This window comes from Neovison vison, chromosome 2 (assembly GCF_020171115.1).
Source record: "Neovison vison isolate M4711 chromosome 2, ASM_NN_V1, whole genome shotgun sequence".
Classification (NCBI taxonomy): domain Eukaryota; kingdom Metazoa; phylum Chordata; class Mammalia; order Carnivora; family Mustelidae; genus Neogale; species Neogale vison.
Window position 1 is genome coordinate 93922715 of NC_058092.1, and position 283986 is coordinate 94206700.

The 283986-nt window shown below is 46.5% G+C and overlaps 7 protein-coding genes and 1 pseudogene across 15 annotated transcripts; 4 read left to right on the forward strand and 4 right to left on the reverse strand.

Annotated features, from left to right (window-relative positions):
- Positions 1-217: 217 nt before the first annotated feature.
- ELAPOR1 (endosome-lysosome associated apoptosis and autophagy regulator 1) lies at positions 218-69956 on the forward strand. Of its 4 annotated transcripts, none has more exons than XM_044238830.1 (23): positions 218-486; positions 35388-35508; positions 37594-37786; positions 43532-43679; positions 44156-44236; positions 44813-44918; positions 45056-45205; positions 52637-52725; positions 56101-56278; positions 56465-56593; positions 57007-57097; positions 59036-59141; positions 59457-59594; positions 60108-60371; positions 62134-62307; positions 64981-65161; positions 65474-65570; positions 66044-66145; positions 67484-67610; positions 67688-67866; positions 68389-68554; positions 68802-68857; positions 69640-69956. In XM_044238830.1, exons 1-23 carry the CDS (start codon positions 334-336, stop codon positions 69737-69739), a joined length of 3129 nt encoding a protein of 1042 aa, XP_044094765.1. In that variant the 5' UTR covers positions 218-333; the 3' UTR covers positions 69740-69956. The 4 variants fall into 4 exon arrangements, with proteins under 4 accessions (XP_044094765.1, XP_044094762.1, XP_044094764.1 ...); XM_044238827.1 differs by having other exon boundaries at positions 69671-69956; XM_044238829.1 differs by lacking the exon at positions 68802-68857.
- Positions 10297-10865, forward strand: LOC122898523 (annotated as a pseudogene).
- An 8101-nt stretch (positions 69957-78057) lies between the features above and the next one.
- Positions 78058-99053, forward strand: SARS1 (seryl-tRNA synthetase 1). Its single transcript, XM_044238831.1, has 11 exons — positions 78058-78275; positions 86132-86202; positions 90004-90081; positions 91061-91219; positions 92215-92358; positions 93116-93271; positions 96145-96366; positions 96926-97055; positions 97324-97481; positions 98166-98295; positions 98623-99053. The coding sequence occupies exons 1-11, from the start codon at positions 78140-78142 to the stop codon at positions 98778-98780; spliced, it is 1542 nt and encodes a 513-aa protein (XP_044094766.1). The 5' UTR covers positions 78058-78139; the 3' UTR covers positions 98781-99053.
- Positions 99054-110019: 10966 nt separating this feature from the next.
- Positions 110020-135018, forward strand: CELSR2 (cadherin EGF LAG seven-pass G-type receptor 2). 2 transcript variants are annotated; one of them, XM_044238833.1, is made up of 34 exons: positions 110021-113575; positions 118098-118745; positions 120608-120830; positions 121261-121376; positions 121559-121647; positions 122034-122191; positions 122569-122732; positions 122884-123009; positions 123373-123539; positions 123829-124116; positions 124200-124374; positions 124607-124748; positions 124918-125038; positions 125653-125836; positions 126012-126113; positions 126824-126918; positions 127129-127338; positions 127805-127988; positions 128096-128224; positions 128311-128491; positions 128651-128818; positions 128906-129032; positions 129159-129359; positions 129674-129848; positions 130135-130247; positions 130402-130481; positions 130575-130701; positions 130790-130912; positions 131520-131647; positions 131882-131970; positions 132077-132271; positions 132400-132570; positions 132718-132952; positions 133281-135018. In XM_044238833.1, the coding sequence occupies exons 1-34, from the start codon at positions 110242-110244 to the stop codon at positions 133306-133308; spliced, it is 8796 nt and encodes a 2931-aa protein (XP_044094768.1). In that variant the 5' UTR covers positions 110021-110241; the 3' UTR covers positions 133309-135018. The 2 variants fall into 2 exon arrangements, with proteins under 2 accessions (XP_044094769.1, XP_044094768.1); XM_044238834.1 differs by lacking the exon at positions 132400-132570 and having other exon boundaries at positions 110020-113575.
- Positions 135019-137413: 2395 nt separating this feature from the next.
- On the reverse strand, positions 137414-141231 carry PSRC1 (proline and serine rich coiled-coil 1). 4 transcript variants are annotated; one of them, XM_044238837.1, is made up of 8 exons: positions 141152-141231; positions 140722-140778; positions 140572-140629; positions 139678-140119; positions 139209-139323; positions 138868-139116; positions 138472-138565; positions 137414-138040 (listed from the first exon to the last, which is right to left on the reverse strand). In XM_044238837.1, exons 2-8 carry the CDS (start codon positions 140738-140740, stop codon positions 138037-138039), a joined length of 981 nt encoding a protein of 326 aa, XP_044094772.1. In that variant the 5' UTR covers positions 140741-140778; positions 141152-141231; the 3' UTR covers positions 137414-138036. The 4 variants fall into 4 exon arrangements, with proteins under 4 accessions (XP_044094772.1, XP_044094770.1, XP_044094773.1 ...); XM_044238835.1 differs by having other exon boundaries at positions 138868-139119; XM_044238838.1 differs by lacking the exon at positions 137414-138040 and having other exon boundaries at positions 138468-138565.
- A 5343-nt stretch (positions 141232-146574) lies between these two features.
- Positions 146575-158609, reverse strand: MYBPHL (myosin binding protein H like). The gene is made up of 8 exons (XM_044236460.1): positions 158465-158609; positions 150306-150394; positions 149550-149745; positions 149182-149321; positions 148881-149040; positions 148643-148779; positions 147422-147608; positions 146575-146606 (listed from the first exon to the last, which is right to left on the reverse strand). Exons 1-8 carry the CDS (start codon positions 158607-158609, stop codon positions 146596-146598), a joined length of 1065 nt encoding a protein of 354 aa, XP_044092395.1. The 3' UTR covers positions 146575-146595.
- Positions 158610-161264: 2655 nt separating this feature from the next.
- On the reverse strand, positions 161265-228815 carry SORT1 (sortilin 1). 2 transcript variants are annotated; one of them, XM_044238840.1, is made up of 20 exons: positions 228500-228815; positions 207626-207685; positions 206138-206211; positions 195885-195987; positions 194790-194954; positions 190689-190762; positions 187698-187747; positions 186513-186640; positions 183725-183869; positions 182413-182568; positions 180651-180757; positions 176382-176484; positions 175895-176063; positions 175196-175386; positions 172476-172665; positions 168962-169078; positions 168264-168372; positions 166749-166855; positions 166316-166439; positions 161265-165899 (listed from the first exon to the last, which is right to left on the reverse strand). In XM_044238840.1, exons 1-20 carry the CDS (start codon positions 228803-228805, stop codon positions 165885-165887), a joined length of 2493 nt encoding a protein of 830 aa, XP_044094775.1. In that variant the 5' UTR covers positions 228806-228815; the 3' UTR covers positions 161265-165884. The 2 variants fall into 2 exon arrangements, with proteins under 2 accessions (XP_044094775.1, XP_044094774.1); XM_044238839.1 differs by having other exon boundaries at positions 186513-186643.
- Positions 228816-232810: 3995 nt separating this feature from the next.
- On the reverse strand, positions 232811-258620 carry PSMA5 (proteasome 20S subunit alpha 5). Its single transcript, XM_044238843.1, has 9 exons — positions 258469-258620; positions 252748-252814; positions 245435-245561; positions 243028-243095; positions 241790-241897; positions 241588-241646; positions 240924-241026; positions 239818-239904; positions 232811-233054 (listed from the first exon to the last, which is right to left on the reverse strand). The coding sequence occupies exons 1-9, from the start codon at positions 258495-258497 to the stop codon at positions 232977-232979; spliced, it is 726 nt and encodes a 241-aa protein (XP_044094778.1). The 5' UTR covers positions 258498-258620; the 3' UTR covers positions 232811-232976.
- Positions 258621-283986: the final 25366 nt, after the last annotated feature.

The window sequence follows — 283986 nt, forward strand, 5'->3', positions numbered from 1 at the left end:
CCGGGCGCGCGCAGTCTCACGCAGCGCGCGCCAGCGGCGGCGGCTGCCATGGCGACCGGCAGGTGAGCGGCAGAGGAGCGCGTGGTCCCTGACCCACCCGCGCGGAGGGAAAGAGGAGGCGGTTGCCAAGGCGACGTGGGTAGGAGGAGAAGAGGAAGGAGGGAGGAGGAAGGATGGGCGGCCTCGGCGTAGCCGCAGGGAGGTGACTGAAGCGAGCCCAGCCCCTTGCATCCTCCCGCTGTGAACCTCCCTCCCCTTTTTTTCCGCCTTCTGCCAGCAGTAGCAGCAGCCGCAGCACCTGAGCCGCTGCTGCCGCTCGCGCAGGACAACGCTATGGCTGAGCCGGGGCGCAGCCTCCATCCCTCTGCCAGAGGCAGGGGAAGAACGGAGCGGCGCACACTCCGGCTTCTGCGGCTGCTGCTCTGGGTTGGGACCGCCTTCCAGGTGACCCAGGGAGCGGTACCGGAGCTTCACGCCTGTAAAGAGGTACTGTTTTCCCCGACCTGACCCTACTTTGGTCAGATAAATCTTGGATCCTGGCGGAGACCTTGGGGACCCAGGCACAGACAGTTTCAGAGGCTACGGAGTTTAGGTTTCTTTGGGGATGAGGCGGGGGGGGGGGGGTTGGCGGGTGGGGGGCGGGAAGAGGAACGGACTGGCGTCATGGAGAGGCCAGCCCACTGGAGGACTCATGAAATAGATCATCCTCACAGCCTGGGCTGCTGAGCTCAGAGGAGAAGGTCCCAGCTCCAAGGAGCCCAGGAAGGACCTGGGTCCCTGGGCTCGGAAATCAAGGAAGAAGACATGGATGGTTTTCCAGCTGCAATGAAATACCTTAAAGTAGTTGAAAACAAAAGATTATGTACATAGGGGCAAATTGGAAAGTGAGAGGGAAGAGCGGGGTAAGAAAGGTGTTAGGAAGGCCGAGGAAAGTAGGGGAGAAAAGCGGACATCCTTGTGGTTTTATTATGGTTTCAAATAAGTGTGAAGTTGGGAGATGTGACAGGGGAACTGAAGGAACCCATCACCTTTCTCCCCCTCCCCTCCTTCTTAAACATCCAGTTACCTTGTGGGCTGCTAAGTGCTTTGCCTCCCCCAGTGTGCTTTGTTTAGTGTACCTGACAGCCCACGAACCCCTCTGAGAAGACTTTGAGTCTGTAATATCTCGCTTTCCGCCAGTCTCTACTTTCCTTCTCTGGACTTATGTTGACATATGTCACAAGTCTTTTTCAAGGTGTTTCTTAAAGGTTGCCGGCACAATTCAGACGATAGGCAGTGAATGTCTTCCCACTGAAAATCCTTTGACCATTCTTTTTGGAGGAATACAAAGGTATTAAGTAATAACAAAACTCAGTAGTTTCTATAGGTTTGAAATACCATTATTTGGTTGTTCTCTGGGTAAGCTTTTTTAACCATATGGCAGAGACAGCAACAAGAACTGCACTGGGGAAGGTAAAATAAGAGTTGTTCTGTTATCTCTGTGAGATGTGAAAGATTTCATAATACACCAAGAGTTTAGCCCTGTAAAAAGAATCTCCATTGTCATACTTAGCTAGGGTTTTGAGAGATTGAAATACTTTTTATGAGTTGTTAGTGTTCACTGATTAGTAAAAGCAACCCCCTCTCATATGGAAATATATTATTATGAAGGTGCTCTATCCATTAGACTGTCTACAACAAAACAGATCAGGAAGAACTGAAGGGTGGGGTAAGGAGAGAGAATTTTGTACTTCATTCATGAATATGGCACAAGTGATCCCAGTCAGTGGCACTTTTGATAACTTTTTTTCAGTTCCAATGATGACCTTCCCTGGACTGCCTACATTTTCACTCAGCCACTTTATGAACTGTTTTTTCTTTTTTTAAGATTTTGTTCATTTATTTGAGAGAGAGAGAGAGTGAAAGAGCATACAAATGAGCAGGGGGAGGGGCAGAGGGAAATGCAGAAGCAGACTCCCTGCTGAGCAGGGAGCCTGTCCCAGTGGGCTCCATCCCAGAACCTTGAGATCATGATCTGAGTCGAAATCAGATGCTTAACCAACTGAGCCTTCCCAGAGCCCCTTTATGACCTGTTTTAAAGATGGCTAGGAACAGGATGATCTTCTCAGTGACTGTGGCTTACTGGGCTTGGTGGTGTGTGGCCTAACCAACTGAGATACCTAGTTCAACCAAGCACCCTTGCCTAAGAATCCAGTATGGGAGTCTCCTCTGAGTGGAAGGTAAGAATCTTAACAGTTCCACTATTGCTTCTTGGTGAGAGCTTGTCAACTCTGGAAAATGTGAGACATTTGAGAAATTAAACACTTTGTATCATCTTGTTTTGGAGGGAAGGAAGAATACTGATGCTTGAGACCTCTAACTTGGGCACATATTTTTGCATTTACTCATTTTTAAATGGCTGCCATTTGTCTAAGCATAAGGTCTTACTGCAGAGCCTGAGCTCGGGCCAGTGTTAACTGTGCAACTCAACATACCAGGAGTCTAGTCTCTACCTGTTATTTACCACACAGTTTTTGGATCTGTACAATGGGTGTTTCAATAACACCTACCACAAAAAGGATTGCCTTGAGTATTGAAAGAGAAAATACACACACAAAAAACTCCCAAAACCATAAAAATCAAACACAAGTTAGAGTTACCTAACCCCTTTCCTTTTCAGCTTCATTACCATTAGATCCATACCCCATGCCAGAGTCAAAGTGACTTAGGAGTTGGCCACAGGCATCAGCAAGACCCGTTTTGTTTTTTTTTTCTTAAGATTTTATTTATTTATTTGTCAGGGAAAGAGAGGGAACACGAGCAAAGGGAAAGGCAGACAGTGGGAGAAGCAGGCTCCCCATTGAGCAAGGACCCTGAAGTGGGACTCGATACCTGGACCCTGGGATCATGACCTGAGCCAAAGGCAGACGGTTAAGCAACGGAGCCACTCAGGCGTCCCTGCAAGTTCTGTTTAGACTTTCCTTGAGCAAACAGTGGCTGCTGGACACCCTTGACTCCAAATAATAAAGAAGAGAATAAACGCATTGTTACAACAGTCTTCATTTGGCAATATGAACTGACTCAACAAGTTTGGGGGCTTCCAACCCAAATGGTGAAAAATCAATTCAGGGTAGACTAACGCTTCTCTATTCTTTTTTTTTTTTTTTAAACTTTTTTTTCTAAAGATTTTTAATTTATTTATTTGACAGAGAGAAATCACAAGTAGATGGAGAGGTAGGCAGAGAGAGAGAGGGAAGCAGGCTTCCTGCTGAGCAGAGAGCCCGATGCGGGACTCGATCCCAGGACCCTGAGATCATGACCCGAGCCGAAGGCAGCGGCTTAACCCACTGAGCCACCCGGGCGCCCCGCTTCTCTATTCTTAATCTTCATATGAATTCCTTGTGAGTCCATGTTGGGTATTACTGGCGGGGACTCTTTTCAGGCCAACCTGATATGACAACAGTGCTGTTCCAGCCTTATTTTTGAAATCTGAGGTACCCCTCTGGATCTAATCAGGAAACAGAGAGATTTAATCATTTTTTAAAAAGATTTTATTTATTTATTTGACAGAGATCACAAGTAGGAAGAGAGGCAGGCAGAGAGAGAGGAGGAAGCTGGCTCCCTGCTGAGCAGAGAGCCCAATGTGGGTCTCTATCCCAGGACCCTAAGATCATGACCTGAGCTGGAGGCAGAGGCTTTAACCCACTGAGCCACCTAGGCACCCCAGGAAACAGAGAGATTTAGCAGGAGGCTTAAACTGAGGTGGCAGAGAACGGGGAGTTATGGATTGCTAAAGCTATGTTGGGGTGTGGCGTGCCTTTGCTTACACAATTTTACAGTAATCAAGGTCACCAGTGGAACTAAGCATCCTGTATGGTATTTGTTTTCATGAATCATTTCTTTAGCCCTGTGCTAGCCTGGGCAGAGTGCTGACTGAGAGCCAAGGGAGCATTTCCCATAACACAATGAATATACATCAAATGAGAGAGGAGCCGAAAACCCTCTTTAACAGATCTGTCTTGTCCTGAGGCTCCAGTGCTAATTGCCCCCAAAGGGACTTCCCAATCTATACTGGGAAGTCCATAGGACCTGGGAATCTGGCACACCTGGATTGTAATAAAATTGGATGAGTGAGGGATGACTCTGCCACTTAGTAAGGATACTGCATCAAACAAGTTAATTCACTTCTTGCAGCCTCGGATTCCTGATCTGTAAAATGGGAATGGTAATACACATTATGATTCTTACTCTAACAAGGCTGCTGTGAGGATTAAATTAAGTTAGATAACACATGCAAAAGACCCAGTGCATACCCTTGACATGTCACAGGTGCTTAAGAAATACTGGTAGGCAGAAAAGTAAGTACACAAATAAGGATATATAAATGATAACGCACAGTTAACATATGGTAAGCAATGCAAGAGTAGCAATACAGAGTTGAATAGGAGAAGAAGAAAACATATTTGAACAGTTGGCACTTGACCTAGTTCCGGAATAATCAGGAGGACTGCAAAGGCAAAGATGGATTGGATAGAGGGGGGAGTCTGCAGAAAGGTCCACGAAGAAAATGCAGGGGATCCTGGGAATTGCCAGTAGATCAGGCGGCAGAAATGTGAAGTACGTGTGAGTACAACAGGAGATAAGGTTGGAATGTGGAGTAGGTGTGGGGGACAATAGAAATCCAGCCTGGAAAGTTAGAAATCTGAAGTGGAGAATCCCTGAAGGATTTCTGGCAGAGATAGCAGACTTCTCAGTGTGGATTAATAGGAATGAAAAGTAAACATGGTTGAGGAAGGCCAGAAGGTAAGAGAGGGAGGTGGGAGCAAGGAGATCAGTCAAGGAGGAGGCTAACAGGACTGTGCTGGCAGGTGGCAGTGGGACACATGGAGAGGTGGAGATGGGGAAAATATGCTGAAGGTAGAGTTTAGAGGGTTTGGCAACTGACTTTATGTGTAGGGTGAAGGAGAGGGGCAAGCCATGGGTTTTGGTCAGGGTTTTTGAGTGGGTGCGGGAGATGTAGAAAGAACAGCTTTAGGAGCAGAGTGATGGACTTTCATAGTTCTGACTCCCCTGGATCAGCCCCTCTACCAGGAGGGAGAAAGTCCTGAGATCCCAGCATAGTATTTCACTGCATGATCATATCTTCGGACCTTTTATGTTTCCTCCTGTATTTGCTTCTAACGCATTATTTAAGGTTTGGATTCCACAGGGAAATGAGTAGGTCTAGAAAACATTCAGGACCCCTGAGATTTCAGGAACTATTTCACCGGGAGCCTAAGATTTAAAGTGACTCCTGGGGGGCGCCTGGGGGGCTCAGTCGATTGAACTTCCGGCTCTTGGTTCTGGTCGGTCATGATATCAGAGTTGGGGGATCAAGCCCCCAACATCCGGATCACACTCAACAGAGAGTCTGCTTGAGATTCTCTCCCTCCCCCTGCTCTCTCGATCTCTCTCTAAAATAAATAAATCCATCTTTTAAAAAAAATTAAAAAACAAAGTGACTTGGGGCACCTGGCTACTCAGTTGGAGGGGCGTGCAATTTTTGAAATCAGGGTTGTGAGTTTGAGCCTCACATTGGGTGTAAAGTTTACTTAAATAAAAATTTAAAAACTTAGGAGTGCCTGGGTGGCTCAGTCGTTAAGCTCTGCCTTTGGCTCAGGTCATGATCCCAGGGTTCTGGGATCGAGCCCTGCATTTGGCTTTCTCCTCCACAGGAAGCCTGCTTCTCCCTCATTCACTTCCCCTGCTTGTGCTCCCTCTCTCACTGTGTCTCTCTATCAAATAAATAAATAAAATCTTTAAAAAATTTTATTTTAAACTTAAAAAAAAAAGATTTGAAGTGACTCCTTTGGTTGGGAGTCACCAAGCTTCAATGTTTAAAACATCCTGCCATATTTGGTGGAGAGGGGATATAGAAAGGCTCCTTTTGTCATGAAGTACTTTTTTTTCCCCCCAGAGATTTTATTCATTTATTTGACAGAGAAAGAGAGAGCACGCAAGCAGGTGGGAGGAGCAGAGGGAGAGAGAGAAGTAGGCTTCCTGCTGAGCAGGGAGTCCAATGTGGGACTCAATCCCAGGACCCTGGAATCACGACCTGAGCTGAAGGCAGCTGCTTAACCGACTGAGCCACCCAGGCGCCCCTCACTAGGTACTCTTGTAGGGTTGTGAGATGTGCTGGTTTCAGTTGCTATTAGAGAGGTCTAATGAGTAATAGATATTTGAGATCTGAAGGCTTTTGGGGAGTCATTTTGTCTATTCTCCCATCTCAAGTTAGGAGTATACTAAAACTGGACCAGTCTGATCATTATCTACCTTACTTTATTTTATTTTTAAAAATGTTTTATTTATTTGAGAGAGAGAGAGATAATGGGGGCTGGGGCAGAAACAGAAGGGAAGAATCTCAAGCAGACTCCAAGCTGAGTGTGGAGCCCAGTGTGGGGCTCAGTCTCACAACTCCAAGATCATAACCTGAGCCAAAATCAAGAGTCAGTTGCTCAACTGACTGAGCTTCTCAAGCTCAATCTGCCTTACTTTCAAAGAAAAACTTTAGGGGCAGCTGGGTGGCTCAGTCAGTGGGGTGTCTGACTTTGGCTCAGGTCATGATCTTGGCGTCGTTAGGATTGAGCCCTATGTTGGCTCTGTGCTCAGTGGGGAGTCTGCTTCTCCCTCTCCTTCAGCCCCTCCCCCTGCTTGTGTGTGCACTCTCTCTGTCTCTTTCAAATAAATAAATAAAAATCTTTAAAAAAAAAAGAAAAACTTTAAAAATTGTAAAAGTGACACATTTCCTTCGCAGAAAACTTGGGGAAAAATAGATAAATAAGAAGAAGAGAGTAAAAATCACCTCTACTCCTAGCATTCAAACTATGAATTTTACATATTTTTTTAAAGATTTTATTTATTTATTTGACAGAGAGGAATCACAAGTAGATAGAGAGGCAGGCAAAGAGAGAGAGAGAGGGAAGCAGGCTCCCTGCTGAGCAGAGAGCCTGATGCGGGACTCGATCCCAGGACCCTGAGATCATGACCTGAGCCGAAGGCAGCGGCTTAACCCACTGAGCCACCCAGGGGCCCTTTACATATGTTTTTGTGAGAGGGAGGCAGAATATGGTACAGAGTGTGGGGTCTGGATATATGGAGTGGGGTGGGTTCAATTTCCAGCTCCTTCGCTCAGTAATGGCATGACCTTGGAGAAGCTATTTAATCTCCTCACACCTCAGCTTCTTCATCATTGCCATGGGAAAATTAATAAAGTCCACTTAATTGATTACTATATTATGACAGTCAAGTGAATTCATACATATAAAGTGCTTAGACTAGTTCCTGGTGCATAGTAAGTACTCAATAAACATTAGCTGTTCTAGATTTTTAGTGGAAATATAATTAACATGGTCTTATAGTAGTAAATAATAAGAATTTAACAGGGATAAGAGTGTTGGAAAGGGAAAAAGAGTAGATGTGAAATCTATTCTGAGGACAAAGTTGGTAAAACTTGGCAAAGAGAAGGAAGAGAGCGTAGCAGGTAAGGGTCTGGAGCTGTGCTAGCCAGATATGGTAGCCACTAGCCTTGTGTGGCTATCGAGCAATGAAAATGCAGCTAGTATAGCTGAGGAAATGGATTTTTTTAAAAAAAGATTTTATTTACTTATTTGAGAGAGAAGGCTATACAAGCAGGGGGAGTGGGAGAGGGAGAAGCAAACTCCCCATTGAGCAGGGAGCCCGATGCGGGGCTCGATCCCAGGACCCTGGGATCATGACCTAAGCTGAAGGCAGAGGCTTTAACCCACTGAGCCACCCAGATGCCCCAGAAACTTAGTTCCTAACTAAGAAATTAAGTTTCTGTTCCAAGTCCGGTATGTGTGTTACACTTTACAGCATGACTGAATTCAGATGCTAAATTTTCATAAAAAATACTGAATCTCTATTTGGATTTCATTAAATTTCTGGTTAAGAAAGTAGATGGGGACCCCTGGATGGCTCAGTTGGTTAAGCAACTGACTCTGGGTTTCTTCTTAGGCTGTGATCTCAGGGTGGAGAGAATAAGCCCAGAGAGCTCCACTCTCAACAGGGAATCTTCCTCTCTCCCTCTGCCCGTCCCCCTACTTGCACCCTCTGTCTCTAAAATAAATAAATAAATCTAAAAAAAAGAAAGAAAGTAGATACACATACCCAAGTAGTTGCAAGCACAGCTGACAAATTTTCAATGACTGAGTTGAGTGTGCATTTGAGTGTCAAATAAATAAATAAAATCTTAAAAAAAAGAAACTAAGTTTCTAATGGAACTTAGTACAGAAAAAATGAATGCGAAACATCTCAATAATATTGCATGCTGATGGCATATTGAAATGTAGTGTTAAAATTAATTTCACCCGAAAAATATAATTTCACCTGTGTCTCTATACTTTTTCAAATGTGCTTACTGGTAATTTTATTTATTGATTTATTTATTTATTTATTTATTTATTTATTTATTTATTTATTTTACTGGTAATTTTAAAACCTTGTATGTGGTTCGCATGTTTCTGTGGTCCGTGTTGACTTGGCGGTGACAACTGACCATTTCAACTGCATTATCTTGGGCAAGATACTCCCCTGTCTTCTCAATTTTTTCATTTGGAAAATGGGGATAATTTATATCTTTTATGAATTGGTGGGAGGATTAAGCAAAATGCTTACAGTGTTTTGCAAAATGCATAGCGTAGAGTCAGTGCTTAATGTTGTGCTTGTTACCGTTTTATGATCAGCTTTTTGAAAACTGAGGAATGGGGACTGAGGAATGGGACTGAGCTCCAGATTGCCTTATTCTCTTTTGGCATACTGAATACTATTTTTAAATAGCTTTATTATTTTTGTAACAATGGTACATTCTTATACTAAAATATCAGGAAGTAGAGAATGTGAACAGGGATGCAAAACTTACCCAAAATTTCATAACTGGCTAACATCACTATAAACACTTTGTTGCCTATTTCCAGGCTTCCTTTTATACTTGTAGACTTTCTATACTTCTACACTTACATGTAGAGATATAAATATATAATTTTCCATAAATGGGATCATATCATACATGCTGTGTCATAACCCTTTTTTTCATGCAAGAATTTGCAAAAGACATCTCTATCTGTTAATAAATATAGGTCTAACTTCATCATTTTATTTATTTACTTATTTTTATTTATTTATTTGACAGAGATCACAAGTAGGCAGAGAGGCAGGCAGAGAGAGAGGAAGGGAAGCAGGCTCCCTGCTGAGCAGAGAGCCCGATGCGGGGGTCAATCCCAGGACCCTGGAGATCATGTCCTGAGCCGAAGGCAGAGACCTTAACTCACTGAGCCACCCAGGCACCCTTAACTTCATCATTTTAAAGGTTACATAGAGTTCTGTAGCATGTATAGAATATAATCTATTTAACCAACCAATTCAGATGGCTTCTAAATCCTATTGCTATCAACAATACTGAAATGAATGCTTTTGCATATATATTTGTAAACATTTGCTCAATTGTTATCCTGTTAACTCCTTAGCTATATTCCATACATGAAGATTCCTTGATCAAAGAGCACATATATATTTTTAAAGGTTTTATTTACTTATTTGACAGAGATCACAAGTAGGCAGAGAGACAGGCAGAGAGAGAAGAGGAAGTAGACTCCCCATTGAGCAGAAAGCCTGATTCGGGGCTCAATTCCAGGATCCTGGGATCATGACCTGAGCCAAAGGCAGTAGGTTTAACCCACTGAGCCACCCAGGCGCCCCACAAAGTGCACATATATTTTATATTGCTCCCTATTATCCAATTTCTCTTTTGGGGAAATTGCACCAATTTTATTTTCCGTGAACTCTGCATGTCCTCACCTTTTCTCATATCTCTGGCAATATTGTCAGTCCTTTCAAACTTAACAAATGGGGCGGTAGGCAACACACACACCCCCTTGTTTTTGCTTGGCCCCTAGCTGAAGGACCCCTCCTGGTTTCAAGAAGGACCCAACCTAGAGCTCCCAAGAGACCTTAGAATGTTTCTCGAAGCTATTACTGCAACTGAGGGACAGACTCTCACTCATTCTATAGCAAGCAATACAAACAAATATACATCAGTCTTTTTCTAAATTGCTTCTCAGCTTCTTCTCCCTCCACCAGCGAGCATCCCCTCTTTAACGTTTCCCCATGTAAATGGCCCTGGGGAGGAACTGGGCTTGGAATAGCAGACTTGATACTCCCAAATAACCAGTGCAATTGACTTGCAAATTTGGTCCAGTGATATGAAAGAAATGCAGAAGATATGATAAGGAGACCTAACCGTAGATCGTGGATCTACCCTAGATGGTAGATGGGGAGGGTGACAGCTGACCTCTCTGAGGAGTGGGTTTAAGCGGCGAGCTGAATGAAAGCTGTGGAGAAGTTTGGCAGGTGAAAAGGAGTGGACAAGCTTGCAGGCAGGAAAGAGTCTGTGCCGCTTTCTCTTCTGGTCTGAGGCGCTTCGGGAGCCGCAGGCTTCGGTGCAGACGTGGCCAAGTCTGAGAACCACACCACGCACCACCAGTCACGAAAATGGCACAGAAATGGCATCAGGAAACCCCGGTCCCAAAGATATGAATCCCTTAAGGGGGAGGACCCCAAGTTCCTGAGGAACATGCGCTTTGCCAAGAAGCACAACAAGAAGGGCCTGAAGAAGATGCAGGCCAACAACGCCAAGGCCATGAGTGCACGAGCCGAGGCTATCCAGACCCTCGTCAAGCCCAAGGAGGTCAAGCCCAAGATCCCAAAGGGCAGCAGGCGCAAGCTCAAATCGACTTGCCTACATCGCTCACCCCAAGCTTGGGAAACGTGCTCGTGCCTACATTGCCAAGGGTCTCAGGCTCTGCTGGCCGAAGGCCAAGGCCAAGGCCTAGACTTCGGCTGCGACTTCAGCTCCAGCTCCAGCTCCTGCTCCTGCTGCAGCTCAGACTCCCAAAGGTGCTCAGGCCCCCACAAAGGCTCCAGTGCAGAGGCTTCTGTCTGCCAGTGTGAGGACAGAAGGACTGGTATGACCCCTGGGCTTCTATCCGCATGGGGCTGGTGTCCTCCTGTGTTATTTGTACAAATAAACCTGTGGCAGGATCTGTAAAAAAAAAAAAAGAAAAAGAGTCTGTGCCTAGGAGACAGAGAGAAGGCCAGTGTGGCTGGGCAAGATCAATTTACACTTGCAAAATGAGAAATGCATATCCCCATTTTGAAGTTTCAAAGCTATTAAAAGAAGATATCTTAAGCAAAAGTCCCGGAGGGCACTGTTTGTTTAAAAATTGTTATTAATTTTTCCATCATAAGGTAATATATGCCCATAATATTAGCTTACATTTATTGAGCTCCCCAAGTGACCTACAGGCACTTTGGTCCTCATAAGAACTCTGTGAGGTAGGCACCCCACCTCCATTCCACCCCATCCCTCTCCTCTTGCTTGCTCCACTCTCTCCCACAGCCCTCCGGCATGTAGTTTACGTACATACATCTGTGTGTGCGCGCACATACAACATTTTTTTTTAATTATCCATATTTTCTGACTAGAATGTAAACTCTGTGAGGGCTGGTATTCGTGTACATTTTAATCATTTCTAATTTCCCAGTGCCTGCCACAGAGAGATTAGCCTGCCAGAGGTTACTTGGCTGGAAAGAGAGCAGGAACTCCAGCAGCTGGGCTCTTCCCCACCCTGCTGCCTTCTGCATGTCAGCCCCAATTGTGCAAAGGGTAGAAGCCTAGAAGTAAAAGTTTCCCCTCCCCGCCCCTCACAAGTCCCCAAAGGCTAACCTCTGTCAGCTCCTGCTTCGATATTCTTCTTGAAATATCTTATGCCTCTACAAGCACGTCTATTTTTTCGCCTTCTATACAAATCAGATCAGAATATGTGTCCTGTTCTGTATTTTATTGTTTTCCGTACTACAGATCCACATCTTTATTTTTAACAGCTCCGTGGTGGTTCGTGATAAACATGTGCCGTGATATGCTAAAGCAAAGTTGATGACTAGGTCAGTTCCCGTCATTTATATGGTAACAGAGCTGCAGTGACTGTCCTCTATGTGTACTGAGGCAACTTATCTGAGTCTGTCAAAGAGTCCAAGTGTTTAGCATTTTGATAGAGGTGTGCCAGGTTGGGAGCATGGATTTTTAAGGACAGCATTAGCCTTCTCCATCTGCAGTCAGAGGGAGGAGGGAGGCCTTGTCTGGGAGGGCCGCCGCTACTCTCTTCTCCCCCAGGAATCACCGAGACCCGGAGGGCCGGGCTGCAGAGCCTGTCGGCTCTATCAAGCTGCCAGCTTTTCCCCGTCAGGACAGATGGGCCTGATGGCTAATTTTGCCAGATTTTCAGAAAATAATTTGGTCCAACTCAGAGCTCTTCCTCAGTCTGTATCATTCGTCTAGTAAAGTGATAAAAACTGTGCTGTTTGTCACATTTCTTCCTAAGCTCTCTTTCTATGTCATACCAGATAAAGCACAGAACAGATAATTATAGTTAGTGCTTGACAGCTGCCGAAAGAAAATATATTTTTCATACTTCCTAGCTCTGTGCTTTTCAAAATCTTTTTAAGTCTGAGAACCCTAATGTGAGGTTATCACCCATTCTTCTCCTTCGATTTGACACGTGTTATTAAAAGCATTTTTAAAAAGACCCACAGAACTCTGCAGGGTGGGAAAAAAAATAAATAAAGTGGCTTTCACAGGCCTAGGACATGATTTTCTAAATCGGAATTGTGCTGATGATACAAAAAAATGCAAAAACCCGTAATAATAATTGGATTTTAATGTAATAAGCCTGCGTCCTTATTGGAACGCCCCTCTTCTTACCCCATGCACAACAGTCAAGGAAAGCTGTTCCTCAATTAGAAAGGAAACTGAAATTGGCTAATTTTCTGCTTGAAATTGATTACTTTGCCCTCCAACCTCAATCACATGAAGATAAAAGAGTGGCAAGTAAGCCACCGAGAGAAAAGATAAAAGGAAGCATCAAGGGTATCCATTTGTTTGACTTGCTTCAGATTCTCCTAAGGGTGGTGCTGGCTCAGGACAGCATGTCAGAAAAGTCAGGTGTGCCCAGCCATGTGCTGAACACAGGCTAGATGCTCCATAAATTTTGAATTAATGGCTCAATTTTTTTCCTTGTAAAACATTTTTTTTAAAAGATGAGGGCTAGAGCTTCCCTTTGCAAATATTGAGCTACATAAATCATCCATACAAGAAAGGAAAGGGCTATGACCAAACACAGAATAAGAAACAAGGTAGCAGGATGTCAGAAGGAAACAAAGAACTATGGGGAGGGGGAGAAAGCATATTTTTAAAAGAATACATAGAGTTTTTAGTCCTGGATTATCCAAAGATGAGTCCTGATTTTTATATTCACTAGCTCGTTTTTCTGGGATGGAGATAGATTTGGGTAACATTTCAGAAGAATGAGTGATCATGGCCAGTGTGCTTTATTGTCTTTGATGTAATTATCATTTTAGTCAGATGATGCGCAAACAATGGGGGTGGGCATGAATGAAGATGAGCAGATGAAGGTGATGTCGCTGGGAATACGCCACAAATTTTCAGGAGCTTCTCTGAAAGAGGAGACATCCTGTTGATTTTTAGATAACTTAAAAATCGCAGGTTTTTGTTTCCAATTATGATTGATATGCCATTAAAAATCCCTATTTTATACTCACAGAAACTGAGGACCAAGGAGATCAACAGGTTGGTTCACTCTGGGGAGTGTTGTTCAGATATAAAACTGTGACCTCACCAAAAGCTGGTGTCAGGGTAGATCTCAGTGGCCAACCAGACAAAGACAACCTCACAGCCTCCCTAAGACAGCCGGGTGAGCGCTTACCCTCAAGTGGGTTTTATTGCTTAACAATTACCAACGTTTTAAAGATTTATTTATTTATGTATTTGACAGACAGAGATCACAAGTAGGCAGAGAGGCAGGCGGTGGAGGGGTTGGGGGGTGGAGAAGCAGGCTCCCCGCTGAGCAGAGAGCCCAATTCGAGGTTTGATCCCACGACCCTGAGATCATGACCTGAGCCGAAGGCAGAGGCTTAATCCACTGAGCCACCCAGGTGCCCCACAATTACCAATGTTTTAAAAAAATACTTTTACCCCAGAGAATGAGAGGCTCACTATTTATGGAATGGACCCCTACAATCGGGGTAAAAAGTATTCTTTTTTAAACTTTGTGACTGTGAAACAACCTGACAGCCCCATTGTCCCCAATACTCATTTCCTCCGGTGACAGATACTGTTCATATTAGTACCTGGTCCCAGAGAACAGTGATCATCAGAGTACTCACAATTTGAAAACATTAATGACAGATTTCCTCTAGAGATCATGGGCCATTGTCAAGTTTTCTCCGTACTTATTTTTTCCTCTTATATTTTTAATTCTCTGAAATTTGAAATAATTCATCCACCAGGTATTTTTTGAACGTCATGTTCTGAAAAAGAGACATGGGAGAATTGTAGGACATGAAACCGACACTGATGGCACTTACAGCCTTTCAAGGAACAAGCAGTTACAAACAGAGATCAGTGCATGATAGAATGAGGCCAGAGAGGGAGGAGCAGCGGGGCAGAGCACAGTCTTTAGAGACTGGCTTTGTACCCTGGGTACAGCTTCACCGACTGTCAGACTCATTTATCAAAGGAGCTAATCATATTTAATTTGAAGCATTTTTGTGAATGTAGAAATGAGAAATAAGATGTGCACAGTATGACTCTTTGTATTTGTTTGCTAGGGCTGGGGGTCCTAAAGCAACAGAAATCTATTCTCTCACAGTTCTGGAGGCAAGAAGTTCAAGTTCCAGGTGCCGTGGTGCCATGCTCTGTCTGATGGCTCTAGGGAGGAATCTTCTTTTCTCTTCTTAGCTTCTGGTGGTTGCTGGCAATCCTTGGCAGTCCTGGCTTTGTGGCTGCATCACTTCAATCCCTGCTCCATTGTCACATGGCCTTCTCCTCCTGTCTCCGTGTCTTCACTTGGCCTTCTTATTAAGGACATCAGTTACTGAAGTTAGGGTCCATCCCTATTCTAGGATGACCTTGTCTTAACTGATTGTATCAGCAAAGACCCAATTTCCATGTAAGGTTATACCTTCTGAGGCTCTGAGTGGACATGAATTTTGGAGGGACACTATTCAACCATAACAACATCACGTAGTAAGTTCTCAATAAGTCAAAGTGATTATGGTTATCAGAAGCCAAAGTGCAAATGAATGGAGAAAAGTTATTTCAGTATGGGCTGGAGTGGTTAAGAGAGCTTCTCAAAAGACGTGAGAAAGTCAAGCAGGGCCTTAGGGAAAAGGTAACGTTGTTTGATTGATTGATTGATTTGAAGATTTATTTATTTTAGAGAGAGCACACACATGAATGGTGGGGGGTCGGGTGGGGAAGAGCCCAAGTGAGAGGGAGAGAGACTTTCAAGCACACTCCCCACTCAGTGGGGAGCCCCATCCCACCACTCTTGAGACCATGACCTGCCAAAATCTAGAGTTAGATGCTTAACCAATTGAGCCATCCAGGTGCCCCTAGAGAAGGGGTAATATATAGATAAGAACTGAAGGTGAAGGAGGGTCTTTCGGGCAGGGAGAACGGAGTATGAATATTTTAACACCAAGATTACTAACCTTGTAAAATCAGCTCTTAATGAGACAGAGTTCTCCTCTGGTCCAACAGGAATTAAAAACTATAATCTTTTTCTGAGTTGATAAGCCCCTATGTTATCTATTTTTATCTATTATCTACTAATTTATAACAAATTGCCCTAAAAATTAGTGGTTTAAAAACCCAAACATTCATGATCTCAGTTTCTGTGGGTCAGGAATTTAGGCCTGGGTAAGCTGGCCGAGTCTGGCTCAGAGTCTCTCATGAGGGTACGGTCAAGAGGTCTACCTGGGTTGCAGTACTCAGAAGCTTGTTTAGATCTGCTTCCAAGATGATTCACTCACATGGCTGTTAGCAGGAATGAGTTCCTCACCTTCTGGGTCTCTCTCTCGAGCTGCCTGAGTGCCCTCATGACACGGCAACCAGCTTCCTCCAGAGAGGGTAGTCAGAGACAGAGAGTGGGGAGGAAGCCTCAGCCCCTTTTACGACCTACTCTCAAATGTCACACACCATCACTTTCGCCATGTTCTTTCTGTTCATTAGAAGCAAGTTGCGGGGTGAATCCAGCCCACACTCCGGGGGGTGGAGGGGGAGAGGATTAAACTCTCTTCCTCTTGGAGGGAGGAACATCCAAGAATATGTGGGCATATTTTAAAACCACCACATCACAGCATATCATGAAATCATCCATTCCTTTTGCTGTTGGACGAGTTTCCTAAATTTGATGTTCCTATATCTCCATGTTGTTATTATTATTATGTATTAATACACAGTAATCATTTTGGCCTCTCACAGTGTGCCGGACACTGTGCTTGCAGCTGGGAGTTTGGAATGGATTGGCCTGATGCTTGCCTTAAAGGAGTTTACAGTCCAGTGGGAAGGGGAATGTGTTATAAGTCTAATGCTCTCAAATAAGAGATAAAAGTTAATATAAACAAAAGGCTTTGGGTTTGTACTATAAGAGGGAAACTGCAGATATCAGAGACAGCTGTAGGGGTAGGTGGCATCTGAGCGCCTAGGGTACCATCCTAAGCTTAGCCTCCTCCCAGTAGATGCTGGACAGGTCACTGGGGTGAAACATTCTAGACCAGGAGATGGGAATGTGCAGGGCTACGTATGGGAGAATTTCAGGTTGTCCAGGATGGCTTTCATGGAAGGGGTAAGAAAGGGAATGGGAAGGTGGATTGAGGCAAGCCTTGGAGGACCTTATAGAATAGATAGTGTTAGGGAGAAAGATTGAACCTGATTATGAATACATTAGAGAAGTTTTTTCTAGAGAGTAGTAAATGCTTAGATAAATGTTTCAGAGAACAGGAAAAAAGCTGGACCAGAGAAACGAATGTATCTGTGTGTATGAACTCATTCATTCACTCATTCATTCATTCAACAAACTTTATTGAAGACCCATTATGTGCCAGACATTGTTTGTAGTCTAATGGGAATGAAATCATCACAGAGATAAAATTACAACCGTGACAAGTGCTACAAAAGGAAAATACATTAGGGGATTTGACTTGAGCAGAAAGTTCAGGGAATTCTTAGGGTAGCCATAACCCAGCTGGTGTCTGAAGGAAGTCCAGCAATAGGCAGCCATGAGGGGTAAGAATCAGCACAAGCAAAGGCCCTGGAGTGAGTACAAAGGACTGAAAGAAGGCCAGTGTACTGTGAGGAGCAGAAAAGGAGGGAAGGAGAACATGATGAGCAATGAGGTAGGAGAGGAAGGTAATCAAACCTTGAATTGCCTTATTTTAATTAAGTAATTAATAGTGCCTCCACCTATAAGGACTTCACTTTTCAGGAAATATTCCATCAAAATAGTAGAATCCAAACATAAGATGAATATTATGGCAGGAAAAAATACAATTTAGAATGACAAATACAGAAAGAATAATTAAATGAATATATAAATACTATAGAAGCAAAAGAACTGGAAAATTGACACTGAGCTCCCTGGTGGCCAAGGTAAAAGATGAAAACATTATAGGACATGTAGTGCTCTGAGTCCATTAAGAAAACACATGAGAAGATTATTTAGCAGGCAGATGCAACAGAACCATGTACCGATGGGCAAGCTGTGGCATGATGGCATGAGAATAACAGATTAGGAACATCAGGGTAAGACATTGCAGAGAGATACATTGATTAATTTAATTGCTGAAACTCTAAAGTATCTGTGGAGACTATTATGGGGCCACTGATTATGAGTTGTCTCATATATGTATGTATCTATGAAGTAGATATGGAATGTAGCTTCTTTTTAAGCTGGGATAATTTCCTTTGGTGTCAAATTGAAATAGCAGGGGATATGATGTTTAATTCCTCTCTGTTAACCATTATTGAGGTTGGTAGTATGGGAGTGGGAGGAAAAAAACAAGATGGCTTGTTGGATCAGTGAGTATAAAAATAAAGAAGTAGGAGATCTGTCCTGATTTCTCCTGCGACTGCTAAAAAGCAGGAGGATCATCTAAGGCCTTCCTGGAAATTAGAGAGAACAGCATCCTGCTTTAATTTCTTCCACCAAATTTCACTCTTGGACCCAGGCCACTTCTGCTTTGGCAAAGCAAGAGGTGCTGATGTGAACCGAGTTCCCAGTGATGGAGCCCCAGGCTGGTCCCCGGGGAACCTTTTGAGATTGCTTTATGCAGTGGCTGCCAGAGCCCTAGGCGCTGTCAGGTGCCTGGCTGTGGGTGGGGGGATGTGGGAGGGGGCAGAGGAACCCTGATACCAATTTTAGTACCACATAAAGAAGGCTTTCATTTTCTACTTTGTAGCAGAAGCCATCTGCAAAAGTGAACTCAGGCAAATGGCTTGGAGCTGAGCATTCTGCCTTGGGCCCTGTTCTTTCTTGCAGTTCCCCTTCCCACCCACCCTCCAGCCCCACCTCTCTTTCTCACAATGGACAATATTACAGTTTCCCAAAGGAAAACATTGCAGGCGGGTCAGTGGCGTAGTTCCCTCCTCTTGCTTTAGTTTCAGGTGTTTGCCCATTTTCTGCTACAAAGTCTCAAGACGTCCTCCAGGCAAAGCCTGGTGGTAGAAAGCTGGTTTGGGCTCCATGCAGGCCTTCGCCACCTCCCAGGGCTCCGGGCCTCTCCCCTGGCGGCTGGCATCATCTGGCTGCCACCCTCATCTGCCACCAAGACCCTCAGAAAGAAAAGTGACTTCCTTTGAGAACCAGGTCATCCAGGAAAGGGTGGCTGAGACCTGGCCCTCTGGCCTGTGAACGGGTGGCCTCTATGATGGCCTCCTTGGTTTCTGGATAGGAAACAGCTATGCGTTCAGTTGGCTGCTGCGTTTCCTGCTCTGGTCTTTTCTACATGAGCGTGTAGACGAAGTTCTGCAGAGCTAGTCGATTCTACCTTTGTCCTTACTTCATGCAACTTGGAAGCCCTCTGGCAACTTTCAAAGCATCTTGCCCACCTCATCCCGGAGAGGACTGTCTGTTCACCTTTCCAGGTGGGAAGTCCTTGGGGATGTGTTGTCAGAACTTCTCCCAGGGATGTCCCAACATTTCCAGCAGAGGAAAGAAACAGATTTAAGTAATTACCTCCAGGCACTCTCTCTCCTCCCTCCTTTTTAGAAGTACTGGGGTAATGTAATTTCTCAACATAAAAAATAGTAACAGTGGTTGGACCTGGAAGGCGAGTGAAAGGGTCCATAGACAAAAGGACGAGACTGATACAAAGCGAAAGTTAAGCAGGACTTTATTTCACGCCAAGCATCGAGAATCAAACGGACCGGCCAGGGCGGTCTCTTGCAAAGAGGCGACCCCTCCCAGTCTCACAGACTAACTTTTGTAGAGCAAAGGCCATGGGTTGAGCCTGGCCACACACAGGTGGCCAATTGAATTACAATTCACCCTATAGTAATTATTTGAACTAGCCTATCGCTCTGGTCAGAATTGGCGCCCAAAAGGCAGGGCCCACGATTTTGGGTGGTTAGAGAGGTGCTTTCCTGATTGGATGTCTCCACCTGGCTTGGCTCATCCTTGGCGGGTAGGGAGGTAATACGTGCGCTTTTACTGATTGGACGTTTCCACCTGGCCGGACATGTCCTTGTGTCTGGGCTCTGTTATCTCTGCCCAGCCTGACATGTCCTGGTATCTGTGCTCCGTTATTGGGGGCTATTTGGCCTTATTTCACCAATTCTGTTTCTAAGCGCTTTCCTCTTCGGGGGAAGGGGCAGGTTCAATCTAAGTTTACTGCATAAACACAAAATGGCTTAGCCAGAGTGGGCTAAGTAGGCCCTTACAGCGAGGTTTCTGGAAATCCTGCAACTACATAGGTGACCTCCCCACCCTCCAAAAAAGACTGAGCCGATCTCTCAGTCCCCACCTACTCTCCATTTCTCCCGGGCCAGCTTACTGGTTTAGTGTGGGGCGGGGCCTCCCTGCTTTAGCTGGTGTTCACTGATGGGGAGGACTTCCTAGAGCCCAGATTGATGGCCCCACCCTAGCGGTTGTGTGAAGAGCCCTAAGAATTTGCATTTTTAATCCAAAATGATTGGGCCTTTTGGGTCTTGGGACCACACTTTGAGAACCACTGATTTAAATGTAATGAAAAGGATAAGAGCTTTGAAGACAGGTGGGTCTGGCCTTGAGCCCCAAACCTGCTGCTTACTCATCAGCCGTGTGACTTTGGGGTATGCGCATCTCCGAACTAACGTCTTCATTCTTAAAATGGGGTAAATAATATCTACCCCACAGGTCATTGATCTGAACACGTATTTGTTGTATGAATATTTCAATACTGTGTTCTCAGCTGGGTGGTGGGGACTTGACAATGGATGAGACAGTCTTTTTTTTTTTTTTTTTTTAAAGATTTTATTTATTTATTTGAGAGAGAGACAGTGAGAGAGAGCATGAACGAGGAGAAGGTCAGAGAGAGAAGCAGGCTCCCCGTGGAGCTGGGAACCTGATGCGGGACTCGATCCCAGGACTCCAGGATCATGACCTGAGCAGAAGGCAGTCGTCCAACCAACTGAGCCACCCAGGCGTCCCAAGACAGTCTTTGATGTGAAGGACTTGGGGTGGTTGTGAAAATTAAAAAGATAAAACTTGCAAAGGTTGAGGACCCTGAGAGATGCCTAATAAATATTCACTGCATTTCCCTCATAGGAGAGAACGTGATTCTACTTTTTGGGTTTGTTTGTTTGTTGTTTTTTTTAGAGGAGGGTGGGGGATCCAAAAAGTCATTTTCAAATTTTATAGCATGAGACCTAGAGCAATAATTCTCTTTGATAAGATAGAAAATTTGAGGTAAAGGGGCTCCTGGGTAGGTTAGTTGGTTAAGCATCCAACTCTTGATTTTGGCTCATGTCATGGTCTCTGGTGAGAATGAACAAGCCCCTCATTGGGGTTTGCATGGAGTATGGAGGCTGCTTAAGATCCTCTCTCTTCCTCTCCTTCAGCCCCTTCCCCCACTCACACGCTCTCTCAAAAAAAAATCCCCCAAACAAACAAACAAACAAACAAAACCCAAAACTTCAAAAGTAAAAAAAAAAAAAAAAAGAAAGAAAGAAAGAAAAAGAAAAGTTGAGGTATGTACGTTAGTGTGCGTCCTATGTCCTCCAGCACCTCTGAATGTGACCATATTTGGAAATAGGGTCTTTGCAGATTGTGGTCAAGTTAAGATGAGGTCTTTAGGATGGGCCCTACCCCTATATGACTGATGTCCTTATCTAAAGAGGAAATTTGGACACAGACACAAACGCACACACCCAGGGAAAATGCCATGTGAAGACTGGGGTTATGCTGCCACAAACCAAGGAAATCCCAGGATTGTTGGCCATCACCAGAAGCTAGGAGAGAAGCACGGAACAGATTCTCCCCTTCTAGTCCCATAAAATGGAAACTGTACCGGTGCCTGTATATGCCAGAACAGCCTTGATCATATTTATATCTCCTTACCCTATCTGTAGTGAGTATTTTTAGCTGAGTTACTCTGAGGTAAAGCGGGAAAACATCTCAAAGTGTTATGGTGAGGGCATAGGGTCGGAGTAGGGAGAGAGAGAGGGTAGAAGTAAGTAGGGGCCAGGGAGCAGAGTGAACCTTGTGAGGTGTCTGGTGCTTGGTCTGAGGGCAACAGTGGGGCAGTGGTACATTCTGTTCTGTAGTTCGATGGGTCATGCTGGCTGTGGCCTGGAGAGTGGCTTGGAGGCAAGAAGGGAGCAAAGCTTGGGAGACAGGTGAGGAGGCTCCTCTAGGTGAGAAATGACTGTGTTTTTACTTCAGTGGTAGCAGTGTGGATGGAGAGAGGTGTACTGATTCGAGAGATATTGTGAAGGTAGAAAACACACTTCCTGGGGCGCCTGAGTGGCTTAGTGGGTTAAAGCTTCTGCTTTCAGCTCAGGTCATGATCCCAGGGTCCTGGGATCGAGCCCTGCATCAGCTCCCTTCCTCTCTCTCTGCCTCCCTCTGCCTACTTGTGATCTCTCTCTGTCAAATAAATAAAATCTTAAAAAAAAAAAAAAAGAAAGAAAGAAAAGAAAACATACTTCTTGACTTGAACAGGGGCTGAATGTAGCAGTTTAACCAATAACAGAGCAAAAAGGCAATGCCAAGACTGGTTATATTATTTTTTCAAGTGTTCGGAATTTTTCTTTGTTTGTTTGTTTGTTTCTTTCTTTTTAAAAAGATTTTATTTATTTATTTGTCAGAGAGAGAGCACAAGCAGGGGGAGCAGCAGACAGAGGCAGAGAGAGAAGCAGGCTCCTTGCTGGGCAAGGAGCCTCATACGGGACTTGATCCCAGGACCTTGGGATCATGACCTGAGCCAAAGGCAGCTGCTTAACCAACTGGGGCATCTAGACATCCCCAAGTGTTTGGAATTTAGTAAATATTTTAAAGAAATAAGTAAAGCTAAATATTTAAACATTTCAAATGCACATCAAGTAAAATGTACATTTATAAAAATATAAATATTATCATCATTCTAGTATAAATTGTTAGCAGTTAAAATTAAGGAAAAGAAACCCTATAAACCCTGAAGACCAGTATTGCCACCACAGTTGGGGACGGTGTGGAGCACCAATGGGTGAGAGGAGTTGAAAACTGTTTTTATTTTTTATTTTTTAATTTTTTATTTTTTAAGATTTTTTATTTATTTATTTGACAGAGAGAAATTACAAGTAGATGGAGAGGCAGGCAGAGAGAGAGAGAGGGAAGCAGGCTCCCCACTGAGCAGAGAGCCCGATGCGGGACTCAATCCCAGGACCCCGAGATCATGACCTGAGCCGAAGGCAGTGGCTTAACCCACTGAGCCACCCAGGCGCCCCGAAAACTGTTTTTAAATGTTGGAACTGACGTGCTTGAGGAACACCCTCAGAGGCAGTAAAAGATAAGGGTTAGGAACTCCAGGGTAAGGGCTGAGCTCAAGGTGTAAACTTGGAATCATCAGTCCATGAAGACAACTGAAACTTCAGAAATAGCTTTGTGTAAGAGATTTGAACTGAGCTTTAGGAAAGGCTAGGATTTTAGTTGAACTAGAAAATGCCAACACAGAGGAAATGATGTACAAGTGGAGGGAAAGAGCAAAGCCAAGAACGCTGTGGCATTAGGGATACACGGATACTGTTAGCGGTGTGCTGGTCAAGGTCTAACAACCTGCTCTTCAAAGGTGAGGAAGGGCACTTTGGTGGCTCAGTGGGTTAAGCCTCTGCCTTCGGCTCAGGTCATGATCTCGGTGTCCTAGGATTGAGTCCCGCATCAGGCTCTCTGCTCTGCAGGGAGCCTGCTTCCTCCTCTCTCTCTCTCTGCCTGCCTGTCTGCCTACTTGTGATCTCTGTCTGTCAAACAAATAAATAAAATCTTTAAAAAGAAAAAAAAAGGTGAAGGGAAACCCTGGTTTATCGTGCTTGCTGATTTCCAGGGTATAAATTCTCCCATCCAAGTCGGTGTCCAGCTATCAGTATCCCTGAACGTGGGGCCGGGGACAGATGAGTGAAATCAGCTGTGGGGAGCTCCTGCTAGGAGCAAGAGAACGTAGCACACATCTAGACACAGTCCTAATGGGGAGGGAGGGTTCTGCCAGGAGTAGTGCTGGGAGTAGTGCTGGCTACGTTTAAGAGGTATCATGGACGGCTAGGGTGGCTTCGAAGACAGAGAACAAGCAAGTGTTGACGAGGGTGCAGAGTCACTGAAACCTTCATACTTCTGGGAATAGAAAACGGTGCGGTCATTATGCGAGGTGGTTGGGCCGTTCTCAAGAAGTCAAACATAGAGTTACCGTAGGACCGAGCAATTCCGCTCCCAAGTATATTTCTAAGAGAGCTGAAAACAGACATTCACACCAGAACTTGGACATGGATGGTCATAGCAGCATTATTCACCATAGCCAAAAAGTGGAAACATCCCAAATGTCCCAGTGAGGAATGGGTAAATAAAATGTGGTATATCCATACAATGGAACATTATTGGGCCATAGAAAGGAATTACATACTGATACGTGCTACCACATGGAAGAACCTCGAAAACACTAGGCTGATTAAGAGAAGCCAGATGCAAAAACTGCCTATTAGGGTTGTCCGGCTGGCTCAGTTGGTAGAGTGGGAGACTCTTGATCTCGGGGTCATGACTTCAAACCCCACATTGCATGTAGAGATTGCTTAGATAAAATTAAAACAAAACAAAACAAAATCCAAGACCACAGAGGGCCACCAGGTGTATAATTATATTTATATGAAATGTCAGGAACAGGTAAAACAACACACACATACAAAGTAGGCTGGTGGGTCCCAGGAGCTCGTGGAGAGGAAGATGCAGAGTGACTGCTGCTGGGTAAGAGTTTGAGGACTCTTAAGCCCCAGATTAAGAAACAGTGTTCTAGAAGACTGCGGTGTCACAGCCGTTCAGATATGTTTGCTCCATTGGCGTTCCAGAAGCCCTGTCTGTTGACCTGGCTCTCCAGGCTGGAAGTCTGTCCTCTGGATTCAAATTCTCCGTCATCAATAGCTAACACATTTGAACACTACGGTGTCCTTGGAGAGATTTGCACAGGCCAGTACCTCGCTGCCCTGTTTCTTTCATGCGTGATTAAAAGCTCAGGTAAAAAAACTTAATAGAACATTTTGATCTCATTAGAAAAACCAAGAAAAGCGCATCTTTGAAACATAATCTCATCAAGCAGTGCCTTGTAGACAGATGTGTGTACGGAGCTCTCAGCTATCAGAGAGGGATTGGAATTTATAAAGGGACATTTTGTTTCCTGGCGACAAAGCCATTTCAATCCTAGGGATGTTTATAAGCAATACGGAAAAGCTCTCTGCACCTGACAGGCTGGCTTGAGGTACCAAGTGTCTAAATGTCAATGACCAGCCTTTCTCCTGGAGAGATTAGCTTTGGTGGGGGGGTCGTTGCTAGGGAAGAAAAAGAGGGAAAAGGACAGATGTTATTTCATATGTATGAGCAGACTGGGATCAGAGGGTGAATCGGGACAGGCGGTAAACAGCAAGGGGAACCAAGGAGGGGGGTCTACCTCCTGCTGTCATCATTGCTGTTAGGCCACAAATGTCTCCTCCTCACAGCCCTATTGCCAGGAAGAGGAGGGACGAGCTGGGGCACCCCCTCCATGAGCTCTTTCCAGGCAGGGTCATGGCAACTGCTGGCTTTGTTTTCTTTCTTCTGTTAGCCAGTTTACAAAGATCTTTCCTGAACATCATCTCCTAATTGTCCCGAGAATTTGCTGTTATTCAGTTTGGGTGGGTGGGTGAGATCTACTTAATCATCTTATAAACAAAAAAACAAATAAATAAAATAAAATGTGGGGCCACCCGGGGGCTCAGTCAGCTGAACGACTGATTGATCTCAGCTCAGGTCTTGATCTCAGGGTTGTGGGTTTGGGTCCAGCGTGGAGCCTACTTAAAAAATAGATAATAAGGGACACCTGGGGTGGCTCAGTGGGTTAAAGCCTCTGCCTTCAGCTCAGGTCGTGATCCGGGGTCCTGGGATCGAGCCCCGCATCAGGCTCTCTGCTCTGCAGGGAGCCTGCTTCCTCCCCTCTCTCTCTCTGCCTACTTGTGATTTCTCTCCCTCTGTCAAATAAATAAAATCTTTAAAAAAAAATCATCTTAGCAGGGCGCTGTCATCCCTGTTTTGTGGGCACAGGGAGATTTAATAACTGATCCCCGATTGTGCAGTTTGGGGTGGCGGGACAAGGTGAGAGTGTGGATCTTTGGGCTCTAATCAAGAGTGCCTTGCACAGCTCCAGAACCTCTCTAGAGTCTACCTTTTCCCCACCATGCCGTCATTCAACAAATCCTTACTGATAGCTACTGTGTGGCAGGCACTGTCCTGGGCACTTGGGCTACATTAGTGAACGAAAATAAAGATGCCTCATCTTACAGAGTTCGCACCTGATCTGGAGTGAGGATGGGGCAGAAATAGACAAGAAACATAATGAATAAGTTATAAAGTGTGTTTGAAGGCAGTAAGTGTATGGAAAAAAGTCACTCAGGATTTGAGGATCAGTGGGGTGGAGGGGATGGGATTACAGTTGTAAATAGGGAGGTCACAGTGGTAGGGATAATGTCACGGGCGTTGTTGGGGGCTAAAAGTGAATGTGAAGTGACCAGCCCAGAGCCCGGAGCAGAGCGTGCTCGTAGTGCTCACTAATGGTGGCTGTCATCACCACACCAAATCTGTCTCTCTATTGCCCTGTCAGTGTCTCCCAGGAGCCCTCAGGCCAAGGCTGTGCCCAAAATGGACAGGCAGCTCAGGTTCCAGGCAGGTTGGACAGCAGGGTCAGGGTCCTGCCTGGCCCAGGGCATGGTGGCACAAAGTGCCACAGCCGGGTGTAAAGACCCAGGATCCTGTAAAGATCCAGGATCCAATGTGTCCACGGCCAGACCAGCAGGGCAGGTCCTGCAAGGGTGAACGAGCACCATCTCTGTTGTTTTTGACCAACATGGAAGCTGAAAACCCAGAGTAGAATAGAAAATGCTGAAAGAAGGGGCAGCGTCAGTCCAGGGCTCCCCGATACTGGGAACCCCAGGGCTCCCGACACCATGTTGCTAGGCAACAGCACACAGATTGAGGACAGCCAAGGGGGGGCGGGCAGCTTGCCTGGGGTCTGTTTGCTTTGGCTGCTGCTGGGTCTGGTGCCTGTTCTGGGGAGAGGCTGTGTCACTTGCAAGGAGAGGAAACACCTGACTAAAAGCATGATTAGAGGAAGACCACAAAGACATCCTTGACTCTGAGTCTGCTTTGGTGCCTGCAATTCCACCTTGAGCCATTTGCTCCTTCAAGCCGAGTCTGAGGGGTGAAACTTTTGGTTAAAACAAAATCTTCACTGAGGAGAACAGATCTGTAAGATTTTAGGGAAAAAGCCAACAACACAGGGTTGCTTCATTCAAGCAGGGGAAATCCCCACTCCCCTCGAAAGGAGATTTCTAAACCCCTAGACTCTGTACCATAATTTGAAAATCCTTGACTTTAAAGTATTTCAGCCCCCTGTTGAAAAGTGAACAGCCTTGGGGCGCCTGGGTGGCTCAGTGGGTTAAGCCTCTGCCTTCGGCTCAGGTCATGATCTCGGGGTCCTGGGATCGAGCCCCGCATCTGGACTCTCTGCTCGGTGGGGAGCCTGCTTCCCCCACCCCCTCCACCTGCCTCTCTGCCTCCTTGTGATCTCTCTCTCTCTGTCAAGTAAATAAACAAAATCTTTAAAAAAAAAAAAAAAGATATCAGACTTTACTCCATGAAACAGTTATTTAAAAATTACTAATTTTATGACAGATTTCCATGGTTTTCTGCTGGGGGAGGGATGGTGGATCACAGACTCCTCTGAGGATCTGATGAAGTCTGTAGACCCTCTGCTCAGGAAAATGCACATACCTGCAATTCTGCATCTCGTTGTATTGGGGAAGTGTTCCATGAGCTGTAGGTTAAGGATCTCTGTCCTGTGGGACATTTGTTTACCTAATTTGCTTCCAAGTGAGACAAATACTTCAGTCTCGAGGTATAGAAGAGTGAGTTTTGAAGGAGGGAGAGAGCAAGGGGGAAAAAGATCTAGACAAAAATCAGAATCTTAGGGATGAAACCCAGGAATCTGTATTTTTAACACTATCTCCTGGCAGTTGTGAAGATCAGACAGATGTGAGCACCAGAGGCCTGGAGGTGGTCAGTCTAGGGTCCTGGGGCGCAGGAGACACTGCTACTGAGTTAGTAGTCCTCCTGAGAGTGAGGAGGAGAGGGAGAGAGAGAGAGAGGGAGAAGTCCTGCTGCCCTCCCCAGTCTGACAGGCTGGAGAACAATAAGAAAGAGCCTGTGTTCACAATGGGAAACTGAGGTCACTGTGCCCCTGAGCCTCAGCCAGACCAGTCACCCAAAGCAAAAAGAACAAAGAGCAGGAGTTCATCCTACTAAGGCTGGACCCAAGAGAAAGTCTCATTTGGGACACTGACGTTCAAATTCTGATATTTCTTTCTTTCTTTTTTTTTTTTTTTTTAAGATTTTGTTTATTTATTTGACAGACAGAGATCACAAGTTGGCAGAGAGGCAGGCAGAGAGAGAGAGTGGGAAGCAGGCTCCCCACAGAGCAGAGAGCCCAATGTAGGGCTCCATCCCAAGATCCTGAGGTCATGACCTGAGCCGAAGGCAGAGACTTTAACCCACTGAGCCACCCAGGCACCCCAAATTCTGATATTTCTCTGTGGTTTCCCATGTTCTGTATGCTGTCCCTACCAGAAAATGTTAGTATCCCCTTGATAGTCAGGATTGTTTAATGGGATCTGTTCCCATCGGATTCAGGTGCTTTCCAAGCAAAGGAGCATTTGCTACTGAGTCAACAAATAACTATCGATCCCACTGTACCAAGCTTAGGGTGTTTGCCTGGCCTAGTCTGCCTCCATCCTGAGATTCTCTCCAGAGGATCTGCTTTTTCAAGGGTGGTGAGAGAAGGGGATGAGCCTGCAGGGAAGGGAAGAGCAGGAGGCGACCTCCTCCGGAACCCAGGGCCTATAGTCAAAATCCGGGTTTACTTAAGAACCTGTTTCTTGACGCAGGTCCTATCCCAGCCAAGACAAACGCGAGTCGTGTTTATCTCCTGCTTCCTTGGGTGGTTGTGGCTTTATGCAACAATGATTTGGTGATACTCAGATTTAGGGGTGAGACCCCCTGCAGGGCTCTGTCTTATCCTGCCTATGGAGGGGAGGTATCCACCCACCCACCATCGTTGCTGTGGTTCTTCACCCTGACAGTGTTTTGCTCGGGTGTAGCCCTTTATCCAAATCAAACAGTGAAGATTTGTGCAGTCCAGTGTGTATAAATTTTACCTAAAAGTAAAAAAATAGCAACAATTTTCAGAAGGGTGGAGTAGGTGGAAATAAATGTGGAGTGGGTCCAGGTAGATGAACAAGAATGGCAGAAATCAAGTATTGAATTACTTAAGAAATTAAGTATTGAACTGGGCGATGGGATCATTATAATCCGTTTTAAAAAAGTAAATAGTTGACATTTTTGACAATAAAAAGAAAAAAATAAATAAATAAGACTTAGAGATGTCTGTTTTTGCTTAGAAATCTCCTTCCCTGATCAAGAACCTTAAAGAGGGGCACCTGGATGGCTCAGTGGGTTAAGCCGCTGCCTTCGGCTCAGGTCATGATCTCAGGGTCCTGGGATCGAGTCCCGCATCGGGCTCTCTGCTCAGCAGGGAGCCTGCTTCCTCCTCTCTCTCTCTGCCTGCCTCTCTGCCTACTTGTGATCTCTCTGTCAAATAAATAAATAAAATCTTTAAAAAAAAAAAAAAAAGAAGAAGCTTAAAGAAACTCATACTCTTTACCCTAGTAAATTCCACTTCTGGGAATGTATCCAAATCAAATAATGAGAGATACACAGAAGGCTTCATAGTAGTGTTATTTAAAATAAGGAAAAAGCTGGATAAAACTCAATGTTAAAGGAACTGTGGTATAGCCGTTAAAGACATGGGAAAGGGCTTGTGACCAAAATTATAAAAAACAACAACAACAAAAAACAAAAACCAAAACAAAATAGCCACAGCACAAAACTCCAGACTGTACTATCTTCATTTTGTTTTTAGAAATGCATGTGCACATATAGAAAAAGGTTCTGGAAAGAAATGTAATCGTAGGTTTAAAGTAGTGATCTTTACTTGCTTGGGCTTGTGGTTGACTTTTACTATCATTTTATTTTATTATTTAAAATAAAAATTTTTTTACTATCATTTTAATTGTAGCCTGTATTTTCATCTTTTCGGCAATGAACATAGATTACTTTGTTAATTATTTTAAAAACTGAGCAGAGCCATTTTGAAGGAAGTAGGGGGCAACAGTGGAAGGGAGAACTGATTACCATGCGGGCTCCAGCCATAGAAGAATAGGGTACTGGAAGCAGAAGGAATCTAGAAAAGGCCTAAACTCAACTTTTTCAGTTTACAAATGCAAAGAGCAAGGCCCAGAGTCCCTCGGACCTCTTGCTGAGCACCGCCCTGAGCCCTCACTTCCCTCCAGGGACCTTCTGCAACTCCAGATCCTGGGGACTCTGGACACATGGTGTCAATCCTAGCAGGTCCCGCTCGGGAACCAGCTATTTGACTTTCTAGCCAGTCTGGGTCGCCTGCTGCCAGCGTCTGTGGCAAGCTAGCCTGGGGAAATGCCCTGGCAGGAAGAAGGTTGGAGGAGCAATGGGCCTCACAGCCACCCGATCACCAAGTGCCTGCCCCTCTGACAGTCCTGCCCGAACCTCTCTGTCTCAGCTTTGCTGTCACAGAGGTTCCTTACTTCTAAGTAAGGAGTGAGGTTCACGTTTTGTGGTGTCTGGCCTTGTCATGGTGTCTGGTTCTGGCTTGCAAACCACTGTGAGTTGAAAAAGAAACAGTGTGGTTGCATGGTTAGTGTCACGTTGGAGTCAGAGACGTGTTGTGGCCTTTGCCAGAGTCCTTAGACATGGTCTTAGTCCATTTGGGGGGCTCTAACAGAATACGGTAGACTGGGCAGCTTCAAAGGCAAACGTTTCTTACTCATGGTTCTGGAGGCTAGGAGGTCCAAGATCAAAGTGTAGGGAGATCCACTGTCAGGGGAGAGCACTCTGCCTGGGAAGGTAACCTTCTTTTCACTGTATCCTCTCTTATACGAGACTCTGTTCCTCTTCATATAAGGACACTGATCCCTTCGTGGGGGCTCCAGGCTCATGTCCTAATTACCTCCCAAAGGCCTCACCTCCAAATACTATCATACCAGGGCTTCACCAGGGGACACAAATAAGCAGTCCATAACAGATATCAAAACCTTCTCTGGAGAAAGTGGGGGCAAGCAAGAACGTGCAAGGATAATTAATTGTAGAGAGCGGTGGAAGAGCAGAAATTAGCCTACATATGTACGTGTTTATGACCTGTCTCCTCCCTGCCCCATCCCTGCCAGCACACTCCCCACCACGGACGCATCTACACTCCTTGAGAGCCGAGACGGTCTCGGACATCACTGCTTCCTCAGAACTTAGCACAGAAGAGGCCCTCAGGAAGTACCTGTTGAATGAGCAATGAGTGAACACCACATTCCTAGAATGTGGAAGACCTGACGTGTTCCAAGTGAACAGTATTTCCAGAGTTTAAACATTTTAATTCCAAAAGAGCAGAATGTTTGAAAAACAATATTTTTTGGCACTTACTCTTTATTTGCAGAATTGAAGCACGCTGCTTTCAAACAGATGTCGGTAGAAAGCACATAAGCACCAGGGGACCGCCATGGCGGGGGGCGTATCCAGTGAGACGGTCATCATGGCCGCTCTGTCTGTTGTCTTCCACCCCTTCCTCCCCTCCTCCTCCTTGGTGTCTTTTTAACTCGGCCAATATATATGCTTCTCTTTTAGGGATGTTTCTTAAACACAGACCACCAGATCATAGGCTTCTATTCTGTGGTGTACTTAAGTCAAGAGATTGGGCAGGTTCTTGTAGCATAAATTTTTTTTTTAAACTAGAAAAATTTTCTTGAAATACACAAGATCTCTGCTGAGCAGAGAGCCTGATGCGACACTCGATCCCAGAACCCTGAGATCATGACCTGAGCTGAAGGCAAAGGCTTAACCCACTAGGCCACCCAGGCGCCCCAACATAAAATCATCTTGACCACTCTGGGGGCACCTGGGTGGCTCAGTCGGTTAAGCCTCTGACTCTTGGTTTCAGCTCAGGTCATGATCTCAGGGTTGTAGGATTGAACCCCATGTGAGGCTCTGTGCTCAGTACGGAGTCTGCCTCAGATTCTTTCTCCCTCTGCCTCCCACTCTCTCTCTCAAATAAATACATAAAAATCTTTGAAATAAAATTATCTTGACCAGTTTTAGTGGACAGGTCAGGCATTAAGCCCATTCCCACGGGCAGCCATCGCCACCATCCACTGACAGAACTCTTTTCATCATCAAAACCAGAATTCTACTCAGGGGCCCAACCCCCAGCAACCACTATTCTACTTTTTCTCTCTATGAATCTGACCAGTGTGGGTACCTCATCCAAGTGGAATCACGTAGTGTTTGGCTTTTGTGACTAGCCTAATTCACTTGGCATCATTTTCATTTGCCAACAGATAGCTCAGTATTTGAGCAAAGAAATTCCAGCTTTGGCATTCTTTTCTTCTTCTTTCTCATGTTCCCCAGAAGTACGCCATGTGGCCGGATGACTTAGGAGAGGGCAGATAAACTAAGGTGCCCACCCCTTATTTCCAAACCCTACCCTTCTCCTGAAGCCACGGCCTACTGTGGCCCATTTAAAATTATAACTTGGCCCGGGGGCGGAGGGGTTGGCCCCTTGCTGGCTCAGTTGGTTAAACATCCAGCTCTTGGTTTGGCTCAAGTCATGATCTCAGGGCTGTGGGATCAAGCCCTGTGTCTGGCTCCATGCTCTGCGAGGAATGTGCTGGAGATTCTCTCTCTCCTTCTGCCTCTCTACCCTCAAATAAATACACATAAATCTTAAAAAAAAAAAACAAAAAAACCTGTGATTTGGATATGTGTCATATCACTGTGCATGGAGAGCAAGGAATTGTGAGCTGGACACACATACCAAATATATTTGTATGTCTCCTTTGCCCATGTGTTACGCAGACTGTACACTTCCAAGGACAGATCACTGGGTAAACTTGATTTGTTCATGGAACGCTGACTGCAGTCAAGGAGTGCTGTCAGTTAATGCCTCTGATTCAGCTGCCTGTCTAAGCTTATGTCCTGAATGGTGAAGTCTCCTAGTTCAGATTTGAAACAGCTGCAGCAGACCCACCACCTTGGATGGTGGAAATATCCCCAAGTGACACAAAGTAAATTAGCACATCTTGAAAGGGGAGTTTTCTAAGGCTTGGAATCAACCATTTTCCCAGCAAACCTCCCACCCAAGTGAGACCCAGGGGACACCAAATGAAAGGCAGCGAAGAGAAACAGACTTGGCCCATGTGTCTCCGAAAGCCAAATGCAGTCCAAGTGAACTGAAATGATTTGCCCGAACAGATTAGGTATTTTGACACCAATTCTCAGGCCTCAGAAGCGAGTCTGGCTGCTGGCAGACAGCCAACACTGCCTTATTTAATTTTTAGATTTGACTGTTAAATTTGGCCCAGTGGGAAATTGTGTTTGATTGGACGTATGAAGGTGGTGGATTTTGGGTGGGAAGGCCTGGCTCTAGCTCGGTGACTTACCTGCTGTGTGAGCTGGAACTGGCCCTTTCACCTCGTTGAGAGTTTTTTCTCATCTTTACAATGAGGGAAACATTCCTGCTCTGTTTGCCTTACGGGGAATTTGAAGATCAAATGAGACCATGTTTGAGAACTCTAAAATTACAATGCAGAGGACCAGCGTAATTATGCTTACAGGCAGAACATCGAATCCTTTCTGCCCAGTTCATTCAATTCTGCATTTGATTTACACGCTGTGGATTTTAACTCTCATTCTTGCAGGAAAACCCTTTGGGGAGTATCGTTTTTAGACCTGGAATTGCTAATCTCAGCATCCTCTGAGATAAGGAAAAGACTGGAATTATGGGGAAAAATAGACCCAGAGAGACAATAGCCCAAGGGCACAAAGGATTGCCACCCTGCTGTTCTTTCTTTCCTAGATGACACTGACAGCCCAAAGCCAAAGATTCTCATCAAAAGTTACGCTCACAATTCCCCCTTCTCCCCCAGTTCCCTCCTTCTCTACATCTTCTCCCTGTGGATGAAAATGTTGAGTTTGTGTTGCTATCTTGAGCCCTACTGGACACAACACTCAGTAACTCTAATGGCTGGACATAAAATATGTATGTGGTAAATATGTATAATAGAGAGAAATAAAGTTGTTCTCTTACAATCTTAAGTTTCTGAAATGACAGCTCGAGAAAACACATTCACCGTGTTTCCACAAATCTGAGATGCCATTGCTTCTAAAACCCACTATTTTTATGTATCGCTAAGAGAGGAGAGTTTTATCAGTTAAAATATGTGGGGTTGCCTGGGTGGCTCCGTGGGTTAAGCCTCTGCCTTTGGCTCAGGTCATGATCTCAGGGGATCGAGCCCCATGTCGGGCTTTCTGCTTGGCAGGGAGCCTGCTTCCCCCTCTCTCTGCCTGCCTCTCTGCCTATTTGTGATCTCTCTCTGTGTCAAATAAATAAATAAAATCTTAAAAAAATATATGACACAGTGCTTTCTCATTATGTCAGCTGTGATTTCACAGATGTTAAAATGTGAAATATGCATCTTAGAACAGATGAAATGCAGTGTGTTTACCTCTTCCAAAAGGTTAAGTTTTCTCCTTTTGGTTCTGATGCATTCTTAGATTAGCAAACTTAAAAACCATCTCATTTTTAGTCTCTGCTCCTTGCATTTACATGTGGTATGCAGTCATTCTTTCAGGTGGGTTGAAGGGGAACAGTAAACCTATTTTTCTTATGGATACTATAGTACCAAGTACTCTGGCACTTGAATATAGAGTTAGGTAAAGGCGGCTTATAAAATACTTGTCAGAGCCAAAAATTACATTAATCCTGTGGTCTGCCACTCATAAGATTTAAAAGAGGAAGAAATGTTTAAGGGCGTGGGATGCATCTATGGTGGTCTTTTTTCCTCCCACATGGTGCTTTTTATTATTTTTGTTGTTACTGTTATTCTGTGAAATGCCTGATTAGGCTGTAGTGGCTGTTACTTAGGTTAGACTTAGTTCAGGAAAGCAACTGAACTGTGAGTTTCCCAGTTCACAGAGAAATTAGGTATGAACAGGTTCTGGTGATGAGAGCTGCGTAGGTGAAAATAATGACGTTTTCATAAAATGCAAGGAGGGATTTAGAGTCTTTCTGGGCAGAAGAGAGTATTAAGAATAAGTAAATACAGCTTCTGTGACAATCCTTTGCACACGTTCCAGGGACCAGAACTTGCTCATAATTCTATCGTTGGGGACAAGAAAAACTGCACCTGTTTCTAGCCCATTCTGAACTTCCCTTCTCACCTTACTCTTGCCTATCATGTCATTCCTTATATACAATGGCCAAGAGAGTCACCACACAGAAAGGATTTCTAAGGACTAGACCATGGCCGGGTGGAGAGGAAGGATCCAAGTCATTGTAGCTCCTGTAGGCTTCCTAACAAGCATTTGGGCACGATCCCTGCTTGCTGCCTGGGAAGAGGTGGGGATAAGGGGGTATTTGGCTGGCGTGGTACCATGTTGGCCAGTGTCAGTAGCCACCACGATCCTTGCTCCCTGCTGGGCGGGGTGGAGGCAGGGGTCTGGCGTGGTACCATGTTGGCCAGTGTCAGTAGTCGTCACGCTGGGTGAGCAGTGGGTAGAAAGCTATTAATGTTTGATCCCTGCTAATGCACATCTTGCCCTTTGTTGTCTCCCCTGTAGTCCGAGTACCACTATGAGTACACCGCGTGTGACAGCACAGGATCCAGGTGGAGGGTCGCCGTGCCGCACACCCCGGGCTTGTGCACCAGCCTCCCTGACCCAGTCAAGGGCACCGAGTGCTGTAAGCAGTCCTGCTTCTCGCCCTTGGCCTTTGCCCCAAACCTCCCGGCATCGGAGCTAGGCCCTCCCCAACAGTGCCGCTGACATAAGAAATCAGACTTTTCCCTCGGTTAACCCCACACCCCTTTGAGATTTGGCGCAGAAATGTTATTTCATGATTGCAAACTGGGCATCTAAATTTGCCTTTATTTTCATTTTTCTTTAATTGAAATCCCATCAGGGGATAAAGAATGAGCAACTCCAGCTGTGTGCCACTCAGATCTTTTTTTTTTAGGTTCACATCCATTTGCTTTTGTGCCTGGGCGGGTCTCTCCAATCTACCCTCACCAGCCACAATCAGTCCCTAGGAAAGACTGTGATTTGCTTTTGTTCTTGAAAAGGAAACCAGAGAAGATGAATTTCTGCAGAGACAGATCTTTAAAATGCACTGGGCATCGCTTCAGGGAAGAGAATCTTACGCAGCCATGAAGCTGCCTGTGCAGTGGGGAAAGTGGTGACTTGTCTGCAGCTCTGTCCCCACCTCTGTGACTCTGTTGTCCCAACTTTTCCACAGCTGGCAGCTCTTTCCCCTCCACTGTTCTTTCTAGAAATGTAAGGGGGTAACAATAGGGACTACAGTCAAGGAATACTTGAAGATTTGGAAAGGAGACTGGGGACATTTAAATTCTAAAAAAAAAAAAAAAAAAAAAGGTTGCCTTGTGCCTGGTTCAGTTGGCAAGCAAGTGCCTGTTAAATTAATGAGTGGATATTGCTAGGGTCTGAGCAGGACCAAGGTGTGACTAATGCTAACAAATGAGCCATCTTCAGGTAACTCAGCCAACTCAGTTGAGTTCCTCCTATGGGCACATGCTATGGACCACGAAGAGACCTAAGGCCCAGTCTCTGCCTTCGGATGCCTACAGTCTTCTAGAAGAAGCAGACATTCACATCTCCATTCATTTTTTTTCAGCAAAACTTAGTGGAGCCCCTGCCATGTCTGTGCCCATCACTGGCCACTGTCCCTGGAGCCCAGAGCCTTGTGGGAGGCCCACATCAATACAATGTGTTAATATGGGGTGAAGAAGAATGGGAGTTACAGATGGATACTTGGGAATCAGGAAGAGCTGGGGAGACCACCTGGGCAAAAAGTTTGCAGGTGGAAAAACACCAGACACATCCAGGGAAGAACATGTGGTTTGGGGCAGAGGCAACTGAGGGAGGATAACGGAGGGGGCTGAGGCAGAGAAAATCCTGTAGGGGGAGATCAAGCTGGAAAGTTAAGTTGAGGGAAAATTATGGAAGACTTGGAATGCTTGGCTGAGAGCTTAATTCTATAACCAAAGGGGGAGTGCCTGATGATTTTTTTTAAATAACAGGAATAATAGTACATATCAGTGTGTTAGAAAGATACCTCTGACCACAGAATGAGCAAAAAACAGGAAAGAGGGAACCAGGTAGGAGGACACTGCGGTAGTTGAGATAATAGGCATGAGAATCCAGACCAACATGGCGGCAGTGGAACCAGAAAGGAGACAGAGGCCAAAGACTCAAGGGGGAAATTCATGGCTACAGGGCTGGGCACCATTCAGAGGGGTCAGCACAAGAGGCCATGGTATCTTCTACTGGAGAGTTCTTAGAAGAGCTGAGGCTTTCCCTTAGGAAATGTCATGGACATGCCCAAAGTCCCTCAGCAAGGCAGAGTTCCTATAGCCCTAAATCTTTTTTTTCTTTTTTTTTTTTTTAGTAACAGCTTTATTGAGATATAATTTGTATGTCATAAAATTCACCCCTTGAACGTGTAAGGTCCAGTAGTTTTTGTCCAGTTCTTCTCCAAAAAAACATCACATCCACAAGCAATCTCTCCCCATGCTCTCCCCCTAAAGTCCCAGGCACCACAAATCTGCTTTCTGTCTCTGTGGATTTGCCTATTTTGGACATTCCATATACACGGAATCATACAAGATGTGCCATGGCTCTAAATCTTTGCGGGGCAAACTCCTAGATCTCGAACTTCTGTTCCCCCTTTTCAGGTGCCCACAGGCTGCCCAGTTCTCCTGAGGCGGCAGGAGTCTCACCACCCTGCCCTTATCCCCGCTCTGTGTTCCAGCCTTCTCCTGCAAAGCAGGGGAGTTTCTGGATATGAAGGACCAGTCCTGTAAACCGTGCGCCGAGGGCCGCTACTCCCTCGGCACGGGCATCCGGTTCGACGAGTGGGATGAGCTGCCCCATGGCTTTGCCAGCCTCTCAACCAACATGGAGATGGAGGACAGCACTACTGAGTCCGTGGAGAACTGCACTGCGTGAGTGCCTCCTCCTCTCCCTTCCCCTGTGCTGGGCTAGGGAGGTTGGAAACAAGGGAGCCAAGTAGCCAAGGGGAGACCAGAGCCGCTTCCCACAGGACTGTTGGACAGGACGCCCACCTCAGCACACTCTTACCGATTCAAACTTACTGGTGACTGACAGGCACTTGTGAAAGGTGGAAAACTGGAGGCAATAAGGGGATAAGGTAGACAAGGGTTAAGTGGCTAGGCCACTTAAAACAAAACCGAATTGGAGTTCCACCATGGGATTTTGGATCGGGAGTAAACTTCCTCAACTTGAGTGCAACACAATGTGCAAAGCCTTAGGTATCTCCCGGGCTTTGGTGCTAACTCCTAAAACGGGCCAGCCCAACCGGAGTTTATGGGTTGGGGGGGATAGGCTAGGACCAGAGCTTTGGTCAGTGGCGGTCCAAACCCCTTAAGACCCCGGGGACCAGCGCCAGGTTCCTCGGGAACTGGTGAGCTATCCTTCTTGTAGCTGTGGATATTTAATCCCAGGAACAAGAATTAAATGATGCGGCTTTTATGTGCCAGGTACTGTTCTGAATGCTTTCCCTATATTATTTTCTATAATTCTCACAAGAACCCTCTGAAATTGGTATTATTGTTCCCTTCACACACATGAGGAACAGGAGCCTCAGAGAGGTTAAGTGACTTGTGCTTTTTTTACCCAGCTTCAAACCTGTGACATTGGAAGGCAGACCCAGTCCCAGGCTTTCTACTGCCCCGTGCAGACATTCTCAAGGAACATGTAGCACACGCGAAGCAGTGTTGGGTTCTTACGGGAGAATTGTGGAGGGACGTACAGATGTGAAAGACAGTCACCCACTGCTTCTTGTTCAATATTGACAAAGAAGATGCGAGAAGGGCCACCGGGGTGGCTGAGTCAGTTAAGTGTCTGACTCTTGATTTTGGCCCAGGTCATGATCCCAGGGTTGTGAGAGGAGCCCCAAGTCTTCTTCAGGCTCAGTGCTCAGCATGGAGCCTGCTTAAGGTTCTCTCTCGCCCTCTGCCCCCTCCCCAAAAAATAAAAGAAGATGGGAGAAAAGTACATGAAAGTTTCTCTTATACCCAAGCAATCAAAAGGATAAAAAGAAGTTGATAATTGTTTACACTTGTGTTATACTTGGATTTCTAAAACTGGGACCAATGTCTCCCATTCCTAATACTGGGACCAAAACCCCTCCCATTTCTAAAACTGGGACCAAGGTCTCCTATTCTCTCAATAAGAAATATAGAGAAAAAAAATTAAGGAAGCACCATTATCAGAGCCAGGCGGCAGGCATTTTATGGTCCAATTTTAATGTCACTTTAGAATTTAATATTTGTGTCAAAATCATTGTATGACAAGGTTGGCAGCAGAGATAGAGACAGAGAGGGTTAAAGCTGAAAGGGGACCCATTTGTGCCTTAATAGAGAATGTGATTGACCCCAAACAAGGTGCAGGCCTCCCTCACTCAATCAATTCTTACCCTCACGAAGAAAGGGTTTCTCTCTCTCTGGGGACCTCACTGAGAGTCCAGAAATCATTACCGCTCAGCAAGACAGGATGTGGGCCGGTTAATAACAACTTGTGTTTCCATAGCACAGAAGGCTTCAGGGCGTGGATCTTCAGGGAGCCTGAGACATCCCCAGGAGGGGGGGGAAGGGTGTTTCTCCTCTGTAGAAACAGAGAGGAAGTGGGCACCTAGAGAGGCTTTGTGATTTCCACACTGCCCTCAGAAAGGCGGCCATGGAAATAGTACCAAGAAACCGAGTGCGTGGCTTTTCTGCTTACCTGAGTATTTACCTGAATCCATCCCCACTGCCTTCACCCTGACCAGAGCCCGCCTCCTGCCTGTTCTAGGTGCCCCCAGCTGGTCTCAGCTTCCACTCCAGCCTCTGCGGGGCCCCTGGCCATCAGTGGCTGACCCATCTACTTAAAACATAGAGCCAACTGCAGTACTTCCCCGCTCAAAACTCCATATTCCACGGATTCCTGTTTTCTGGGAATAAAATCCAATACCTTGCCACAGCCTACATGGCCCTGCCTTGGTGCTGCCTTCCGCCCATTGCACCGGGATCCAGCCACGCTGGCAACCATGCTCCTTCCCTCCTGGGTCTTTGTTTTGTGTGTGGGTTTGTTTTTGTTTTTTTAAGACTTTATTTATTTATTTATTTATTTATTTATTACTTATTTGAGAAAGAGAGAGAGAGAGCGTGCAGCATGCATGAGTAGGGGGAGGGGTGGAGAGAGAGAATCTCAAGCTGACTCCACACCCAGCGAGGAGCCTAACACAGGGCTCTGTCTTACAAACCTGAGATCATGACCTGAGCCAAAATCAAAAGCCGGACACTCAACTAACTGAGCCACCCAGGTGTTCCCCGCCCAGCTCTCTGGACACAGTCTCCTCCAGCTCTTCTGGCTGATTCCTGCTTTACCCTCAGGTCTCTGCCTAAAAGTCACTTCCTGGGAGCTGCCAAACCTGGTCCCATAGATTCCCATTACATACACACTGTTCATCTTCTATTTCTCTTTATGGCACTTATCAGACTGATTACTATGTGATTAGTTCTGTGATTAGGTAAGTGTCCTGATCATTTCAGTGCCTTTATTTCCTCATCCTAAAACAAACAAACAAACAAAAAACCAGTGATAAAGATGGTCTTTTTCTTACAGGCGGTGGTGAGGGTTAAATGAAATGATCCGTGTGAAGAATTTAGAGCAATGCCTGGCACTAGAAATCAATCAACACATGTTGTTATTGAACAGGAAATGATCTGCACCAGAGACAGCTCTGACAAAACCCAGAATCATGGTGCCTTGTGCAAATGTAGCCCACTGATGGCATCCTTTTAATTATTCATCTCACTTTGGGAGTTATTTATAGATAACGCCATGGAGCCCATCAGCACTAAGGGTTGTCTCTTTTAACAGGAGAAATCAATACTATTAGGTTAAGGGGAGATGTCTGGGATGAGCTCAGCTTAGGTATTTCGGATAAGCTTCCATTTGAGAATAACACCGTCGAAGAACTATTATTATTCTAACAAACTCAGGGGGAATCCAGTGGACTATTGGAGGTCCCCTTCACTGGCCACTGTTAATAATTGCCTGGGCTGGTCTCAGGCCAAACAATGATATAATGGACTTATCTTTGGTCACCCTTTTCCACACCCACCTGTGTAATCCCGAGTCCCTCCTGTTTGCCAGAGCCACGCTTGGTGCCCGAGCAACAATGTGAGCAAGACAAGGGTGACCTCTGCCCTCACAGAGTCTGTCAGCCAGCCAGGAGGACAGACAATTAAAGAAGACTTAAATAAATTAAAGAAGAATTAGAATATGACCAGAGGAGAAAGCCAAATGGCAAATAAACCAAAGAAAAGATGATGAACCTCGATAATAATCAAGGAAAAGAGATTTAAAGCTAAAGAAGCCGTTATCGCCTACCATGTCACATTGGCAACAACTTTATAGTCTGACCATTCCAAACTTGGGGAGTCTTTGGAGCAACAGGAATATTCTCACATGCCAAGAGGGGCACATCCGTAGCAACCACTTTGGAGAACTGTGGCAGGAGCTGGTAAAGTAGGAGGTTCACATGCCTTCTCACCCAGCTTCCCTCTCAGACATGCATACAAGGAGAGGTACAAGAATGTCTCGAACAGAGTATGTACAATAGCAAAAAAAAAAAAAAAGGAAACAATCTAAAAGTCCATTAGCAAGTAATAGGTAAGTAAATACGTCAGAGCCATGCAAGGCTCTGATAGTAGCTTAGATAGTAGCAAACATGAAGAAGGAGCTTTATGTGTGGGTATGGATGAATCCCACAATCATATTGAAACTAACTAAAGAAGCAAGTTTCAGAACACAGACATATGATGCCATTTATGTGAGGTTTAAAAACAAGAAAAAGCATGATCATAGGACATATTGTTTAGAAATACCTGTATAATTAGTAAAGGGTAAAGAACCGCATGGAGATGATAAGCACCATCTTCCAGAAAGTGGTTACTTGGCTGAAAGGAGTAAGGTAGTCAAGGGCTTGAGATTTTCCAGGTGTACACCAAGGCTTCTGCTGTATTGTATTTCTTTTTTTTTTTTCCTTCAAAGATTTTATTTATTTATTTGACAGAAAGAGAGAGCACAAGCAGGGGGGAGGAGCAGAAAGAGAGAGAGGGGAGAAGCAGGCTCTCCACTGAGCAGGGAGCCCGACCCAGGGCTCACACCCAGGCCCCTGAGATCATGACCTGAGCCAAAGGCAGATGCTTAACTGGCTGAGCCACACAGGCAGCCTCTGTATTGTATTTCTCAAGCACAGTGGTGGCCTTAAATCTTTCATAATATGTGTAAGTGAAGTGGAAGAGAGCTGTGGCTACAGGAAGAGAATCGGTGACAGCTCAGAGTGCACACATCGCAGATGCCAGTAGAGTCAAGGAGGACTTCTCAAATGAGGTGACATTTATTTTAAGATGCCTGGTACACAGGAGAGACTCAGGATTTCACAGGAATTAAACAGAGGGAGGGGCTTCCTGGGTGGCTCAGTCAGTTAAGTGTCTGACTCTTGTTTTCAGCTCAGGTCATGATCTCAGGGTGGTGAGATGGAGCTCCATGAGGGGCTCCTGGCCATGGAAACTGCCTAAGATTCTCTCTCTCCCTCTCCCGCTCCTCTAAACAAACAAGCAAACAAATGCTGGTGGGCTGGAGTCTAGAGAGTAGGTATGGATTTGTGCCCTATTCTAAGGGCAGCAGGGAAGTGACATGGTCAGATTTTTGTTCTGGAGGACCTCTGCCGCCACAGTGTGGAGGAGGGATTGGAGGAGACAGGACTGGATACAGGGAGGTAAGATAGGGGCTGGTTCAGAGCTGGGGGTGGAGGGTACAAGGAGGAGGAAGAACGCTGGGGTAGGGTGTGGCCAAGTTGAGAGATTTAGAAAATGAAATTACAAGACAGATTGATTGTCTCTGACGTTCTCTGGCCTTCCTTCTTCCCAGTTACCAGTTATATGCAGCATCTAAAAGTGGGCCTTTTCAGGGGTGCCTGGCTGGCTCAGGGGGTTAAGCCTCTGCCTTCGGCTCAGGTCATGACCTCCGGGTCCTGGGATCGCGCCCCACATCGGGCATTCTGCAGAGCAGGGAGCTTGCTTCCCCCCACACACTCTGCCTGCCTCTCTGCCTACTTGTGATCTCTCTCTCTCTGTTGAATAAATAAATAAAATCTTTTAAAAAAAAATTCTTCAAAAGTGGGCATTTCCAGAAAACCAGCTAGATTGGATGTGTCTGCTGACTTTCCCTGATGGCTTTGGAGTTGGGCAGACCTGGATTTGAATCTGAGCCCTGCCACTTGCTGGCTGCATGACATCAGGCAAGGCCTCCACTGAGCTTCAGTTTCAGCATCCATTAAATGGGAAAGAAAAGAAGTCATGCATACAAAACACTGTAGTTCAGTACCCGGGAGATAAGAAGCAACCAATAAATGTTACCCCTCTTCCCCTCACAACACCTGCCATCTCTCTTCTGGATAGTTCTGTAGAATGTGGGGACGCACCCACCTGTCTTCCTTGTGTCCACTGTATCCCCAAGGTCCTTGATCTGGAGGTCACTCTTGTTCATGTCTAAATTCCCATCGGTGAATCACAAGTCTGGAGTTTCTCAGAGACCCAGCAGGATGTGAGAACTGCACTTTGCACAAAGCACAGAGGGCTGTGACCCCACTGATAAACATAGCTTCTGTTTCCTCACAGGTCCAAGTGGGTTCCCCTGGGTGACTACATCTCCTCCAACACGGACGAATGCACAGCCACGCTGATGTACGCCGTCAACCTAAAGCAGTCTGGCACGGTCAACTTTGAGTACTACTACCCAGACTCCAGCATCATCTTTGAGTTTTTTGTAAGCTCCCGTCCCTGGGGAAGGATGGGAGGTAAAGACTGTCCAGGGCTCAGATCCACTGACAGGAATCGCAAGCGTATTTCTGGTTGGGGATTTTCCACAGTGGTCTTCCCTCTGGAGAGAACTGTGGACAAAATGAGCTGAGGCTTCGAGGCGAGGAGAGAGAAGCTGGGGGCCTCTGAAGGGAAAGAGTAGGGTCCTGGAGACTCTAGGCATTCTGCCCATGCAGACATGAAAAAGTGTGTAAAGGCTTCTGAGTTCCAAGTTATTTCTTTGGCATTGATGCCCTGATGTTTTGTGTGTGTAGCTAGCTCCCACCCTGCTTCAAGGCTCATGTGTTCTGACCTCAGTCCCTAAAGGAAATTGGCAGTCCCTCTCCCATAAGAAGGGCCCTCTGGAAGGCTGTGATAACAGGGCGGGTAAGGAACCCACTTTCTTGGAAAGCTGAGACTCTTCCCAAACACCTGCCTCCTCAGGTTCAGAATGACCAATGCCAGCCCAATGTAGATGACTCCAGGTGGATGAAAACCACAGAGAAAGGATGGGAGTTCCACAGTGTGAGTATCCTGCCAGCCTCCCTGGAGCCTTTCCTGGGGATACCAGCAAAGGGGCCGTGGGCTTTTCCTCCAAGGGGTGGTTCTTCCCAGTCTGGGCTCCCACCTCTCCGTCCCTAGAGTCCAGGCGTCTGACCCGATGAGGACATTGTAGTTTCTGTCCTCTTGAGTTGACAGAGTATGGGTGGGAGATCACTTGCACTCGTGGCCTGACCCCAAGGATCAGCAGCTTGCCAGCTCTAAGGTCCAGGTCTTCTGGGGATGGGGTGTGGATACACAGAACCAGAGAAGAATGCAGGAACTCCACTCACCACTCCTGTCAGTCCTTTTAGGCCCCTTCATAGGTCTCACCTTGGAGATACTCATGGTATATGTGGGTGAGGGAGAGGCCACGAGAGGGTGTTAAGAGGAGGCTTCAAAGCAGAGGGGAGCTGAGCTGAGCTGGGTGGAAAGGCAAAGCTGAAGAAGGTCAGGAAGGGGATCAGAAAAGGTGCTGCCCCGCAGCCTGTAAGAGGACAGGTCCCTACCAGAGGCTAATCCCATGGATTAGGGACATCTGTCTTCCTGTTTGTGGCTTAGGTCGAGCTAAATCGAGGCAATAATGTCCTCTATTGGAGAACCACAGCCTTCTCAGTGTGGTCCAAAATCTCCAAGCCCGTGCTGGTGAGAAACATCGCCATAACAGGTACCGAGAAGGGAGCAGGGGCCTGGGGTCTGTGGACTTCCTGACTCGGGGTGGGGGGGGGGCGGTGGTTGTCAACCCCCAGAGGGCTCAGTCTCGGGGCTCAACCCTTGCTTCTCCATGCCGTTCTTCCTCCCTAGGGGTGGCCTACACTTCAGAATGTTTTCCCTGCAAACCTGGCACGTATGCAGACAAGCAGGGCTCTTCTTTTTGCGAACTTTGCCCAGCCAACTCCTATTCAAATAAGGGGGAAACTTCCTGCCACCAGTGTGACCCCGACAAATACTCAGGTGAGGTTCCTGAGGGTGGGTAGAGTTGGGGGAGGGGCGGGTACCAACAACCAAGGGGAGAAACAGGAAGGAAACCATCCTTCTGGCCATGCTGAAGACGACTCTTCTCGTGAACCCCTGCTCCTGGACGCTGGAAGAACCCTGCTGATCCCTACTCCACCGATCACTCCGGAAGCAAAAGTGAAATCATTCACAAGTAGTTGGTGAGCCTCTCCTATCTGCCAGGTCCTATTCTAGGTGACTAGACTACAACAGCAAACAAAACCCTATCTTCACAGAATTTACATTCTGGTAGGGGGAGGGGGGAGACAGACAATAAACAAGAATGATAATAAATATATAATAAATTATAGTATGGTAGACAGTAAACCGTGCAGGGTGCTGTGGCAAAAAGAAAAAGCAGGTCAGGGCTAGAGGGATTAGGAAAGTTAGGGAAAGGGGTTACGATCTTTTTTTTTTTCCCCGAAACAGTGAAATCTGTATAAATGAAATCTTTTTTTTAAAGATTTTATTTATTTATTTGACAGACTGAGATCACAAGTAGACAGAGAGGCAGGCAGAGAGAGAGGAAGGGAAGCAGGCTCCCTGCTGAGCAGAGAGCCCGAAGCAGGGCTCTATCCCAGAACCCTGGGATCATGACCTGAACCGAAGGCAGAGGCTTTAACCCACTGAGCCACCCAGGTGACCCTGTATAAATGAAATCTTATATAATATTATAATTATAAATAATAGATACAGTAAGTAAAAGTTATACATTTGTATATTTTAATTCATAACAGCTATTAACAGAGTTAGGTTAGAAGAGCCATGAGGCTGCGTTGATGAGCAAAGATTTTTTTTAAAGATTTTATTTATTTGACAGAGAGAGACACAGCGAGAGGGGAAACACAAGCAGGAGAGTGGGAGAGGGGGAAGCAGGTTTCCCACTGAGCAGGGAGCACAGTGCGGACCTCAATCCCAGAATTCTGGGATCATGACCTGAGCCAAAGGCAGATGCTTAATGATTGAGCCACCCAAGGCACCCCAAGCAAAATATATTTTTAAAGATTTTATTTATTTATTATTTGAGAGCAAGTTGGTGCTAGGGTGGGTGGGTGGGGGAGCAGAGGAGGAGGGACAAGAACACTCCCCTGCAGTGCAGAGCCAGAAGCCAGGCTCTATCCCACCACCCTGAGATAATGACCCAAGCCGAAATCAAGAGGCAGAGGCTTAACCGACTGGACTACCCGGTGCCCTGATGAGCAAAATGTTTTGATAGCAAAGATTAAAGCTGGAAGTTACAATCTTTTATCAGCGTGATGATCCCCTGAATTCAAAGGCCTTCTCAGGAAATCAAGGCTTCCTTAGAACATAGTTTAAAAACCAGTGTTTGGGGGCTCCTGGTGGCACAGTCCATTGAGCATCTGACTCCTGGTTTCAGTTCAGGTCATGATCTCAGGTCGTGGGATTGAACCCCACAACGCCACTGGCTTGGCACTCAGCATAGTCCGCTTGGGATTCTCTCTCCCTCTCCCTCTGTCTCTCCCCCACACCCCCACCCCCACTCAGGACCTGCTTGCATGCTCTTGTGCTCTCTCTCTGTTTCTCTAAACAAACAAACCAGCGTTCTGAGGGCAAATAAGGGGACAGGTGTAGCAGCCTGTGGCTACAGTCTCTGAATAGCTTCCTGAAGTATCCCAATTTAAGAAAGAGAACCTGGGCATGTGAGGGAGTCCCAGGGCCACAGGGCCCTGGTGTAAGGTGGGCAGTCCCCCCAGAGGACCCTCTTCCCAGGCAGCCCATAACTATTCCATTTTTCCTTTCTTACACGGAGCCACACACACACCCCCAGCTCAAGGCTCTCCCTCAAGCAGACCCTCAAATCTGTCCACAGACACACCCGTCCTTCACACAGGCATTGCATGACGTGTTTGCCCAGCTGAGACCAGCCATTGACCCTATGAACTGCTTATTTCTACGCTACTTCTAAAACAAAAGTCCTAGTTATCGACACAGATCTTGCCAAATGAGTGTAGTTTTCAGCAAGAACAGGAATGTTTAGATCTTGAGGGAAGTTTTTAATCGGTGAGTCTACATTCCTGTTTTTCCACTTGAATTTCTTATTCTCCTTCCGTGCTCTATCAATGGCGCCCTTGTTTGTCTTCGTCTCCAGCTGCCTTGCCAGCCCAGCAGTTGTTCAAGGGTTTGAATGGCAAGGTGGCTCTAGAAAACCCCTCTGGGAATGTTTTGATCAACTCTGTATGTAAATTAATTGTTATCCAGAGAGCTGTTATGAAAGTGTTGGGTTGGGAGTCTGAGTCCCTCGGAGTCTGTTCTCCTGCTACCCATTTCTCAATCCACCTCTTTGAAGGGAAAGTGAGTTTTTATCATGACTTGACTCTTCCAGAATACAGGGTCCGTGGGAGGCCGGGGAATGCAAAGAGATCTGATCAGAGCCTGTGATGGAATGTGCATAAAGCGAGGGACAGAAGACACTGAGAGCATTTAGTCATCCGTTTACAAATAAGTCCCGAGTGTCTGTGAGTGCCAAAGCCTGGGCTTGGTTGGAGCTGGTGCCTGCCTTCCGGCTTAGGTCGAAAAGTGGGAATGTAGTTATAGGAGCACCTAAGCGTGGTAAGTGCATTGTGCAGTGGCCACTCAGATAGGAACTCTGAGTGTAGCACACAGTAGAGGCAAAGAAGGGACATGGTCAGTCCTCTGTGAGGAGGCAGGAAAGTCTTCAGTGGCAGTGGTCTTTTTTTTTTTTTTTTTTAAGATTTTATTTATTCATTTGACAGACAGAGATCACAAGTAGGCAGAGAGAGGCAGGCAGAGAGAGAGAGGAGGAAGCAGGCTCCCTGCTGAGCAGAAGCCCGATGCGGGGCTCGATCCCAGGACCCTGAGATCATGACCTGAGCCGAAGGCAGAGGCTTTAACCCACTGAGCCACCCAGGCGCCCCAGTGGCAGTGGTCTTGAAAGAGGAGTCAGTGGTTTGATGGGTGTTCTGGAGGGAGTGTAGCCAAAGCCAGAAGGCTTGGGGGTCTTGGAGAAACTCAGCAGGGCAGGAGCTGACTTGGAGAGAACTAGCAGCCAAGGCTAAGAGGTGGGTAGGGAACAAACTACGGACCAGCCCTTCTGTGCCATTGCTGAACATTTGGGATTTGATTCTGCGAGCAGTGGGGGCCGTTCAAGAATTTTAAGCTAGGGGGGACGCTTGGGTGGCGCAGTTGGTTGGACGACTGCCTCCGGCTCAGGGCGTGATCCTGGAGTCCCGGGATCGAGTCCCACATCAGGCTCCCAGCTCCATGGGGAGTCTGCTTCGCTCTCTGACCTTCTCCTCGCTCATTCTCTCTCTCACTGTCTCTCTCTCTCAAATAAAAAAAAAAAAAAAAAAATCTTTAAAAAATAATAAAAAAAAAAAAAAGAATTTTAAGCTAGGGAGTGATGTGATTTAGCTCTTGATTTTGAAAGACCACTCTAGCTGCCATTGGGAAAATGAATGAAGAAGGAAACAGTTGGAAGCAGAGGCCACAGTCCGGAGATTTCTCAACAGGCGTTATTGCTGGTATCTAGGACCTAGACTGAGGTGGAACTAATGGGAATGCAGAAGTTAAGGACAAAGGCTTGACTAAAAGCATCTTTCTTATTGATACCTAAAATGTGATTGTTAAGAATTATTCCTTTGTGTTATGTTCAATATAGGGATTCATTTCCTAGTAGAATAGCATGGGGTTTAAGAGCACGAACTCCAGAACTGAATTACTAAGGTTCAGATCTCTGCTCTGTCACCTACTAGCTCTGCCACCTTGGGCAGGTCACTTGTCTGTGCCTCAGTTTCCTCATCCGTAAAATGGGAATGGCAATAATCACATCTACCTCATAGTGTTATTGTGTGGATCAATTGACTATTACAGATGAAAGATTTAGAACAGTGCCTGGCATTGTAGTAAGCACTAATTTTATCACAGCTTAACCTTGAACAGTACAGGGACAATAACTTCTGACTCTCCAGAAACTTAACTACTAATGACCAGAAGCCTTACTGATAAACAATTGGTCAATATACATTTTGTGTTTTATATTACATACTGTGTTCTTACAATAAAAGAAGTTGGAGAGAAGAAAAAGTCATTAAGAAAATCATAAGGAAGAGAAAATACATTTACAATACTAATACTGTACTCTGGGTATGTGGGTGTGTTCCACATATAAATGGACCCTCCCGGTTCAAACCTTTGTTGTTCAAGGGTCAACTGTGTTCATTTTCATTGAGGCTTATCCCAGCTGGCCTCTCTTTCCATGAAAGGACTCTTAGCATAGGTAACAGTGATAACAAGTCACTTGGATAGTACTTTACAATTTACCAGAGTACAGGAGTGATCTCCCTGTGTATAGAAGAATAAAGGACAGCTCAGAGAGGTTAGGGGGTATCTGAGCTGGACTAAGCCTTCATTAGATGATTCCGTCATCAAGGGGAATGTTTTCCTTTGATGAAATGGATCTGAATGAGAGGACATTATACTCCTGGGGGTGGGGAGGAGTCCTGAAAGGAAGAGGAAAGCTCGGAGAGAGAATCCCAAGCCCCCATGATAAACTTTATCTTCTCACAGTCTTTCTCCCTGGGCCAACGTTAGAAGAATCACTTTTTGCTCCCTTGCCCGAACATCTAGGCAGATCTTTCAAACTTGACCAGTACCCAACTTCAACAGCTTGATGAAACCTGAGCTAGGGAAGTGAGGTCCGGCTCAGCATTTGGGTTAATCATTTATTAAAACTAGGTTAGCAATCATCAAGTGTATAAACAGCTGGACCACTTTTGCTGAAACCTGGAGCTAGGGTATCAGGTTGAGCAAATATTTGAACAAGCAGAGAAAAGTCCTTGTGTAAAATGTACTTTTTAACATGGAACTTGCAACCTGCGAGACCCTCTATGCTGGATCCTGGGAAATGGTGTGTTTTCAGCATCTCCTTCCGAATTCCTCCTGGCCCAGCTTGTCAAAAGCAGGAATCCCTGGATCCCTCTGGCTGAATAGGGCCTTCTGCTTGTTAACCAGGTCAATAAGCTGAGAAGATTCCAGCTGTTCCTCAGGCAGTAGCTCCCTCTTGCCCAGGCTAATCAGACGGGAACAGAAGAGGTGTGGGAACACGCTGTGGAGGGAGCTCCCTAGGGCAGGCCAACAAGGGTGTAACTAGGAGATTCTCTGATCTAGGAACTCATTTGGTGCCTCAGAAAGAAGAAAGGATCAGTTGAGGTATAAGACTTAACTGGAAGGGAGAGAAAGAAACTTTCAATCCTTATTTAAAATCTCATGACAAGGGGCCCCTGGGTGGCTCAGTCGTTAGGCGTCTGCCCTCAGCTCAGGCCATGATCCCAGGATCCTGGGATCCAGCCCTGCATCGGGCTCCCTGCTCAGTGGGAAGCCAACTCTCCCTCTCCCACTTCCCCTGCTTTGTTCCTCTCTTGCTGTCTCTGTCAAATAAATAAGTAGATAGACAGATAAAATCCCACGACAAGGGGCGCCTGGGTGGCTCAGAAGATGGAGCATCAGACTCTTGGCTTTGGCTCAGGTCATGATCTCCGGGTCATGAGGTTGGGCTCCGCGCTCAGCAAGCAGTCTACCTGAGAGTCTCTCTCTCCCTCTGCCCCCTTCCCCTGGGCTCTCTCTCTCTCTCAAACAAATAAAAACATCTTTTTTTTTTTTTTAAATCTCATAACAGTTAACAAATAAAAATAATTCCCACAAACACAGGGAGTAATAGTTACCAGCATTTAGTGAGCCCCTACTTCCAATGCACTAAGAACGTGCTGGCTCAGGTAAGGTAGATATTATTATTCATGCTCTACGGATGAGAGCTCTACGAGTCAGAGAGGTTCAGTAACTTGCCTAAAGTGACACAGCTACTAAATGGAACGGGATCCAAACCCAGATCGTAATACTGAAAATCTCATTTCAGTCTATCACATGGCCTGTCAGGTAATCTACAGAGAGAGGATGGCACACTTGTATCAAATGCTTGCCTGCAGGTGACACAGCAGTCACCTTAGAAATGACAGTGATGGGGCGCCTGGGTGGCTCAGTGGGTTAAGCCGCTGCCTTCGGCTCAGGTCATGATCTCGGGGTCCTGGGATCGAGTCCCACATTGGGCTCTCTGCTTGGTGGGGAGCCTGCTTCCCTTCCTCTCTCTGTCTGCCTCTGCCTACTTGTAATCTCTCTCTGTCAAATAAATAAGTAAAATCTTAAAAAAAAAAAAAAAAAAGAAAAGAAATGACAGTGACAGGAGCAGTAGTAATAGTGCTGCACTGGTCCTCTATGAAGCAGTGGTTTTCTTTTCTTTTCTTTTTAAGATTTTAAGATTCCATTTATTTATTTGACAGAGAGAGACACAAGCAGGGGGAGTGGGAGAGGGAGAAGCAGGCTTCCCGCTGAGCAGGAGCCCCATGTGGGGTATGATCCAGGACTCTGGGATCACGACCCGAAGTGGAAGGCAGACACTCAATGACTGAGCCACCCAGGCGCCCGAAGCAGTGGTTCTCATTCTGGAGAAAATAAATTCCCTGGTTTTAAAAATTTTTTTTTAAAGTTTTAAAAATTCATTTGCATAAGTTACATATATTTTTCTGGAAAAACCAAACTGGTCTTTTTTTTCAGTTTCTCAAAATGTTTTTAATTCCAAAAAGGTGAAGTCCACTGCTTTAAAGAGGGATACACTGAAATAATTCTTGCCATTCAAGCATTCACAGGGTTAAAGCAGAGCTAACATACAGAGAGTAGAATAAATAAAATGATAGTTGATACCTTTTTTATTAGGAACAGGTCAAGGGTTAGAGATAGTGGCAGGATGTTTGGGGGAGGGGAAAGTGGAAAAAACTCTTTGTCTTAAGTGGAGTCGGAGGAAATTACCACCTTATTTGTGGAGAGTGGGTGCCTGAAGAAAGGGAAACGCCGAAGGTGGAAGGCCTTCATTGGAGGGAGATATTCAGAGAAAATGCAGGGAAAGAATTGGAATAAGAGTATGAAGACACTGTCCTAAGCTTTCCTAAGATTTGCTGTAATCCTTCAGGAGTGAAAAAAACACCTGCACAGGATTATGAAGCAAATGGAACATGGCAGGTCTCAAAAAACTGCATTAGTTGTGGTTAGCCTGGAAGATGCTGTCTCTGGCTCCCCACCCCTCTCACTGGCCCGCTGGCGCATCCCCTTCCTGATGCCCTGCCCGCCAGTGCCTTCTCATAGCACCAGGGACAGGTGCAAAGGGGGTATCTGAGTGGGGCTTTAGGTTCTGGAAGCGAAGCAGAAGGAAGGGTGGGTGGGCTGGATTTTCTTCTTCCCGCAATACCTGTGTTTGTGCTGTACCCCAGGGTCTTGGAGGTCCTAGGGTCATGAGCAAGTGGTGAAGAGTTCTGATTTCTTATGTGACTTCACCTGTTTGTCCTTGCTTTTACAATTTAGAGAAGGGATCCTCCTCCTGCAAAGTGCGCCCGGCCTGCACAGACAAAGATTACTTCTATACTCATACAGCCTGTGATGCCAACGGAGAGGTGGGTAGCATGGTCTTGGAGCCCCTTGGCCCCCAGATAGCTTCTTTGCCCACTCCTTGGGCTTTACTACATTTGGGGTTCCAGAAGTCAGTGGAGCTGGCAGGGAGAAAATCCCACAGACCTCTGTGGGGACTCCAGGGCCTGGGAGGGGTAGTGGGGAGGCAAAGCGAGATGGCCTCTTTCATCTTCAGGTCAGAAACTGGTTTTGCCCCATTTGTTCCACTGCTTATTCACACATGCTCTGTTGCAAAAAAGCCATTGCATTTTCTTTTGCTTGGTTTCTCCCATTCGCTTGGCGCCTCTGGGCCATGGTGCTCTTATTTCCTCATGGAACTCATCAGACCTGTCTCCTCAGCACTGCTTTTGTCGGCTGGCAAAGGGAATTCATTCCCATTTCCTGTCTCACTGGAGAATAGGCTGACTGTTCTGTCTCTGCTGGTTCCTTCTTTCCCCCAGGCTTTCTGCCTCAGAGAGTCTTTCCTTTGTAGTCTGCGTCACCTCTGAGTCAGCAGGCGTGTTTTGAGAACAAATGCTCTGCCAGGCCTTGTGCCCCGACTGGGGGTCACATGATGAAGGCTCCTGCCCTCCCAGAGCTCACTGTTCTGGGAGAGAAGGTGAGAGATGAGAACAGGAGGAGGAAGTGCAGGGGCCTGGGGGCCTCCGGGAGAGCCGTGACCAGGACTGGGGAGCCAGGGAAGGCCTTTCAGAGCAGGTCACATGTTCAAAAGTCAGTTACTGTGCCTGTGCCTGGTACCTCCCATACAGCAGTTAACCAAACAGGGTGGGGGAACATCTACTTTTACGGGGCTTCATTCTTGCTGGGGAGCAAGTGGAAAGAGAGACAACAGATAAAACATAAATAAGAGTATATCAGATGGTAGTGAGTGGAAGCAAAAAATTAAGAAAAGATGAAAAGACAGAGAATGACAAAGGGTGGCAATGCTGTTTTAGAGAGGGTTGGGATGACATTTGAGGATGTAACATTTGAACAGAGACCTGAGTGAGACAAGGGGTGGCCACGGTGGTTTCCGGGCACACAGCACGTGTGGAGGAGGCTGACTTGTGTCCAGCAAATTCGAGGAACAGCAGAAAGTGAGCTGGGATGGCTCAGGAGCACAAGCGGAAGGATTTGTCTTCGATCAGAGGTTCCAGATGAATTGTCTGTATCCCTAAACCACAGCCTCTCAGAAAGACAGAAGTTGGGAAATTTGCATTCAGCGTTAAGCATAGGCTTGGCTATTATTAGGATGCGTAAGTGTTTCCTGGTTGGGCGGCTGGATGAATTCTCCTCTTGCCAGATAAGCATGGGATAAAGTCTGGTCCTTAGCAGTGATTGCTTTTCATCATCCTCTCTTACTCCCCACCCTTCCCCACACCTGCCCTCGTGTTTCGGGCATCGTCCTCTCCCCCAGCAGCCGAGGGAGAATGGCTACACATCTCATCATTTTTCCCTTTGTTGTGCAGTGTCTGGGATTCTGTATGACCTTGTAAAAATCATTTTCATCCTCTTGGCATCCGTTGACTCACTAATTAAATGGGGGACGTTGAATCCTGCTGCTCTTCTTCCCCCTTGGCATAACATGGGGCTGAATGTGGTGGTCTTTGCTTCCTTCTGCTCCAGTATCCTCTCCCGGCCTTGTGGAGCCACAGCAAGCTCTGCTGCCTGCCAGCGGGGGCGTCTGCCCTTGCCTGAACAGCCTGGGGCCTCTGGATGCTCAGCGGGGCCAGAGCCATTGCTCCTCCTGGCAGCCCAGCCAAGGCTCAGGGGAGGAGCCCTGCAGCATGAGTGCACATGAGTATGCATTCATCAGGATTGCCTCTCAGAGCTCTCACGCCTGCACTGGCTCTGCTCAGTCTCATGCTTCCATTTTGTCTTCTAAACTGTATTTTTAAATCGAGGGCCATAACTCGAGTCCACTCCCATGATCGCCCTTATGGTCTTTGCCGTGCCTTGGTGGTTCCCCAGGGACAGGTTGACCAGTCCTCCGGGTCTGCTGCATGTGCTGCTCCAGGAGATGGCCCTAGTCAGTGTTCCTGCTCCCCAGACCCTTCTCTCCATCAGACTCAGGGGACAAGCAGGGAGAGAGCACCCAGGTTAGAGCCCAAGTTTGGGGCTCTGGCCATTGGCTGCTCTTCACGGGGAGGAGTCTCTTCACGGTGGAACGGAGAGGGTCAGGAGAGGAGCCCCAGGACCCAAGACAGCACAGGCTCCTCTTAAGACATGTCCTTTCTTATGCTGAGTAAAGTGGACGGATGCCTTATTGGTCCACCTTTTCACATGCATTGCCGTGCTGCCCAGAGCATCGTCCCTTCAATGCAATTAGCTCTTGTAGATTACAGCTTTTATCTCTGACTTGGCCCAAGGGCCACACAAGTAGCTTTCCCCTGCCAAACCAGGAGCCTCCCCATGTCATTCCCTCTTCTGCATCCCATACCTCCACCAAAAGAGTAGGGATGGCCCTACTGAGTGACAGATACAATGTTTTCCTTGTCCACTGATCTGATGGCTGACTGTTCCTCATCCCATTACCCCCAATTTCATCGAGGTGTAATTGATGCATAACTTTATGTAAGTTTAAGGTGTCCACTGTATTCATTTGATATACTTATATATTGCAAAATGCTGACCACCATAGCATTAATTAACACCTCCATGATATCACATAATTATCCTTTTGTGTGGTGAAAACATTTAAGATCTACTCTCTAAGCAGCTCTCGGGTATATACAGTAGTATAGTACTGTTAACTGTAATCACCTTGATGCAACTTAGTGCCCCAGAACTTACTGGTCTTATAACTGGAAGTTTGTAGCCCTTGGCCAACATTGTCCCTTTTGTCTTGATGTCCCATCAAGACAGTATCCATCCACCCACACAGATTGTTCTTACGCGATTGTTGTCCTTGCTAGATGGTGAGCCCCTTAAGGGAAGGAGCCATGTCTCTTCCATTGCTGAGCCCCCAGTTCTGGCACACAAGTGTAGTAGGCTTCTATACATGTCTACTGAATAAATGCAAAAGCAAGAAAAATACTTTGGGATTTTCATCAGCTACTTTTCCTGTGACCTTGGTGTAGTCATAAGATGCTACACTGGAACCAGAGCTTTCTCTGGAGACAACTGGTCCTTCCCTTCTCCCTGTCACACATGTCCTTGCTGAGTATACCCTTCTTCATCCGGGCAACACTTAGCGGATATTTACTGAGCACGGCCATGTGCCGGGCTCTGGGCCAGGAGCATGGAATATATTGGTGACCAGAAGGGGGTCCCCTACCCTAATGAAACTTTCATCATAGCCCCGAGTACCCCTACCACCACCACTCTCAAGATGTGCTAAATCCCACTCAGGCTGAGCCATTCTTCATCCGTTTCTGCAGACCCAGCTCATGTACAAATGGGCCCAGCCGAAGATCTGTGGAGAGGATCTCGAGGGGGCCGTGAAGCTGCCCGCCTCCGGGGTGAAGACCCACTGCCCGCCCTGCAACCCGGGCTTCTTCAAAACCAACAACAGCAGCTGTGAGCCCTGCCCTTACGGCTCTTACTCCAACGGCTCTGGTAACCTCTCTGTCTGCGTCCTGTCCATTCCCATGTCCCCTACCTGGGTGGGCAGTGTGGCACTCAGAGCGGTCAGTGGAATGTGCACACTGCCCACCACTGTTGTCCCTTGTCTGAGGGACAGCAGCTCCCGTCAGGGTGGCTGCAGCCTCATTGCTGAAGGCACGGATCTTGTGGTTCCCCCAGATTGCAGCCACTGTCCAGCCGGGACTGAGCCAGCCGTGGGATTCGAATACAAATGGTGGAACACACTGCCCTCGAACATGGAAACCACCGTCCTCAGTGGGATCAACTTTGAGTACAAGGGCATGACTGGTGAGTACCTCCTCACTGCAGTGAGCTTTCAGCTCCCTGCTGACCGGGAGCTCTCCCGCTTCACATTTCTTCATAACAGTGATATCCCCAGAAAAATGAGCTAATCATGCCATGTATCCTCTGGAATGTTCCACTCCCCATGGATGTTCGTTCTGCCAGACCTTAGTTTTGTAGATAGAACCAGAGCTAGCAACCATGTACACACACTCCAAAGGGCTTGCTCTTTGACCTTGCTTGATCTTCAGAGTCTTTGACCAAAGTAGCAGAATAGATAACATGGTTTTGCTTTGGTGGTGGGTCTGGGATGCCTCAAAGGACGGTGTTCTCTCTCTCTCTCTCAGAGTGTCAGCTGGGTGCATGTTTCCCTGCACCTGGGACCCCTGGGGCACTGACTCTCCCCTCTCCTTTTCCAGGCTGGGAGGTGGCCGGTGATCACATATATACAGCTGTTGGAGCCTCAGACAATGACTTCATGATTCTCACCCTGGTTGTGCCAGGATTCAGGTGAGGGATACAGAGCTAAGGGAAGCCCACGCCACCTTGACCACATCCAAGTCCCACATAGCTTGGAGTGTCGTAGAGGAGAGGGTTCCGGTGTGTGGAAGCATGAGTTCAGAACAGAGGGGAGCAGGGTAGTGGTCTGAGAGCATTAACCTGAATGTTCAGGTGGTTTCCTAGTTGCTGCCCACACTGGCGGACCTCCCCCTGGCACTCTCACACCTGGCTTCTCTCATGGATTGGCCACACGCTCGCTACTTGAATTCTTTCTCTTCACGCCATCAGATAAAATGTTACAACCAACACACAACTTTTAAAAAGAAGGCCAGGGGTGCCTGTGTGGCTCAGTCGGTTAAGCATCCAACTCTGGATTTCGGCTCAGGTCATGATCTCATGGTTGTGGGATGGAGCCCCGCATTGTGCTCTGAGCTCAGGAGGGACTCTGCTTGAGATCCTCTCTCTCCCTCTGCCCCTCCCCACTGTGTACTTTCTCTCTCACTAAAATAAGTAAATAAACTCAAAGTAAATAAATAAATAATTAAATTTTAAAAAATTTAAAAAGAAGGCCAGAAGTATCCACAGACAGTTCGTCTTCATTTGGGACAAGAAGACTGAAATGGATGGTTCTTGCTGTCATAATGATCCCCATATCCCAAGAAGACCTAGGACATTAAGCAATGCATTTACCATTAAAATAAAGACTATAGGCAATGTGGTGTGGTGAAAAGAACACTCTACTGAAAACAGGCACTTGAACTTCACCAGTTACTGGCTTTGTGAACTCGGGGAAGTCACCATGCTGCTGTAGGCTTCAGGCTCCTCGTTGGTAAAACAGGGGGATGATAGTCTGTGACTTTGGACTAACTCAGGTTGAGATGATTTTTCCAGCCCAGTGGTTAGCATAACTGTGTAGATAGGAGTTGGGACTGGTGGTTCTTAGGACACAAGCAAATGGCCAAGGACAAAAGAAAAGCCATAAATGGATTTCCAACGCCAAAGTGAATTCTTCTGCCCATATGAGCTTTCAAGATGAGGGAGGACCCCTGAATGCATTTCCCTATTGCCAGTCTGGCTTCTCCATTATCTTCTTCAAGCTCCCTCCTTTCCATCACTGGCACAGTGCTCAAGCCCATGGTAGTTGCTAAAAGGAATAATGGCTCTTCTCTTAATTTACTTAATTTACTCAGCTTATCACTGAGCAGTGTAAATTAATTTATAACCCATTTGCAGGGTGAGCTCAGTTTTTAGGCTTTGGAGGGATGGGGGTAACATTCCCAAAAGGACATTTCAATTTGCAAAGCTGACTGCTCCAGTAGAGTGGTTCCTCACCTCTTCCACTCACCACCCTTACCCCACCTGCCCCCTGGGGCTTGGCTCTGTCTTCCCAAAAGAAGGACCAGCCTGAGAACTTGGCTGAAGAGATGACAAATTTAAATATCTGCTCATTTGACCCGAGAAAATCTCCCACCACCCCCAGAGAGTGAGCTGCTAAGTGCATGTAGGTACTCTGGAAACTTGATGTGTTTCTGCATCACCTTGGGAATCAAGTTAACGTGCAGATTCTGATTCAGTGGATCTGTGGGGGGGGGCCTGAGGTTCCGGGCCTCTGATAAGCTCAGGTAAGGGCAATGCTGCTGGTCCGAGGACCCCACTCTGCTAGTGAGATTCTAGAGCATGTTACAAAGCACTCCTCCCTCTGTTATGCCCTTGGATCGCACCACAGTGATGGAAGGTAAATAAGAAAGGTATTATCACCTTCAGTTTACAGATGAGGAAACTGCAATTTGATCACATAGCCAGGTGGCAGAATTGGACTTAATCCGTGCTCTTTCCAAAGTCCTCAGAACTTAATCCTGTCCCCCAGCAGACTTTTTACTGCTGTCTGGGCTCTTTGGGAAGCACTGCCTGGTCTTGGGAGCTGACTTTTCATTTCTGTCCCCACAGACCTCCACAGTCAGTGATGGCAGACACAGAGAATAAAGAGGTGGCCAGGATCACATTTGTCTTTGAGACCATCTGTTCTGTGAATTGTGAGCTCTACTTCATGGTGGTATGTTTCCCTTTCTTTCTCTGCTTTGGGGCTTCTGGGAACTATTGTGAAGGTTGGCTCCCTTTGGCCATCAACATAACTGACCGCTGGCTCCCTTTGGTGCGCCAGTGTAACTGATGGCCCCGTTTATAGTAACTTCACAGAAGGGCCTAGGCTGTCCTTCAGGGACTTCACAGTTTAACATGGGTCTGACCGACCGACTGTTCTGACCCCCGGGATGGCAGCAGTATGGGAACAGTGCCCCCCCATCCCCCCATGCACACCAGCCAGCCACCCAGCCACTGAGCCTTCTTCACTTGTCTATCTTGGATTCAGGGTGTGAATTCTAGGACCAATACTCCCGTGGAGACATGGAAAGGTTCCAAAGGCAAACAGTCTTACACCTATATCATTGAGGAGAATGCTACCATGAGCTTCACCTGGGCCTTCCAGAGGACAACTTTTCATGAGACGGTAAGCTGCTGCCCTTCTCCAGATCCCTGGCTTCCAGAAGAGACCTCTGAGCCAGGATAATTCCTGGCAGTAGCTTAAGTGTGAGTGTGAGGTTCAGAACCCAAGGGTTCGAAGGATCTGAAAGAGTCAAGCACGGAACGGCCTATTCCCACCCCTGAGAAGCATCTGGCCTTGTCCAAACGACTTCCCAGGAAGATGGCACTAAAAGTTCAAGTACATTTTTTGTCCCCTTTCACAAGGAAGAGACCTGCTTTTTTCAGGTAATGGTATCTACTGCATATTTCTCCTGTGGCACTTAATTTTTTTATAGAACATTTAGAATGGGCTCGTGTTGGTTTAATGTGACACAAAATGTTCACAAAGGGCTACTCTTCAGTGAAGAAGAATAGTATGCTTCTCAGATTTTTCTCAAGTACTGGAGGGTAAAGAGGGTTAAGTAGTCATTAGCTATTTCTAGAGAACCCAATTGCTGCTGACATCTCAGGCCTCTCCCCTCTCTCCTCCTGTTTCCAGGGCAGGAAGTACACCAATGATGTCGCCAAAATCTACTCCATCAATATCACCAACGTCATGGACGGGGTGGCCTCCTACTGCCGTCCCTGTGCCCTGGAAGCCTCTGACATGGGCTCCTCCTGCACCTCTTGTCCTCCTGGCTACTACATCGATCGGGACTCAGGAACCTGCCACTCCTGCCCCCCGAACACAATCCTGAAGGCCCACCAGCCTTACGGCATCCAGGCCTGTGTTCCCTGCGGTCCAGGGACCAAGAGCAACAAGGTGCCAACCGTGTATCATGCATTCTAACCTTGGATCTCTGAATGGACCACTTCAGAGGGTGCCAAGACCTGGGGCAGTGGTGGGGTGCGGGGGGGGGCTCTTGAGGGGTCGATAGCCAAGCATTCCCTATAGCTCACTCCCAGGTTAGAGTCCTTGAGGATACCTGCCCAGGCTTTGAGCGTGGAGAGCAAGTTCTTAGCTGCAGAGAAGTTGGTTTTCAGGATCTAGGCCTCAGCCACGGACAAGTCTCATCTTCACAGGGTGGGTTAGGGAGATCTGTGACCATCCGGTCCAGAGGGTTATTTGGCATCTCTGCAGAGACCTAAAGGGAAGGAATGAGAGCTTGGGCTCACATTCAGCCTACTTCAGTGCAGCCTATTGTCATGGGAGTTGGCCCCCCTCTCCTTTGGGAAGGCAACCCACCATCGCTGGGACGTATGGTTAACTGGCATTGCTGTCTTTTATCCTAGATGTTTTTTCTAAAGTAAAAATAACAGTGCTGTTGCCCCCATGCACTTTCTGAAGCTAAGAAAGTACTATGATGAAAAACTCTTAAGTATTCATTAACGCTTTATTTATTTATTTATTATTAACATATAATGTATTATTTGCCCCAGGGATACAGGTCTGTGAATCATCATTCATCACAATTCACAGCACTCACCAGAGCACATACCCTCCTCAGTGTCCATCACGCAGCCACCCCATCCTTCCCAACCCACTCCCCTCCAGCAACCCTCAGTTTATTTTCCTGAGATTAAGAGTCTCTTGCGGACGGGGAGGGAGACAAATCATTAATCCTTTTTAAATGAACTTATATTTTACTTATCACAGCCACATCGATACACAAACATCTGTGAGGCATTATTTATACAGTCTGCAAATGCTGCTTAGTTTAGCTTGCAGTAAATGCCACAGTTCTGAGACCTGGGGAACCTCTTCCCGGCACCCCAGGCCTTTGCTGCAAACTTCTTCCCCTAGGGCTCCCTCTGCCGCTGAGGGAGGGAATGACAGTTGCATAAGGCTGCTGCTGAACGGAGATTCTAGAAAGGAGTAAGGTGTTTATGGGGTTTATGGGATGTAATCCCCTCTTTTTTAAAGATTTATTTATTTATTACTTATTATTATTATTATTTATTTATGCCAAAGAGGGAGAGAAGGAAAGCAAGAGGACAGAGAGAGAGGGAGAGAAGCTGACTTCATGCTGAGCACAGAGCCCCTTGTGGGGCTTCATTTCACAACCCACAAGATCAGGACCCATAAGATCATGACCTGAGCCAAAAGCACCCAGGTCCCCTAAATCCCCTCTGAGGCTCAGCGTCCTGCAGAGAACCTGGGAGAGAGGAGGCAGGCTTCAGTGACTTTTAAATGGGGCACGGGAAAGGCTTGAAGCTTCTCTTCTGCCATCCGGAATACCCTTCTTCTAGTTCGCGCCTCCCTGTCTTCTGCTAAAAAGCAAGAAGGGGCTACCTTGAGTCCTGAGAGAGGTCAGCCATCTAGGCAGAGGGACAAGGCTATAAAATCTGACTGAATTCCTTACTGAAAAATAGTAGACTCGGGTCTGTATACCATATACGTGCTAACAAGTGCGCTGTGGGTTGTACATAACCCTCACTGGCCCATTTCCCTTATTTTAATGATCCTTACATCTGCTTCTCTCACTCCTGGACTGGACCAGGCTGGGGATAATAGCTGCCACACTCCATACAGTCCCCTTCAGGCCCCGCCCGAACAGCCCACCTGACCGAGCCTTTCCCCTCAGATCCACTCTTTGTGCTACAATGACTGCACCTTCTCCACCAGCACTCCGACCAGAGGGTTGGACTACAACTTCTTGGCTTTGGCAAACACCGTCTCTCTGGCTGGAGGGCCAAGCTTCACTTCCAAAGGGCTGAAATATTTCCACCACTTTACCCTCAGTCTGTGTGGAAACGAGGTAAGCTGTGTGAGTGCCGGGGCATCCTATCGAAATGGGACACCAGAGGGTCAGAGCCAGAGATGGACACAGGCGCAAAGCCAAAAAACCAGGCAGCAGGCGACTGAGAAGACGCCAGCGTTTCTAAGTGATGATAATTCTCTCAGAGGACATTTTCCTCTAAAATTAAATCATTTGGAATATAAACATTTAGGAAAATAAAGGTGTTTGAGTTAAGATATTCATTTACTCCTACCTGACTTTAATTCTTTCAAACTGAATATTAAAAAACAATGCCAGAGGAAGATTTTTTTTTTCCCCTTTAAAGAGCAGTCTGAGCAGTCTTCACTAATCAAGGCATTTGACATTTGTTTTCTAAAGACTGGATAAAAGAAACTGTATGTAGTTCATCTCTAAGAACCTTTGTGGGCCGTTTTTTAAAAGGGATGTGAAAGGCTTTCCAGGATATGGGAAGAATGTTACCTTTAGCCATTTCACGCTGCTGTAAATGTGTTGGATGCACAAGTCAAAGACAGAAATGTAAAGAGTAATCCCAGCACTACAGCACTTAACTAAATTACAAACAAGCCGGGATTAGCAGTCAGAGAGATAGTTTCAAATGCAGCAAAATAAAGGGCATCTTGAGCCTTTAGTCTGCGACCCTGTGTGGCAGTGAGACCTCACTTAACACACAGTCAATCTTCTACCACCTTCTGGAACACGTGAAAAAAGTTGATTTGTGTTTGTATAGAGAACACGCCAAGAAATAAACCAATCAATGTTCTATGGCAATTATATCTTAATTTAAAAAAAGAAATAATGTACGGAAGATTAGAGATGCATGTCTCTATCTTGTTTTTACGAGTCTTTGAAGTTCAAATGAAGCTTCCAAGGAGTTAGTGGTAACTCAGAAACTGAGGCTGATTAAAGCAAGATCCATGTAGCAAAAGTTTCATTCAGTGAGTGGGGAGAGAGATGAAGACAGGGAATTTGGAGAGATTGACTTTTTGGTTTTTTTCCCCTTTATTCTTTTCAGAAATGTCTCCTGTGTGCTGTCACACTACTGTCAGTTCAAAGACAAAAATGGGTCTTTGTTTTACCATAACGCAAAGGTTTCTTTCTGTTCTCTTGTCCCTAATTTCTTACAATCTGAAAAATAAACTAAGAATCACCAGATTTAGCAATTGACATAACTTCACTTGTAATAAAATTTAGAATATTGGAAATCTGACAGGGTAAGTGCTTAGGACACTTCCATTCTTAAACATTTTATTAAGCTTTTAATTTTAATTCCAGTATAGGTAGTTAACATACATTACTAGAATGTAACATAGTGTTACCTTAGTTTCAGGAGTACAATGTAGTGATTCGACACTTCCATACATCACCTGGTGCTCATCACAAGTACATTCCTTAGTCTCCATCACCTGTTTCACACACACACACACACACACACACACACACACACACCCTGCCACCCACCTGTCCTCTGGTAGCCATCAGCTTGTTCCTTGTAGTTTAGAGTCTCTTTCCTGGTTTGCCTCCCTCTCTCTCTCTCTTTTTTCCTTTGTTCATTTATTTTGTTTCTTAAATTCCACATATGAGTGAAATCATATAGTATTTGTCTTTCTCTGACTGGTTTATTTCTCTTAGCATAATACTCTCTAGCTCCAGCCATGTTGTTGCAAAAGGCAGAATTTCATTCCTTTTTATGGCTGAATAATACTCCATTGGGCATATATGCCACATCTTCTTTATCCATTAGTTTATCAGTGGGTACTTGGGCTGCTTCCACAATTTGGCTTTTGTAAATAACGCTGCAATAAACTTAGGGGTGCACATATCCTTTTGAATAAGTGCTTTTGTATTTATTCTTTGGGTTTAGTACACTCTAAAGTAGTGAACAAATGATTTTATGCTGACACGTTATATACTGATATTCCATAAATGTAATGTTGTTGAAGGAATAATACCTCAGTAGTTCCTCTATTACAAAATCTCCAGGAAGAAGGAGACTTAATCTTACCATCTTCCAGAGTTCTCTACAGTGAGGGTTGTTAGAGAACATTTTATTTCTTGTCATGTTTTCTACATAAACATAGACTTTCTTCACTTGGTACTTTTTTTTTTTTTTTAAAGTGGATTAGGTTCCAATTATTTCTAAGATGTCCTATCTCACGGCAGGGAGGGGGCTAGTTGTGGGGTCTGTTTTAACTGCTGGGAATCTGTCTGGAAAGTGCTCTCACAACAAGCACTAAGGGAGATAGAAAGGGAATGTGAGCCAAGCCAGATGTTCAAAAACTTCAGAGAATCAGTTATATATTTCAGTATCTATCTAGAAATCTGGCCAGGAGAAGGAAGACTATTAACTGGTGGGCTGGTAGATTAGAACTCCGGGTCTTGGCCACCACCCCAACCCTGCTTATATGAGGCTCCCATGTGACTCCGAGGAAACAAAAAGGCTTGGCGACCTCTGGGCCAGAGTTCCAGAAACTAGGACACCGAGGCCTTATTTTTAGCTTTAAAAAAAAAAAATGTATCTTGTAATTAGATCTAGGATGAAATCATTCCACTGCAGCATACCACTGGAAGGCTGAAATTTCAGATGTGAAAGCAATGTGCCCTCTTCCCCTTTGGGAATTGTGTGACCATTCACTCCTTCCCATTCCTTCCTCCCTACGTCCCCCTACCCAGGGTAAGAAAATGTCCGTGTGTGCCGACAATGTCACCGACCTCCGGATTCCTGAGGGTGAGTCGGGTTTCTCCAAATCCATCACAGCCTACGTCTGCCAGGCGGTCATCATCCCCCCGGAGGTGACAGGCTACAAGGCTGGAGTGTCCTCGCAGCCTGTCAGCCTCGCCGACCGTCTTATCGGTGAGTGACCCAGCTGCTCCAGCCTGTGTGAGTGTGAGTGTGTGTGTTTGTGTGTGTGTGTGTGTGTGTGTAAGAGAGAGCGAGGCTACCAGGCTCTGAGATAAAAAGGCCCCAGATGAGGGGCCCACCCTCTTGATCTCTGTTTTGTATTCCATCCTGGGGCCTCTGACAAACCTTGGTTTACCCTTTCATGAGCCAGTCGGGAATGTGAGGAGATGGCGGAAGGTTGGATGTTGACAGGTATTGGAAGAATTGAAGTGGTTGCTGGCTCATGCTACTAGTGACAACTAATTAGGAGCTCTAATTTGGCAGGGGTGACAACAGATATGACTCTGGATGGAATCACCTCCCCAGCTGAACTTTTTCACCCGGAGTCCTTGGGAATACCGGACGTGATCTTCTTTTATAGGTGAAGATGAGAGACCAGGCCGATGCAAGGGAAACCTAGCCCCTCCACCGTTTCTGGTGCATCCCTCTCTCCAGCCACCTACTTATTAAGCCAGAACATGTCCGATGTCTAGCAGATTGACCCAGCCATGACAGCTACAGGCTGGGAATTCACTGGTCCCAGCTTCTGGGGTATTATTGGGGCAGGTCTTCCCTGGAGGCAGGGAGATATATGGGATTATCTGTGGCTGACTTCCCTTCCTGCCTTAGGAGACTCCGGTGTTATGCCTATGCTAACCTCTCCCAGACCAATGCCTTTCCCCTTGACCAGCTCTCCCTGATCCCCACTCTCACAGTGTATAAACCAAGTCCTGTGCACCCCCAAGTCCTGACTTCCCCAGCAAGGGAACTGTTTGGTGCTGACCTCACTTAGTGACTCCCCAATGAAACAGGTGAGTGACTTCTACCCCCACCGGGGGCTGGCTTGCTCTGCAGGTCCAATGACGTGACCCAGTCCTGCAGTTCTGGGAGATCGACCACCATCCGTGTCCGATGCAGTCCACTGAAACCTGCCCCTGGACGTCTTTCGCTGCCGAGGTAAAGGGTTGTATAACAAGGTCTCCCTTTTGGACTCGTTTCATCCCAAGAGTCAAAGAGAAAACACTCTTGAGAGGCATGAGTGGGCTATTGGGGACACAGTCATGACTTCAAATTCTCAATCTTCAGGTGTCAGGAGTGGGGCAGAAGGAAGAGTCCAAGCTATTCTCACAATCCCATACCATTACAGGGACAGCTAGGCACAGCTATTGGATTCCTGTCCTCCACTTACCAGCTATGTTATCATGGATACATTTCTTATCTTCTCTGGGCCTCTTGTTCCTTATCTGTAAAATGAGGATAACAAGAAGTTCCCTCAGGCGGTGATCTTGAGGCTTCAGTGAGACCATGAGACTTGTGCACTTCTTGTGGTGTCTGGTGTGTACTTGCTATTATTAGGAGGAGTAACAGTTTTTAGCAATCTCTGCGCAATCAAAAGACCCAATTGTGAGTTTAATAGCTGGGTGCGCTGAATTGAGAATTCTGGAACCAATTTGATTGCAGGACCCTTCCCCCACCTCCTTCTTTCCCCCAACTAACATGTTGAAGGGCGCTAATGTCTTGAGGAAGATGGTTTGGAGAATGCTGTTTCTTTCTTTCTTTTTCCTTTTTTTAAGATTTTATTTATTTATTAAAGAGAGAGAGAGAGACAGAGCACAAACAGGGGGGAAGGGTAGAAGGAAAAGCAGGCTCCCTACTCAGTGGGGAGCCCAACTCAGGGCTCGATCCCAGGACCCTGGGACCATAACCTGAACTGAAGGCACATGCCCAGCCGACTAAGCCACCCAGGCACCCAGGCACCCAGAGGAATGCTGTTTCTAAATAGCAGCTGCTCGGGGAGATGGGGACCAATGCAAGATATTTTAACTCTGTGGTGTCAAAATATAAGACCATTGTTCTTGCTGGTATAAACATTGCAGTCAAGTAACTAACAGATATCCATGACCTAAGTCTGTTCCTGAAACCCAGCACCCCACCCCACCCCCGCCCAAGGAAGCTGCATTGAAGACGCTTTTGCAAAATGTCACAGGTCCATGGGGGAGAACAGAAGCCTCTGAGGGGGCGTTGGCTGGGGCAGCCATGGTACAGCTCAGACACCTGACATTAGCTCTCATCTGATGTAGTAGAAACAAGTGGGCAGAGGGTAGAGAACCTGATGGAGACTGGGAAGGCCTCTTGTTATCAGGGACACTGGAGAGCAAAACCTGTATTAAGGACTAGCTGGAAGGATCCTGGTGGGGCTAACAGTCTGGCGAGAGCTATGAGATGATGGGACTCCCACCAGCTCTTGCCACCACCCAGCGCATAAGCCCTCACGTCTCCTTTCTGCTTTGCTAGCGCATGTTCCGATGGGACCTGTGATGGCTGTAACTTCCACTTCCTGTGGGAGAGCCTGGCTGCTTGTCCGCTCTGCTCCCCTGCTGACTACCACGCTATCGTCAGCAGCTGTGTGGCCGGGATCCAGGTGGGTCTCTCTGCTCAGGGACGTCCTGGGAGAGAAGGGAATGCGATCTCTGAGTTCCTTGTCTTTGTGCCCAACAGAAGACCACTTACGTGTGGCGCGAGCCAAAGCTGTGTGCGGGTGGCATCTCCCTGCCTGAGCAGAGAGTCACCATCTGCAAAACCATCGACTTCTGGCTGAAAGTGGGCATCTCTGCAGGCACCTGTACTGCCATCCTGCTCACCGTCCTGACCTGTTACTTTTGGAAAAAGAATCAAAAGTATGTGATGGGGTATTGGAGTCTGGGGATGGGCAGGGTTGGGTCACTGCACCGGCAAGAGAGCATCTGAGAATTCAATCCATGAGGCTTTTCTCTGGGGTTGGCCATGGACCCTGTGACTCCGGCCAGAGACTTATTGAGCCACTTATCCAGCAGCTGCCTTGGCTGTCCTGACTCCTGAACAGGGACAGTACCACGTGGTGGTCTATAAATGACCGTTAGACGCCCAAAGGAAAAGCAGAATATCCTTAGTTTGTTGTTATTATTTCTAATTAAAATAATGACCTCATCATTCCAGTATTTCTATTAAGCTTTGAGAACACAGACACAGCTAGCCTTAAGGGAAGAAGATCACTGAGCTGGAAATCAAGATTCCTTAGCTGTAAGCCCAGGCCTCACACCATTTTGCTAGGCTTCAGTTTCCTTATCTGTGGCTCCCTGTTTAGGGCCCAGCCTCTCTCCCTCTCCCCTCCCTTATTCCACATTTCCTTGTCTAACCTTTCCCATTGCCATGCCTCACAGACTGGAGTACAAGTACTCCAAGCTGGTGATGAACGCTACCCTCAAGGACTGTGACCTGCCAGCCGCTGACAGCTGTGCCATCATGGAAGGCGAGGACGTGGAGGATGACCTCATTTTTACCAGCAAGAAGTCACTCTTTGGGAAGATCAAATCATTTACCTCTAAGGTAGGGAGGCTGGCCAGCACACTGAGGTCAGCCTGGAGGGCTGGAGAAGACACCAGTCCTAGGACATTGAATGGTCCCACACTGTTCAGGGACCACTCACTACTCTACTCCCCACCCTTCCTACTGTTTCAGTCCCCCACCCTCAAAATCCTGGCTTCTGCCTTCTGTATTTCCACACCATTACTGTTTCCCATGGGGCCCAAGGCTGCTCTTGACCAGGCTCCTTCTCTCCCAACATGCACTCCAGTTGATGGACTGTTTGGGCCTTTTAACTTCCAGAAGGAGTATTGAACCATCCACGTTGTAAGAATCATTTCCCTTTTTTTTTTTTTCTCGGAGGGTGGGGAAGAGGCGAACCCTAGGATCAACTTCTGATAGAAGTGAGGCTCTCCTTTGACCAATGGAGGGTGCTGTTCCCTGATGTCTGGGCCCTGTCCTGTGGGGGCTGAGTCATAGCTAAGGCCACGCTGCTCACCACTGAGCGCTGTGGAGCTGGGAGAGTTGGCTCCATGTGTGTGTGGGTGGGTGAGCAGATCTGAAGCTCATAAATGCTATGCTGACAGCACTGTCGCCAGGTGTGGGGCCAGCAGAGAGCATCTGAGCAACGCCTCAGGGGCCACAGCCCTGTGCAGCCCTAGCCTGCCAGAGCCCACACCTCCCTCCTGTCCTGAACCAGTTCATCCAACAGGTGTGGGTGGGAAGGTAGTAACCAGAGAGAGGACTGGCGGGTTGGGCAGGGGAGGGCGGGGAGGAGTTCAGACTGCTGAATCTCATTCCCTTTGTGCTAACCCGGCAGGGTGATGCGTGTGTGTGTGTGTGTGTGTGTGTGTGTGTGTAAGACCAATGGGAGAACCATTCACCCTGGGACCCTTGAGTCTTTCTGGGTTTTTAGAATTCAGCAAAGATGCAAAGCAGGGGGTTTTAAAGATTTTTCTTACCCTCTGACTGACTGGAAGGACCAAGAAGAATAGAGGGTATCTTCTGTCTGTTTCCACAAAGCCACTGGAAGCAGGAATTCCATAAGGGTTCCTTCTGTCACCTCTTTTCCGTTTCTCTCCTTTGTTCCCCATCTTGCCGCCGTGCAGCAGCCAGCTCCTGTCACCATCTCTCTTTCAGAGGACTCCTGATGGATTTGACTCCGTGCCACTGAAGACATCGTCAGGAGGCCCAGACATGGACCTGTAAGAGGCACTGCCCTGCCTCCCCTGCCTCTTCACCTGGGCACACCACCTTGCAAGCCTGTGGCGATTTGGCTGCCAGCTTCCTGCTGGGAATCTCTTCATTGTGGCCTTATCAGAAGAAGTTTGGATTTCCAATATCTGGTTTTTTTATAGAGTACCCAAACCCTCCTTTCTGCTTGCCTCAAACCTGTCAAATATACCCACACTTTGTTTGTATATTACTCCCTTGCTCGCATTTTGTTTCCCAAAATGGTCTAGCTGCCAGAGCCATAGCTTCGTCTGCTCATAATTCATAGAGCTCCGGAATGAAAATATTTCTCTCTTCTGAAGTATAGAAACAACTTCCTCTGCCCTAACGGCAGAAGCAGCTGGGAGTTTTTCTGGTGATCTGCCCTCAGCTTATGATCTCTTTAGGAGAGAGGCTGGGTAAGGAGAGTGTTGGTGTTCTCTCCTGGTCTGTGATGGTAGTCTGGATTCTTCTCTCCTGGATAACCAGCTCAGACTGAGTTTCGTGGCTAGGCTGAGGGCAAGGTGAGTCAGGTCTGGGAAGAAAAGTCTTGATCAGCACAAAGAGAAGCAATAAGGAAAGTTTCATTTTGTTTTTGAAATTGGGTAGCTGACTTCCTTTTTCTCAATAAGCGATGAATATACTCACAAGAGCTAAAGGAAAAAGTGCACCAAGAAAATGTCCAAAGCCCCAGTGAACTTATTCTCCCCGCTTATTTTTTAACGTCCCACCATCTCCCTATGATGTTAAAGAGAACCGGGTAAGCCCCAAACACAAATGTTCTTGGTTTCTTCTCTGCTTGCTTGTACCCACAGACACGACAAACCTTACCAGCAAGGAAAATGTCCTGCACTTGAGGTCCCCATTTGTACAGGCTTGAGAGTATCATGGACCAGGGGTATCTTATTTTGAAAGAACACGAGGCAAAGGTTTTATTGGGGCCGTACTGGGGGATCTGCCCCACAATGGGATGGACCCGAGGTGGCCAGGATATCTGTTTCTAAGCTTAACTCATCTGCTCAGCTCCAGAATAAACATTTTCTGGGCTGGCCCAAAACGGAATTGACTCCTAGCCCATACTCCAGCCAGAGGACCACATTGGTCTTCCTGGAGGAAAGCCTAGGGGAACTGAAAAAGATATTTAGCAAACTGTCATCCTTCACCCTCCCAAGCCCCTAGCTTTCTCTTTTTCCTGTTCTCATTTCTTCTGTGTGCTAAAAACGAAAAAGACTTCTGGTCCCAATTTCTGGCAGATCCCCTTCTGAAAGGTGAGTAAAGTGAGTGTCCTCTGTGCCCCTTCTCCCCACTTTGGCACCTCGTGTAACTGATGAACTTCAAGTAACTGCAATGGCAAAACCAGCACAAGAATCTTAAATTCTTGTTCTCTTACTCCTGGTGTTCTCCCTCCCTCGCTATCAGGCTGGCATGACCATCCCTGGGTGAGGGCCCACTCAACCTTGGTTGTGCCTATTTTTTTTTCCTGAGTGGTCCCCTGGTCCCCAGAGGGTAGGTATAGAATGGGAATGGTCTCTCAGAGCGGTTTGTCTGCCACCAAGATGGTCTGCTGGTCTGATTAGGCACTGCTCCTCCGGCAGTGCCCTTATAAAAGGGTCAGTGAGAACCGGGCCCTGCTGTGAACTTCTGGTCATCAGTAGGATCACTGAAGGCAGGAAGTCCCTTTGGTTCAATAAATCTAGGAGCTTTGCTGGGGTGGGGGGCGTGCTCCTCTTGGGGGAGTCAGGCTCTCAGACCCTCTAAGCGATGTTGGAATTTCTCCCGACGGATGCAAATACCTCGCTCCTGAACTCCAGCGGAAAGTTTTCTGTGGCCTCAGCAACACCCATAAAGCATCTGCTTTCCCACTGAATAACTTTCTTTGTGGCAAGAGGCACACATGGTCCTTAGACTGGAAGCAGTAGGAAAAAAATATCTACTCTGCTGACTTCTTTATTCCAACATCTTGAATCTCAGTGCCCCCAAAGTAACCTCAAACTCCACTGATTGAGTCACAACGTTTTAAGCATCTCCCTTTATCTATCCCTTGGTGTACCAACTTCTACGGATCTTCCCTGCATCTTGCCAGGAGCTCCTGAGCTGTGGGGTCACCTGTTGCTCAGACATGTTCAGTATTTTTTTTTAACAGCATTGAGCTATAATTCACATACCATACAATTGGCTCATTGAAAATGTACAAGTCAATGGATTTGAATATATTCAAAGAACTAAAATATTAAAAAAAAAAAAAAAAGAACTGTGCAGCCATCACCATGCTCAATTTTAGGACAGACACATGTTAGATTTTTATATGGGAAAAGCCTTTAACTCTTAAACTAAGGCTATAGTGCTTTGCACAGGCTACTGGGGGAGGTAGTGTGGGCTCAGGAGACAAAATACTTAAATCCCATTTGGTCACCTAGAGTGCTGGAAGACACAAGTAATTCTCATCACGTAAGCGTCACCTGATTAGGCTGGGAAGATAAACAAACATTGTGGTATATTCAAGGAACAGGCGATTTCTTATGCCAAGGCTTTTTTTTTTTTTTTTTGGTCTGACTCTGCATTAAAGATAGGATTTTTATACAACAGAGACTTTGTGACAGATTTTTCAGCTTTGTGAAACCAAATTTTTGTCCCATCAAGACTGCTTGGATTTCCTTTTTATTTTGTATTCCAAGAGTTTATTAGTTTATTAGGGGATGGCTATGGCTTATCACATTTCCCCCCTTTTTTTTTTCTTTTTTCTTTTTTTTTTTTGTGTGTGTGTGTGTGTGTGTGTGAAATAAAACGTATGTTTCAAGTTGTTTCTCTTGAACACGGGTTGGGTGGCTGGATGGGGGAGTGAGAAATGGAAGCTTAAGCTGAAGGTGAAGAGCATTCTGGAACCCCAGAGTGACAGAAAAGAGCATGCTTCAGAGCAATAGGGACCTAGGATGGAAAGCCTCTCACCACCTGTTGAGGAATCAGCCAACAACCAAAGCCTGTTTCCACGGTAATAAAATGCATCTAATGATGCCTTACTTCTCCAGATTGGGTGAGGATCAAAGAGAGAATACATAAAACTCTTCACATCTTCCCTCCCTTCCTTTCCAGTTTAGTTTTCTCTCATGTGGCACTGAGGCCAGCCACAGAACAATGAATCTACAAAGACAAGTAAAATTTGCTTCTTTGGATATGAAGTGGAGTGCTCGCTTCGGGAGCACATATACTAAAATTGGATATGAAGTGGATTCTTATAGACTACATGCGGAGAAAATCACAGAAGACATCAGGACCTACCATTTCCAGGGTTAGCTGGATTTTCCTGCCTCAGTACTTTCCTTCAATCTGGTTGAGGCATTTAACCGACCCCTCCCCCGCCGAAAGTTCTCCCTCAGCTGTTTGTTTTCCTAGGACTGAGTTGTACCTGGTTGTACTGATGGTTAACTAAATATCAGTCCAGTTTATGGTATAAAATCTAAATTAGAGGCAAGGACTATCCCCATTGTAATGGATGAAGAAAGTGCATCTGCAACAGAGTTAGTGTTGTGGCATGTAAGGTCCCTAACAGCCTACGTGCCCCCTCTCTGCCCACATTGGTTCTACTCCAGCTACACTTAAAAAAAAAAAAAGATTTTATTTTTAAGTCATCTCCACATTAAATGCTAAAAACAAAGGTTTTTAGCTCTAACCTCCCAGCCTACTCCCTACAACTCACATCCCCAATAAGGATATAATAAGCACCTGCCACGTGTAAGGCACTATGCTAGGTTCAGGAGAGATAAAGATGCAATAAAGGGTCTCTGCCCTATAAGAACTTGAACTCACAACCCTGAGATCAAGAGTCATGCACTCTACTGAGCCAGCCAGACACCTCACTATTCACACAACTTTGGACTGTCCCTCAGCTCTTTTGCACCTCCCAGCATTGGCCTATGCCTCTGCCTTTGCCCCTGCCCTTCCTTTTCATTTGATTGACCCCCACCCAGCCTTCAAAATCACCCCACTGCAGGGATGCCTGGGTGGCTCAGTTGGTTAAGCATCTGCCTTCAGCTCAGGTCATGATCTCAGGTTCCTGGGATCCAGTCCAACATCGAGCTCCTTGATCAGCAGGGAGTTTGGTCCTCCCTCTGCCTGTTGTTCCCCCTGCTTGTGTGTGCACACTCTCTCTCTCTCTCTCTCTGACAAATAAAAACCTCTTTTAAAAAAATGTCACCCCACTGTGAATCTTTCCCTGGCTCGCCCACAGAGGACACAATAGTGAAGAAACACTGACATGAGAGTACTACAGTTAATTTACATGAATTCAATCATATACTGTGCGGTGTCCCAGTGCATCAAACAAGCAGCAGACATGACCAAGCTTGAAACTGTGGGAGGGGCACCTGGCCGGCTCAGACAATGGAGCATGCAGCTCTTGACCTTAGGGCTTTGAGTTTGAGCCCCATGTTGGATGCAGAAATTACTTAAAAATAAAATCTTAAAAAAAGAAAAAAAACTGGTATGTGTGTGTGGGATGGATATGTGAACGATTTTAAGGGTTTCCCAATCAACGACAAAGAAGTGAAATACATTGTCAGGTGACAAGGCAAGAAGATACTGATCTAAATCTTAAAGAAGACAATTAGTTGAAAACCACAGAGCAACAAGCCTTATTGAAGAGACAAAGAAATTGATGTAGGTTGCATATACAAAAGTTCATCGATAATTTGGGGGGAATTTGGCATATTAATTCTGTATTAGCACTGAAGCTAACAATTTCACATAAAATGGAATAGCCCAAACCATACAGTGTGGTAGGAGAATGGACACCTCTTTCCAGCTCTAACAGGAAGAGGCAGGATCAAAGTCCCCCCAGATCCTGGCAACTTTCCCTGATCCATGTTATTTTTAGATGGTTCCTCCTACATCATCCAAGGACAGCAACATTAACTTCCGTTGTTACTGTCTCTCTCTGATAGAAGAGAGTGGGCAGCCTCGAGCTGGAAGTTGGGTTGTCAGTTTCTCCTGAAATAGTATGATAACGCTACTGTACTCTGGGGACCTAGAAGGGTGGGTGCTGCATTGATCTGGGGGGAAGGGTGAATAGCGTAGCACAGAGAGCTTCCCGAAGGAAGGAGGAATTGGCCAGTTTGGAGGAACAGGGGAGGGAAGAGGGTTTCTAGGTAGAAGGGGTTTGTATAAAGGCTCAGAGACAAGAAAGGTGTGCTACAGGTAGTGCAGCATGGAGAATGTGAGGAGTGTCAAGAGATAAGGAGAACATTTGAGAAAATTTGGTAGAGGACACATCATGAAGGTCTTTGCAAGGCATATCTGGACATTCTCCCAAGGGTAACAGGTAGCCACTGATAGTTTCTAGCAGGGGAGTGAGAGGGTAGGGCCTGCTTGTCCAACACTGAGAAATCCTCCTTCAGATCCAAGACAAAAAGGATTGCAAAGAGGTACTGAAACAAGGCCCAGGAGAGCCTTCCTACTTTAGCCAGCACTGAACTGGTAAAAACTGAGAATGGCATCTGGGGCTGCATGATCCTCCCTCTTTTCTTGCTCTTTCCCTGCAGGTAGTCATTCTCTGTAGGCTGTCCACCAGCTGGCCAGGACCCCTAAGGCCCTGAACCTGCAACAAGCTTCTAACCTCCCAGCCTACTCCCTACAACTCACATCCCCAATAAGGATATAATAAGCACCTGCCACGTGTAAGGCACTATGCTAGGTCCAGGAGAGATAAAGATCTTCTAACCAAGTTCCTCACGGCTCTGTTTTCTGCTATGGAATGCTAACAGAGAAACAAGCTCAAACATGAGACTATCTTAGAGTCTTACCAGTATTCAGGTTTGGTTCTATTGCTTAATTTCCGTTGGCCTCAGTGTTCTTGAATAGAAGAGGAAGGGGTTGACATAGCTGTTTTCCTTGAACCCTTGAATCCCTGGGTCCTCAGATGCAGCACCCAATAGCTGTTCTCAGTATTAAAGGCCAATGGAAAGCACACATCCAAAAGTGGTATCACCCCATAACTGAAGTACTATTGTGGATTTGTTTTTGTGTTAGCTTCTGGCAGTGTAATAACACTTTATTTTCTGCTGATTGGAAATTCTAATTGGCGGCCATATATATCTGATGAATAAGAAGGGAAAATGAATTTTTTAAAATCACATTTGTTAAACATATTTTAAAACACAGGGGACAAGGTAATGAAAAGATTAGGAATTATTAGGCTAGCAATTACCTAAGATTCACCTCCAGCTCTAAAAATTCTATGATTCCTAAGTTGATGAAGTAGGTCATTATGGTAATTGCTATATTTATCAGGTAACATGAGCATTTTATTTTATTTTTAAAATATTTTTATTTATTTATTTGACAGAGATCACGAGTAGGCAGAGAGGCAGGCAAAGAGAGAGGAGGAAGCAGTCTCCCCGCAGAGCAGAGAGCCCGATGTGGGGCTGGATCGACCCTGGGATCATGACCTGAGCTCGAAGGCAGAGGCTTTAACCCACTGAGCCATCCAGGCGCCCCTAACATGAGCATTTTAAAGGAAGATGACTATAATATAACGATAAGACTAATGGTAAAAATTCCTAAGGAAATTTGTGGAGGCTGAAATTTTAAGGCTATCCATCCAATTATACTGATGACCTCCTTATAGGATTAGCCCTGTGGACCTCCTCCTCTGGGCCTGGGCCCCAGTGCAGCCTCAAGAACACCCATCACTGTCTTGAAACTTAGCAAAGAACACACTCTGGCAGTGCCTTCACTGACAGGGAAGAGTCAGCCCCTATCAGACTTTGCCCTCAGAAGGTTTCAGGGAACCTAACACAGTTTTCTTACATGTTTTCTCAGGAGACTGCAGCTGCCTACATGTCTTTTCCACTGGTTTTAAGTCTAGCATCCTAGGCAAACTGAACCTAGGGAGGCAAACCCAGACAATCCCCTTACCGAAGCCCCCCTCTGGATCTCTACTTGTCAGCTTCACCACTGTCTTTTGCCCTATATTACATCTAAGTTGGCTTGGCAGACATTGTTGGAAAGTAGGGATAGCAATGCCATATCCTCATCACAGGAGCCCATGCAACGGCTGTAAGACCAAGACAGACTTAGCACAGCTAGATGGGGGGCATTGGGGGTGGGGTTCTAAATAATCTCCTTATCAGCAGTATTTTTTGATAACTTTGGCTCCAATCAGTAGCCATAATGTTTCACTGTAAGAGGCGCCTGGGTGGTTCAGTGGGTTTAAGCCTCTGACTTCTGCTCAGGTCATGATCCCAAGGTACTGGGATTGAGCGCCATATTGGGCTCTCTGCTCAGCAGGGAGCCTGCTTCCTCCTCTCTCTCTCTCTGCTTCTCTGCCTACTTGTCATCTCTGTCAAAAAAATAGAATCTTTTTAAAAAATTATATATAAAAATATTTCACTGTAAGGGCCTGAACTCTATAAAATGAACTAATACGGTGAAATCTTCCTTCTAGGAGTTTTAAATAGACCCATGAAGTGACTTCAATACCTTGTACTGCCTTCAAATCTGCTGAATACTTACCCCGTGGAAATGTCTCCTCATGCCCCTCTCTAAAATATTTCAATCTCACCTTTCCAATCCTGTGATCCGAAAGGCTGGTAATAGGACAACCTGATTTACTCAGTAATCACGTTAAGAACGGTATCCTAGGGGTGCCTGGGTGGCTCAGTGTGTTAAAGCCTCTGCCTTCCGCCCTGGTCATGATCCCCGGGGTCTCTGGGATCATGATCCTGGGAATCTCTGCTCAGCAGGGAGCCTGCTTCCTCCTCTCTCTCTGCCTGCCTCTCTGCCTACTTGTGATCTCTGTCAGATATATATAATTAGGATCTTAAAAGAAAAAAGAAAAGAAAGGTATCCTATCTCTAAGGCAGGAGAGCAGGAATCTTGAGTTGAGGTAACGCAGGGACTAAAACATGTAGCCATATATTCTTGTCTCAAGATGATGGAGAGAACAGAGGTCCAGGGAGAGGGTCCAGTCTTAGGAACCATGCTTGTAAGACAAAACCTGGCAACTACTGGAAGCTCTAGCTTCCAAGCCGGAGATCATACTGGTAGGCCTCTGCCTAAGCAGATAGATGCCTTTTAACATGAGGAAACTGAGGCACTCGCTTCTATAAGATAATCAGAGATGCTACAGAGGTCGGGGCTGGGGAGGATGCACAAGACCGGGACAACCCACTAGCCAGGCCAGACCTGCACACAACCTGAGACGCCCACGCCCCACCTCTCCACGCTCCTCCTCCCCGCAACCCTGCCTCCAACGCAGTGGCTTCCGGCCGAGAGGGGGCGCCTGCGCTCTCTGGCTGCGCCTGCGCGGAGAGGGCGGGTCAGCGCGCCGGCGCAGTGCGGTGGTCACTTGGACGCTGTGCTACGTTCCTTACGTCCCTTAGCGTTGGCCGGGGAGAAGGGAAGATGGTGCTGGATCTGGATTTGTTTCGGGTAGATAAAGGAGGGGACCCAGCCCTCATCCGAGAGACTCAGGAGAAGCGCTTCAAAGACCCGGGACTAGTAGATCAGCTGGTGAAGGCAGACGGAGAGTGGCGACGATGTAAGTACCGGGACGCGCCTGGTATCCCCGGGTCCTAATCCCAACTTCATCTCTCCGATCTCGTTACTGCTTCTGAGGCCACGGCTTCCATCCCTCGTCGGTCCCCTCCCTGGTTGCGGTGACTCCGAGGTTCTCACTGTCCCCTAAAACGCACTGTGCGAACCGGGACCATCCTGCCTTTTCCCCGGGCCCTGGGTGCTCCCTTCCACGCGTGCTCAGTGCGGATCCCTGGGCTGTCTGGGAAGGAGCATGGCGCGTGCGCAGCGAGAGCTGTCAAGTCTTCCTGCAGCGAGGGTAGCCAAAAGAAAGCTAGGGCGGGAGGTTCGGGGATTTCCGAACACTCATCTTTGGTTTCCTTCGGTCCCTTTTCATCTTCAGCAAGGCCCGAGTGGTCTCCCTCTAATTTGGTAGGAGCAAAGGCTCCAGCCTGAGACTGAGTCACATCTGCAGCTTAATAGTTCAGTCCACCCATATTGCAAGTGTTTGGGGACTTCGGAAGCCGCTCATGACTAAAAAGCAATGATCCCAAAGCTTTGGAAGAGGCCATCCCCCTGACCTGCAGGCATACCTTTAAAAATCGAGGGAAGACTTTACCGTAGTAGAACAAGCATGGGGAGAGGAGTGCCGTGAGGCAAGAACAAGCTTGTAATTATTGAGCCTGTTTGTGATTTGTGCAAGTTTTCCGGAAAAGACATTAGCAGAGTTGGTCTAGGATCTGATCCGGGCATCTTTCATGAAGCTAAATAAAACCAGAGAACCGTCTGCCTATCAACTTGTGCCTGGATTAACTGGGGTAGTCACTGATTGGCCGGAAGCTGTCAAGCACATGTGATTCTTTCTTTTTTTTTTCTCGTCTGATGCAATAGGTCTGTAACCAGCTGAGAGCCAGGTTTTATGACAGCACACTGCAGAGGCCCTCGCTGTCCGAAAGTGTGGTGGATTTCTGTTAGAAAAATTGATTTTCCTAAATTTATCAGGTCATTGGGTAGGAAAAGAGTATTAGTTTAACTTCTGTTGTCTGCTGATTCTGTGGTCTCATTCATTCAGATGTGGTATTTGCTTGACTGTGATATCCCACCTCCTGAATCTAAATCTGAATTTTTGAGTTGCAGTGGAATTAAGTGGGAGAAAGAAGAAGAAAAAAAGAAAAGAAGAAAAAAAACTAGCCTAGACGCTGCTTTACTGAATTAGAAGTCAGAAGTATCAGATTTTGTGTCAGTCTGGTTATTGTACAACTGTTAAGTGACTTTGAATGTGTTAGTAGTCTTTTGTGTATAATGTACACTTCCACAGGAAGTTCTGTTCCTTACTTGATGAGTGGCTATGTGGTGAGGGGATAAGTTCTTCTGGGACAAGTTTGTATTTTATTTACCTGTATGTCCCAATAGCTGGGGTATACATACACATACAGGTTATGCATATACACATGTATACATATAATCCCAGTATGTTATCAGGTTACCTACATATAATCCCCGCACCTGGTTCTTGGTAAGGACTTGACAAAGGTTTACTGAATTCGTGAATATCTTCTGTGTTCAGGGCACTTTGCCCTTCTGTATGAAAAACAGTTTATTTGTAGTTCATTTTCAACACATCTGTTGATTTGATTCTGCTTTACCTAACATCCCTTCCCAATATTCTCTTGCCAGACAAAAGGAATTAATGATTTTTCCCAGGTCACTGGCAGCCCAAGTTGCACATTGATTGATCTTATATTTTATATCAAGGTTCTTCTGTCATTGACTGCAACAAGGGTGTGTAACCTAGAGCCACATTAAAAACTCAGATCATGTTCCCTGACTGAGGACTCAGTAGGCTCCACATGTATACCTATTTGTCTGCCTATGGACATTCAAGGTGCCACTAGGGCTCTGTGTGAAACACAGGTATCTGATAGAACGTGGAATCATAGTATCATATCGGTGTTTACCACAACTCTTCTAACTCCAAGGATTCAAACTGTGATTTCTTCTTTTTAAATTTAGAGTAATATAGCGCATTTGAACATACAATAAGCATTTGCCTCAACTATTTCCAAAGCTGCTAGATTTCTCAACTATTTCCAAAACTACTAGTGTATCTTAAAATCTGCTGGTAGTTACAGGAATTCTATCTAGCCTGTGCTATACTGAATGAAATTTCTCTTTACCGTCTTACTGCATGCACATGCCTTAAGCCAGGTCCTTCTCTTTGGGAGAACTTTCTAACGGCTTTCAGTTTTACCTCAGTCTCACCTAGTGCAGAGCCACATCCAGGACATGTGATCTGTTTGGAATGGAAATTGAATCATTTTATATCTGGATTTAAGTCTTGCTGTGACATTCTTACCTTAAAGCAGTGCCGTCTGAGGGCGCCTACCTGGCTCAGTCAGTTAAGTGTCTGACTTCTGACTTCAGGTCAGGTCATGATTTCAGGGTACTGGAATCGAGCCCTGAGTTGTGTGGAGCCCTGCATCTGGGTTCACACTCAGCAGGGAGTCTGCTTCTCCCTGTCCCCTTCCCCCTCCCCCTGCTCATGCATGCACCCATACTCTCTCTCTCTCTTTCTCAAATAAATAAATTTGTAAACATTCTGGTAGCCAATTAGAAAGGGAAAGAAAAACAAGAAGTTCATTTTAGTAAGATATTATAACTACCTCAGTATATCAAAAATTGTATATTTAACATATGATCAGTATAAAAATTGAGATATTTTACATTTTCTTTTTTTTTAAGATTTTTTTTTGACAGAGACAGAGATAGAGAGAGTGGGCCAAAGAGAGAGCAGGAGGAAGGGTAATGGGCACAAGCAGACTCCCCACGGAGCAGAAAGCCCAACATGGGGCTTGAGCCCAGAGCCACAGGATTGTGACCTAAGCCGAAGGCAGACTCTTAGCCGACTGAGCCACCCAGGCACCCCTACATTCTTTTTCTTTTTTACAAGTCTTCAAAATTTGGTGTATATTTTATACGTACAATGTATCTCAGTTTGGGCTTGCCGTGTTGCAAATACTCAATAGGCTCACTTAGCTGTTGGCTACCATATCAGACAGTGTAGCCCTAAAGCGTGAAAATACAAATTACTTAACACAATTTACAAAGCCCCACATGTCTTCCTAGCCTCTTCTTCTGTCACTCTCCCACATATCCCCTCCAGTCTTTGTTCTAGCCTTGTTACACTACCTGTATGGTCTTTTACACGTCCATAATTATTGCTGCTGCTTGGAATATTCCTTATCAACCTGCTTCTCCCGCTCCCATCAGCCTTCCTTGCCAGACCAACTCTGCTCCCATAGCACTCCCTTATTTGTGTGTTCTCCATATATTATCTCATATGTTTAATTGTGACATTTATGGTATTTTTATGTACAACCTTTTTAAACTTATTTTTTTTTACTGAGATGAATTCAGCGAACTGTATAGATTTTAATGTGTAGCTTGATGGGTTTTACAAAGCTGTATACCTATCTAACCACCACCCAGGTCAAGATCAGAGACATTTGTAGCACCCCAATAAAGGCTCCCTCATGCCCTTTCCAAAAATAACCTTATTTGCGCTCTGTCACCATCAGTTAATTTTGCCTGATTTTGAAATTAATGTAAATGGACTTACATAGCATATATTTTTCCATTAACATTGAATTCAAAATCAGGCAAAATTCATTTGCCTGATTTGGGCTTCTCTCAAAATTATATCTGTAAGATTATTCCATCTTTTCATGTGAAGTGGTGGCTTGGTCTTTTTCATTGCTGCACAGTATTCCATTATGTAAATACACCAGTTATCATATAGCTGTATCAGTCAATTCTGTTGATAGCCATTTGGTTTGTTACAGTTTGAGGGTATTATGAATAAAGTGCTATGAACATTGTTTTGTGTGTCTATTGGTAGACATAAGCACTCCTTTCTCTTCAGTATATACAAGTGGAGTTGCTGGATAATAAGGTAGGTACATGTTTAGATTTAGTAGATATTTTCAAATAGTTATCCAGAGTAGTTACAGCAGTCAACACTACCACCAGCAAAATAACAATTCTAGTTGTTATACCTCCTTGCCCTTAATATTAGCAGTCTTTTTAATTTGATTTTAATTTAATACTTAATTTAGTTTTAGCCATTCTGGTGGTTATCTCATTGTTGATTTAATTTGCATTTTCCTGGTGACTAAAGATACTGAATGCTTGTTCATGTTCCTGTTAGTATTTGGATAGTCTGTTTTGAGAAGTGTCTGTTCAAGAATATTGACCAGTTTTTATTTGGTGGTTTGTCTTTTTCTTATTGATTTGTAGGAATTCTTTATCCCTTCTGGATGGAAGGCCTTGTCAGATATGTATATTGTACGTATTTTCTCCCAGTCTATAACTTGCCTCTTGCTCTTTCAGTCTTTTAAGGAATAGAAGTTACTAATTTTGGGGACACCTGGATGACTCAGTCATTTAAGTGTCCAACTCTTGATTTTAGCTCAGGTCATGATCTCAGGGTTCTAGGGGGCTCCACGCTCAGCAGGGAGTCTGCTTGAGAATTCTCTCCCTCTCCTTCTGCCCCTCCTCCCATTCATGCACTCTCATTCTCTTTCTAAAATGAATAAATAAATCTTTTAAAAATATATTAATTTTAATGAAGTCTAATTTATAGATCTCCTCTTTGTAGTTTATGCTTCCTGTGTTTATGAAATCTTTTCATATCTCAAGTTCCTGAAGAGATTTTCCAATATTTTTTCTAGAAGTTTTATTACTTTGCCTTTCACATTTAGGTGGATGACTCATCCCACATTGATTTTGGTGTATGATGTGAGATGGGGATCAAGTTCATTTTTTCCTGTGTTGCTCCAGTTGCTCATGGTAAAATGCAGGAAGCTAGGAATAGAAGGGAACTGCCTTAATCTAGTAATAGATATTTATCAAAAAACCTATAGCTAACATTCTTTTTTTTCTTTTAAGATTTTATTTATTTATTTGGCAGAGAGAGAAAATACAAGTGGGAAAGCAGCAGGTAAGGGGAGAAGCAGGTTCCTGGCAGAGCAGAGAGCCCAAGGTGGGATTTGATCTCAGGACTCTGGGGTCATGACCTGAGCAGAAGGCAGATGCTTAACTGACTGAGTCACCCAGGTGTCCCCTATAGCTAACATTCTTTTTTTTTTTTTTAAGATTTTATTTACTTATTTGAGAGAGTGAGAGAGAGAGAGAGCTTGAGAGGGGACAGGGTTAGAGAGAGAAGCAGACTCCCTGCTGAGCAGGGAGCTCGGTGTGGGACTCAATCCTGGGACTCCAAGATCATGACCCGAGCCGGAGGCAGTTGCTTAACCAGCTGAGCCACCCAGGCACCATATAGCTAATATTCTTAATGATGAAGTACCAAATGCTTTCCCCCTGAGGTTGGGAACAAGACAAGGACATCTGCTACCACCACTTCTAATCCATATCATGCTAAAGGTTCTGGAGAGTATGATATAAGGCCAAAAAAAAAAAGGGGGGTGCCTGATGGCTCAGTCAGTAGAGCATGCGACTCTTAATCTCAGGGCTGTCCGTTAAAGCCCCACAGTGGGCATGAAGCCTGCTTTAAAAAAGAAGAAAAAAATTAGAGTGTGATGACAGATGGTAACTAGATTTGCTGTGGTGATCATTTGCATTGTATACAAATAACAAATCATTATGTTGTATACCTGAAACTAATACGATGTTATATATCAATTATTTAAAAAAAAAAAAAGACTGATACAGAAGTAAAGCTGTCATTATTTGTGGATGACTAGATTATGTATGCAGACCTGAACTATTAAAAAAAAAAAAATTAAGTAAATTTGGGAGGTACCTGGATGGCTCAGTGGGTTAAGCCTCTGTATTTGGCTCAGGTCATGATCTCAGGGGTCCTGGGATTGAGCCCCACATCAGGCTCCTTGCTCAGCAGGGAGCCAGCTTCTTCTCTCTTTGCCTGCCTTTCTGCCTACTTATGATCTCTCTCTGTCTCTTTCTCTCTGTGTGTGTCAAACAAATAAATAAATAACTCTTTAAAAAATAAAGTAAATTTGGGATGCCTGGGTGGCTTAGTCAGTTAAGTGTCTGCCTTTGGCTCAGGTCATGATCCCAGGGTCCTGCCCCTGCCCCTCTCCCTACTTGTGTGCTCTCTCTTGGACAAATTAAATAAATAAAATATTAAGGATAGATAAGCCAATAAAATTAACTTTAGCAAGATCACTGTATACAATATACAGAATCAATGATATTTCCTTTTTTTTTTTAAGGTTTTATTTATTCAGGGGTGCCTGGGTGGCTCAGTGGGTTAAACCACTGCCTTCAGCTCAGGTCCTGATCTCAGGGTCCGGGGATCGAGTCCCGAATTGGGCTCTCTGCTAAGCAGGGAGCCTGCTTCCCTCTCTCTCTCTCTCTGCCTGCCTCTCTGCCTACTTGTGATCTCTCTCTGTCAAATAAATAAATAAAATCTTAAAAAAAAAAGATTTTATTTATTCATTTGACAGAGATCACAAGATATTTCTGTATATAAGTAACAAAAAGCATCTGATGCCTAGAATACACTTAATAAGTGACATTCAAGATCTCTGCACTGAAAACTGTAAAAGCATTGCTGAGAGAAATTAAAGATAGTGATGGGATATGCTATATTCATTGATTGAAACATTCAGCACTGTTATTTTTTAATTGTCTTATTTTCTTTTACTTTCAGCACCTAGCATGTTATTTTCTTTTTTATTCCCAGCACTTAATACAGGGCCTTGCAAATAGGAGGGACTAAATAAAATTTTTAAAGACTTTTTATTTTAAAATACTTAAAAATTCCCATAAAGTTGCAAAAATAGTAAAAGGAGTTCCAATGTACCCTTTACCCAGTTTCTCCCACAGATGACATCTAACACAACTGGTACAGTATCAAAGCCAAGAAATTGACATTGCTATAATTCACAGACCTTATTCAGATTTCACTAATTTTACATGCACTTGTGTGTGTGTGTGTGTGTGTGTGTAGTTCTCTGCAACTTTATCCCATGTGTAGATTTTTATAACCACTGTCACACTGTCTAGGACAGGACACAGAGATCATCACAGAGATTCCTCTCACTGTCTCTTTGTAGTGCATTCTCGTTCCCCTCTCCCCTCCAACCCCTGGTGACCACTCTTCTGTTCCCATCTCTTTAATCCAAGTAAGTGAATGAGAAAGTAGTTAGATCATTTTGTACTGACATTTAGTTCAAGTTTGGCAAAACCTTAAAAAAAATAGCTGCCAAGGAGCTGTCTCATTTCTAGTTGTCATTTCACCTGTCAAAAACTTGCTGTTTACCATGTTGGTCCTTGAGCCTGGATTCAAGAGGTCTGATTTTTGCTCATTAGACTTAGCTTAATGAACCACAGTACCAATATAATAGTTTGGGCCCAAATACGCATGTAGGCTGATTAGTGCACTGTCTTTCCCCAAAGAAATTAAAGCACAAGAAACTTATTCTCCAGGCTCTCCGGTGAGATTTTGTCCGAGCAAAGGGAGTAACATTAACTTTGTGCAGAGATGCACAAAGATGCTGCAACCACATTCACAGGACTTGAAACAGGATTGTTCTCTTTCCAGATCCCAGTGCATATCACATAGTTTCTTTCAATGGATTTTAAGAAAATTGAGCAGGTTATGGTTATTTGAGTTTTTTCTAGGTTCCTCAGATCTGTTACTTGACCGTGGCATTGTCCAGATTATGGTATTTTCCAATTTCATTCTCAGAAGGGCCTTTTCCTTGTCACCAAATGCAGGGAGAACCCCACTGTCACCAGTATATGCCAGCTAAATTTGGGCCTCTAAAGATGTAAGATTTCACAATTTCATGAGATCCTTTAGATCTGTCTAAGGAGATTCTTGGATTCTTTATTCTTCAGGCAGATTTCGGGCGGACAACTTGAACAAGCTGAAGAACCTGTGCAGCAAGACAATTGGAGAGAAAATGAAGGTAAGAGAACTAAGTAACATTCTTGAGAGCTTGAGCAGAGGTATTTAATCTCACTCTTAGTGCTCACATAATTTCTAATCTAGTGTCTAATTCTGTGAGCTACTGAATTTCTTACCAAAGGGACAGATATTTTAAAAAGAAAGGAAGTGGGAAAGGGGACTAAGAGGCACTTTCAGGGATCAGTGAGTCTGTCTTCTGTCCTATAAATCTTAGACCCTTCAAGCTGCTGTAACAGAATACCACAGGTTGGGTGGCTTTTAAACAAGAGCAGTTTATTTCTCACAGTTCGGAAGACTGAGAAGTCCAAAATCAAGGTGCTGGCAGATTCCGTGTTGGTGAGGGCCCACTTCCCAATTCATAAATAGCCGTCATCTCATTGTGTCCACATTGATAGAAGGGAGCTCCCTGGGGTCTCTTAGAAGGGCACTAACCCCATTTCTGAGAGCTCCGCCCTCATGACCTAATCTCCTCTGAAAGACCCCACCTCCAAACACCATCACTCTGGGGATTAGGTTTCAACATACAAGTTTGAGGGGATACACAAATACTCAGTCTGTAGCAAGATAAGATTCTTGCAATGTTGCTCATTCATTGTCTGTTTTGTGCTTACAGTAATATAAATTCCACCAGTAATCTTATCTAATTACCTCTTGAGCCCAATCTACAGTGACAGAAAGATTTTCTTAGGGTGGACTTGAGATTCTTTGTCTCAGTGTAGCCGTGCTCTTTAATGGAAAGGGCACAGATATGAAGTCCAAATCCTAGATTGTTGGCTATGTGACTTCAGTCAAGTTAATTTCTAAGCTTCAGTTTTCTCATCTGTGAAATGACAATACTAACATTCACCTATAGAACAGAATTGTGAGAACTAATTTTTTTAAATGTAGAGAAGCTGGCACAATGCCTAGAACCCTGTAGTTATTTAGCAATTGCAAGTAACAGCAGAGGGCAAGTCGTTACTGGCCTTCATCCAAAAAATCTTTCCTGTGCTTGAAGAATGTTAAGTTTTTGCTTGGCCTGGCTTTGCTATCCAGAATAGTTTATGCTTTTAATCTTTCCTCAAAAATATCCTCTTAGCTCCTTAGTCATTTTTTAAAAACATATTAAATGATCCCTCAAATCTGTCTCATTTTTAAGTTGTAAACTTCTCAACTAAATCAAAAAAATTATAAAATTTTGGAACCTGAACCAGAAAAGAACATAACAAAAAGACTCCGTCTGGATTCTAGTACACTTCATGATAGTCTGAATTGTTCTCTTTACCAGTATTTTGTTACACTTTCAGCTTTTCACTGGCTATGGAAATTGGTACCGACAATCATAAAGTTTTCTTCCTTTGGGACCCATGATGCTTAATCATTTGCATGTCAGAGGCCTCATAATTATGTAAATTCCAGTGTGCACTCGTGCCTGTGTATTCTTTGGGGCACATACAGATAGTACCAGCCTAGTGTTTTCCTAGCAAGAAGATGGAAGTGTTTTAATTTGCAGTAGCATTGTTAGATCCCTTCACTGTAGCCCCACAAGGAGTGTTCTCCCTTCCTATCCATTAGAATGGTCTTAAAAAGTGCTTTAATAGGGGCACCTGGGTGGCTTAGTGGGTTAGAGTCTCTGCCTTCGGCTCAGGTCATGATCCCAGGGGCCTGGGATCAAGCCCTGCATCGCATTGGGTCTCTCTGCTCTGCAGGGAGCTTGTTTCCCCACCCCCTCTCTGCCTGCCTCTCTGCCTGCTTGTGATCTCTATCAAATAAATAAGTAAAATCTTAAAAAAAAAAAAAGGTGCTTTAATATGTATAGCACTTGAAAGTATTCATTTCATTTTGGTTTTTCATCCTTGCTGCAAACCTGGAGTATAGGTAGTACCGTTGTCAACCTTATTAAAAGGGCAAGAGAATAGGCTTAGGAAATTAAGGAGCCTGCCTAAAATCACATTGTAAGTTAGTTGCAGAGTCAGAACTTGAACTCAGAACTTGAATTTGCTGCTCTGAGGGATTATCAGATAGCAAAGGGACCTCAGCTCTCTTGGCTACTAAATGGAAAATCTTGAGGTTTAGGCCATTTCTTTCTACCTCAGTAGTCTCTACTTACTCTTTTTTTATATATATATATATGATTTTTAACTTATTTATTTGATAGACAGATTACAAGTAGGCAGAGAGGCAGGCGGCTGGGGTTGGGGGTGGGAGTGGGAGCAGTCTTTCTGCCAAGCAGAGCCCATTGCAGAGCTCGATCCCAGGACCCTGGGATCATGACTTGAGCCGAAGGCACAGGCTTTAACAACACCTAGCCACCCAGGCGCCCCTAGTCCCTGCTTATTCTTAAGCAAGACTCATTCTGAGATTTTCAGACGTTTGCAACTTTTTTTTTTAAAGATTTAATTTGTTTATTTGACAGAGACCGCAAGTAGGCAGAGAGGCAGGCAGAGAGAGAGAGGGGAAAGCAGGCTCCCTGTTGAGCAGAGAGTCTGATGTGGGGCTTGATCCCAGGACCCTGGGATCATGACCTGAGCCAAAGGCAGAGGCTTGAACCCACTGAGCCACCCAGGCACCCCCGTTTGCAACTTTTTAAGATGATTTTACTTGAGTCACTGAAAGGTGTGAGTTTGGTTATGGTTAGCATCCTGACTTCTCACTTTAGTATATGCGATTGTGTAATAAATCTAAAGGATTTCTACGTTTTACCCCAAGAAAATATAGTTCTTTTTTATGACTCAGTTTTGTGCAGTGGTATATGAGGTTGTATAAACATAATTGCCTATTGTATGTATAGAATTTTTAAAAAAATCTTTAGAATACGACATGACTTATACTTGCAAAGCAGACCCTGAATCTCCTCAACTTACTTTTATGCAAGTTTTGCTGAGGTTGTACATATCTTATTATAATGGCCTGTGATAATTTTCTTTAACTACTTTTAATTTGGGAAGAATTTGACTCAACTTATCTTCTCCATGGCTCTGGGCGAGGATTGGAAATGATCTGACAGAATATCACAAAGATGGGTGAGAAGAGAACCAGGGCAGAAAATCTAGCCCTGCTTATGTTCTGCAGTTTTGCTAAGTTGCATTGATTGCTCTAAACTTGGTTCTAGATTTGGTGACTTTTCCTCAAAAATTTTGTTTTCCTCAGTGTCCTACGATTCTATCATCCCATCCATTTTTTTTTTCCCCTTAGCCTCAGTGCTGGGATTTTTCTTAGGGAGTGGACAGGGATTCAGATTCACATCCAGGCACCTGCCCCGGAGCTGGGCAGTGATACGAGCATTTTCACACCTTCTTGGTGCCCATAACTATTCTATGTCTAGAGAGGACATTCTTCTTACATTCCTGTTGATGTCAGCCCTCTGACCCTGATGGATTAATTGATCTGTCCAGGGTCCAAAAAGCCAGAAAATGGCAGGATGAGGACTTAAAATTTTCTCACTAAATTTTTCTCTCACAGGTTGTAGCTCTTAGATACAGTTGTATAGAAAATTCTGTGGTTATGGGGCACCTGGGTGGCTCAGTGGGTTAAAGCCTCTGCTTTCGGCTCAGGTCATGATCCCAAGGTCCTGGGATCGAGCCCCACATCGGGCTCTCTGCTCAGCAGGGAGCCTGCTTCCTCCTCTCTCTCTGCCTGCCTCTCTGCCTACTTGTGATCTCTGTCTGTCAAATAAATAAATAAAAATCTTTAAAAAAAAAAAAAGAAAGAAAATTCTGTGGTTAGTTTATATATTAATTTGGTGTGCCCTTGTAAAACTCGGTCAGGAATTTTCTTTTATTTAATAGTATTGGGATTTTTTTTGGTTTTGTTTCCCCTGCAGAAAAAAGAGCCAGTGGGAGATGAGTCCATTCCAGAGGATGTATTAAATCTCGATGACCTCACTGTAGACACTTTAGCTGTAAGTTATTGTACTTCCCTTTTCTAGACTGGATTTCTGTTCTTTCGTCGTGACTTTGTTCCTAGACAAGCAAGTGCTGACACTCGGCTCCACACAGCATTGCAGCCTCCTTGAATGTGTGCAGCTGGGAAATGTCCCCCTCTACTCTTGTTGGTTTCAATCCTTGAGTATTTATTAGATCGCAGAGATGAGAATGGATGGAGTAGACAAGTCAAGAGTAGGAAGAAGAGGAAAAAGGAGCCCAACTACCTTTGGTTCATAGAATTTCGTTTTCACGAACTCAAGGATTTTTTTTTCAATTTGCCATAATTCAGTAAATATTCACAATAGTGAACCTAGAAAAGTAATTTTCAAGTTTTTTAGTCACCGAACCCTTTTGTAAACCTGCAGCACAAAAGCATGGCAAGAGCATAAATACAGAAAAGCAGAGTTGCGGGGGCTCGAAGGGGTGGCTTGGGGTCGCCACTCCCGCGCAGCCCCACTTGCTAAGGGCTCTCCCATCGCCACGAAATCAGTAGTTTAAAACACTTGCAAAAAGGAATACAAAAGAAGCGTAGAACAGGGTCTTTTGCTTCTAATAAGTTTGTAATCTCCCTAGAGAACGGTTAAATGTAGTACATAAGAGTGCGAAATTGATTTCATCAGGAATATCAGAAAGTATGCGTTAAGAGAAAGAGCTCTTAAAAGAGATACAGTATTGAAACCCTGAGATATATAGGACTAAGAAGAATGGCCAGAATTAATCCAACTCTTCCTTAGGTACCCCTGAAGAAAATGCCAACACATTTGTCAGGGCAAAGCTGTGTGTGTGCGTTTCAAATAAATCTCAGTTCTACGAAAGCCTTCATTGTTGATTTTTAAAATGCTATTGCAAGGGTTGTCATTCGAGCACAACAAGGTGAGGGCAACAGAATCTTACTCCTCCTCTGTACCTTGACCTGCTGTGGCTTGGGTGCCGGCCTGGCCTGTTTATCTACAGAACCTGAAAGTCTCACAAATCAAAAAAGTCCGACTCCTCATCGATGAGGCCATCCTAAAATGTGACGCCGAGCGGGTAAAACTGGAAGCAGAGCGGTTTGAGAACCTCCGAGAGATCGGGAACCTCCTGCATCCCTCCGTGCCCATCAGCAATGATGAGGTAGGTGTCCGTGCCCCAGCGGGCGGCAGCCTGCCTGGCGCTCCTCTCAGCTGGGGAGGGGGTGGGGGCGGGGGCGGGAGGGGCACTGGGAAACCCTGGCACTCTCTGTATAATAGGCCTTGTGTCAGAAGCAGGCTCTTTGTATCTTCGCTCTGCCCACCAATTGAGAACTGAAAGAGTCAGATCCTTGCCTGATTGGGAAGTAGCAGAGACAGCAGGTAGGAGGAGACTCCTGGCCCAGAAATCTCTTCTAAATCGGGCTGCTGTCCTCCACTGCGTGTTGCCCGTGGTAGCAGTGAGTCCTGTGGGAGGGATCTGCGAAATCAACCTCACCCCTCACCCACACCCCGCTGAGAAGCTGCAGGTTGCAGGGAAATCTGCATGATAAAAGTTTCCTGCTGAGTGGGAGCTTCCCCAGCACAAAGCTGCTCTGAGCCCAGCCTTTGTTCTCTGACACCCCAGCCACGGCTGGGCCCATCTGTGCCTCTTTCATTCATTCCCTGGTGAACGAGCCCTTAAACTCACTGCAGGCTGGGGTGGGAGACTTGGGAGGTCAGGGCTCTGAGCCCGCCCTCATATGGCCCCAGAACCAATGAGAGCCTGGAAAGAAAAAAAAGTCTACATTCTCCTCTGCACCCCAGGCGATGCTGATGGGGGTAGGGGGGTGGATGTCATGTAGCAGGATTTTGAAGGAGTCATTTAAAAGGGTAAAAAAAAAAACAACAAAAAAACAAATGTGAGAATAGGACAGATCTCTTAAAAATTCATGATTTCAGTTCCAAGGTTAGAATCACTTCTAGGAATCTGTAAATGTTTATTTCTCCATTGAACACGACTTCTCTAGCAAATTCTTTTCCTTAGTCTCTGGACACAACGACCAGAACCTAGTTGTTTGAGTTAAGCAGTAGTTTTGCAAATCTCTAAGCTGTTCTTGGAATGGGGTTTGGAAAGCTGGAGGTTGTGCAGTTCAGCGGTCACCGGTCTTCTTTCCTTAGGACGCTGACAACAAAGTAGAGAGGATCTGGGGCGATTGTACAGTCAGGAAGAAGTACTCTCATGTGGACCTGGTGGTGATGGTAGATGGCTTTGAAGGCGAAAAGGGGGCCGTGGTGGCTGGAAGTCGAGGCTATTTCCTGAAGGTAAGAGTCAGGAACCCGTGGCGATGGGATTCTAAAGAAGAGCTAAAAAAAAACTGTGCGGAAAACATAACCTACTTAAAGAGGCCCACAAATCCACCACTTGTTCTTGCCTTTCTCCTGCAAACGGATTGGCAGTCAGATGCAGTTCGCTTTTTGAGGCAGGAGAATGCTACTTCGAATTCCCTAGAGCCAGAGAGCCCCTATGTGATCCTCCATTATGGAGACATGTGCTGTCTGGATCAGAACAGTCTGCCTTTAAGGGGCTGAGTGGAACTGGACCATCAGACAAGTAATGAAGAGTTGAAACCCACTGATGAGTGCTACGGGGTGGGTGGGCCCAGAGAGCTATGAGAAAAGGTAAGCAGAGGCAGCAGACCTGGAGTAGTTGGGGCAGAGAGCTGATGAATTCAAAGAAGACTTCCGGGAGGGCATCCCCCAAAACAGTTTTGGGGATACATATATACAGAGTATGTTCTAATACACACACGTGTCTGCTGTTTTAAAATTAGTGCAAGAAAGCTCTCCTGTGCACCCTGAGCAAATCATCCTTTCTGCCTTGCTTTGCTTCTCCTGACAGTGTGCCTGGATGATGGGCTGGGCATTGGTATCAAGAAAGAATCTCTTGAATCAGGTGTTGAGGTTCACTGTCTTTGCTGGCCTCCCCTGGGCCCCCAGTTGCCTCTGAGTGTAAATTGTAACAGATGAATGTGATGGCGACAGAACCCAGTCACACAGTGCTTTGTCTCTGCTCCTGTAGGGTGTCCTGGTATTCCTGGAACAGGCGCTCATCCAGTATGCCCTTCGCACCTTGGGGAGTCGGGGCTACACCCCCATTTATACCCCCTTTTTCATGAGGAAGGAGGTCATGCAGGAAGTGGCGCAGCTCAGCCAGTTTGATGAAGAACTCTATAAAGTAAGTAGCCTGGGGCAGTGTGACAGAATGACTTAAGTTATAAAAAGTTTAACCTCAAAGATACAGAGCAGTACTGTCCAGGAGAACTTCTGTGGTGTGGAGATTGCCTGTATCATGACTGTTAAGCGCTTAAAATGTATCTAGTGCAACTGAGGAAATAGAATTTTCATTTTTATTAATTCTAACAAGTAGCCACATGTGGCTAGTGGCTACCATACTGGACAGTGCAGATATAGAGCCTGTTTTATCTTTCCCCAGATAATCTATATGACTTACCTAAATGAAGCATACTTTTAACACCATGAGCTTCAGAAGAAAGCACATTTTTTGAGTGCTTGGACTAAAGAAAATTGTAGAAGCAGCTGATCTTCCCATGTCCTCCTACTCCTAACCTCGGACTAGAAGCTAGAGGGCAAGACATATTTCCCTTGGGATTGATGTGGCTTCCAGTCTGGGGCTTTTTCTCAACCCCAGAGCATCTCAGGGAAATGAGAGGATTCACGTTCAGAGTCAGAAGCTCATTTTGATGAGCTGTCTTCACCGCCACCTGTAGTACTCAGAATTTATAGAGGTTCTGCTACCGGCTGCCTCTCACAGCATAGTCTACTTTTCACCTGTCCTTCCCCTCTAAGACTGTTCTGTCAGAAGGGGATGACTTGGCTCTCACTGGGGAGGAGTTAGACAGTGTTTCTGGGCTCACATGACTTACCTTAGAGAGGAATTTTTTTTTTCTTTAAGATTTTATTTATTTATTTGTCAGAGAATGCGAGAGAGAGCATGCACACTAGCAGGCAGAGTGGCAGGGAGAGGCAGAGAGCGAAGCAGGCCCCCCACTGAGCAAGGAGCCCGATGTGGGGCTCGATCCCAGGACCCTGAGATCATGACCTGAGCCGAAGGCAGCAGCTTAACCCACTGAGCCACCCAGGTGCCCCTTAGAGAGGAATTTAATAGAACTTCTTCCCACTGGATCCTGTTGATGAGTTCAAGTTATGTTCTCATTCAGAATGCAGTGGGAAGCAAAATGTTCTCTATACCCTAAGGACTATTCTAACCTTGGTGTTCTCCCCCACTTCTTCCCTTTTTTTAAAGATTTTATGTATTTATTTATTTAGAGAGAGCAAGCAAGAGCGAGGCGGGGAGGGGCAGAGAGAGAGTCTCAAGCAGACTCTGCATTGAGTATGGAGCCCAATGTAGGGCTCTATCCCATGACCCTGAGATCATGATCAGAGCCAAAATCAAGAGTCGGATGGTTAATTGAGCCACCCAGGCGTGCGTGCATGTGTTTGTTTGTTCTTTCTTTCTTTCCCCTTTCTTTATTTTAATGTGGAGAGAAATGTGTTCATGTATCAGTCAAAAGCTGTTATCTCTTTTCTTCTTTTCCTCATCTCAACCCCCAGATTGGATCATCACAGAGCTTTAGAAGGGTGCTCCGTAGGTAACGTCAAAGAGAAGCTTATATGAGGGTTATGAGAGAGACACTAGGTAGCAGGTGTCCCTGCTATGTTTCCTGCATTCTCTATCTCTCTGCAGATGCTTCTTGGATCCCTGTCCAGGGAGACTCACATAGTGAGAATCCCCATAGTGACAGTTTGGGCTGGCCCATCTTGCTGAATAAACTCAGTTTATGAATTCTCTGGAGCCGTGCTCTCCGGTAGAACTCTCTGCAGTGATGGGAATGTTCTGTAGCTACTGTCCAGTTTGACAGCATCAGCCGCATAGCTGGTGAGCACTGGAAATGTGGCTAGTGGAAGCCGAGCAACTACATTTTAGTTTAATTTAAGTAGCCACTTGTGGCTAGTGGCTAACTTCCCACTGTAGAGTAGCAATGTCATCTTCCAGATCCCCAAATGCTGACCCAGAGCAGGTTTCCACCCTCCTCTTTTTAAAATTAAAATAATACCACGTGACAGAAAATTTGGAAATGATAGGGGATATCATCTTCTTTCTCATTACCTCATATAATTGTCATTTTTAAAAAATTATTTATTTATTTATTTGACAGAGATCACAAGTAGGCAGAGAGGCAGGCAGGGGGCGGGGGAAGCAGGCTCCCTGCTGAGCAGAAAGCCCAACGCAAGGCTCGGTGCCAGGACCCCAAGATCATGACCTGAGCCAAAGGCAGAGGCTTAACCCACTGAGCCACCTAGGCACCCCATAATTGTCATTTTTAGTACACTTTTGGGGGCTTTTTTCATACAGCCATCATTTTCTCATTCTTCTAATCACAATGTCTATAGATTGCCTTAGCAGTACATCAGAAGCATATTTTGTTGTTCCTTGGTGGTCTTCATCGCCAACATTTTCAAATGGTTACATAATATTACGTGGTCTGGATGTAGGATAGCCGACTCTTCCCTTGTGGAAATATTCAGGGGGCTTCCTTTTTTGCCATCCATAAGTAATGTTACAATGAACTCTGTCCTGTTTATACCTTTTTTTCTTCTGTGTTACTTTCTTCAGCGGAACACCAAAGTGATCCTTGAAGGAGTGTAATCCTGCACTAATTAATAAGCACCAAGAGAGCAGAGACTGTGTCTCCTCTTGGCCAGCACTGGCAAACTTGGCCCTTACAAATGCCTAACAAATGTTTGTTGAGTGGGTTGATGTATATTGCTACCAGCTCAGGTTTTATTGCACTGCTGTCATTGGCAACCATATATTATATATAAATGTCTTATTTATTAGATCAGTTAAAAAAAAATTACCAGAATATTTTCTTTCCTTTTAATTTGCATTTTTTCGATCTCTAGGAGGGATCCCATTTTGGAGTGACCCATTCCCTCCTTTTTCTTCTTAGCATTCCCTGTGGTTTCTTGCTCTAGCTGAGGTCCCCATCCCTCACTCTTAACTAGTAGGGGTTCTTCCTCCTCCAGGTGATTGGCAAAGGCAGTGAAAAGTCTGATGACAACTCCTATGATGAGAAATATCTGATTGCCACCTCCGAGCAGCCCATTGCTGCTCTGCACCGGGACGAGTGGCTGCGGCCCGAGGATTTGCCAATCAAATATGCCGGCCTGTCCACCTGCTTTCGCCAGGAGGTGGGCTCCCACGGCCGAGACACCCGCGGCATCTTCCGAGTCCATCAGTTTGAGAAGGTGAGTGGACAGGTCAGGGTGAGGAGTAGGAGCCTTCTCTCGATCTCTCTGGGGTGATTAGAGGGGCGGCAGGCTCTGTGGTGCTCAGACCCGCCTTAGCTCCGGTCTTCCCTCTCACCGTCTCCATCAGTTTCTGTATAAGAAGCACATGCTGGAGTGGCTGTGAACACAGAACCTGGAACCAGGCTGCTTGGGTCCCAGTGCCAGCTCGGCCACTTAGCAGCTGTGTAACCTTGAACAAGTTGCTTAACCTCTCCTCCTCTACAAAAGGAATATAATAATAGTACCAACCTCCTTAGGCCTGCCATGAGGATTGCGCTGGTTGATAGGGGCAAAGTGCTTAGAACGGTACCTGGCGTGTGTATAATAAGAGCTCCACTGAGTGTTTGTTCTTGGAGCCCCAGTCCAGTCCAGCACCCATATCCTGCGGGGGCCCCAGCCTCTCCTGACTCCCAGCAGTGTAGGATTAGGTCTCCATCACAAGGATATCTTCCACTTCAGTCCTTTCGTTTATTCTCCCTGTCCCATTGTCACGGTCTCCTTGGGTCCCTCTCTGCAGATTGAACAGTTTGTCTACTCATCACCACACGACAACAAGTCATGGGAGATGTTTGAAGAGATGATTAGTACCGCAGAAGACTTCTACCAGTCTTTGGGGATCCCTTACCACATTGTGAATATTGTCTCAGGTATCCGCCTCCCTTTCCCACAGCCTGCAACCACCACTCTCGCCAGGTGAACTGCCACACAAAGAAATAGTTCACAGTCCAATTAATTGCCCACATTAATTAAAACATCACACTCTTCTCACTTGGGAGTGTTTGGTGATGAGAATATCTGGGTGTGATTTCACTTCTGGGGATAAGGTGTAAATTAAAGAATTCTTTAGGTTTGCTAAAGGTTAGTCTTCTGAAATACCATCCCTCCTTCATGAATTCTAGGGGTTTTCCCTTTCAGGTTCTTTGAATCATGCTGCCAGTAAGAAGCTTGACCTGGAGGCCTGGTTTCCGGGCTCGGGAGCCTTCCGTGAGTTAGTCTCCTGTTCTAACTGCACAGACTATCAGGCTCGCCGGCTCCGAATCCGATATGGGCAAACCAAGAAGATGATGGACAAGGTAGGTGGCTCTTCAGGAGGCAGGAAATAGAGCTTTGTGCAGAACAGGTCCATCTTATTTCTCAGCCCTTGGCGGACATTATGTCCCAGCATCGTGGGAAAATCTGAGCTGCTCAATCTAGACCAAAAAGGGAATCTGAAAATGATTTCTACTAAATCAGGACAGAATCCTTTTAGATAGAATCCTGAGTTGAGCTCTGTTCTACAAGGTATTTCTAGCTCTTCTCTTTTGGGCTTTTTTCTCTGTGACTCCTGATAAAGAAAAATCCCCATTTGTGTGCAGAAGACACGCTGAAGACAGTGTCTTCCCTCTTCCCCCAAGAAGGTCTGGGTTTATAAGTTTCTCTCTTCAAACCCAGTTTTTAGGCCTTAATCTTTTCCAATTCAGGGACTTGAAAGGGGTTAAGGAGAGGCCGCAGTGACAGTTGCCTCCATCCCTCAAAGGTCCCAACTGCTGTCCATTTGCTGGGACCTATCACTTGACACTAACGGAGATATGAGGAATCTTCCTGGAATTATTATTATAGGGAATAAGTACTAAACAGAATTCTAGTCTAGCAAAAGATCAATAATGCTTTGGATTTGGATAGTTACCATTGGGGGAGTCTGACTAAGTGGGTGGTTCCTGGTCACGAGGAAGACTAGGTTGAGTTTCGTGTTTCCTCTGGGGGCCCTGGCTTTGCAGGTGGAGTTTGTCCATATGCTCAACGCTACGATGTGTGCCACCACCCGCACCATCTGCGCCATCCTGGAGAACTACCAGACAGAGGAGGGCATCGTCGTGCCTGAGAAGTTGAGGGAGTTCATGCCGCCCGGTAAGACTCGCTGCCCAGCCCTTCTTCCTGTCTTCCTGCTCTCCTGAAGAGCAAACCCCCTTCCAGAAGGTACCAGTCCCCAGAACTCTGCCTGTCCCCTGGTGCTGGGCATGACAGGGGCAAAGCTGAGAAAGCAGCCACTACAAGTCTGACATCCTGTTTAAGCGCAGCTAAAATTCAGACCAGAAAAGAATTAATGAGACTAGTTACCGTCGTGGGTGCCCTTTTGTTCATAGGGATCATCCTCTTGTGGAACTCTCCCCAAGAAGTCCTTGGGCTTTGACTCCTGAGAATTGGTCGGTTATTTGGTTGGCTCTGTCCCTTCAGGTCTCCAAGAACTGATCCCCTTTGTGAAGCCTGCACCCATTGACCAGGAGCCATCAAAGAAGCAGAAGAAGCAGCATGAGGGCAGCAAAAAGAAAGGGGCAGCCAAAGATGTCCCCCTAGAAAACCGGCTGCAGAACATGGAAGTCACCAATTCCTGAACATTCCTTCCTCCCAGTTTGTCGGGCTTTTGTTTCTGTCAGCTGGGATCTCAGAGCCTGCCCACAGGCAGGGAAGCCAAGCACCCACTCATCACCCGCTCCATCTGACTGCATTGCTAAAGGGGAACAGTCTGCCACATACAGCGCGACGTCCCCGTCTCCTTGCATGGGCACAGGATCCATTCACTGACGACCGATGAAACCATGTAATAAAGCATCCCTGGGGGAAGGCTAGGACTCTTCCACGGTCTTCTGCCCAGGGCTCAAACCCTGTCTCTGACAGTTCTCCTGGAAACCACACTCACTTCTGCTTTTCCTTCTAAAGAAGTCTGTTCCATTTAGCAAGTCAGATAGCCTTTGACAGGGTCAGTGAAGGCAGGGGTAGATTCAGGAAAGGCTTAAGGAGAAAGTGAAAACTTTGAGTCTTAGACACACAAGGTTGCAGGATAAGGGCCACACCCTCCTCTATAAATTCACCTCTGCTCAAAAGCAGTTGGGAAGGGGCCCCCTGGATGGTTTAGTCGGTTGAGTATCTGCCTTCAGCTCACGTCATGATCCTGCGGTCCTGGGATCGAGATGCCCCATGTTGAGCTCCTTGCTCAGAAGGGAGTCTGCTTCCTCCCTTTCTCTCAGCCCCTCCCCCCTGCTTTTGCCCTCAAATGCATGCTCTCTCTGGAATAAATGGAAAAATCTTTAAAAAAAAAAAAAAAGCAGGTAGGTAGGACTAGCTTAGAGGCCAGAGTTGACATAAAAAGCTTCCCGGTGCTTCCGTTCCCTAGGAAGGGCTCCAAGGGAAGGGCAGGAGGCTGCAGGACCTCATGGAAGGTGAGACTGTGTTTGATCCCACAGAGACCCCAGACTCAGGAGCATAAGTTAGGGCCTTATTAACAGCTTCTTCTCTTGCCTGTTCATCCCCAGGTGCGAGACCAACCAGCAGAGCAGAGGAAAACTCTTCTCTCCCTTCTCTGTCACTCCCCCTGTTGCCCTAATGGCCAGTTCACCCTTTCTCTGTGGATGATGGGTGATGGTGAGGCTCTTGCTGCCTTTCATCTGCAATCTACAAACACTTCACTTTAATAACACCTTATGTTAGCACAGTGCTTCTCTTCTAGGAGCCTAAAATACTTCCTATAGCTGATCTCTTTTATCTTTGTGACAGTCCCAGATGAGAGGGTGGGGACATGATTATACCTCTCCCATCACACAGAAGACAGGGTACAAGGCAGGTAAGGAAGATGAGACAGCAGGGCCGGGGAGCCAGGAGTCCCCGCTCCTCAGCAGTGTTCAGGGCTTGCATTTCTTAGGGATATGAGGGCAGGGCTCCGAACCAGCCTGTCACTTAGGAGCTTCATTTCATTTCCACTTTCTTAGTCCATAAGCTGCAACTTTGCCAGGCCTACTGGAGCTTGGCACCCAGGGAGGAGGCTGTGTGCTTGGTCTTCCACAGGGACTTGAAGCTGATCCTGTTAGTCTTGCTACTGGAAACCCTGTCAAAACTGGGCCTCCTGAAAGAGTGACCATGGTGGCTCTCTTGACACAGGTAGGCTCAAGCAGCCTGCCTCTACTGTAACCTGTTGCCCTCAGCTCTGGGTTGACCAAGCCAGGGCAAGAGGACAAAAGAACAAGCTGCTCCCCGGTACTCAGAAGGACCAGATGGGGACATTCCTATAGATAGCCTTATGCTATTCGGTTTGAAGAAGAGCAGTTATATACGGTATCAGGAGGATGGTTTGGGTCACCACCACACACCCTTCTTCCCCCTTTGAAAAGCCTGTTGGGCTTTAGGGTTAGAAACTTTCAGGCAGTTCTGAACACCCCCAACTCACCGTAGAGGTCCCTCTACCTGCCTCTTCTCCTCCCTACTGTGACCCTCTTCTGCTCTTTGTGCCTGTGACCTTCCTTCCACCAGGAGGCACTGCTTTTCTCCATGGCCCTCAGCACCGTGGGAGGGCAGAAGCTGGGGCTCTGAGCCTATAGGGGCCTGGCCTGGCTCCAGGTTTCCCTGGCCCTTCCCCCTCCTCGCATTGGCTTAAATACCTTCTCACCTGACCAGTTTTCTGGAGCCTTTGGCCCTGGAACCTAGACTCCCTACTGCTTTATGCAGAGCCTCTTGCCCTGTATTGCTGGCAGCCCAGCTCCTGTGCCAACCCACCCCTACCTGCCCTGTGGCTGTGTGAGGGTGTGGACAGGCCTGATAGCCTGCCTAGTGAAAAGGAATGAGTGGAGGCTGGAAAGTAGCTGGAGGCTGGAAATTAGCTGGTGTGTGACCCAACTGGTCTGTTACCAGATGGTCTGTACCCCTTTTTTACCGATGGAGGCAGAGGAAGAAAAAAATAGTGAAGGAAAGGATGACCTGTGACTGAGGTCCTTCCCTACAGCTCACACAGGAACACGCCAGTAGGCAGGCACACTTCGAGGAGCAGGGCTTCTATAAAGAATGGGACACAGTCCGTGCTCTCAAAGAACTCACAGTCCTTGGGAAAGGTGTGGCTTGCCTTCCTCCAGAGTGAGCTGAAAACCAGACTCCCCTCCCTGGAGCAGTGGGATGGGGCTGATGCAAGCCTTGTTTAGGATGGGAAGGCTGGCCTAGACGCTGAGCCCTTGGGAACAGTCCCAGATAACCTTGACTCCACCCTGGCTGTTGCCTTCGCAACCCACAGCTGATGCCCTCATCCCTGGCACTCTGACCTGCCCCATCTCCAACCTCAGCTACCCAGCTTACTACCTCAGTTAGCAAACAACCCCACAGGCCTGGTGGAGTGAGTCAGAGCCCTGGGTCCCTCACCAACCTTTAGTTCCCACACCCAGGAATTCAGGGCCCAAGAAGCAGGTCCGGTGCTTCAGGCAAGAGAGGAGCGCCAAGAGACAGACAACCAGAAGACAGACTTCCAGAAAGAAATTCTAAAGAACCAGGCAACTGTGTGGGGACCCAACGTTGGGGGCCGGTTGGTGGGGAGGAGGCTTGCCTGAGCTCAGGGACTGCTGAGAAGTTCAGTTTATCAGCCACCAAGGAGCCACTGCAATGGCGAAGCCCCTCCTGGAAATGGACACATTCCCTGCAACTTGTCCTGCTTTTCCTTCACTGAAGCTTTCCTGGGTTACCCAGGCTCCTAAGAAGGCCTTCCCTCCCCTCAACCTCCCCCATACCTCCCACTGGGGGCCCGGGGCGGCCCTGGCTGCACTCCCAGGATGAGTCTGACAGGCAGAGCTGGGATGGGCCCCAGAGAAAATGCTGCATGTCAGAGCCTGTGCCAGAATGAGGGGCCTGCACCACTCCCCCATTACCTCCCAGCGTGGGGTTCCCCAAAAGCTCCTCCCAGATACACACAAAAGGTGGGGTGCAACCTGCATTGCCTGCAGGGGGAGGTCCTGGTGGAGCTGACACCACGGCCTCTGACGTTGCCCTTTTAAGAGCACCCCCGGGGGGGGGGGGCACGGGTGCTGCAGGCAGTTTCTCTTAGCTGGAGCCGGGTGCAGTGCTGCTGCTCCTCACAGACCTGCTGGAAAGGAGACTGGGACGCCAACCTTGCGGGGTCCCAACCTCTAGTTTCCTGGGGTCCCAGACGCTGCCAATTTGGAGAAAACCCCCTTTTTGGAGGAGAAGTTCCTCTCCTCCGCTGCTCTGATTGGTTGGCGGACAAGCCCTGCATTTTAGAGAGCAGTCTGGGTCCCTCCACAAGACTTTGACTTCCCTCCCCCGACTTAAACCTGCTGTAAGAAATGGTCTGGAAATTATTTTCATTGTGGTGTAAATTGCTAATAAGATAGTGTGACCCTTCAGGGAGTCTTGTTTGGTTTTTAAACCCTGAAGAAAGGGAAGAATTTAGCCTCCCTTTAGAGTAATGTTCATCTTTACCTCCTTCCATCTTGTTTCTATATATATATATTTTTCTCCCCTCCCTCTCTCCTCTGTTTCTCTCTCCCTTTCTACTCTTTCTCCAAAACCACCCCTTGTCTACTTGTTCCCGGGATCCCATCGCCTAGGTATCCCTGAGTTCCTGCTCATCAGCTAGCTCTCTCCTGAACCTCCCTCTCCTCTCCAGTCTCTCCCCTCCTCACCCATTCCCCTCAGTACCGACCTGCTTATTTCCCCATCTTGCTGCCGCCCTGCCTCTGCTGTCAAATTCAGATCCCATCAGGCTCCTTTCCCTCAAAGATAAATAAACAGCAGACACTTGTAGGCTCTGCTACCTCATCAACATTCCAGGCCCTCCTAGTCCCCACCCCCTCAGAGAGAAGGTGGAACGTTCCAGACAGAGGGAACCACATGAGGGAGCAGGAAGAAGGCCGGAACAGCTGGATTGCTGAGAACAAGGCTATGTTGAGTTGAGGGTAGAGGAGCGAGTAGGATCAGAAGACTGTACTTGCCCCTAAATGCTGGCTCCCCTGGGTTTCCTCCCTGCTCTTCCACTCACACTCTCCTACTTCACATTCCCAATCTGCCATCCCCCCACCATGCATCTCCAGCTCCACTCCCCTCCCCGACAACAAACATGTAGACTTCCCCACCAGGATCTCAAAGTCTAACTCCCTAGCTGATCCTCGGCTCCCTCCCTTTTCTGGGTGTGTAGGCATCCAGAACAAACACCTGGAACTCCCACTGGACCACTCTGTCCTCATCCCCAGAGGCCTGCCTCACACAGTCCCACTGAGTGTCTTGGTCACTCAGAGCTACCCCCTGGGCAACCTGTTCCTCAGCCGCCACTCTGGCTCTGTGGCTCTCCTCCTGGACCTGTACGGTGGTTACAAGCGTGTCCTGCGGGTGTGGGTCCCCAACCCCTCCTTCACAGGGACTATTCACCAAGCTGGAGGAGGTTGCCTGGGTCCCACCCTCCCCTGCCCACCCGCTTCAGATAGTTCTCTCAACTTATCAAATAAAGCCCAGACTTTTCAGCTAGGACCCATATTCTTCACAATGTGGTCACAGTTCAGATTAGCAGGCTCTTCTCCTCTGCTTATCCTAACCATGAGCTCTGAGCTCCAGCCCTGCCTAACTACTCACCTCTCCCAGCACTGACCATGCCTTGAAACTCCTCTGTATTTGGCCCTGCTGTTCCCTCCACTGGGATGTCTTTTCCTCCTGCCACTCTGTGGAATTCCTCCTTCCCCACCTCTTTTCCAAAGCCATCCCTAACGCCTCCAGCCCCACACAGAAATATTAACAAATACAACTCTCCCACTGCATCTGTCTCTGTCCACGTAAGACTGGTGGCTCTTTGAGGCCAGAGCTGGAGTGTTGTTCATTTGTGTACCTCTCACATGTAGCTTGGTGCCTGGAGCATGGCTAGGGCCAGACAGGGCTCTCTCCTGGGCCTGCTCTGATACACTTGACAATGAACTTATTGTAGATGTTGCTTTGGGATATGCTGCTCATAGCTCAGCCCCAGGCTCCATCTCTTCCCCTCTGTGCTCAGGGCCAAAAATGATCTCAGCTGGATCTCTGATGGACTGTACATCAGCCATATGGAATGCTAGGCCTACTGAGCCACCCCCAGCAAACTGTGTGGCACTATAGTGTAGGCTGTACCTGTTGCTAGGTTAAGGCATTCAGTGTCATCTTTTCATAAGCCTCAAAGAAAGTCTATGTAACTTGGCTGGGGCATCAGGCCTACAGCTCCTGGCTACACATGGCATTAAGAATACAGCTTTCTGGTTAAAGTGAATGAGTTCAGGGCTATCCGCAGAGGAGCCCAGAGACCCAGCTGGCCTCCCAGAGGTAGCCCCAGGAATGGACAAACTCCTGGTTACTCCTCTATGCCTGTCTGCCATCCATCCATCCATCCACCCATTCACTTAACCAGGATTTACTGAGTGCCTACTATGTGTCAAGTACCATGCTAAGTGCTAGTATTCAAGACACACGTGCTCTCTCTGCTCCTTTGGAGCTTGTTGCTAGTGGCAAAGACGGATGTCAACCAAATAAATTACCAAATAAATACTTTATGTAATTATAACTTGTAACATGTGCCATCAAAAAGGGGATATTTAAGGCCACCATATTCAACGGCTGGAAGGAAGCCGGGGTGCCCAGAACAGAGAGGAGGGGGCGGAGGCTGGGCCCCTCAGGGCTTTGTGGACCAATATGAGGAAGTTGGCTTTTATTCAAGTACATCCAAAAGCCCCAGTGCAAGGTTTTCAGGAAGGAAACAACATGCTCAGATTCAGACTTTGCAGTATTACTCTGCAAAAGACACCATGAGGAGTCTGTCCATCGGATAAATCCAGCATGTGGCATATCCAATAAGAAAACTGGCCTAGGGGCGCCTGGGTGGCTCAGTCGGTTAAGCGTCTGCTTTTGTTTTGGCTCGGGGTCGTGATCCCAGAGTCCTAAGATCAAGCCCAGTGTTGAGCTCCTTGCTCAGAGGGTGTCTACTTCTCCTCTCCTTCTGCCCCTAGCCCCCATGCTTGGTCACATGATCTCTTTCTCTCTTAAATAAATAAAATCAAAAAGAAGAAGAAGGGGGGGTGGAGAAAACTGGCCTCGACTCTTAAAACGGTCACTGTCACAAGGAAAGAGGGAAAGAAGGAAGGCAGGTAGGGAAGAAGGGAGGGAAGGAGGGAAGGAAGGACAGAGGGAGGGAAAGTAAAATGACACAACCAAATGTGATGCATAAACCTCTGGTTTGAAAGTAGCAGCTATCAAAGTCCCCTGAAGGACAGCAAGGAATTTAGATGAGACTGGATATTAGGAATTTGGATGAGATTGGATATTAGGTGACTCCTCACTCGTGTTCCAGGTATGGCGGCCACCCTGCGAGGGTGTGGGAGGACTCTGACATGCAGGAGCTGCTCGCCCGAGGGACAGGGGCTTGAGGCGCCATGACGTTTGCGCCTCACTTTCCCTTCGTTCTCTAAAAATTGTGAGAAAAAAAAAATAGTGTCAACAATTAGTGAATCTAGGTGGCGGGTATCTAGGGATGCATTGTACCATCCCTAGATATCCCAAAAATTACCATGTAATTTTTCTGAACACTTGCCATTTTCCAAAATAAAAAATTGGGAGGTTTTTTTTTTTTTTTTAATCTAAAAGATGTTCATTGATTTCAAAACAATGACTTGGGCTGCTGCGTGGAGGCTGGTTTGGAGGGAAAGCAACCATATGAAGAATTCAAGTATCCTCACAACTCTGACAAGGTGCCCTTCAGTGCCAGGCACAGAGTCGGGGGCCCAGCAAGGACAGTGTCCACCCTCTAGGAGCAACACCCTCAGCTGTGGAGAAGAGTGTAGGGAAGCGGACTGGACACACGAGGCAAGCGTGAACAGGAGACACTCAGGTCTTGGCCTGCTCCAACTTTTGGCTCCTGGTCCCTTCCATCCTACCCCACACCACAGTCCTAGAGCTGCACTGTCTGAAGCTCCACAGGGACAGAGAGCCTCTCCCCACCCATTTCTGTGCCCTTAATAAAGCAACACTGAGCCCAGAAACAGGATCAGGCCCCAGGGGAATCAGAATCTCCCTTGCCAGAGAAAGCACCCTGCCTGCCCAGCAAAGGCCACAAGGACCCTTCCCTTCCACTGTCTCCATCCACACCCCTCCGTTCAAGCAGGGCATTTGTCCTAGAATTTAACCCACAAGCCCATGACAGGGGTCACCTGATTCTTCCCAAATGTGGTCTTATCTGCCCCTCCGCTGTGCTGGGCCACAACACACTCACCCCGATCTTGGCTTCAGCCAAGGCAACACATCTCATTCATTCATTAAGAACATGGACTCCAGAGCCAGACTGCCTGGGTTCATATCCCAGAGCTGCCATTTCCGAGCTGTGTCACCTTGGAGAAGACCCTTACCCAAATGAGTCTGCTTGTGAATTCCTCTTGCCAGGAGTGCTGTTTCTGATTCAAGATGTAACCCACCTCCTCCAGGAAGACCTGGAAGATTTCCTCCGCTCTCACTGTCCTCTCCTCTGAATCCTTTAGCCTTTTCTATCTCAGTTGCTCCTGGAGCACTGTGCTACCCTGTGCTACCTTCACCTGTGCTACCCTGTTCAGCTGAGAGCCAGGGCCAGGTCTTATGCAAAAATGTATTCTCCATTGGGGTGCCTGGGGAGCTCAGTGGGTTAAAACCTCTGCCTTCGGCTCAGGTCATGGTCCCAGGGTCCTGGGATTGAGCCCCGCATCAGGCTCTCTGCTCTGTGGGAAGCATGCTTCCTCCTCTCTCTCTCTGCCTACTTGTGATCTCTGTCTGTCAAATGAAGAAAAAAAAAAAAAAAAACTTCAAAAAAAAATGTATTCTCTGTTTCCCTGGGGAGCCCTCAGAAAGCAGCCTGGGTGAGGAAGACCCAGGGTGGGTGGGGGGAGTCTGGGGCTATCCCAGCAGGTCACTTTCTCTTCCCACCCTCAAAGGACATAAAACAGGAGGTTTGGCCTAGAAGAGCAGTAAATTCCCTTTGAACAGACTCCAGGATCTTGGTGCACCCTGATTTTCTCAGAGTAGGAGGGAGGTCTGAAGATGCCTTATAGCTGGAGAGTTCCATGAGGTACGTGGCCTTCCTCTAGGTGTCAAGTAGGACACCACTAGGGCAAGCCCTAGACTGAGACATTCTGATGCACAGAAGATCTGGAAGTTTCCTTCTAGCTTTTGGGAGGTGGAAGCAGCTGAGGAAGGGACAGGGGCATGGACAAGCAGCTCTGTCCTGTGCCCCTAAGGTCAGGGCAGGGAGAAGAGGAAGGACCATTTGCCAAATGTGTTTGGAGATGAAAGAAGGGGTTCCTCGCATACCCCAACTTGTCTGCCCTTGGGGAGAAAGGCCACTGACCCAGAGGAGGGCTTCCTGTTCCTGTGCCTTCCATGGCAGCCCCTGCCTCAATGCTAGGCTCCAGAACCATGATCCACACATGATCCAGAGCCAAGGCTGCCTCTCTCTCCCAACCAGAAAGCTTATTTTGGTACAAAGGGAGAGAGATGAATGGAGAGCCTGCAGTTTCCCCATGTGCTGGCTTTGGCCTTCAGCAGAAATGAGAGTCTCATTACCCAACCCTGATTCAAAGGATAATTAACAGATGGTATAATTTCCAAGCATTCTCTGCACCACATGGCTATTAGGTGAAGAGCAAAATGCCCACGCAGCCCCTAGATCCTCCCAAACCAGAGTCAAAGCAAGTCCAGAGAGGCAAGCCCTGCAGATACTGCTTAAGCCATCGCACTGCTCCCGGAGCTGCTCTTGGCCTTGCCCAGAGGAAGAAAGCTCATCTTCAATCAAGGCAAGAGCATTCCCATGAGGCATGGGTCCTCCTCCCACTTCCTTCTCCCCATTCTTTCCACTGTCATTGCCAGAAATGCAGTCTAACCTTAATCCCTCTAGCTGTCCCCAAGGCCCATCTCCTTTCCTTTCTCCTGGGGAAAAAGTGAAAAGCCGGCATCTTATCCTAGACCTCACTGCGCAGTCACACTGTGACCCTGGGGCCGGGGTCCCAGAGACAGGATTCATGCCTCCTCCACTGCAACCACAGCGCACTGTTGGAAGGGAGCATCTCCTTCAGGGCTTTTCAAACTGGGTTCCTCCAGCGCATAAGCCCCATTAGGTGACCCAGGGATGTACTGGTGGGTAGAGCTGCGGGGACAGGGCAAGGCCTTGACCTGCACTTCATCCCAGGAACACCACTGCTATCTGTGTTTTAGTTTGGGCTCCCACTTCAAATTTCATCAGAAAAACAGATTCTCCTGCTAAATAAACTTTTGGAAACCATGCATCCTTATTCAATTCCCTCATTTTACTAAAGGGAAACTGAGGTACTTGACTCTGAACAAGATCACACAGCCAGAGGATGGGGTGGGGGCTGAGACTAAACCCCTAACCCCCTCCCCAGGCCAGGCCTCATACTGCCTGACCAGACCCCTGGCACCGGACCCAGGTGGCCCTACTGTTCCTGGATACAAGTCCCGGGGTGGGGTATGAAAGAGGGCAGTTCCATCGGGATCACTGTCCACCAGCACTGCCTGGCTCTTCTTCATGTTCCAGTTTTCAAGCCTGGGCCACTCTCAGGGCTCCTGGAATCCCGCACACCCCTTTCAAGTGGAAGGTTCAGGCTGCAGACCTACACTGGGCACTGGGCAGAACTCACTGGTAATCACAAAGCTGTGAGTGGAAAGAGGGGAACAGCAGCTGGACACTGATGGGGAAGGAGGGAGGGGGCAAGAGGTCATCTCTCCAGGCACCAGCTTGGTGAAATCCACCAGTCTGGATCTAGGAAACCTGAATCCTAAAGCCTGGCTTCATCCCTCAACCACCTTGTGACCCTGTACAGGTTTCACCGTTCCTGGGCTTCAGAGCCCAGTAATATTAGTAGTTTAGTTTATACCAGCTAGCTCTGGCTTCGACACTCCCAACTTTGCTCCTCCTGAAAAGTCCGAGTGCTGTCCCAGTTGAGACTGGGGTCATTCTGCCCAGCAGCTGGACCCCAAGGGGCATCCTAGTTAGATCACAACTTGGAATAGGTGTGGGGATGGGGGCCTTAGGACTTCAGTGGGTGTTGCCAGGGAGATGGGGTATCTTTCTGGAATATGGGGGAGGCTTTATACTGTTGAACAGGGCCCTTTTGGCTCAGTCTTATCCTGACCCCAAGGGCTTTTATCAGCTGCCAATCATCCTAGGTGCAGGCTGTGTGAAGTCGGCCCTTGGCCTCTGAGAGCCCTTCCAAATGTTTTTGAAAACCTCTAAGCATACTTAAGATACTATCACCATTATTCTCATTCCTTGTCTGTCTTTTGACTGTTAATTTCTCTCAAACCTGTGGTAGGGATCTGTCACCCGCCCAGTGGCAGGCCTGGGGAGGGATTGGGAATGGAGGTCTGGCCAGCGGGAATCCTAGAACGTCGGTGCGGAGGAGGGCTCTGGGTGGGGCCCACCTCCTTCGGTGCGGCTGGCGTCGCCGCTTTAAGGCGGCGGCGGCGCGAGCAGGTCTATGGTAATGAGCCGCCGCCACCGCGGCTGCCGCCGCCGCTCTGCAGAGCTCGCCCGCCCGCCCGCCGGGGAGGCGAGGGATCGTGGGGCTGGGCCCTCGGCCGCGGCGACAGCAGCAGTCGCGGCGGGGACGCGGGGCGCGAGCGGGCGGCGCGGGGCCGTCGAGGAGGGCCGGGGTCCGGGTGCGTAGCTACGCGGACGCAGGTGGGCCATCCCGTGGGGGCGAAGGGGGCACCTCCGGGCTCGGGGAGTCGGCAGGGCCAGGGGCGCGCGGGGCCCGCGGGCGCAGGTGGCGAAAGCCGGGCGCGCAAGTGGAGGCGCAGCGCCAGCCCGCGGTGGTCGGGGTGACCCGGGCGCGGGCCGGGAGCGGTGCGAGCCCGGGTGCGTCGGAGGGCTAAGCGCCGGGCCCCGCCGAGGCAGCGAGGCGCAGGCCCCGAGGGGCGCTCGAGTGGCCCCCGGGGACCGGCGCCCCGGCCCGGGCATGAGGCGCGGCGGGGCCGGCTGGAGCCGGAGGAGGAGCCGCCGCCGCCGCTGACCCGGCCGGCCGGGAGCAGGGAGAGATGCAGAGCCGGGCAGCCCGCGCCCCCCTTCCAACGCCACTGCCGCCGCCGCCGCCGCCGCCGCTGCTGCTGCCGCTGTTGCTGCTACTGCTGCTGCTGCTGCCGCCACTGCTGGGAGACCAAGTGGGGCCCTGTCGTTCCCTGGGGCCCGGGGGACGTGGCTCCTCAGGGGCCTGTGCCCCCGTGGGCTGGCTCTGTCCATCCTCAGCTTCCAACCTCTGGCTCTACACCAGCCGCTGCAGGGATGCAGGGACAGAGCTGACTGGCCACCTGGTGCCCCACCACGACGGTCTCAGGGTCTGGTGTCCAGAATCCGGAGCTCACATCCCTCTGCCACCAGCCCCTGAAGGCTGCCCATGGAGCTGTCGCCTCTTGGGCATTGGAGGCCACCTCTCCCCACAGGGCAAACTCACCCTGCCCCAGGAACACCCGTGCTTAAAGGCTCCACGGCTGAGATGCCAGTCCTGCAAGCTGATGCAGACCCCAGGGCTCAGGGCAGGGGAAAGGTCAACAGAAGAATCCATGGGCGGGCGTTGGAAAAGGAATGTGAATACAGCCCCCCAGTTCCAGCCCCCCAGCTACCAGGCCACAGTGCCTGAGAACCAGCCAGCTGGAACCCCGGTGGCATCCCTGCGGGCCATTGACCCAGATGAGGGTGAGGCAGGCCGGCTTGAGTATACCATGGATGCCCTCTTTGATAGCCGCTCCAAACATTTCTTCTCTCTGGACCCAATCACCGGCGCTGTAACTACGGCGGAAGAGCTGGATCGGGAGACCAAGAGCACCCACGTCTTCAGGGTCACGGCGCAGGATCACGGCATGCCCCGACGCAGTGCCCTGGCCACACTCACCATTTTGGTGACAGACACCAATGATCACGACCCTGTTTTTGAGCAGCAGGAATACAAGGAGAGCCTCAGGGAGAACCTGGAGGTTGGCTATGAGGTGCTCACTGTCAGAGCTACAGACGGTGATGCCCCTCCCAATGCCAATATTCTGTACCGCTTGTTGGAGGGGCCTGGTGGCAGCCCCTCAGAAGTCTTTGAGATTGACCCTCGCTCTGGGGTGATCCGAACCCGTGGCCCCGTGGATAGGGAAGAGGTAGAATCCTATCAGTTGACAGTGGAGGCAAGTGACCAGGGTCGGGACCCGGGACCACGGAGCGCCACGGCTGCTGTGTTCCTGTCTGTGGAGGATGACAATGACAATGCCCCTCAGTTCAGTGAGAAGCGCTATGTGGTCCAGGTGCGCGAGGATGTGACCCCGGGGGCCCCAGTACTCCGCGTCACAGCCTCGGATAGAGACAAGGGCAGTAATGCTCTGGTGCACTATAGCATCATGAGTGGCAATGCTCGGGGACAGTTCTATCTGGATGCCCAGACTGGGGCTCTGGACGTGGTGAGCCCTCTTGACTATGAGACAACCAAGGAGTATACCCTCCGGGTTCGGGCACAGGATGGTGGCCGCCCCCCGCTCTCCAACGTCTCTGGCCTAGTGACAGTGCAAGTCCTGGATATCAATGACAATGCCCCTATCTTTGTCAGCACGCCCTTCCAGGCTACTGTGCTGGAGAGTGTCCCCTTAGGCTATCTGGTTCTCCATGTCCAAGCCATCGACGCTGATGCAGGTGACAATGCCCGCCTGGAATACCGCCTTGCTGGGGTTGGACATGACTTCCCCTTTGCCATCAACAATGGCACAGGCTGGATCTCTGTGGCAGCTGAGCTGGACCGGGAAGAGGTGGATTTCTATAGCTTTGGGGTAGAAGCCCGGGACCATGGCACCCCAATGCTCACTGCTTCAGCCAGTGTCAGCGTGACCATCCTAGATGTCAATGACAACAACCCCACCTTCACCCAACCAGAGTACACTGTGAGACTCAATGAGGATGCGGCCGTGGGCACCAGCGTGGTGACAGTGTCGGCTGTGGACCGTGATGCCCACAGTGTCATCACCTACCAGATCACCAGCGGCAATACCCGCAACCGCTTTTCCATCACCAGCCAGAGTGGTGGTGGTCTGGTGTCACTTGCCCTGCCGTTGGACTACAAACTTGAGCGGCAATATGTACTAGCGGTCACAGCATCTGACGGCACGCGGCAGGACACGGCACAGGTGGTAGTGAATGTCACAGATGCCAACACCCATCGTCCAGTCTTTCAGAGCTCCCACTATACAGTGAACGTCAATGAGGACCGGCCCGCTGGCACCACGGTGGTGCTCATCAGCGCCACGGATGAGGACACAGGTGAGAATGCCCGCATCACCTACTTTATGGAGGATAGCATCCCCCAGTTCCGCATTGATGCCGACACAGGGGCTGTCACCACCCAGGCTGAGTTAGACTATGAGGACCAAGTGTCCTATACCCTGGCCATCACTGCCCGCGACAATGGCATCCCCCAGAAGTCTGACACCACCTACCTAGAGATCCTGGTGAATGATGTGAATGACAACGCCCCACAGTTCCTGCGTGACTCCTACCAAGGTAGCGTCTATGAGGATGTGCCCCCCTTCACCAGTGTCCTGCAGATCTCAGCCACTGACCGTGACTCTGGCCTTAATGGCAGGGTCTTCTACACCTTCCAAGGGGGCGATGATGGAGATGGTGACTTCATCGTAGAGTCCACGTCAGGCATCGTGAGAACCCTTCGGAGGCTAGACCGTGAGAACGTGGCCCAGTACGTTTTGCGGGCATATGCGGTAGACAAGGGGATGCCTCCAGCCCGCACGCCCATGGAAGTGACGGTCACCGTGTTGGATGTGAATGACAATCCACCTGTCTTCGAGCAGGACGAGTTTGACGTGTTTGTGGAAGAGAACAGCCCCATTGGCCTGGCTGTGGCCCGCGTCACAGCCACTGACCCCGACGAAGGCACCAATGCCCAGATCATGTACCAGATCGTGGAGGGCAACATCCCTGAGGTCTTCCAGCTGGACATCTTCTCTGGGGAGTTGACTGCCTTGGTGGACTTGGACTATGAGGACCGGCCCGAATACATCCTGGTCATCCAGGCCACGTCGGCTCCCCTGGTGAGCCGGGCCACAGTCCACGTCCGCCTGCTTGACCGCAATGACAACCCACCTGTGCTGGGCAACTTTGAGATCCTTTTCAACAACTATGTCACCAACCGTTCAAGCAGTTTCCCTGGGGGTGCCATTGGCCGCGTGCCTGCCCATGACCCTGACATTTCAGACAGCCTGACCTACAGTTTTGAGCGGGGGAATGAACTCAGCCTGGTCCTGCTCAATGCCTCCACAGGCGAGCTGAGGCTGAGCCGGGCACTGGACAACAACCGTCCTCTGGAGGCCATCATGAGCGTGCTGGTGTCAGGTAAGGAAGGGCCCAGGTGGCATCGGTGGGGGTGACCCCTGGGGGAGGGCCTGGGCAGCTGTCCAAGGAGGAACTGCTGACCTGCCTCTCTGCCCAGTGCCTGGCACAGAGGTTGAGGGGCCAGAGCAGCTTGGGAAGGAGCCCTAGGAATCCTGGGGCCCTGCCTGCCGCCCCAGGCTGGGCTGGGCTGGACTGCTTTGGTTGGCTGCCCCCTGCCTACCACTGTGTGACGTGGCGGGGAAGTGTTGCGAGGCTGCCCTAGCTAAGGCTGCCAAGATTGTGAAAAAAGGCGCGTGGAGAACTGGGGGGCCAGGAGAGCTGGGGGAGGGGTAGAGAAGGCTGTGGTGTGTGGGAGGGGGAGGTAAGCCGCCCCCTCAGCACCCCTTCATGCCTGGCAGGGTATTCCTGTGATCTCATAACAGCCTTCTGACAGAGTGGAGGGCGCTGGGGCACAGGGTTGCCGCCAAGGGGTCAGGACCCCGCAGTCGGGCCTCTTCTGGCCCCTTCTGGCTGCCGGCTGAGCCCCAGACTGGCTGAGGGGGACTTTGTCTAGTGCATTCTTTTCCCTCCAGGCAGAAAGAGCCTGGCCTGGCTACCCCTTCAGAGCTCCAGCAGGAAGTGAAGCCAGAGCTTATTGTCTCTATCCAAACAGACCCCACTGTCAGAGGCCACCGTTCGTTCGTTCGGGGTCCAGCTTGGGGGAGGGGCTGCAGTGAAGCCAGGGGCAGGCTGAGGCCTCCTGGGCCCCCTTGCCACCCCACAAGCTGTTTTGGGGATGCTGGGCCTTCTTTGCTGGCTGTGACCAGTCTGGGCTCAGGGAATGGGGTGTGGGACCAGGATGAGCAAGGGGACTGGTGGCCTTTGAGGGTAGAGCCCCCTGCTCTGGTGGGGAAAGAACAGAGTCCTGGGGCGTGGGAGCCTGGCCAGGACCCAGGCTGGGCATTCCTGCTGCTTGGCCAAGCGCTCAGCCTGCAGACTCCCTGGACAGAGGACTGGGGGAGGAGAGTTGAGTAGGGGCGGCATTCTGTCTTCTCCGTCAGCTATGGGGAGTGGCAAGGAGCGGGCCAGCCCCAGGTTGCTGAGTCCCTTCCCCAAGCTTGGGAACCACGGGCACCCCGCAGATGGATGGGCCAGGGTACCCCACTCCAGACACATCAGGGAGGGATAGAAGAGAAGAGACTGGCACTCCTGTCACCCCAGAGAGTCTGGGCCTGGAGGGGAATGAGAGGCATGTGGGATGCAGGGTGTGGTTCAGCGCCCTCCTCGCTCTGGGTCCTTCCCGGACAGGTGCCTCCCCTGCCCCACTCCTCAGGTGGCCCTGGGAACCCAGGCATGTGAGCTTTTAGAGGTCATGGACATGGTTCTGTGCCTCTTGAAGCTTCAGTTTCCCTCCAGGAGCAAGGGAAGGGCTGGAGTTCCTGGATCTTTTATCCTTCTCTGTGCTGGGAGAAGTAAGCAGCAGGGAGGGATGGAAAAGAAGGGGCTTTTCCTCTTGTCCTCCCCACAGCCTGTCCTAGGTGAGAGTAGCAGGACACTGAGGAGGCCCCGCCCAACCTGCAGGCTCCTACCAGGACAGAGCCCCTGACGACAGCTCCCCTAGAACAGGAGGGAAGGCCTCAGGCTGGCCCTCTAGCCCTGGCCCCATCCTGTCCCCTCGGCCCTGACCCTTGGAGGCAGTCACCACGGCAACCCTAAAGTTCAGGGAGGCTGGGGTGAGGGGGAATTGACTCCCACTGCCTCTTTGTTTCCCTTCTCTTGTTCTTTGTCTCTCTTTCTTTCCCGCCCCTGCCCCTGCCCCTGCCCATAGGGGCCCTCCTGCTCTGCCCCTCTCTGTGGTCTTCTCCTGATCTCCTGTGTGGCTCTCTCCCCCTTTCCCAGTTTCTCCGTTGCTGGCTTTTTTTCCTGGATCTTTGTTTTCCCCTGTTCAGTCTCCACATGTGTGCTCTCTGCCTTCCCCCTCTCTTGTTCCCTGGGGCTGACGCTGCCCCAGCTCTGGCTGGACGGCTCTCCTGAAGCCCCAGTTCTCCCTGCCTCTTTCTTACTCTCCTGGGACACACAGGAGCTCCTGTGCACGGTCCGGTCAGCTCCCAGAGCAGCAGACCCTATCCAGGCCTACGGCTTCCTCTGGCACATCTGCCAGGGGAGGGAGGCTTGGAGTCTGATTCTGCCACAATCTGGGACCTGGGACCCCTCTTCCCACCTTGCCTGGGCACCTGAGGGGTGACCCAGGTCAAGGCAGGGGAGAGGAACAAAGAGCAAGGATTGAGCAGTACGTTGATTGCTGGGGATGGGGGACCACAGAGGAGGGGGCAGGTGGCCACAGATGGTAGACCAGATGGGAAGCAACGAGACACATTGGGTGAGGGGCATGGGCGGGGCCTGGGACTGCCGAGGGGAGGCACAGGGAGGAGCGCTTGTTCCCAGGGCTGAGTGCTGGTGAGGTTTCTCTCATTCATGGGCTTTGACTGCCTCCTCCCTTCCCTAATCAGTTAGGGGCACTGTGTGGACTCTTGGGCCACTTTCTGCCTGGAGGGACTATCCCATCAAGGAATCAATGGGCAGAGGCACCAAGTACACAAGAGGCCTGTGCCAGCTCCATACCCCAGTGCAGGGTAGTCTGAAAGGAGGGAAGCAGAGCCTGAGGTCATCGATCTGGGCAGGCTTCCTAAAGTAGGTGAGCTTGGGGAGGTGAGAGAAGTAGGAGGACTGTGGCATGGTATCTGGGTAGGCCAGGTGGGAAGGCACAGAATGTTCGGTGGCTGTAGACAGGAATGGGAGGAGCAGGAGTGGGTAATGACAAGCAAGCTTGCTGGTGAGAGCTGGCGGGCTTCGGCAGTCTCAGGTGATGAGGCTGGAGGGCAGGTGGGTGGACTGAGAACGGGGCTTAGATGGGTCTCTGCCTTCAGCCTTCCCAGGCTCAACTGAGCTGCCTGGGGTAGTTAGCCACCTCAAATAGGTGTGGCACAGAAGCAGAATCTATTCCCAGGTTCCTCTCTCACTCCCACCCCACCCCAGAAACACCATCTCCTGACCCATTCCTGCCAGGGAGTCCTTTTCAACATCAAGTTGGGACCCCTGCTGTGCTTTATTTTTTATTTTTTAAAAAGATTTTATTTATTTGAGAGAGAATGAGACAGAGGGAGCACAAGTTGCGGGGAGAGGTAGAGGGAGAAGCACACTTCCCTCTGAGCCAGGAGCCCTATGTGGGGCTCGATCCCAGGACCTTGGGACCATGACCTGAGCCAAAGGTAGATGCTAATGACTGAGCCACCCAGGCGCCCCCCTGTCCTCACCCCACTGTATTTTAAAGACCATTTCTTCACTATGGAGCCATCAACATCTCATTATTTACTAAACACCTACTATGTGTAGGACATTGTAATAAATAAAAACATGAATACCATTTAGAGCCCTGCCAAGCCATTTCCCCCTCCCCACTGGCTTCCAGCTTTCATCTCAGAGCTAAACAAAATCCACTGCCATGTATATGTGCATTCAGGTGTGCACGGAATTTCTGGGCTTAGAGTGTGGGTGGAGAGAGACACTAGAGTGTGTTAGCACCTGGCTGTTTATAAGTGAGTGTGTGGCCCACAGGTGTGGCAGGCATTCGGGTACGATGTGTGAGCCAAGTGGGCGATGAATAGCTGGAGGCCCAAGACTAGAGGAGGGATCAGCCTAGTGGGGCTCTTCTGGGCTTTCAGATTGGACAGCTGCCCAGCCCTGTCATCACTGCCCCCCAGATCCCTCACAGCATCAGGCAATGGGTGCTGCAGCCTCTGGTAGGTGGCTCAGCTGGATTTCCTGGGGTGAGCCCCCCGCCCCCGGCTATCTTCAGCAGCCTGGAGAGTTGGGTAGGAAGAATGCTTTGTGTGGGGCGTTGCTATGGGGATAGTAGGCCTGCGCCCAAGCAGCTATGGGGCTCAGTGGGAGGGGGACTGGGTGGCCCACTGACCCAGTTCACCCCCCACTCTGCTTTGGTGGGGGAGGAGGGAGAACAGACAGGGTCAGGGGTATGGTAGTGTTGAGATATAGAGGCGGAGGGGGTAGGATGATTGTTTTTGTGGGTATCTCGTGGTGCTCTGGGCCCTATAGAAAGGTAAGACATAGGCAAAATCGGGTTCTTGTGCAGGGAAGCCCAGTCTGGTATAAGAGAGCCAGACTCACAGCTTGGGCAGGGAAAAGGTGCACAAACATTAAAAAATGTACCATTCTTCACAACGGAGGGTTTTGGGAAAGTATGCAAAGAGAACTTCTGAAAATCAATTCCCTCTAAGTGTCTATGGGGGCTGATCCCTCAAGGTGTGACTTGTCTACAGGTGACATACATGTAGTTTCTTGGGCCCCTTTTGCCAATTAGAAAAGGGAGTCCATTGTGGCAACTGAGCAATGCAGGGGTGTGTGGGCTAGATCTTAGCTCCCCCTCCCTTCTCCGGGCGCTCCTACCCAGTGCTAGGTCTATGGCTTGGCATCCCCGCCCTCCCCAGCTCCACGTCAGGTACTGACCCATGTGGTTTCTCTGCAGACGGCGTGCACAGTGTGACCGCCCAGTGTGCACTGCGTGTCACCATCATCACGGATGAGATGCTCACACACAGCATCACGCTGCGCCTAGAGGACATGTCGCCAGAGCGCTTCCTCTCCCCCCTACTGGGGCTCTTTATCCAGGCGGTGGCGGCCACGCTGGCCACCCCCCCAGACCACGTGGTGGTCTTCAACGTGCAGCGGGACACCGATGCCCCTGGCGGCCACATCCTCAATGTGAGCCTGTCCGTGGGCCAGCCGCCGGGGCCCGGGGGCGGGCCGCCCTTTCTGCCCTCTGAGGACCTGCAGGAGCGCCTGTACCTCAACCGCAGCCTGCTCACAGCCATCTCGGCACAGCGCGTGCTGCCCTTCGACGACAACATCTGCCTGCGCGAGCCCTGCGAGAACTACATGCGCTGTGTGTCCGTGCTGCGCTTTGACTCCTCCGCGCCCTTCATCGCCTCCTCCTCCGTGCTCTTCCGGCCCATCCACCCTGTCGGAGGTCTGCGCTGCCGCTGCCCGCCTGGCTTCACGGGAGACTACTGCGAGACTGAGGTGGACCTCTGCTACTCACGGCCGTGCGGGCCCCACGGGCGCTGCCGCAGCCGGGAGGGCGGCTACACCTGCCTCTGCCGCGACGGCTACACAGGCGAGCTGGGGGCGGGGCCTGCAGGGCGGACACCACAGCGCAGGCGCAGACCTGGCCTAGGGCCGGGGCAGCCTCCTTCCTTCCAGAGTAAGGTAGAGGTTACCCTGGCCCTAGGCAGATCTGAATTGCTTTTCTACACCTGTTGGGGAGAAAGGAGTGGGGGGGAGCCCTTCTTCTCAGAGTTCGCCTTCCACGCCCCCATCTCAGGCAGCGCAAGTGAGGCCAGCACCAGCTCTAGACGCAGCCCCCTTGGGTTTGTATTCCAGCTTTGCCACGACCTTGGGCAAATTACTGAATCTGTCTGTGTCTCAGTTATTTTCAAATGGAGATAATGAATCTACTTACATCATAACACGGTTATAAGGATTAATTTAATTAACTTAATACATGTAAAGAGCTAGTCTTTGGAAGGTGTTGGCTGTGATTTAAGAGACCCCTGGCATCAGGTGACTTGTTCTGAGTCTCACCCCACAGCTTAACTAGCTCTGAAGCGGGGCCTGGGCCTGGGCCTGGTCTCCGCCATTGCTGAGAGTCACCTTTTGGGCTATAAGCTGTGGTTTCCTTCCCAGGCATTGAGGGGATGGCATAGAAGAAACTGGAGGGGTTTGGGTGCAGGGCAGGATTGTTTCAGAAAGTCCTTGTACCTGAGTGACCCTGAGCAGAAGAGCTCCACTCCTGCCCAGGTGCTGGAAGAAGGGTGAGGCCTTCCTGTGGGCCTGTGACCTGGGTCTTTACACATCCCCTCCCCAGCCTCTCCCCAGTAGGCTCATTGACTCTGCTTTGTGCTCCTGCCCCCGCAGGATCCTGCTTCTCCTCAGGACACCCCCTTCTCCTCTCCTCCTTGGGCCCTTCCTTCCCAGATGGTTAGGCCTTATTCTTTCTCCTTCACAGCCATGCCCACTGGCTCTGCCAGCAGTGGCAGGCAGACCCCACTGCCTTCCCTGCTGCATCTTCCTGCCCAGAACTTGCCAGACTTGACTCCTCTCAGCTGCTGCTGTGGGTGGGGGTGGAAGGAAGGGGAGGGTTTGGGGGATGGGAGGGGAGTCTTTGTCCAAGAGGATGGGGAGGGGGGCTTAGAGTAGGCGAACAACAGTTGCCATGGAAACAAGAGCCAGTCACTAGGCACAGGAGCTGAGAACCTATCTCTAGAATCTGGGAATGGGGAGGGAGAGAAAGGGGTGGATTTTCCATCTGATGTTGTTGGAATTTTCAGCTCCTCCACTAAAATCCTGGTCTGCTCCCAAGGCTCCTTTCCCCGCTCTGTCGCATCTCCCAAGTGCACAGAGGGCCTCAGTCTGGACCGCAGGGCCCAGGGTGGGAGTTCTCTGCCCCATTCCTGAGAGTCCCCAGCTTCACACACCCCCAACTACCCCCCCTTTCCACCCAGAACTCTGACAATCCAAGTGAAAGCCTAGTCTCATCCGCAGTGAGGGATACTGATCTTGGCGCCTGACAGGGACAAAAGCACCAGTGGGAGGGAGGGAGGAAGAGGGTTCGGCGCCAGCCCTGGTGTCCTGCAGGCTCTTTCCTTCAGGCACATTCACCCCTGTGGGAACAGAACACCCCCCAGCTTGCTCAGTAGCTGTGTCGGAGGGGGTCAGGGAGTCAGAGGCTTACTAGGACTTGGGCCTTCTGACCAGGGGACCCGGCAGACCTGTGCGCTTGAGCCCCAAATAGGAGTACAGAAGGGCCTGGGAGCTCCAAGAACTTGCAGAGCAGCAGTATAGGGGAGGGTGGTGAGGATGCTTGGGAGAACTTGGGAGTGTTGTTGACGGAGGGATGGCTAGGCCCCAGGGAGACATCCCAGTTCCCCTCCACCTTCTCGGGCACTTGGTTATTACCCTGCCTTTCCCCCTGCCCAGGTGAGCACTGTGAGGTGAGTGCCCGCTCAGGCCGTTGCACGCCAGGCGTCTGCAAGAATGGGGGCACCTGCGTCAACCTGCTGGTGGGTGGCTTCAAGTGCGACTGCCCATCTGGAGACTTCGAGAAGCCCTACTGCCAAGTGACCACACGCAGCTTCCCTGCCCGCTCCTTCATCACCTTCCGTGGCCTGCGCCAGCGCTTCCACTTCACCCTGGCCCTCTCGTGAGTGGCTGGGCACTGGGCGGGGGGGGGTGCGGTAAGGGAGTGTGGTGGGAGCCTGGGGTGTCTCCCCTTCTACAGACAGAGTAAGAGGTCAGGCAGCGGAAGTGCTGGGAGCAGGCTGTTGGCAGAGCCAGGTCAGCACTTCGAGTTGCCTGTGCACTGTGCCAGCAGCCCTTCCTCACCCACCTGGGGCACTGACTGCTCCTCCTACCCACTTTCAAGGGTGGGGAGCCATGGGGTCAGGGGTCTGGTTTCAGATCCGGTGTGGGCTCATCATCCACACTTGAGCTCCAAGGCCCATGGAGCCAAGGGCCACAGTGTCAGCCCTTTAGAGGGTTCTGCGTAGGATCAGGGGCTGGTTAGGTGGCTGGAGTGTTTGGGATTAGCTAGGTGCCCCATTCCCTGCCCCCTACCCTCAACTCCCGCTCAGGTTCGCCACCAAGGAGCGTGACGGGCTGCTGTTATACAACGGACGCTTCAACGAGAAGCATGACTTTGTGGCCCTCGAGGTGATCCAGGAGCAGGTCCAGCTCACCTTCTCTGCAGGTGACCCCGTTTGCCGCACGTCCTTGTCCATCTCCCAGAGGCCCTAGGTGTCTTGGCCTCTGATCCCAAGTCACACACACACCTCCCCCCAGCCAAACCTGGGTCTGGTCCCAACCATGAGCATACCCTCCCCATTCCCAGCCCTCATCTGCTATCCCAGCTCACCTGGGTCTTTTCCCCAGGGGAGTCGACCACCACCGTGTCCCCATTCGTGCCTGGAGGGGTCAGTGATGGCCAGTGGCACACGGTGCAGCTGAAGTACTACAATAAGGTGGGTGTCGGAAGGGGTCGGAGTCAGTAGCTTCTGTCCTTGCCTCAGGTGTTCAGACTGAGGGGGTGCTTTATCTGGGGGCTGGGCGGCTGGTCACGGCACTTCTGGCTGAAAGGGAGGGAGGTGGGTGGGCTGGGCCGTTCCCCTTTACCACTGTGTGGTGCTCGATGCTCCATGTCCTATTAGACAGGCATGGACTCCAGACACTGTTGAGGAAGGCAGGTAAGCACGTAGGTCCTGTGAGCACACTGAATGTGCATGTGTGTATACATGCAAACGTGTGTGTACAAAAGAATGTTTGCAGGTGCTGGTGTCTCTGTGCCTGGCCCGTGCACCTTGTGAGCTCCTTGTTCATGGTTCTCCTTGTCTGCCATCTCTGTCCACAGCCACTGTTAGGGCAGACGGGGCTCCCACAGGGCCCATCGGAACAGAAGGTGGCTGTGGTGACTGTGGATGGCTGTGACACGGGGGTGGCCCTGCGCTTTGGAGCTGTCCTGGGCAACTACTCCTGTGCTGCCCAGGGCACCCAGGGGGGCAGCAAAAAGTGAGTGGGGTTGGGGGAGGGCTGGGGCATGGGGTGCAGTGTGGGACCAGGTAGGGAGGGCAGGTTGAGATGGTGAGCCTGAGGGGGCCTGGAAATGGAAACCAATCCAGGTGAAGGCCCTCCCTCCCCTTGCTTCCCTTGGCCCCTGCTCAGCCTTCTACAGGAGTCTGGGGAGGGGAGTGGAAGCGGCAAGAATAGGGGATTAGAGCAGGGTCTGGAGGGTGGGTATGAGGTGAGGTGAGAGCAGCTCCAGGTTGGGGTGCCTCCCTTCCCCTGTGCTGTTCTTCAGGGACCCTTGGGCTCTTGGTCTCCCTGGCCTGGTGGCAGGGAGAGGGGAGAAGGAAGAGCCAGAAGACCCCCCATTTTTGCTTCTCCAGGTCTCTGGACCTGACAGGGCCCCTGCTGCTGGGTGGGGTCCCCGACCTGCCTGAGAGCTTCCCGGTCCGCACTCGGCACTTTGTGGGCTGCATGAGGAACCTGCAGGTGGACAGCCGGCATGTGGACATGGCCGACTTCATTGCCAACAATGGCACTGTGCCTGGTATGGGAGCCTGGGGCAGGGGCCAGGCCCAAAGCCTGGGGTGGAAAGGAGGGCTGTGCTGGTATGGGGACGTGGTGGGGGTTTCAGAGGCCCCTCCGGCCACAGGTTTCCAGTTTGGAGCCCCGAGGGAGCCCCTCTCTCTCCCTTCTAGGCTGCCCTGCCAAGAAGAACGTGTGTGACAGCAGTACCTGCAACAACGGGGGCACCTGTGTGAACCAGTGGGACGCATTCAGCTGCGAGTGTCCTCTGGGCTTCGGGGGCAAGAGCTGTGCCCAGGGTAGGAGAGGCTGCCAGCAGCGGCCAAGGCCCGGGAGCTGTCAACAATGCTGGGAACGCTGGCAGGGTCGGGGAAGGCACTGGGCAGGGCCCAGCCAAGCTGGGCTGTGGGCGGAAAAGCGTGTCTGGGCAGAGCCCTGAGAGGGTAGCGTTGGAGACAAAGGGCCCAGTCAGAGGCAGGCCTGGGCACAGTGTGGGGCGGGCCCTGGACAGGTAAATGTTCTGGAGGGCGGGGCCGGCTCGGGGCGTGGGCACTGGGAGAGGCAGTGCCCTACCTCCAGCGGAGCCTGCCCCTCTGAGCATCACACCCCCTGGGGCACTTGGCCACTCCATCCTCAGAGTCTGCCTTTATCTGCCTTCCCAGAAATGGCCAACCCGCAGCGCTTCCTGGGCAGCAGCCTGGTGGCCTGGCACGGCCTCTCACTGCCCATCTCCCAGCCCTGGCACCTCAGCCTCATGTTCCGCACGCGTCAGGCCAACGGTGTCCTGCTGCAGGCTGTCACCAGGGGGCGCAGCACCATCACCCTGCAGGTGAAGCAGGGAGGGGTAGGGGGCAGGCAGGCCCTGAGCTGGGCCAGGGTAGCCTCCCGGCCAGGTCTTAGAGGGCTGGGTGGGGTCTTTCCTTTTTCCAAGCCAGAAGCCTCTCGGTCCAGTTGTTGGATCACTGCTGCCATCTATTGGCTGCAGGGGAAATAAGACCGTTTCCTCTGGGACCTCAGCGGTGCCAGAGGATGGGTTTGGTGGTCCAGCAGAAGGGCAGTGTGCTGGAAGAGCCGATGAAGGCAGACTGCTGACCCTTTTTTCTTCTCTTTTGGTGAAGCTAAGGGAAGGCCACGTGGTGCTGAGTGTGGAGGGCACAGGGCTGCAGGCCTCGTCTCTTCGGCTGGAGCCAGGCCGGGCCAATGACGGCGATTGGCACCATGCACAGCTGGCACTAGGAGCCAGTGGGGGCCCCGGCCATGCCATCCTGTCCTTCGACTATGGGCAGCAGCGGGCAGAGGGCAACCTCGGGCCCCGGCTGCATGGGCTGCACCTGAGCAACATTACCGTCGGGGGAGTGCCGGGGCCGGCCGGTGGCGTGACCCGCGGCTTCCGGGGCTGTCTGCAGGTGGGCGGCCTCGTCTGTCTTCCCCTCCTCTCCATCAGGAGGCCCGCTTCATGGAGGGCCAACATTGCTTGTGTCCCTCCCAGGGCGTGAGGGTAAGCGAGACGCCCGAGGGGGTTAGCGGTCTGGACCCTAGCCGCGGGGAGAGCATCAATGTGGAGCCAGGCTGCAGCCTGCCAGACCCCTGTGACTCGAACCCGTGTCCTGCCAACAGCTACTGCAGTGATGACTGGGACAGCTATTCCTGCAGCTGTGATCCAGGTGTGCCAGGGGCCCGGGGAAATGAGCAGGTGGGCACGTCCTGGGGTCTCACTTCAGCTCTGCTGTGTGGCCCAAGGCCAATCACATGACCTCTCTGAGCCGTGTCTCCTGCACTACAAAGCTGTGGCCAGCCTGTAGGGTTCACAGGTGGAAGGTGGCAGAGTGAAGGCAGGTTTAAACAAAGTGCCAGGGAAGGGTAGGGATTGACCCTCTGTCATCTTTACGATCCTAGGTTACTATGGTGACAACTGTACTAATGTGTGTGACCTGAACCCATGTGAGCATCAGTCTGTGTGTATCCGAAAGCCCAGCGCCCCCCATGGCTACACCTGCGAGTGTCCCCAAAATTACCTTGGGCCATATTGTGAGACCAGGTGAGTGGACCCGGAAGTGCAGCAGCCTGTCCCTAAGGCGGTGGGGGGGGTTCCCCTTAGAGCACCAGGAACTGGGTTGAGCTACAGCCACCATCAGAAGGGTCACACGAGGCTGCAGCAGGCAGGCATGGCAGAGGGAGCTCATCTCTGCCTGGGCCCCTCTCTGCAGGATTGACCAACCTTGCCCCCGAGGCTGGTGGGGACACCCCACGTGTGGCCCGTGCAACTGTGACGTCAGCAAAGGCTTCGACCCAGACTGCAACAAGACAAGCGGCGAGTGCCACTGCAAGGTGACTGCCCTGACCTGGGCCTCCACATGGCCATCTGGGCCCATGAGGGGAGGCAGTGGGGAAAGCCTTCCCACAGAGAGCTCAGGGCTATGTGCTCTTCCTATGATGGGGGATACAGGTGGCCACGTGCTCTTCTGTGTCTGCTGTTTGGGGGGACCCGAGACCTGTACTTTACCATGGAGCTCTAGGCCAGCTGTACTGGCCATTTGCAGCCCACTCTGACTGGTGGTGTCTTATTGATGGGCTACCCTGCAAATTTTTACTAGTTAAATTTTTTTTTTTATGATTTTGTTTTTGCAAGAGAGAGCGAGTGTGTGAGAGTGAGCCTGTGTGCACAGGATAGGGGTAGGGACAGAGGGAGAAGCAGACTCCTGCTGAGCAGGGAGCTCGATGTGGGGGTTGATTCCAGGACCCTGGGATCATAACGTGAGCTGAAGGCAGACACTTAGCTGACTGAGCCACCCAGGGGCCCCTAAATATTTTGAATACCACTCCTGGGGGGACCTAAAGTCAGCGAACCTCTCTCTAGAGGGGCCACAACCTAAAAGACCCGTGAGCATCCCGGAGAGACAGAGCCTGAGCCAGTGATCCATGTTGTCTGTCCTCCCTCTCAGGAGAACCACTATCGGCCCCCAGGCAGCCCCACCTGCCTCCTCTGTGACTGCTACCCCACGGGCTCTTTGTCCCGCGTCTGTGACCCCGAGGATGGCCAGTGTCCATGCAAGCCAGGCGTCATTGGGCGCCAGTGTGACCGCTGTGACAACCCCTTTGCTGAGGTCACCACCAATGGCTGTGAAGGTAGGATTCCCACGATGGGTCGGTGGCTCTCCTGCTGTGTGCCAGGTCCCAGCATGCCAGGGAGGCCAGGAGCAGGGGCTGGTTGCAGGCCTGAGGCTGCTGAGGGAGGGCTGGAAGCCCAAGCAAAGCTCCGGGGGGCAGCTGCTTCTGGGTGACCCTGTGTGCTTCCTTGCAGTGAATTATGACAGCTGTCCACGGGCCATCGAGGCTGGGATCTGGTGGCCCCGTACCCGCTTTGGGCTGCCTGCTGCTGCCCCCTGCCCCAAAGGCTCCTTTGGTAGGTGCTGGAAGCCTAGAATGTGATACTGTGGACTCAGTCTCTCATCCCTGGGATGAGGGTGGGAAGCCCCTGGCTGCAAATCCCGGGATCTCTCTCTGGAGACTTCATGTCCCTTCCTTCCTTGGTGCTCTGTTCCTCTGCTCCCAAAGTTGCCGGGATGAGAGGCACCTCTATTTTGAACTCTTATGAAAAATGCTGACAAAGCTGCAGCATGCCTGCCACGGGGATGGATTCTAGAGATTCAAAGAGGAATCAAACAGCGTTCCCATCTGCAGTTCACGCCCTGGAATGGGAGTCTTGCCACTCACAAGGAAGGCAGTCTGGGGATTAGGGGCTGTTGGGTGTAAGACGCCCCCCCCCCAGGATGGGGGTTGGTGCTGGTCCTTGGATCAATGATGATCAGGGTTCATAAGCAGAGAGTGGCAGGGAGCCCAGACTGATGGCAGCATAGGGGCAGCGATGCTGGGGTCTTGAGAACACACACCCCGTACTCCTGGAGTCCTCCCTCGGGCCAATCTGGCAAAGGTCTGGGCTCTAGTGTTCTCCAGAGTTGTCTTCCTCTTCTGAGCTGGGCTGCAGGAGGGCAGGGCCCTTATTGGCTTGTTCCTGTCTCTGGCCCACGAGGTGCTGGACCCCAGGAATTCAGGCAGGTCCTGGAAGCCTCCTGTATCTCTCCTGAGGCCTGCCCTCTGGGCTTCCTCCCCCAGGGACTGCCGTGCGCCACTGTGATGAGCACAGGGGGTGGCTCCCCCCAAGCCTTTTCAACTGCACATCGGTCACCTTCTCAGAGCTGAAGGGCTTTGTAAGTCAATCTCTTCATCGCTAGCTCCTCTCTCCCCTCCCTGCTGCCGGCTTTGAGAGAGGGACTTCTGAAACTCCAGGCCCTACCTCCCAGGGCCTCCACATGGAGTGGCACTTCTCCCCTTTCCTGAGGCCCTTTTATTCCTGAGTTCTAGCTCTGTCCTCCTGTGCTAACCTCCCTTGCTCCCTGTTCTGTCTGGCTCCATCCTAGGCTGAGCGGCTGCAGTGGAACGAATCGGGCCTGGACTCTGGGCGCTCCCAGCGACTAGCCCTGCTTCTGCGCAATGCCACACAGCACACAGCAGGCTACTTTGGCAGCGACGTCAAGGTGGCCTACCAGCTGGCCACACGGCTGCTGGCGCACGAGAGCGCCCAGCGGGGCTTTGGGCTGTCCGCCACACAAGATGTGCACTTCACCGAGGTGGGGCTTGGATGGGGCAGGGCTGGCTGGTTAGATGGGGGTCATGGTGAGTGAGCCTGTTCCTGAGGCAACTTGGGGGCCATCCCTGCCTTTGGGGAGGGACCTCCCTGCTAGCCTGAGGCCTGCAGGAGCTCCCTTGAGCTGTGGAATTTAGAGTATCTCTTTCTAGCCCTTTTTCTAGTAAGGTGCTGGTAGAAACTAATGTTTGTATTGGGGCCTGGTGTGACCAGGCTCCTCGGAGCAGAGGCCCTGCCCACTGTGCCACAGTGGGGAGAGGTCAGCCTCTAATACCTGGGTGGGGGTCCAGGACCAGGGCCCAGAAGCCCTTAGCTGCAGAAGGAGGAGAGAAGGTCTGAGGGAAGGGCATGGTTCGGATGGGTCGCCCTGGCTGGTCTAGGCACAGGTGTGCCAGGTGGCGGGGATGCGAAGGCCCCGGGTTATAGCACCATGACCACGCCTACCCTAGAACCTGCTGCGGGTGGGCAGTGCCCTCCTAGACGCAGCCAACAAGCGGCACTGGGAGCTGATCCAGCAGACGGAGGGTGGAACGGCCTGGCTGCTCCAGCACTACGAGGCCTACGCCAGCGCGCTGGCCCAGAACATGCGGCACACCTACCTGAACCCCTTCACCATCGTCACGCCCAACATTGGTGAGCCTGGGTCAGGGCGGGGCTTGTGCACAGAACCCCAGGCATGGCCTGCTGGGCTGGGTGCCCACCCGCCTGGCCGAGGGTCTGAACTGTGACCCTCTCCCCAGTCATCTCTGTGGTTCGCTTGGACAAGGGGAACTTTGCTGGGGCCAAGCTGCCCCGCTATGAGGCGCTGCGTGGGGAACGGCCCCCAGACCTTGAGACGACGGTCATTCTGCCTGATTCTGTCTTTCGAGGTCAGTGGGGAGCTGCAGTGGGGGTCGGGAGCATGGCTGGGGCGTCTGTGCAGGGCCCAGCTGAGTGGAGAATGTCCTGATCCTAGAAACACCAACTATGGTCCGGCCTGCGGGCCCTGGAGAGGCCCAGGAGCCTGAGGAGCTGGCCCGGCGTCAGCGGCGGCACCCGGAGCTGAGCCAGGGTGAGGCCGTGGCCAGTGTCATTATCTACCGCACCCTGGCTGGACTGCTGCCCCATAACTACGACCCAGACAAGCGCAGCCTGAGGTGAGCGGCCGAAGAGATGAGGATGGGGTGGGGATGCAGGGCGGGTGAGTGCGGGAGCATGGAGAGAGGCCGGGGCTGGGGGTATCCCCCAGCATTGCGGGGTGTCCCCTCAGCCACCAGACGGCCCTAGTGACCGTATGCCTACCTGTTCCTCATCAGAGTCCCCAAACGGCCGGTCATCAACACGCCTGTGGTGAGTATCAGCGTCCATGATGACGAGGAGCTGCTGCCCCGAGCCCTGGACAAGCCGGTCACCGTGCAGTTCAGGCTGCTGGAGACAGAAGAACGCACCAAGCCCATCTGTGTCTTCTGGAACCATTCCATCCTGTGAGCCTGCACTGGACTTTGGGCAGAGAGCCAGGTCCCTGGGCGCCTTCCCCTCTTCATCTCCTGACTCTGCCTCCCCTCCCACAGGGTCAGCGGCACTGGTGGCTGGTCAGCCCGAGGCTGTGAGGTCGTCTTCCGCAACGAGAGCCATGTCAGCTGCCAGTGCAACCACATGACGAGTTTTGCCGTGCTTATGGATGTGTCCCGGCGGGAGGTTAGACCCCCAGTAGGGGATTGGGGGGCCAGGGGCATGCTTGGAGCTAGGGGTGGGGGCCCAGGGCTCTGGGCTGGATGCTCAGGTCCAGCCCTTCCTAACTCTCCTGGCCCCCCTGCCCTGCAGAATGGGGAGATCTTGCCACTGAAGACACTGACCTACGTGGCCCTAGGGGTCACCTTGGCTGCCCTGCTGCTCGCCTTCCTCTTCCTCACAGTCCTGCGTGCCCTCCGCTCCAACCAGCATGGCATCCGACGGAACCTGACTGCTGCCCTGGGCCTGGCGCAGCTGGTCTTCCTCCTAGGAATCAACCAGGCTGACCTCCCTGTAAGACCTCTTTCCTTACCCAGAAACCATCCATAGCTCGCAGTCCTCCCTGGCTGCCTAGGAGTCCTCCCTGGCTGTCTGCCCCAGTCCCTGCTTCTGCAGCAGCAGCTCCGATGAGCTCAGCCCCACACCTAGCCCACGGTTTCCTGTTCTCGAGCTCCCCCTCACTTCCCTGGCACCCTAGAAGTACCTCTCTCTGGCCCACACTTCCCAAAGCACCACCCAACACCCCGGCCCTCCCTGTCTGCCTAATAAGTCAGAATCTGTGCCCTGGGGGTGCCCTGGTCACTGACCTGGCGTGGCTGGGCCCCCAGTTTGCTTGCACAGTCATTGCCATCCTGCTGCACTTCCTGTACCTCTGCACCTTCTCCTGGGCCTTGCTGGAGGCCCTGCACCTGTACCGGGCGCTCACCGAGGTGCGCGACGTCAATGCTGGCCCTATGCGCTTCTACTACATGCTGGGCTGGGGCGTGCCCGCCTTCATCACAGGTACTGCCACCCCATTCCCGGTCTGAGGCTCTACATTTCCAAGCCCAGGGTCCACCTTCATGCCATGTTCTCTCCATCCACGCCCCTGTGCCCCAGGCCGAGTCCTCCTCTCAGCCCCTGATGCTTCCCACCAGGGGCTGGGTCCCCCATCCTGGAGAGGTCGGCAGGGACACAGAATGGGTGGAGCCCTTCATCCCCTGTACCTGGCCCCATGAGCCCACGTGACCCCTGACTGATTCCCAAGGCCCTACCACTGCTTCCCCTGCTGTTGTCACTGTACCCCCAGGTCTAGCTGTGGGCCTGGACCCTGAGGGCTATGGGAACCCGGACTTCTGTTGGCTGTCCATCTACGACACGCTCATCTGGAGTTTTGCTGGTCCTGTGGCCTTCGCAGTCTCAGTAGGTGTCAGAGAGTGGGCTGAGGGCCAGCAGGCTTTGTGTGTCCTCAGGGTCCCCTTCAGGAGTGGCCCACCCCACTGCTGGGCCCCCGTGGGGTGGGGTAGGAGCTGTCTGTCCCCTGATGATGCCCCTCCCCAATCTCCTGCCCCGCCAGATGAGTGTCTTTCTGTACATCCTGGCGGCCCGGGCCTCCTGTGCTGCCCAGCGGCAGGGCTTCGAGAAGAAAGGCCCCGTGTGAGTATGGGGTGTGAGTGCCTGGGCAGTGGGCAGTGGGCTGGCGGTGGTGCAGGGGGCCTCCGGGCCGGGCTCACAGCCCCGCCTCTCCAGCTCAGGCCTGCGGCCCTCCTTTGCCGTCCTCCTGCTGCTGAGCGCCACGTGGCTGCTGGCACTGCTGTCTGTCAACAGTGACACCCTTCTCTTCCACTACCTCTTTGCTGCCTGCAATTGCGTCCAGGTGCCTGACTGTGCCCTGTGGAGGTGGGGGGTGGGACCTGGCCGTGGGGGCCCAGACGGGCACTTAGCTGCTGCCTGTTGCCTGCCAGGGCCCCTTCATCCTCCTCTCCTACGTGGTGCTTAGCAAGGAGGTCCGGAAAGCTCTCAAGTTTGCCTGCAGCCGCAAGGCCAGCCCTGACCCTGCACTGACCACCAAGTCCACCCTGACCTCGGTGAGGGGGCCGGGGGCCAGGGACATGGAGGGCTCTGGGGCCGGGAGGAAGAGGCAGGAGCCCCAGAGAGCTTGTTCTCTGTGCTTTGTGCCCCACTCTTTCTGCACTCCAACATCCTTTCTCAGGAGGAGGAAGGGCTGGGGAAATGGTATGTGTGGCCCAGGAAGAGCAGGATTTGGGGCTGGCGAGGGTTTGACTCAAGAGAGATGGGAGTGAAGCTAGGAAGAACAAGGCCAGGAAGGGGCCAAGACAAGTGATGCAGTCATGGGTACCCTACGTCTGAGAATCCCTGGCGCATCTTGGTAAATTTTGTGTCTCCCACTCTTGGAAGATCATTCCTAGTACCAGCTTTTACCAGGTAGCCGTCTTGTGGAGCTGAGTCCAGGGTGCTTAGCGTGCATGGGGCTTGCACAGCTAGGTCAGAGCTACATCCACTACCAGGCCCTGATATGGGGTTGTGTGTGGCTGAGATATGGGGCCTCTCTCCTCCAGAGCTGGGCATGTGAGAGGTAGACCTTAGGGCAAGCTCCCTCGGCCCTTCCATTCCCCATCCTGGGGCCGTCTCATCCTGCTCCCCCACTTACTGACCACTCCGTTCCCTGCCTAGTCCTACAACTGCCCCAGCCCCTATGCGGATGGGCGGCTGTACCAGCCCTACGGAGACTCAGCCGGCTCTCTGCACAGTGCCAGCCGCTCGGGCAAGAGTCAGCCCAGCTACATCCCCTTTTTGCTGAGGTGAGCATTGGGGTTCGGGGTGTCGGCAAGGGGCTCAGAGCACCACGCAGGCTGGAGGCCAGGCCAGGCACCTGCTGGGAGTCGTATAGCACACAGGGAGCTGACATGCGTGACAACTTAAATTAGAAGCAGGAGGGGCACAGGGCAGGAACTGGGAACCCGGAGAGAGAGAAAAGAATGGGACACTGGGCAAGGGGCTGGGCTGAGCCCTCCAGCATGGTCTTGTCTTCTCAGGGAAGAGTCCACACTTAACCCCGGCCAAGGGCCCCCCGGCCTGGGGGACCCAGGCAGCCTATTCCTGGAAGGTCAAGATCAGCAGCATGGTGAGAAAGGAAGCTCGTGCTGGCTGGTCGGGGGGCAGCTGCCTGGCTTTCGCGGAGGGCGTGCAGAGGCGGGTGGGTCAGCTCTGATCTCTTCCCTGTCTCCCAGACCCTGACACAGACTCTGACAGTGACCTATCCCTGGAAGATGACCAGAGTGGTTCCTATGCCTCTACTCACTCGTCAGACAGCGAGGAGGAGGAAGAAGAGGAGGAGGAAGGGGCCGTCTTCCCTGGAGAGCCGGGCTGGGACAGCCTGCTGGGGCCTGGCGCCGAGAGACTGCCCTTGCACAGTACCCCCAAGGGTGGGCCAACGCCAGGGCTGTGGCCTTTGAGGGGGCAGTGGGAGGGCAGAGAGCCAGGGACTCCCGGGGTGGTGACTTTCCTAGTTGTCTGCCTTCTCTGGGCCTTATCTACATCCTTTCTCCACCAGATGGGGGCCCAGGGCCCGGGAAGGCCCCCTGGCCAGGAGACTTTGGGACCACAGCAAAGGAGAGTAGTGGCAATGGGGCCTCTGAGGAGCGCCCGTGGGAGAATGGAGATGTCCTGCCTCGGGAGGGGTCCCTTGGCCCCCTTCCAGGCCCCTCTGCCCAACCTCACAAAGGTGAGTGGGGCATGCCCGGCTGCCATGGTCCCCCATTTGGCAGCCTCCCACTTCACATTTGCCTTGTGGCTGGTAGGGCTCTCTAGGGCAGCTCCCTGACCCACCGCCTGCTCCTCATGGTGCCTGCCCCCCCACCCCGGCCCACAGGCATCCTCAAGAAGAAGTGTCTGCCCACCATCAGTGAGAAGAGCAGCCTTTTACGGCTACCCCTGGAGCAAGGCACAGGGTCTTCTAGGGGCTCCTCAGCCAGCGAGGGCAGCCGGGGCGGGCCCCCTCCCCGCCCTCCTCCCCGGCAGAGTCTCCAGGAGCAGCTGAACGGGGTCATGCCCATCGCCATGAGTATCAAGGCAGGCACAGTGGATGAGGACTCGTCGGGCTCCGAGTGAGTGGGGCTGGCTGGGTGGGACAGGGGGCAGCCCCACAGAGCCCCTGGCTGGGCTCAGAGCCACTTCCAGGCCTCCCCAGGCTGCTGTGGCTGGCAGTCGGGGAACCAATGGGTTGGTGTAGCCCAGCTCCCTTACTGTGATGTGCCCGCAAACCATGGGGGCCCATGGGGTCAGCTCAGCCTGCATCAGGCGAAGTGAGGGAGGGTGGGGAGCTGGGGGTTGCTTTCCTGTTTCCTTCTCCTGGTGGAAGCTTCTCACTGTCTTCTCTGCTCCAACTAACCCCCTGTCTGCCTTTTCTGTCACTTTCCTTTCCTGCCTCTCCAGATTTCTCTTCTTTAACTTCCTGCATTAACCCTGGGCCGGTGGTTCCTACACCCTGCGGCTCCTTTACCTTCCCCAGCTGCACTCATGCCCCACTCCTGTCTTGTGCTTTATCCTGCCCCTGCTCCCCACCGCCTGCCCGCAGCAGCGACGAAACGTCCATCTGAGGAGCCTGGGCCTTGCCGGGAGGGGCACCCACCCCACCCAAGGCCATCTAGTGCCAACTCCCTCCCCCACCATCCCTTTCACTGCACTTTGGACCCCTGGGGCCAACATCTCCAAGACAAAGTTTTTCAGAAAAGAGGAAAAAAAGAATTTAAAAAAGGATCTCCACTCTTCATGACTTCAGGGATTAATTTTTTTTATATGCTGGAAACTGACTCCCCTTTCCCTTCCCAAAGAGGATAGGACCTCCCAGGATACTTCCCAGCCTCTCCTCAGTTTCCCATCTGCTGTGCCTCTGGGAGGAGAGGGACTCTCGGGGGGTCTGCCCCTCATTTGCCATCACCAAAAGGAAAGGACAAAGCCACATGCGCCCAGGGCATCGAGCCCTGCCGGCTGCACCCCGGCGGGCCTCAGTGTGGTGAGGGCATCAAAGACAAGGGCACTCCTCACCCTGCCTGTGCTGCCCCTCCCAGGAACTGAAAAAGCCCCGTCCGGAGAGGGGGCCGAAGGACTCCGCGCCCCCGGACCCCCAAATGCTGCATGAACACATTTTGAGGGGAACCCGTGCCCCTGGGTGGAGGCCGGGCCACCCCAGCCCCTCTCCTTTCCCTGGACTCTGGCCATGTGCTACAGCCCAGGTGTTTGCTCAGTTCGCTGACCCAAAAGTGCTTCATTTCCCTGCCTGACCTGCCCGGGGAAGGCCAGTCACATGTTCAGTTGCGCTTCTTTGCTGTGGTGTGGGTGGGACAGGGAGGAAGAGTAAGGCCAGGGCTGGCTCAGTTGCCCCCAGAAGTCTCAAGCACAGGTCTCAAGTCCGGGTTCTGGTGTCCACACAGCCATCCCCGCAAGATCAGACAAATCCCATTTTGTCTGATTACTGTGGTCTCCGAGATGTGTTCTATTTTTAACCCCTTTTCGGAATTGGCTCTCTTCTTCAAAGGACCAGGTCCTGTTCCTCTTTCTTCCCCTTCTGCCACACCCATCCTCAGCTCCCTGCGAAGAGAGAGTTAATATATATTTTTATTTATTTGCTTTTTATGTTGGGATGGGTTCGTGTCCGGTCCCAGGGGGTCTGATGTGGCCATGACAGGTCAGGTGGGTGCCCAGCATTCCTGGCGTGGGGGGGTTGAAGCCCTTTCCCTCGCTCCAGGCTCTCATCTCTTGCCTCCTCTCCTCCTGCCACCCCAGTTTTGCCAACCACTGTTCATTTGAGTTACCGTGTACGCTGAGCATGTATTCCCCACTTGTCACTGACTTTCTTCTGGAGCAGGTGGCTAGAAAAAGAGGCTATGGGTGGGAAAAAAATGTTCTGTTTCTCACGTGTAAGGCTGGTTGCTCGGTTTTCTGCCATGGATTCTCCCCTTGAACCCTCCCCTCAGCAATTCCTACAAAGGGTTAAAAATTTAACTGGTTTTTAACTACTGATGACTTGACTTAAAAAATACAAAGATGCTGGATGCTAACTTGATACTAACCATCAGATTGTACAGTTTGATTGTTACTGTAAATACAGTAGGGTTTTGTGTTTGTTTTTTTCATTTCCCCATACCACTGAATAAACTGTCGTTCTGTGCGGGTTGAGCGCCATCTTCTTGTTTCTGTGGGGTGCCCTGTGCTTCCTGAGCGAGGCTCTGGAAAACACGAGCAGGCAGGGCCCTGGGAGGGCCCAGAGGTCAGGGGACTCGGATGTCACTTGGCCAGTAAGCTAGCCTCACCACCAGCACCCCGGCGGTGCTCTCCAGATAGCCTCATCGGCACAGAGCCCATGTCCTGGTGTGTCCAAGGAAGATGTGGCAGGCGTCAGGAGAGTATCCTTGTATCAGGACAGGAGGGACATGTTTTCAGTGGAGAGGCTGCAAAGAGCCGGCAGGTTTCCAGTTCAGCCCCTCAGGGCTGAGTCCTGGGGACAAAATTCGGGAGACAGGGAGGGCAGAGTGGCTGAGTGGCTCAGTGACGACGTACCTTCTGACTTCACTCCCTTGGGTCATTGTGTGTGTTTTCCCATCAGGAATGAAACAACAATTCACTCAAGCCACCTACGTGCTCTGCAACACTTTTTCCGTTTGCGAGTTTTCTGTTTTCCAAGGCTCTGGTCAGCAGACTAGCTGGGAAGTTAACACAGTGGCCATAGAGGATAGTGATGAAGAGCACAAACCTTGGAACCAGACCCAGTGACTTAAGCTCTCTGAGCCTTAGTTTCTCTGCCTGCAAAATGAGGATGATAACAGCATCCTCCTAATTGAGCTTTTATGAGAATTAAATGAGTTAACACATGTAAAGTGCTTAGAACAGTTCACAGTGCATAGTAAGAGGCCGGTAAATGTTGGCTTCCCTCATTGTTGCTCCTGGGGAGGGGTGGGGGTAGAGTGCATACAGAGAAAAATAGAAAGCAAGCCCAAAGGGAAGGAAGCAGGTAGCTGAGCAAGAAGGGCAGCTGTGGCAGGTGGGCCTCCTCCCTAGCTGGCAAAGTCTCTTGGATGTTGCTTAAGCAGGTTTGCAGCAGGATGGGGGCAGGGCAGCTGGGGGTTATGAAATTCAAGCCTGACCGACGGCACAGGGAACATGCCTTACCCTTTCTGGCCACCAGGTGGCAACAGCACATGGGGCTGCAGCTCCTTTCGCCTCCCAAACCACACACAGGTGCCATCTGCTGGCCACACCTCAGTCTGTTCTGTCGGGGGTCACCAAGGGCCCTGCTCACCAGATGGCAGCTCAGGACTCAGCTGGAGAACACCCCAGAGGTTTTCTTGCCTCTGCCAAATTTCTCCAGAGCCAAACACTTGGTGTTTCCACATCCCCTACCCCAGCTCAATTCTTAGAATCCCAGAGGCTGTAGGAGTTGCTGCAGGAAGCTCAGGGAAAGGGGCAAAGGCCTAGGCGGCTGCTGCTGTCACACAAATGAATGCATTTGGTGAACCTGGAGATCAGTCATAAAAAGGAGAAGACAGCGGTGGAGGGCCCCTGTCTGGGTAAGAGCATTTCAATGCCTAAGTAGGGTGCTGATGGGCATATATGTGTGGGGGGCACTAGCTGATGCTCCTCTCCCTCTGCTCCTTAAGTCATAGCCCAGCCTTTAAAGAGGGAAGTTCTCTCAAAAACTCACAAGGAATTAGGGGTGCCTGGTGTGCAGTCTTTTTAGCATCTGACTTGGTTTTGGCTCCCGTCGTGACCTCAGGGTCGTGAGATCAAACCCTATGTTGAGCCCTGCCTTGGTTCCATTCTTAGCCTGCTTAAGCCTCTCTTTCCCTCTCCCTCTGCCCCTACCTGCCCCCTCCGCCAGCTCTCGCTCTCTACAATAGACAAATCTTTAAAAAAAAAAAACCTCACAAGAATTGATTTGGTTCTGGTTGCAAGAGTGTGAGAAAAGGGAGACAGTAAACTCTGTTAAATGAGTCTCTGTCATTTTTTTACCAACCCCCCACCATCGTGCAAATTTATTTTTCCAACAAATGAATGAAATTCTCTGCCACATACAAATCATAACACCAGGCATGGCAGAGTTTTATAAAACCTAGTGTCAGCCCTCAAGTCTAGGCCCAACAATTCTAATGATATAAGGTGGAATGCGATGAGGTGTTCCAGTATCTTCTGCTAACGCATTCAGCAAAACTGAGTACTAGGATACCCACCAAAGGGTTCCCTCATCTCATCAGCACAGCAGACTAGATGCTGAGGCATTCTCAGAAGGCTCTGTGCTCTTGCCAGGAAAGGTCACCCAAGCTTAGGATATAAATAACAATTTGACCAAGACCTTGCCTAGATAGCCTTACTCATGTATTTCCATTGATCTGGACCTTTCAGTAACATACGCATCCTGGAAGAAGGCAGCTCGTTCCCATCTAATGCCAACCCCAGGGTGGGTGGTCCCGGTCTGATGAGCTTGCAACACAAGCCCCTTTGGTCTATTTAGGCCCAGCCTGGGAAGCTCGTCCTGCCTCCCTCATCGGAATCACATAGGAGTTTACTACAAATTTGTTTGAAATTGGAGAATTTACTTTCACATATACAGAGATTAGAAAAATACATTCATTTTGTTTTAGAAAAACACAGCCCAATGCAAGCTTATCATCAACTGGCCCGTTAGGAGTCACAGAATTTGCAGGAAACCAGGTGCCTGCCTCTGCCTCTCCAAACAGGCCTGCAGTCCAGTAGAGGGTGCTCCTCAGGGAGCCGGGCAGTTAGCTATAGAGGCCATTCACATGTAAATGTCCAGTGAACCAATGCCTGGGAAGAAGATCAAACTCTCTGAGACTGAACACAAGAGTGGGGGTGGGCAAGGACAAACTACTCTCTGGCTTTTCTCATTTTCTGCTTGTTAATTTCACCGTCAGGAGGTGACCTCTTTTCCCTAATCCTCTTTCAACTCACAGGGTTTGACTCCCCTCCAACTCAACCCTAATCCACCCCATCTCCCATCTCTTTACTGCTGGGGCACCAGCCCTGGTGGGATCTCTTTCTCCTGCTCTTGCGCCAGGATTCGCTTGAGTCGGGGCCTGTCTTCCATGAGAAAGCTTGGGAGGCCGAGTAGAGGTGAGTCCAGGCAGTGTGACTGTAGTGGTTTGCTACGGAATTCTTGCTTGCTGTCCTAATCTCTTTACCTAAAGAATCAGAAGGAAGAACTGCTTTAAATTGTCCTTCTTGGGACGCCTGGGTGGCGCAGTTGGTTAAACGACTGCCTCCGGCTCAGGGCGTGATCCTGGAGTCCCGGGATCGAGTCCCACATCGGGCTCCCAGCTCCATGGGGAGTCTGCTTCTCCCTCTGACCTTCTCCTCGCTCATGCTCTCTCTCACTGTCTCTCTCTCTCAAATAAATAAAATAAAATCTTAAAAAAAAAAAAAAATTGTCCTTCTTCTGCAAGCCCATTTGTCACCTGCTGAGCTCATGTTTCTCAGGGAAGGAAGAATGGGACTCCCTGCCTCTCTGGGCTCCCCTCCTCATCCCCACTTTGCTACACAATACTCAGGGCTGGTGTCCACAACAGTTTGGAAGCCCAGAGGATGGGACAGAGAGCATTTCAACTGATCTTACCTGGTAGGTCCTGGGACTGCAGCTTTCTTAGGGGGCTGAAGATTGCTGCGGGTGGCACCAGGGGCGGGAAGATTTGGTCGCTGAGAAATGGGAACTTGATGGGGGTTGACAAGAGAAATGAATTAGCACAGAGTTCAAGTGACCTTCTCAGAGTTTGGGATTAGTGCCTTTCTTCCTACCCAAGGTAAAAAACACGAGGTTTTTGAGAACCACAGTTCAAACTCTTTGCTCGGGCCCACATCCTCTCTTTAACTCAATCTTGCCATCTTCAATTTGAGTGGTAATGAAGATGGAGGAAGTGGTCACTGTTCCCAGCTCTGGGAGGGTACATTCCAGCTAGACAAGGGTAAGCATTCTTCCTCCTGACTTCCAACTGTTATGTCCACTCTTCCTCACCTCTGTGCCCTGCTGCGCTTGGTCGTGGAACTCCTTTCCGAGTTGGCAGAGAAGCTGGAGGCAGGGCACCTTTGCTGGGTGGTACACTCCGGCTGGTGACTGGCATTCGGCTGGCAGGCCTGGGGATAGCCGAGGGAACAGGCAGTCGACTGGAAGTCTTAGCAGCTCCTCCCTGTGGCCGAGAGAGGCGCTGAGAGTTGCTGGTAGAAGGCTGTGGGGCCAAGACTGGTCTGACAGTGGGAGGCGGGCCTGCTGGAATGAAGTAAAGGAATTAAGAGGGTCAGCTCCACATCCTTCCCCCCTCCCATTCACCCACAGCTTTGCTGTCCAAGCCTTCTCACTTGCTGTTGCTCTCCCACTGGGTCCAGCTTTGCCCCGGATTGGGGGAGTGGGCCGGGCAAGAGGAGAAGATGCTGGGCTTTTGGATGCAGGGAACAGATTGCAAGTGGGTGACTCCTGAAATACAAAGAGAGAAAAAATAGAACTAGAATGGAAAAAGAATCTGTTCTGCTGGCTGTTTGAGAAAGAGAGGTGGAGAGTTGCCTACATCCCAGTAAGGAAGGGCAGACATTAGTTGCCAACATCATCATCCTCACCAATAATGTTTACCGTAAGCTTATTATAGACACTGCAGAGAAATGTGCAGACACTGTGGTAAGTGCTTTGCTTACGGTATTTTGCTTACTTCCAATAATTCTGAAGTAGAATCTTACTAACCCCATTTTACAAAAAAGGAAACCACTCCATGGCTATACCAAGTAATACATTGTGCCTGAAGGGACACATCCAACCCAGACCCTTCGAACTTACCCTCTTCACACTGGAGGGCCTCTTCCCAGATGCTGCCCGAAGAGCCCTGACTGACCCCTTCTTATCGCTGCTCCGGAGTCGGGGTGTCAGGCTGCTTGGAGAGGGGGTGCTCCGAGTCAAAGAACTCACAGTGGGCAGCAGGTCTCGGACGGGACTGTCCTTTAGCACAAAGGTCTCCCGCCTAGGGCTGGGCTTCACCTTGCGAGGCCCCAGGCCCTCACCTGTGCTCTCCTGCTCCTGCAGGGCACACTGCTCCAGCTGGGCTGCCAGTCGGTTGGCCTCATGTAGAATCTCCTCCAGCTTCTCTGGACTAAGTGGGCCTAAGCTGAGCCTCACCCCCTGGGGGGCTGGGGCCACTGCATTTGGGTCACTTCGATTGGAAAGTCCTCTTCGGAGGGGTTTCTCTGGAGTCACTGACACTGCTATGTCTTCCTCCTCACGACTGAGACAGAAAACAAACCAGGCACCATGCCCACAAAGAAGAGAGCAGGAGACTGTGCAAAGGAGACCTGGCACCCCCCTCAACAGAGCCAGGGATACGACCCCAAACCCCAATGCCTATGCTTTCTGTGAGATCTGGCCTCTACGCGATGAGACACCTGGTCCTATGAGGCCTAATAGGCCTTTAATCCTTACTGACATTGGAAATGATGCCAGGATGAAGATGCAGCAAATCCATTTACCCTTCTTAATATCCTGAAATCTCATTCTAGCTTATCCCTTTTCCCTTTCCCCAGTAGTCATTGAGGCTCATGTCAACAATGCCCCCAGCAGCTGCTGGGCACCCAACCTTGCTACATTACCCAGACCCCACAGACCAATAATTCAGCAGTAAGGGGTTAGAGACAAAGAGGCATTGTAGGAGGAAAGCACGAAAGTCAAAGAGGATGGTACCTGTCAGATGGTGACAGCCCGCCAAAGTCCAAGGTCTCATCCACTATAAACTTCACATCTGTAAGGGAGGGGGGAATGAATGCCAGCCTCAGGTTGCCAACAGGGCTCTCAATCGCAGCACCCTCATTCTTTCCTCTTTACTTTCCTTACCTTCCTCCAAATCTTCCATGATCCCCCAGCAGGAGCACGAGTCAGATGAGACGTGAGCTGGAGAGAAAATAACCCTTTCTTCAGGTCTCCACCCTGCCCAAGGCTCCCAGCTCGACTCAGGGTGCAAGCCAGGGGTGGGGGAACACGCTGGAGGTAAAGCAAGAATCCCAGGAGTAGCACCTGCCCTTTTAACAGCCCTGTTACCTCCAGAGAAGGTGCGGAGAGCGCACCATCCCCCTTCCGCAGGTTGCCCGGCTGCCCCCCTACAACCTGCTCTCTCCTCACCGGGGGCAGTGTGCACCCCCTATCTTCTTCCCCGCCACCATCCTCCAGTTCTTTCTCTCCCCAAATCGCCTTTCCACTCCCACGGCACCACACCCACACCACACCTCCAGCCCACCCTCGGTTTTTACTTAACGCCCCGCCTCACCTTGCTCCAAAGGTGCTTGCCTCTCACTACTTAGTCCCGGGAATCACCCCTGAAGGGGTGGGGCTCCTTTCGAATCTCTTAGGTCCCACCCACTTTTACTACAGACGCCCATTGATTGGCGGATCCCAGCATTTCCCGCCCCTCGGGGGCGGGGCAGCGACAGCCAGCCGGCCGGAAGTCTGCCTGTAGGGGCGGTGCTGAGAGCGGCTCTAAAAAAGACTCCATCCGGAGGGCTGAAGCGGGGAGTCCACGAGCGCGCGCGCGTGCCCGGGAGACCTCCCTACGGAGCAGGCGGGCCCTTGTGGCGCGGCGCGAGGGTCCTGGCCAATGAATGTAGGTTTCTCGCCCGGCTAGCCCCGCCTCCTTTCCGCCCCCTCCCCCAGCTGGGCGGAGCCAGGGCTCACTAGGCCGGCCTGGAACTAACAACACCCTTGAGGGAATTCGGTTCCGGAGGATTACTTGGTTTGCAAGCACCACGTTTGCCAGATTTCCTCAATTGTGATTTTTTTCAAGTTGCGGGAGCACCCAGACATTTATAGCTTAGGTATATTTAGGATCCGTAAGAAGTACATCTCCCATCATCTTTTTAAGCGAGAACTTTCGGAACGTGAGATAGCTGAGGTGTAATTAAAACAAAACAAAACAGGCTTTTCTGGCAGGGAGGTGTGGGTCCAGTTCACCCGAGACCCCTCCATCACAGGCAGGCATGCTTGAGTATACGCGGCCCCTCTCTTCTCCGCGGAGTGAGGATCCTGACCATCAGTTATGTTCCCTCGAGTTTTCGGCCACGTGCCACAGGGGCTTTTGAACGTGCCTGTAAACGCTTTCAAACTAAAAGCTGTGTTTGTAAAATGCTTAAGCCTACTCATTAGAGATTCCCTTTTTGTTGTTTCCCACCGGTTGCCTGTGACTAGCCTGGGCCACCAGTTACCAGAGCTTCTTAGAAATGTTTTAAAAAATCGAGAAGAATGGCTGGAGAGCTTTGGTCTCCTGCGTTTATGACCATTATCTGGGCTATTTACAGGCCTTTTTTGGGGTTTCCTTCCTAGTTTTTAGCCATGAGGTTGAGGTGGTGAGGTTTGTAGGCCTGAGCTGTCCCTGAAGTAAATGCCACAGGCAGCAAAGAGACCTTGGGATTCAGTGGGGACTGAGGGGCTGGGTGGGGAGGCCCTGGACTTGCAGGCTTGTGGGCAGCAGAGCTGAGAGAAGAGGGTTGCCTGGGTTTCTGTACGCTTGCTGGTAAAGGCGGAATTGCAGTAGCTTGTAGCATTTGGGTTCTGGGGAGGTGGGAGGGCTGGAGCCTCCCTCTCTCCAGGCAGATGGTGGTGAAGCAGAGTGTAAGGAGAGAAGCTGCTCATTAATTAGCAAATTGGCTGTTTGTTTCTCCTAAGGAAACTTGTCCTCAATTTCCTGTCACCAGGGGTGCCTGGGGGGCTCCCTCCTTTCGGCTCAGGTAGTGATTTCAGGGTCCTGGTATGGAGCCCCCTATTGGGTTTCCTGCCCAGCCTGGAGTCTGCTTCTCCCTTTCTTTCCCTTCACTCATGCTCTCTCTTTCAAACAAATAAAATCTTTAAAAAAAAAAAAAAAAATCCTGTCACCAAATTATGATTTTGAAAGCTGTTGCAGTACCAGAAACAAAAAGCAACTGAACTTTCTCCACCGTCAAAATAACAATAAAATCAGAAAATACAGACTTCAGGCTTGAGAGTTCTTACTCAGCATAAGGCCATTACTCTGAGAATTGTCCACGTTAGCTCAACCCCAAAATGAGATATATGAGCAGATGTTTAAGATTTTGAATAAATGTTAAATGAATTAACAAAGAGATTGCCTCCTCCCAGGCAGGTGTTAGACCTTAGTTCAGAGGGAACTCCATTGTGTTGAATGCATAAATGATAAAATCAAGGATTCTAGGACAGTCCGTCTTGAATGTGGAAAGATTAACTGTGACTGGAAGTCTTGTTCAGTGTGAAGATTTTATTCCTTTATCATGAAGGTTCAGAATAGATGAATTGTAAGGGATGGTCCTTGAGTACTCAACAGACAGCTGAGGCATGGGGCTGTGCGCAGAGGTCAGAGGTCTAACTGATTCTTAGGGGATCATAGCTGGGAGTATTCTACTCCTTCCTGACCTAGGCCCTGCCCTAGCTGGAGGGGGGTTGCTTCTTGGTCATTGCGTACATGACTAGCTGGCTCTGGACTCTGGGCCCCTTCTCTCCCCACCCCAGCACTCTCAGCAAGGGCATTAGACCCTACAAATAATTTGTGTGGTTACTTTCTCAGCTTTCTCAAGATGCTAATTAGTAATGTTCTGAATGCATAGAAGAAGTTAATTTATGACATATGATGGATGCCTTTGGGGCACTGGGACTTCATTCTTATAGTGCTCCTGTTGAGAAAAGCTGGAACAGACACTTTGCCTCAACTGAAAATAGACCTTTGCTTTGAAGAGAAAAGCCCTTCTCACTCTTCTCAGGCAACACAGTCCCTCTCCCTCCTCAAAGCCTTGTCTAAGATTTACTATCTCCTAGGAATCTTTTCTTTCTTAAACCCATGATCCCAACCCAGACCCACTACAGTGAGGGTCACGGGTGAAAGAGGGGAGAGGAAAGAGGGAAGGCTTGAAGTCAGGCAGACCTGGTTCAAATTCCACTACCAGCTGCATGACTTGGAGCAATTTTACAAACTTCAAGTGCCTCATGTGAAAAATGAGGATTAAAAGAGATAAAGCCTGACATCCAGTATCTGATGCAGAGAAGGCTGTTCCAGTTACATATTACTGTGTAACAAACCAGCCCAGTATTTTATGGCTTGAAACAACAGCAACCTTTTGCCTCATGATTTTACAATTTGGGCAGGCTTGTGTAAGGACCATCTATCTCTGCTCCACTGAGAGTAGGCTGGGCTTGACTAGGGCTGAAGGGTCTCAGGTGGCCACTCATGCCTAGGGGCTGTGGTGTGGACTGTTGGCTGGGATGCTTGGTTGTCCTGCATGTGGCCTCTCATAATTCAGTAATCTGTCCTGAGATTCTTTACATGGGAGCTGACCTCCAGAAGCAAAAGCAGAAACTACTAGACTTCCTGAGGTCTAGGCCCAGACCGTCACAGCATCACTTCCGCTATATTCCTTTGGTTAAAGGAGGTCACATGGTCAGCCCAGGTTCAAGGGGAGGAGAAATAGACTCCAGCTCTTGGTGGGAAGAGCACTATGCCCATCCTAGCCAGAATGGGAGGAATTGCTATCTTTTGCAGACTCCATCGTAGAATGCCTTTAATATTTTACTTATTATAAGAATGAAAACAAACATGTAGGCAAGGGTACCTCACCTTTATTCTTTCCCCAGGACTTAATGAGACTGCTCTACTTTCTTCAGTATCTCCCAGCCTTCGAGTCTCAGTGCTCTGTCTTTAATTAGCTTTGTACGTGTTTATGTGTTCTGCTGTCTGTGTCTCTGTGATGGACGTGTGTCCTGTTTTCCAACTTATACTGCAAAGTGCAGAGAGGAAGAGTACAAGTCATGTTCAGCATCTCTTTTAGTACCAGGCACTGGATAGAATTGAATTCAGCTCTGGCATAGACTCTAGACAAAAGGACGGTGTTAGAAACCTCTGCGGGGGGCGCCTGGGTGGCTCAGTGGGTTAAGCCGCTGCCTTCGGCTCAGGTCATGATCTCAGGGTCCTGGGATCGAGTCCTGCATCGGGCTCTCTGCTGAGCGGAGAGCCTGCTTTCCTCTCTCTCTCTCTCTCTCTGCCTGCCTCTCTGCCTACTTGTGATCTCTGTCTGTCAAATAAATAAATAAAATCTTTAAAAAAAAAAAAAAAGAAACCTCTGCGGAAGAGAATGTGGGTATGGGGAGAAAGAGGAGTGTGAGGGTCTGCAGATTCCATACAGTCTGGCTAAAGGATTCCAATGTTCTAAATGTTTTTCCCATAGAGAGTGGCTCAAACAGATGGACACTGAGGCACTGAGGATCCACACATTTATTTAGATTAGTCCAAAGCAGACGCTGTGCTGGAGCTCCTTGAGAACACAGTCTCACCACCATCGGGCTTCCTGGAGGCACAGAAAAGAAAGAGTATGTTGTGGCTCTAACAGCAAACACCCAGTGCACATCCAGGATGCTGAGGCAATCCTCTCCCTGGTCCCTGGGTCCTGTGCTGTCACTTCTCTACTTACTCTGCTGTGTTGCCCATGATGGCTGAGAGAGAGGTAGCAGAGCAAGTCCTCCTGACAAGGCTAACCCCAATGTGACATTAACATTAGCCCAGAGAGGGGACTGAGGGGTGGCCAGAGAACTGTCTTTGCAAGCCAACTGGCAGAGAGCGTTCTCCTGAGAAGTCTGTGCTTTTAATGCATCCCTGAGGGGTTTTATTTGCTCTTTATCGAAGATGGACTCAAATAAATGGCTTCTAGGTTGGTATTCTCTCTCAATTTTCATCAGCCCGGAACTGCAAATCCAAGGAGACACTGGGAACCAGTTCTCCTTTATTCTCCCCCAAGCTGCTTTTTCACCCCACTCATCAGTTCCTACACAGCATTTCTACTGTGCGTGATTCAGAACCTGAACACGCCATCCCATTTTATTTTATTTTTTTTAAAGATTTTATTTATTTATTTGAGAGAGAGAGACAGTGAGAGAGAGCATGAGCGAGGAGAAGGTCAGAGAGCGAAGCGGACTCCCCATGGAGCTGGGAGCCCGATGTGGGACTCGATCCTGGGACTCCAGGATCACGCCCTGAGCCGAAGGCAGTCGTCCAACCAACTGAGCCACCCAGGCGTCCCACGCCATCCCATTTTAAACGGTGATCTGAGTTGCCCTTTGCCAGTAATGTGCTGCTTGGGACCACATACCCACATGTTCAATTATTATTGGCATGATGATAATGGTGGTTTCTTCTCTCAGAAGGGAGGGAATCCGTAAACTTCAAAGCAGAAAATAAGCAAACTAATCTTTCTCACCATGCTCATGATTCTGAGGTAGAAACAATGACTAGAAGCAGCTTCCTGTTCTTTTTCCCTGCTGCTGCCACTTGCTGGTGGTGACCTTCCATCCTCCACTCCTGATGGTTCCCTTGATGCCTTTTCGTGTAGTGCCTGCCGGCCTCCCTCCCACAGAACCCGCTTACAGTTAGGTAGATGCTGTCATCCCTTTCCAGAGGTCCCTTAGGTTTAATACCTGTCATCAACTTGAGTAGAGATAGATAGAGGATGTGACACAAGTAGTACCATCTATAGTAAATTCCTTTCACGGAGATGATAGTGGTAGCTTACCAAAGAAAGTGGTTAAGAGGAAAGTAGTCACCATTGGCTGCATGGTTGAAAGACTCAGGAATAAACGTCTGTCTCAGACTCAACACTAGTCATAAACATGACCTACTCCTTTCAGACCCCAGCCCCTCTTTCCTTACCTTTGTCAGAGTTGCCCTAATCCTCTTGGGGAGCCTCAATGAGGAGCTGCAAGAATTCAGACATTTCTCAGAGTTAACATCTCCGAAATCTCTGGGAAACCTTCTTGTGGAGCACTGGGAAGGAATAGGTCTCTCCAGAGTCCATGGTGCTAATTAGGAGTCTCCACATGGGGAAAAATAGGGCGTGCAATGGCCTGTTCATTCCTAATTCATGCTATGCACACTTAGAGAGTGCCCACTGTGTGTCAGAAACTGGGCTCAGCACTGGTGGGGGTGGGCGATGATGACAAAGGCAAGTCAGAATGTCCCTTAATGGAGAAACAGATCAATAAACAGGTACTTACATAACAATACGCTAAATGCAATGACAGAGATCTGAACATGGGGACAGGAATGGGTGGATGAATGAATACTTTAAAAGAGGTAGAGAGGATGTGCAATTCTCCCTTTTAGCAAACCGGAGGGGCAAGTCCTGACAGACAACTGCAGCTTTCCTGGACTCAGTCAAAGACTGTATAATTTCAGGACAAACGATCTGAGCGAAGGCCAGGAGGCTGGTGCTCTTTCCACCACAGTGCTGACTCCTCACTTAAGCAGTGCTGGGGATCGTGGGTAAACCAATCACTGCCCTGTGCATCAGGTTTCTCCTTTGCAGAATGGAACTAGCTATCCTGTATTACAGAATAATGTTGGAGAGTAATAAGATATTGGAGGATAAAAACGGCTCCTCACGTCCATCCTGATGTTAACAGGGCCGAAAGCACCTGCAGGGGGAGCCAGCCAAGCCCTGCTCTCTGCAGGCTTGTAGCTCCATCCCCGAATTTTCCAGCTGTGGAGAGAAGGGATGAGTTCTGCCCTTACCTTTCACATCCACCCGACAGTCCACAGACGCCTCCCCCAGGGGGTTAACCGCCTTGCAGGTGTAGATTCCCCCGTCAAAGGGACCTGGCTTGCGGATTTCTAAAGAACAGATTCCCAGGTGACTGAGAGCTCTGTACTTGGGGTTGCCTTGGATATCCATCTTGTTCTTCAGCCAGATGATCTTTGGCTGGAAGATAAAGACGAGGGGCCAGCACAGGAGTGATGAGAACCAGTTGTTCTTTCTGTGCTCAATTCCTGGGACTCCTCGCCTACAAGGCCTGGGGACACACCGGCCAGAGAAGTGGGAGGAGTAGGGTGCCTTAAGAACGGGTGACACGGGATCTAGAAGAGATAATGGTCTTCTGGAAAGCTCCCCGTGCCTTACATTTGGGGAGGTACTCCCTTTCCAGTACCCTCAAAAGCCTCCTAAGCTCCTTCTGTTGGTTTAAAAAAGCACCTGAAACCTTGCCTTGTTCAACTATTCCTGACTAGAAAAAAGATGGGACCTCTGTCCCATCCTGCGCCAGCAGCCACCTCATGGATCCCAAGTACCAGGCCTCAGGATCTCCTCTTTTTTGTATGTACATTGTTGAATCATTCATATTCTGTTCCCACTGTTGGCTTGGGACTCACTGTTGCTTCTTTGGTTAGAAAGTAGTTACTAGAGTGTGCTTATTGACATTCTCTTTCTGAGACTATCTCCATGCAGCCTGGCCCAGGACTCCTATGCGAAAGGTACTTAGTAAGGTTGTTAGTGCTGGTTTATGCATTATGGTATCCAGAAGGACAGTGACCAGATTGAACAAAGACATTCTCTGAGCTGTGGCCTCAACTCTAGACACCTGGCATGCAGATGGCCCTGAACAGGTGAGGCATAGTGGTTGATAAAGGAGAAACCAGAGAGACTCCATCACCTCTGCCAGAGAGACAACTTGAACTCACGCCCCGCTGCCAGCAGACCAGTAAGTGACATCTTCATGTATGAGGAAATTGGAAAAGGAAATTGGAAAGCATTATCCACATCCATATCCACATCAGCCTGTCTTGGACTCTAAGTGCCCTGACTATTCACAGCCTGCCTGAGCCTCTGTGGAAGGGGCAGGGGTTGGGGAACAGGGTAGGGGGAACAATGATGTGGTTAGAACACTCTTCCACATGGCGGAGATTAGGGCCGGAGCAGGGAATGGTGTGGCCTGGCCCATGGGCAGGACTCCCGCTCACCTTAGGAGACGCGCGGACACAGCAGAAGAGCTGGGTGTCATAGCCGGTGACTGTGGTGCAGTCCGCCAAAGGCTGGGTGAACTTCGGGGCTTCAGAGAAATCTCGTTGCACAAACCCCTCGATCTTGCAGACAGTTGCTGAGGGGACCAAGAAGGGCCATGCTGTAGTGCCTGAGAGCCCCAGCCCTCTTCTACTCTTCATCCTCAGCTCTTCCCAGCCCCCAGGCCCCGGGTCCTACCTGCTTTCTGGATGTGGGCAAGGTCGGCTGTGATGGGGGCTGTCTCACTGAGCCCACACTGGTTCTCAGCAAAGACTCGAAAGGCGTAGGAGTTGCCCACGATGAGGTTGGAGACTGTGAAGCTGGTGCGGTGATAACGCTCCAGCACCGTGAACCACAGCTTAGGGGTCCCAAGAAGATGTCGTGAATGAGAGCCCTGTTTTCTGAACTCACTCCACCTCAGCCCACTGCACAGAGCTACCAGAGCCCCATTCCAGAATGCGTTATTCCTCTCTCCCCACTCCCTCCCAGCTGGCCTCACCCCAGATTTTGTGTCAGCCTTCTGCAAGGTGTATCCCAGGAGTGCCGTGTTGCCCGTGTCTTGGGGAGGTGTCCACTCCAGAGTAGCATTGGAGCCCCAAACGTCCACCAACTTGATACTCTGAGGAGGGCCTGGCCTCTCTGAAAGGGCCAAGCATGGCAGCAGGCATGGTACCACTCACATATGCCTGGGAACGACTTTGGGAGTGCCCCTTCCTTTCTCTGCTCAGCCACACTTCCCCTCACCCACCACTGTGCCCCACCCTCGGTGAGGAGTCACCCCAGCTTCCCCAACTCTCTGTGATGGCTCCTCTTTAACCTGGAGAGGGAGCCCCTGGGACCACTTCTCTCCAACTCCCTGCATTGTACCGATCACCAGGATGTCAATGGTGGCAGTGGCCTCCAGCTCTCCCAGCTGCACACTGAGCTGGTAGCGACCCGAGTCAGCACGTTGGGCTTCTCGGATGAAGAGGATGGAGTCCTGCTCCCCATTCCGCACACTCACACGGCTGGCATCCAAGGCACAGCCATCATGTGTCCAGGTGGCTCGAGGTTTGGGTTTGCCCTAAGAAATGGGAAAGGACTGTGAGGAACCCCAAGAGGGCTTATGACCCTCCCTGTCGCAATGGGAGGGAGTCAGAGCCACCCCAGGTCCCCATGGTGACTTGACTTGAACTGAAAATGCCTTGAGTTAGAAATTGGTGAGCTGTCCCAGGAGACTGGCATCTTTCATCAACAGGCTAAGGATCATGGGGGAATGAAGGGGTTTAGCTTTGAGTTTCCCACCCTCTGGGTTTAGGTCACCTGGGGCAGCTGAGACTAACTAGAGCTGCCTAACCTCCCAAGAGCCCTCTAAACTGAGAGCTCCCAGAACTCTGCTGACTGAAGGACATAGGGTAGCCTCAGTTCATCACCTGTGGCATGCCCAACCCAAAGCCCACATCAGGAGTGCAAATTGGAAGGGTCATTCTGCCTCAGACTTATGGTGACATGGCCCCCTTCATTCCAGGCCAGCATGACTGCTCCAGTGCCAGCAAGACTCTTAGTATCCATTTCCAAATTAAAACCCTGGCCTGGTCCCAGCATGGACCCAACATGGACCCAGCACGGGGCCAGCATGATCACCTGGAATGGGATTAGTAGGTTCACAGTGTCTCCGACCTTCCGGATATAGGTCTGCCTCAGGGTCCGAGGTAGCCAGATCTTGGGGTGCTCTGAGTGATGGAAGGAAAGGGAAGAGTGGGTGATGAGCCTCCTAGGGTGGGAGGAGCAGAGCTCGAAGGAAGTGGACACCATCTGGCTGTACCTCGTGGGCAGATGACCCAGGTGCTCAGCAAATCCAGCTTCTCCTAGGGAACGGGAAGATTGCTCCCATCGTCTCACTGGGATTTAGGCAAAAGTGATTGGCTGAAAGATCCCCTTGGCAGAGTCTTGGCAGAAAGCACTGAAGTGTGAGCCTGATGCTTACTTCTTTTAATGGGTAACTCTCAAACTACTGACTTTTCATCAACCAAGATTCTTTTTTCTGTTTGCACACAGAATGGTCTAGCCTGTGCAGTTTGTCTCTCAGCCCCCTTCCTACATTTGTCCTTAACAGCACTTCTTTTATCAAAGCCGCTTTCAATGTTAGTCTTGACGTCCAAGGGTCAGCCCTACTTCTCAGCTTGAGGAGAAAGCTTTCCACTCTGAGGGCAGAGTCACACAGGACCCTCTTGGGCAGCACCGACATCACTGCTCAGGGAGCTGACCCCCCGGTCCCTTCCTCTGCACGCTGCCCGCTTGGGCACCTGCCCGGTGCTCTTCCAGTTCTTGGACCATTGCTTTGTATGAATAGGATCTGGGAAAGACTAGGCCCACAGCTCACTACTCCTTGATCTCCCAGGTGTGTTCCAGTGAGAAGAGGGATTAGCTCCTGTCCCTTGGCTTCCAGGATGGAGGCAGGAGATGCTCAGAAAGTGCTGAGTGTAAGGTATGGAGGCTGACCAGCTGTGACCTCTCCCCTCACAGGAAGCCTTGGGCACCCTTGGCTGAGAAAGTGCAAACATCCCACCTGGGTTCCCTTGGGAGCCTGGCTTACACGGCACCATTTCCCAGCTTTCTAGGGCTCTGGTGTCCTCTCCAGGGGCACACATGGTCTCCTGCTGTTGTTGCTTTAAGTGAAATGTGATAGCACCTCAGGTCTCACCCACTCCCCAGCCTCTCCCCACAATTCACTGGAGCAGCTGTCAAAACTTCACCCCATTCACAACTGTGGCAAAGTGCACAACGGTTTGACAGAGGATTCCAAACTTTCTGATAACACTTCCCTGCAAATACATTCCTGAGCATTCTACCACAGCATATGTGTGTTTACTTATAAGTTGGACTGTTTAAATATGTACATGACGCTAGGCAAACTTCCGAGTGGTCAAATTCAAAATCAAGTAAAGAGAGTTTTCACTGTGTTCTTCCTACACTTCAATGCGTAGCCCACTGTTTAGAGACCAGGAACTTCCCTCCCCTGGCCAGCCCCAGGACCGTCTTGAGATCACTTTTAGCCTTTGTAAATGAATATAAACATGGTACTGAGCACATCCATCTCATTGATCTATCTTCCCTTTTCACTGTGTGGTTTACGTTTCCCCCGGGGGGTGCAGTCTTGGACTACACTGCATCTAGGGCCCTGGCAAAAGCAGGAACTGAATGACGCAGGGCCTCTGCGCTCTCTGTCCTGCCTGTGCTGCTGGGGCTGACCTAAGAACACCACAACGACCCAGCCCCAGGCAGCTGAACGACACTGTTGCACTTGCCCTCTATTCGACTTTGACGGTTTGGAAGGGGGTGGGGCATGAAAAACAGAAGAAGTGTTTGTGTGATGTGTCCCCCTCCTGTGGCGGTCTTGGCGAGCAACCAAGGAGTTGAGAACAAGCGGATATGACTTAAGAGTTTTCTGAAAAAGGAGGGCGGCGATTAAAAAGGAGGGTCAAAACCTAATCTTGCTGGGCTTGGTTCCCCACTGTCAGGTGGGGAAATAGCCCCTCATGCTTGCTGGAGAGAAGCCGGCTCTGCTGTCTCCTGCTTGGCCTGCGTGACGCAGAAAGACCCAGATGAGCACCAGGAACAAGAAGACAGGAGGGAAAGGGCTCAGAGCGAGAAACACATTGGTGAAGTTAGGCTGCCTCCCAGTCTAGAAGTGTGTGCCTGAAGGACCCGTTCTCTGAGCTTGGGGTCTCTGCCAACTTCCGGGGGCCTCTGCTGTCCCCTGGGGCCTTCTGCTGTTCCCTCCGCTTTCCTCTGCGGCCACCACAGTCAGGGCCCTGCCTGGGACCTCGCCCTTAGGAGAAGGAGGAGGCAAAGAAGGGAAGGCAGAGGGGACATCCTCCAGAGTTGGACAGGTTGGGGTGAGGAAAGGAACCCAGGTCGTCACGCCTGGAAGGTGTGCTGTCTGAGCCCTGCTAGAAGCTCAGGTGGGAAATGGGCTTTTCTATGGATAAGTGCAAGCTGAGTTATAGATTTCTGCCCACTTCGTGCCTTTTGTGTTTCTTAGATAACTACCTTGGAAGATGCTCCCACTGTTTCACCTGAACTGAAGAGAATGATCAGAGAAATGGGTTTATGAGGAACATAAATTAAGAGGGTGGCCTTAGAAGGAGGATGAGCAGAACAGCCCTGAGATGCAGAGGGGATACCAGCGGGGGCAGAGAGACGGAGGAGAAGGGGACCGCTGGAATGGCAGTCTCTTCCTCCCCGGGGGGGCTCCCCTGGCAGTTCTTTGCTTCTAGGCGGGGTTCCCTGACTAGATGATGAACTGACAGGGAACAACTTACGTTAGCAGAATGTTGTGAGTCTGAAGATTAGTAGGTGAGGATTCTGTGCTCAGCAGGCTCCCAGACCCCAGCTGGGGGAAAGAGGATGGGCTCCAGGCCAAAGCAGCTGACAGAGTGAGGGAGGTGGCAGGAGAGTACTTGGCAGCTGGGGGCGCCCGGGCAGCGGAATGCTCTCCCCCGCTCCAGCCCGGTCCTCTGGTGTGCCAGAGCAAGCGACCAATCTGCCCCTTTGCTAAGAATGTTAATCGGAGGGCTCACTTGGGGGCACCTCTTTTCACACATCTGTGGTCAAGAGAGGTGTTAATTGTACCGACCTTGGGGAAACGCCCAATGTCTTTCTGTTCCTCAGATGCCAGCACAGCTGTGAACCAGAGACAGTCCTGTGGCACAGCCCGGGTCTTCTGAGACCAGGTTTGAGACAGCCACAGCATGGTTTTCTTCCATTCACAGTCTTGGGGAAAAGGCATTTTGAAAAGTGCTTTGAGAGACATTGACTTCTGAGCAGTCTTTCTCTCAGACAGAATGCTAATTCTTTCTTGAAAATTAGCAGAGAAGGAGACTACTACTTCAAGTCCAAAGATCTTGACTCCTCTGGATTAGAAAATTCCTCTTAATTCTACCCTAACTCCATTCTGCTGAAGTGTATCCCCGTTTCCTTATTCTATGCTCATGGGAAATAGGTGTTCCTATTCTCTCAAAATTTCTCTTTGCGCCATTAAAGACTTTTCTCCAGCAATTTCTTAAGGGCTGAGAACTGCACGTTGATGTTATTACTTATGGTGTGGAGCGTGAAGGAACAAGACAGATACATTGAAAGAATGAAGGCTGCGTGTGTGTACACCTATGTGTGAGAGAGAGTGCCTGTGCAAGAGTGTGTGCAAGGATGAGATGGTGTGGGCATGTACTCAGGTAAGTGTGTGCGCGTGTGAGCACATGAGTGTGTGTGCACGTGTCTGCGTGAGTGAACTACCCAGAAAGAGGAAATGCACAAGGCAAACTATGGCTCTGCAATAGGATGTGGCCTTCGCCTTATCAGAAACTTGTCTGGAGGGCATCTGGGTGACTCAGTTGGGTGAACATCTGCCTTCAGGGTCCTGGGATCAAGCCCCACATTGGGGTCCCTACTCAGTGGAGAGCCTGCCTCTCCCTATGCCCCCTCCCTCCTGTGTTTTCTCTCTTGTTCTCACAAAAATAAATCCTAAAAAAAGTTTTTTAAAAGAAGAAAAGAAACTTGTCTGGAGTAGTGTCATAGGAAAAGTGACCTCTGAAGTACCTTGTGAAGGACAAGAGTGTCAGCTCCTTGAAGACTGTGAAACTAAGCTCAGAAAAAAACCAGAAGGACATAAAAGAGTAACACTAGTCTGAGGAGATTTGTGGCAGAGCCACAAGAGGGAAGAGGCCTGGGGCCTGAAATTATTGCATGCAGAGCTATTTTTAATAGAAATAAATAGAGAAACTTTTTAATAGAAATAAACATCTATCAAATGGGCCTCAGGGGCTCACGGCCAGGTAGTGTGAGCTGAGCAGCCCTGGGCTTCAGAGCATGGAAGATTCTAATTCTTCTTTAAGCTTACCCACGGAAAGCAAGATTGCCCACAAAGCCCCCAGCTTATTAGACGCCACTTGCTTCTCCAGGGTAGGGCCACAGCAGCTGAGCTCTCTCCCGCATTGTAGACCACACACCTCAAATTGTTTTGGGGACTTCAGTTCTGAGACCCATTTGTTACCTCGACAGGCATTCCCTGACGGGCGCGGTCTCCCCTGCTAGAGACCTGCTCTCTGGCACCAGATCCTGCGGCACTACGGAGACCTCTGACCCACGCCTTCCCACCCCTGCACTCCCCATCACCCTCTTGGTTACCACGCTTTTTCCTACCCAACTTATAGTCCAGTCCTTATACTCACTCCCTTGTGTACCCACTCAGCTCCCTTAATCCTCTGGTACTCCACTGCACTCCTCGCCATGGCCAACACCAGTTAAATGCTTTCCCGCCCCTTAGTGCCCACATCTGTACACTGGGGAAAAATACAAGAGAGGCTGACTGTGAGCCACTAACACTGACCACTAACTCCCAATTGCCTCCTTGCAATCCTTCCAGACTTCCCACTCAGCCTCCTCTTCTCTTGGGTGACTGCTGCATACCTTCCTCTTCTAAAAGCTCCATACCTTCTCCCTCATCCTCATCCTTAGTTGATGACCTTGCTAGTGTCTCAGGCCTGCCTATAGTCTATGCTTAACTCAGCATTCAGAATAAGCCTTAAAACCTATACCTGATCATGTCAGTTCTCACTTAAAACCCTGCCCAGGCTGCCCCATCAGTCTCAGTGCTGAGTCAGTCTTCACAATGGTATTGCTACTTCCCTGCCCCCAAACCTATCATTCTCTCTCTCAAGCTGCTACAGGCACAGTGGCCCCCATCCATAGGGCACACTCCTGCCTCAGGGCCTTTGCACCATTTTCTCTACACAGAAAACATTCCCCTCAAATACCTGCATGCATTGTTCTCTCATCTCCTTTAAGTTGCCGCTCAAATAGCACCTTTTTAATGAGACCTTCACTGAATATCCTGCTTAAAATAGCAAACAAGTTTCCCACCCCCAGCACTTTCTATCCTCCTCTGCTTCATTTTTCGGCCCATTTCTGACATGTTGTATATCTTACTTGTTTATTTATTGTCTATCTCCTTACACTAGAATGGAACCTCCACAAGGGGCATTATTTTTGCCTATTTTGTTCATTTTTGTAACAGTGCCTGCCACATAATAATCATGAAAGAAATATTTGTAGAAGGAAGAAAGAGGGTAGGAAAGTAAGAAGGGAGGGAAGAAGAAGAAAAGGAAGGAAGGTTGCTCCCAGGCATGGGCTCCAGTTTCCCAAGCCTGGAAGACAGAACAATTCAGATTGAAAGGAGATGCAGTTATTCTGAAAACAGCAGATGGACCCTTCCTCTGGGTCTCAGATCCTCCTCTCCTCCACAGCAGGGGAGCAACCTGTCCCCCACCTCCCACCTGGAGGTGCTGCCTCCAGGCCCCAGTGCCTCCGTGTAGTGCTGAAGGCAGATGGAAATTGTTTCCCAGTGCTGGCTGCCTACATTTGCCTATTTAGCCACAGAGCAGGCTTTCTTGACTAAAAGCTCAGTGTTAGATAATTGCAGGCTAATTTGATGTTGCAAATGAATTTTTGCTTCTGGTGCCTATTCTGCCTACTGCAGGGCCCCTCTGGATCCCGCAGTGCTCCCCACAAAAGAGAGGAGGTGTTAAAAGGAGAAAAAAAAGGCCTTGGTGCTTACGGGAATTTAGGGACCATCTAGGCCAGGTCCATGGTACCCTGAAGGACCTTCGAATGGGCTTCAGGGATTCTGTGAGTTCCCCGAAATTTTTTGAGTATTTTTCCTGGAATAAGCTTCCACAGATGTCATCAGAATTTCCTAGGTGTCCATAGCCATCAAAAGGTTATCCTTCAATTTACAGATGAGAAAATGGAAGCCTAGAGAAGGGCGCTCACTGACTTGCCTAGGGTCACAGTACAGAGCTGGGACTTGAACTCCTGTGTTCCCTAAGCAGATAACAGAATCAAACATACTTTGCAAACTATCACAAGCAGTGCCTACTACCCCTGACCTCTGGGAAGCTAATGAGTTGAGCTGCTGGCGCTGGTGGCCCTGAGGCCTGGGACTCTTGAGGCTGCACTCGCTGGAGATGGCCAGGGGCTGTCAGGAACCCATGGCCCACAGCATCTACTCACAGCAGAGGGAGGAGTGTGGGTGGGTAGGATGCTGTCTGCCAGGGTTAGGGAGACCCGCCAAGTCCGGAGTCAGCAGTCCTGGCTCTCATTCTCTCTGTGGCTTATTCCTTGGACCTTTTTTAGGAAGAAACTGGTTTTCTGTCTCAAGACTATCCCAGCCTTGGGGTGCCTGGGTGGCTCAGTGGGTTAAACCACTGCCTTCGGCTCAAGTCGTGATCCTGGAGTCCTGGGATCGAGCCCCACATCGGGCTCCCAGCTCTGCGGGGAGGCTGCTTCTCTCTCTGACCTTCTCCCCTCTCATGCTCTCTCTCTCTCAAGTAAATAAATAAAATCTTAAAAAAAAAAAAAAGACTATCCCAGCCTCAATGCTCACAGTAACTTCTGCTCCCTCGACCTCCTTTTCCATGGAGCAAATCAGCCAGCTCTCTCCCTATGACATCTAAATAGCTCCCAAAAACCCAGAGTCTCCTATAAGGATGACAGGAGGTAGCCAACTTCCCCTAGTCAACCCCATTTGCAGGTAGAACTCTTAGTCTTCACTCCTGATTTGGAAATACCTTATCATCTCTTCACATCTTAGCTTGCCTCTTCTGAGGCACTTTGGATCATCTCTATAATCCTTTCAGCTGCCCTACTAGGTAGATATTGTTAATTACCATTTTACAGAGAGGAAATTGAAACTGAGCAGTTGGTTGGCTTGTCCAAGGGCACAGAACTGCCCAAGGTGGCACTGGGCAGAGTCCAGATCACGTCATCTTCTCCTACTTCCCCCTACCCTGGGGTTCCATGAGCTTCTTGTTTGCAGTCTTCCCATCCCCTGCACTCAAGATGTCGAGAGGCCCAAAGTAGGGACTTAGTGCAGGTAACTGTCTTAAATGTGTAAGGTGCCCATGGTCCCTCCTGCGGGTTAATGCACAGAAGGAAAAAAGCCTGGCTCCTGCCTTCCATGTCTGGCCAGCTGAGCCAGGCCCAACGGGTGACACCCCAAGTGAACATCACAGAGCTCACAGAGCTGTGAGCTGCAGAGGCTTCAGCCAGGGGAAGCTGGGGAATGGTTGGCGGGGCCGCTGGCAGGGACACCCGGGACTAGGAGGGCCACCCACCACCTCCTTGCTCAAAAGTGCCTCTTTGCTTAGAGGCTCACAGAGAATACTGTGGAAGGGAGGCCCATAGGTCTCCTGGATGGGCTCTTCTTCCATGGAGCTCAGACCCCAGGAGGCTGGGGATTTCCCTGGGAGCTAGCTGGAGCGTTAGTATAGCTCCTCGATCCACGGCACTGCTGAGCGACAGGCAGAGTGTCCTGCCCTATTTGTTCACCACCCAATCTCTCAGTTGCTAGAGACTTTTCATTGCCCCCTTCTAATCCAGACGGCCACCATCTCACCCCTCATTCCCTTCCTGGCTGGTATTAGTATATCAGGTCCTCAGTCTCTGGGACATTTTATTACAAGTTCAAATATAAACAGATCATCTTTAGTCACTGTAAAGGGCTGCAAATACCACTCACTGACTTCTCACCCAAAAAGCACAAACCCAGCAGACACTTGAGCAGCAAATAAGAATCCACCAAGGAAAGGAGTGGGGGTTCCAACCAGTGCTCCTCCATCCTGGGTACCAGTCCCATGAAGCCGTTCACCTCTGCACAAAGCTAAGGAGGTGCAGCCGGGTGTTAGGGAGACCTCCCCAACTCCTACTGACCCAGCCGCCCCACCCTTCCCAACCCCACGGGTCACCTTCTATATGGGGCAGGAGCTGGGGAATGGGGCTGCTGGACTCTTGTCGAGATGAAGCGGGGGGTCCTTCAGCATCAGCGGTGTGCGTTTCTTTCACCTTCAGTGTGGATCCCGAGGGCACCTCCAGAGCTGTGACTGCCTCCATGCTGGGCCACCCCAAGGCTGGGCTCCAGCGGGAGATTTTCACTGTTGGTGGTGAGGGAGGGGCTAAGCACCTGCTCTCCAGTCTGGCCTCCCAGGGTCCCAGCCACGGGCTTATGTAACTGGCTGGCCTTCTCCCACCCAGCTACTCTCAGCAGAAAGGCTGAAGCAGGCACCGGGGAAGACAGGGAGATCAGACAGCAGCCCAGAATAGCCGCAGGAGGGCTGAGGTGACAGCCCTCGCACAGCACTGGGGAGGGCGGGGAGGGCTTGCGCTCCCCTGACTGCGCGCACAGATTGCACAAAGGGGGCCGGGCTTAGCAGGCTTAGCGGGTTCGCAGGCACACCTTTAAGGGCTCCTACTCTCTCAGCTCCACAGTCAGAGAGCTCTAAGTTCTTACCAACTTGCCCTGTATGGGGTCTGTCCCCATCCCTTCCGCCTAACCGCCTAGTGGTAGTGGGAGGAGGCTGAGTCCACGCTCCGGGGCCAGACCAGCTGGCCTCACCTTTGGCTCCATCACCAGCTAGCTGGTGTGATTGGCCACATGTCACTCTCTCTTAGGTCTGCTTCCTCACCTGCAAAACGGAGAGGATAAGGACCACAGGGTTGTCGTGAGGATTACAAGAGGCAATCTGTGTAAAGTGCTTAGCAGAATGTGGCTGACTAAGTGCTCCATAAATGTGAGCTATTTTTAGGTGAGGTCGGCATGTGGCCCTCTGAGTGCTCCCTTGCCTCGGAGATAAAGCACCAGCGGAGTGAGAGGCAGCCACAGTGGAGGGGAGCCAGGGCCGAGAGGCCGGAGGGTGTGGGTGTCACTTCTGGCTGTGCTACTCGCTCAGGATGGAGGTGACCCTGGGCGGATCACAAACTCTGAACTGCAGAGCCTTGGGCTCTGAGACCAGAGATGCTGACACCATGACCGTGTTGAAGAGAAAACAGTGAAAGTGGAAGGAAGTGGCCAGACCACTGTTAGTAATGCACCGAAGGTTCTGTGTGATGACTAGGCTTACCAAGTCACCATTCCTCATGTCCTGTCCACCGCATCCAAACAGTTTCCGATCACACCCCTGCTTTACTAGCTCTAGAAAGCAGCATCCCCGTGTGTGTGTGTGTGTGTGTGTGTGTACGTGTGTATACACATTACTTTTTACAGCAGCTTTAGGTTCCCAGTAAAGTTGAATGGCAAGTACAGAGTTCCCACATATCCCCACCTCCTTCCACCAGCCTTTTCGTTTATAGGGAAAAAAAAAAAAAGAGAGAGTGTAGTTGAATGGGCTCTTTACACTCATTTTTCCCTTTAGCCCTCAATTTGGAGGTAGAGTCGATACTTTCCCAGGAGCTTTTGCTACTCTTTGCAGCTTGTATTGGGGCTGAGGGCCAGGAGAGCCTGCAGAGGCACTTCTGGCCCAGGAAACTATTCCTCAGGAGCTGGGATGGCAGAGGCGGAGCTACAGAGCTTGACCTCTGAGGCTGCTCCTGTTGCGTGGGGCGTAGTGTGAAGGCTTCTGGCTGATTTCTCTAGCCAAAGCCCTTATAAATACAGAGTCTCCACACCAGGTGGTATGAAATTGGCCTAGACTTTCAGCCTGAGCCCTTTGTTGCAATAAACGTGTAAAAGAATCAAGTTAAAAATGTAGACTCCTAGGGTCTGTCCCTTAGAGTCTAATTTAATGGGTCTGGGTGGGGTCGAGGAATCTGCATTTGAAAAAGCAACCTAGGGGCGCCTGGTTGGCTCAGTGGGTTAAGCCTCTGCCCTCAGCTCAGGTTATGATCTCAGAGTCCTGGGATGAGCCCCGCATCTGGCTCCCTGCTCAGTGTGGAGCCTACTGCCTGCCTCTCTGCCTACTTGTGAACTCCCTCTCATTCTGTCAAATAAATAAATACAATCTTAAAAAAGAAAAAAGAAAAGAAAAAGTAACCTAGTGATTCTGGTGCAGGAAGACTTTGGACACTAGCTTAGTTAGACTTCCTGAAAATAAAACTACCATATGCCATCTCCCAGGGGAGGAACTCCTCCACCAGATAGCTGGCTCCTTCACAGGAAGGTCTTCTGCCTCGTCATCTTCAGATCATGGTGTCAGAGTAAGTATCCATTGGAAATGTCACCCAGGATGGCAGGTTCAGAGGCAGTCTTCAAGGCTGGGCTAAAGTCTCAAGGGAGGTGGACAGGAACTTCTCCTAAAAGAAATACTTGGGGAGCAAGGAAAGCTGCAACTCTTTGAAAGGTCCTTAAATGAAATGAATCAGGCAGGACTACGAGCAAGAGCAGCAAGAGAAATCTGAGAGAGGTCACTGGGAAGTACTGGACTTAAGCTTCCAGTATTGTCATTTGTCAAACCTGCCTGAAGGAACAGCTAATTTGGGACAGTCGTTCTCTGCAGTCTACCCAGAAGGAAGTGGTTAGCTGTCGCACCCTGAGAGGGCATATGGAGTAAGAATGGGAAAGCTGGTCCTACAAATACCCATGGGAGGTAGTTAAGGGGCACAAAGGACAAGAAAAACTAAGTTTTCCCACCACAACTTACCTAGTACCTCTCACGCTACCAGTGCAGGCCTGGCTCTTTACCTGATTTATTCTCCGGTTGCTGGAGTTTGATTTCTGAAGCTAGAAAACTGGGAAATCACGGTAACAAACTGTAGCTTAGTCATTTCCATAGGTCAGGTAACAAAGTCCAGTCTGTTTTATTTCTAACTCAAATATTGCAAATATACAGAAAATTACCAGTACAAAGTTAAACACATCCAGATTTATTTACACAATGCTAATAAAGAAATTTAAGTTTGATTTCCATTTTGTGGAATTTTGCTATGGGGTCTGGCTTTGTTGGGTAACTGACATGGGTCACTGAAACTTGATTATCCCACCCCACATGCAATTTTCTGTCCTGAGGGAACAGAAGACTTGGGTTTTTAGCGCACATGCAGTAATGATGTTAATACTGCTTTACACTTTAGTAGGAAGGCAGCTGTCCCACAGCTGGGGGAGGGGTCAGAGAAGTTACAGGACAGGGAGGGACCACATGCTCAGAAAGGGAACGAGACACAAGAGAGGGTTGAACAACAGGCACGTGGGGACCCTGAGCATTTCTGTGCATGAGGACAAGAAGGATACGACCAAAACCCTCCTTCCCTAGACGTCCAAACACGGGAGGTGGGCAGGATCATCGAGGAACATTCAAGTCACCCGACCGCAAACTGAGGGCATGCAGAGGATGAGAACTGCATGAAAGATTTGGGACATATCAATAAATCATTAACATGTACACTATACAGTTTATACATGTATATATGTACATATATATATATATAAAGGTACAGATTAGTTTATGTTATTCTATATAAACGAGGATGCTTAAGAATGTACTGGTGTGAAAAAATTCATACAGCCAGTTGTTGAAGACAGTTTCAAATTAATGTTGTGACTCTTATTGTTATAATGCAACATAACCAAGGAACCAACATACTCCTGCCGTGTCAGTCAGCCACTGCGAGGGCAAGGCCCGGCTCTGCTCAGGCAGGACGGTGCTCCCAGAGCTGCTGGGTACACGGGTGGCAGATGAAACTTAATGTCTGGCCCCTGCTGAAGGCCAGCACTGAAGGTCTGGCCTTTAGTGCTGGCCTTCTGGTCTAGTACTCCATCATGCGGCACATCTTATACTTTGGTTTTGTTCAAAGGACATTTAAGTCCCTGTTTACCTCCCTGCTTGAGGCCAGGTAGTAGCAAAGTCGAAAAGCTGAAGCTCTGACTTTAGCAGTTCCAAGCATCCGGGCTTCAGATGGGGTGAGGAGGAAATACCAACAACAAGTAGGGAGAGCTCCACACCCTTTGCGCGTGGAGGCAGGGTTCTTAGAGCCTCCTGAAGGGAAAGAGGACCTCTCTACTTGAAGGATTGGTCTAGAACAGAGAGAACTGACTGAAACTCCAGCCAGCCCTGCAACCTGGGGTGGGTGTGGACAGCTCCGCACACCCCTCTGTATCCTGGTCCTGTGACCCAGGCCATGGGAGAAACAGCTGCAGTGTAGAGAGCCAGTGCAAGGGCTGGAGGCGGCCAGCCTGTTACTAATGTGTCATGGATGAAAGGCCAGCTTGGACATGGAGAGGCCCAGAGGCAAACCTAGGAATTAGAGAGGTACACACTGGAAAGCCTACTCAGAGGCAGATGGCAAGTTCTAAATTTCAGTTATAGCTCATCTATTGAATCTTCTGAGCCCAGCTGAGAACTGCCAGAACTCTCCAGACTTTTTTCTTCTCCTGAGGCCCCATTCAAATACCAGCTCAGGTGCACGCACCCTTGGCCTCTAGAGTCACCAACCCAAAGCCCTCTTAGGGCCAAGGTGCTGATCACAGGTGAGGGACGGTGAGTTCTCCACCTGGACTCAAAAGCTCAGACCACTGTAGACAGTCTGATGTGTCCAACCTTTCTTACGGTGCTCAACCCTATCGCTGAAACCTCCAGAAATCATCTCTTCTGCTACTATCAAGCCCGAGATTTTATACAATGATAAGCTACACTTTACTTTCAAAGATAATGCTCCTAACCTAACGTCAGTAGAACAAATTAGAAATCGTTCTCTCTTCGAAGCCATCACGGATAATAGGCCGTTACACTTGCTGGCTGAGGGCATACCTTTGTGAGTGAACAGGCTGAGATGGGAAGCTAACTAGCTAATGAAGGGGGTGATCCAGGTTGTTAGCAGTCCTCCAAACAACTAAGCTAGCCAGCCAGACAGACAAGGATGAGAAAACAAGGACAGGGAGAAGGTAGTTCCTCAAGGGACAGCCCACACCTGCATCTAGATGAGGGGCAGTTTCTAAATACACATTCAAAATTACCATTAATTTTTGTTTTTCAGCCATGTAAAACAGGAGAATAAAATTTTCTGTCACAGTGGCAAAAAGGAGCGACACACTGTTCCCACAGAGATGCCACCCATCCCTCTCCTGAAGGACAGAGAGGCGACCGTATGCAGGAACCCTGCCTGCCCCGGGCACACAGCCCCTGCACACATAAAAACGTTCAAAAGCTCTAAAGACAACTGGCCGGCACTGCTTGCCATGCACACAGAGACCCTGGACAATTTACTCACTTTTTGTACCTCAGCTCCGTCTCCTGAAAAATGGGGATGACAAACCCCTGGCCTTCAAAGAGAAAGTCTCATCGAGAATGTTCTAAGTTTCCAAAGAGACAATGCCAAGTCAAAGTGCTCTGAAAATTGCCAAGTTCTACAGAAGTCCCAGATACCCTTAGAAGCCCAGAGCTCTAACCTTATTTGGTTAAGGAAGAAGATAAACTTTCCTACATCCTAAAATAAATCAGAGAACTACCACATATGCACACATCTGCCCAGGCGAGTATAAGCTGCAGGGAGAAGGTGTGCGGCAGGAGTGGGTCTTTTCTGGGCATCAGAATCACTTTGGGCAGAAGGGGAGTGTGTCCGGGAGAAAGACTGACGTGTTATCATTTGTGAGCTGGTCTATCTTTGGAATGTTTTTTAAATTTAAAAACTATGCAAAATGAATGAGCTTTTCCTAAAAGACCAGTGCTCTATGGCTCAAACAAATACGAATTCTCTTCACAAAAAAATGCCCTAGCTTTATTTCCCAACTGAAGCTCCCTGACTCATTTAGTTCTGCTGCAGCTTCAAAGTCTCTAACCTTCTCCATCCACCCCCTCTCCCACTTTCTCTGCTGCTGTTAATCCATTCTGGGGAGGAGAGAACACAGCCATCTGCTCACGCATTCTGACAAAAGTTGATTTGGCACGTCTACTTTTTCGTGACTTTATCACCATAAAATGAACTAGCAGCAAAATGGCAGTTACCAAAGAATGTCCCAACCGTAATTACTGGGAGAAACTGTGGCCAGCACAGTAGGGACACTAAGACCAAAAATGTACTATACTATATACCTGGAGAGCAAATATTCAAGCTCTATTAAAACGAATTATTGCAGCTTTCCATTACTGTATGACCACCCAAATCTCCACCTCACCACTTTCTACTGTTAACTTGATCTGAAAAAATGTCCAGTGGGAAACTTCCTTAAATTTAAAATACGAACTTAACGCATCAGGTCAAACATCACCTACACTATACATGTGTTTTCGGTTGGTTCGGCCAGAAGTTTCATGCCAACAAATTAGATGGCAAAGCTGGAGAAAATAGGTGAGGAAGAGAGCCTGGTAATAAAATCTTGATTTTTAAAAAATAGTTTATAAATCTGAAAACATGTCTAGTCCTGGCTCCATGTACAACAGCAGTCCAAGAGGCAGCAAGCAAGTAGCCATCCTAAGGACTCACCACCATGCCCACAGGTGGCAGAGGACACGGAGGACTGTGATGTTCAGTCCTCAGAGGCCACCCCGAGCACCCTCCCTCAGCTCCAGTGGAGAGACCCCATAGCCTGGGCAGATATCCAGGGCAAGCCCTCACCCTGTCCTTGAGCAAGTTCACAGGCACAGACATGAAGCACGGCTGGAAAGATCTTGGAAGAAGCAAGAATTTGTCCTTTAATAGGTGCTAACCCTAGTCAATTCCCTGCTGCTCCCTTCTTCCTGCCCCAAGTTAAAAATATTGCCCTTTAAGTTTTCCTGATTTAGTGTCTGGAAGCACATGGTTAAGTCAGTTGCCAAAAGGCAATTAACGAGGGTATTGCCTAATTAAATGGAGTGGGGGGAAGAGACACCACTGTGGTCCATGGTCCCCAAAAGAGCAAGCAAGCAAAGGCGGGGTGTGTGTGAGGAGCTGGTATGCAGCACTCTCGGCGTGGGGCTGTCCCTGGCCGGAGAAAGGCCGCCAGGCCGTGCCAGTCATCGCAGCCCCTGAGTCCCTCTCAGCAGCTGCTCCGTGTCGCCGGCAGAGCCCAGGGACAGCACCGAGTACTTGGTGATGGTTGATGCTGGGGTTGGCAGGTGCCTGGGGGCAGGCGCCATGCAAAACATGCAAGAGGGGGGTTAGTGAAACATTCCCTTCCAATCCCATTTCCCTTACCAAACAGAAACAAAACCAAAAGAACCCATACTTTGCAAAAAGACAGAACTTGAAATAAAAAATTAAAGAATTTAGATTCCCCCCCTTCTCAGAGCCAATTGTGAGAGTGTTTCAGGTCCCCACCCACCCACATTTCTTTAGTGCAGGTCCTTTTGGCTTTGGTGGAAGCAGCAGAAACAGAGCTGGGTCCCTCACAATGGGAAATTTATTCCCCCCAAGTCGGAGCCACAGGGCGTGTGAGAGGTACTGCGGTTCCATCATCTGTGCGGTCCCAGCCACTTTGAAGAGCTATTCCAGGAGGTCCTGAGAAGAGAAACAGAGACTATATTATTTGTACACTAAAAAATTCCTATTTTGAGGGGCACCTGGGTGGCTCAGTCATTAAGCATCTCCCTTCAGCTCAGGTCATGATCCTAGGATTCTGGGATCAAGCCCCAGATCAGGCTCGCTGCTCAGTGGGAAGCCTGTTTCTCCCTCTCTCACTCCCTCTGCTTGTGTTCCCTCTCTTGCTGTGTCTCTCTCTGTCAAATAAATAAAATCTTTAAAAAAAAATTCCTATTTTGAAAGTTCCGACCTGGTTTCTGGCTGGTCAAGTCTTACAGGCATTAAGTGGCTGCTGCTGGCTTACGCGCCCCCTCTGCCTCAGTCAGATCCTGATTTTGAAAGGAACAGGAACACCCCTTTCTTGAGCTTCCGGGCCACCTGTCAAGAAGTCTTACCTCATCTGAGTCGTCATGATAACCACTCTTGTGAGTGTGGGAGGCCGTGTCCAGGGCATCCACGCCATCCACACCATTGGCCTCGGCATGCTGCTGCAACACGGAATAGCGGTGCACCAGGAACCTGGGGGCGGAGACCTCCGTGAGCCATCCCATGGTGACATGTGACATGGGGCCACGGGATATGAGACATGCCTCCCACAGGCCTGAGGACTTTCCAAGTTCTACACACTCACAGCACGAGTCACACACATGGGAGGCAAAGCCCACAGTCGGCATGTAGCAGACAGAAGCTCGGAGAATGTCTGGGCCTGATGCTTCAGGAACACCACTACCATTGGCCAGTTTTCGCTAGGGGCCAGCTCAACCACACGCCCCGGGCTGCCTCTGCAGCTGGAGTTTGGTACCTCTGGCTGACTGCCATGTTCCTTACCTTCCTCCACAGACATACTTCTTCACAATGAGCACCCCTGCTACGACTGTGACCAGCATCAATCCCACGGTGGCCAGGATGATTGGAACAGAATTTGACTTGGAGTTCTTAACAAATTAAAACACAGACAATTTCAGGTGTGCACATGCTAGGACTGAACTCAATGAGGCTGTGCTTCCCCCTGGTTTCTCTGTGAATGACCTGCAGTCTCCAGGCCCTTTGTGCTTTCCCCGCCCCCGGCCCCCACCAGACTGTCTCAATCCTACCAGGAGTGTATCACTGATGGCAGAGGGGAACCAGAACTTCAGCTGTCCGGAAGCTGCCAGAATGATCCAAACTCAGGCTCTAACATCTAAGTTACCCTGGGAACTATGGCAATGACCTAGGTCAAAGAGCAACTGAGGCTGTTCCCCACTAGCCATGTGGAGTAGTGGAGCACTTAGGGGCACAGCGGGAAAGGGGGAGAATGACAACAGTGGGCCAGATAAATCTGGAACATGGTCAGTCCCTGGGAAGAAGCTGTGCCCATGCTGCCTCAGGCAGGACATTGTGTAACATGAAGACTCTTGTTTTTACTTCATTTTTCGTATGTTTTTGCAAATAAGCCTTTTCATATTATTGCTAGAGTGGGCCCTACTTGTTTCAGGGTGGGAGATAGGGAATGTGTGTTTTCGGTGAATCTAAGAGGTGGCAGAACTGGAATCTGGGACACGTTGTGTCCCTGGGGGCAGGAGTCCTATCCAATCACACACACACACACACTGAGGATAGCTATTAGGGATGCAAGGTGAGGGTGCAGAGAAGAGGGAACTTGCTCCCTGACAAGGACACATACCCACATTCTGCTCCAGCTAAGAGCTTCTGCTCCTACCTAATCCTGCCCGTATCAGGCCCTCATTCCTCAGAAGGCTGGAGAGGAGGGGACTACGGATTATCTACCTGCCATTTTATGGATTAGGGAACTGGGGCCCACAGCTGACTGCCCCAGTCACACTGCTGGTCCAGTGCTTCTTTATCAAAAGGCTTCCTCTTTACCACCTCCCACATCCCAGCCAGACGGTTCAGCACCACAGAGCCGTAATCTGCCTCATAACCTGCTCCTACATCACAAACCCATTAGTACCGAAGTTCAGTTGTCTAGACTGAGCACAGTTGGCATGACTCAGCACAGAGCCCACCTAAATGAGGGCCAGGGCTCCTCTCTTCCTGCCCTTTACAGCCCGACTTCAAGTATTTTCCCTAAATGACTCTCAGCCCCCAGAAATGTCCTCAACCTGATGCTCCCAAGAATTCTACGGAATTCTACTTTGTTCCTCCACCGATAAAGTTTTTAGCATGGAGTTTATCATGCTGTGTGACCCATCCTCCATCCTAATGGTCTCCTGTGCACAGTGCAGGCCGCCTGAAGTAGTCCGGCCTCTTTGTATTCAGTCATAAAATTCTCAGTGCTGTCGCTTTGTTTCTGGCAGAACACAAAAGCCCACTGGTCCCTAAACCAGATGTACTTTACTCTACCTGCTTTTCAGGACTCAGGAAGTTGCTTGTGCATTTCTTTTTCAAGTCTTTTACTTCTCGGGCTGGATTCACGCCACCTTGGCATCTGTCTCCTGGAATTTTTCGGTACCTGAAAAAGCAGAGACAATTTCTTGTCAGACCATTAGGATGTATTCCTCATTCCTGAAAGCAAGATTTGAAAATCTGCAGAAAAGCTTCTCAAACTTCCTCCCCCTTTCAGGCCCGAGGGGAGAGCCTTAGGAATGTTTTGGGGATGTTCTGTGTAGTCTCAGGCCCTGAACAGCCCAAGCATCCCTGGCCTTCCTGCAGAGGCCTGCCTGTCTCTCTGGGCCACGAGATGGGGCCAAAGAACCATGGCCCAAGGAAAGCACGGTAACACACCGTACAAAAATGAGAGTGGAGGTATGTACTGTGGGGGAAGTACTGTGTCTCCTCTGGGGCAGCACTGCCCCCACACAATGGCTACTTACACTTAAACTAAGTAAAATTAGTTCAGTTGCTACACAGGGCTAATGGCTACTGTATGGGACACAGCAGACGAGAAAGCATTTCCAGCGCCACAGAAAGTTCTGTTCCACAGTATTTTCCTGGCATGCTCTAGAACACTGCCTGCATGGAGATGCAGGGCGCAGTGAGTGGGGGCTCACTCTGCACGGCGGGGACACGGCTGTCATGACTCAGGAGGGGAGGCGCCTCACCCATTTGTTGTCAGGTGCTCCTCTCTGCCATACAGACAAAATTCCAGATCGTGGCCCTTTAGCTCTGGCTGTTCGACACATTTGGAGTCATTTTCTGGACGGAAGTAGCCAAAATCACTGTAAGAGTCCACAAATACAGTATGTTTCAGAGCTGCGCAACTGCAGTGAAGGGACCATCGATGAAGGTTTTATGTGGCGCAGGCAGATGGATAGCCCAGTCTGTGGCTGCACGGGAACAGCCCTGCCATCCGTGAGGAAGGTCCACTGAGGAGGACAGACATGGAGAACACTCAGCTGGGGGACCAGCAGCTCATGGAGCAGGCCTGGTGGACTTGGGACTCGGTAGCCAGAAGCCTGGCCCAGACAGCAGCGGCTCCAGGAAGGGAATGCCTGCAGCAGGGTGGGGACTCAGCCGAGAACTCAGACACTGAGAAACAGTGGCACCAACGACAGATCTAAACCCACGATGCTTAGTCACCATTTTATTTACCTCCAAATCACTCATTATGTCTCTGGGTGTGTACCCTAGGGTGTGTATCAAATCCTGCCTGCCTGCCCCATTTCTGTCCCTCTTAGCTTCTTAGGATCCCTGTCTCCAATGTGGATGCCTGCTTGCTTTTCATCCTATCCCATCTCTCCACAGTGCTTCCCATCTGCTCTGCTCTCTCTGCTTCCCCCAAGAAGTAATATACTGCCTCCTCTCCAAGGCTGATCCCCCACATGAGTGTCTTTGCCCCATCCCTCCAACTGCCCTGGGACCTTGCTTGGCTGACCATGTGGAGGGACCATCAGGCCCACTCACCTGAGGGCTTCTCTTTACCTGTGTGCATCATCTTCCTTCCCTCTCTTCTTCTTTACTGGCCAAACTTCTTAAATATTTTCTACTTGTTCACTTTTTATCCTGTGCATTTTGCATTTTGTACTTGTTCACTTTTTATCCTGTGCATTTATCCCCCCTACTACCTTGGAGGCAAATGTCTGAGGCCCCCAGGATGCACGAGTCTGGCAACCTTGGGGAGCCTTCTCTGGTCTGGCCTGCCCTGTGCCCTGCCATGTGCTGCCCACGCCTGCCCATGTCCCCGCAAAGATGGCTCACCTGCTTCTCTCTGCACGGTTTATGCCTCTGCCTTCCTAACCCGGAAACGCAGACCCTTGCTGCGGTCTGCAATTCATTCTCTTACCCTGTATCTGCTCTACCTTTGTGAGCTTAACTCTTTGTTGCAGCTAAAGCTTCCAGTTTTACCTCTCTTGACTTGTGATCCTACATTTCCAAGTTCCTGCTGGATGTCACCACCTAAATCTGCTGACAGAACCTCAAATAAATAGAGCACTCAAGACACATCATGTCCTCTCCTTCAAGCCAGCCTCTCCCACCATTTCCCTGTGTTTGTCCACAGCACTACCTTCCTTCCATTATCTAAGTTGCAAATTCAGCCCGGGCCTGCCCCATCTGCACCCTCCGTGCTTCTTTATCAGGATGGCTGCGACTTGCCCTCATGGCCTATCTCCCAGCACACCCTTCCTGAGCATGCCAGTGGGCATCTACGCTCGCACCACTCCACTGGCTTTAAAGACTGTTCTTTCCCAGATGTGCAAAGTCAAGTCCTAGTGCTTGTCAGGGCTCAGCTCAAATGCTCCTCCTCAACAAAGCCTTCTCTGAGCCACCTCCCTTCAGTTCTAGATGGAATGGGCTTTCCCTTCCCTCAATCCCCCAGGCACTGTTTCACAGCATAATCCTGTGCATCTGAGAGTCAATAACAAACTTTTTATTGTCACTTTGCACCGCCCTGTGCACGGGAAGGATGCAACAGATGCTCGGGGGGTACATGGATGCTGCTGGTACTTCAAAGTCATGCTGACAAATATTTAGGGAGCAGGGTAAGAAGAACAAAAGAAGTCGAAGATACTACCCCTCCGACAGGGGGAGAGTTATGGTGAGAATTTTAGGTGTGCCATCCCACATGTCAGGGAACACGCCCTTTGTCCTCACAGTTACACACTTCTCAAGCACATGGGACAGGTGCAGGCTCCAGGGCTGAGCTGCTGGGCGCACATTCCAGCTCTACCACTTCTGGCTGAGCTGCTGTGGGCAAGGCAGTGATCCCCTCTCTGAACCTTCATTCTCCCTTGGTGAAACGGAAATGGCAATGGTCCCTATCTCAGAGGGCTGCTGGGGGTAAATGCAAATGGCTTGGGACAGTGCCTGCTACAGAGTCAGTGCCAGGAGCTGTGCTGACTACTCTGTGCTTATCAAACATAACGCCCTCAAGAAGCTAAGAGTTTGAAGGCAGACCCAAACCTCTCTATGACAACCAAAACCCAGTGTAGGTGTCCTGCAGGAGTGCAGATGAGGGAAAGCCGGGGAAGGCTTTGCGGAGTAGAGAAGTGAGCTAAGTTCTAAAGGCCAAGTAGGCATCCCCTAAGCCTGGGAGGCAAGCAGGCAATGTGGGGAGACTTCCCGGCCAGAGGAAGCCCCATGGACAATGGCACGCAGCTCTGATGAGGCACAGCAGATCTGGAAAGAAGGCTAGGGAGTTAAGATCCCAGTCTGTGTGACTTCTAGGATGAAGGCAGCGCATGAGAGTGTCACAGTCAACATGCTCTAGCCCTAGACTGACACCACAGCCATCGGAGAGATCCCGTTCCCTGTGGAAACATGGAAGGAGCAACCCTGGCCCGTTCCATGTGCAGATGGGAGCCACACCGGGGCAGGAGGTCCACACCGGTCAGACTGGGAGGTTCGCTCAGTCCCGTATTCTCGGTCACCTGCAGTTCTAGAGAATGTGATGTGGAGGGACATGACTGCTGTCTGTCTGCACTCTTTTCCAGATCTTCCAGGATTCACCTTTATTTCCTGTCAGTATGATTTAAAGGAAATGAGTTCGGGAAGCAATACCCCTGCTTGGTGACCTGAGGACTGCCCTGCCCTTAGACAATCAACTAACTCCATGCTGGTCGTGCCACTGACCCTTCAGTACAGAGGGTCCTGAGCTCGTGGGAGTCCACCTGGATGGCCTTTAGACCTTGATGGGACATCTGGGCCATCAGTACCCTGACATTCCCTCCTGTCCCAGGACAGAACCACACTTGCTGCCTTTAGTCTTGCAGACAATCCAAAACCTAGCGCCCCACCTGCTGAACTCAGGCTGTCAGTGTTCAGTGAGCACACGGAAGTCCAACCCCCTCCCAGCTCTTGCACTGCCTTTCCCGGTGGTCTCTGCCCTATGGTCCCCTCTCTGGGTTTCTGAGCTCTCTTCCTCCTTACACACCTCTCTCCCCTGCTGTAGGGCCAGGATTCCAGGCGTTGTCGCCAGTTGTCCAACAACTGTCTATTGTGACACCTTACCTGCCCCGTTACTAACAACTCTGGATCCCTTCTCTGTGCTTCCATCTCCTCAGTAAGCAGCAGCAGCTCTCCACCCTCAGGGAAGAAAGGATCTGAATCCTTTCCAGCTGCCCCTTACCTCCTCCCACATAGCAAAGTGGCTAACAGGGATCTGAGGGAAGCTGATACCAGAGGAAGTCTTCCAGGGAGCAGGGACAGACAGACGGCTGCTTGGTCACAACGTAGTCCCGACCGTTCTGGCAGACGGACGACTTGCGAAGCCGTAGGTACTGCTCCTTGTAGCCCAAGATGCAGCCATCTGCGTAATCTCCGGGGTCTGCGGAATGAGCCAGCCATATGGTATAGTCCTTCTCCTCACCTAAAGAGAAGACAGGCTGTTCAGGTCACCGCCTGGCCCCACACCTACGCATGCGAGGCGGCTGCCAGGCGGAGAGCAGAACAAGGAAGGAAAACAGGGATGTCTGACTCCCGCTACTGCAGCATTTTGGAGCTGCAGACAAAAGTTGCAGGACCTGGTGCCTACTAGTGGCTGGCATCCCCTTGCACCAGAGGAGGGTTCTTCGCCTCTCACCCCGCTTTTGGGTATTAGGAGAAACCACATTTGTTTCACAGTGGGTGGCTGCATGGAGCCCCTCTGAGCTTTCGTCCCAGCGGGGAGGCTGCGGTCTCCCTGCTGTGTGCACCTGTGCCCCTGGTCAGCGGGAGCTGCCACAGGTAAGCGAGGTGGTTCTTTAGGATAAGACACCAGTTAGCCTAAAGCATGGGTTCAGTTTCACCATGGGTTGGCTTGCCTCGAACAGAAGGGAAGACCATCTCTTTCTAGACTTTTTACTCTAGTTGACTGGCTTTCAAGTAGACCATTGAAGATAGTCAAACTGGCTTCTTAAGTCATATCATCCACTCCTGGAAAAAAGACTCAAAGCCTATGGCCTAAAGACTGTGGATTAGGTTTTTATCCTTTGGGATCTGAAGACCAGCATGGAGTCTGTTAGGAAGCAGCTGCTTACCAAATCTCTTAGCGGTATTAAACTTTAGGGATAACTATAGAGCGCCTTACGAGGGGAAAACTCATAAGCCAGCTCCTTTACAGGCTACTTAATGAATCTGGAAAATAATGACCCTCGGGCATTAAATCATATTTAAACACCCTGTAGAAAAGTAAGGTCCAAACAGAATGCTCAGGGGTCACCGAAATAACATTCGGAGGAAATGGACCCAACCTACAATCAAAGACAGGACCAAAATTCAACCACAGTGACTTGAAGCATTAAGGCTTTTTTTTTTTTTTTTTTTTTTAAGATTTTATTTAATTCAGAGAGAGAGAGTGAGAGAGTACACAAGCAGTGAGGAGAGAGAAAGGAAGAAGCAGGCTCCCTGCTGAGCAGGGAGCCCAATGCAGGGCTTGATCCCAGGACCCCGAGATCATGACCTGATTTGAAGGCAGACACTTAACAGATGGAGTCACCCAGGTGCCCCTGAAACCTTAAGTCTTAAGGTTCCTACACCAACAAGAAACTGCAGCTTGCAGGGTGGGGGACTTTTCTCCAGTTTTTTCTTTTATCTTCCATATTTTTCAGTACAATGTCAGCATCTTTGGTACTGGTGTCTGGGTTTGCTTGGGATTCTTTTTACCTCCTTTTCTGAAGCCATTTTCTGTGCCTTTTTAACATGCCTTCCAGCGTGAAGTCACAGAACTCTGAAATGGCCCACATGGGCTCATTGCTAGCCCAGTCATCATTCTAGAGCCTCACATAGGGCTGACATTCAAGCCAAAACTCTGCGTAAAAACTTTCTCACTTGAATGTTTTTTGTTGTTTTTTTTTTTCTTCACTTCAACGTTCTGATTAAAGATACAATCAGTCAGATGCTCTTTGAAACACACTTTTCTCTAAAGCTTTCTCTTTATGGGTCTGCTGCAATCAAGGGTAAAAACCCCTGAAATGTCATGAAATAATTTTAGATAAATTTAAGCATGCATTATCCTTACAAGCAGAAATAAGTCCCACAAAATGTTACAGAGCTCCAACAGTGTGAAGCTATCTTCTCCTATGTGAGAGCCTTACCCACTTATTGCTGGTCTGAATTGAGATTTACTATAATACTAAGTGTCAAATATACACTGGATTTTTACGTCTTAGAAGAGAAATATGACGTACAAAACAGGGGCACCTGGGTGGCTCAGTGGGTTAAAGCCTCTGCCTTCAGCTCAGGTCATGATCCCACGGTCCTGGGGTCAAGCCCCGCATTGGGCTCCCTGCTCGGCAGGGAGCCTGCTTCCCTCTCTCTCTGTCTCCCTCTCTGCCTACTTGTGATCTCTGTCTGTCCAAAAAAAAAAGGGGGGGGGCGCCTGGGTGGCTCAGTGGGTTAAAGCCTCTGCCTTTGGCTCGGGTCATGATCCCAGGGTCCTGGGATAGAGCCCCGCGTCAGGCTCTCTGCTCAGCAGTGAGCCTGCTTCCTCCTCTCTCTCTGCTTGCCTCTCTGCCTATCTGTGATCTCTGTCTATCAAATAAATAAATAAAATCTTTAAAACAAAACAAAACATTTCATCGATAACTCTTTTAATATTGCTTATATGTTGAAATGATAACGTTTTGGATATGTTGAGATGATTGTATTATTATTAAAGTGGATTTCACCTCTTTTACTCCTATAATGCAGGGGATAGAATAATTTAAATCATACATGTGGTCTTCATTTTATTTCTCTCGTACAGTTCTAGTCCAAAGAGGGAAACTGCATTTCTGATACCATTCCATTGCCTGCTTACCCACATTCTTCAATCTTACCTGTGCATTTTCTTATTCCAGCTAAAAGAAACGAAATTGAATTGGTTATTTAGGAAAATGGGCTTAAAGTTTCTGGTGGAAAAAGTCAAAGGAGTTACTCACAGTTCCTTTCAAGGACATCTTTAAAATCAATGGTGTAGGAGACCCATTGGCGAGTCAGGAAAGATTCTGTGAAACCCCAAATGCTGATATTCATGGACCGAGCTCCAGGTTCTGAAGCGAGGCCAGTAAAATAGATGGGCTCCCTGGTGAACATGTAGGTTTGCCAGCACTGACCTTCATCTGTGGAGAACCTGGAACCACAGCCAGAGAACAACTGTTTATTTAGGTGATGGCTTACTGACTGATGATTATATTAATTTTTAATGCCTACAGTTAATAGGGTGGGTAAAAGGGATTCATTCAAAGAGTAAAGAAGAAAATGTCTTTATAAAATTTCTTTCACAGGAAGGCATGGGCTTCTAAATAAACAAACAGAAATTACTTTGTGTAACTTATACTTAAGGAGTCAACTTCCACCAAAAGTGCTAAAACACTGTGTAAGATTCTTGTGGAGAGAAAGAAGAATATTTTTAAAAAGTGACAAAAAGTGTTAACTAGAGGAAATCAGAAGAAAAAGCAAAGCCACTGAATGTGGGTTGCAATCCCTTCAAGAATGATCCCCACAGTTCTGTAGAATGTACACATTTGAGTCAGGGTCTGTAACCAGCTCCTCACCCCCCCAGTTCTCCCCACAACTAAAAAGCATCCCATAGTCGCCCTCCATGGAGATAGTGTGGGTGGAGCGGAGCTCATGCATACTTAATCACATTGATAGGACGGCTGCTGTGCTCAATGGCCACAATGATGCCTCCGGAATCCAGGATGGTGTAATAGTGGGGTCCTTCCAGCATCTTCGTCCAGGAGTAACCCCCATCATCTGAGATGTATACATCTGGGATCATCACTGAGATGGCATCCCCTACACTACCTGTAACACAACCCATCTTATCAGCGAAAACCAGCAATGGAACGGAGGGGATTTAGCGTTGAGAGAATGATTTTCAGTGAATTTACCCTATTTCCCACCATGTCTCTTGTAACAGAAAAAAAGATCACAAAATTTGGGAAAGGGAGAAATCATGTTTCTCTCTCTAGGGAAAATCCAAAATACCATTATCATGTAAGAAGCTCTATAAAGCATGGTAAGAGTCATGTCTGGTGGTTTTCTTACAGGATTCAAGACTGGGACTGAGTCTCAGTGTGCTCAGCTGATGGTTCCCAGGGAGATGAGAGGAGGGCTGCTTACCGTGGGCAATGACTATGCCGACGGCCTTAGGCTCAGAGAGTGGGGCCATTGGAACGTTTAGCTTCTGGGAGATGCTGTAGGAAGCGTGAATATGAAGGCTACACTGTGAAAAGAAACCAAAGCTTAGATTAAAACCAAAGGTGCAATTTTTTTTTTCAGATTATTTATTTATTTATTTGACAGAGAGAAATCACAAGTAGATGGAGAGGCAGGCAGAGAGAGAGAGAGGGAAGCAGGCTCCCCGTCGAGCAGAGAGCCCGACGCGGGACTTGATCCCAGGACCCCGAGATCATGACCCGAGCCAAAGGCAGCGGCTTAACCCACTGAGCCACCCAGGCGCCCCCAAAGATGTAATTTTTAAGTCATCTCACAGACCCTTCTAAGGAAGCTCTGAACTGAACCCAGACTTCAGTGGGATACTTTTAAAAAGTTGGGGTAAAATACCATAAAATTTACCATCTTAACCACGCATGTTTAAATGCGCAGCTCAGCAGGGTTAAACACATTAACAATGTTGTGCCACCATCACCACTGTCCATCTCCAGAGCTTTTTCATCTTGCAAAACTAAAAGTCTACACCCATTAACCAGTAACTCCCAATGCCCCTCCTCCCAGATCTCCCGACCTTCCAGAATGGGAACCACCATTCCACTTTCTTGTTCTATGAATCTGACTATTCTAGGCACCTTACAGAAGTGGAACGGTATTTGTCTTTTTACGACTGGCTTATTTCACTTGGCGTTATGTCCTTGGGGTTCATCCATGTTGTAGTAATTTCATGTTGTCAGGATTTCCTGCCCTTTTTTTTTTTTTTTTTTTTGATTTCCTGCCTTTTTAGGGCACAGTCTTGTTCCATGGCATGTATATAAACATTTGGCTTATCCATTTAGTGGTCTATGGACACTTGGGTTGCTTCCACCTTTTACCTCTTGTAGATAATGTTGCTGTGCACAGGGGCATACAAATAGCTCTTCAAGACCCTGCTTTCAATTCTTTCGGATATATACCCAGAAGTAGTATTGCTGGATCATATGGTAGTTCTACGTTTAATTTTTTGAGGAACCACCATATTGTTTCCCATAGAGACTGCACTATTTTTCATATCCACCAACAGCGCACAAGGGTTCTAATTTCTCCACATCCCTAACAATACATGTTATTTTGTTTTGTTTTTGATAGTCGCAGCCATTCTAATGTGTGATGTGATCTTTCCCTGTGCTTTTGATTTGCATTTCCTTAATAATTAGTGATGTCAAGCATCTTTTCATGTGCTTCTTGGCCATTTGTATATTTTCTTTAGAGAAATGTCTATTCCAGTACTTCAACCATTTTTAATTTGGGTTGTTTTTGTTATTGAGTTATAGTCCCAGTGGGATATTCCTTTTTTTTTTTTTTTAAAGAATTTATTTATTTATTTGACAGACAGAGATCACAAGTAGGCAGAGAGGCAGGCAGAGAGAGAGAGAGGAGGAAGCAGGCTCCCTGCTGAGCAGAGAGCCCGATGCGGGGCTCGATCCCAGGACCCTGGGATCATGACCCAAGCCGAAGGCAGCGGCTTAACCACTGAGCCACCCAGGGCCCCCCCCCTTTTTTTAAGATTTTATTTATTTATTTGAGAGAGAGACAGTGAGAGAAGGAACAAGAGGGGAGAAGGTCAGAGGGAGAAGCAGACTTCCATGGAGCTGGGAGCCTGATACAGGTCTCGATCCCAGGACTCCAGGATCATGACCTGAGCTGAAGGCAGTTGCTTAACCAACTGAGACATCCAGGTGCCCCTAGTGGAATATTCTTGATCCCAAAATGCATTAGTATATTTGGGAGCAAATTATGCAATTATTTTCTCATGTGCAATGTCTTAATTTATTTTATTCCTGCATTATATGAAGCCTGTGATCAATATTTAAAGCATGATTCCACACAAATAAACTTCATGAACACCTGAAATATTTCAGGTACTGTACAAGATGTGGTAGTGATTCAAAGTAAGACCCAGTCCTGCCTTTAAAAGAGATTTCTGAGGGGCGCTGGGGTGGCTCAGTCAGTTAAGCATCTGACTCTTGGTTTCAGCTCAGGTCATAATCTCAGGATCCTGGGACTGAGCCCTGCATTGGGCTCTGAGCTCAGCAGGGAGTCTGCTTGAAGATTCTCTCCCTCTGCCCCTCCCCGCACATGTGTACACACACTCTTTCTCTCTCTAAAACAAACAAATAAATCTTTTTTTTAAAAAAAGAGAGATTTTACAAGAAAGTTAATGCTTTAAAAGAGGTCTGCAGGGACGCCTGAGTGGCTTAGTTGGTTAAGCAGCTGCCTTCGGCTCAGGTCATGATCCCAGCGTCCTGGGATCGAGTCCCAAATCGGGCTCCTTGCTCGGCAGGGAGTCTGTTTCTCCCTCTGCCTGCCATTCTGTCTGCCTGTGCTCGCTCTCTCCCCCCTCTCTCTCTGATAAATAAATAAAATCTTAAAAAAAAAAAATTTAAAAGAGGTCTGCATTGGATAAAATGTTCATGTTATATCATATATTTTACTGCAATAAAAAAGAGGTTCAGGGGCACCTGGGTGGCTCAGTGCGTTAAGCCGCTGCCTTCGGCTCAGGTCATGATCTCAGGGTCCTGGGATCGAGTCCCGCATCGGGCTCTCTGCTCAGCAGGGAGCCTGCTTCCTCCTCTCTCTCTCTGCCTCCCTCTCTGCCTACTTGTGATCTCTCTCTGTCAAATAAATAAATAAAATCTTTAAAAAAAAAAAAGAGGTTCAAGCTATTGGTGAAATGGTGAAATTTCACTACTGGTGAAATGAAAAGGATTAATCCTATTTTTTTAAAAAGATCTTATTCATTTATTTGAGAGAGAGAGAGAGAGCTCTCAAGAGAGAGCATGAGCAGGGGGAGAGGGAGAATTAGGCTCCCTGCTGATCAAGAAGCCTGATATAGGACTCGATCCCAGGACCCTGGGATCATGACCTGAGCCGAAGGCAGACGCTTAGCTGACTGAGCCACCCAGGCTCCTGGAAGGATTAATTCTAACTGAAGATGGGCAGAAGGATGGTCAGGATTTCTACTAATTCTACTGACCTGGGGGTGGAAAATCAGTCACAATTTCCCCAGGAGTCTCGTGGGCAAGGCCACAGTGGTAGGGGTGCATGCGGGGTGTGCAGGGAGCAGCAGAGGGCTACAATAAGGAAAATATCAGTGATAAGATGGACAGTGACAATGAAAAGGCAGGAGAGAGCCTGACAGGGAGGAGAGGACCTTCATTCACCAGGTCAGAGGCACAGCATTTATTCACAGGCAGAGGGGAAGCCTGACGTGTCCTGAGGAGGGAGAGGCGTGGGAGTGTGAGGGGGGCCACGTCAGTCGAGAGTCCACTGCCTCAGCCAGGTTAAGGCAAGGCCATGGCACATGGATCGGAAAAAAGGAGAGGAGAGAGAGGCTCACAGCACTTAAGAGTACAGAGAAGGGGAGAGCGCACTGAGGGGAGTACAGGTACCCTACCTCACACTGTCTGAGGTTCTCAAACAAAACAAAAATCCCATCTACAACAGCAGAGTGCCTATTAGCCACAGGTGTTCTGAGGAGACCTTGGGAACCACCAACACTGTCACTTTTTGAAGCAAACTCCCAGGGTTTCCCCACGATCCTCTCAAACTCCCTAGGAGTCAGATACAAAGCTTTTTTCTTCTCTTTATTTCTTGCCTGTCAAGACCCGTCACTCCTGGAATCTGGGTTCTCTTGGAGCAATGCCCTTCTATCTCTACTCTTAGCCTCTCCTCAGAGGGGTCAGCTCCGGCTTTCACACCTGCGATGGCACGGCGTCTCCAACCATACCCGCCAGCCACATGGAACCCAGGCAGAGGGGAAGAGAAAGTCAAGTTCTCTTCCATTTGTTTCTGGCCAGCACAGCTTTGCACTGCTCATGAATGCTCATAGCTTCATGAAGGATTCCTAAAGTCTCAGAGCTGCCATGCTGACTACTGAATGATCACAGGCCCACCTTCTGCTCTGTCTGCATTCAGCAGTTTAGTAAGACACAAAATTTTAGCCTTCAGTTTTTTTTTAAAGAAGAAAAACAGTCCACGGTATTTTTGGCTTTTCTTTATAGTTCCTTTTCCTGCATTCTAAGTTCCTTTCATTACTCTCATTTTTAAACTTTCGGCTTGCAGCTGCAGACCCTAATCACTTACAAAACTTCATTATTCAAAGGCCTGGCACCCATCAGAGCAGAATGGAATGGCTGCCTTGCTCCAAGCACATAGGACACTTGGGGTAAAACAAACCTCATTCTTGTTTTTTGCTGTAGCATCACATTCACTATTTTCAGGCTTCCTCAGATGCTTCCATCTTCCTCCTTGATCAAAAGTGATCATAGTCTGGATGGAATTATCTGAATGGGAGAAGAAGGACACTAAGTCTGATACACTGGAAGCGTCTTATGGAATTCAGTTGATCATTGCATATCTCTCTCCTGAGACTACACAACACCATTACAAGTCTGGAGGCCCACAAGCTTGTGACATCCAACGGAACAGCTCGGTGCTGGTGGAAAACTGATCCAGAGAGCACTCCACGATATCTGAGCAAGGCTTCCCACCTTCCTAGGACTCAGCTGATGACAGGAATCATCTAGACTGATACTCTTGAAAAGATACCTTTTATCTCCTCACCAACAAAACAGGCTGATGTCCATTCTCCTTGCTTGTTTGCTTGCTTGCCTGCCTTGGAAGTAAAATCTACAATGGGAAGGCATCCCACTCTTTCCTCAGAGAAGGCCAGGATACCAGGCTTGTTTTAGGGACTCTCAAGATCTGAATGGGATTTGAATGTATGAGTGTGAGTGGCATAATAATTCCTAGTTTCTGTCTCTCCACTACTCTGTATCTGTCCTCTTGTACTTTTTCTTTCCTTTTTTCTACAAATCTCTTCCCTGTTCTATTTTCAATGACATAAACTATTGCAGGTTTAAATTCAGAGGCAATATGCTTTGAGATGTCCAACGAAAATCAAACAAGAAGGCAAATGAAGGACAATTCATTTAGTCAATAAACATTTATTGCGTGCCTACTATGAAAACTGCTGTAAACCCTTGAGACTCTTTCAGTGAACAAAACAGGAAAAAAAAAAACCACTTTCGGAAATATACATCCCGGCAGGATCAGACAGACACCAGACACTGTAAATAGGTAAATTATATAGTATGTGAGACAATAAGTGTATGGGAAAAACCTGCTAAAGAGAGGCTGAGTGTATCCGTGATGAGGGGAGGGCAGACAAGTTTCCAACAGGATACCCCAGGCAAGTTCTCATTAGAAAGCAACATATGAGCATAGATAGGAAGGGGCACGGCATTAGCCTTGCAGCTCTTTGAGGAAACAGAGAACAGTGCCTGCACATCTCTAAACCATGTGTGTGTGCAGAGGGCTGGAGTGACCAGAATGCAGTAAATAGAGGGGAAAAGGGTGGCAGCTGAGGTCAGGGAGGAAACAGGGCCAATACTGATTAAGACCTTGCAGACCACTACAAGTAAATAAAATTTACAAATAAAAACAAACAATGCCCCACCTCCTACCAAAAAATAAATACATATTTAAACAAAATCTTAAGAGCCTTTTTATACTTTAGGGTGGCTTGTTTATTTGTACAACTGGGCCTTAGCAAGGTGAGCTCTGCAGAACTACTGAGTAAAACACAAGAGAAATGCTGGCTAGCTATAGCTGTGCCCTCTACCAGGAGAAAAGCAAGCAGTGGTTCAAACTCAGGCTCATTCCCCTAGCCCTGAACCTCCCTATATAGAAAACTTATTTTTTTTTAACACTTACCTTAAACAACATAGAACTCAAAAAGTCTTTCTTTTTACCTGCTGTTGCTTTACTTCTTTTTAATCCTGTTTACCATAATTTATGTAACATAAAGAGTCAGAATTTACATGGATAGTTTTGCAGGCCAGGCAAGCAACATTACTACGGGATCAGAACCATTATTCTCCCCCACAACCTCAACTCCCAACATCTTCAGGAGAAGGACAGCTGTACCCAGACTCACCTTCTGAAAGCACACTTGTTATGTAGACCCCACGGAGGGAGGTCACATTGGTAAAGTCTGTCTCGCCACCTGTGGTGGTATAGAGATGTCGGTCTAAGGACTTGGAGTAGACAATGCCTCGATCATCTGAGGTAAAGATTGTTCCAAATCCGGTATCTGAAATAGGCAAACAAACAAAAACACTAAGTCTGGGAGGGAACAGAGGGAAAACAAGAGTCCAGCCATACACATGACTGACTGCAGTACAGACTGTGTACATTAGCCAACTGTCTCTCTTCATGATGCAGATGCAGACCTGAGAATTAATGATGGTTTGATACTCGTGATTTTCATGTCCACCTTTAATTCCAGCACCCAGCTTGTTGCCTGGAGTATGGCAGATACTGTTTGTTGGATGGATTAATCAGATGCTACAGAAAAGACCTCCCCAGATCTATTCTGGTGGCAGAGGCAATGCCTTTGGATTCATATCATACATATCTCTAAATCTTCATATTCCAGAACAATGCTTCTCAAACTATCTGTGGTGAAGGATCAATTTTTTTAAAGTTTTATTTGTTTAAGGAATCTCTATACCCAGTGTGGGCCTCGAACTCACAATCCCCAGATCAAGAGTCACATGATCTTCTGACCGAGCCAGGCAAGTGCCCTGGTAAAGGATCAATTTTTAAATTTCTACTATGGCACAAACTGATCCTTTGTAACGCCTGGGTGGCTCAGTGGGTTAAAGCCTCTGCCTTCGGCTCAGGTCATGATCCCAGGGTCCTGGGATCGAGCCCTGCATCGGGCTCTCTGCTCAGTGGGGAGCCTGCTTCCTCCTCTCTTTGCCTGCTTCTCTGCCTACTTGTGATCTCAGTCTGTCAAATAAATTAAAAAAATTAAAAAAAAATTAATCATAAGAAGAGTGAAGTACAAAAGATAGACAAAATATAATCCACCATTTTTTAATGATTAGATTCAACAGATATAAAAAGACTGGGTCAATGGCTATAGGAGTTTCTCAATGCCTGCTATTGTTTTCTGTGCTTACTTGGTAACAAACAGTTTGCAAACCAGTGTCAGTCCTCTGACCGTTCTTTGAGCAGCAGTGCTCCAGAATACTTGAGCATACACATAAACCATACTACAGAGTCAAAGCAAGCAGCCTTCCTAACAAAGACTACATATTCTCTGTAAGACAGTATATTCAGTAGGACACTAATAAATACCTAGGGGTAAGAGAAAAAGTCAACATGTAAGAAGGAAGTTCAAAGTCGAACTTGAAGCTTATATCTCTGAGCATTCAAGGACAGGCCGCTGAAAGAGCTCTTACCTCCGGGTTCATCGACATGCATGAACACCATGTCATCATTAGCTGCTAGAATAGAATAGAACTGTTCCTGCCCCACAGAAGGTAGCTGGGCCATGCTCCATGTGTCCCCTTGATCTGTTGACACATGAATCCTTCTTGTTGTATCCTGGAACAAATGCCAATATTTATCTTTTTAATTTTCTGCCAAGATGCCCTGTGCAGGGACATGAATAGGAACCTTATTATTCATAATTATGAGTATCATTATTCATTCCCTCACTAGGTACAACTGTTATAATTGACAGGTCCCAGTACCAGTTAGCAAAGCAATTTCCAACCCCTAGCAAAGTTCCAGGCCATAGAACAATCCATTCTATTATAACAAAGGTTATCTTGGCTTCCTCTTTGGCTTCTTCATTCTGGTATGGCCCTGTAAGATATAAACTTCCCAACCTCTGACATTCCCATTTCCTTCAACAGAGCTAAAGGGGTGATGGGGCCATCTTAGTTTGGCTTTATAGGCATTCACATATGCTTACTCAGATAATTCTTAAAATGATGACTGCTGCACAGAAGTTTGGTTTCTTTGAGATAGTCCTGGCATAATCCAAAGAACTAGATAATTAAGAGTCTAAAAAAGGGAGATGAAACCCATGCTTGGGAGATCACAGGGAAGTCAAGATGCGACACGTCTCCTCTTTAAGGAATAAAGGTCTGTGAATCGCCATAATGAAGGTCCTGCACAGCCTGGGAAGTGGCCAATATAAGGGAGCTGACCAGGAGGTATTTATATGCTGAAAGGAGTCTGTTAAGAAGGCAGGTAATACCTCCTCTCTGAGAACAGCTTAAAGAACCTACTAGACACAGTTGGCCAGTGCACAAGAATTAGTCCCAGTGCCTTCTAACGTTAAACACTCTTTAAAGTTCAGTGGCAAGTGCATTTGACTTACTTCTCTAGCTCACACCTGGAAGCTCACTTTCAGTCTTACTGTTGCAGGTAAGAACTAGAATTCAAAAGCATACAGTAGGGTGGTGACCTGGTAGACTAGCGCTGCACCACAGGAGGCCCCCTCCAGAGTGGGCCAGTCTGATTCCCACCACAGTTCCATCTCTCGGTGATCCTGAGCAAGTTACTCAATCTCCTCAAATACAAACCGAGGCAAGAGGACCTGCTCCCAGGTTGCTGGGAAGATTCTGTGCAACTGCTGGAGGGAGTTATGTGAAGTCATTGTGTCTACTTCCCCATCTCCACTCCTATTCTCTCTGAACCCACTGTAATCAGTCCATTAACTCCAGTCCTCTGAAGAAACTGCACTTGTCAAGGTCACCGACAATCTCCCCTTCGCCAACTAAAGTGGGTCATTCTAAGGACTGCTCTAATCCCACATCTCAGCTAAGCTGCACACAGCTGATCACTCCTCCTTCCTGAGATACTTCCTCCACTGGGATTTTGTGGCATCCCTGTCTGATTCCCCACCTCCCTCTCGGTCTTCTTTGCTGGATTCTCATCTCTTTCCAACACTTCAGTGTCACTGGGGTGCTCCAGCATGCGCTCAGTCCTCCAGAAGATATCATCTAGTCATACAGCTTCATATACCATATAATCTGGAAAGACTCATGCCCAAATGTTTCTCGACATTTCCACTTAGGTGTCTAGTGAGCATGTCATACCCGAAAATGAATTCTTGACTTTTCTCCTACAAACTTAGTTCTCTTGCCATCTCAGGAAATGGTCATTCACCCAGTTGCTCAGGGCAAAGTTTCTAAAGTTATCTTTGGTTCCTCTCATTCCTTCATAAACCACATCTAATTCATCAGCAAATCCTACTGGCAATACATTAAAAATACATCCACGATCTTACCACTGCCTCACTCATCCACATTAACAGCTACCATCTCTCTCCCTGCTGTCACGGGCTCCTAGCTGCTCTTGGTACTTCCATTTCTGCCCGTCAGGCTATTCTACACCTACCTACTCTGTCGAAACAGAAGTCAACTTACGCCATTCCCCTACTCACAGCCTTTCACAGCTCCCCAAAACATGAAGAAGAAAACCCAAGGTCTTGGCCCATAAAAGTCTTCTCTCATTTGACCACTGGCTCGCCTTCTTTGGATCACCCTTCTTTGTGCTCCAGCCATGCAGCCATCCTCACTTTTCTTCAATATTTCCAGCATGTTCCTATCTTTGTGCTTACTGTCTTTGTGCTTACTGCTCCTTCAGCTCAGATGTACAGAGAACTACGCTCTCCCTTCAGTTGGGTCTCAGCCCATCCAAGCCACCTGATCTAAAACAGGACTACTCCAGTTCCCAGCACATTCTAGTTCCTTACTCTGTTATAGATTTCTTTGTAGCTTTAATCACTACCTAATATTATGTCATATTTATTAGTTTAGTATCTATCTAACTCCCTACTTAAATATAAGCTCTGGGAGCAGGACATTTATCTGTTTTGTTCAATGCTATATTCCTGGGGTCTAGAACAGTATCTAGAATATAGCAGGTACTTAATTAATGTTACCTATTTCTATTATCATTATTGGATAGTGAGCAAGTGGATTGCTTTTTTTTCAGGTGTCTGTGTCTGAGTAAAGTCCAAATTCTGGAGGTTGTGGGTATTCATAAGGTGACAACAGGCTAGTATGCAGAGCCCAGAAGGATCAATCAGCCTCTAGAAAGAATAACCTCCAAATGTTAGTGATACTAAACACTGCAAAAAGGCAAGAAACTCTGCCAGTACTAGTGGCAAAAGGGATCCATTTGAGACATATTTACAGAAATTTCAGAAATGCCAAAAGAGGCAACACTCACCTTATCAGCCATCACAGAGGCAAAAAGGAAACGTCCCCCAAGACCAAATGAGTAGATTTTCACACCAATGGTTTTGAAGCTTTTCCCCAAGTCTGAAGTTCTCCATAATTCCAGTGCCCCAAGGTCAGCTTCTTAAACAAGACAAAATATTAATTAAAATTTCACATACTGGTGAGCCCTCAGCCCAAAACAATTGTTTTAGAATGTTAATTTTATAGCTAAACGATTTTTAATTCTATGCTTGTTAGTCAAGTGACAATGTAAAATGACACAGCATTAGACATAGGGAATTCACATTTGGGTTTTAATATTGTACATGTGAGGTTCTGCACTAGACAGAACGAGAGAGTTTACTTAATTCAAACACAGTGTTGCATAAACAACATGTCACAGCCACAGCATCCTGTTTTGCTTTCTTCATGGCACACTTATCTTTTTCTATTTTAAGTAGTCTTGCTTGAGTTTTTGGTTTTCTTGCTGATCATCTAATACCCCCTACTGGAACTCAAGCCCCATAAGAGAAGCTTGGGTGTCTTGCTCTCTCCATCCTTAGAAAAGTGAATGGCATATTACAGCAGGTGTGCAAATCAGTGAATGAAAAAATGAGTTGTTGAATGAATAAACGAAAGACCATGCTTTCTGCTTTGAAATGGTGCCATGGATTGGAAAGCTGACAATATCACAATACAACCTCCATGCTCTTTCAACTTGTTATTGTTTGTAGCCTAATAATTACTTTATGTAAATACATTGCTAAAATTAAGTACACTGCCTCTCTGTATAGCTCATGTTTTTATTCGATCTAGGCTCAGTACTTTTAAAATTTTTAAAATCCTTGACAGTTATCTTAGCTATTAAAACTACAGGAGAATAGAAGGATCTCTGGTGTTTCTATCTCTTACAACCCAGAACATTCTACAGTGAATGGACCACAGGACATTCTTTCTTTTTTTTTTTTTTTAAGATTTTATTTATTTATTTGACAGACAGAGATCACAAGTAGGCAGAGAGGCAGGCAGAGAGAGAGGAGGAAGCAGGTTCCCCGCTGCACAGAGAGTCCGATGCGGGGCTCGATCCCAGGACCCTGGGATCATGACCTGAGCCGAAGGCAGAGGCTTCAACTCACTGAGCCACCCAGGCGCCCCGACCACAGGACATTCTTATTTGGAACTAAAATATACTTACTGCAGGAGCCATTTGCATAGGTGGTAAAGAAGATGGTGTTTTCTGATCCCCTAAAGAGCGGCAAAGACAGAGAAAAGACAAGGTTCAAGACTGCTGTCAACGGCAGTCACAAAGCTCCAAGCAAGCTTCTAGTGATAAGCTCCATCCATGGGTGCCAGGCGAAACGGCCTTCTGGGGAGCTGTATGCTGGACTCTCCCAGTCACACTGGTCAAGGTGCCCCCCAGCCTGGCCCAGGATTTTGCCTGTCCACTACTTCACGTGAACTCTTCCAGCTGGTCATACTGGTCTGTTTACACTCTCCAAATCTGCCTCTTACATTTGCTATTCCTGTTTACGGCTTGAAATGCTTTTTTCTCTCCTATAATCAGATCTAACCTCACAGTCTTTAGGCTCCAGCTGAAAATCTAGCTCTTCCGTGAAACTTTTCCTGGCACTCCATCTGGAAAGCTTCCTTGCTGCAAATTTCTACAGCAGAGATTCTCAACCGGGGGTGACTTCACTCCCCAGGGGACATTTCTGATTGTTGTAACTGAAGGATGGGGAGTTGTTGCTAGTACCAATGGGCAGAGACCAGGGGTGCTGCTAACCATCCTGCGATGCTAGGACAACTCCCCCACAGCAAAGAACTTTCCAGTCCAAAATGTCACGAGTGCCAGTGGTTGAGAAACCTTGTGTTCTAGAACACGATGCCATTCTGCACCAGCCATTTGGCACTCCTTTGTCTCTTATTTAATTATTTTAATGAACAGTGTACACCTCCCTCTCCTACTACATTATCGGGTTCTTTAAGACAGGTATGAAGTTTTATGCTTTGTTGTTTCCCCTCAGAACCTAGTTCAATGCTTTGCATGTGCTAAATAACTTAGTTCTTTCATCTCAAATAGACAGCTAGGTCAGAGGTTGAATTATTTAAATTCTACCTTGGAAAGGGAGTTTGTAGGACAGTAGGTTCAGAACCTGGCAGTACTTTTGGCTGAGCACCAGCACAAGGGGTGGGCTCTGAGTATGTTCTTTCAGCACTTCAGGCTGTCAACTCCTAGAAATCAAAGATCTAAATGGTGTGTAAATAGTTACCAGCTGTCCAATTATCTTGTATTTAGACACTAATCAAAGAAACGTAAAGTAAACAAACAAAAGTAAAAAAAAAAACAACCTATAGAGAATACAAAATACCACTTAAAAACAAATTTTAGAGGCGCCTGAGTGGCTCAGTAGGTTAAGCCTCTGCCTTCAGCTCAGGTCATGATCTCAGGGTCCTGGGATCAAATCCCGCATCGGACTCTCTGCTCAGCATGGAGCCTGCTTCCTCTTCTCTCTCTCTCTCTGCCTACTTGTGATCTCTGTCAAATAAATAAATAAAATCTTTTAAAAAAAGTAAAATAAAAATAAATTTTAGGGTTTTTTTAAAAGATTTTTAAAAATTTTTCAGTAATCTCTACACCTAACAAGGGGCTCAAACCCATGACCCTGAGATCAAGAGTTGCACGCTCTACCAACTGAGCCAGTCAGGAATCCCTAAAGGTTTAGCTTTAAAGATGGGTTTTCTGTTTGCTTCTTTTGGCTTTTTATTTAAGGTCTAACTGACAAATACCATTGAGAGTGCACACTGCAGTGATTTGATATACATGTATCATGGTGAGTTTTAATGAACAAAACGTACTACAGTCTTACTTGAGCACATTCTATATACTTTAGGTCCACTGAGAGTGAAGCAACTTGTTAACTTAGTTCCTTTAAAATTACTTCCTTCCTGATAAGACCATATAAGGCACAAACACAATTCGTGAAAATACACAGACCGAATGCAGATGTAGCTTGTGTCCCAGAGCGCGGCAGCACAGACCTCATTTTATTAGCATTCTGGGAAAAGGCCACTTGAAGCAGTATTTTTTAATATTTTAATTTCAATAGATATATTTGGCAATGTATTACACATCTCCCTGACTCCCTAAGTAGAGGACATTAACTATTAAATTCTTCCCTGGGACTATGGGTCATGTTCATGAACATCAAGCATCTGACACTGTAACACAGTGTTCCCATTAGAAGTTACTGAGCTACGTGGGCTCTCTTGATCCGGCACAAAAGCAGCACATCCTGTCACGGCCTCTCTGGTGTGGCTGCTCTTACAGCTCTCCTGCCTCTGTGCTGCTCTCGGCACTGGCGTCTCAAGCTGGCCATGCTGGTTGCTAGCACTCATACCCCCGACCTTGGGCACCAATCTGCTCTCCACAGGGAAACTAGATGCAAATTTGCTAAAATTAGTCAAAGAGAAAGAAAAGGCTCTAAACAAGGGTGGGAGCATAATCAGAATTGTGGTGGTATGAAGGTTTTTAATTCAATTCTAGCTCCACCATCCCCCAAACTCCCCCCAGTAAATCTTTCACAAAAGGGAAACACTAGAGCCCAGCGAGGTTAAGCCACTGACTAAGCCAGTTTTGAACAAAGGTGACCCAATTCCCAAGTAAGAGCTCTTCGGCTGCATCATCTTAAGCAGGGAGGGGTGTGTGTGTGCGTGTATGTGTTTGTGCGCGCGCGTGCGTGCGTAAGCTGGGGGTGTCCCACCAAGAGAGGGGAAGGATTTTTGGTGCATGCACAGGGTGACTCTAGTGCTCTGGGTTTCTCCAGGCTTTCTTCATTCTGCATAGCCGGAATGGATCTCTAGGTGAGGGAATATAAATCTGGCCACAGAGAAGCGCCTGATGTCACCTTTTATGGAGAACAAACCTTTACGGGCAGCAGCTACTCAGTCCTGCGCCCTGTTTTACACTTTATATCCTAATGCTTAGTGAGATTAAGGATTCTTTCCCAGCAGAATCAGAAGTTCCTCCAGGTCAAGATCTGTGTCATTCCCCTCCCCTTATGCCCCTCATGGCACCCTGAAGACTACTTGGCACGTAGTCAGCGCTCAGTACTTAATCCTGTGACTTCTGGCAGCACTGTTGGGATAGGGTTAGGGCGCTGCACAGATGGAGTCTTCTGTTACTCACCATTTGGCCAAACATACTGCTTTGTGGATTTCTTCCCATTTTCCCCCAAAATCCTTGGACACCCACAGGCCATTCTGAAAGATTATAAATGACTTATCAGAATTCCAGCTTTGTCTTGTGCAGCTGCTTATATGACCTTTAATAATTCATATCTAATCATTTGGGACGGTAAACAGACACACTGAAGTTCCATCAAGCAGCCTGCCCTCCATACACACTTGAGTGATGGGGGCCCCTTCGGGGTTTTGGAAATTCAGAATAACAAATGCTTATGGAGTGCCTACTGTGTGCCAGGCACTGTCCCAGAGGTTGCACTAGGGACACAAAGATAATATATTCCAACAATATATCCCCTTTCTTAAGGAGCTCAGGGTTTAACAAGGGGCGTGGATAAGAATTTGATACAATGTGGTAAGTTACGGAAACACTGTGTCCAGGGTGAGAATAAGGAGCGGGGCAAGGATGCTTCAGAGACAGTTTGTGAAGTCAGCTGAACTAGTATTAAATAATGAGCAGTGTAACCATAAGAAGGCAAATGGGGAGATGGGATGTTATTGCACAAATACACAGTAGTACCAGCTGAGGCCAGAAGGGATAAAACATCACAGCGCCAGCAAGGAGTTCAAAGCCTTCAGACACTGATGGAGCACAAATTCCAAGGTGAGGAAAGAAGGGGCTCATGCTAGGGAGAGATGTGAGGGCCAGCTCACAGAGGGCCCTTGGTTTTACTTTTTTTTTGAGAGAGAGAAAGAGTATGCACACACACATGTGAATATGGGATGGGAGGAGTAGAGGAAGGGCAGAGGGAAAAAGAGAATCTTAGGCAGGCTCCATGCTAAGCATGCTAACCCCTGACACAGGGCTCAATCTCACAACTCCAAGATTCCCAAGATCACAGAACCTGGGCCAAAAATCAAGAGTCGGACATTTAACTAAGCCACAAATGCACCCCTCAGTTTTACTTTTTTAAAGGTATAATACTTGAATGGCAACAGGAGAGATGGATTTCAGACCAGAAACAGGAAAAGCAGTAAAAAAGCTGTGCCCCATTAGTTCACTGAGAGTTAGTAAAGCTCCAGGGCCCCTGGGGGCCTCAGCTGCCTAAGTGTCTGACTTCAGTTCAGGCCATGATCCCAGGGTCTTGGGATCGAGCCCCGTGTCAGGCTCCCTATTCAGCAGGAAGTCTACTTCTCTCTCTGCCTTCTGTTTCCCCCACTCATGCTTGCTCACTCTCTCTCAAATAAAATCTTAAAAAAAAAAAAAAAAGAGTTAGTGAGGCCCTAAACCACACCTGTGAGGAATAGGCTCAGGAAGAATCTAGAAACTAGATTTGGTAGAACTGGTAGCTTTTTCCTGTAGGGCAGAGTGAGTGAGTGAGTGAGTGAGTGTGTGTGTGTGTGTGTGTGTAATAGGGGAGAAGCAAGATAGAAATCTGAAGTGCTAGGAGGAAGCCAGAAATATGGATTTGAGAATCTTACACATTACAGGGACAGTTATAATGGTCAGAGGGGAGGAGATTGCTCAGAATGAAATGAGCAATAGCAGCTTGAGGGTAGATTGACAGGAGTTTATGAAAGAGACCAGGAAGGAATGGTTAGAAGGTAAGAAAGAAGCCAAGGAAGCCAAGTTCCCAAAAGGAGACAAATGTAGCAAAGCTGGGTAAGATAAAGACTGACAATGTCCGTTACATTGGCAACACAAGCCCAATGGGCCCAGACCCAGTGGAGCTGGGACAGAGATGTCCTGGTACAGCTGAAATTATAAGGGGCTGATCGAGGCAGAATTTACCTACAGTGCTCCCCCCACGCTTACCCACAATTCTTCCTTCTGTAACTCTATTTCTCTGATAACATTCACCTCCCAGCATTTCTAATTTATCAAATTCTACTTGGAAATATCTGGTATCACCTATAGTTATATCTTAGTACATATTGGTCTGTCTTCTCAACCCTGGGTTTTTGTTGTTGTTTTAAGATTTTATTTATTTATTTGAGAGAGAGAGCAAGTGGGGGAAAGGGGAAGAGAGAGAATCTTTTTTTTTTTTTTTAAGATTTTATTTATTTATTTGACAGAGATCACAAGGAGGCAGAGAGGCAGGCAGAGAGAGAAGGGGGCGGGAAGCAGGCTCTCTGCTGAGCAGAGAGCCCGATGCAGGGCTTGATTCCAGAACCCTGGGATCATGACCTGAGCCGAAGGCAGAGGCTTTAACCCACTGAGCCACCCAGGTGCCCTGAAGAGAGAGAATCTTAAGCAGACTCCACACTTAGTGCAGAGCCTGACGCAGGGTTCAATCTCACAACCCTGAGATCATGACCTGAGCTGAGACCAGGAGTTGGATGCTTAACCGACTGTGCCACTCAGGCACCCCAAACCTGATTATTTATACCTCCAACTTACCCTTAACTGGAAGAAACTGAGATATAAAAGCAGACTGTGACTACCTCTTCCTGAGGACAGCGTGTTTCAATAATCTTAAGATACTTGGTAATGGCAATGGGGTTGAATTCAAAAGGGGGGTTGCTGGGGCGCCTGGGTGGTTCAATGGGTTAAAGCCTCTGCCTTCAGTTTGGGTTGTGATCTTAGGGTCCTGGAACTGAGTCCCGCTTTGGGCTCTCTGCTCAGTGGGGAGCCTGCTTCTGCCTCTCTCTCTGCCTGCTCTTTGCCTACTTGTGAACGCTGCCTGTCAAACAAATAAACAAGTGATCTTTAAAAAAGGGGAGGGGTTGCTGATTCTGTCCATTCCTCTGGGGGTCTATGTGCTCCCTTGAAGGGCCTAGCTCAAGCTGCTGGAGGCTGACTTCCTGGAATTGTTGCTTTAAGATCTGAAGCCTACCCAGCAGGCCAGTTTCCTTCCTCTATCCTCCTTTGCCTAAACTTAACTTTGATCTCCTTGAGTCTTCTAGCCTTCCCTCTGCTCAAAGATCTGCACAGAAGGCCCAGACCCCAGACAGCTCTTCATCCTCCCCATGCTACCCCTTTGCTCAGCCCGGCTTGTCCACATTGATGACCCACTTTTGTCCCCACAGCAATGGCTCTCAAATTTTAGTGTGCAGACTCAGCTGGGAAGGTTGTTAAAAATACTAGCCACCTCAAAAACAAAAGTCACTGGCAGACTATGTCTGGACCGGGGCCAAAGAACTGCGCATTAAAAGAATCTCCCAGGGGTTTCTAACTGATATTGCAGGTCAGGAGACCACACTCTAAGAAATAAGATGAGAAAGAGCCCATGTAAAAAAAAAGTATAATTATGATTATCACAGTCCAGCAACTCAGCCACTTTGCGCCCTTAAAGTCGATGGTAAAGGAGACTGGTACTCCAGGAAAGGAAAAGTGAAATGTGCTCCCCATAGAACTTTCAGAAGAGAGGTGGGAGGGTCAGGGAGAGGCACAGGTTCCTGGGGACAGTATAGGAATATGCTAGGGGATGCAGAGATGTAAAACTCTGGATATTTAATATAGGAGTATCAAAGATAGAAATCAATATGATTTATATACTGGGAGCTAACAAAAAAAAAAAATTATGAAGATAGGGTTTGGCCATAGGAAAGGAATAACACCATCAGGAGTTTGACAGTTTATGCTTGTCCCTTGAAGCACAAGAATAATTACATTAAACTGTTTTCTAGTTCATTACTCTGAGAGCACACTGCATCTACTCACTTAAAAAAATGTGTAATGAGGGGCGCCTGGGTGGCTCAGTGGGTTAAGCCGCTGCCTTCGGCTCAGGTCATGATCTCAGGGTCCTGGGATCGAGTCCCGCATCGGGCTCTCTGCTCAGCAGCGAGCCTGCTTCCTCCTCTCTCTCTCTGCCTGCCTCTCTGCCTACTTGTGATCTCTCTCTGTCAAATAAATAAATAAAATCTTTAAAAAAAAAAATGTGTAATGACAGCTAGATATCATACCTGTCTGGAATAGATAGTACACGAAAATCATGCCCTTTACCAAACTGGAAAATAATGCAAAAAATACAAATTCATGCCTTAAAAAATCACTAGAAAGCAGTCCAATATAAAGGCATTTCCTATAGGGTTCTTTTAAAACAGTGTATTTTCAGTTTATAAAAATGCAAAAAAGCAACACAAGTTCCTCAACTATACTTACTTCAGTGCTGAGGGCTAAAAGATAATCAGAATTCTGAGGGCTATACATCATTTGAGTCAGAGGATGGAAAGGGAGATTGGTCTGAACAAAGTTCTTTGCAAAATCTGAGGATCTGAAGATTCTTCCTCCGTGACTTCCTCCAGACACCTCTGCTGTTAAAATCACCTGATAAAGAAGAAAAAAGTTCAGATTCAGAGTATAATACTATAAAAGCACAGAAGTTCTTACACCATTTTCACCAGATATCCGTTAAGAAATTTCCAAAAATTCAAAGAGTTATAAAAACAGATTATTGGTATACTACACTCAAGTATTAGTCTTATAACAAATATTATCCTAAATTGAAATAGTGCATCATAACTGTGAATTTAGTTTGCTCAGTTTGAGATTAGCTAGTTGCCCAAAGCTAAAATGTTGTTTTGTGGATTATACATTGTGATGCCAAACAGCTGCTACATAATTTTAAAGATTTTTTTTAAAATTTATTTTACAGAGATCACAAGTAGTCAGAGGCAGGCAGAGAGAGAGAGGGGGAAGCAGGCTCCCTGCGGAGCAGAGAGCCCGATGCGGGGCTCGAACCCAGGACCTTGAGATCATGACCTGAGCCGAAAGCAGAGGCTTAACCACTGAGCCACCCAGCTGCCCCTGCTACATAATTTTAAAGAGTTTGGCTAGGATCTTGGATAGGGAACCCCCCCCCCAAAGAACCTGTGTGCTGAATTCCATTCTTTGATGAACAGCACTAAATTATGATTAATTTTAAAATGCACTAATGGGGCGCCTGGGTGGCTCAGTTGTTAGGTGTCTGCCTTTGGCTCAGGTCATGATCCCAGAGTCCTGGGATCAAGCCCTGCATTGGGCTCCCTGCTTGGCAGGAGGCCTGCTTCCCCCCCCCCCTCACTCTTCTGGCTTGTGTTCCCTCCTTTGTTATGTCTCTCACTGTCAGATAAATAAATAAAATCTTAAAAAAAATAAAATGCACTAACAGCAAACTAAATATATTGCTATATACAACTGGACCATTCCAACATTATTATCTGACAACCCTATGTGTGGCACAAAGCACAGATTCATATGTGTGTGAATGAGTCTCACCTTTCCAGAATTCTCAGGACCAATAGCCATGCCAAACTCAGTCCGAATGAAGGTGTTATTGATGAGATTTGTAATATCCTTAAAGTTCTTTCCATAGTCCTCACTGAGAGGAAGAAAAGCAAAACACATTTAGAATGCAGTGGTCAAGGACACTTTCGGGAGTCCTGCCTGGCTTCCATACATGATCCCTGCCCACTGCCTTGGCTGAGGCACTCACCACCCTCCCCTGAACAGTCCACCTGCCTCAGGGGATGGATCTCTCTAGCTCCAGTGGTGGGCCTGATTAGTCTGAAGGACAGTCTTCCCCTTCACCAGTGAGGGGTCAGAAATGGGAGTGACCCAGGTTGAGCCAGTAAGACAAAAGGGGGAAATTTGGGGTCTTTGAGGAAACACGTTTCTTTATCCTTAAGACAGCCACCTGACAAAATGATGTCTTCCTTTGCTGAGCGGTTCTCAGTCAGTGCATTCTTGCCCGCCAGCCCCCACCACAACCGCAAACATTTGGCTTGTCAGGAGACGTTTATGATCACAACCCAGCGGTGAGATGCTACTGGCATCTAGTGGGTGAAGGCCAGGGGTGCTGCCACACATCCTACAATGCACAGGACAGTTTCACGACAAGAAAAAATTAGCTGACCCCAAATGTCAGTGACCCAAAGATTGGGAAACACCGACCCTGTAATATGTGAATACAAAGCAAAAAACTGCTACAGACATTTTGGCAAAATGAGAGCACAACTTGAAAAATAAGCCAACAAAAGTGAACTGCTGAGGGAATTCTGGAATTCCAGAGAAGCAGAGCCCATGACACTGGATTGAACTAACACCAAAGCCCATCCTTCTTCTGTATTTAGTTATGAGCCATTAATTCCCTTATTATTTAAGCTAGTATGGGTTGGGATGTCTGCTAAATGTAGCCAAAAGCCTCCAAACTAATCTAGTCATGCACAGCCCTAACGATAAAGCTGCAAGCTGCAAACGAAGGAGCAGGAGTCCTGAGGTCCCTCCACTCCCAGAGGCTGCCGTACCAGGCACCCAAGTCCACAGTGTGCCTCGCACAAAACAGCTAGGGAAAACAAAGTTAATCTCATCTCTTGGGTTGTTAAAGCTTTTTCCAAAAGTTCATTCCAACAATATTTTTGAGAGGTAGTCAGCTTTGTGTTTCGATTTTGCAAACTAAAAGCAAAAAAGTCAGTGGCTATCTACATCTGCTGGGTTTCATACTGCGTGCAGTCTGCTAAAACATGATAGAGAGGGGCGCCTGGGTGACTCAGTGGGTTAAGGCCTCTGCCTTTGGCTCGGGTCGTGATCCCAGGGTTCTGGGATCGAGCCCTGCATCGGGCTCTCTGCTCGGCAGGGAGCCTGTTTCCTCCTCTCTCTGCCTACTTGTGATCTCTCTCTCTGTCAAATAAATAAATAAAATTTTTAAAAGAAAAAAACAAAACACGATAGAGAACGCGGCATCTCAGCAGTCGGGAGGTCTAGACGTTCGTCGGTGAAGACGGCTGTGTGCGGCCAGTTAGTTGCCTGCTGATAAATGCAGTGTTCGCTGATAGGGTATATGACTTCACAAATCACAGAACTGTGGAACACAGAATGAGAGAGATGCAAGGGACTGAGGAGAACATCTTGTCCAACTCCCTCACCTCACAGCTGAAGAGGTTCCCGAGGAGGCAATTTGTCAGAAGGCAACCAGTTAATTAAGGGCAAAACTGAAACTACAATGCAATTCTCTTAACTCTCAGCCCCATACTAGAGGCAACTTTGAATTATTTTATTTGTAAATAAAATTCTGTTACAACCTGTAGACTTCCACAATCTTGCCAGAGCTGATGTCCCCACAGTAAAGACAGGCTAAGAGGAAGTTGAGCCAGACAGGAAGGCAGCTTCTCCGAGTGTTCACGGAGGTCCCCGACTGCATGCTAAAGCAAACCACACCTAACTTCAAGTTGTCTGAAAGACTCTTCTTCAACAAAACAGGGATTAGGCACCGTCCAACTGATTCTTTAGTATCCTATCCTTGGCTTTGGAGTACAAAAAGTTTTCTTATCTTCCGGATAGCAGGTCAAAGGGATTATGCATAAACAATTCCTCACTCCACAAGGTACAGATCCTTAGTCACTCAGACAACCTTCTAAAGGGGTTTGTAGTGCCTTGCTTATCACCAGCTTACAAATCTCCCCTCCTTTAGGACATCCCCAGGGAACCTCCACAAACCTGTTGGCAAGCCTGCTTGCTTTTTAAGAACTTGGCACAACAAACACAACCCTGCCCTTCAGAAAAAAAAGCAACATGAGCAAAACAAAAAATCATCTGCAACTACACTACTTTAGTCACTGAAAAAAACAACTGGAGCACAATGGACTAGTATCAACGGGCTAGGATTTATGCAGGGTTCTGTTGAGGCCATGCAAGGCCAAGGAATATATTTTAATATATAACACTTTATTTTATTTTATTTTTTAATATTTTTATTTATTTATTTGACAGACAGAGATCACAAGTAGGCAGGGAGGCAGGCAGAGAGAGAGGGGGAAGCAGGCTCCCTGCTGAGCAGAGAGCCGGATGCGGAGCTTGATCCCAGGACTCTGGGATCGTGACCAGAGCTGAAGGCAGAGGCTTTAACTCACTGAGCCACCCAGGTGCCCCAACACTTTATTTTAAAGTAGCTTTACTGGGATGCCTGGGTGGCTCAGTTGGTTAAGCAGCAGCCTTCTGCTTGGCTCATGATCCTAGGGTCCTGGGATCGAGCCCCACATTGGGCTACCTGCTCAGCAGAGAGCCTGCTTCTCCTTCTCACTTTGCCTGCCTCTCTGCCTACTTGTGCGCCCTCTCTCTGTCAAATAAGTAAATCAAATATTTAAAAAATGATTTAAAAATAAAAAAAATAAAGTAGCTTTATTTGGGGGCACCTGGGTAGCTCAGCTGGTTAAGAGTCCAGCTCCTGGTTTCAGCTCAAGTCATGATCTCGGGGTCTTGGGCTTGAGCCCTGCGTCAGGCTCCATGCTCTGCACCTGCTTGAGATTCCTTCCCCCTCCCTATCCCTCTCCCTTTGCTCCTGCTCCTGCTTGGGTGCTCTCTTGCTAAAATAAATAAATAAAATCTTTAAAAAATAATAAAGTAGCTTTATTTTCTATCAGCACGCAACATACATCATGAAGAGGAAACCAAAGCAACATCTTGAAAAATATATCTACTTTTCAAAATCCAGAGGATAATTAAGTGTCATAAACAGCAAACGATAAGTAAATCCTGTGAAACCATCTGCTTTAGAAACAAGTCTTTTGAATAGAAAATAACCAATTTCTGGTTGCCAAAAATAAATGATCACTTACGCATATATCTGTGCTGTAAACACGCATAAGAACATGTACATATTTGCAGCTTAAGTGTTAAAATACAAATATTTTCAGAATAGAACCCAATACCTTAAAAGAACAAGGAAGATCTAGACATTATTAAAATAAATGAAAAAAGAAGTAATCATCGTATAGGACTTCAAGTAAGACAGAACATCAAAATTCCTAGTAGAAGGAAGCACTCAAAGGGTTTTTTTCCATAAGACTCATATTGACACTCAACCCAAATCTCAATACTCAAAAATTACATCCTTGTTTTTGAAGACTTTTCATTTATAATCTATTGGAACTTGTAACATCAGGTATCTGAACCACAAACATTTAATGAAAAGTAACAGTATGAGAGTTCTAAAATATCTCAGATAATCTTACATTTTATTTTTCTTGACAATCAAACAAGCATTTGGGGCGCCTGGGTGGCTCACTTGCTTAAGCATATGACTCTTAATTCAGCTCAGGTCATGATCCACCCTGAGCATGAACCTGCCTAGGATTCTCCTCCCTCCCCCACCACCCTACCTCATGTGCGCACGTGTGTGCGCGCGCATATGTGCATGCACTCTCTCTCTTAAAACACACAAACAAGCAAACAAACACCCACATACAAGCATAGATATCCTTGTTTTGTTGGCTTTTAGGCCTAAACATTTCTCTGTTTCTTTAGTTTATTTTTGCCATGATTAAGTCGCTATAAATTGCAACATTAAAGCAACAAGGATGACAACAAACTTAAAAAAAAACCAACCTACTGTTTTCTAGTTTTCACTGATCAGGAAGCTTACACAGTAGATCCTTATTGTTCCTAGGTTTCTATTTAAAAATTTGACTGCACACTCAAATGTATTTGTAACCCTTGCTCCTGGCACTTTTGTAGTCATTAGCAGGCATGCGCAGAGTGAGGAACACAGAGTGAGTAACCCAGCATGTACATTCCCAGCTGGGGTCCGAGAAGGGGACCCTCGGCCTTCTTGTGTCAGCTTTTACACTGTCAATAGGTGTATTCTTCACAGTCTATTTAGTGCCATGCATTTTGCACTTGTGTTTTTTCTTGGTGATTCTGCTATTTCTAACAGCACCCAAGCACAATGTTGGAGGGCTAGTGTTCCTCAGCACAAGAAGGCTTTGATGTGCCTTATGGAGAAAATAAGGTTAGAAAAGTTAGAAAAAGCATCTTCTGGGCATGAGATGGAAACGAGCTCAACGTTAATGAATCAATAATACACATTAAATAAGGTGTCTTCTTTCAACAGAAATGTACATAAAACAAGATCATGTACTGATCAATGAACAAAAATGAATGGTGTGATGGAGCACCTAGGTTGGCTCAGTAGGTTAAGCCACTGCCTTCAGCTCAGGGTCCTGGGATCAAGCCCCGCATGGGGCTTTCTGCTCAACAGGGAGCCTGCTTCCCCCTATCTCTGCCTACTTGGGATCTGTCTGTCAAATAAAGAAATAAAATCTTAAAAAAAAAAAAAAAAAAAGAATGGTATGAGCAGAGGTTTGTGGGAGCTGAAATCTTTCTTTCCTCTGGGAGCAATGGTTTTGTACCTCCCAATTCAGGATACATGGGAACTCTGCAGAACAATGACAACCAGTGGTACTGAGACTTCCAGTTAAAAGATCAACAGGGAGGGGTGCTTGGGTGGCTCAGTGGGTTAAAGCCTCTGCCTTTGGCTCGGGTCATGATCCCACGGTCCTGGGATTGAGCCCTACATCGGGCTCTCTGCTCAGCAGGGAGCCTGCTTCCTCCTCTCTCTCTGCCTGCCTCTCTGCCTACTTGTGATCTCTGTCTGTCAAAAAAAAAAAAAAAAAAAAGATCAACAGGGAGAATGTAGCTTATTAAAATGTGGCAACAAAACGGCAGACCTGAAATCACAGACTGGCCAGTAAAATGGGCAGAATTCGAATTCACATTAAGCTGAACTCCCAATACTTTAGTCTTTCTCTCTCTCTCTCTCTCTTTTTTTTTTACCCCCAACTGTCTAATGTTACCTTATGTCTTTTTAATATTTTATTGTTTTATGCTTACTGAAAAAAGGATGCATGTGTTTTGGAGAAATTTTGAAAATACAAGTGGGAAATTAAAGGAGGTAAGATATTGTGAGTAATCAGAAGAAACATGAGTATGTACCCGGTGTCCCTATTTGGCTTTGGTTGACAAGGCAATTCTAACATGTATTTTCATGGGAATATTTCCTAAATGATGAAAACCACCTAGTTTCATGATTTTTATATGCTCTAAGTTCATAAAAGTGAAGCTGTAGTAAAAAGTCATCATACATTTTAATAAACTTTTTCTTTAAGAAAAAAAAAGCAGGGGCGCCTGGGTGGCTCAGAGAGTTAACCCTCTACCTTCGGCTCTGGTCGTGATCTCAGGGTCCTGGGATCGAGCCCCACATCGGGCTCTCTGCCCAGCAGGGAGCCTGCTTCCTCCTCTATCTCTGCCTGCCTCTCTGGCTACTTGTGATCTCTCTCTGTCAAATAAATAAATAAAAATCTTTAAAAAAAAAAAAAAGGAAAAAAAAGCAATAAAATATATTTTGTAATGAAATTTAAGTTAAATTTTTAATTAAATATGCAGTCATTATTAATAATCTACTGCAGTGAAAACTGGACCAAGCATATCATTAAAAAGGCTGTCATATAAGATGTCCTGGAGAAGCCAGTTTAGTGCACTTTGCTTTAATATCTGTTGATATCTTCACATTAACCTTTTTCTTTTCTTTTCTTTTTTTTTTTTTTACCTCAGGTAAGATCCTTAAAAATTTACAGTGACTACAGAATAAAATTTAATGTGAAATTTAATTATCTCAAGATGCCCTTACTCATTTCCAAAGGTTGAACAACTCTCAATAGCAAATAAAATCACAAATAAAATAGCAGCCGTTTTATTTTTTTAAGATCTACTTATTTATTGGGAGGAGGGGCAGCAGGAGAGAGAGAAAATCTCAAGCAGATGGCAGAGCCTAAGACGGGGCTGGGGGGCTCCATCTTACATCCCTGAGATCAGGACCTGTGACAAAATCAAGAGTTGGACACTTAACCGACTGTGCCACCCAAATGCCCCAAAACAGCAGCAGTTTCGTGGTGAGTGTGTACAGAATTTTGATGTAAAGAAATGCTAACATGTGTTCCATTAAGTTGATCTTACAGTGAAAAGTTAGACTCAAGAGGCCCACAAACAAAAGCATGGAAAACATCTTTCAGTTGCTAAACACCAAATTATCATCTTAATCACAGGTACAGTTTATTTCCTTTTTAACTTCACATTTGAAAGAGGCAAGTGTACTTTACAATCTATTATATAAGTTATTCTGTAACAGAGGATCAAAATTTAAGCTATTCAAATATAACTCCTTTAAATTGAAGATATTAACATATTAATCAATTTTACCTAATCAGCAATGCCTAGGGAGGTTATTTATTATTTCCCCCATCTTCCCACAATTCTTTTTTATTATTTATTTATTTATTTATTTTCTTTTTCTTTTTTATAACCTAAAGATCAAAGTATATATTTCCCGGGGCGCCTGGGTGGCTCAGTGGGTTAAAGCCTCTGCCTTAGGCTCAGGTCATGATCCCAGGGTCTTGGGATCGAGCCCCGCATCGGGCTCTCTGCTTGGCAGGGAGCCTGTTTCCTCCTCTCTCTCTCTCTCTGCCTGCCTCTCTGCCTACTTGTGATCCTATCTGTCAAATAAATAAATAAAATCTTGAAAAAAAAAAAAACCACAAAGTATATATTTCCCTCTAACACAGTATAGGTAACAGGCACAACTTCCTTCTATCCTGTGAGCCTCTGGGCCGTAAGACTCAGAGCAACTGGCACGTGACCAAGTGCTATCTATTTGATTCTCAAATGTACATTTGACCACATAAGATTTAGTACAGGAAGATAATCTGGTAAATAATATGATCATGAGAGATGTGAAAAACAGAAGAGACTTCGGAAAGAATTCAACAGGTTTTGTTTTTTCTCTTGGGCAACCGTGGCCTGTTTAGGACTCCTCTTAATCAACCTGCCCCCTCCCCTCTGAGCAACACGTGCCCCTCGGCTGGCCTGCCTAAAAACGGGACAACAGGACAACAGGAGTCCCTTCCTAGAGGCCAGGCCAGTGGGAGAAGCAACGAAGCCTATTTACAGTTTCCACCTAAACTCTGGAAAAGGTCTCACTTCACAGCCGGAGGAAAGAATTAATATTCAAAATGACCTTGGCAAAAACAAAAAAACACCCAAACAAGAACCCTGCTGTGCGACAGGAAGCAGCAGAAGCTCAGTCACAGGACACTACTGGAGAAACAAACAGGGTCGCTCTCTAGTCAAGTGTGTGTTAGGGGTTTCTCACAAGACTAGACAAATATAGGATGGGAAGGGCTGAGTCAGATGCTGGTTGGTATTTTAACAGTAACACTTAGTGATACTGCTTTTGTTTTTTTCTTTTTCTTTTTTTCTTTTAGCTGTCTTTAAAGTAAGCACAGAATTGAAAAATAAAAGGATGGGAAAAAGAGTCATGAAAACACATTTTATGCCCCCTAGGTAGGACTCAGGAACCTGTCAGGTCCAGTTCCAGCCACACACTTCAAGAGCAGTGTAAAGAAAAAAAAAAGGGAATTCAGAAGGCAAGCAAGAAAGTGGCTAACGCAAGAGGTATAGAAGATAGTTCAATCTGGTGAGGGAAGAGTTTAGTAAACAGCCTTCACAACAGGTAGGGAATCCACTGGAGAGGAAGTTTTTATTTGCTACTAAAAATGAATTGGAAATCAGCAACTTCTTTGATGTAAATGTGTGGTATTTACCACAGCAGCATTAGTAATACTGAAAACATCAGCTACAATCTGTGTCCACAATGATAGTGATTAAATAAATTCTGTCGATCTAACAAAAATGGTAAATTATTAGCAGAGGGGATATGAAAAATGCCACAGTATGAGCACTCACCAAGTGGAATGGACATAGGTTAACATCAGGGGGTTAGTAATACTTGCATACTGGCAGGGGCAAGGGTGTGAGTGTTGTAGAAGCCACGGAAGCATCTGGGGGCAGGCAATCACTCTTTACCAGCTGGCACCAAAGGCTCTCAGATTCATTTTAATAACTGGTAGGACAGTGCCAGCACAGGCTGGCTACAAGCCATCCCCGGCTGTTGGCACGACAGCGGCTAACCCCACTTCGTTCTTATTCCACGCCAGCCACTGCAAAGCACAATGTGCAGAGGCTCTGCAGTGGCCATTATTACACCTTTCTTTTACAGATGACAAAAAACTTTGGACTTGTTCGAGTTCATTCTGCTTACAAATGACAGTGCTGAGATTCAGTCCCCAGGCCTGTTTGCCAACACAGTCTGGCAATTTTACCCTGGACCACGCTATTTCCTAAGACTATGTATGTAGTCATATGAATAATATGAAAGGGAAAAATCAAGATAATAAAGTGTAAAAATATTAAGATCACACTTTACTTTTTAGGATGAATTTTTTCTTTCTTTTAAAATTTCCAAATGTTTTATAACATGGCTGTTTTCTATAAGAAAATATTTTATGAGAGCCAGGTTTTTTAAACACTGGTAAGAGTTACCGAAGTTACAACCTAAAAAGAATTTTTTCCCTCCCCAAACAGGATACCTTTCATCTGTCCGAAATGCTTCAACTACTGTTCTATCTGAATAAACAAAATCACCTATAAATCATAGCCCTTTCCAGCACTGGGATTCTACAATGCATTGTCAATCTTTATCAAACAAATAAAAAATACTCTAAGCCTGAAAATTATACAGAGGCAAAGGTATTCATTCACTCAATTAGTATGTACTGCTTGCCTGCTATGAGTCAGTTGTTTGGCTAGTTGGTGGAGAACCCCAAGTTAGTCAAGAACCCTGCTTTCATGGATTTCAAGATGGCAATTCCTTCTTGGTCAATTTTTAAGCCAACATCACTATGCTGAAGGGCAGAGAGCACTGGCTCCAGGCTCAGCAGCAGCAGCCAGTGATCACGCCTACCAGGGAAGGAAGGTTGGGCTGATCCATCATCTCAGAGCTTCAACATGGGTTCACCCCCTCCCGGACCAAGACCAATAGTCAAAGAAGGAACCCTGAGAGAGTACAATGGCCCTTGGGAGATTCTTTGGTCCTGGGAGGCATTTCTATGTCATCTGCTGGGATGTCATCTTTCTTTAAAGTCCCTTGAGGGGAAAATGTGATAGACACAAATGACAGAGAAGACAATCAGCAATTTCTGAGAGTAAGTTGGTCTTGAATCTTATAATTAAGGGAAAGAACCCACTATTTAACCAAGCTGTACCTTTGAGAAGACAACTCTAAAACTTTGTGAACGTCACAGTATAGATTATAGTTCCTGAACACATACTGCCCCCATCATTACCAATGTGAATACTGTGACACACGTGGGTTAGGTCAGAACTCCCTCTGATCTGGAAACAATCTGTTTAGGGCTCAAAATACATATCCATTTTATTGTAAGAAAAATCACATTCACCTGAAAGGTATAGTAAGGACTCTTTCAAGGATATAAAAACCACTTTGTGTTATTTCAGAGATATAAAAAAACTCATAATAAATGGAAAGATGGTTAAATTCTATGATACCTTCTCACAAATAAATACCCATTTAAATGAAGAGATACAGGCTGCTATGAACTCTTCCTTTGTCTTCCTTTATTGTTTTGCCACTCAGTGAGGTCAGCCTGCCTAAACTCCTTTTCATACTACGTCAGGTTGCTAAGCAGATACGCAGTATGCTGAGTGTGACAGTCTGATGAAAACAAGATAGCTAGAAAATCCTTTAAATCAACTTTTAAACTCCATCATGTCTATATCGTAGGGAACTTACATTCACAATGTGTTACTCAGCCAATGCCCCAGCCACACGTTATGCATCTCACCTTCGATATAGCTTGGACTGTCCAAAAGTCATAATTACCAGTGGTACATGGAAGGTAGTCAAGACCAGAATGATCTGGGGAAGAGACAAAAGCATGCAGTCAATAAGAAAGATCATCCAATTACATGCTTGCATGTGATGGGATTAAATCAACAAGTAATAGATTGCCAGGAGTCCTGCCCTATGGTAGCCTATACTGTAATATCAGAAAACCCAGAAGGACCACGTTCCTAGGGCTCACAATGACTCAAAATCTCAACTCATTTTGTTCAAATGGTCCCATCACATACACTTCAAGTAGTGAGGCAGAGATAATCAACCTCACACTATGATAAAGGAAGGGTGAATCTCTATTATTGTAAGATATTCTCAGGCAAAGATCATCTCTCTTTCTGTTCAGAGGCTAGAATAGTATGGGTGTTCTTAGAGAAGTCACTATATCATATATATTTGTCCATTTCTTCCTCTCCTTGCCGTTAGTTCTCTGTGAAACTAATTTTTCAAATAAGTATTTTTCTAGAAAGAAATATTCATGAGGAAAAGACTCTGATAGTAGATTAGACAAGAGGCTATGGAGTCTCAAATAGCCACATAACAAGAAACCTTAGAGATACCCGCCATCTTAGATAAATGGTTAAATCACAGAAATTGGTGCACTACTCAAATTTTAGAAGAAACTGAGACATGGTTAAAAATTAATTAATTAATTAAAATAAATGTATAACTTGCTTTTCAACATCAAAATTCTATTTCTTTTGATTCCTGATGCCACTGTCACGGGCCTCAGTGCTATGATATAAACATTACCAGAATACCAGAGGGTATAAGCTGTGGCCCCTGCCCTTGTTCAGACAGAAGAACACAGAGCCGGGCAATGCCATACCCTGACTCAAGACGTACGGCCACCCTCAGCACAGCTTCCTGCTGGGGGACTGTCTATATGGGGATACAGAGGGATGAGGAGCTGAAGGACTCTGCTTCCAAGACGCCAGTCCTTGCACGGGCTCCTCCGTGGTAGGGGAAGAGTCAACAGAAGGAGCTGAACAACCGCGAGCCCATGGGCGCCACAGTCCTTCAACACTAACTGTGGGAAAGGACACGGAACAATACAGTTTGGAGGAAAAATGCCAAGATGTGCAACGTGCAGTTTTCTGCTGCTACACAGGGGTTTTCCCAAGTATTATGAGGCTCCCGTCCGAGCACATGGCACTCTCCTTCCTCTTTCTTCTTCTTGCTCAACTTGATGCCAAGCAGCTATCAAAAACTAAAAAAGGTGTCTGTCTTCCTACTATGGAAGGCAGTCACTAGATGTTCCCGGTTCTAAAGCAAAACCAAACCAATCACAGCTTCCTGAAAATCTGTACTGCAAACATGCCTGCAACGGAGGTTGGAGACCATTTCAAAAAGTAACAACATCCAGTGTTTAAACTCCTAAAATCCCCGTCTTCTTCTTGCTACACTGAATTAACAGACTCAAAATACTACTTACCCCAGTGCCATCGCCAACCCAGGACAAGGATACTGAGACACTGAGATCATCAAACACATGCTATAAGGGAAAAAAAAAATTCATTTAGAAATGACATCTGTCTTTCGATCTCTGGCTTCCTTAAATAATTCAGAAAACTATTACTTCTAAAGTAATTAAGCTGATAATCATAAGGGAGTATGAATTCCCAGAAAAATGTAGGAAAGCTGGGATTGAACTACTTAACCCAAATTACAAATAACTTGGACATTTTTTTTTAACTTGGACATTTTAATTCTCTCTCATATAAAGTAAGCCAAGCAGATGAGTTTTCTTACTGCACCAGATGGGGAGATGGAATAATCGAATTGCTTTCTCCAACAGGACTAAATATAAAGATATAGAAAGTATTCTTAGGATGCTTTAAACTAAGAGATCACAGCCCACATTGACAGATATAATTGTAACCCAATCGGCATAATTTAAATTTTTCTAGGCAGCCTTCACAGTATAGTTGAGTAGTTAATAGATGGATTCCTTTTGCTCCAAGGCTAACTCACTCACTCAAAATGACAAGGGACAGAAGCAAGAGCCAATGCCCTGTTTCACCTTTAAATAGTGAAGATGAGGACACCTGAGTGGCTCAGTTCATTAAGTGTGTGACTCTTGACTTCAGCTCAGGTCATGAACTCAGGATTGTGAGATCGACTCCGGTGTCAGGTTCTGTGCTCAGTATGGAGTCTGCTTGAGATTCTCTCTCTCCCTCTGCCTCTCCTCCTGCTCTCTCTCTAAAATAATAAATAAAATAAATCTTTAAGGGGCGCCTGGGTGGCTCAGTGGGTTGAGCCTCTGCCTTCAGCTCGGGTCGTGATCTCAGGGTCCTGGGATCGAGCCCCGCATTGGGCTCTCTGCTCAGTGGGGAGTCTGCTTCCTCCTCTCTCTCTGCCTGCCTCTCTGCCTACTTGTAATGTCTGTCTGTCAAATAAATAAATGAATAAATAAATAAAACCTTCTAAAAAATCTTTAAAAATAAGTAAATAAATGGTGATGATGATGAATTAAGATAGAAGAAGTCTTGGCAGTTGTGGTAAGAGTTAGGAAAAAGAGGGGTGCCTGGGTGGCTCAGTGGGTTAAGCCTCTGCCTTCCGCTCAGGTCATGATCTCAGGGTCATGGGACTGAGCCCCGCTTCGGGCTCTCTACTCAGCAGGGAGCCTGCTTCCTTCTCTCTCTGCCTGCCTCTCTGCCTACTTGTGATCTCTGTCAAATAAATAAATAAAATCTTTAAAAAAAAAAAAAAAAAGAGATAGGAAAAAGAAAAGGGAAAGCTGGTATATTATAACCAAGATACCAGAAGCACGTTGGAATGTAGTTATAATAATCATCACGGATCCTTTAGGGTTTTGGTTTTCAAATACTTTCTCTATTTATAAAATAATACATATCCATTATAGAAAATGTGGGCAATAATAGGGAGGTATAATGAAGAAAATATAAATTATTTATAATCCTATCACACAGATATTCAAGGCTAACATTATGGGTATAATCTTCTAGTGTAGCACTTTTAAAATTATATTAAATTAAAATTTTTATATTATTTTATTATTTTTTTTATTTAAATTCAATTATCTAACACACAGTACATCATTAGATTTTGGTGTAGTGCTCAATGATTCATTAGTTGCGTATAACACCCAGTGCTCATCACATCACATGCCTTCCTTACTGCCCACCACTCAGGTACCCCCCCACCCTCCCATCATTTCTTTAACTGATAAAGAATTCCAAAAAGGCAATACACTGGCACTTGGTAAAAACTTCCAACCATGCACAAACATATATAGTCAATCCTTGAGCAACGTGGGAGAAGGGGGTGCTGACCCCCAGCATGGTCAAGAGCCATATATAATTTTTGAGTCCCTCAACACTTAAATACTAATAGGCTACTGCTGACTGGAAACCTTACCAATATCTCCAATAGAAGATTAACACATATTTTTTTACGTTATATCTACTATATGCTGTATTCTTGCAAGAAAGCTAGAGAAAATAAAATGTTATAAAGAAAATCATAAAGAAGAGAGAATAATTTACAGAACTGCACTGTATTTATCAAACACCAACAAACCACATGTAAGTGAATCCGTGCCCTTCAAACTCATGTAGTCCACAGGTCAAATGCATAATAAAAAGTGAAGAGCTTTCCTCTTCCCCACCTTGTGCCCTACCACCTCAAGCTCCACTCCCCTGAGCAGTTAACAGTTTAGTATATACTCCTGCTAAATGTTGACAATTATGCTTTTCACTTATTAAGTTCTTTAACGTTAAGTGCGCCCTGACTTTCCGAGGATGAGCGGTTCCTTAGAAGCAGAGGCTGTAACTATACTTCTTGATATTCTCTGGGCCTGACATGATACTTAACACCCTCAATAAGCGTCTGTTGAAAATGATTATACATCCATCCCAAACCACAAACTCAGTCTCAAAATAGAACATGTCTATAAATGGTGGGATGCCAGCCACTTGGTCACTCAAGCAACTACCCCAACAGAGAAGTCTGAAGAAATATGACTCAAAACACTAACTGTTCTGCTCACCTTCTCATTTTCGTTCATGGTCCTCCTCAACGGGTTTCTGAATTCACCTACACTATTTGCCCCCTGGACAGTACCTTTCAGTTCAGCAGAAGCTCTTGTACGATCTCTGAAAACGGTACAATCAGTGCCTCATGGAAGGCTTACTTGCTAAATGCCGGTTAACTCTCAAACATTCAGGCAGAGCTTCTCACAGCCTCTGCAGGACAGAAAGGCCATTCATACATGTAAGCTGGCTAAGCATCTGAGAAAAAGTAGGGCTGCTAGAGACATCTGGAACCAGCAGCTTAAAAACTGACACAGCAATGGGTCTTGTAAGATACTCCATGCAGAGCAAGACGGCCTGTTCTCTTGAGTGAGGATATAGTGTCTGAAATTATATCAATGAGCTCCTTGAGGAGTAGAATACCCAGAGCTACCACAGGCACCAGAAAGACCACATGGGCTCACAGTCGTTTAAACACAGACTATATTTCCAAGGAAGGCTCTGGTCATCACAACTGACTATGATAAAAGACAAATTCCATCACAGGAGTCCTGGCAATCTTGATCAGGCCACAGTGTAGTTAGTCTTGAGCCAATCAGGATCTGCAACTTTCACAAAGCTCTATACACTGTACCCAGTCAGCGCACACTGGCATTACTCACATTTTCCTGTCACCCAGTCACAGAAGGAGGACGGTCATTAGATATCACTAGTGACACTCAGCTTCACCTGAACAACTCAAAGGATAGCTGCCCTCATTTATCATCCAAACAGTGCCTCTGGAAATGTAGGCCAGATTTATTAACTACAATTGGGGTCTTCTGTGACCTTTAACTCTTCCTCCCTTTCCTTCCCAATAACTCAGATTATACTGGGTGTTCTTTGACAGCAGGCACTGTGATGTGGTGTCACCCATTAGGCCTAGCACAAGGTCTCATATGTATTCAGGGCTCTGCGAATATCTCCGTACAAGTCTATTTGCAACCCCCTGCTATCAGCATTATCAATCTGTGTGTAATCCTCCTTTTAGCATGGTTACCACCATTTCAGCAAATAATGGCTGAAAAAACCCATCTGTCTATGACAAATGCAACTAACGTTTTATACTCCAGTCTTTAACATTCTTATACTACTCAAAGTAAAAGAGAAAAATGAAATCAGATCTAACCACAGACCAAACCTCAGGTGGAAAGAAAAGGTCATATGGAAAGAAAAATTAACCCTCATCTAAATGCTACTCTGGACTTGCCTTAAAAAGCTTAGAAAGAAAGAAAGAAAGAGAAAGGAAGAGAAAAAGAAAGAACCCAACCAAGAACAGAAAGGACCAATCCACTGCCAAGGAACCTAACTATGCCCAGACCAAAGTTCAAGATATTTATAGGAATATAAAAATATCTAGCAATCGAGAAGATAAAATTCACAATGTCCGACGTTCAATCAAAAAAACCAGGCATGCAAAGAAGCAAGAAAACGGGAACCATAATGAGGAGAAAAATCAATCAAACTGACCCAGAAATAACACAGATAATAGAACTAATAGACAAGGACATGAAGACAGCTGTAATTATACTCCACAGGTTTAAGAAATTAGAGAGTAGACTGAGCATGCTAAATAAAGGCACAGAAGATATGAAACAGACTCAAACTGGACTTCTAGAGATGGGAATTACAAAACCTGGGATGAAAATTACATGGGACAGCATTAACAGGAGAGGAGGCACTGCAGAAAGGGACATTTTTAAAAAAATATATTTTATTTATTTATTTGAGAGAGAGATCACAAGTAGACAGAGAGCCAGGCAGAGAGAGAGGGGGGAAGCAGGCTCCCTGCCGAGCAGAGAGCCCCATGCGGGGCTCGATCCCAGGAACCTGAGATCATGACCTGAGCCGAAGGCAGAGGCTTAACCCACTGAGCCACCCAGGAGCCCCAGAAAGGGACATTTTAATAGACTCGAAGCTATACCCATAGAAACTATCCAAGTGAGACACAGTGAAAAAAGACAGGAAAAATGAACAGGGCATCACTGAGCTATAGAGCTTCAAGTCACCTAATATATACGTAATAGGAGTCTCTGGAAAATTGGGGGGCAGGGTGGGAACAGAAAGAGAAAAAAAAAAAAAAAGGAAAGAAATACGAGCCCAAAGTTTCCCAGATTTAATTAAAAGTATAAACCCAGAGAGCCAAGAAGCTCACAAATCCCAAGCTTAAAGAGCACAATGAAAACTACACCAAAGCACATCATATTCAAAAATGTTTAAAACCAGTGATAAAAATCTTTAAAGTACCCAGAAGAAAAAAATGACACTACATACAGAAGAACAAAGAATTATTGGAGACTTCTCCTTATTCATAGTGTGAACTAGTGAGTGGATCAGGATTCTTAAAGAACTGGGGGAAAACTGTAAAGATAAAATTCTATACCCAGTGAAAATAGTTTTTAAATGCATGTTTTAGAAAAGAAAGGTTCTGGTTCTTCTGAACTTGTTCGTTGTCCCTCACTATTATATGGTGGATGTTCCTTTCTGACAGCCTCAAGGGAGGGACTACACCAGTGCAAAAGATCTGGAAGGCAACTGAAATCCCGACTTTCCGTGTAAAACCAACCATTCCGGTTCCTCATGATCACAGCTCACGTGATCTCCTCCTAGGTATTACTCTCACAACAAGTATGGATGTTGCTGGTACTATAACTATTTACATACCTGGCTACCTCTCAGATTACACTGGGTGTTCTTCGACGGCAGACACTGTGATGTGGTGTCACCCATCAGGCCTAGCACAAGGTCTTATATGTATTCAGAGCTCCGCAAATATCTCCGTACAAGTCTATTCGCAACCCCCTGCTATCAGCGTTATCAATCTGTGTGTAAACCTCCTTCTAGCGTGGTTACCACCATTTCAGTAAATAATGGCTGAACAAGGATTCTCTTTAGGCCCTTTCTGCCAGCTGGAACACTGTTAACACTAAGACGTGTTCCAGGGTGCTCATACACATACCAGTGACCTCACTCCTCTCCTTCCCACTACAATTACCGTCAACTCCATAAGGCCCAAACTGGTAAAGGTGTCCCGCATGCATCATATTGTTTGGAGACACTGGCGGGGGTGCAGACCATACAGAAGAGAAATGCACACATCTGAGTTCGAAGAAACAGGGGTCTGCATAGTGAGATTTAAGCAGGGTTTCCAGAGGTGGGAATAGCCACAAGCAACAGCAAGGTTGGGGGGAGGAGGTTGTTGTGCAGGTAAAACAAACATGAAGATACATGCAACCCTTCTGAAAAATGTCAAAGGAGAACACAAATAACATATTAATGTCACCCACCAGTCAAGTGCTGAGTATACAGTAGACGTTATTAAGCACTTGTTCAAATGACTAAAAATTTTAAGATTAGGATAGACAAGCCGTGGTAGGAATAGAAGAAAAATAAAAATACAGTAAAGGAAATGTGTTCGAGAAGAAAAGTACTTCTGCTTGAATGCCCACAGAAAACAAAGATGAGGCCACAGGATCACTTATGCAAATAGGCGTGGTTTCCAATGGTATATACAGCTGAACATAATCAACCAATAAGTTATGGTTCAATTGTTCTAATCAAGGCAAAGTAAGATGAATAAAAGGAATATGAGCAGAGGACAAGGTTATGTGGCTAGAAAGAACTGAAAGACAGAATAATCCCTTTTAAAAGGAGAAAACCCCAGACCTTCAGCACGATATTACCAATGAATAGCCTACAATACTAAAATACTGAACATATAAAAACACATAGCTATGTAGGAGTTGAGGAGTCCAGGCAACAGAAGGTATAGGGGATGCCTACCTCAAGCAGTGTTGCAAAAGTGATGTTCTGTGCTAGCTGTAGAGACGACAGTGGAAATGGAGAAGGTGGGGAGAGCTGAAGCACATTTTATTTCTAGAAAACAATAGCAGTGTTGCTCCAATGTATTATGCCTAAGAGGTAGATTATTTAGCACAAAGAGAACATGATCTGGCCACTTCATATTGCTAAGCAGTCAACCAAATGTACAATGCAGAAGCAGGCCCAAATCAAGGGAAACCATGTAAATATGCTATTTATGTGAAGATCAATCAAAAAGCCAGTACCCAGAAGGCCCACAGAGTAGATATAGTAATTCTGATTACTTAATCATACTCTATGGTAGGAAGTTCAGAAACCAAGCAGTTTAAGACTAGCTATGTAAAAATGTCAGCTTGATTCAATCAGGAGCAGATGAGCATGAAACTTGTCACTTCTAGAGAGAGATTTATTAATCTCCTAGCACAGTTACTGGCACAAGAATAGACAAGACAGATCAATGGAACAAAACAAAGTCCAAGCCTGGGTAAGGCTTCCTTTAGAGTGTATGATCAAGTTAGCATTTCAAGTTAGGGATTGAAGTGTTAGAAAAACTAGCTATATGGAAAAAATAAGCTAGATCCCTAAAACCTTTCTTAACCCCACTCACAAATAAATTCCATGCACAGCAAAGATTTAAATACAGAAAGTCAAATCTTGAAAATCCTAGAAGTATGAGTGACTATTTTTATAATCTTAAAATGAGAAGACCATCTCAAAAAATGATGCAAAAACTGGAACCCATAACATACTACAGGAATTACTTGGACTGCATAAAAAAAAAATTTAATGGCAAAACACCAAATAGCGAGTTGAATAAAATGAAAAAATTATTTGCAACAAGACAAAGGGTCACTATAAAAAAGAGTTGTCAAGTCAATAAGAAAAGGACAAAGACCTCCAAATAGGCAAAAGACACAAACAAGCAATTCACAAAGGATAAGGAAATGACTAATAACATGGGAAAGACTATTCAATTTCACTAGTAATCCCAAGGAAATCACAGACAAATAATGTAATGACATTTCCAACTTCCAGAAAAGACTGACAGTACGTATCCAGTAAGGACACAGAGCCCGGGCACCTGTGTGCACTGTGGGTGGGAGCGTCTCAACAGTGATGTGAATCAGAACTGAAAATGTCCACACCATATGACCCAGCAGTCCCACCCTTAGGAATTTATCACAGTGGGATAATTACACATCTTGACAAAGGATGTTCATACCTGGATGAGGCTAGCAGCTACTGAGCACATCCTTAAGGCCATCTACTGCGTGAAAGCAGCTTAACACATCCTCATTTCATCCATGTAACAACATCGTAAGATATCACTCTCTCTGTATATTCTAGGTGAAGGATTAAAGCTTTGTTACATATGCTATAACAGGCAACAAAGCAAACTGGGTGCTGCTGGAGATGTTCCAGCATGTGACACTGGAGGACATTCCCAACGCGCTGCCTAAAAAGCAAGTCACAGAATAGTGTGTAAAATCCTATGTGGGTCCTTATGGTTAAGTTACCTGGAGGGAGGTCCTTCAGAAAATCAACAGCAACTGCCTCTAAATGGTAGAATTCATGGGGATAATTTTCCTTCTTTATAGTTTTTCTGAACTGCCTGAATTACTCCCCACCCCACCTCCACTAGCAGGAATCATGTTTAAAAATAAAACTATGGGGGCGCCTGGGTGGCTCAGTGGATTAAGCCGCTGCCTTCGGCTCGGGTCATGATCCCAGGGTCCTGGGATCAAGCCCCGCATCGGGCTCTCTGCTCTGTGGGAAGCCTGCTTCCTCCTCTCTCTCTGCCTGCCTCTCGCCAACTTCTGATCTCTGTCTGTCAAATAAATAAAATAAATCTTTAAAATAAATAAATAAAAGGGGCGCCTGGGTGGCTCAGTGGGTTAAGCCGCTGCCTTCGGCTCAGGTCATGATCTCAGGGTCCTGGGATCGAGGCCCGCGTCGGGCTCTCTGCTCAGCAGGGAGCCTGCTTCCTCCTCTCTCTCTGCCTGCCTCTCTGCCTGCTTGTGATCTCTCTCTGTCAAATAAATAAATAAAATCTTAAAATAAATAAATAAATAAAAATAAAACTATGGAAGTTATTTTTATTTTGAAAAAAGGATATATAAAAGAATGGTATTAAAGTATACACAGATGATGTCAGTTTCTTCTATTATACTTCTATTATACTGGCTAACAGGATGCAACAGAAGGTTACAGGACAGGTTAGAAAGCCCGTGCCTCGAAGCCACACTAATGTCGGTGGTCTCGATTTAAGGCAGACCTAATACTATATCCCAACGTCATTATTCACCAATACACTCACAGTCTTCCGTACATCACCTGTTGAACAGTGATTTCTAATATCCCAGATGGCAATGACAGCCATTTGCTGCCCCCAGTAGGGAAGCTCTGGGCAGCAGGAAATCTTTGGCTGGCATTTATAACCAAATTGGTTTTCAGGGACTCATTATGTTTGGGAGTAGGGGACAGCTTGTACTACCTTCTCTGAAATACATCCACCCTGACAGCTGATGGTAAGATTTATCCATGCATTTACTGCCTACCATTTTAAGGTCTGAGGTCCACACATTTAAGAGACCATGAATGAACACTAATGTCCATTTCTGGGGACCCGTGGCCAATTGCTAGCTCCATCTGGAAAAAGAGAAAGGCCACAAAACACAACATGCTTCGTGGGAATAACTTTGTCTTCACATCTAATTAAACCAGGAGCCTAATTAAATTACTGTTTCTATAGCTCAGAGAACTTACAGTTGGTTGTGAGACTCACTGTAGCTTGGAAAGAAAACCTGGTAATGAGAAACTTCTGCCTGTCTTAGTTACACATCTGATCCAAAGTAAACTACTGAAAGAACCAAATGTGGGTCAGGTTTACAGGGTTGGCCCCAGGTGAAAAGCCATTCACAGATGACCTGACCATTCTGCCATCAGGAACCACTTCTCTGGCAGGTAAACAAGGGAATGAATCCCATGACGGCATCCTTCACACACATTCCTTCTTTGGACAAGTACCTCTGTGTGTCTACCATGCACCACGCCCTATTTGGAGCCCTGGGGAAACAGCCGGGCGAGTCCGAGTTCTGTGCTCATGGAGCATTTATACCCAAAACACACTTCCTACAGAAGTCCAAAAATGAAGGCTAACCATGCTAGACCTTTAATCTAGAGATGACAGCCTGTCACAGTGAAAAATACAACTACAAAAGCAGGTGTGAAAGCCCACTCCAGTAACTCGGTGGTTGGAAAAACAGGCTCAAATTATTTTCTCTCTTGGGAATCCACTTCCTCAGAAATAAAACTGAATTATGCTCCTTCGCTCACTGGAATAATAAGAATCAAATGAAATAACATACAAAGGTGAGGCCCTGGTGGGCCCATAGAAGCTGGGAATTTAAGATTCAGGTTTCCAAACCCCAGCTAGGGAACACAGGGACAGCCAGGACACAGCGGAAAAGGTCTGGGACACAGCCTGGGTGACGCTCCTGCAGGCAGGAAGAAAATCTTCACAGAATTCAGTTCTGTTAAATAAGGCACTGCTGGGATCATAAAACACGAGCTAAAAATAAGATCACAAATGTTCCAGTTCTCAGGGAGACTATTCTTAGAAATGAAAACGCTAAACACAAAACATTACACAAGTTTTCATACCTACTCAATTATTCAGAGTTTTCCGTAAGGCAGGACGGTACAGAGAAGAGCACTGGGCTAACAGTCAATCTAAATTTTCTTTCCAGCTCCGCGGAAAAGCTGTGTGAACTTCAGCAGTGCAACCTAACTTCACCACCAAGGTGAGGGGGGCTGGAATGCCAACAACTCTAGTCCTTATTAGCTTTAAAATTCTATGACTCATCAATAATTAAACCACCCCGTTTGCTTTTCCACAGCTCTTTGTTTAAACAAACAAACAAAAACCAACTCAGCTGCCCGCTGGGCTCTGCAATCCCTTCGTGCTGAAAGGGGGAGGGCCCAGCACCCTGCCTTAGATAGAAACCCCAATGAACACTCACTGAACACTCACTGGAAGGAAGCAAGTGAGACCTCTGATGGCAGTATTCACGTGGTAGAAATCTATGCATCTGACCTTGGAGATAAACTTGCAGACCATCACTCTGTATCAACTTGCCAAACTTGTCAGAATTGTCTACAATTAGTAATCCATTTTCCTAGTTTACAGAAGCAGCAGCTAAAATTTAGGGGATAGTGCGTCTCAAGACAGGGTCAGCAGCAAAAAGAGGAGGATATTGCAAAGGGACTATCATTTCAGCAGAACCAAAAAGTAAGGTTCAACAAGCAGACAATGGGCTGTTTGAAGAAAGGGGAGAAAACAGCCCCACATACCTCAACAGCCCTTGAGGGCATGAATGCCACACCGATTAAAATAATAGGAGTGGTGGCAGAGCATAGTTTAATCTCTTCTAAAATGATGCGGGGTCACAGTATTGACTAAGAAGGTAGAGAAATATTTTAGAAAGATTCTCATTAAGCAAAAACAAAAAACCTTTGGCACTTAAAAGGGTGGGCTTAGTTTTTGAAAAATTCACTTTCTTGGGATAACTCAATTCTCATTATGACCAATAAATGAGCTAAATTCCGAAACAGCATTTACTTTTTACATCTTAGTCCCACTTCAAAGAAAAAGTGATAAGGGATAGGTCCCCATTGCCAGCCACTAAGCCACTGTGGGTGGGTAAGAAGCGCCCACTGCCTCTGCTGCCACCACACCCACTTGCTTCCAGGTCCTTGGGCACACCAAGCTCCCTCCAGCCCCAAGCCTTTGAACATGTGGTTCTGTGATACTCCTACTGATTAAATTCTATTCATCTTCAAGTCTCAGTTTAAATAATTTCTCAGTGAGTCCTTCCTAATGCCCCCAGATTAAAAGGACATCTGCCAATTACTCCCCTGTTGTTACTTTTGTTCTTCTGGGTACTAATCATATTTATAACTACATACTTGTTTAACGTTCATGTTTTCCACTGGCTCATAAAAACAGGGGTCTTGGGGCACCTGGGTGGCTCAGTGGGTTGAGCCGCTGCCTTCGGCTCGGGTCATGATCTCAGGATCCTGGGATCGAGTCCCACGTCGGGCTCTCTGCTCAGCAGGGAGCCTGCTTCCTCCTCTCTCTCTGCCTGCCTCTCTGCCTACTTGTGACCTCTTTCTGTCAAATAAATAAAATCTTAAAAAAAAAAACAAAACAGGGGTCTTGTCTGCTCTGTTCTTCCATCAGCTTAGGATCCAATACAATGGCCAATATCTAGCATTGTATAATCAGCAACTGTAAAAAACTGAAGAAATGAAAGTAAACATGAGACAGAATACTATAGTTAAATGCTAGCTTACACAGCATCGTTGAGTGTTGTAGAAGAGAAAAGAAGAAAGCCACTGAAGCTAGAACGGCATTCAGACAGGAGGAAAGCCATATGAACAAGGATGGAGAAGCACAGAGCACATGACGAGCTCAAGGGCCTGGTGGAAAGGTCACACTAACTGGAATAGAGGGTAGGCATGGGGCGGGAAGTGGTGAAATGTTAGCCTAAAGAGACATGCACATAAGGAAAAATAACTGCACTAGCATCCTGGTCTGCTGTGCTTCCAAGCAAAGTTCCTCAGAAGCAGCCATCACATCTTGTTACTATTTCTTCAAACCTCCCAGACACCGGCATGGTGCAGGGCTCACAGTGGTGGCTCCGTTAACAAATGAGGGTGAAGCCGGCAAGGTGCGGGTGCAGAGCTGTCAAAACCACAGGCACTGACTCCAATAAACTAAAGCTTACTGAAGCTTCAGAAGTAGTGATTAAATAGTAAGTAGTCTTATTTTTTATGATTATAAATTCTTTAAAACCATAAGTAAACTTTATCTACTTGAAACTACCAGAACCAAATGATGGGGGATCTGATGATGGTGGGATTATTATTTCTCCATCAACTCCCATAGCTTCAGGAAAGACACCTGGGTTAGATAATCTCCCTCTCACCTTATATCCTTGTTCTTAAAATCCCAAATCCAAGGACATAAGTAGTACACATTTCTTAATCCAGACTTCTATCACTGCTCATGATGATTCCCTAGGAATATTACAGCTATAAAAAACAATTTCAAGTGTATACACAAATATTTGGGCATCTAACCAGTAACGTATCAGAAGCCTTGTGGAAATAATCATTGTAAGATTTACTAAAGGATGAACACACACTAAATCCCACATCTCATTTAATCTTCACAATGACCCTAAGACATAGAACTTAGGACCTCCATTTTATAGATGAAAAGACCAAGACACATTGAAATTAATCTGTCCATGGTCACCACTGAAGTTTGAATTTAGCCAGGTCTGACCTGAGATCATGTTCCCTCCAACCACTGCCTCAAAGAACTGCCAATCATATTAACAAGTTAAAATGTTGATGTAATCATGAAGGTTAAAAAAAGAACACATACGCTTCTCACATTTCTGCCAATCTTGACTCACCCTCCTTCTTGCCACCCCCACCCAAGCCTGTCACCCAACCCTGCCAAGTGATAAAACCACTTCATCTCCCGTATCTCCTTTTCTGCATGTGTTCCTCTGGAGTTGGTATTTATCAGGATCATTTGGCTGACAACTGGGCCCTGTGGAGTCAGTAGCCAGATCAACAGGCTTGTTAAGAAATGACATAAATCACACATATGGTACTCCAAGGTTTTCAGAACATTTTCTCTTCAAAGCCTCTGATAATGCTTTTTATATGGGAAACTGAGGCTAAAAAAGGCTAACTGAGCTCTGCTGAGGGTTCAATGATGGAAAAGAGCAGAGAATTCACAACTGTAGGACTTAGAGTGGGGGTCTATAACCTTGCCTTATCCCTAAAGCAAATGCATTGACTTAAAATATCTCTATGAGGGGCGCCTGGGTGGCTCAGTCAGTTAAGCATCTGCCTTCGGCTCAGGTCATGATCCTGGAGTCCTTGGATCCAGCCCTACCCCGGGATCTCTGCTCAGCAGAGAGTTTCTTTCTCCCTCTCCCTCTGCTGCTCCCCACTACTTGTGCTCTTATCCTCTCTCTCTCTTTCTCAAATAAATAAAAATCTTAAAACATGCACACACACACACATCTCTATGAAACACTTCGAAACACTGCACCACATTGGGACATCTGTGTTCTACTCTCAGTTCTTGGCCCACATACAAAGTCATTTAGACTCATCAGTAAAAGTAAGAGATCTGACCAGCTAATGAGCCTAACAATCTATGATTCAAACTGTTAAACACATTATCAGCAAGAATTCAACCTCATCCTGTTCAAAAATATTAAGGAAAGAGAAATCTGTTCATTGGCTTCACAATCTTATAGCTCCTGGGAGTCTCATGCCTTGGCTCACATTCTCCTCCTCCACTAAGGTCCAGGGGTCTAATAGTGTTCCTTAGAACCTTTAGCACTTTAAGTATAAAAGGTGGTCTGCCCTGCTCTCTATTCTGCTCTCCTGTTGGATGTATTCTTCAGTACCACAGCAATGGTCAACCTCTAAATGGTCAACTCTTCTTGGATCCCCATTTCCACCTCCGGTTTCTCCATCTCCAGCCTCAAGTCTAACACTACCCGTTAAAAGACATTACCCATGAAGTCCCAAAGCACAGCTCCCTGCCCAGCCCTCCCCTCTCTTTCCTCTTCCTGCTCCCACCTAAGACCTACCTTTTTTGATTTCTCTTATGTGTTTTTCTGGAAACCTTAGATATACTCCTCATCAGCTACTTCTACCCCACAGAAAACTTTCCATTGACCATTCCCTGAGCATGTCCTGGATTTCCCTACCATCATGCCTTTACATATCTCTTAAGAATTACCTGCATACCTTGATTCTCTCTTCATCCAGGAGGCCTTCCCAAACCACTGCACTGTGGTGGGCATGCCTTCTTTAAAAATTCTTCCAAACTTTCATCAAGACACCTTTGAACACTTAATCCTGAAAGTAGCACCAATGTGGGTCTTTAACATTTGCTTTGGATGTCCAAAGGCCTGGACTCCACTATATGTAGCTTACTAGGTGCTCAAATGAATGACATTGACACAATATATTTAACAAAACATTTTGATAAAACTTTTTATTTCCCCTTCCAAATGATCCTAAAGCTGCTTCTCTAGTTTAAAAAACTATAATAAAGGCCAGAGGAGTGAAGTGACTGTCCATGATCACACAGCTATAAAACAGCAGAGCCAGGACTCAAATCTGGAAATTGAGAGCTCTCTTTTGAATTGTGCATACAACATCTGAATCCCTTTGACAAAGGGTAGGTACCAGATAGATGTCTGTTTCGAACTATCTTGTCTGGGAAGTATAAAGTTGATCAAAATTTTCCTTCCCAGTTATTCTCTTAGTCCTTCAGGGTGATGATCTTGCTGTTGAACCAGACTTGCAAACTGGCTTAAGTACAATATCAGTACTTCGTTTCTTAGAACATACAGGAAGAAAAGAACAAAACTCTTGACAAAAGCAAATATAAGAGAGATAGTATTCAAGCCCAAGAGGGAAAAAAACAAACAAAAAACCCCTCATACATTCTCTTCTAATGAAAAAAAAAAAAGCAAGCCAATTAATCACTCATATGTTTCTAACTAGCACAGGGCTGAGTATATTAATGGTAAGCTGACCATCTATTTTTAAAAACACAAGCAGCCAGGACAAGAGAAAAAAAAAAAATCCTAGTTTTGGCCAAGTACTGTAGGAAAGGAAAAAACCAAATTAATTGTTATTTGTTTTCTGGGTTTGCTTTTAGACTATCCAAGCTAGTAGCTTTGCTTTGCATTAGATTTTTCAGGCAACAAAGGATGACAAAGTACTACCCAAAAAGTAAACAAGTCAAATGTCTTTCATAATTTTATGGAAAAAAAAATTCTCCTGCTATCTTAAAGAACACTCATATTTCAGTGAAGCAAGCTCTGGAGGTGGTAACAAATTACCCCCAGATGTGAAATCCCTGCTATGTTCAAGTTCAACTAGGAAGCAGAACAGCCCCAATTTGCTTCTAAATTTGGAATCAACCAATAAACATTTGTGATCACAACCCCTGGCCTCCCCCTCTTCCATATGAATCAGAATTTTTTTAGACATTTTAAAGCTAATCCAAAATTTCTCCTGTTGTATCTGAGGAATTGAGAGCTCGATACTGAAATGTAAAACAGAAAATAAACTGCATTCACAGAAAACTTTCTCAGCAAAACACCACAGGCTCTGAATGGAAGATTCTGTTTTTGCTGTGGTTTCCTAAGACTAGGATTCAGGGTGGAGTGTGGAAAATAGCCTCAATATTTTAAAACAAAACAAACAAACAGAAAAAACCTCCACATTTCTGGCACTTAACAACCTCTGTAGGTATGAAGGGTCTGTCATGAAGATTCATTCAAACCAGCTAACTCAAAGCCACATATGACTAACCCAACTTTGACTACAGTCACTATTAGAACAACAAAAAAACCTGTCTAGAACAGCCTGAAATTGACTAGCATGTTCCTCAAGCCCCATTACTCCTCAAACCCACCTACACACAAATCAGTGAGGCAACCTAGAGAATGGTAAGAACAAATTTTCACCAAATTTTTAAAAAGAATAAAAAATGCCAAAGAAACACTAGTTACAAAGAAATAGGAAGGTAATTGAAAAAAATTTTTGAAATTTACAAATGCAATATCTATTTCATAATATTTTTAGAGCAACTGTCACAGTGCCTTTTGCAAGAAAAGCTGTATTTTTAATTACATGTCAAATTTGATAGTTCTGCCTGCCATAAAATTAGCTTCTAATCATATAAAACATCCAAGCATCATTTCTCCAGTCTCAAAACACAGCTCACTTCTGTAAGGGCAAAACTTGAAGGGTGCCTGGATGGCAAAGTCAGTTGGGCGCCCAACTCTTGGTTTTAGATCAGGTCATGATCTCTGGGTTGTGGGATCAAACCCCAAATCAGGCTCCACACTCAGCGTGGAGTCTGTTTGGGACTTTCTCCCCCTCTCCCTCTGCTCCTCCTCCTCATGCTATCTTTCCAAAATAAATAAATCTTAAAAGGGAAAAAAAAAAAAAAAAAAGAACCTAAGGGGTAGGAGTGCACAGAAAGGGAGGGAGAGCAGACCTCACTCCTGCTCCAACCATTACCACTCAGTGTTAAGCTCTGTCCTTCCTGTGAGGATCACACAAGGATAACAGGCCAACTAGGACAAAGTTGGGGAGCACAGTCTCTGCAGTCACCCACTGAGAATCCAATGCTTGTTGGCAAGAGCTGATTGGAAATCGGCAGAGTGCAGAAGAAGCTGCTAACAGCCTTGTGAACAAGAAATGAAAAATCAGATCAAAACAGCAGGATGGAAAGCCTAATATTTTTCTCATTTCAGAAAGAAAATAACCATTAGAAATTGACCAGAACATAAGCCTTCTTCCAATCATTTCCACAAACAGGAGACTCAGATTTCTAATGAAAAATCACTATGCACGGGACGCCTGGGTGGCTCAGTTGGTTAAGCAGCTGCCTTCGGCTCAGGTCATGGTCCCAGGGTCCTGGGATAGAGTCCCACATCGGGCTCCTTGCTCAGCAGGGAGCCTGCTTCCCCCTCTGCCTCTGCCTGCCATTCTGTCTGCCTGTGCTCGCTCTCTCTCCCTCTCTCTCTCTGATAAATAAATAAAATCTTTAAAAAAAAAAAAAAATCACTATGCACAAAGCCAAATATTTGAGTCAGCAGAGACCTTACCTAATTGTTACACTGCAGTCCCCCTGAGCCATTTGTCCTGTCTGGATAGCTCTCTACCCTCACCCCAACCAAACTACAGATGAAGACTAACCTTTCCCCAGACAAATACACATCATCAAATCTGCTGATACGTGCAACTGAATTCCCGACTGCAGAAGTCACTTTACAGCCATCAGGGTTAAAGGTCTGATTAGTATACTGCATGGGAATAGGGTCCTCGTGGGGATTTTGCTCATTCTGCTCAACCGGGATCAAGAAGGAAATCCTATGGAATTCCTATGCTTCTACCTCTTTGTAAAACAAACGGGTGGAACAGGGCTCAAGAGAAGACTAACTCCAGGGTCAGGGTGGGAGTGCTGGGGAAAGTAGTATGGAGAGAGACTGCCTGTTGCAATAAATGAGGCAGTTAGAAAGTTCTGGGGGAGATAAAGGCACTGACTGACCTTCGGATTTCCGGGTGTGACATAGATCCACAACAGGCTAGGAGCGGGAGCTCCCTGAACCTCCAACAGGCACATTCAGTCCTGTCAGCCTGGACTCAGCCCTGCCAGCACCAGCAAACAAACACGCACATTCTTCTCAGAGCCCACATGCCATACAACGCGGTCTCTCTCCAGGGCCTGTTTATTTAAGAAACCAGATGCTTTGATGTTGGGGTGCAGTTGGGAAGTTCTGTGTAAAGAAGTAGTTAATGACAGGAGCAGAGGGAGGACAGAGAGTGAGCAACAGTTTCTGGCTTTTAATCATAAGTTTTGAAAGTTTTAAGGAAATTATCAAATGGTCTGAACACAGGAATGAGAAGTAAGGAAATTATGTCAGCAACTACCGTGACTCTGGCCAAAGCATTTCATCTGTTTCTTTAAGACAGTTTTCATGCTGAACCTCAAAGGGGTACTTACAGGAGGAATGTTTTGAAGCAATCCAACTTAGCAACCAACATTAATAAAATCTTCTGTGCTTGCTCAATTTGTCTCATGTGCAAAGGTTATACGTGTCACGGATACTCCAAGTGCTTAAAAGAGTTAGTTAAAAGTGTGGCATGAAAACAATTTTGGGTTAAAGACAAAAAGGTTATTTTTTGAGTCTGAGAAAAGGGCATTTATAAATACACAGACACACTTGCTGGATTTCATGAGGGAAGAAGCCCAACGTATAGGTCATTAGGGCACACATCTCCTAATACCAGAATATAAAAGCACTATCATGCTTTAGTTTTACCTTGCTTTTTAAAGAAGAAACGCCAATAAATCCTCACAAGCCAAATAAGCCAATGGTCCAGGAGATCTGCTAAAACCTTCTGAGGCTTTTCATTGTCCAGTCTGAACTATCTTTTCTTTGTATCTTGGCACCCAGCATCCAGCACATCTTGGACATTTGGACGGCGTTTTCGTGCACTGACTATATGAATCAATGTGGCTTAACATGAACTGCAAGTTTTAACAAATGAGAACCAAAAACTTTCGATTTTCTTTGGGAATTGACTCCTGTCATCTTATGAAAAACTCTTAGTGGCACTTTCCCAGCTGTACAAAAGGATACAAAAAAGGTATTGTATACAAAAGTATACAATAACCCTGATAAAAAGTTGTTTGGCCATGCTGATCCTTTTATTTCACTGTTTATAAAGGGTCCCTAAATACTAGATCTCTCAATACCATTCAGGATGACTTATCAGAATTTCTAAAAAAAATAAAGAACTGAAAAGCAGAACAGACTACCACATAACAATTCTGGGTTAAGGGGTGCCTGGGTGGCTCAGTGGGTTAAAGCCGCTGCCTTCGGCTCAGGTCATGATCTCAGGGTACTGGGATCGAGTCCTGCATCGGGCTCTCTGCTCAGCAGGGGGCCTGCTTCCTCCTCTCTCTCTGCCTGCCTCTCTGCCTACTTGTGATCTCTGTCTGTCAAATAAATAAATAAAATCTTAAAAAAAAAAAAAAAACAATTCTGGGTTAAGGACCTCTAAGAACTGCTTTACTCAACCATTTCTAAGGTGAAGATTATTAACAATGGCTTCACTTTCACCACATTCACATGTTATAAACAGGATGGGAATCTCTGAAGAAGAGACTACGGGCAATTAACAAGTGCAAAAAGAGCTATTTAAAATTAGGTCACTGAAAGAAGATGGAGGGAAAAAAGCAAAAAAAAAAAAAATCAGTGGCTAAATAAAATGAGAGAAATAGAGGGAAGCTTCTTTCTAAAGAACAAAGTTTCTGATCTGCTTTTGAGTATATGTGGCCTAAGAAACCCCTGAGCCATTTTTTTCAACCTCTAGCTTTAGAAATCAACAGTTTACAAAAGTTGTATCAAGTCAGACTAGTCAGGGAATACATCCAGGAGTAGCAGCAGGTCCTGAGGTAGGTCAACCAGCAAGAGAAGAATCAAAAATATGGGGTAAGAATGCTACGTCCAGCTGACTCCAGGAAGGAAGGGGTCCTGTTGTAAGTTCAGCATCAGTGCTGTAAAGCCTTCCTCAACTCCCCACTGTGAGACAGCCGTCTACACCATTATTTTTTCCTGGCAAACAGGAAGTCTTCCCAGTACTCACTCCACCCTGTCCACATCCAACTTGGTTGCATCCAACTTGGTTCCACCGGTCAGCACTAGTTACATAGCTGCCACCAGTGTGGCCTTCAGTGGGGCTCTCCCTGACTGCCTGTGCCCTGACAGCAACTGCCTCCGGGGACCCCACATCTGAGAATTCAGCACAAGTATCAAGTAGAGTCCAGGCAAAGGGAGAAAGGTAGTTCAAGGGGAGACTGAGATTTGGCTGACAGGGAATGTGAGATGTAATGGCGAATGTATCACATGAAGGCTACCCTGGGCAAATATGGGTAGCAATAATTAAACCCCAGGGAGACTCGAGGAAAGGTGTCCACGTTGCACTGCAGCAAGGAGCCTGAACCTTCTTAACAATGGGCTTTGTCAGGCCAGTAGTGTGCAAAGGTTGAGGGGCTTGTCCCTAGGGAGAGAACTATCGCAATTTTTAAAGTTTCTGACTAGGACGGAGCAAGAAGGAGAATGTCGGCAATGTGCGTCCTGTTGGAAATCTTGTTACAACAGGATGAAGACAACCTGGTCCGACTCCAATGCCAGGCTAGAAGGTCAAATTGAAGGCGGAAGAGAGATCACAGATACATTGTCAGCCCATCTCCAAGCTTGTCCCTTCACCTACTAAAATACACACAGTAACCTAAGAACTGCTGTGGGATTTCTGAACACCCGCCTACCCACCCTGAAAGTACTGACCCGGCGAGGACACACCTCTACTTCTGCGCAGCCCAACTTCTCCAGCACTTAAAGAGGTGATTAGTCCTCCAGCCTCCTGGTGGGTTATAGCGTTACTGGGTCCTGATTATTTACACAGACACAAAACAAGGGCGCTCTAGAAATTTTGGCAACTTGAAAAAAAAAAAAAAAAAAGAATGCCGTGACAATCTAAGGCTGCCTCCCCTGTGACGAAACACAGCCGCGCGGGCCGCCGCGTCCCGGGGGCCGCTCCCGGGCCGGACTCCGCCCGCCCGCCGCAGTTTCGGGCCGCGGCCCGGGGGGTGCGGGCGGCGCGGGGCAAGCGAGCGGCTCGGGTCTCCCCAGCGGAGCCGCGAGTCGCGCGGACGCTGGAGGAGGGACCGGCCGCGCGGGCGGGGCAGGCGGCCGCCGGGGGAGGGGGCCGGGGGTGGCATCTCGCAGTCCGGGCGGCGCCCGGGCCCGGCGCCCGCTCACCTGGTGCGTGTTGTTGGCCAGCTTGGCGACGAAGTCCGGGACCCGGCCGCAGTCCTGGTCCTCCTCGAGCGCGCTGCGGCGCCAACGGCCGCCGCGGGGATCCGGGCCCCCGGGCGCGGCCGCGCGCAGCCCCCAGCTCACCCCGACGGGGCCGGACCAGCGCGACAGCGGCGCAGCGGGCGGCGGCGGCGCGTCCAGCCGGTCCTGGCCGAGGGTCTCCGGCGGCAGCAGCTGGAAGAGGAGAAGGAGGCCGAGGCCGTGGGGCCAGCGCAAGAGGCCATCCGCAGCTCCCCGGAGCCGCTCCATCGCCGCCGAATGCCGACGCCGCCGACACCTGCCGCCCGGCGCGCCTGCCCACCCCCGCCGGCGCCGCGCCACACCCCCGAGCCGGAGCCCGGCGCTCCTTGGATACGCGCAGCCGGGCCTCTCCGCCCCCATAGGCTGGCCGCCTGTCCTTCTTCCCCGGTCCGCTCCTCATTGGCTCGCGTCGCCTCCGGCTTCGGGGGTCCTGGATTCGGATGCCAAGATGCGGGACTGATTGGCTGGAACGTGGCAGAGACCGCTGAGGTCATCCCCCCTTCGCCTGGCGTCTCCGGGGCCGGGCTTCCAGAGTTAGCGTAGGAGCTTCCCGCGCCTCCCGCGAAGCACCCCCTGCCCGTGGCGCCCAGACCCCTCGCTGCTCGCTCTGGCACCCTCAGGTCGGGGACCGGGTTATTCCCCCCCACCCCAACGCGTCTCCCCCACAGACATCCCTAAAATTCCTTGGGTTGCGGCAGCGCCTGGAAAATCTAAGGGACTCCCTCAGCTTGCTCAGCTGGAAAAGGGGGCTTCGTCATGAACCGGTGCTTCAGGTTTTTAACCTTCGCGTACTGGAGCACCCATTGTCCAGTGAAGCAGCCCGCCTCGTTGCCAGAAACGTAAATGCGAACGGTGTGGGCTGGTCCTACGGAGGCAGATAGACATCAGAACATCCGTGACTCATGCAAGCTTGAAGAGTCCTCCACTCCACCACTTATGGTCTCACTCGCTTTCCTCTTCTGCAGGGAGTTAGGCCAAAGGCAGAATTGCTTATTGGTTTCCCTAGACTTACAAAGTAGCTTAGAAATCTGGGGTGGGTAAAAGGGGCAAGAGAATTCCCCAGTGCTTACTTTAGACACGATCATTTCATAGGTAGGTGCATGTTGTCTTTACCGAAGTGTCTTAACCCTGCCATGAGTGCATTGCACAAGTTTGGTTTTGATTATATGATGCCCCCTAAATTAGCATCCTGCCTCTAATCAATAAAACAAAACCCTACGCGGTTCCCTTTATCGCAGAAACTGCACACTTAACTTTTAGAACATGCAGCGCAGGTAAAACCAGTTTTGAATCTTTACTGACTCCATCCCTTCGGAATGCTCGAAGTTGTTCAGTAGAAAAGGTAGCAAATAGAAAGATACTAAGCGCACAAACGTTACGCTCCAATAATACCACTAAAAAGTACTTTTAACTACAAACTGGAGGTAAACCCAAATGAGAATATATTATTCATTGTAGAGCAAAATGGTGCAATGCACCCAACCTAATGTTTACATTAAAATCCATCTACTCACAGTAATTTGCAAACAAAAAGCTTTACAAATTTACATTTTTTCCCAGAACAACCATAAGACCTGAGAAGTGAAAAATATTTTTGAATGGCATCTGAGCAGAGTGGTGAAATCACTAGATCAGTCTTCCAAGTTCTCAGCTGCTGAAATGACAAAGCTTGAAAACTGGTGTACAATTTGTTCCTTTCCATTAATTACCATGTGTCAGATTTTTTTTTTAAATACAGATTATTTTTTAATCTATGCCAACTATGGAGTAGATCACAAGACAGTCAGTTCCAGTAGCATGTGATTAGCTAGGGGAAGAAGAGAGGGTATAGAGGAATATTTCTTTGTTTGGGTGACACAAAGATGAATGGTCTATTGTCTTATGGGCTTGAAAAGAAAAAAACAACTCAACAGTGCCATCTCCTGGAGGAATTACTACATACACTTTTAAACAAGTATTAAATTGTTGCAGTTATTGTACTTTTGAATATATTACTTTTTGTTAACCAACCATATGCTTACAGAATATGTATTTCCTTCATCAACTGTATTAGCTGCTAGGGACATGGTACTTTGCATATGGCGCTGAGAAAATGTTTTGCGTAACTAAAGTGTTTCAGTATTTTAGTCTGACACAGGCACTATATGCAAAAGTTGCACTGTCAGATCTCCCTTGTGAAATACTGCACATAAGATCTTACCTCACTTGCAGGACTAAAATACATAAATTACTTATTAGTAAAAACTGTACCTTTCTCCAAGATAAATTCTATTGCAGAAAGATGAATAAAAAGCGGTACACATCACAAAACCACCACATTTCCTAGTGAGATCATTTCTGATCCTATTTATCTTTTTAAACAAGAAGTCTTATTTATTTGACAGAGAGAGGGCACAAGCAGGGGGAGCAGCAGAGGGAGGGGGGAAGAGGCTTTCTGCTGAGCAGGGTGCCCGATGTGGGCCTCGATCCCAGGACCCTAATATCACCACCCGAGCCAAAGGCAGATGCGTAACCAACTGAGCCACCCATAAGTCCCCCTCTGATCCTATTTCAGTTGGACACAAGAAACGTTGTAGGAAACGTACAGAAAACCAAACATCTCTTTTAAGGATGCTGACATCCTATTCTTTCAAAAACATAGAGGGTGTGAAATTCACTGTCTCACCATTTGTAGAGTCCAAGGTACAATAACACTGCCTAGGCAGCAAGAAGGCAAAGTAGTATAAGCTGAGGCTAAGGGAGGTATGTTAAGATCTGTTTTTCCCCACATAATGCCCGTAATTCAGAGACACAACTCTCATCTCTCCCTAAAGGAGCATGCTTTGTCCATGAACCTACAGAGTTAAAGGAAATGCTAGTCTAGTTCTTCCCAGTAGAAGCTTCATGGGAGCACAGACCACATCCAGTATTTTCACAGCTCCATCCTCAATGCCTAACACATGGTACATAGTAGATAGGTATTAGATTTGAATAAATGGAAGTTGTGATAGGATTTTTCAGTGGCATTTTCTACCAGGATTTGATAATGGTGAACATGAGAGAAATCAATCTCATGATTATCGTGTTGTATTTATTTTTTAAGTAACCTCTAAGCAATATGGGGCTCAAACTCATGACCCTGAAATCAAGAGTTGCATGCTCTACTGACCTGAGCCAGCCAGGTGCCCCTATCATGTGGTATTTAATAACAGGGATAAAATCACTAGACCAGTCTCCAGAACATTGGTGACAATGTGTTCTGGTTCTCTACTTTCCTTATGTGTATATCTAGGGCAAAATTATTTTCTTCCAAATGTTTGCCATTACAATTTCCAAATGTATATAAACACAAGTTGTTTTGTTTTGCTGGAAACACAGTATGAAATTTAGTATGAATTCAACCTACGCAAATAATCATGACTTATTTTGACATCATGGACTACAACTTTCTAAAAATGTCAATGAAGGTAATATGCAATCAATTCTGCCTTAACCATATATGGATTTGGGGCACCTGGGTGGCTCAGTGGTTAAGCGTGGATTAGCCATGTTGTAGATAGTGCTGGTATATTTCAAATTTCAATGAGATTTCCCTATTACTCACTAGGTGTATAGGATCCAAGGACCTGGCATTATAAAATCAAGAGTTGATGATATGAAACCAGAAAATCTGAGTTCAAGTCCCACAGCTTAATTTTGTGTGTCTATGGACATATACCCTTAGATTCTTCATCTGTTAAAGTATGATAATGATATCTACTTCATATGGCCATTTTGGGGGCTCCAATAGATTGATACTTTAAATAATCTCAATGAGTCATAAAATGGCAGCTTTTGTAGTTAACCTCATTAAAAATGAGAATCTCTTTTCAAATTCTCTATTAAGACACAAGAACTGGGACAACACTGTAGTTAGCTTAATTAACTCTAACCCTCAAAATGTGTTTTTCATGGTCAATTTGTTAACATCTCCTTCATATAAGAAAAGCAGCAAAAGTACCTATTTAATCAAGAGAAACTACAGGTCTGAAATGGGTTCACAGTGGTATTAGTATCTCTGGGAGGAGCTGGACTAGCTTGAGTTCATTTGCCAACACCAAGGGATTTGTGAGACAGTTGATTCTGTTGTAGACAGACATTAGCTTTTAGAATAGACACTCTGATAGAATAGGGATATTAATACCACTATCCTCTTTGCCTCCTAACATGAGCATTTCAAACAAAAGACTGCATTAGAAGAGAATAGTCTATTAACAAATTTTAAATTTTTCTTTATTTCAGAACTGCCTTTATGTACAGACATCATAAAAAAAAATGCACATATAATGGAGATCTTCCAAGAACAGGAGCTGAAATTAAAAGTTAAAAACATTTAGGAGAACTGAAATTGTCCCAGAGAAGTTCTGAGACTCATGCTTCTTTAAATGTCCTTGATAACCTCTTCAAGTTCTTCCTTTGTGAACATGTGGAAATTCTGGCCGGGCTGCACCGTGGCCAACTGGAAAGAAAGCAGAGAAGAGTTAACGAGCTGGGCTCAATTACTCTGCACATAGCACCAGGTCTGGAGAAGTTGTGTTAGTGATGCCGCTGTTCATTAGGAACTAAGGGATCTGCTGTCCCAGGGATATCCTTTCCCACTGTAGGTTCCTAAAATAGCTCTCTGACTCCCAAATAAAACTTTTTATTGACCAAATTTTCTATTTTGAGGTTAACTTACCACATAATAGTTAACCAAACACCTGGCATCATTGTCATTTTTTCAAGTTACTTCAACAAGGATCAGAAAAGCAGCAACAAATTACACAGGGTTACTACGTTTTTCCATTAATGATTTCTTTAGAAATATATTAAAGTGTGTTTACCCACTTGCAAGAGAACCTGGTGTGTGTGAGATCTTTGTTTCTTGGATAGTCTGTGTTTCAATTTCCAACTGAAAAATGGGGATAATAATAGCACTTATACAGAAGCTGTGAAGGTTAAATGTGTTAATATATGTAAGTGCTTACAACACTGGCTAGGAAGATTGTAAGTACTAAATAACTATTGTTATTAGGTATGCTGTATTCTCTAAAATTGTTCATAAGGCAACTTAACAGCAAAGTTCTGTTTTTTTAAAAGGACTGGCCATGAGGGTCGCCTAGGTGCTTAGGCAGTTAAGCATTTGCCTTCAGCTCAGGTCATGATCCCAAGGTCCTGGGATCAAACCCTGCACAGGGATCCCTGAAAGGCAGGGAGTCTGCTTCTCTCTCTATTCCTTAATTTTATTCCTTAAATTTAAATTTAAAATTTAAATCAAATTTTAAAATCTTTTTAAAAAAAAATAAAAGGAATGGCCATGAAAATGAAAGGATTCCACTAACACTGACAATAGGAAATCAGTTGTGATTGACAGATATTAATAATAACCAACAGTTTATGGGGCGCCTGGGTGGCTCAGTGGGTTGAGCCTCTGCCTTCAGCTGGGGTCATGATCTCAGGGTTCTGGGATCGAGCCCCATGTCGGGCTCTCTGCTCAGCCTGCTTCTCCCTCTCCCTCTGCCTGCCTCTCTGCTTACTTGTGATCTCTCTCTGTCAAATAAATAAATAAAATCTTTAAAAATAATAATAATAATAATAACCAACAGTTTAGATATAATCTATTTAAGCAATAAAAGACCAGGGTTAGAAGATGGTTAGTTTCAAATTTAGCTAAAACAACCAATACTTCCATCACCTCTGCTGATAACACAGCTCCCATGTGTCGGGGCAATATTGAGCAATAAGTGCCACTTCACATTTGCCAAAAAGCTGTTTTGTTCGTTTTAAATGTCATGTCCTCATGTTGCCTTTTTTTTTAGACCTTAAAATTAAACATACTAGAGCATTTTTTGTAATATTCATTATTGATATTTAATATAATTTGAAAATTGACAGAATTAGCACAATCCAATTATATGATGTTTATTATTTTCAGGTCATGATCTTGTGGGTTGTGGGATCAAGGCCCATGGGGGCCTTGCTCAGCTGGGAGTCTGCTTAAGACTCTCTCTCTCCCCTCTCCCTCCAATCCCCTCTACACACTTTCTCTCTTTCAAATAAATAAATCTATAAAAACCAAACCAATCCAAAACAAAAAAACACCAACAAAACGAAATCACAAGCTCTATGAGATAGGTAAGACATATTTTCTTTCACTGATCTAATTAATAATTATTAAGCACTGGGACGCCTGGGTGGCTCAGTTGGTTGGACGACTGCCTTCGGCTCAGGGCGTGATCCTGGAGTCCCAGGATCGAGTCCCACATCGGGCTCCCAGCTCCATGGGGAGTCTGCTTCGCTCTCTGACCTTCTCCTCGCTCATGCTCTCTCTCACTGTCTCTCTCTCTCAAATAAATAAATAAAATCTTTAAAAAAAAAATTATTAAGCACTTGTGCACTAGTTACAACTGAATTAGGCACTAGGGATGCAAAGATGAAGAAAATTTATTTACTAAGAGTGCCAGATGCCAAATACTTTCAATGTTATATGTTATAACAGAGCTAAGCATATGTAGAGCCACAAAGGAGTGACCTAGGGGAAGTCAAGGAAGATTTCAAAGAGAAGCAGCTTTTAGGTTGTGTGTCTTTTTTTTTTTTTTTACTTTGGCGGGGGTGGGGGGATAGTGCCTGCACAAGCGAGTGGAGGGAGGGGCAGAGACTGAGAGACAAATCCAAGCAGACTGAGTAGGGAGCCCAAAGTGGAGCTCAATCTCATGACCCTGAGATCATGACCTCAGCTGAAATCAGGAGTCAGATGCTTAACCGAATGAGTTACCCAGGTGCCCCCTTGAGTTATGTCTTAAAGTGGACGAGCAGAAGGGCAGGTTGAATGTATAAATGCATAAAAGCATGAAACAAGATGATGTATTTATAATACAAAGTAATTCTGAATGGCTACAGCAGAGATTGCATATGCGGTGAGATAAAATGGGGAGGAGGAGTAGGAAAGACAATGTATTATACTGGTATATACTGGTTTGGTATAGGACCCCAAATCACAGTTGGGTTCAAATTTTGATTCTTCCACTTACCAATTCTGTTATTTAGGGCATGATTCTACCCTCTCAAAACTCAGTTTCCTATTTTGTAAAATGGAAATAGGAATACCAACCTTGGAGAGTTGCTGTGTAAATTAAAAAAGATAATTACATGCAAAATGCTTAGCAAGGTGCCTAACAGATTAAACATTATGACTTAAGAACTGTAAATCATTTCACCATGAATGAAGCTTGGAATTCATCTTGTGGACAAGAAGTCAGAAAAGATGTTTTTAAGTGGAGAACAAGCAAGACTAGACACATGGTTTAGAAGATCAACTTCAGTAGCACAATGGGGGGAGGTGGGAAATGGAATGAAATGAAGGATGGCAAGGCTATAGGAAGGAAGACTAGTTAGGAAAATATACAAGGCAGGAGAAAACTGAGTGCCTGAACAAAAATAGGCACTGGAAGTAGGGATGGAGAGCGGGCACAGATATGAGAGTTACTGAAAAGTAGGCAAAAAACAGTGAAGAGAACAATTCAGTAAAGGTAAAAGGGAGAAAGCCAGAATCTTCTAGGTTTCTGCTATGAATGGCAGGTACACCGATGGTGTCATCAACCAGCATTAGAAAGACAAGAAGATGAAATGGTTTTCAGGAAAGATAATCAATGTTTAGTTTTAGAACTGTCAAAAATTTGGGAAGTCTGCTTCAGAAAGGTCAAATAATAGGTCTAAAATGTGACCATGAAATATGACAAAAAGGAGTAATCTTAGCAAGGAGCAGTCTCAGGGAACTATTAAGAACAGAAACAAATGATAGCGAATGAGGAATAAATGGAGGGAAGCAGTGAGCACAATGAACCTAAGGTTCTGCTGGGAAGAGACCTAGCAATAAAGGTTACAAAAAAGGATGAATGGAATAGCCCTTGGCAATAAAATGTGACAGACTTCTGACAGCCACAGGCTGAATCTCAAGTCATTATGCTGAGTGAAAGAAGTTAGACACAAAAGAGCATACTGTGTGACCCATTTATATGAAACTCTAGAATACCCAAAACAAATCTATAGGGACAAAAAGCAGATCAGTAGAAAGGAATGGATTAAAAAAGGGACATAAAAAAATTTCTGGGATGACAGAAATGTTCTATACCTTAATTGAGGTGGCAGATTATGTACTTGTTAAAATTCACTGAACTGTGTACTTAAAATAGTACATTTAAAGTTTAAATAGTACTGCATTTTACAGAATATACACTGTATCTCAACAAAGTTGATTTTTTTTAAAGACAAGATACTAGGTAGAGGAGTTAACGAAAGTGGATTTTGTTTTGTTTTTAAGACTATTTATTTGAGAGAGGGAGAACAAGAGAGAGCTCATGCACAAGCAAGGGGAGGGGCAGAGGGAGAAGCAGGCTCCCCACTGAGCAGGGAGCCCAATGTGGGGCTCAATCCCAGGATCCTGGGATCATGACCTGAGCTGCAGATGCTTAACCTACTGAGTCACCCAGATGCCCCTGTTTTATTTTCTGAAAAAGATGCCACTTGGAAATTTTTTTTTGTAGAGAAGGAAAGGCTGGGGATCCAAGGGACAACTTGATGGAGCAGGGCCCTAAAAGAGATGAAGCAGATGGGCTCTAGAGCAATGGCTCCCAAATGACTGACCCTTAGACTCACTCATCCAAGGAGACTTCAAAACTACAGATTTCTGGGCCTCATTTCCAAACACTGATGGACAGCCAGATTTAGAAACATCAAGAGTACTGGTGGAGTAAATTATCCTGGACAAGTCAAAGTGCCCTTTTGTTTTAATGTGAAAAAACTATAGTCAGGGATTATAGTTAGGGAACAGTTAATGATAAAACATGAAGGAGACACTTCTGATGTTCTCATGTTCTGATGTTCTTTTCAAAGAAACACTGAAACTGAATGAGCTAAAAATCTATGCAGTTTCAGGTGAACCAAACAGGCCTCAGAACCTTCATTGTGAAATCAACAGAGCTATGTCTGAATTACTCTGAGGTGGGAAGGGGATAGTCTTAGAAAAATGCCAAGACCCTAACTCATTAAGTACCAAGAAACACTAAGTACTAGAAAGGAAATGACAAAAACCCTCCTCAGGGTTAGGAAGGGGTATCACTGCATTTGCTGCACTTGGGTCATCTCAGAGGTTGCCAAGAGAAAGTATTTAAAAATCTCTGCTAAGAAAGTAAAAAAACAGTATTTATGTAGTAAGTTTTTCCATTTCCACTCCAAACCCTTCCTCTCCCCATTACACTCAAAGAGCAACCCCTCCTACTCCCACCCCTCTCGCCAACTCCACTCAGACCTTCAGGCCAGCTTCTGTTTTGGCATCCATTTTGCTCCTCCCACTGCAGCCTGTGGAAGCTGGCTCTCTTGGAGAGACATTCGTAGGCCCTGAACCAGCAATCCTCTACCAGGGATTAACATACATTATCTAAGTCTATGCTAAGTACTTCTGACAAATATCCTGGTTAAGTGCTGATTGGTTTAATTACGGATTTGTGATTACAGCTGCACTGCCTTTAAAAATTCTGTCTAATTGAAATATAATGTACATACATACTGTACCTACTATCCTGACTTTTTATAAGTATCTGTTGGATGATTCCAGCCTCCACTAGATTTTTTAAAATTATTTTTAATTAAAAAAATTTTTTTTTTCTCCATTAGTATTTTAATACAGCCCAGCAACCCTTTTACTCATCCCTGTCTTCCTTTTTCCTTATCCATAATGACTCTTCCAAACAGTTCCCATTCACCTTCATTTCACTGTTGCACTCACCCATCCTGAGCAGATGATGTAAACAATCACGAGGGAAATACAGGATCTCTCTCCCAAGTCACCTGCAAACTTACCCTAACTTACTCCCAAGTCACCTGCAAACTTGCCCAAACTTACTCACCACTATACCTCCTTTTTCCTCCCATCTACTTTTAGCATCCTAAATAAGGGCACTCAGAATCTGGTCCACAACTGTCACGTCATCTCCAACTATCTCACTACCTCACATTTATCTCACACCCAACAGTCAGAAAACCCTCAAAGATCTCTTTTACAGGGGCGCCTGAATGGCTCAGTATGTTAAGTGTCCAATTCTTGGTTTTGGCTCAGGTCTTGGTCTCAGGGTTGTGAGATCGAGCCCCTCATCACTGGGCTCCCTGCTCAGCAAGGCATCACTTGGGATTCTTCCTTTCACTCAGCCCCTCCCCACACTGTGTTCTCTTGTGCTTGAGCAAGCACTCTCTCAAATAAACACATAAATCTTAAAAAAAAAAAAATTCCTTTTCTATACAATGTTATTTTACAGCTTTGAGCCTTTGTGCATAGCTGTTGCCTCTTCTCATAATACCCTTGTCTTCTTTTCTTTAGCATCACCTCTTCCAGCCAGCTTTCCTAATGTCCTAGTGTAAGTTACATGTTCTTGTGGCAATACTTTCTGATCACTACTATAGAAGAAGTGCCACAAGCTGTTATTATCTCTATGTTCCCCAGATTACATAGTATACTACCCTGAATGGGAACTGGAGTTTCTGTGTCTGTATCCCTGGGCATCTAGTATAATACTGGACATATAATGGGTATTCAATATAAACCTGAATGAGTTCTACTCTTCCAAATCAACTCCTTCATTTGTACTAAGGCTTCCCTCTTCTAGAACTTTTCTATCACTATTTAACCTCTGCTTTTGTTTCTTTCTTTTTTTTTTTAAGATTTTATTTGTCAGAGAGAGAAAAAGAGAGCGAACGAGCGAGCGCGTGTACAAACGGGGAGCAGAAGGCAGAGGGAGAAGCAGTCTCCAAGATGAGCAGGGAGCCCAATGTGGGACTCGATCCCAAGACCCTGGGACTATGACCTGAGCTGAAGGCAGATGCTCAACCAACTGAGCCACGCAGACATTCCTGCTTTTGTTTCTTTTAACATTTTTCTATATACTAGTTTCTTCTCAGTCTATGAAAGTATTTTCAAGTCTTTTATCATCCTTAAAAAGACAAAAAAGTCCTTTAATACTGCATTCTGTGGACAGTAAATCCTTGAGAAAGCAGGACATCCATGTTTTTTGTCCACCTCCCTTCCAGTCTTTAACTCATCCAGTTCTGGCTTCTGCTGTTACCATTTATTCAAAGGATAGTAATAACTTCTAAAGGGCCAAGCATATAAAAATGTGATTATCTCCATCCATTCAAACTTCAGCAATGGGAACGATGATATATAAATAAAAAACAACAGAAGAGAAAAATACCTCTATATTAGTTGCATTCAGCTTCTCCTCCATTACTTGTTTGAGGATGATGAGTGAAGACTTGATGGCTTCTTTCAATGTCATAGACTTGAAACAAAAAGGGTAAGAAGTGTAACCATTATAATTCTGCTTTCCTTCAAAGATTTCCCCTATAGTTCCCTGAAGAAATGACTTAACAAATAATAAATCAAGCCGCTTAATAAGTAGAGTGCATGACAAGAATCTCTACAATTCAAGTAAATAGTCAGTAAGTACAATACATTTATTCACAGGGGAAAAAAAGTCCTATTTTGAACCAGATCAAAGCCACCAACTTTCATATAAGTGACCTTTGAAGAAGCAGAAAGGGCTACACTTATGTAGTTATCTTCTTTTAATAATCGAAGCAAGATAATATTGGGAATATCCTATGAATAAGAATTCCCAAATGATCTAAAAAGGTAGCTCACTGGTTAGCAAATCTGTTCTTGTACCGTTTTAAACCCATGAAACCCTATTTTTCTACACATAAATTTTTTCTACATATAAAATCAAAACTACCAGGGGTTGATGGATGTGTGAACCGTGAGAATAATAAGTATGGCAGTCCTCAAACACAATGAATTCCCCAAAACTAAGCCCTCTCATCCCATAAGATAAAAAGTGCCAAATGCCTACTTGCTTCCAGAGCCAGACTAGGAAATACAAGTGTTAAGTAAAGCTGTAAAGATAAAGGATAAACAAGCTGTGGTACATCCATACCATGGTATACCACTCAGCATTAAGTACCGATAAGTGCAAAAACATGAATGGAACAGTATATTGAACAAAAAAGGGCAAACACAAAATACAAACTGTATGACTGCATTTATAAAAATGACAAGAGCAGACAAGCCTAATCTCTAGTGGTAAACATGGTTACCAGGGAGGAAGAGGGTGACTGGAGAAAGAAACATTTCAGGAAGTGAGAAGTGTTCTACATCTTGTTTTAAGTGGTGGTTATAAGGGTAGATAGAACTGTCAAACTCCTAGAAATGAACTCTTAAGGTCTGCCCATTTTACTGTATGTAGATTATACCTTGATTTAAAAAATAATAAAAAAATTAAAGTTGTGAATGCTCAATTACCTTGTGGTAAACTTCTTGCAAGGAGCTCTGGGCACCCTCTGAAGCAGAGCCAATTGCTCGAGCATCACACTGTACAAAGGTCCCAGATGGGTCCATGTGAAACCTGCAAAACCCCCCAAGAGAAGGGGATTAAAATGCTGAACAGTGGTGGCATTTTAAGAAATAAACATCTCGCTAAAGAATATAAATGCTTGGCTCTGCGGCCAGAAAACCACTGAAATACTGAGGAACGGGTCCAAAAGACATTCTGTGTCTGGGGAAACCAGATCTTTTCAAAAGTGTTTAAATTAATAAATTCCTCAGATATTCAGCAGTATAGGAGATCTAAATATGGCACCCACGTATGCCTTTCTAAATATCTGAGGATAAGGATCAAATCAACATTCTAAATCAAAGCTCTAAAATACAACCTGACTATAGTAACCAAGTTACTTTTAATTCTTTCCAGCATTAGCAGTGGTGCCAACAGGGGGAGCTCTTTATAGACTCCCCAAATTTGCCTTAGTATAAACAGCGCACAATCACTGAACTTTAGAGTTAGAAGCCCTTCAATTTTTGTAATTCTACAATAATCTTCTCAGTTGATTTGAACAACCAGTCCCCATCCTAAATTAAAATTAACTTTACTAGAAAAGAAGCAGGAAAAATGGCAAATTATTCTTACAGCTGGGGTCCTTTCTCATCAACTCCTCCAAATAACAGTGCTACTCCAAAGGGACGAGACTAGAACCAAAAAAACAAGAGGTATTAAGATAACTGGCTATTGAAGTAAGTGGTGAGAGGCACTGGGAAAGGTTTGTTTAGAGGACAAAATGTCCTAGGTCCCTAAGAACAGCAAGAAAACATGACACAAACACCACACTCACCATGGCACCTGGATCTGCATCTTCTTCTCCAAACTGAAGAGCTAGATTAGACACAGCCTGAGTCACACTCTCCACAGTCATTGTCTCATTGTAGGTGAACCAATGGTTCTAGAAGAAGAGCAAAACATGGTCTACCTCCTCTTTTTTTTTTTTTTAAAGATTTATTTATTTATTTGAGAGAGTTAGAGAGAGCGAGAGCACGAGAGCACGTGCAGTGGGGGAGAGAAAATCTCAAGCAGACTCCCTACTGAGCACGATGCCCCACAACCCTGAGGTCAAGACCTGAGCTGAAATCAAGAGTTGAACACGTCACCGACTGAGCCACCCACGTGCCCCTAAATGCTCTCTACCTTTTAAATAAGAGAAGCATTAAAGCAGCCCTCCATCTCACTACATACATCCCTGTGAACGATGGTTGCAAACTGAATGCTCAGCTCCATTGTGTTTTCCATAACACTAAACTTGAATGCTTGGGACTACATGAAAGGAAGAGAAATAGCTCTGAAAATAAACTCTGACCAAAAGGACTCTAAGCAACGACAGACTAGAGGATTATTCCAATGAAAAACAGAGTTAATGCCTCGCAGCACCAAGCTTGGTCTTTTCACTAAAGTGAATGCTAACGGCTAAGTGCCACTTTCCCCCAAAGACCCTGGGTCATCACTATACTGGTGTTTAAATTAATGACTTACTTTTCTATAAGTACTGACAGAAAAGTTGAAAATAAGTGTAAAAAATGTTAACAAATCAGGTTTTGTTTTGGTTTTTTTTTCCTTCCTGGTCTACTCTCCAAGCAGAGTATCAGTATTCCTGACCAGTACTTGTCACCTGGTACATAACATTACTTGCAATAGGAGAGCTGTTATTTACAAGCCCAGCACCAAAGGCAGCTGGGGTAGAATATCCCTTAGCTACATTCACTTCCTGCTACGGTGCTCCCATAGAAAGTCAATTAGGGAACAGAATGCAGTGCAAAGCTTGCTTTATATAAGGCAAATCAAAAAAGAAGCAAGAGACTGTTAGCACTATTTGCCAGGGCTTCCTTAAAGCCTCAATGGTTGGATGGCTAGACTCCAAGCCTCAGAAACTTATAAACTAGGGATTCTACCCAAAATCATTCCCAAGAGCTACATCTGATATTAACACAGATAACCAGCAATACAGCTCAGGCAGCTATGTCATCATTAAAGAAAGAACTCAAGCATCATGGGAAAAAGGAGAGATGATGCTAATTTTACCTGTGTCTCCACTCTGGCTTTATCAATTAAAGTCTTAGCATCAGCAATTAGGCCACTCATGGCACAACCTGCAATGTAAAAGCAATAGTGACCTAGGGGCCAAATCCTTGCAGGACTCTTTCATCCACTCAAGAAATACTGAAATACTGGAATGAAACCACGACAGCCACCTAGCAATCCCACAGCAATATACCCAAGAGATAAAAATGGGAAATTATTTGATTATCTGTACTGAATACAAGTACAATTATATTACAAATAAATTTTAAAAACAATCCACAATTACATAGAACTCCAATATTTTTAAGATAGAAGACAGAGAAGAACAGCCAATCGAATATGAATTTCCACACATTACATCCTTAAACATCCCTTCAGCACTCTTTATAGACCACAATGCACTTTCAAACTAAGTAAACAGTAACATCCCAACAGAAGAAATTAAAATTTAAAAAGCCATCTTACTATGACCTATAGTAGAAGACCCTAGGATAAAATCAAAAGCTTTTTACCTCCCTGACCAAAGAGAAACCAAGTAATCTAGAGAAAAGTTTGTCTAACGGTCCAAGATACCAAGGTTATGGCTTTTACTTTATACACCATGACTCAAAAATCTGCACTTCCAGCCTAAGCCTTGCTTCTACATTTCAAACCCCATAAAGCCAAATGACTCCCTTAATATATCTACTTGGACATACCACCAACTCAAATCAAGTTTGTTCCCTTCTAAACTCCTTGGCCCAACCTGCCTCCTTAGCGCAGTAGGCAGCACGTCAGTCTCATAAACTCCTTGGCCCGCACAACCAATTAGATCTCAAATTCTTTCAGTGTCTATCAAATTAGCATGTCTGGCATTAATCCTTACTTTCTCCATTCTCTGGCTACCCTTTTGGTTAAATCCCTCATCATCTTCATGTGGACTAAAGCAAATTTCTTACCTGATCTCCTTACATTTAGTCTCAGCCCTCTTCACTCTACCTGCAACCTTGCTATCAGAATGGTCTTTCTAAAATACTAATCTGATCATATTACCTCAATGTTTAAAATCTTTCTCATCAGAGCAAAAGGATCAAGTTCAAGCTCTTTAGCATGGTAAGAAGAACGTCCAACTATCTGATCCCAGACTCACTTCTTGCTACAGTCCACCTCCCAGTCATACCAAATTGCTTGTGCCAGCGTATTCCACATTTTACACCATCAAGGGTTTGCTCATTTCCATTCCCTCTAACCAGAGTGTCTCCCTTCTATCTCCAGACACTTGTTCACTTGGTGAACACTTCCTGATCTTTTGCAGTTCAGCTCAGCTCAATCTTCACCATTACGGAATCCTTTTCTGAATACCCACTACCACTGGCCCAAGACAAAACTAATTATTTCCTCCTCTGTACCCCTTCTAAACACATACCACAGCCTTTCTTAATGCTACCTATATCACTCAGTTGCATTTACTTATTTACATGTTTACCTCCACTATTAGGTTGTACGCTTCTGAAAGACAAGGACTAAGTCTCATTTCTCTCTGTATCCCTGCTGACTAATGTATATCTGGCACATAGTTAGGTTCTCAATTTGCTGAATGAAGTGACACTGATCTATCTCCAAAAGACAAGTGACCTGAAGTAAAGTAGCCACAGTGTTCTAATCTTAAAAGACTAAATCTGTTTCTCTGTGAAAGAAATAATCTGGAGCTCCCAGAATCACCATGGCATTTGGTTCTGAGGCCTTCAAGTCACTATTTTACTGATGTTTCATTAATAAGATGACTAGTAGGTTAAGAAAATCTGGACAGCCAACTAAAATGCCATGCTATAAATAATCAAAACTACTCACCCTGTAATGCTACAGTGATGCCAGAAGCTAAGGCAGGGGAATTTAAACAGACACCAAGAAAATTAGTGCTGGGGTGTGGGTGGGGGAGTAGGGGGTGGCAGGGAGTAAAAAGATAAATCTCAAAACAGAGGAAGAGAACTGATCTGTTCAGTCTAATATTTTATGCTCTCTGAACCTCAGTCACCCCAAAGATCTTTAAGAATTCCTCTTTTCAGCAGAGACCTCTAGTTTTCCACATAATTTTCTGCTCCTGGTGGTTTCTTACCAGGACTAACATTATGCAACACTGAAGACCCAACCATCTCATAAGGACCTGGCCTGTGATTCAAACCTTGACATAGTTTAACAACTATCACATTTGCCAAGTCTAAATTTGAAGGCTCCCTGACTTAATTCTGGGAGTAAGTGAGCTCTACAACTGCTTCCTACTCTTATATTATGCACACTGGCCTACTATCTGAAAAATAATAGTTAACAAGGAGATAAGATGTTCATCTAATACATCTCCCTTGGAACACCAAAGACAACTAATTAACCCAAGCCAGATCCTACAGATCAGCTTTCCCTTACTGCTTACCTATGTGAGCATCAATCTCTACAATTTTCTCAATGCTGCTTGGCTCCATGAGTGGGGAGGTAATTCTCTTCTCCACAGCTAGGCACACACCCTCTGATGTCTGGATCCCAATGGCTGTAGAACCAAGCTGAAAAGAAACGCATTCCGTTATCACATACAGGTCAAAGAACCGTCTCACATACTCACCAGGAATCTCTCTGAATAACTTTACAAGATAAAAGCTTCAATTAGCTATATCTAGTATGCAGAGAATAAGCAGCACGCTAATAAGTAATGTACTATTTCTATCAATGGTGAGAGCACTGATTTATAGAATTTTGTTCTTCTAAAGAGAAAGGTCACCAAGTTCTTAAAAACATCTGGAAAATTATCAACTTTAATGCCAGTATTTTGAAGGAGCAGATTCTAAAGTTCTAAACATAGTGGGGAAAAAGTAGTAAAATTCTAATATTTTTCTTTCCAGCTCTATCTTGACCTATCCCAAAAGGTAGTATTCCTCAAATGTACAACATAACCTCCAGAAAAGTAATGTACTTAAAAAAAGAAAAAAAAAAAAAGAAAGAAAGAAAGAAAGAGAGAAGAAGAAGAAACACAAATACCACCACCAATGTAAAAATAGTAATCTTTTGAGGTCACTAGCAGTTCACAATATAGATAATTTCATCTCCCATCTCCATGACACCATCCTAATCACCATCCCTCTATGTCTATTTCTTTATCTGTAAAACACATCAAGAAGAGTAAATGTATTAATATATAAAAGGCTTAAAATGGTGTCTGGCATATAATAAAGGAGTAACAAATTTAGTCATTCTTCTTCTATGCCAGGATTACTTCAATAGCCTCCTACCTAGGCTCCCCAACTTAATCTGTCTCTTAATGTATATTTCATGTTATGGCCTGACTGATTTAATAAAATGCTCTTTTCATTATACTTCTTCTCTGAAGAATTAACATCTCCCTATATTGCCTGTAACATAAATTCCACATAAGCTTCCACAGCCCTCAAAACCTAATCTCACTTTTCTCTCCCAACTTTTTTTTTCTTTTTGGAGATTTTATTTATTTATTTGACAGAGAGAGATCACAAGTAGGCAGAGAGGCAGGCAGAGAAAGAGGGGGAAGCAGACTCCCCAGTGAGCAGAGAGCCCAGGATCCTGAGATCATGACCAGAGCCGAACACAGAAGCTTAACCCACTGAGCCACCCAGGCGCCCCTCCCCCTCAACTTTATCGTTCATTATTCTTCAACAAAATCCACCAGGTATAACCCAACCCATTTTCTCATGCCATATCATCTCCTACTACCTTCGCAACTCTGCTCATGCCTTCTCTCTCTTGGAATACAATCTTCTGCCTATCCAAATTCCACCCACCATTTATAAAGCCTTCGATGACTAAATGCGCTCTTTCCTCTGATTTACCATTATTATTTAGTTAGTTCTACAAAGCATTCCCTGCCAGTGCAATCATCAGACTCCTGGAACCTGTTATTGCAAAGGAGTCCAAAGAATTCCATGAATCAATATGCATAACACGTTTAATATGTCTGCACACTGATCATGTCTCATACATAGATGTATTGTTTTTCAAATACATAAAGTCCTTTTTAACTGTTTTTAAATGTATATAGCAGCTTTTTACTACATATTTTCTTTTTTTTTCAAGTTCACTGTTCTTTTAAGATTTCATTCAGTTTTTAAAAGATTTTTTTATTTACTTATTTGACACACAGAGAGAGAACACAAGCAGGGGGAGCAGGAGAGGGAGAGGGAGAAGCAGGCTCCCCGCTGAGCAGGAAGCCCAGTATGGGGCTGGATCCCAGGACCCTTAGATCATGACCTGAGCCGAAGACAGATGCTTAAACTGACTGAGCCACCCAGGCGCCCATTATGTATTTTCTTAATTGGTGTTTATATACATAACTATAGGAGATGAACTGTTAAAGAATTTTTTGTAAAAAAAAAAAAAATGAGCGTTCATACTTCTAGTTAAAGTTGTAGACTGAAAACACACATAAGCTCTACTCCTTCCCCCAGCCTGGCAAGAGTACAAGATTAAAGGATGGTGGGGGTGAAGGATGCACAAAAAATATACTAGGACAAAGAAAATGGGCAAAGACATAGCAACAAAATTTCAAAAAAAGATTGGTTGGTGATAATTTACTGAGCAGACCTGAGAATTCTGAATCCTAAATCAGTAGTAAAGAAAATCAAGAAAAAACCTAATTTGTATCACAGAAACCCCCCAAAAGGAAACAGTGGTAACAAGGACCTGTGGAAATAGAATCAGAGGAACTAAAAACTGCAGCATCAGTTCCATGCCTACCTAAGAAACAGATTTCCAGATCCCCTCCCCTATGCTATAAAGCTGGAAGATGGCCTCCACCCCAACTCCTGTAGAAGACTCTGGAGAGTGTAAAACAGGGTGGTCTTTGGATTGCAGGACACTAAGCACAGTCAAAAACAGGACACTAGAGCGGGAACAGGGGCATTAAGTAAAAATTGACAAGCTTAATATTAAGAACCTCAGCGTTCTTTCCCCCTTTGGCTCTCAAAAGCTAGTAGCTGAAACCCTTTAGGCATGAAATGAGAAGGGGCAGTTTTCTCTAGGGCAGTGGTTTTCAAACTTTTTGAAATCTACAAAATCTACATTAAGAAATACATTTCGTATCATGATCAAAACACACAAAAGGATACAAATAAATATAACAGAAACAACATGGAAAAAACCGAAACACTCACCAGAACTATGAGCAAGGCATTCTGATATCTCCTGTTCTATTCCACTCAAAAAGAAATGCTTCCACAAACTACTAAATTGACTTCCATGACCACTAACGGGTCAACACTTGCAGCTTGAAAAACACAGCTCTAAAAAATCTAACCAGTTCGGGGCACCTGGCTGGCCCAGCTGGAAGTGCATACAACTCCTGATCTCAAGGTTGTGAGTTCAAGCCCTGTGAGTTCAACTCCTGATCTCAAGGTTGTGAGTTCAAGTAGGGATTAAATAAATAGAAAGGGAGGAAGGGAGGGAGGAAAGAAAGAATCTAACCAGCCCAAGAAGGGAAAAATTAAAAAACAAAACAAAAAAAAAAAACCCTTAAAAATCCTTGGGGTGCCTGGGTGGCTCAGTTGGTTAAGTCTGCCTTTGGCTCGGGTCCTGAAATTTGGGTGCTGGGACTGAGCCCCATGTTGGGATCCCTGCTCAGTGGGGGAGTCTGCTTCTCCCTCCCCCTCTGCCCTTCCCCCTCCCCCACTAGTGCACACACACACTCTCTCTCAAATAAATAAATATAATTTTTTAAAATAAAATCTTTGGGGTGCCTGGGTGGCTCAGTCAGTTAAGTGTCTTGACTCCTTGATTTCAGCTCAGGTCAGGAACTTAGCACATGGGAGTGAGCCCTGCCTCAGGCTCCACACTCAGCAGGGAGTCTGCTTGAGATTCTCTCCCTCTCCCCCTGCTCACTCTCTATCCCTCTCTCTCAAATAAATATATAATCTTTCAAAAAAATCCTTAAAGAAAGGAATATAGGGCACCTGGGTGGCTCAGTGGGTTAAGCCTCTGTCTTCGGCTCAGGTCATGGTCTCAGGGTGCTGGGATCGAGTCCTACATCGGGCTCTCTGCTCGGCAGGGAGCCTGCTTCCCCCTCTCTCTCTGCTTGCCTCTCTGCCTACTTGTGATCTCTGCCAAATAAATAAATAAAATCTTAAAAAAAAAAAAAAAACAGCAAAACAAGGAATCCCCAGGATGATGTTGACAGAATATCCTGAGTATACAGCTATGCAATATGCTCAGAGAACTGGTCCAGACTGGAGCAGGTGAGAAGGCTCAAAGATTTTTTAAGAATCTTTTTTTAGGGACGCCTGGGTGGCTCAGTGGGTTAAGCCACTGCCTTCGGCTCAGGTCATGGTCTCAGGGTCCTGGGATCGAGTCCCGCATCAGGCTCTCTGCTCAGTAGGGAGCCTGCTTCCCTCTCTCTCTCTCTGCCTGCCTCTCCGACTACTTGTGATTTCTCTCTGTCAAATAAATAAATAAAATCTTTAAAAAAAAAAAAAGAATCTTTTTTTAAAGATTTATTTATTTATTTGAGAGAGAGAGTGCACAGCAAGGAGGAGGAGGTGCAGAGGGAGAGAATCTCAAGCAGACTCACCGCTGAATGCAAAGCCTGACTTGGGGCTTGATCCCACCACCCTGAGATCATGACCTGAGCTGAAATCAAGAGATGGATGCTTAACTAATTGAGCCACCCAGGCACCCCTATTTAAAAATCTTTAATAGGATATTTAATGTGCCTGGATGTTTTGAGAAGATATATATTACCTAGAGAGATTTTAGGGATGATTTTATGATATGCATATATTAAATTAAGCAAATTTTTTAAAAAAGAATTCTCCACTCTCAGGAAAAAACTGTGGAGAAATGGAAAAATGGCTCAGCTGTGAGCAGCATTTACATAGTAATACTGATATAAATGTTGACTAATGATCTCACAAGATTATGATATATATGATATAGAGTGGGTTGCCTTACCACCACCCCGGAAGGAAATTGTGTGTGTGGGGGGGGGTGTCTGTTTCTCTATGTGTGTCACTAGGTGCAGAAATCTTCATTCTCCTGTCTGTGGATAATGCCTCAGCAAAACAAAACAAAATATGTGAGTCTGTGCTAGAAATACAGAAGTAAATGCCAAGAAAATTATCAGCGGAAAGACTTCAAAGTGTTGCCTCAAGGAAGCTGAAGGTAAAGGGGGCAGTCCTCAGGGATTGCTGTTTTTGTTACGGAGTTTATATAATCTTTTTATCTTTCGACTCTAAAACTACATACAGGTATGCCTTAAGTTAAATTTTTAATCCGAAAATATTATCAGAGAATTTTATGTGGCACTTAATTGCTCTCTAGTTGATTTATGTCCTGTATAATGCTCTTTTGTCTCCAACTGAACAGAGCAGGACAGTATTCATACCTACTTTCAAATTATATCTAGCAGAGTTGCTCTCAACTGTGGGCCCATTTTACCATGTCTAGAGGACATCTGTCTGGAGGGCAAAGTCTGGAGACATTTTTAGTTGTCACAGCTGGAAATGTGAGTGCTAATGGCATCTAATGGTAGAGGACAGGGATTCTGCTGAACATTCTACCTTGTACAGGATGGTCCCCGAACAAAGAATTATGTGGTCAAAAAATGTTAGTAGTCCCTGGGTACTATAATTATTTTGTGGATGAATCATTATCATATTACGAGGATAAATTCTCAACCTATTCAATTCGGCCTCCAACTTAAATAACTTCCTAAGCATCCGCTCCAAGAAAGGGTTAATACTTTCAAGACAGTCTACTTTATAAAATATATCAAAATCAAGATTCTTTTTTAACATTTACCCCCAGATGTTTCGGTATTACAGTTTTGCCCAAATTTCATCCTGCCCCTTGGTGGGGATGAGGAAAACGAAGGGAGTGAGAGAACATTTGAACTGATTCTATGTAGTACTTTTTTAAGAACAACTCATAGTGACCAATGATCAGATGCTCCGTATAATACGGTAATTTTGATACTGCCACAGATCATCCTTCCTTCCCTCACAAAACCTACTAAGGCAATTTTTTCCACTTTTGCTGGCTGTATCTCACCCATGCCATCCATATAGTACCTCCAACGACAATTTCTACTTCTCAGCCATTCTTAGTCATTTCTCTAGCTCCTTTCATACTGCTGAATACTTAAGGTTATCAAATTGCTTTCTCACTGGCAACTCATAAGTTGTCAAGGCAACAACCAGGTTGTTTAAATACCAAAGAGCCTGAATTTTCACACAGGTTAAGTAAGTCACATCTATTAAGGGCCACATGGCTATTTCTATTTTAGTCCAACAGAGGGCTAGAGATCGGATGCCATCTAATTATCTTTAAGCAATCTGGAAATCACTAGCAGTAGGGAGCTTAAAAGAGAAACCCTAAAAACCTGAGGATTATTCTTGGTTTGCACATCTGGGTGGGAATGTTGTCTTTAGAGGCTCAAAATAAATGCTACAGCTTGGAATTATGATGATTTCATATTTCACAGTACTGTATGGTTTCAATATAGGGCAAACATGATCAGAAACAGGGACAGGCACTTGTAGCTGGCCCACCATTTTCTGTCCCACCATCTATCATAGTGCATCCACTTTTATTTCTATGTCTTCAACTAATCGAAATATCTTTTGCCCTTTTCCAGACTCTCATACAACCATACACACTTTCTAAAACAGGTAACTTAGAGAGAAACACAGTAGCTCTCTTCAATTATTCAAGGAACTGTCTTTGGAGGTTTCAACATTCTGTATGGTTCAAGGGCAAGACTAGGGCAAAATGAAGGAAACTTCAGGAAGCTAGACTCTTCATTCAATACAAGGGTAAATTTCTTAACCATTATGAACTGTTTTCTAACAGAATGAGCCATCTTGTGTTTAAATGTTCTATCACTAGAACTCTACAAATCGAGACTATTTGGAGATGCGAAGTGATTGAAGCACAGGGTAAAGGGCTGGACTAGACACCTGCTAGATATCAGAATCACTGATGGAGTCCTTAAAAATACTGACGCTGGACCTTACCCTGGACAATCTGTATCAGAATTTAGATTATCCATAATTCAACAAAGGCACATCCCATGTGATAACTAACTTTTCTAAGTACAGACAGCTTACTTACTAATTTTCTTAACACTGGTTGGAACTATTTGATTTTGTTACTAGACAACAAGACACATCTTTTATTTAGTCCTAAAAGTGCCCCATACAAATCCACTTGACTAATAAGAACACAGGTGATCAAAGGATTTGTTCAAAGTGTCTCCCAGGACCTAACTCTAGACTTCTATACTCTTCTCTTTATAGCCAAGAAGATTATGAACACAAGCATGTGTCTCAGCCCCACTGAGAAAAAGCTACATAATTATGAAGCAGTTACCTGTTCAAAAGGTTTTAGGGATGAGATGGAAATTGCTATTAAAATGGTTAGTAGGGGTGCCAGGGTGGCTCAGGTCATGATCTCAGGGTCCTGGGATCAAGCCCCATTATAGGGCTCCCTGCTCAGTGGGGAGTCTGCTCCTCCCTCTTCCTCTGCCCTTCCCCTACCTTGTGTGTGTGCTCTCTCTTTAATAAATAAACAAAATCTTTTTAAAATATCAAAAATAAAATCATTAGTATTTGGTTAGAGGGAGATAAAGAATGTTTTCTAAAAAAATAGCTAAAACACATTTATTCCAAATGTTCTGCCAGCAAAGCATTAGGTTGCCATGGATTTTCAAAAACTTGCCACTTGATACTATACCTTGATAGCTTCAATGGCATATTCCACTTGAAATAATCTTCCTTCAGGAGAAAAAGTATTCACGCCCCTATAATTTAAAAAAGGATTAAAAATTGTCAGAAAAAATAAGCATAGACGTATGAAACTCAAATTCCTTGACATCTAGCTCAAATGGTTACAAGGTGTGCATATTGTCATTATTCTCCTTTGCCCACAACAAACTGTAGCTATTTTTTTTTGGTAGCTATTTTTTTGTACATTAACAGCTTTTCAAGAAAATGGAACCTATGTATGGAATACTTCTGTCCTACTCCCAGAGACTTCAAACTGATCAAATGAGAACAGGTGACCTTCTGCCTCAACCCTGAATCAATCTGCAATTCCTTCAGCAAATTCATGCCCCAAAACTACCAGGCAATTCCCAAGAAAATAAGCATTTATCCTTATCCTCTTCCCATTACATACATTTGCTGTTAATATCTTACTTTTTAGTAAAAGTCAGTTATAGGTACATTTCCCTATTTATTTGTATGAATCAGGACTGGTATCTTAACAGACTGAGATCCGTGCAGTTACTAAAGCCTAAGCTAGTTTATTTATTCCATACATATTTATACCAATTATATGCCAGATTTCTTTTTTCTCCCAAACACTTCCCCACCTTTTTTCGCTCTATCCTTTTGGAAATCACGATGGAGAAGAGGCATCAGCCATGGTCTTAGCTATAAAAGTTTTCAGCACACAATGGATAATACAAAAATACTTGAATAAATGAATTGAAAGAGTTATGATCCTTGGTTTATGGAGTTTGGATTTTATAACATGTGATATGATATACAATACAGCATTTTCAAATTTGTTTTAGCAAAAACTTTCTTTAAAATATTTATATATGTCCCCAAATATAAAACAGGTAATAATTTAAGTTGACGTTTACTGGATATCTACTACATGCCTGGCATGGTTATAAACCTCTAAATGACTTAACTTATTTAATCCTCAAAATAATCCTATGAAGTAGAATTTTAAGATAGATACTATCTCACAATTGAGACATGGAGGTTAAGTAATTTGCCCAAAGTCACTCAGCATATAAGAGGCAGAGGTAGGGGTGCCTGGGTAGCTCAATGGGTTAAGCCTCTGCCTTCGGCTCAAGTCCTGATCTCAAGGTCCTAGGATCGAGCTCTATGCTCAGCGGGGTGCCTGCCCCCTCCCTCCCCCCCCTCCCCCCCCCCCCCCCCCCGCCTGCTGCTCTGCCTACTTGTGATCTCAGTCAAATAAATAAATAAAAATCTTTTAAAAAAAAGGGGGGGGGTGCCTGGGTGGCTCAGTGGGTTAAAGCCTCTGCCTTCAGCTCAGGTCATGGTCCCAGGGTCCTGGGATGGAGCCCTGCACCGGGCTCTCTGCTCTGCAGGGAGCCTGCTTCCCTGCCTACTTGCGATCTCTCTGTCAAATAAATAAATAAATCTTTAAAAAAAAAAAAAAAAAAAAAAGCAGAAGTGGACTGAGAATTTAGGCAATGTGACTAGAGTCCAAGCTTTTAACTATTCCACTATACTGCCTCTGGGAATTATTAGTCTGGGTTAAATTAGAAGCTAAAGGAGAATCCCACAATCCCAGCATCCCCCTTGCCCCAGAAGTCATTTAAAAAGTCCAGAACTCGGGGCGCCTGGGTGGTTTGGTCAGTTAAGCATTTGCCTTTGGCTCAGGTCACGATCCCAGGGTCCTGGCATCCGGCCCCACATCCAGCCCCACATGGGGCTCCAGAGCTGCTTCCCCCTCTTCCCTCTGCCTGACGCTCCCCCTGCCTGTGCTCTCTCTCCATCAAATGAATAAATAAAATCTTAAAAAAAAAAAAAGTTATGAACTGTAAAGAACAACTTTTTTTTTTTAATTTTATTTTTTAGAGAGAGAAAGAGAGCATGAGCAGAGGGAGGACCAAAGGGAGAGGGAGAAGAAAGGAACAAGCAGACTCCTCCATGTTGAGAGGAAGAACTGACTCAGGACTCAATCCCAGAGCCCTGAGATGATGACCTGAGCCTGGTCAGATGCTTAATTAAATGAGCCACCCTGGGGGCGCCTGGGTGGCTCAGTGGGTTAAGCCACTGCCTTCAGCTCAGGTCATGATCTCAGGGTCCTGGGATCGAGTCCCGCATCGGGCTCTCTGCTCAGCAGGGAGCCTGCTTCCTCCTCTCTCTCTCTCTGCCTGCCTCTCTGCCTACTTGTGATCTCTCTCTGTCAGATGAATAAATAAAATCTTTAAAAAAAAAAAAAAAATGAGCCACCCTGGCGCCCCAGGAACAATTTTTAAAAATCACTGAGTGAAAAGTGAGGACAGAAGTCCTGGAATTAAGTTTTATTTCTGCAACTAGCTTTAACTCAAATGAAAAACCAAAACCAAAACCAAAACCTATGCTGGCCCTGTCACAGGTAATACTGAATTGCATGGAGTAGGAAAGAACTTTGTAATGTGTAAAGTACTATGCAAAAGCAGTTATTTTCACTCCAATTCAAGCACTTCATTCTAGTGAGGTATTACTACATCCTAACATGTACTCTGCTCTTGGCCCTCTACTCAAACTTTACTGTTTCCCGGGGTTATTTCATTTACACTAAGCACCAACTACTTTCAAATCTATTACTAGTTTGGACACTTCCCTGGCTAATTTAAATGCCTCCTAAGCATTTTTACCTGGATATCCTATTAGCACTGAACACTCACCAACCTGAATTATCTCTTTAAATCCAGCCATCCTTGCAAAATCAGCTCCATCTCCTGCCATTCCTATTTCATTTTTATTTTAAAACATCTCCAATCTCCCAGTTTCCCTAGCTAGAAAGTTCTGAATCATCTGACTCATTTCTTCCCATCTCCCATATTAACAATATGCCAAGTTACATCAATTCCTCCCACATAGTAACTCAACACTCTTCTGTCATTCTCAACGCCCTCATTATCTTTCACCTATTACAATAGCCTTCTAACTGGTATTGACTCACTCTTTCCTCTATTCCAGTCAGATAATCTCTGCAAAACACAATTATGATTCTATAACTTCTTAAAGTGAAAATAGTAGCACATGGTTGCCTAAAGAGTAAGACCCAAACTCCTTAACCACACATAAAAAACCAGTCAATATCTAGCAACAACCTGTTTTTTCCATAGTTCACCATTCCCATGCATACATCATATATGCCGTACAGAACAGAATTTTCCCAAACGTGCAGTGCTTTCCCATTGTCCCTCCTTTGTTCATCCTACATTCTTGGCCTCAAAACTATTGACTCTCACAGTCTGTATTTATTAAAATCTTTTTTTTTAAAAGATTTTATTTATTTACTTGACAGAGATCACAAGTAGGCAGAGAGGCAGGCAGAGAGAGAGAGAGGAGGAAGCAGGCTCCTCGCTGAGCAGAGAGCCCGACGCGGGGCTCGATCCCAGGACTCTGAGATCATGACCCAAGCTGAAGGCAGCGGCTTAACCCACTGAGCCACCCAGGCGCCCCTATATTTATTAAAATCTTACTCTTTCTCAAGCCTCACTGTAAATATCAGCTCCTTTTTAAAGTTTTCAATGATCCCTAATATTGAATGCAATCTCCCTCAATAGAACTTAGTACTTGATTTGAATTTCTCTATGACATGACTACACTTCTGACTCACACTACAGTTATTTTTGTAAACAGTTCTTTAAAAGACAGTCTCCCATACAAGAGCAAGGATCTTGATATTGTTCACTGCTGTATGGCCAGCAACTAGAAAACAGCGCCTTGTATACAGCAAGCATTCAAGTGTATCAGATAAGTGAATGTAAAAAAGCTGTGCTTTAGGCGTTCTTGGGACGATACAAAAATGAGTAACACAAAGCAGTCGCTGAAGATGCTAAGGATCACAAAACCTTAGTAAAGGCCTTTTGATAAGAAAAACAATTTTTATCATACACACCCCAACTCAAAATTCTATTACCCAAAGATGATTCTTTTTTTTTTTTTTTTAAGATTTTATTTATTTATTTGACAGAGAGAGAGATCACAAGTAGGCAGAGAGGCAGGCAGAGAGAGGGGGAAGCAGGCTCACTGCTGAGCAGAGAGCCCGATGCGGGGCTGGATCCCAGGACTCTGAGATCATGACCTGAGCCAAAGGCAGAGGCTTTAATCCACTGAGCCACCCACGCGCCCCAAAGATGATTCTTCTTAATGCTTGGGAAGATTAATACTAATAGTTATTTTATACGACAGTAGGAAAAGTTGTCAGTTTTAAAACTTCACATATGGGAAGCCTGGATGGCTCAGTCAGTTAGGCATCTGCCTTCAGCTCAAGTCATGATCCCACGGTCTTGGGATCCAGTTCCACATCGGGCTCTCTGTTTGTCAGGAAGCCTGCTTCTCCCCCTCCCTCTGCCTGCTGCTCTGCCTACTTGTGCTCTCTCTCTGTCAAATAAGTAAATAAAATCTTTAAAAAATAAATAAAACTTCACATGTAAATTATAAAAGTCAGTAGAAAGGTGAAAAGAAAAGAAATGGTAGTTCCAAGCGATAAAACTTTTGACAGGGTCAAAGTATACTTTGACAAAGAAATGCAGCTTCTTTTTTTTTTTTTTTAAAGATTTTATAGAAATGCAGCTTCTAAGCACCTAGGAGGAAAGAAAAATCTGCCTTTCCTAGCTTAAAACACAAACACAAAACTTTTATAGTTTTTTAAAAAATATTTTATTTATTTACTTGACAGAGAGAAATTGAGCACAAGCAGGAAAAAGAGGGAGGGAGAAGCAGGCTCCCCGCTGAGCAAGGAGCAAGGAGCCCGATGTGGTGCTCTCCTGGGATCCTGACCCCAGCGGAAAGCAGTCGATTAACTAACAGCCACCCAGGAGCCCCAAAACTTTTATAGTTATGTGAAAACCTAACTGACCAAAGCAGAAACTGAAAGTAAAAATGCCTACTGCATAAATATGTACAATTTAGTATTACGCAGCATTCCCAACCCCTGAAAAGTGTGTTTAAAAAAAAAAAAAAAAATCTCAGAACCTTAATTTCGAAAACAGATCTGGCCTTAACACAGACTTGCTACAAGCTTCTTAAAGAATGAGAAAAGCTAGTGGAATCACCGTGATGAGGAAACTTCTGAGAAGCACTCTGAATTCCAGTTCCTGTAAAATCAGACTCCACATTCTACCTGTGCAAAACTGAGAACGTCTTGGCGCTTCTGCAAAAAGTATACATCCCAGCATGCCCTCCTCCATCTCAATCAAAGAAAAGGCTGCTCTATTTCCACGACTAAGAAACGGAAAACGAGGTTGTTACCCTAAAGGAAAGGGGAGCTGAAATTATGAAAACCATTAAAGAATCTCCAGTTGCTTTTTCTTCCAGGCAACACGCTCACATTTTCTAAAAAAGCAGTCATAACGCCTCACGAAATGATGAACAGGGGAGAGGGTGACCCCTGGACTTCTCCGGGTTAAAGGTCGGAGTCCCGGCCCCCTCAATCTTCTTCCCCAAGCACAAAACGGAGCTTCTCGCTTCCGCACGAGTCACCGAGTCAGGACCCAGCAGTGACGCAGCGGTAGGACCTGGCGAGCGTCTAGCTTGGAGAATCACTGCGGGAGCTAGGGAGGGCAAGAGATCCCCAGGCCGGGCCAGACTCGGGATCCTGGGGCGCCCCATGACACGGCAGAACCCAGGTCGGGACCGGGCCCCAGTCCTGGCCACCCACAACCCCGACACCATTTCCCCCAGACGCACAGACCTGTCGTACTCAGACCGAGTGAGGAACATGGCGAGGGAAGGAGAGGGCGGCAGCGGCTACGCGGGGTTTTCGAGGGCCAACACGAGTCCACCAACACCCAACGCGCCCACACCACCTCGGAATCGAGGCCCTGCTCCCAATTGCGCGTGCGCCCGCAACCCCTTCAGCCCGCCCTCCTGTACCTGTTTCCTATTGGTTGGTCTTAGTTCCCGCCGAGGTGATTGGGCCAACGTGCCTCCCCGCCCGGCACCGGTTCGTTTCAGGGAAGGCGGGACGAGAAGTGTCCTTCCGCTTTAAATCGCAGTCGTTGCGAGGGGAACTCGGAGCCGGAGGTTTGTGGGGACAGTTCTTCTTATCCGGGACGTGTGAACGGCCCTAAGACTGGCAATCGAAGACCTTGTACGGAGAGTTGGGTGCCTGAACTCTGGTTTGACAGGCTCCTTGCCGGCTCCAGTAATCCGCACCAGAGTACGTTGCTCTCGTTTTTCTCCGCGCCATGTACTCGCCCACCCTTGCGCGGGATTCCGGGCTCTTCCGGCTCTGGCGCGGTCTTCAAGGCTCTGGGTGGAGGGCTCCAGGACTCGCCGTCGGTGGTGATGCGACGCGCTACAGTGGGTGTGAGCGCGCGCTGTGGGCGAGTCCATTCGCTTCTGACTAGCCTGTCTATCGCGTGGTCCGTTTGAGGAAAGTTGGTGCGTTTTAGTCAGGGAAGAAGTCTGAGTTGCCGCCTGGTCAAGGTAATTTTACCAGCGCTTCCTTCTACTCCTTACTCTCCCCGCTCCTCCCCGCGCCCTTCCCGGTACTGGTTTTAGACTGCTCACGCAGAGCCTTGGATCCGGGATTCGTCCGGCTCACTGCTTTTTCTGTTATTCATGGAGAATTTAGCTCACGGTGCCGCCTTTTTGTGCTTCGTGCTCCCTCCTTCCCTTCCCTAAAGGTAGGAGAGCAACTTCACAGCTTCAGAGAAAGGCTATAAATGAACTATCTGTTCGGGAAAGATAGCCTAGTTAAGCCATTTGATGGGCAGTGTATGACTGAAAGGGAAACGCCAGGGTTCCATTCCAGCCAATGTGATGCCACTGGTCAAGTCTTAACTTCTCCAGGCGGCTCTGTATCTCTCAAGAAAAGTTCGTATTTGGTCCTAGATTAGATTTGTGAATGGCGAAAGCATTTCAGTCGTGGGGGGGATGTAGAAATATTCCTTTCGGGTATTGAGATTTGTTTTTCCCATCATTTATGTCCTACGTTCCTAAATTCAGCAGGAATATCGTTTTGTGGTCCCTAGCCAATCAGATGTTTGACACTAAAGAAACCGAGAAGCTCCAAGTAGCAATCCTCAGGAATCTGTTAGATTTCTGAGAAAAGAACAGTATTCTTTAGGTTTCCGGTCTACTAATGTGGCCTTTCTGCTGAAAAATGCCAGTTAAGGGGCGCCCGCGTGGTTCAGTGGGTTAAAGCCTCTGCCTTCGGCTCAGGTCCTGATCTCAGGGTCCTGGGATCCAGCGCTGCATCGGGTGCTCTGCTCAGCAGGGAGCCTGCTTCCCCCTTTATCTCTGCCTGCTGCTCTGCCTACTTGTGATCTCTCACTCTGTCAAAAAAAAAAAAAAGAAAAAGAAAAAGAAAAATGCCAGTTAAATTCATTGTTTCTGCTCTTTCAAAGTTATTTTAAAATTAATGTATAGTAACTGTATACCTACGTAGGTATTACATGTAAGCCTGTGTAGCTACTTGAGCATAATAATATTTTCTGAACACTTAGGGATGCAAGGTGCTCAGCAGCCCCGACTAATACCAGGTATGGCGGTGAATGTCTCACGAAATCACTTGAAGTGGAATCTCCTCTGGGTAAATGTGTTTGTGCCCCATTTATCATAAATGAATGGGAGCTGGTAGCTGATGGTGGTTAATAAGGGAAATCTTACTTTCTCCCAAGAAAATAGATTGTCATGGCATTAAACATCCGGCACCTAGTATATCATTTCTTCCCCATCATCAGTTCAATAAATGTTTCATTAAAAAGTTGAACCAGGTGTCCCTCTGACAAAAATGACGAAAGGAGCCACAGAAGACAAAAGAGAAATGAATGTAGTAAAACATGAGAGAATGAGCTACATTCAGAAACTGAGAAGGGTATCTAAAACGTACTGGGGAGCTAGGCACATTGGTCCTGGAGCAAAATGAACTGTGGCAGAATAGTGCCGGGTGGACTGGAGATAGCACCCAAGTGAAGAAATCAGTAAGAACTGGTCCCTAAACTGAATTCTTTACATTCCTGAAATTGCCTGATTTGTAAATGTTTCGGACTATGCATAAACTAGGAAATACTACTTTAAAAAAGATACCTGAATGTGTGTGTAACTGTCCAGGTGACTTAGAAAGAGAAATGACAGAGGGTCAGGAATTGTTTAGAAAACTAAAATCATAAAAGAAAGCACCTTGTACTTTGGTGGCAGCAAAAGCAGGAAACTGGCATCTGGGGAGCTACTGTGAGACTACAGACACAAGCTTAAAGTAATTTTACAAGCCTAATGCTATCTCTTTGAAATAAATGAAATGAGACATTAGCTACTTTAAAGTAATTGAGAAGAAACAAAATGTGCTATATACCTAGAACAGAATATTATTTTAGCCTTAAAAAGGAATGAAATTCTGACACATGCTACACCTAGGATGGAGATTGAAGACATTATGCTAAGCGAAATAAGCCAGACATGAAAGGACAAATATTATATTATTCTACTTATATAAGGTATTGAGAATAGTCAAATTCGTTAGAGACAGAAAGTAGACTAGTGGTTACTGGGGACAGGAGAGGAAGGGGCAGAGGAATTACTGTTTAATAGGTACAGAACTTAAGCGCAGGATGATGAGAAAGTTCTGAGGATGGATTGTGTGTGATAGTTGCACAACAGTGTGAATGAACTTGATGTCACTGAACTGTGCAGTTAAACATAGTAAAAACGGTAAATTTTATGTGTATTTTACTGTAATAAAAATAAATACGTTTTTTAAAAGGACAGTAATTGAAATGTGAGTTCTTTAAGGAACAGTACCATGTCTTACTCAGCCTAGCACATTGCACATAGTAGATGCTCTAGAATGTTGAGTAAATAAACAATTATTGATCAATTGCAGTAAACATACTAGTTGTATAGAGATTAATATATGTGTCAGTTGGGGAATTAGAATAAATAAAGAAAATTCAGTATTTCAAATTGCCACTTGTAAAATTTAACACTAATATTTCCTTTCTTTCTTTCTTTTTTTTTTTTTTTAATTTCCTAGGTGGAGTTTGGTTGTTTGGTTGGTTGGTTTGGGTTTTTTTTATAAACTTGACAAAAGTTTGTTGGTCACAACTTTTTTAGGTGACATACTGAGAGATGAGAAGGACTGTTTCTTCCTGGACAAATGCAGATCACTTGGACATTAATTAAAGTTCTGCAAATGGTGGAGAAAAGGAACAGTCCTTTAAAAAAAAAAAAAACTAAAAAAATTTTTAAAAAAGAGTTCCGGGGCGCCTGGGTGGCTCAGTGGGTTAAGCCGCTGCCTTCAGCTCAGGTCATGATCTCAGGGTCCTGGGATCGAGTCCCGAATCGGGCTTTCTGCTCAGCAGGGAGCCTGCTTGCCTCTCTCTCTCTGCCTGCCTCTCCGTCTACTTGTGATTTCTCTCTGTCAAATAAATAAAATCTTTAAAAAAAAAAAAAAAGATGAAACACAGAGGTCTTAATATATTACAGTTAAGTACCAATAGATTAGAAGCCTTGTCATTCCACTGCAAGTAAATGAAATAGTTTGATAAAGTTAATACTCCAACAAATATTGAAAATACTCAGATTTGTTAATGATTGTCCTGCATTATTACCTTGTGTCAGACATTCCTGCGTGCATGGCAAAAAATATACTTATGTGGAGAGTTTTGTAAGTGATTTTAAATCAATCTATAATCTAGGTCCCTTTGCTCTTTCTAGATAGCATGTTCCCCAAATCCATCTATCTACTTTTATCTCTAGTAGCTATAATTTGTTATTTATATAAAGAGACATTTTAGATTTGGCTGCTTCACCTTATGATTTTTTTTTAATAGTCATTATAAAATGAAGTCATTTATTCTATTCCTTATATGAAGCTTTAAAATAAGCAAATATTTTTCACCAAGGATATTGAGAGATTCAACTAGCTTGGATTTTTGCAGGCCTCTTAAGAAATACTAATTGGCCAGTCCTGGCCTACCTGACTGAGCATGGCAGGGGTACTAATACAGCTTCATTGTTGGACTATTTGGGACTCATCTAATGGGCAGCAATGGCTTGTGGCATACTAGCTGAAATTCTTAGAACTGTGCTGCAGTTTGAGACGCTGCCTATTCAATCCTTTCTTTTTACTCTCCTTCAGAGCTATATCACAGTTTACACACTTTCCCACCTTCTCCTCTTCCCTCCCCTTTTGTCTTTCATAGACATTTTTTCTGAGAAATCTTCTGCATGTCATTGTAGGCCAAATTGTGTTCTCCCCAAAGTTCATATGTTGAAACCCTAACCACCCAATAACTCAGAATGTGACTGTATTTGAAAATACGTCCTTTAAAGAGGCTGTGAAGTTAAAATGAAACCCTTTGGGTGAACCCTAGTCCAGTCTGACTGGTATCCTTATGATAAGAGGAAACTGGACTCACAGAGATACTCGGGGTGTGGTGCAGAGGAAGGGCTGTGTGAGGACACAGCAAGAGCATGGCCATCTGTAAGCCAAGGGATAGGCCTCAGAAGAAGCCAAACCTGTTCACCTCTTGATCTTGGACTTCTAGGCTCCAGAACTGTAAGAAATAAATTTCTGTTGTTTAAGGTACCCAGTCCTTGATAGTTTGTTATGGCAGCCCTAGCTAATACACATGCCAGATCCCACCTTGCAACTGCTCAGAGGATCCAAACTAACACAAGTGGTGTCAGGAAAGGTTCAAAACACAAAAACAGCAACTAAAAAACCCAAAACAAAAACAAAAGCTAGATAATAAAATGAGGTTTCAGGACCAGTTCGCTCACTAGCTGGTGGGCAGAGAAAATATTATCCTGAGTAGTATTGGGGCATGGGTAGTCCCAGCGCAAGATGGTGACCCAGCTGCTAAAGATTTCATCAGCAGTGACCTGGGAAAGCATCCCAATGGAGGAGAAAGAGAAGAATACAATTTCAGGCATTTGAAATATATAGGGATGGGGGTGGGCAGTACCTTCGTGGACAGTGGAGTTGGCTGGTCACTGCTAAGTTGTATTAACACTCAGGAGGGATAAGGAAAAAGCAAAGGTCCCCCTTGGTTACTGACCAAGTATGAGAGACAGAGAACTCTTTTAGTAATTTACAAAGAGGCTTTTATTTCCTGTTGTGGAAGAGCTGAAACAGCTATGCCACAGACTCAGGACACGTTAGAAGCACAAGAGTCCCAGAGACATTAAAATATGTGGCCAAAGCAGGTTAGGGCCCTGGTTGTGGAAACCTGAAACAAGGTATGGGACATCTGTATGTACAACTGTAAGGATGTTAGCTCTGCAGAACCTCGTGAACTTTCAAAGCTTGCAGAGATGGGCTACCTCTACATAGTAAGAACTAGTAATTCCCCAAGTTGAAAGACACTGCAGAGCCATTCCTTCTCCCCTGGCTGCCATGCTAATAACTAGAGTCAAATCCTAGCATAACCCAGCTGAAAACATGCCTGACCTGATAAAGGAGAAAAGAGATCATATACAAAGGAGCTGTAAGAATTAGCTAGCATACACAAAGAAGTCAGGGAAGTACCCTGCAATTGAGTTTTAAGGTTACTTGATTATGGGAGCTGGAATATTAGACATAGATAATCAAGAATTTATTGACTTAGGAGCACTTTCTTGAGTCAGGACTTAACACCCTGGCAAGAACTTCTAGGGATAAAACAACTCACTGTTGGGTATCTTAGAAACCTAAAGAAAGTGATGGCCAATGCTGTGCAAAGTAGAAATGTTAGGGTTGCCCAGGTTTATATGGTAGAAGAATGAATTAAAAGACTGGGGGAAGTGGACATGCTGGAATGGTTATGTGTGAGGTCAGAAGTTCCATCAAAGGGTTATGTTTCACAGGAGAGCCCAGAAGATAACACAAGAAGGCCTGATAAGGGGCAACAGCACCAAGATGTTCTCTGCAGTCCTGAGCTAATAATAGCAGTCACAGAGTTATGGTTCATTAATAACAGGGGAAAAAATTCCCCTTCCCCAATTAGTATAGGCCAGATGGTGACACTTAATCACTAGAAACCAGGAGGCCACAGTTATAAAGACCAGCAACATCTGACAAGTGGCAGCCAAACTCACAGGGAGTTGTGGAGATGGATGTAGAGCTTGACATCTGTAAGGGTGAAACAGATGGGAAGACTATTAACATCTATAACCCCAAAAGGGCTAAAATGGAAGAGCAGAATACTGAGGGTGATTCCACCCAAAAATCATTATCCCTTGCTCAGTGTCCAGATCTGAGCCACTTTTTAGATCTGGAAATCATTGTCTTAGAGATGGCAGATCTTGCTTCAGTGCAGCAAGCATAAATGTAATGATTCCCTGGTCCTTTCCCAAAGATACCTGTAGCTATTTACTTTAGTGATTACACAGTGGGGAAGAGGAGTAACCAGAAAATTTGAGACTCAGGGCCTGAGTTGACAGTATCTTGAGACCCAAGCATTATCACGGCGTCTTGTTAGAATGGAGGCAATTGGGGACCGGTAGTAAATGGGGTTCTGAGTAAAGTCTAGCTTACATTAAGTAGGTCATTATGTCTGTCGACCCACCCAGTGGTCATTTCTCCAGTTCCTGAGTATGTAATTGGAATTGATACACCCAGTGACTGCAGTAATACCAATGTTAAATCCTTGACGTGTGTGAAGGGAGAGCTGTCAGTGGAAACATCTGAAAATGGCCTTCCATCCTGGCCAACATAGTAAATTAAAAAACGAACAAAAATATCAATCCGAAGTGGTGTGTTGGAAATTAGTGCTACCATAAAAGACCTAAAGAATTGGGGGGAAATGAAAGATGGTCCCTGTCATATCTCCATTTAATTAGTCTGTGTGTCCCCTGCAGTAAGTAGGTAGATTGCAGAGAATGGCTGTAGACTACCATAGGCTTCAGCAGATAAGAACCCCAATGCACATGCTATGCTTGATATGGTCTTATTGCTGGAGCAGAGTAATAAGGCATCAGGACATGACGTGTGGCCAGTGATTTATTCAATGAATTATCTTCCATTCTGGTTAGGAGAGAGCATCAGAATGGATTCACATACATGTGGGACAGATAACTTTCCACTTACAGTTTTGGTTAGCTCTGCCTTCTGTCATAATAAAGCCCAAAGAAATCTGATCCTCCTGGCCATCCCAGAGGCCCACTGACCCACTGCATCAGTGACATTGTGCTGCTCAGATGGCACAAGCAAGGGGTGGCTTGTGTGCTGGAGGCATTGGTAAGACCCATGCTCCAGAGAGTAGAAGAAAAATGCTCTAAAGATTCAAGGGCTGGCCACTTTAGTTACTTTTTTAAGGGTCAGCTGGTCAGAAGTATATCAGTATAGCCCTCCGAAGTCAAAGGCAAATTGTTACATCTTACATCCCCTACCACAAAGAAGAATGCACAGGGCTTGGTATGTCTATGTTCTGGAGCAGTACATACCACACTTAGGAATACTACTATAGCCCACTTACCAGGTGACAGTGAAGGTTTTCCAGCCTTGGAGCCCAGAGCAGGTAAACTTCAGGCTATAGTACAAGCATCTGTGCCGTGTATTTCTGTAAAATCTTGGAGGTGTTACAGTGGGAAAAGAAGTTTGGAGCTTGTGATAGTTAATTTTATGTCAACTTGACAGGGCCATGGGGTACCCAGGTATTTGGTCAAACATTATTCTGGGTATGTTTGTGGGTGTTTTTCTGGATCAGATAAATACTGGATTGATAGAATGAGTAAAGCAGATTGCCATTCTTCATGTAAGCGGGCCTCGTTCAAGCAATTGAAGATGTGAATAGAACAAAAAGACTGACTAAAAGAGAACTCCTTCAGGCTTGGACTGAAATATCAGCTCTTCTTCGATCTTGAACCTGCCAACTTTCATACTGGAATTTACATCATTGGCCCTCTTAGTTCTCAGGCCTTTGGTTCAGACTGGAACTACACATCAGCTCACCTGGTCTCCAGCTTGATTACTGCAGATCTTGGGACCTCTCAGCCTCCATAATCATGTGAGTCAATTCCTTATTATAACTCAATTGCTATAGCTATCTATTCTATATCTATACTTATACCTTCATCTATATAACTATAATGGTTTTGTTTCTCTGGAGATCCCTGGCTAATAAAGATCTTGACACCAGCAGGGGAATACAGTTGAAACAAAAAACTAAAAATGTGGAAGCAGGTTTGAAACTGGGTAATGGGTGGAGTTGGAAGAGTTTTAAAGTACATGCTAGAAATACGGACCTTAAGGACAATTCTGGTGAAATATCAGATAGAAATAAGGAACATGTTACTGAAAACTGGAGGACAGGTGAACCTTGTTTTAAAATGGCAAAGAACTTTGCTGAACTGTGTTCTAGTGTTTCATGGAAGGTAGAATTTGAGCAATGAAATTGAATATTTAGCTGAGGAGATTTCTAAGCAAAATATTGAAGGAGGGGCTTGGTTCCTCCTGACTGCTTATTGTAAAATGCAAAAGGAGAGTGAATTGAAGAAGGAGTTGTTAAGGAAAAAAGAACCAGAACTTGATGATTTAGAAAATTCTCAGCCTATCCATATTGCAAAAAATAAAAAAGCATGTTTTAGGGGCGCCTGGGTGGCTCAGTGGGTTAAGCCGCTGCCTTCGGCTCAGGTCATGGTCTCAGGGTCCTGGGATCGAGTCCCGCGTCCGGCTCTCTGCTCAGCAGGAAGCCTGCTTCCTCCTCTCTCTCTGCCTGCCTCTCTGCCTACTTGTGATTTCTCTCTGTCAAATAAATAAATAAAATCTTAAAAAAAAAAAAAAGCATGTTTTAAAGAGAACACCAATGGCACAACTAGATTATCACTTGATAGAGTTTTTGGGATTACATGAGCGGAAACAGAGCCAATTTGAACTGAAGGGGATGGAGACGAGACCAAATGAAGGAAGGCTGTTGGGCTTACTGAATTTGACAGGACAGAATTACAGAGCTGTTCGGCTGTGAGCATGCAGTCTTCTGCAAAAAGAGGGGGAAATGACCCTGAAAGTTATTGAAAGGGCCGCTGCCTCAGTTTCAACAGCCTTGAGAGTGGGACTACCCAGCAGAGCCCTAGGGATGATGCTGCTGCCTACTGTACCTGGAAGGCAGAACATTGAACCAAGGAGGGTTATCTTCAAGCCTTAAAATCTAATGGAATTTTTGCCTTGCTAAATTTTGAACTTGCTTGGGACCATCACCCCTTCCTTCTTATCCTTTTTGAAATGAGAATGTGTATCATATGCCTGTCTCACTGTGGTATTTTGAGAGCATGTAACTTGTCTGATTTCAACAGATTCACAGCTGCCTCAGGATGAATCAATCATACTTCCAATCTCACTATATCTGACTTAGATGATATTCAGATGAGTTGATGTTGGAATGAATTAAGAGCTTTGGGCCTTTTGGGATGGAATGAATGTATTTTGCATGCAGTAATGACACGAATTTTAGGGGGGCATGGGTGGGATGTTATGAACTAAATTTCCCCCCATTCATATGTTGAAGCCCTAACCCCAAATGTGATGATAAAGAGACAACAGAGAGCTCTCTCTCTCTCTCTGTGTCCTATAAGGACACAATGAGAAGGTGTATCAGTCTACGAGTCAGGAAAAGAGCTTTCACCAGATCCTGATCGTGCTGGCATCCTGATCTCAGACCTCTGGCCTCCAAAACTGTGAGAAAGTAATTTTTTCTTGTTTCAGTCATCCAGTCTATGGTATTTTGTTATGGCAGCCCAAGCTAAGACAGACCTTATAGTAAGCCCTAGTGAGAAAATCACAGTATAGTCCTTAGGACTCTGGAGCAAGGCCATGCCATCCATAACAGAGAATTATACACATTTTAAGAACCAGCTACTAGCGAGAACTAGATACTGAGCCTTGGTGGAGACAGAACACTTAACCGTAGTATACCAAGTAACCATGTGTCCAGAACCACTTGTTATGGACTGAATTCTGTTGGTTCAGATAGACCCAGCAGCATCTTTTATAAGATGGAAATGGTACATATGGGATGGAGATCAAGCACAATTGGGGTACTTGTAAGGTGCATGCTCAGGTAGCCCAGTTCCCCATGTAACCCATTACAGCTGCACCAACGCCATGAACAGCTGAAGGAAGAAGGGTAAAGCCTAAATTTGGTTTATAGATGAGTCAGCTTAGTATGTGGGAGCAAACCAAAATTAGATAGTGGCTGCATTATAGTCACATTCCTGAGAGTCTTTGAAAAACAGTAAAGAGTGAAAATCTTCCCAGTTGGTAGAGTTACAAGGATCATCCCTGATCATCTGCTTTGTGTATAAGGAGAAGCAGACTAAAGTAAGAATATATATAGATTGTTGGGCAAGGTGTCAGTTGCCTGGTAGGGAACCTAGTAGAGGACCTGGAAGGAAAAGGACTAGAAGATCAAAGATAAGGAGATCTGGAATAGTCATATGAATAAATATACAGGAGTTGGCATGAAGTGTGAAGATTTTTTTTTATCAAATCTTGCATCTACCAGGGAAGAGGCACTAAGCAATCAAGTAGACAAAATGAATCATCCATTTGTCATTACCAGTCTTAATCATTGGCCACCTTGGAACCAGCATGATTGTGTGATAGGCACTGTTATCCCTTTCTCAGATTTTCATGTTGAATTTCTAACCCCCAGTACCTTAAAATGTGACCTTATTTGGAAATAGGGTTGCTGCAGATGTAATTAGTTAAAATGACATCATACAGGACTTCAAAGTGCAGCAGTCATAGCTTGTAGTTCAAAGGGACCCTTGTGTATCTTAATAGAAGTGCAGTCCTTTCATCGACCAGTATCATCAGCCCTATAGATCCCAGATTATGACAAATGTGGGTATCCGTCTAGTGGATCATTGATAGTAAAAGTAAATGGGGCCATTCCTGCATCCATTCCTTGGTTACTGGGCCCATGTATTTTTCCTACTGGGATCATAAAGAACTTTGATTTAAGGTCATACCGAAGTATTGTGGTCCTCTAATTCAAGTACGTTCTCATAAGCAGACAGCCATGTGAAGACAGACACACACACAGAGAATGCCATGTGAAGATAAAAACAGATCAGGGGTGCCTGGGTGGCCCAGTTGGTTGAGCGACTGCCTTCGGCTCAGGTCATGATCCCGGACTTCCAGGATCGAGTCCCACATCGGGCTCCCAGCTCGTTGGGGAGTCTGCTTCTCCCTCCGACCTTCTCCTCTCATGCTCTCTCTCACTCATTCTCTCTCAAATAAATAAATAAAATCTTTAAAAAACAACAATAACAACAATAACTGAGATCAGGGTGATGTAGTAGAAGCCAAAGAATGCCAAAGATTGCCAGCAAACCACCAGAAGCTAAGGTAGAGATTTTCTTTCACAGCCCTCGAAAGGAACCAAGCCTGCTGACACCTTGAGCTCAGTCTTCTAGCTTCCAGAACTGTAAGACCATAAGTATCTGCTGTTTAAATCACCAAATGTGTGGCACTTCGTTAAGACACCCCTACGAAACTAATACAGGCACATAAATGGAGTGGCCATAGTGGCAGGGATGGAGACTATGTACAGGTCCCAAAAGCATGGACTCCAAATTTCCAAGGCTGATAGCTATTGATGTCTTAATGTCCAACCTGTCAGCCACAGAGACCAATGCTGAACCCCTAATATGGTGCCGTTACTCAAGGAGACCAACTGGCTAGTTGGTGACAGGTTGACTACATTGGGTCCCTTCCATCTTGGAGGAGCCAGTGGTTCATTTTTACAGAGATGGATAGCTATTCTGGGTATGGGTTTTTCTTTCCACCAACAGGTCCTTACCCAACATTACTATATTAGGCCTATGGAATGGCTGATCTACAGACAGAATCCTGTGTAACATAGCATCCAACCAGGGCCCCATGCTTCGTGGCAAAAGAGGGGTAAGAGTGTACCCATTTCCATGGGATCGGTTCCACTGGTCATCCATTACCACCCAGAAAAAGCTGACCTTATAGAGAGCTAGAATGACTTTCTAAAGGCACAGGTAAAGAGCCAGTCAAGGGAAATATTCTGGAAAAATTGTGTATTACTCAGGATGTGTCATACACATTAAATCAAATGGCCTCAATTGCTGTAGTCCATCACACTAAACTTCCTATTCTATCTTTCCCTTCAGGAAGAGTGGCCACGTGGGAACCATGGAAGAGCTTCTCCCCAAACCTGAATGGAGAAATAATGATTTTTTTTTTAAGATTTTATTTATCCATTTGACAGAGAGAGTACAAGCAGGGAGAGCCGCAGGCAGAGGGAGAGAGAGAAGCAGGCTCTCTGCTGAGCAAGGAGCCTGATGCGGAACTGGATCCCAGGACCCTGGGATCATGACCCGAGCCAAAGGCAGACGCTTAACCAACTGAGACACCCGTGCACCCCAAGAAATGATTTTTTTAAAAAAGATTTATTTATTTATTTATTTGAAGAGTGCAAGCAGGGGGAGGGACGGGGCCAGAGGAAGAGGGAGAGAAATTCTCAAGCAGACTTCCCATTGGATGCCAAATGCAGGGCCCTACACTAGATCCTAGGACCCTGAGATCATGACCTAAGCTGAAATCAAGAGTCGACCACTTAACCGACTGAGTCACTACAGCGCTCCTTGAATGAAGAAATAGATCTTTAGAGCAAAGGATTTGAATTGTGATTCTGAAAATGGGCCACTGGATTCCCTTTTATGCAAAACAGTTAATTGTGGCTCCAACTACTGACCTGGATCCACCAATATGTTCACAACTGAGGCCATTCTCACAACTCTTTTTTTTTTTTTAATATTTTATTTATTTATTTGACAGAGAGCACAAGCAGGCAGAGAGGCAGGCAGAGAGAGAGAGGAGGAAGCAGGCTCCCCGCTGAGCAGAGAGCCCGATGCGGGACTCAATCCTGGGACCCCGAGATCATGACCAGAGCCGAAGGCAGAGGCTTTAACCCACTGAGCCACCCAGGCGCCTATCTTACAACTCATTCTTAGCTAAAGACTGAGCATCATGGGCTGGTAAATCAGGCTCATTCCTTTCAGACTTGGGATTCCACTAATGTGCTGCTTTCGCTATAGAACTACCCACAGGATTTAGAGCTCACAGGGAAATGTAGAGAAAGAAACAGCAAATTTATGCTAAGGAAGCTTAAAAAGGAAATAAAGATAAAATCAGAAATCAATAAACTAGAAAGCAGATATAGAAGAGCCAATGCTCATCAATCAACAGTCAACAAAGCCAAAACATATTAATCTTCAAAAGGACTAAAAAAAGATATTCAACTCCTAGCAAGACCAATCAAGGAAGAGTGCAAAAAGCACATTACCAATATCAGCAATAAAAAGGGGATCATTAGTACAGGCCCCATAGACAATAAAAATGAGGATATTATAAGCAACTTTTTTTTTTTAAGATTTTATTTATTTATTTGACAGATCACAAGTAGGCAGAGAGGCAGGCAGAGGGGAAGGGGAAAGCAGGCCCCTCGCAGAGCAGAGAGCCTGATGCAGGGCTGGATCCCAGGACCCTGGGACCCTGACCTGATCCGAAAGCAGAGACTTAACCCACTGAGCCACCCAGGTGCCCCATAAACAACTTTTTACCAATAAATTTGACAGTGTGGATTAAATGGAAAATTTTCTTGAGAACTAAAACTAAACAATAATAAATAGAAAATTCTGTATTTTATATTTTAAAGAAATTGAATTCATAATTTAAAATCTTTCTACAAAGAAAACTCCAGATGGCTTCACTGGTGAATTCTTTCCAACATGTATATTTCTTTTAGAAAGTCATAAAATGTGTATTGACACTTTCTAATGCTTACATATTACACATTCTATTCGTGGATTAACTTCCCCCTGCTTCATGCATCATTTATTTAGCACCTACTATGTGTTATGTTAAGAATTGTACATAAAAAGATGAATAAGGTTTTTGGCAGAGGGAAAATTCAGGCTGATGGAAGACTACATATAATCTAAATGCAGTGAAATAAATGCTAATAAAGATTTGCATAAAGTGCTATGAGAGATGGGTATGAATCCAGGGGAGGGAAGGCTTTCCAGGCTTGAGAGATGGAACAATGTGCCATGTACTATGAGCATAAAAATAGCTGGCAAGGGGCACCTGGGTGTCTCAATTGTTGAGTGTCTGCCTTAGGCTCAGGTCATGATCCCCGGGTTCTGGGGTTGAATTCCTCTTCGGGCTCCCTGCTCAGTGCAGAGCCCGTTTCTCCCTCTCCCACTCCTGCTTGTGCTCATGTTCCCACTCTCGCTGTCTTTCTCTGTCAAATAACATCTTTAAAAAAAAAAAAATAGCTTGTAAATAAGAGGACATTCCTTCTCAGTATTCCTTAGTGGATCTTCTCCCCTTCTTCCCTTAAATTTGTTGATACCTCAGGGTTCTGTCTTTGGCTTCTGTTTTTCACTCTCCCCAAACAACTTATTCACTCTGACATTTGTCCCTTTCATATATGTTAATCATTTCAAAATTAAATCTCCAGTCTCTACTTCTTTCTTGATCTCTATGCGTAAATATCCAAGTGTCTAGAGAGCTCACCTGCTCAAGAACTTTGACCCTGCACTTATTTTCCCCTCTCTCCTACATCACCAATTTTCCCTCCCTTCTTAACAAAAACAAAACTTCTCCCTTGATAGCATGTCTGTTCCGCTACTGCATTACTTCTCTGTTCCCTTTATATGGTGGTACTTCTCTCTCTCTTTCTTTCTTTCTTTCCTTCTTTTGATCGATCAACTGTATCTTAACCTTTATGATACAGAAAATGTTTTATCAGCCTTTTATCCCTATCACTCTTCTGAGACTTCTCTTTTTTTTTTTTTAAAGATTTTATTTATTTATTTGACAGAGAGAGATTACAAGTAGGCAGAGAGGCAGGCAGAGAGAGAGAGGAGGAAGCAGGCTCCCTGCTGAGCAGAGAGCCGAATGTGGGACTCGATCCCAGGACCCTGAGATCTGACTTCTCTTATCACCAGTAACCTTCGTATTGCCAAATCCAGTTCTCAATTTACTTGACCCAAGAGTAGCTTGGCCAGTTGATCATTTCCTCTTTCTTGAAAAACTGTGGTTACCTGGCTTTCATCCTCTACTGATTTACTTCTCATCTCATTAGCCACTCCTTAATTTCTTTGTTGGCTCGTCTTTCTCTTAACCTTTAAGTATTAGAGTATTCTAGTTCCATCCTTGGACTTCCACTCAGTTTTTGCTTACATTCATCATAGCAAATCTTAACTAATTCTGTCATCTTAAATGTCATCTATATGCTAATGATTCTGAAAATTATATCTGCAGGCTCAGCCTCTCCCCTCAATTCGAGACTCCTGTCTCTACTAGCTACTTGAACATCTAACAGTATTCCAAACTAAACATGTCTAAAACAATTCTTGCATTTATCAAACCTAAGTCCCTTCACTCTTCTCCATCTCGGTAATTGGCTCTATGATTCATCCTGATGCTCAAGCCAGAAATGTTGGGATCATTGTTGATTCCTCTCTACCATCATTCAGTTCATCAACATATTACATCAGTTCTGCCTTCAAAACATATCCCAATTCTGACCAGTTCTCACCACCTTGATCACTTCTACTCTAGCCCAAACCACCATCATCTTTCACCTAGATCCCTTCCTAACTGGCTACCTAGCTTCCACACTTCCCTCACAATAGTGTATTGGGAATGATCCTTTTACAGTGGACGTTGGAATATGCCACTCCCCCGTTCAAAACCTTCCAGTGATTTTCATTACACTAAAATAAAATCCAGGGCGCCTGGGTGGCTCAGTCAGGTAAGCATCTAACTTCAGCTCAGGTCATGATCTCAGGGCCCTGGGATCAAGCCCTGCATCAGACTCCCTGCTCAGTGGGGAGTCTGCTTCTCCCTCTGCCCCTCCACCTGCTTGTGCTTGTTCGCTCTCTCTCTCATTAATAAATTTAAAAAAAAAAATCTTAAAAAAAAACAAAGTTCTTTCCATTATGTATGAGGCATTCATTATCTGACCTCTTGCTATATTCCAACTTTATCTCCTTCCACTCTCCCCTTTTTCTCTGCTTTAGCCATAGTAGTCTTATTATTGTTCTTCAAACATATCCCATCTCTGGACATTTGCACCTATAATTTTCTCTCCTTGAATAGTCTTTCTTCAAATATTCACATGGCTCATTTCTGTTCAAATGTGACCTCCTCATAAGGACTGCTCTATAACCTATTCTCACCTTCATTTGTTATGATTTTACTCTGCTCTATTTCCTTTCACAGCCTGTAATACTACAAGGGATCATATCTTGTATGCATTTGTCTATTGGACATTATCTGTCTTCCATTCTAGAATGCAAACTTTGTATGGACAAGGAATTTACCTGTTTTGTTCAGTCACCAAGTCCTATCAATTCTACCTCTTAAATACATCTTCAACCCACCTTCCCTATTCCCACTACCTTTGCCTTTATTCAGTTGCCATCATCATTGGCTGGGACTATTACAGTATTCTCCTACTTGACCTTTTGCCTTCACCTTCATTTATCCAGGCCTTTTTCTCAAAGTGCTACCAATTTGATAGCACTATTCATGCCTGTCCATAAAACTCTTCATAAGGGACACACTCTGCATTTTGGACAAACTTCAAGCCCTGTAACACAGCATCAACGGTGCCTTCTGCCACCTTCTTGCTATAACTCTCTAATAGTACCAAATTTCTTGTATCTCCTCATGTCCTTGCGTCTGTCTTTTTTTTTTTTTTAATTAATTTATTTATTTGACAGAGATCACAGGTATAGGCAGAGAGGCAGGGGGATTGTGGGGGAAACAAGCTCCCTGCTGAGCAGAGAGGCCGATGTGGGGCTGGATCTCAGGACCATGGGATCATGACCTGAGCTGAAGACAGAGGCTTTAACCCACTGAGCTACCCAGGTGCCCCCCTTTCTTGATTTTTCTATTTAAGTGCCCTCTCTTAACTTTCAGAGATAGATAAATATTTCTTCCCTGTGGCCATACTTCTATTGCATTTATTGTAAAGTGGTAAATTTGTTTGCATATATGCATGTCTCTTATTAAACTGAACTTCTTAAGGGAAGAGAGGTGTTCCCAGGGTATAGCTCCTATCACACAGTAAGAGATGTATGGAGGTGGGATTAGGGCATGGAGAATGTTGTAGAAGGAACCATGTGTATGAATACTCTGAGACATAAGAGAGCTTGGCATCTTCAGAGAAGAGAGAAAGCTAGTGTAACTGGCCCAGTGAATGAGGGCCTGTGACAGAAGAACAAGCTAGAAAGATTGTGGGAACCACGTCATGCAAAGACCCTGTTGGATATGGTAAGGATCTCAGATATTATCCTAAGAGAAATAGGAAGCTTCTAAAAGGTTTTAAGTAGGAGAGCAAGTTAAATTTTGTATTTAAAAAAGTCATGGGCACCTGGGTGGTTCAGTGGGTTAAGCCTCTGTCTTCGGCTCAGGTCATGACCTCAGGGTCCTGGGGTCGAGTCCCACATCGGGCTTTCTGCTTATTGGGGAGCCTGCTTCCCCCACCCCTGCCTGCCTCTCTGCCTACTAGTGATCTCTCTCTCTGTCAAATAAGTAAATAAATTCTTTAATCCACTGAGCCACCCAGGCGCCCCGTAAATAAATTCTTAAAAAAAAAAAAAAAAAGTCATGATGCAGGGCGCCTGGGTGATGCCATGAGTTAAGTGGCTGACTCTTGGTTTCGGCTCAGGTTGTCACTTCAGAGTCCTGAGTTCGAGCCTCACATCGGCTCTGTGCTGAGCATGGCATGTGCTCAAGACTCTCTCTCCCTCTGCCCCTCCCCCCCAAATAAATAAATAAATCTTAAAAAAAAAACAACAAGAACAAAAAAAAAAACACAACCAGTCACGATGCTTGCTATGTAAAGAATGGATTGAAAGGATGCAAGAATGAATGCAGAGACACCAGATGGACATTATTGCAGTAGTCCAGGCAAAAGTGAGGATAGATTGGGCTGGGTTGATAATGGGGATGGTGAGAAATAAGTAAATTCAAAATATATGTTAGGTAAAATGGGACTTAGTGATAGAATAAATGAGGGGGTGGAGAAGGTAGATTGCACAACCAAGTGGCTGGTGGGGTCATTCACTGAAACGCAGGAGATTTGCCAGAGGAGAGTCAAAGGAGCAATAGGTACGCTTTCAGAGGGTAAGTATGAGATGCCTGAATATGACACATGTAAAGGGATATGCCAAAAAGGCAGCTGAATATAGACAGAGGTATGGATTTCAGAAGAGAGGTCTGGGCTAGAAAAATAAGAGTCATGAACACACAGATTGTATGTAAAGCCGTAAGAATTAATAAGAGAGCCTACGGAGAGATTGTACCATGAGATGAAAAGAGGATTACAGATGATGTGGAGCTGAGAAAAAATTCGTTAAATTGGAGATAATAAGAATATGAAACTGAGAAGCCATATGGACCTTAACGTTACCCAGGAGAATGGCAGAAGTAGAGGGGAGGAAGGCTGTGAGCCAGGTGCTTGTTAAAGAATGAGGAAAACGACCAAGAGTTTGAAGGAAAATTGCATTGGGAGGGGAGAAAAGATGAGTGGATGAATGATATAAACCTCAAAGACATTTTACAAGAAGGAGGAGTAATGAGAAACAGCCTAAATATCTCAACTATCTACTGTTTTAGGTACAAGGATCTTCAAGAATGTCTTCAGAATGTTCAGGTTAAATAGGCTCAAAGAAATTCTACCACTGCTGTTCCAAAATAAGCCAGTTCCCTGGGGCTTAAAGCAGGGGAGGTGAGGGTGTGGGAAGGTGAAGCTGTGGCAAGGTGGCATGGAATGAGAGTGGGAACAAAGTGGGTCATAGGAGAATGAACTAACACCGACGCAAAAGGGAAGAAAAGGAGGAACAGCTTGAGGAAACATCTCTTAACATAGCTGGAGAGTGAGTTTAGCCAACTAGCCAAACATGCTTACGTAACAAAATCCCAGTAAAGTCTCTGGACTCTGGGGCACCTGGGTGGCTCAGTGGGTTAAGTCTCTGCCTTCGGCTCGGGTCATGATTGCAGGGTCCTGGGATCAAGCCCTGCATCAGGCTCTCTGCTTGGCGGGGATCCTGTTTCTCCCTCTCTCTCTGCCTGCCTCTCTGCCTACTTGTGACCTTTGTCTTTCTGTCAAATAAATAAAAATCTTAAAAAAAAAAAAAAAATCTCTGGACTCTGTGGCTCAGAGAAGTTCCTGGTTAGTGAGCATAGTGGTGCTAGGAAGGTGGTGCATCTGGATTCCATAGGGAGAAGGCATGGAAGTTCTGTGTTTAAGACCCTCCCATTGGATGCCTGAGTGGTGCTATTGGTTAAGCACTTGACTCTTGGTTTCTGCTTAGGTCCTGATCTCAAGGTTGTGAGATTGAGACGCACGTCGGGCTCTGTGCAGAGTGTGGACTCTGCCTAAGACTCTCTCCTTTTCCCTCTGCCCTTTCCCCATCTTTCTAAAAATAAATTAAAAAAAAAAAAAAAAGACCTACCCAGACCTCACCCTGTGTGTCTCTTCATTTGGCTGACCCTGATTTGTATTTTTTAAATAAAACTAATTTTAAGTATAGCACTTTCCTGAGTTCTGTGAGTCATTCTTGCGGATTTCTGAATGTGAAGGAGTCACGAATTTTCACCAAATGGTCAAAAGTATGGCTGGCCTGGGGGCCCCAAGCGCGGCCGAAGTCTGAAGTAAGGGCAGTCTTGCTGAGGACTGTGCCCTTAAACCTGCAAAGTCCGACACTAAGTCTGGGTGGTTAGCATCAGAATTGCTTTGCAGTTGGAGTTGGTGTCAGAATAACTGGTAACAGAATTCTACTCAAACTCACTTTAAAAAGTAAAAGGAATTTATTGGTGCACATTTCCAAAAAGTGAACGAGTATATAATTTCAGGCATGGCATAATCCAGCAACTCAATGTGACCAGCACAACTCAAATCCAGCAACTCAAACAGTGTGACCAGGTTTTCTGTTCTAGTTTTTTTTTTGAGACTGGCTTCATTCTCAGGCAAACTCCCTTCCTGATGCAGGATGGCGGCCAATAGTTTCTGAGATTATGTGCTTTTGAATTTATGTCTAGAAAAAAGGATGGTGGGAGAGGAAAAGAGAAATTCTTATGCATTCAAATAGTTGTCCAAAAATTGAGATAATTGGTTTGAATTGAGGCATTTCCATTCTTGAATGAATTTTCATAAAGAGGAGCATTGCCATAAATCAATCAGACCCTACCTCAAAAGCCAGAGGTAGGATTTATCATACCCAAACCATTTGGCTATGAATGACTTTCTTAAGCAAAATGTGGGTGCTATCATTAGATATGGGATATGAGTACTGTGAAGGCAATAGGTAGTGAAAGTGTTCTGTTGGTAGTTATTGAAGTGACTCTTCCTTTTGAAAATTAGCTGCATCCTGGAAAGCAATCCCAGATTCTTTTTTTCTTTTCTTTTTTTTTTTTAATTTATTGAGACACCTGGGTGGCTCAGTAGGTTAAGCCTCTGCCTTCGGCTCAGGTCATGGTCTCAGGGTCCTGGGATCGAACCCCGCATCAGGCTCTCTGCTCAGGAGGGAGCCTGCTTCCCTTCCTCTCTCTCTCTGCCTGCCTCTCTGCCTACTTGTGATCTCTGTCTGTCAAGTAAATATTTTTTTTTTAAATCTGATTATTAAAACAAAAAAAGATTTTATTTATTTGTTTGACAGACAGAGACCACAAGAAGGCAGAGAGGCAGGCAGAGAGAGAGAGGAGGAAGCAGGCGCCTGGCTGAGCAGAGAGCCCAACGCGGGGCTCGATCCCAGGACCCTGGGATCATGACCTGAGCTGAAGGCAGAGGCCTTAACCCACTGAGACACCCAGGTGCCCCAATCCCAGATTCTTTTAGTTCTTAAATTCTACACTTAGAAATTGTTCTATCTGTACTCCAGGTGGCTTAAGTATCCTGCAAGGTTCTCTTAGAAACCTAATGATTTGCTGGTGCAATTCTGAAAGAGAGAAATACAGCTTGTCAGATTATGGTACAACTCATTTTCTCCAGAGATCATTTATGTGACAACTTAATTATTCAGAGAATAAAACCCTAAAAAATGCTTGCACTTAAAGAGTTGATAGAGGAAGATGACTCTGCAAGAACAGCTCTATGCCCTCAGGTCTGTAAAACAACTTGGAACTACCAAAATATATGTCACAAAGTTTATATACTGGAACTGATGGACTTTATTTTTGGGACACATTCCTAGATCCTCACTTAGAGCAAATTTGCCATCGTTCTAGATGCAGTTCTAAAGGTTTAGTTATCTGATGTATTGAATGTCTATTGGTTTTGCTTGTTAACTGTCTATTCTTTCTTCTTTAGGCAAAAACACCCTGATTTGCTTGGAGGGTAACTAAGTCTCTCTAACTTTGAGTTTTGTGGTTTTGGTAGGACTGATATTACCCACAAGGTCCAAGAATGAACATGTGGCCAAGATCTGGCCAGTCCTTGGCCACAGTGACTGATTCTGAGATGGGAATGTGGCCCAAATTAGGACATTGAGAGCCCTACCCAGAACTTTGCTTATGGCACTTATGGGATTGCTAGATTGTTAAGATGTAATAAGGCCGGATCAGCCTCCTTCTCTGCTTCCTACCCACCACCACAGGAACAGCAACAGTAAAAGTTTTTTTCTGGTCCTTTCTTTAGGATTAAGTCTTAAAAGTGGTGTTGCTAAGCTCAGAAATGTGTATATTCTAAAGACTTTGGGTACACACTGTCGTCCTCTGTATGGACACAACATTTGGCTTCCCAGCACTCCTGCCTTTGGAGAATCCTTTGCCATTCTATAGTAATCCTACCCCAAACATGTGGCTCAGATGGAGCTGATCCAGCTCCCAGGCTCCAGAGCAGTCATGGTGACCTGGCCTGGCCATCAAGAGAACTCCATCCCCTTGACCCAGACAGTAAGCAAGAAGTACAATGTGAACTTGGGTCTGCAGCACCTATCTCTTCACCATGTAGAGAGAGCCTGCCTGAGAATAGAGCCACGCAGAGGCAAACAATGAAGCAATGAAGCAATGAAGAAACAGAGGTAGAGACAGAATGAATCATTTGAACTACTGGATCGATCTGCATAAAGCCACTTCCATTCCTTGAACTTCTCAATGCATAAGCCAAAAAATTCCCTTTTTCTGCTTAAACTAGTTTAAGCTTAGTTTCTGTTACAACAAATTCCTGCTACTGCTTTCCTGAAAGAAACACATTGTCTAAATGTGTTCCTTATGAGCTGTGAATGAGTGTCCAGCCCCCCCAAATCCTTACACACTGAGAATTACCTTTAATAATAGCTTTGTTCATACATAGGCAAAAAAATTAGATTTTTAGCACGGTTGAATATTATATTAACCCTTATCTTTTATTTCATTAAATTATCAATTTTTACATGAACTGTATCCTATAGGATAATGTTACTTAAAAAAAAAAAGAAAAGTCAGACTGATGTAGGATAGCATAGTGAGAATCCAGCTGGGAATGAAACCAACATAAAGGAAATCAGAGCAAAGAGTTGGAGAGGCAGAGACAGAGGAAGAACCCAGCTCTGTTGGTATAATTTGGGCCTCTGGGACCAGTCATGACTAAAACTCAGACTTTTCAGTTACAGGAGGCAATAAATTATTTTTTCCTTAAGCCTGGTTGAGCTGGGTTTCTGCACTGAAAGAGTCCTAACAAACTCATCTGGTTTTCGGGTCAAACAAATTAGAAGCAACAATAGAAGAGGGGTTTTGGCTTGGAGGAATGTGAGTTAGCACCAGTTTCTCCAATTTTTTTGCACATTATAAATTCTGAACTCTTGGGGGCACCTGGGTGGCTCAGTGGGTTAAGCCTCTGCCTTCGGCTCAGACACGATTTCAGGGTCCTGGGATCGAACCCCACATCGGGCTCTCTGCTTGGCGGGGAGCCTGCATCCCCCTCTCTGTCTGCCTGCCTCTCTGCCTACTTGTGATCTGTCAAATAAATAAAATCTTTAAAAAATTAATTCTGAACACTTAACGAAATAAATACCAAGTACCAGTTTTGGTACTTTGTACTGATAGCAAAGGAAGGCAAAGGAAAACTACAGAATCTCCCTCCCTCTCTCTCTGAGAAAGGAAGAAGCGGGAGTGGCAGGGTGGGGGTGGGAGGGGAGAGAAAGGAAAGGAAGGGAAGGGAAGGGAAGGGGAGGGGAGGAAAGGAAACTCTTTGGGACCCTAGTTATGATATCATCTCTTACAGTACAATATCTTACAGTACGGGACAATGTTCAATAGTACTGATGGCATTCCTTATCTTTATAACTGTCCTCAGTGGTCTCTCATACTTCTTTGGTTCCACTCTCAGTGAATAATTATGATACTAGGGCAAAATTGCATTAATAATGTTTCTCTTTTAATTTCCTGCAAAACCAAAATACTGGATTTTACTTTTTACATGTTCACAATTCATAAAGTTTTTTAAAAAACTAATAAAACTAAGCATTATTTAACACACTTTATTTTTTTTAAGATTTTATTTATTTATTTGATAGAGACAGAGGTCACAAGTAGGCAGAGAGGCAGACAGAGAGAGAGGAGGAAGCAGGCTCCCTGCTGGGCAGAGAGCCTGATGCGGGGCTCAATCCCAGGACCCTGGGATCATGACCCTGAGCCGAAGGCAGAGGCTTTAACCCACTGAGCCACCCAGGTGCCCCTATTTAACACATTTTAAAACAAAAATTGTACACATTGAAAAATGTCCTTTTGGTCACTCCTGGCAATGTGGCTTTCTTGCAACTTTACTGCTCCCCTACTCCCTGCCACACACATCCATCATCTTTGATGTAGCTGGTCTGAAAGAGCTCCAAGCCTTTCTTGCCCAGTTTAGCTCCTCAAGGAATTTTCAGGACTACAGTCTCTGATTGAAAATTATTTCTCCTCCATTAGCCCAAGAGAGATGACCCAAACTGGGTCTGACTTTCCCATCCCCTGTGGGGAGACTTCCTACTTCACAGCCTCCTCCTCCCTAGTCCTTGCTCAGCACTTTTGCTGTGAGAGTGTGGTGGAGGATGAGAAAGTTTGGAAGAGGTGAGGAATTGCTGGAACTGGGTGGTGAAGAGAGAATGGGGGGCTTGTGGTGACAGTGATGGGGGGGCAGGAGAAAGAAGGAGGGTTTGAAGAGAGCTAAAAAGAGTAAATGAAGCTGCTGACCAGTGTTCAAAATAATGGTATTGCACCAACAAGGACATCTGCCTTTTGGTGCTCAAAAATAGTACAGGACACCGGAACATAGAAATGCAGAAAACAGGGACGCCTGGGTGGCGCAGTTGGTTGGACGACTGCCTTCAGCTCAGGGCGTGATCCTGGAGTCCCGGGATCGAGTCCCACATCAGGCTCCCAGCTCCATGGGGAGTCTGCTTTGCTCTCTGACCTTCTTCTCGCTCGTGCTCTCTCTCACTGTCTCTCTCTCTCTCAAATAAATAAAATAAAATCTTTAAAAAAAAAATGCAGAAAACAGTAATGCAATCAAGAGGAAGACTCCTTCTTCTCTGATCTTTGGTCAGAGCACCCTCTAACTCTTGTTAATTCAACTTTAGAGACAGGAAATTCCACCTCAAGATTCCAGCTTCTGAAATGTTCTTGGCACAGACCTGGGAAGACCCTGGTTCTATTTTAAAAAGGAAAAACACATGCTTATACCATCTATGCACACAGCTGCCAGATCAATATTCCTGAAGCATAGTTCTAACCAAGTAGTCACTAATATTTATTGAATAGTTGCTATGTGCTGGGCATCAGGCTCATCATACATCATCTTATTTAATCTTCACAATAACCCTTTGTAGTAGGTACTATCACTAACCCTATTCTGGAGATAAGAAAACAAAAGCTTAAAGAAACTACATCTCTTGAAACTGAATCTCTTGAAAAAGCATAACTACTAAATGGCAGAACTAGGTGGAGAACTTGGTCCTTCACCACTTCTATATTACCTCTTCTACTCAAAACCTGAAAGTAAGTGGTCAGTGATATCTAAGGGTTTATCATGCAAGGTCCTTATCTCCAACTGCCTTTCCAATTTTATTTTCAACTACTCCCCTTCATACATCTTATTTTCAGGGCAAGATCTGCTGATCGCCAACATCCCTCAATATTCACACTTCTATGCTTTTATTTGTGTAAAATTGCTTTCTCTGGGTCACTAGCTCCAAAGAAAAAAAATTTCTTTAGGTCGTTGTTTTACACAGTAATTGTCATGACTTTTACTTTTTAATACAATAGCAGCTAGGCTTT

Excerpts from the sequence above, each read along its gene's own strand:
- MYBPHL (XM_044236460.1), bottom strand. The coding sequence starts at position 158,609 with ATGGAGGCAGTCACAGCTCTGGAGGTGCCCTCGGGATCCACACTGAAG. Across the intron at positions 150,395-158,464 it reads GCTCCTGCCCCATATAGAAG|AGCACCCCAAGATCTGGCTA; the intron begins GTGACCCGTGGG and ends TCCATCACTCAG. Across the intron at positions 147,609-148,642 it reads GTGTCCGCGCGTCTCCTAAG|CCAAAGATCATCTGGCTGAA; the intron begins GTGAGCGGGAGT and ends TTTATCTTCCAG.
- SARS1 (XM_044238831.1), top strand. The coding sequence starts at position 78,140 with ATGGTGCTGGATCTGGATTTGTTTCGGGTAGATAAAGGAGGGGACCCA. Across the intron at positions 78,276-86,131 it reads AGACGGAGAGTGGCGACGAT|GCAGATTTCGGGCGGACAAC; the intron begins GTAAGTACCGGG and ends TTTATTCTTCAG. Across the intron at positions 97,482-98,165 it reads CCAAGAAGATGATGGACAAG|GTGGAGTTTGTCCATATGCT; the intron begins GTAGGTGGCTCT and ends CTGGCTTTGCAG.
- SORT1 (XM_044238839.1), bottom strand. The coding sequence starts at position 228,805 with ATGGAGCGGCTCCGGGGAGCTGCGGATGGCCTCTTGCGCTGGCCCCAC. Across the intron at positions 180,758-182,412 it reads AACAAGTGTGCTTTCAGAAG|ATAATTCCATCCAGACTATG; the intron begins GTGAGTCTGGGT and ends TCTCCCATTCAG. Across the intron at positions 175,387-175,894 it reads CGTCCTATCAATGTGATTAA|GTTCTCCACAGATGAAGGTC; the intron begins GTATGCATGAGC and ends CTGTGGTTCCAG.
- CELSR2 (XM_044238833.1), top strand. The coding sequence starts at position 110,242 with ATGCAGAGCCGGGCAGCCCGCGCCCCCCTTCCAACGCCACTGCCGCCG. Across the intron at positions 124,117-124,199 it reads GCTTCCGGGGCTGTCTGCAG|GGCGTGAGGGTAAGCGAGAC; the intron begins GTGGGCGGCCTC and ends TGTCCCTCCCAG. Across the intron at positions 125,837-126,011 it reads CACCACCAATGGCTGTGAAG|TGAATTATGACAGCTGTCCA; the intron begins GTAGGATTCCCA and ends GCTTCCTTGCAG.
- PSRC1 (XM_044238835.1), bottom strand. Across the intron at positions 139,324-139,677 it reads GGCCCTCCAGTGTGAAGAGG|GAGTCACCCACTTGCAATCT; the intron begins GTAAGTTCGAAG and ends TTTGTATTTCAG. Across the intron at positions 139,120-139,208 it reads CAGTGGGAGAGCAACAGCAA|CAGGCCCGCCTCCCACTGTC; the intron begins GTGAGAAGGCTT and ends ACTTCATTCCAG.
- PSMA5 (XM_044238843.1), bottom strand. The coding sequence starts at position 258,497 with ATGTTCCTCACTCGGTCTGAGTACGACAG. Across the intron at positions 245,562-252,747 it reads ATGCCATTGAAGCTATCAAG|CTTGGTTCTACAGCCATTGG; the intron begins GTATAGTATCAA and ends GTTTCTTTTCAG. Across the intron at positions 233,055-239,817 it reads TGAATGCAACTAATATAGAG|TTGGCCACGGTGCAGCCCGG; the intron begins GTATTTTTCTCT and ends CTTTCTTTCCAG.
- ELAPOR1 (XM_044238830.1), top strand. The coding sequence starts at position 334 with ATGGCTGAGCCGGGGCGCAGCCTCCATCCCTCTGCCAGAGGCAGGGGA. Across the intron at positions 62,308-64,980 it reads TCAGTCTGTGTGGAAACGAG|GGTAAGAAAATGTCCGTGTG; the intron begins GTAAGCTGTGTG and ends CCCCCTACCCAG. Across the intron at positions 68,555-68,801 it reads TCAAATCATTTACCTCTAAG|TTGATGGACTGTTTGGGCCT; the intron begins GTAGGGAGGCTG and ends CATGCACTCCAG.